The sequence below is a fragment of the Lemur catta genome, chromosome 14, assembly GCF_020740605.2.
Source record: "Lemur catta isolate mLemCat1 chromosome 14, mLemCat1.pri, whole genome shotgun sequence".
Classification (NCBI taxonomy): domain Eukaryota; kingdom Metazoa; phylum Chordata; class Mammalia; order Primates; family Lemuridae; genus Lemur; species Lemur catta.
This window is the reverse complement of record NC_059141.1, coordinates 25753505-26032540: the sequence shown is the minus strand read 5'-3', so window position 1 is coordinate 26032540 and position 279036 is coordinate 25753505. Positions and strand designations below refer to the sequence as shown.

Sequence of the window (279036 nt, the reverse complement as noted above, 5' to 3'; positions counted from 1 at the left end):
TGTCCTTATCCATAAAATGGAAAAATAGTGCCTACCTCATGTTACAGAAAGCCACGTGTAGTGCCAATTAGTAGCTACCATTTTTTGAGCACTCGAGTCTCCCAGACACCTCAAGTCCTCATTTAACCGTCCCAACTACCGTTACCAAGTATTACTGTTTTATAAATGAGAGAAGGGAAAAGCTCGGGGCAGTGACTTGCCAGCCATGACACAGCTGGTGAGCAGCAGGGCTGAGTCAACTCCAAGTCACCGAGCACTCGGGAGTGTGCTGGCCAGGCAGGGGAGGAAGGAGTGCCGAGCAGGAGAAGTCCCCAGGGGCCTGGTTAGCAGAGCTGGGCTGTACCAAGGTTTCCTTGGAAAGGGCAAGGCAGGAAGTAGGAAGAGGTTCAGCAAGGGCTCTGTGCCTGGGGAAGACTGGGCTGAGGATAAGGGGACTGCTTCGGTTAAATTTAAGCCCTGCTTGCTCAAACCAAGCCATTTTACAACTACCAAATACATTGCTATAAAACCCTGTTTTTCTTTCCCTACGCCATAGCTCAAGACTGGATCAGTCTCAAAGGAGAAAACAGGCTGGCTTTGCCTGTGCCCTCCCCATTCTGCAGAAAAAACCCAAATGAAAACCCACCTCTCTCCAGACACAGCACCTCTTTGCCCTCCAGCACAGAAGGCAGCTCTGGATTCCGTTTTCTTTCCAGAATGGGAGTGGAAACCCATCTAGCATCTTCTAAAAAGGTGGACTTAATTTTCTGATCTTGTGGAACATCAACCCAGAAGCATTCAAGTCCTACGGCTAAACTAGGATTCTGTGCCCAGCAGAGTTGGCCCCAGCCATCTGCCCAGATCCTCTGTTACCCCCAAGTACACTCTTCATTATTAAGGGTAACCCCTATGTGTTTTTCTTCTCCTCCCCCACCTCCCAGCAAAAAACCCAAACCATGCTCCAAAACAAAAACCAAATTTATTCAGCAGACATTTTAATAAAGAAATCCTATAAATCAGGACCATCACAATTTCAGACACTCCGTTGCGAAGTGTACGTCAACAGCTACATCTGGAGGATGAACAAGCCATTGAATCTTTAAAAAATTGGTTTAGCTACCTTAAAGTCTGGGGGTGGCACCTTACTAAAGCGCCGTCAAGTTTCACAAGGGTAAAGCCAGCAGTTTCTCCTTTGGGAGAGTCACATTTTAAGGACAGTTTCAGTTGCTCACAAAGAAAAGCTGGCATGACAGGAGAAAAACTGCACAGGTACCCACAGAGGTTCAGGCCCACAGTTCCAGGGAGGGCCAGAACAGACCAGAAAAACGTCCAGGGTCTCTCATCCATCCCTACAGACACCAGAAAGGGTGGAATAAGAAAGGTTGACTAGGAGGACAGGGAGACACTCAAGAGATTGTTTATGACCGTTTCTGAGAAAGCTCCTGACATGGCCAAGAGTGGCCTTGCAGCAGAAGGAGCAGTTCTGGAAAGACGAAAACACAGAAAAAGCAAATAACTCTCTCCACACGTCCCTCTCTGTGTGTGTCCTCAGGAGACTCCAAGCGGTAGCAAAGCACAAACAGGGCTCTTCTTGGAACACGAGAATAAACACCCAGGGTGAGTTAGCTCTCCCAGGAACCCCCAAAGCCGTCCACCTACAGCAAACCATAACCTTGAACCACAGGTGGCAAGGTCAAGTCATTTGAAAGTCCACATTCAAATCCAACTCTTCCATCTTCAACATTCTCCACCTCCCTCCAGTCCCCTCACCACAGTTCACATCTCCCACCTTCACCAGCCACCCATTAGGTGGGAGAAAGGGGATGATGCCAACCCACCCACCGCCAAGCTTCTGCATTCTTCTTGCCCCCCCCTGAATTTCTTTGCACAGCAACTGTAGCACCACTTTCACCAAGTTCCTCCACCGGAAAACAAGAAGAAAATGTATGTGTGTCGTTAGTTTTCAAGTATTGTTATAAAGCTCTCCCGACTCCCACCCCTTCGAGCCCCATCTTCGAACAATCCAAGCTCACGACGCCCCCAAGGGCTAAGTCAGGTACAAGTCGATGCAAGCAGCTAGCTGCCACAGTTCTCTCACTTTATCCCAGGTCCTTGGCCCCGGATGGCGGGGGAAATTCTCACGCAGCACAGACGCGCCCTGGCTCAAGCATTTCTTCACGCTTAAGTTTTCTCCGACAGCCTCACCGGGGTCGGTAACTTCTCAGCTTTCGATCTCTCTCCACGCGCCTCCCCGCAGCCTACGTGGTCGCTCCCAGGATAGCGACGGCGGCTTCAGCTCAGGGGTGGTCGGAACAGGACGCTGCTGGGTCTGCGCAGCGGCCTCCTCTTCCTCCTCCTGAGGCTTCGGGTCAAAGGAAGGAGCCTCGGGGCTCCAAGGCGACGGGGTCCGGTCCGCTGTGGCCTCCCCCAGACCCAGGGGCGCCCACGGGGCCAGTGGCTGCAACCGCGGCGACGGCTCGTTGGAGCCTCCGCACGGCCTCCTTGATGAGGTTTCCCGAAAGCACGAGCTGCTGCAGGAGCCGGTGAGGGTCGTCGTCGCCGGCGCGTGCCCCGGCTTGGGTCCATCGTCGCTGCTGCAGGCGCCGGGAGGCGACGGCGTCCCGGAGCCACCCTCGCCGGCACGGCCCGGGCAGTGCGGTGGGGCCTGCCGCGAGCTCGGCCACGCAGTAGGGCGCAGCCCGGCCCCGCACGCGCCCGCGGTCCCCAAGGGCGCAGCGTAGAGCCCCTGGGGGCGCCGGGCCCACAGCCTCGGCAGACGCGGGCGGCAGCAGCAAAGGCACCGCCGGGGACCGGGCCTTGTCCGCCGGCACCGCAGCCGGGGGCTGCAGCGGTGCCCCCGGGGGCGCGCACGGGGAGGCCGGGCTGTCCTGTGCCGCGTCCAGCTGCAACGTCTCGCCGATCTGGGCCACCAGCCGGTCCACCTCGCCGGAGCTGCCCAGCGTCACCGACTGCTCCAGCAGGAGGAAGCTGTCCTCCTCCTCTTCCTCCCCCTCCGCTTCCTCGCCGGCTTCCTCTTCCTCCTCCCTCCGGCACGGCATGGCCCCCCGCGCGGGCACCCGGAGCTGGGCGGGCGTCGCTGGCGGCTCGGCTGCCCGCGGGTTCGGCGGGCCGCGGCAGAGCCGGGCGCGGGGCCGGGGCCGGGGCTGAGGCCGGGGCCGGGGCCGGGCAGACGCGGAAGCCGGAGCCCGCCAGGCACTCGCGCCGCGCGCCTCAGTCGCGGGAGCCGGAATCCTGCCGGCTCGGGTTGATTTGTAAACAATGGGTGACGTCGCGCCGGGCCCAACCACCGCGCCCGGGCGGGGGCGACGCGCGAGAAGGCACCGGGGCGCGGGGAGTCGCGGGCAGCGCGGGGTCACGGCCGGAGCCGTCTCATATTTGTGTCCGTTATCCGCGGCTCTGAGGGGATCCCGAGCGTGGGGACAACTGTCGTACTGCCCCAGCCCGACCAGCAGTTCGAGGAAGTGAAGACTCTGAGGTGGCCTGGGTTGGTTTCTCCCACTCGCGGACACACCCACCCACACACCCGACCCCTCCTCCCCAGACGCGTCCTCCCTCCCCACGTGTCGGCCGCGCTCCGCCCGCCCCGCTCCTCCCCCGCGCGCCCGTGTCGCCCGGCCTGGGGCGTGGGGGGAGGGGCGGGCCGCGCCGGCCGGGCTTCGCTGAGTTGGGGGCGGGGAAAGGAGGGAATTCCGGGGGGAGAGGGGACCCTTTAAAAGAGGGTAGGTTCGGTGTGAGGCGGGCTCCCCGAGGCTTTCTCCTCCCTCGACCCCCGTCTTCAAGCCCTGAGGCACGTCTTGAGAACGGGACTCACTACCGCAAGGCTGAACAAGAATTGACTGTCCTTTTTTTTTTTAAGGTTCAACTAGAAATATAGGGGATGAAAAAAATCTCTCTTAATCATAAGATTCAAGCGTGGTTCACATTTAAATTTTTTTCCTTCCCAGTCTTTTTTCTATAAAAGTATATTATACAAACAGCCACGCATAAAATGTCATAAACTTTCCAGTTTGCCTCACATCGTAACCGTTTCTCGTGTTACTGCATGCAGTTTGAAGACATCTTAATGATCACATGTTTAATGATGACATCAAGTGCCTGTTCGGTAAATTATTAATTCCTTTAACGTTTGCTTAATTTCACCGTTGTAAATAAGTGGGTGACTAACAGTTTAGTGTGTAAAACTTTAACACATTGATGATTCCTTCCAGCATATTCCTGGGAGTGCCATTTTAGATCGAAGGATATGGATATTTTAAGGTTTCTGATAAATGTATGCAAAATCACTTTCCAAGAGTTAGATGAATACACTCTCTTATAATTTATATGTGAACATCCATTATTTGTTACATTTTCATGAGTATTTGAGTATTAAAATTAAAATTTTTCTTATTTCATAGGTGAAGTTGTTATCTCCTTTCAGTTTGCATATCTTTGATTTTAGTTAGGTAGAGCAGTTTCTTAAATGTTTGTCAACCAGCTATACTTCCTTTTTTGTGCAGTATCTATCCCCTAATGAGTTTTTCCTGTGGAGTTTTTATGTATTTGCATGACTCCTTTACATACTAAAGCGTTAACCCTTTTCTGTATATTTTGCTTCAAATATTTAGTCAGGTTTTTTGTTGGCTAAGTACAGTCATTTTTTCCCCAGTAAAACAAATTTTCATGTAGTCAAATTAATAAAATCCCTTGGAGACTTCTAACACGTTGCTAAATTTAGAGTCTCCTTGCCTCCAGAAAGTCATTAAATATTCAATTCTATTTTCTTGAGATTTTTCTAATGCCTTGATTTTTTTTTTCCAAATCCATCTGGGATTAATTTTGGTCTTCGGTGCAAAGAGATGATGATATGAAATTAATTTTTTTCCCAGAGAGCTTGCCAGCCAAGGCTGTATTTCTTCACCAGGACAGAGGTGTGTGGGCAGTACAAACACACGCTCTGTCTGGTGAGCTCCCAGTTGCTGGTTAAATTGGTAGTTGTGAGGAGTGGGTGGGGCTGGGAATATTTTGATCCAGTGCGTTGTGTGGCATCCAAAGAACCCTGAACAGGTTGTACAAAGACCTAGATTCACGTCTCATTCCAGCCACATCCTGGGTGTGGGACTCCTGGCAAATCAGTTTACAAGTGTTTTCACTTGTAAATGGAAAAAATAATCCCTGCCCTGTCTCCCTTTGAGGATTGTTTTCAGGATCAAATGAGATAATGGGAACGGGCTTTGTCAGGCATTACACAAATGTAATGTGGGATTAGGTCCAGCGGTTTACTAACCGAGGCCTGGCTCAAGTCCAACAATTCCCCTCTCAGGAAACATCTAATATATTAATGATAAATGTTCCCCCATGCTGACCACTCAGTGAAACGTAACCTGAAGGCATTACTTCCTTGCACTTGCCGGGGTCGAGAATTCGGCTTCATGTCTACCCTGACCTGGGAGGCTCCCAAGTCCCAAGGTGTGTCACTACAACTAGTTCTGCCACTTTGGGTGATGGATCCTTTCCCAACAGGCAGCCTCCCTCCTGCATCTCCGTGGAGGGCTCTTCACACACTTTACTGATGAGGATGGGAAGCCATTGCCCCCGGAGAGACTGATTCTCATTTTCATTCCGATGGTACTTACTGGAGAATTTCAAGGGGAATGAAATAGGGGAGGGTTTATGGATTTCAGTAGAGTTAAAATGGTAATTTTTTTCTCCTCTCTGTAAGATGATGCCTGGCTGTAAGTAGAAAAAAGCAGTTTTATGCTCCATTGACTTTAAACATTAATGGATCTGGTTTAGCTATTGTCTCTAACCCAGCATCCTTGGAAGTTGTTTTTGTCTTCCTGTCAGGGTAATTCCAATAGTGTTCTTAGTACTATAGGATATGGAGCTTTGAGATGACATTCTTTAAAAAAAAAAAAAATGTTCCCTTTGTAATGTTGCTTTTGTGCAGAGATTGCTATGTAAATATGGTGGGACTTGGATATTATACTGTTCATTATAGAGATGAATTCATTACAGAAGACCAGCTCCATTTTCTGGGGGCACTTCTCCGGAGAGCTCTGAGAGAGGGAAGTGTTGTGCTGGACCAGTGGGAGGCAGAGAAGTGCCCTGGATTAGGAAGCAAAATAGAAGATGCTAGAGAGGCTCAGAGGCAATTAAAAGTAATGAGAGGGTATCAAAAAGGGAAGTGATGGGAGCTTGTGTGCCCAGCACACTGGCTGCCTGCCTGCAAAGAGACACTCACAGAGAGCATTCAGAATCGCCCGTGGAAGAACATGGAATCCAAGGGTTTTCTGCATTCATTCAGACTGCATTGAAATCCCTGAGGAGTTTGCTTTCCATGTGGACCTTGTTTTCAGTTACCTGCACGCACAGACACTAGCTATGGTAAACTGGGATGAGCACTAGGCTTGGAATTCCACCTGGATGGGGCCACTTTATCCCTTTGTGCCTTTGATTCCTAATCTGTAAGATGAGGGGTGATCCCTTCTTTATAAAATTGTTATATTACTTGAGAATAGTAGGTAGGGGAAGACTCATCATGTGGCCCCTGAGGGTGGTGTTGGTGTCAGACTCCAGGGAGCAGAAATACTCTTAGGGATGTTCACATTTTTAAAAGGGCACATTCTTCATCAACAGAAGAATGGATAAACAAATTGTAGTATACCCATACAACAAATATTATTCAGCCCTAAAAAGGCATAAAGCACCAATACATGCTATGACATTATGCTCAAAAACATGCTAAATGAACAAAGCCAGACACAAAAGGTCACATATTGTATGATTCCAATTATACAAAATAACGAGAATAGGTAAATTCATGGAGATAGGAAACAGACTGTTAACTGATTAGAACTGGAGAGTGGGATTGGGGCAGAGGGTAACTGCTAATGGGTAAGGGGTTTTCTTTTGGGGTGATGAAAAATTTTTGGAACTTGATAGAGGTAGTGGTCATGCAACATTGTGGGTGTACTAAATGCCACTGAAATGGCCAAACTTTAAAATGGCTATTTTTATGTTATGTGAATTTCACCTCAATAAAAAAAAATTCTATGCTGTATGTGGTATTTGATCCACTCTTTCTTTCCTTGTCATTGGAACTGCCATCTACTTGCTGATATCAGATAATCACATCTCCACCATATTTCCAATGCTGGTCTGAACTTTTTCAGCATTGAGATCACATTGAAAATAACACACTGAAAGTGCCAGATCGCCTGATTCCCTCTCTAGTTACACATTTTTCTCTGGCCGAGGTGAACTGAGTCGTTGTCTTCCCTCAGCACAGAAGTAAGTGAGTGCTGGTCCCGAGGCGGCCAGGGACCACGGTGGCCCTGGGGAAGATCTTCAGTAAGCCTTCCCCTCCCAGAGGTCTCTCCGGGTCACCTGCTCTCTCCTCTGTGCTAAGGATGTAGGTTGTGGAATACAATACGAAGCATACAGAGAAAGGGATTGTTTTTAAGAAAATTACTAAGTAATCATGATTAAAATTTGCCTTGAACAAAACTATAGGTTCAGGTAACAGACCAGTGGTCACCAAGGGTTCAGGGCAGGGAGGCAGTGAAACAAAGGGGAGCACGTGGGGAACTTGGGAGCTAAGGTGACTGTTCAGGGTGCTGATTGTGTGACGACTACACCCTCCATACAGGTCTTACCACTCAGGGCTGCACACCAAAACAACCAAACAAAGCAAACTATAAACACACGCCATATATTAGTTATGGTGGCAGTTGCACTGGTGTATACCTCTGTCAAAACACAATGAATACAATGAGTTAATTCTATGTAAATACACCTCAGTAAAACTGATTTTTAAAAACTTGACTTGGAACATGAAGGACCAAAACCAACATATGCCCTATAAACCCTCTATAAATCCCGTCATCTGGGGAAGTAGAGCGAGGAACGAGTGGGCTACTGACAGCATGCCAGACCAGGCCTCGTGGGGAGAGAGACATCTTGGCAGGTTGGCATGGCCTGGGACTCGGTTTGGGCGGTCCTAACCCCACCCACTCCATCATCCATCCACATTAAAGAGCAGCTACACTATCCCGGACACTACCAGCTTCTGAAGCCACAGCAACAAACAATGGAGCTTAACAGTCTCCGGTGAGCCAAAAGGAGCCCTCCAAAGATGGCCACACGGCCCAGGGCTGGGAATCCTGCGGCCCTGGGGCCACATGTGGCCTTCTGCAGAGATCCTTGAGTGCAGCCTTTTGACTGAATCCAAATTTCACAGAACAAATGCTTTTCATAAAGGGATTTTTCTGTGAAGTTTGGAGTCGGTCGAGGGGCTGCACTTGGGGATCTGGAGGGCTACATGTGGTCATGAGGCCACAGGTCCCCCACCCCTGTGCAGCCTGGAACAGGTGAATATGTAGCCTAACTCGGCAAAAGAGACTTTGCAGATGTGATTAAGTTAAGGATCTTGAGATGGGGAGATTATCTTGGAGGATGTAGGTGAAAGGTCCCTACTCGAGGGAGGCAGAAGGGTCAGCGTCAGAGGAGGAGCTAGGATGACGGAAGCAGAGGTTGCGTTGACACAATAGCTGGTTTTGAAGATAAAAGGGGGCCATGAGCCAAGAAATGCAGGCAGCCTCTAGAAGCTGGAAAAGGCAGGGAAACAGACCCTTCCCTAGAGCCTCGGGAAAGGAACGCAGCTCTGCTGACACTGTTTTTCCTTTTTTCTTGATACAGGGTCTCACTGTCACCCAAGCTAGAGCGCAGTGTCGTCATCACAGCTCACTACAGCCTCAAACTCCCAGGCTCAAGCCATCCTCTGGCCTCAGCCTCCCACAATGCTAGGGTTACAGGCGTGAGCCACTGCTCCCTGCCCCTCTGCTGACACCTTGATTTTAATCCAGTGAAACCCAGTTCAGGTGTCTGGCCACCAGAATTGTAAGATAGTAATTCCTGTTCTTTTAAGCCACTAAGTTTTTGGGCATTTGTTACAGCAGCAATAAAACTAGTAGACAATCTAACGCAGAAATAATTATTGTAGCCCACCTTAAACATAGCTTATAAAAGGACCAGGTACCAAATGTGGTTATTCAACCAAGAGGAGGCAACTCAACCCAGACCTAATGAGTTAGGAAATACCTCTAGAGAAAGTGACCTGGGCTGACACCTCAACTTCAGTGTGGCAAAGAGCATCCTCAAAAACCCTTTCTCTCCTCCCTTGGGAGCACAGCTAGGACATGTTTCCCAGACTCCCTTGCAGTTAAATGTGGCTAAGTGACTGAGTTCTAGCCAGTGCAGTGTGAGCGGACACGATGCGTGCTGACCCATAAAAGCCTCCCTGAAATGACCAGCCAGTGCACTTTCCCATTGTGCCAACGGCGTGTCAATACCCAGGGCAACCTTGGGAGCCATGTGTGGAGGAGAGCAACCCCACACCACCACTGCTACCACCTCCACCACCAAACAACCAGAAACAGCTGTATAGATTGTTAACAGAATCTGAAAACAACTTAGTGTGTTAGGTGCTAAAATTTTAAGATTTGTTATAGCATCTAGCATCACCCTAATACAGACGGGTAAAAGTTAGCGAGGAAAACAGAGGTGGGGAGAAAACAGCACACCCAAGCACCTTGAAAAAGTTCAATATGGGCTGGGCATGGTGGCTCATATCTGTAGTCCTAGCACTCTGGGGCCTGAGGCAGGAGGATTGCTTGAGGTTAGGAGTTCGAGACCAGCCTGAGCAAGAGAGAGAACCCTGTCTCTACAAAAAACAGAAAAATTAGCTGGGTGTGGTGGTGTGCACCTGTAGTCCCAGCTACTAGGAAGGCCAAGGCAGGAGGATCGCTTGAGCCCAGGAGTTGGAGGTTGTAATGAGCTAGATTGCACCACTGCACTCTAGCCAGGGCAACAGAGTGAGACTGTCTCAAAAAAAAAAAAAAAAAAAAAGTTCAATATGGCCGGCACATACTGTCAGGGGGAGGGAAAAGAAGCAGGTATGTGGCAGGTAGGGTGAGGGGTGAGTTGCACTGGCAAACACAGGGCCAGGTCATAAGCACAGGTGGGCAAAGAGACCTGAGTTGCATTTGAAGAAGAGCAGTAGGCTCTAGGAGACTGACCCAGAAGAGGAAAACCCCAAAGAAATGAACATAGAGGCCAGACGCCAGATTAGGACTGTTAGTAACACAGCAGGCTCTGATCAGATACAGCCCAACGCCTTCCTTCTGACAAGTCACAGCCCAGTTGAGTGGCTGTTGGCCTTCATTCCAGGCAGTGTCCACATTTTGTTTCCCAGGTCTCACAGGCCCTTGATTTCACAGAATCTTAGCACATTTCTCCTAGAGAGGCCAAGTCTCTTCAGTTAGGCTATTCTGAGTGTCCCTCCTTGAGTACTTTGGTTTCTTGGTGGAAGGAAGATGCAGGTGACTCCACACATCTGCAGATGCCACGGTGCAAGCACACTTGAGGCCTTCCCTTTCCCATTTCAGATTCCTGCAGCTAGACTCCACAGGTCTCCTTGGAGACAGTGCTGATCTGGGAAAATATAAACCCCACCCACCTACCTGCCCATTTGGAAATGCAGACTTGAGGACAGTAAGTTCATTCTTACCTATGTACTAATAAGTACACAAAAAGATGCTCAATATCACTGTCATTAGGGAAATGCAAATTCAATCACAATGAGATTCCAATGCATGCCCACTAGAAGGCTGTCAAAAAAGACAATACCAACTGTTGACAAGGATATGGAGAAATAGGAATCTTCACACACTGCTGGTGGGAATGTAAAATGACGAGCTGCTTTGAAAAACAGTTTAGCAGTTTCTTAAAAGGTTAAGTAAACATAAACGTACCATATGACCCAGTAATTCTACTCCTAGGGCCCTAGAGGAATGGAGACATACATATACAAAGATTTGCACATGAATGTTCAGAACAGCATTAGTCATAGTTCAAAACTGGAAACAGTCCAAATGTCCATCACCTGGTGAACGGATAAACACGATGTGTGTGTATCCATACAATGGCATACTTCCCAGCAATTAGAAAAATGAACTACTTTGCTGCTGATGATGGAGATAAAAAAATCAAATTAAATTAAAAATTAAAAAATGTACTACTCATACATGCTACAACATGGATGAACCTCAACAACACTATGCTGAGTGAAAGAAGCCACCCGCAAAAGACCACACATTATGTGATTCTGTTAATATATCTAGAAAAGGCAAATTTATGGAGATAGAAAGCAAACCAGGGTTTTTCTGCGGCTGGGGGCGGGAGTAGAGAGTAACAAGAAACAGACGTGAGGTAACTCTTTGGGGTGAGGACAATGTTTTAAAACGGGAGGTTGGCTGGGTGAGGTGGCTCACGCCTGTAATCCTAGCACTCTGGGAGGCCGAGGCGGGTGGATCGCTCGAGGTCAGGAGTTCAAGACCAGCCTGAGCGAGACCCCGTCTCTACTAAAAATAGACATAAAAATTATCTGGACAACTAAAAATATATATAGAAAAAATTAGCTGCACATGCCTGTAGTCCCAGCTACTCGGGAGGCTGAGGCAGTAGGATCGCTTAAGCCCAGGAGTTTGAGGTTGCTGTGAGCTAGGCTGACATCACGGCACTCACTCTATCCCGGGTAACAAAGCGAGACTCTGTCTCAAAAAAAAAAAAAAAAAAAAGGGAGGTTGGTGATGGTTGCACAATCCCTAACTTTACTAAAAATCATAAATTATACACTTAGAATATGTAAATTTTATGACATACATATTATAGATCAATGAGGCTGCTAAAAATTGTTCTAAGAGAATTTATTGGTTCCATAAAGGAAAGCTCTAGAGCTGTGACGTCAATTTGGTCGTCTCCAGCACGCAGGGCTACCGAGCACGTGAAATGTAGCTAGTCCAGAATGAGATGTGCTGTTAAGTTGTTAAATACACAGTGGATTTCACAGCCTTAGCATGAACAACAAAATGTAAGACATTATATTCATAATATTTTACATTATTACATGTTCAAATGGTAATATTTTGCATATATTTAGTTAAATATTTTTAAAAATTAATGTGGCTACTATACCATCTGGCCCTGTTCACATCCTGATCTCATCTCCTACCACACACCTCACTCTCTCAGCTCCAGCTGCCTTTCCTTGAACACCCCAAGCACATGCCCACCTCAGGGCCTTTGCACTTGCTGCTTCCTCCATCCAAGGAGTTATCTAAAGGCTCAATGGCTCACCTCTTTCATGTCTTTAGCTACCTTCTCTTGGTCACCCAATTTAAACTTGAAACCTTCCCTCTCTTTCATCCAGCACCCCATCCCCTTTTCTGCCTTATATGTGTCTTTAGCACTTATCACCATCTAACGTGCTAAAATTATGTGTTTATTTTCTTTGTTTCCCCCCCATGAAGACTCATTTTGTTCAGAGCCTAGGACAGGGCCTGGCACATAGGAGACAACAATAAAATGTGTTGACTGAATGGTGTCCAGCCTTGGCGGTCCAGTTAGTAAGAGGCTGGTCTTCCCTCTACAGAAGATGAAGATCCCTCCACTAACAAAACTGAACTTCAGGCTGCAGTTTTCATACCACTTGCAGCCACTTCTTGTCATCTCCACCTCCGGCATCGCTCCTACCCCAGCCTGATGCACCACTCCTCTTGTCGGGTTTATAACAGCAGCTTCCTAGCAAGTCTCCTCATTTCCTCCTGCCCTGTTCTAATCCATCCTCTGCACAACAGCCAGTGATCTTAAAGAAAAGGGGAAAAAAAGTAAATTGGATCAGGTCAGTCTGGGGTGCGCACCACCCCTTGTTTGACTTAGGATGATTCAAGGCCCTGTGAGAACCACCACCACCAGCCTCCCCAGCCCCAGCTGTCTCCATTCTCCCCATGGCCCCCTGGTTGGGCAGCCTTGGCCTCCTGTGAGTTCTTTGACAAGGCCAAACTCTATTCCACTCCAGGGCCTCTGCACATGCTATTCCTTAGTCTGGAACATTCTCTCTCCCCTTCTTTGCCTACAGCAGCATGCCCCAAGAATGGAGTAACTTTAGCAGCATTGCTCCCATATCTAGCATGCGTGCGCACGCACACACACACACACACACACACATACACACACACACAATCTAAGTAAAAACAGGGAGCTTGGTGTATAAACAGAGCTTCAGTCCAAGTCCACCTTCCAACCGGACTGCTGCCCTTAGGCTTGGTACCTGCAAATTGTGGAGCCTCAGTTGTTGCTCCCGAAAGCCTAGTCATCCTTCAGGACTTAGCTAAATGACATTCACTCCCTCCAGATCAGTTCCCCTCATAGCACTATTCCAATCATACGTTCTATTTTTAAAATTTATTTGATATCTCCTCCTCATAAACTTTGTGAAGGCAAGGATCCTGTCTGCATTGTTCTACTGTATCTCCCATGCCTCACAAATGCTTTTTTGGAAGGAATTCCTTTTCTCAGAATAAATGCACAATGAAAGTGCTTGTGTGTGTGTGTGTGTGTGAGAGAGAGAGAGAGAGAGAGAGAGAGAGAGAGAGGGAGAGAGGGAGAGAGGGAGAGAGAGGAAGACATGTGGGAGAAAATGATGGAAAGAAAGACTTGCAGGCCAACTTCATCCCCCTTCTTGAAGGGTATGAGCAAGGAGTGCCCAGCCCTGCCCTGCCCTGCCCTTCATGTTAAGATGTCACCCTGAGGCCGGGTGAGGTGGCTCACGCTTATAATCCCAGCACTTTGGGAGGCCAAGGCAGAAGGATCACTTGAGCCCAGGAATTCAAGACCAGTTTGGGCAACATAGTGAGACCAAGTCTCCACAAAAAATGTACAAGTTAGCTGGGCAGAGTGACATGTGCCTATAGTCCCAGCTGCTCAAGAGCCTGAGGCAGGAGGATAGCTTGAGGCCAGGAGTTCAAGGTTGCAGTGAGATATGATCACACCACTGCACTCCAGCCTGGGTGACAGAGCGAGACCCCATCTCAAAAAAAAAAAAAAAAAAAGTCACCCTGGCACAGCTCTCCACCCTCCTCTCACCTAGTGCAAAGAGATCTGTTCTGTAATTAGTTTTCATTGGGGAGATGTAGGGCTTTGAGGTAATGATTGGGAAGAATAGACACTGGTGTCCCAACCTCCTATTTGGCATTTGGAAATTCACAACCAAGCCTCTCTGCAACACTGTTTTCTCTCCAGGATTAAATTAAGCAGGTTACAGCAGCATGGGCTAGAACTCCGGAAGCCTGGGTGCTACCTATGCCACCTGCATGAACTCTGGCCAAACCACACATCCTTTGGGTTCTCAGCTGCAAAGTGAGAATGATGATAATGACAACCATAATCATAATGTGACCGTCACAGGGATCAAAAGAGATGGTGGGTGTGGATGTGTTTGGTAAACTGGAGAGTGTGTACGAGCTGCAGTTGTAATTGCCACGGTACTGCGCAGGAGATTTGAATCTGGCACGTGTGGATCAGGTGTGACCAACTGTGCATGTAACAGATGCCAGGCTCCTGTGTGAAGTCCTGAGGAAGGGGACCCATGTGACCTATGTGATAGTCCTCATGTGGGCAGGGGAGAATTTTCTTCAGAACACTAGATGTCAGCTATGCTGGCCGACTGTTGAGTGTTTGCTTTGGAAGTGCACCCCGTCGACTTGCAAGGAGTTGAACTAGCTCCTGGAATGATCAAGGAAGGTGTTTTTTGATAAGTATTAGTGCACAATGATCAATCAATATACGTGGCAGTATAAAATCTGCTTGGGGTAATACTGCACCTTGTCATTTTTATGAGCATATTTACAACAGAGGGTTGGTCTCAGGTTATCTACTGTGTATGTAATTCAGCTCCAGTGGCCTTAAGTCCAAGATCTGTCGTGTAAACAATAGTTCTGCTTAAAGACGAGCCTTTCCAAGAGCTTGCAGAACCTACAGAAGCCATGAGGTCTGCACAGGCTATTCCTGGCGTCATTCACAAATCCATCTGCTTGTCACTGGTGGCTCAGATCCTCTCTGAAATTCTGACTTAAACCTATCAGCTCTGTAATTGGTACCTATGGGTCTACAGGCTGACAGCCTTAGAATTTGGAAATCAGGCTGCCCTCTGGAAGTTAAACCCTTCAAGTCCACAAATGACAGATAGGATTAGTTATCTGTACAAGGCCCCAGAGGGAGCAGGGTGTCTCTCTGGTAAAAGCCGGAAGAACTGGACTTGGAAATTCAATCCAAGCATTCCCGCATGTGAAGGAAGTAGGGGCCTAATTAAATCTCAGAAAAGCTTCTTAACAGCAGGAAAGTGGCTGAAAAGAATCTAGAAGACACCAGAGAGGAAGTGTCTGTTCCGTTTTGTAGCACTAACCAGAATAAAGGCTGCTAGGAGAATAGGCCCCAGTTGGCAGGTATATCACCACAGAGATAAAACTGTCCCACCCCAATGACATCACTAATATGTCATTCACATGATTCCTTTTGCTCTGTTTTATGCTCATTAAAACCACAGATTTTGACTTCCCATCCAAGATAATGTACTAAGCAGTCACCACGAGTATCTTGGGCAGTTATATTTTTCATCATACATTAATAAATTGTAAGTTTTCACCGGGCCTCTTATGTGTCTGTTTTTCTCTCTAAATATCATCAATACTGCTTTTAGACTTGCAAAGCTCATCTCCAGACCCCAGCCTTGGAATGAGTATGTGGCACTGAGCCACCACAGCCTCCACCCACATTTTAAAAAAATTTTATTGATTTATATAGAGATGGGGTCTCACTATATTGCCCAGGCTGATCTCAAACTTCCTGGCCTCAAACAGTCCTCCCTGCCTTGGCCTCCCAAAGTGCTGGGATTATAGGCATGAGCCACTGTGCCCAACCCATCCACATTCTTATTCATTTACTGATGAGGAACCACAGCTTCAAATTCCCATTCTGGGCATTTCCATGACCAATCAAGGGGACTTAGAATGGGAGGAGGAAACCTGCCACTGCAGCCCTGGCCTCACATGACTCAGCCGGCCTCTAACAGCCTGGTAAGTGTTTCTAATGACAGTAGCTACATTAAGCATAATTTCAGGAAATGGCAAACCAGCTTATATTGTCCCAAATCAGGGTTATTTTCTGGAGTACAGTCATCTGTCTATTCATATAATGTACATCAAAAATAGAACAAAGAGTAGTCACACCATTTTCTAAATATTGCTTTGCGCATAATCTAGCCTCTAGTGATGGCATTAAATTCCTGCGTACAGCAAAGAACAACACACTTATGGACTCAAAGATCTCATAAATAAACTGAACTACGTCCAGTGGGCAGATATTTTAAGTTGGGCCATTGAAAACAATGTTTATGAAGTGCTTACATCAGTAGGGTAAAAACCTTGTTATAGTCAAGTGCAAATTTGGAATATAAACTTGTATTTAAAACTACATTTTTGTATTACAAAAAAAAATAGTCCTGCATATAGAAAAAAAAAAAATCCATGAAATACAGTAGGGTTAAGTGGTGGAAGGCATCTAGCCTCTGTTTTTACTTTTCTGTTTTTACCAAATGTTCTGTGAATCTTTATTACTTTTATAGTAAAATATATTGTTTTAATTTTTTAAATCACCCTTTTAAGAAGCAACCAAGAAAAAGAACGGGGAAAGGACTCTGAGGACTGAAGGCAGAGGTTACCTGAACGTCATAAGCAATTTTCTTTCTTTTTTTTTTTTTGAGATAGAGTCTCGCTTTGTTGTCTGGGCTAGAGTGCAGTGGTGTCAGCCTAGCTCACAGCAACCTCAAACTCGGGCTTAAGCAATCCTTCTGCCTCAGCCTCCGGAGTAGTTGAGACTATAGGCATGCACCACCATGCCCAGCTAATTTTTTCTATATATATTTTAGTTGTCCATATAATTTCTCTATTTTTTTTAGTAGAGATGGGGTCTCGCTCTTGCTCAGGCTGGTCTCCAACTCCTGAGCTCAAGCGATCCACCCGCCTCGGCCTCCCAAAGTGCTAGGATTACAGGCGTGAGCCACCGCGCCCGGCCTAGCAATTTTCTTACATGCTGCAAACAGTACAGAAAAAACACCCTTCCCAGGACTGGGACTGATCTGGCTGCAAGGAAGACTGTAGACCTAATGAGATGGTGAACCACCGCACCCGGCCTAGCAATTTTCTTACATGCTGCAAACAGTACAGAAAAAACACTCTTCCCAGGACTGGGACTGATCTGGCTGCAAGGAAGACTGTAGACCTAATGAGATGGCCTCTGCTGGGAACGAACTGCCAGGACAGTCACCACCAAGCCTGCTGCCAGTCACAAGAAGGGAAATAGTGAAGGGCCAGGGTTGGTTCAATCTGACTCACTCGTGTCCACAAGGGCCATGGTGGGGACACGATTAAACTGCCTTTGCAAATCCCCGATGCTTGGCCACTCCCTTGGCCAATAGAAAGGCTGTGGTTTTGGTACAGTCAGGTGGGGTATGATCTGTCGTCCATTTCGCAGAATGAGTAGAGGATGGACCCCAGAAAAGAAAGCCTGGAAAAGTCTCAAGTTCTGACATTGCCAAAAGCATAAGGAAATTAAAATAGTAAATATGGATCTTGGTAGAAGCTCTCAACTTTTCTATTTGTCCTGAAATTGAATGAATCTGGTGTTGACAAACACTCCTAAGATTCCCCTTCACCCCCACTGTTGAAATCAAAGCAGCATTGGCTTTCATAACAGATGTTTTAAGCACCTGAAGTTTCTGGGGCAGAAGATTCATTCTTGCCTCTACATCAAGATCATTTGCATTTAAAGTCTATTTCCAAAAAAATATGGCATTCAGCACATCACTAACACCAACCTTTCTAGGTCACCTGCTCCTCTCATTTTTAAAAGAAAACAAAGCTCCTTGGAAAACATGCCATAATAAGCAGGTTGGCTTTGAACTTTTAAGACACCAATACTGGGCAATTGGCTCATACTGGTATCTCTCTACATGAAGCTCCCTCGTACATGTTGTTATATTTCCTGAGAAAGGAAATGGAAAAGGACTGGGATTGGTTTAATCTGGCCCACCTTGTGTCCGGAAGTGTAGAAATGGGGGTCGTGGTTAGATCCTCCTTGCAATCTCTACTAGCCACTTCTTTTGACCACCTTTCTTGCTTGTTCTCCAATTCCAGATTTCTGTGAACAAGACATGTAAACAGTGCCACCTCTGGGCCAAGTGTGGTAGCCCAAAATCATCCATCAGGAGGAAATGGCCTAATTTGGGGGGCACTGAATCTAGTTAAGACTTGGATCCCCTCAGAGAATGAGTAGAATAGTATTTTGGGACAGGCTGCCAGGTGTACAGGGCCTCCTGAGAGCATTATCAGAGCCAAGGGCATTCAGCTGGAATGGAAGGAGGGAGAGGAGAAAAAGAAAGTAAACTGGAATGGAAACTCTTGAGGAATGTGTGTGTGTTCTTATCTCACATGGGGAGATTCTGAGATGGGAAAAACATATCAATCAAGTACCAGAGGACAAAGCATATTCATGTTGGGGTGTGGGGAACAGCCCTGGGGTTTTTTCCTTCCGGCTGCCTGCTGGGAAAGCACACACAAGAGGTACCCTGGCAGCCTGAGCAAGAGCGAGACCCCACCTCTACTAAAAAAAAAAAATAGAAAAATTAGCCGGGCAAGGTGGCACATCCCTGTAGTCCCAGCTACTTGAGAAGCTGAGGCAGGAGGATAGCTTGAGCCCAGGAGTTTGAGGCTGCAGTGAACTATGATGATGCCACTGCACTCTACCCCGGGTGATAGAGTGAGACCCTGTCTAAGGAAAAAAAAAAAAAAAGAGGGACCCTGGGCTGATAGGACAAGTGACTTCAGGAACACGAGAGACCTGCACCATTTCCTTCTCTGTTCCAGACCAACAAGGCTGGACCAGTGGGAATTGTATTGTGCCACATCTGGATCCCCCTGTCTGGGAAAGAGAGAATGTGGGGAAACAGGGAGATGGATGAAGCAGGCTGTGTGGGCACAGGGAAGGGCTCAGCACACACTTCACTGAATCAATGCACACAGATGCTGGGAGAGACTCATGCCCAGGGCAGCCTAGGCTGCAGCTCCAACCAGCTCTCAGAGGGCTGCCTCCTCTTTCTGTTCTGCATCCCTGGTGCTCAACCACAGCTCAGAGACCAGCCCCAGGGTTTCCACTGCCCCTCCGGACCCCCTAAACGGTGCTTTCTCACTGGGATTGTAGAGGGAAGTCAAGGAGCTCTCCTGACACAGGTGGGTGCCTGGGCAGTTCTAAGACCTGACCTATGGGCAAAGCATCGTGCCATGCCCTGGACAGGATGTTGACAGTTGACCAGGAAGGGGTCAAGCCACTCATGCCAACAACTGGACACTGTTCTTACCCCTTGAGGGGGCAAGTTATGAAACACAGCGTTTCTAGAAATACTGCATAGTGTGACACATTTATTCTACACCTGGTCACAGTAAATCTCATACACCCAGACCACAGCCAGGTTGAGAGTGCCACGTGACTACCAGCAGCTGGAGGAAATGGAAGATCATCTGCTCCGTTGCTCATGGCCACTTTGGGCAGAAAGCAAAGCTGTCTCATTGGGCCTACTCAGAGGCAGTGAGGCCACGTTCCCAATTCCAGGCACTAGGGATGCCTCTAAAGGGCGGTCCCCATTTGGAGCTTCCAAAATCTGAGGCACCTCTCTGGGAGGCGAGCTCTGGTTCCAACCAGTCATCCTGAGTCCAGGCTCTGCCTGAGTCCCCAGCACCTGGAGCTGGTGTCAAGGCAGCATAGGGGCGGAAAAGGGACAGGACTGCAGAGCAGCCAAGGGGCCCTGGGGCCTCAGGGCCGATGATCCTTTCTGCGGAGTTTGTGTCCCACCTGGGAACCTCGCTGGGCAGCTTTCACCAGGCCTTTGAACTGTCCCTGAAGCTTCACCTTTTTCCTGCAGGGACAAAGAACAGAAAGGTCACATCTAGCTGAGAATAGGTGACCCCACTCCTCCTAATGTCAAATGATGGTTCCGCCCAGCACCAAAGGGACGGGGCGAGGGGGCCAGTGGTGGGCAGCATGTGAACTGGGCAGAACAGGCACAGCGCCAGCTTCCACATGGCTCATGTCCTGACTAGGCCGCTCCATTCCGGCACAATCCCCCCTGCAAATGGGCCTCTCTTCCCTCCTCCTCTAACGTGTGTACTGAGAAGGTCAAAGCTCACTGTTATCTACCCATTCTTTCATTTAAAGGTAACCTCTGTTCAGCAGAAGTTTTTTTGTGATTGAAGGTTAGAACACCATTTCCCTAGTATGGCCTTTGTACTCTCTCCTAAGAGCCCTATATATATATTTTTTTTCTTGACACAGTGCCTTGACACAGTGCCCAGGCTGGATGGAGTGCAGTGGCACAATCATGACTCACTGCAACCTCGAACCCCTGGGCTCAAGTGATCCTCCTGCTTCAGCCTCCCAAAGTGCTGGGATTACAGGCATGAGCCACTGCGTCTGGCCAAGAGCTTTATTTAATGGCCAAAGTTGGAAACAACTCTAATTTTCCACCAATAAGGGGATTAGAAAAGCAAATTACATAAAGCTATTAAAAATGATGACTATGTAGAGTATGCATATACTAGAAATTTCTGCATGACATAAAGGCATGCTTAAAACAGCAGTTCAAGTCAATAACATAGATAGGTACCAACTAGATGTAGGTGCATGTTAGCAGATAAAAATAAAGCCAGGCAAGGTGGCTTACACCTATAATCCCAGCCCTTTGGGAGACAGAAGTGGAAGGATCACTTGAGGCCAGGAGTTCAAGACCAGCCTGGCCATCATAGTGACACTCCATCTCTACAAAAAATAGAAAATTAGCTGATGTGGTGGCACACGCCTATAGTCCCAGCTACTCAGGAGGCTGAGGCAAGAGGATTGCTTGAGCCCAGGAGGTTGAGGTTGTTTGCAGTTATGATGACACCACTGCACTCCAGCCTGGGCAACAGAGTGAGACCCTGTCTCAATCAATCAATCAATAAAAAACTGGGCAAGACTCAAGGGATTGAGTTTCATGAGAATAAGGCCTTTCCTTCTTTGGAGTACTGAGCTCCCTGTCCCACCCCAGCACGCCCAGCCCGCCCCAGCACGCCGGCATACCTGCGATTGAGCTTGGTTCTAGTGAGGGGGATGTAGGCATACGGATCAAGCCGACCTTTCTTCTTCACGTCACCCTTTGCCTTCTGCTCATCCGGAGAAACAGAGTCAGCTAGGAGTGTGAGGGTCCCCCTTCCACCCTTGCCCCTGACCAGACACGCCCTTCACTCTCTGCCTTAGGAGGTGCCAAAGAGCACCTGTAGCCCTGCAAAGCCATTCAACAAGGTCCCCTACTGCAGACACCAAGAAGACCTTGGTGTGCCCCTTCTTCTTCCCTGGCCTCAGTCTGGCTCCAGGACAACAATGGGCACAGCTGCCCTGCTCCTCCTTGCCCCTCCCTGGCACCTGTCTGGTGCCAGGAGACCCCAGCCCCCCCACATGCAGCTCTTACCTTGGCCTTGTATTCAGCACCAGGCGTAGCCTTCTTGGCCACAGGGCGATGGATGCCAGTGCCTCCGGCTGAAGGGAGAACAGAGACCATGAGCCAGGCAGAGTCAGGGCAGATTCCTCCTGGAGGAAGGCCACGGGCACCTTCTCTCAAAGAGCTGCCCAGAAGCAGATGAAAAAAGGTCAGCAACTTGGTTCTGTCCCCTACCAAGCAGGACAATGACCTTCCTCGAGGAGGGACTGTCAGTGGTATGACAGACCATGGGCTCGTCAGACTGACCCAGAATCCTCAGAGGCCTACCAGAGACCCCTGGGGACACACATTCTCTACTAACAGAAAATAACCCAAGTTCTCCAAAGTTACACTTGCTCCATTTGTTCTAGAAGAAAGAGTATGGGATTTATAGTCAGATAGAATTCAGACACACAGCCAGGTTCAACTCCCAGCTCTGCTGCTTATAGCTTAACCTCGGACAAGCCTCTTAACCTCATCTGTAAAACAAGGCATTTTAGGCTTTCCTGCCCTTATCTCATTTGGGCTTCACACCAACACCGTGAGACAGAAGGGCAGCTATTTATCCCCCTGTACATTTGTGAAAACTGGCCTAGAGAGATCAGAGTCCTTGCCCAAGGTCAGTTGTCATCTCCAATCCGACACACTCATGGATGGAATCCTACAATGCCAATCCAGGAGGACTCTCTGAGATGACCAATATAATATGAATCCCTTCTGCCCTTTTTTTTTTTTTACAGATGAGAAACTAGAAGCTGAGAGAGGCAGTGTAACCAGGCCAAGCTCACACAGCTAAGCAGCAGCAGGGTTAGCAGTCCCGACCCCACCACATCAACTGGCACTACTGCTTTTATGCCATACCAGCTCAGAGCAGAGCACGTGAGCTGGGTCCTGGCTCGTAGGGGACACAGGAGGAAGAGCCATGAAGTTCTCTAATTGGGTTAGGATGCTCTGGGGTTCTGAGGACATACCCGATACTGGAATCAGAGACTTCCACAGGAGCCCCCAGCCCTCCAAATGCAAAGCAAGGGCTCTGCTGCAACTTCCATCCTCAACACCCACCAGGTGGCTTCTCCAAACCCAGCCCGACTCAGGGCTGCAGCTCTTAGGGTGGACAAGAGGCAAACAGCTCCTGGGAGAAGGGGTGGGCTGCAAGCCTCATGGAAGGCCTGTGGGGTGGGGAGAAGCTGGGGCTCAGGGGTTTCATGCAGAGATCTCCTAACGCCAGGCTCTTCCTCACCCCCAGGCCCCTTTTGCCTCCAGTCCAGTCTTACTTAGGCGTCCTATCAGTCAATCTTTGTTGGTGCCAACTGAATGCAACCAGGCTGTCCAGCCTCCTGGCTCTGCTGTCCCTCCCTGCAAACTCCCCTACTTAATGCAAGTGACAGGGATCAGTGTGTCCCATAAGAGAAAAACGGAAGCCTTACCTTGGTACTTAGGAGGCATCTCCAGCTCCTCCTCATCAGCCTCTTTCTGACGCTTAAGCCTCTGGTGCTTTTTCTGTAGAAAGGTAACAAGCAAGGAGTCAGTGATCGAGGGGATGTGACCGTCTTCATTACTGTTAACAGTAGCAGCCACGTAATCTGCACTGAACACGCAAGGCCCTCTGCCAAGCACTCAGTCTGCCTCTTACAGAAAGGAAACTAAGGCCCAAAGAAGGGCAAGTAACATGCGAGATGGCTCTGCTGGGCAGCGCAGGAGCAAGGCTCTCACCCACGACCTGACTGCTGGGCTCGCCCTGGCTGCTCCTGTTGTCCCTCCACAGAACTCCTTGCAGTGCCCTTTGGGTCTCCTGACGTCAGCTTAAACCCAGCCTTCCGAACAGGGAAAATGAGGACCGTGGCCTCTTCAGAGAATGGCTTTACCAGTTCTTCACCTCATACAAACTCCCCACTCTCCCCATTAGTCACTTGCTCACTGATACCCCACTAAGTGCCAGGCCCTGGGGACACAGGGGACAGGATCCAGCTCCTATGCTCCAGGATCTCAAGTAGTCACCACTGTCCCTTGACAATGCTACTGTCTCAGCAGTTATGAGCACAGTCAACTCGGCCAATTATATTCAGCAGGAAGTGACCGAGCACCTACAGCATGCCAGGCACCGTGTGAGCTGGTACAAGGGAAGACAGGTGGGCCTGACAGCAGCCCCAGCCCACCAGGGCTTTTCAGCCCAGAAACTGACAATCAGGCCAAGTGGAGGCATGTGGTGCAGGGAGGAGAGGCCAACAGGGATGGCCCTACACTGTGGTCTGTGCCCCTGTGCCCTGGACGCCTCTTGAAATTGCTGATCCCTGAGACCCCCAGAGAAATCTAGAGGCAAGCTCGGGGCCCCACCAGAGGGAAGAGGGTGCCAGGTAAAGGGATCAGCCTGGGCAGTGGGGACAGGCTGGAGCACACACAGGGTGTCTGGGGAACAGGGGGCTCCAGTTCCATTGGCTGAAGCCCAGCAGAGCGGGCTCCTAGTAGACAAGCAGAAACTGGGACAAAGTGTAATGCTGGCTGCGCCACGGAGGGTGATGGCTGAGCTTGTTCTTGGTTCAGCTGGTGCCTGGCCAAGGCCAGCCCAGCCCACTGACCTTCAGTGGAGGCTGCCACTTGCACCCCATCACTTTATGCTCCCACAACTGGGGTGCAGAAGTAGGACTCAGCAACTGCTATGCAAAAAAGCCTCTGAAATAACAGTGACAGGTGTGGACTTGCCATCGGCCAGTCTGGGAGTGTGGCCACCCTGGGGCCTTCTCTGTGCCTTGAGACAGGGAGCCTGCCCAGTTCCGCTCTGCTCTGGGTGGTGGGGCCGTACTTTGAGGGCCATGGTCGGTTTTCCCTGGCCAGGACGCGTAGGCTGCCAAGGGATTCCATAGCCACGTGTCAAGCTGTGCTGAAGGAAACAGCGAGGCTCTGACCAGAAAAAGATTTCCAGGCAAAGTGAACAATCACAAATAGCCATGACTGACTGAGCGTCACTGAGTGCCAGGCATTTTCATATCAGCCAGGCTTTAAGCCCAGGCAGCCTGCTTCTGGAGACACACGTGTCCAGCAGACTACTGCTGTCACTTGTAACTGGAGATGGGCTGTAGCTTCATGGAGGGCACACTTCCAAGGAGGAGGGGCTCCCTGTAGGTGGAGCAGTCCCACCCTGGAGCGGGCTGCTGGGACAGCGGGGGTCACCAGGGCTTTCAAGCAGAGGCAACACTACTATTCCTCAAGGGCATCCCCGAGAGCCTTCCTGTGTGGGGGTAGGACCTCCGAGATCCTCAGGCACCCTCTGACCCCAGACTCTCTCTTTTATGTCCAGTTTTCATCCAGTGAAATTCAGCACTGTCATAATGCCCTAATGACAAAGTAGCTCCTTGGGCCATGGTGGGCAGATGGGCACCTGGTAAGAACAGGGGCAAACAGTCACAGATATGGCACTTAGGAAAACAGGAGGTCGGGGCAGTATCGGGCTCTGTGCTAACACACTTGATATGCCCAGTCTTATCAAACTGTCCCAGTAACTCACAAGATGGTCTACTTAGAGCCTCATTTTACAGATTAGGAACTGAGGCTTCAAAAGGTTAGTCTGAAGCCAAGATGGAACACCAGAGCCTCTTCCCCTCTAATCTCCTAAACCCCAACCTAGGCACCTCTCGCCTAGGGGTGATGTCCAGGAAGGCTGCCTGGGCTGGGAGGAAACTGCTGCAGGATGCCCCAGAAGTGCTGCTCACTGGGCTTGTGAACGGCAGGTCTCTGCTGCTGGGCTGGGCCCACTGCACCCTTGCTGATTCAGGCGGGCGCAGGTGAGAGTCTGCGTTCCATCCCAGCAGGCAGCGCTGCCAGGCCAAGAGGGGTAATTGTGGCAAAGGGGTTAAATTCCTGGGCCCAGGAGACTGGAAGACCAGGGTTCAAATCCCTGCTTTGCATCCAATAAACCCTGTGACCTTGGGCAGGCTGCCTACCTTCTGTACTCTCCTCCAACATAGTGATGACAGAGTCCCTATCTTCTGTGAAGATTAGGAGGTGATGTGGCCCTTAGAATAGTGTCTGGCACACAGTGTATGCTCCTCCATGTGATGCCCCACTGTGTGCAGGAACACACAGGCCAGCGGCTGCCTGTGCAGCCCGCACAGCATACGCCCTCGGGGGGGGGGGGGACTAGGGCTTTGCCTCCTCTTTCCTTCCACTGGACAACCAGCCCAACACTGAAGGCCAATGGGTACTTCAGGGGCACCTAAGCCCCCACCCCCAGCCCCACAGGGGGTCAGCCATCCCACCCACTCCCGCACACACACCCACGACCCTCTGGGCTGCCTGCCGTGCGCATGCGAGGAGCCGCGAGCACTCGGGAAGCAGGGCAGGAGCGATGTCTGTGTGCGGGGGCGGATGAGAAGTTTCAGGTCCCAGGCTTAGGTGTGAGGCCCTGGCCTCTATCCGCGGGACTACTCACACTCCTGACGCCCACGTCTTCCATCAGGTCAGCCACCTCCTCATCCTCACCTGGAGCCAAAGGAGAGAGGCCTATCAGCACCCTGGGAGCCCCTCGAAAGCCCACCCGTCCTTCTGCCTCCTCCTCGCTCACCAGGCTCAGGGGGCGCCAACTCCAGCCCCAGAAACTGCCCCACCCAGACCCTTGTGTTCTTTCTGTGAGACGAGACCCGGGAACCCTGTCCCTTTCCCCTTATCGTAGGCCCCAGGGACGATGGCCTCACAGGGAAGTGGTGACCCCACTTGTGAGGTGAATATGGCTTTTTTGAGACTAGAAGAAAGCCCCAGGTTTCCCGGGGTGTCAGGCACTCCCCCAGCCCCGCTGTGCCAGGACTGCTGCATTCTCCTGCTTAAAACCTGTCCCCCCACATGTGCTGGCACCGTGTGGGGAGATGAAGCAGCATGAAACAGACCAGCTGGGGGGAAGAGAAACTCAGGCAAAGTCAACCAACAACCCAAAGAGAACAAAGACAGCACGCGGCCAAGTGCTCAGGACTGGGCAGCCCCGGGCTTGACAGTAGTTTTGGGGGAAGGAGGCTCCGGGCTGAGGTGCCGAGCAAAAGCTACAAAGGACTGGAGCTGGGACCCAAAGAGTGGGGAGGGTTGGGAAAGGCAGGAGGAGAGGGGAGGGGCATTCTCAGCCCCAGGAACACCTGCACACCGAGGCAGATGGGAGAGTGTAAGGGGGCGAGAGGGGCGCAGAGACCAGATGAGGAAACAGTGATGGTCACATTTACACCAAGCATGTTCATGTGCTATGCACATGTCACGCTGTTTCACCTGCACACCACTGTGCAGTAGCTGTCGGTATCACACCCGTTTCGAGTGAGGACACAGAGGCACGGAGAGGACGAGTGGGTACCCACAGGCACGCGGCTGGTGAGTCAGGGCAAGAGGAGCAGCAGGCCAGCTAGGAGGAGCTCCGGCCCCCCAGTTCCTTGCAGTGGAAATCAACACAAGGGACACAGGTGTGTTTTAGGAGACCTGGGTGTTTCTCCTTTAGTGGATGGGTATGCAGAGAGGGACCAAGAAATACTAAACAGGACTCTTACGATGTCAAGCATTAGGGACTCTGGGACAAGAGATGCTGGAACTGGGAAGTTGGGAGGGTTTCAGTCTGGCTCTTTCTGCCTCTAAAGGAGCTTCGGGGCCTCAGCCAAGTTCACATTAGAAAAAAAAAAAGAGGATGAGGAGGAAAGGAAAAGAGAGGAAGGAAGGAGAAGAAACAACAAAGGACTAACAACGTGCATCACACGTGGTGAGGGGAAGTACCGTTTCTGAAAGCTCCCCTGATTTATATATACTGTATAAATGGCTCGGTTGCAACATAAAAGATTTCTTTTCTCCTTTTTTTAAAATTTTTTATATTTTTCCGGAGCCATGCCCCAGAAGCCTTGAGTAAGTGGACTCCAAAAAGATTTCCTAATGTGGTCAAAAAGTATGAGGAACTCGAAAAGTTTGAGAAAGTTCCCTTAGGTAGAAGCTTCTCATGTACGATGAGTAAGTGAACACGGCAGTGAATAAATGAATGAAAGAGGTGCAGCCCAGGCCCGGGGCCAGGAGCAGCCACATTCCCAGGACGGGCAGGGACGCACCTTTAGCACCTTCCTCTTCCTCCATCTTGTTGCTGTCTTCCTCCTCCTTTATGATCAGCCGGCCATCAGCGCTCACTTTGAAGCCATGGTCCTTCTTCCTGCCCTGGCTGGGCCCAGGCTGTGTGGCTGGGGTGGCAGAGTTTGGCATGAGGAGGGGGAAGGCCAGTCCCAACCCAATTCACACCCTCACCGTGACCAGCATGCCTGGCTCTGGGCCCCCAAATGGGTGCTTCCCAGATCCTGCCCACAGACCTGCCACAAAAGCCACCCTCTACCCACCACCCGAGAACCTGGCACCAAGGCTTACCTAGGACTCGCTGGGCCACCTTGGGATCCAAGAAGTTGAGGGGCTCATCGCCACCACCCTCCTTCAGCCACGCCCGGCTCCTCTGCCGAGCCAGCTTCCGCTGCTCCTTGCCCCGGCTTCTTTCCTCCTTCTCACTGTCCTCCTCATCCTCCGAGTCAGCCAAAATCTCTTCGATGCTAAGGACAGAGAAGCCCCACGTCAGAGCACTCCTGTGAGTCAGGGGTCAATGGCGCACTGCCTGGGCAGGCTTTGAGTTGGGGAGACCGGGACCCCAGGGCCCTCCCATGGTCTTACCTGTCACCTTTGCCCTGGGCAGGCTCCTCCTCCTCGTCCTCCTCCTCCACGTCAGCCTGGCTCAAGGCACGGTGCCGCTTGGCCCGGGACTCAGCTTTCCGGATGTTTACCAGGACTTTGTGGTACTCCTGCGGCAGCAGCCCCTTCACCAGGTCAAACCTGAGGGTGGCAAAGGGCTGGTGAGAGGCCCTGGCCAGAGAGCACTGCCCAGAGGTCGGAGGAGCCACTGGAAACACTCAGCTCCTCACCAGCTCCACCCCCGCCCGTGTGCAGCACACAGACCCGAACTTGCGGATGAACTTGGTGAACAGGTTCCGGAGCTTCATGCGGAAGTGCCGCCGCATGTCGTCTGAAAGCTTCCCGATGGCTTCCATCTGTCGGCAGAGCACTGGGGTTTTAGGTGGAGGGCAAGCCTTCCACCCCGTCCCTCTCACGGCTGTCCAGACCAGGGGCACAGGACCACCCAGCTAAGGGGGAGGATCAGAGCTGCCCTTGGTCCAGTCGTGCTCCTATGATCTGGGCAGCCCCCATCTTTCCCACAAAGCCTCCTTCAGGACACAATGCACCCTATCAAGATGACAGCGTTAGTCTTCTGAACAGTGCATGGCACTCTACATACATGCTTTCACTGGATCCTTAGAATAACCCAATGAGATACATACTATCATCCAAAATTTACAGATGAGGAAACTGAGGCAGAGGGTTAAGTGGCTGCCAAGTGGCCACAGAGGCACGAGCTCAGCCCAGGTCTACCTAATCCCATGGCTCCCACTTTGCCGCCAACACCACCAGTCTTGGTCCCACACATCCCTCCTGTCGCACTGCATCACTCTCTGGCTCAACTCTTCTCAAGCCTCCACCCGGCCGGGCTGGGTTCTGTGTGTGGGTGGCAGATCTTATCTGCAAGTGCCTCCCAAGGGGGCTGAGGGGGCCCAACCACCCTTTGAAGGACTTCTCTACGTTCTCACAGCCCCACAAAAGTCACTGCTCTCGCCATCCTCCCCGTCTCTGGACCCCCGCTAGGCTGCAGGCCCTGGTGGGCAGGGGCAGCACCTGCTGATGCCCATCATCAGCCCCTCCTGTCTTGAACCCAAAGCCAGACCCGAAGAAGATATGCAAGGGGGACCTGGAGGCCTGATGTGACTCAACCCAGCAGTGCAGGGGGCTCAGAGGACTGTCCCAGCCTGCAGCAAGCCTAGGTTAGGCTCCCCTTGGACAGGAGGTGGCCAGGGACTCAATGCCAAGGGGTTCTTCAGACCCTTCTGCAGCCCAGCTGGGGGTGTTCAGAGGAACCTCCTCAAACTAGGAAGGTCAAAATGCAGCAAGGGGGAAGGCAAGGTGAGGGGCCCCGCAGGGGGAGAGCCCAGAGCCTGAGTCCCAAGCCTTGGGGTCTGTCCCAGGGCTGCTACTGACTAGCACCATCACCTTGGAAATCTCTGGCCTCAGTTTCCCCACCTGTACCATGAGGGGTGGCCTTGCCCACTTGTCTTTGCCCTGCAGAACTCTTGTTTCCATGGAGGGCTTTGGGGGTGATAAGAGGCAGCCTGGGCACCGAGCCTGCTCCTAGCCCCCACTGGGTTGGCATTCCCCTACGGGTCCCTTCCAGGGCTCCTTGATAACCTTCTGGCTAAAAAAAAAAAGTGAGACTTGCTGGACTTGAAGCCCACCCACCGGGCCCATGCTGGCAGCTCAGAGGCCAGCCTGCTGCCCACTGTGGGGCACGGGGGCACTCACCACCAGCTGTACGTGCTTGGCCAAGTGTACCACGTCCATGACAACCACTGCCACCTTGATGAAGCCCAGTGCAGACTTGACCACGTCGCGGGTGCGGGAGGCCAGGAGCAGGCACACGTTCTCCAGCAGCTGTTCCACCGTGCTGGTCCCCATCAGACCTAGGGCAGCAAGGGGGCCACGGTCCCAGACACCCGAACCCCACCCAGAACCAAGACCCCTCCATGGGGAAGCAGCAGCTGCCAACTGCCCTGCCAGGTCACATGTCAGTAGGAGCTGCCACTGGGAGCCTTTTTATGTGCCCAGCGTGGTTCCGCAGAGTGGCCTTTGCTCCTTTAGCCACCCCGGAGGTAGGTGCTATTTCTCTCCCCCATTTTAGCAAGAAACTGAGGTTCCAAGAGGTCAATAAAGTTGCTCAAGGTCTGGTGAGGTTGCCAAGAAGCAGGACTAGGACTAAAACCAGGGCGCCCTCCTCTCAACCACTCTGCAGTGGGACGCAGGGCAGCTGGACCGCACAGCTGCACCGTGGGTGGGGGTGGTGTGAGGAGGGCACCCGAGCACAGCCCTGCAGGAAGGGAGACAGGGGCAGGCTGGGTGGGGTGCTGGCTCTTCTTCCTCCCTTCTGGCACCTTTCCCCAGTTCCCACAGCCACCCTGTCCTGACCTTTTGGGCATTTGCCAACTGTGAGGGCTTCCCAGGCCTTGAAGGAAATAAGCATTTACCTTTAAACTCGAAAAGGAGGTGGGTCAGGGCCAGGATGCTGCAGCTGACCATGGTCACTGGGCCCACGAGGCCAGGGTAGATCAGGACGAGGTAGCGCTGCAGGGCCTCTGGGGGCAGAGACCAGGGCAGGTCAACCAGGACAGGGCCCGCCAGGGAGGGGGACCCAGGGCCAGGGCAGGGAGCTCCCTCCCCCTTTTCTTTGAGGATGCTTTGAGGGGGACTCCCCCCAGCTTGAGAGAGCGTCCACCCCCAGCCTACATCACCAGGGCCTCACCTTCCTGGTTCGAGTCAAACCGCAGGAAAGCGCAGCCCATCTCCACAAGCAGGGCAAAAGCGTTATTTCGTGCACCCACCGACACCTCCTTGGTGCACAGGATCACCTGGCCAAGACAGCCCCATTAGCACACACTCCCAGAGCTGGCCTAGCTGGGGTTGGGCCCTGAGGCAGAAGGGGCAGGGAAGGGCACCCACGTGCCCAGGCAGTGAATCATGCCAACCCCCAGCCCCATGAATCCCTTCCCTGGATCCTGACATGCACTTGGGAGCCACACTCCAGGGACCCCCCCTAAAACACACATACCCCCCTCACCTCCGGGACGAGGGCAGCGATGAACTCCTCGTGCTCAGCTGAGAGCTTCTTCACAATATGTATGAGGCACTTCAAGCGGGGCTGCGGGCAGGGGGCTAACAGTCAGGACCCCTCAGTGTTACCCCCATGCCCCTAATCCTCTACTGGAGTAGAGGCTCCTTTCCTGGAGTTGCCTGGCCTCCCCTGGCAGAGCAGGTGGCCCCAGGGCCCTCACCCTCTTGGCGGGCGAGGATGTGCTCCGCAGCGAGTCCAGCAGGGTCTTCTTCAGGTCTTCCAGGTGGCTCTGCACGAAGCGGGCCCCAGGGCCCTGGGGGCTGGCACACACCTCCTCCAACACTCGGTAGGCCTTCTTCTGTACCCCGTGGGCCTTGCTCTGGGAGGGTGCATGGTGGACAGGGACAGGTGAGGAAGGGGCTGGGGCTTCACTCCCATCCAATGCCATTCAGAGCATCAGAGCACCCACTGTGAACTGCGGCAAGCACTGGTGGGCTTCAGAGCAGAAGCCAGCCTGCCCACCTGGGGCTCAGGAATCTGGACAGCGAGTGGCTAGCTCCTGTCCAGGAACAGGGGCGGGGAGTGCTGCAGGACGTGAAGCCAGCCCAGCCCTCCGACCCATCAAGCGCCACACACTCCAGCGGCCTGAGCTCACAGCGCCTGGCGCACACCACAGCCTGAGCACCTACTGATCTGCCTAGCGGAGGTCTTCTCTCCTTCTGTGCCTGATTCCTTGCTATGCCAAAGTAGCTCTTAATTGCTACACCCAAGGCACCTTTCCTGAGGTGAGGTGGCCCTGCCCTGGACTACGGTGTGCACCTGCATGTCCCACCTAGAGCACTTCTCACACTGGTAGTAACTGCTGTGAAACTGTGCCAGCTGTCAGGGGCCCCTGCTGAGCTGAGCTCTGCACAGTTGCTAGCCACAGTGGCGAGCATTTCAAGTGGAGAAGCTGACACGTGCAGGCACAGACCAAGCCTGTAATATCTGGGACCCTTAGCGTAGGGAGGGCCTAGTGAGGGAACCGGGAGCAGCAGCATGGCCTTGGTCCTACAACAGACACCTCAGCAGCTCAGGCCTGAGCACAGCTGTGTATTTTAGTCACTTTGGCACCCATGTGACAGATGGGCTAGACAGGGTATAAGGAGAAGCCACTGCAGGAGAAAGCAGACAGGGACCTCATCGTGGGCAGTGGCAAGGGAAGAAGGGGAGAGAGTCCCCACCTTCCCAGGAGCCCCATCTCCCCCACCCGTCTCCCCCAGGCATGGCTGGGTGGGGCTCCAGCCTCGGAGGCTCACCTCTAGGTAGGGCCGCATGGTGGAGTAGAGCTTGCTGATGGCAGCTTCGTCAGCATGAGGAGCCAAGGCCACGACCAGGTCCAGGACAGACAATCTGCTCAGGGGCAGGAGACCAAACAGGGGCTTGAGGGAAACCCAGAGCCCAGGAGAAGGGCCCGGACTATCCGTGTTCTTATGTCTACTGGGTACGGGGAGGTGGGAGACAAGGTGAGGACAAGGGGCCTCGAAGGAGCATGTGACAGTAACTATAGCCGAGCACCTCAGCAAGCAGCCATGGTGTACCAGGCCCTGTTGCAGGTGTTTCACCTGTGCCAACTCCTTCAGCCCTCACAGCACCCTGGTGCAGGTACTACTACCATTCCCGTTTTGCAGATGAGGACTCAGAGCCAGAGTGGGTAAGTAACCTGTGCAAAGTCACACAGCCCGTAAGTGATGAAGCTGGGACTTGACCCGGGGCAGTGTGTCTCCTGGGTCCTCATTCCTCCCTAGCAGGCTCAAAGGCCTCTCCAGGAAGGAGGAACTAGTTAGGCCTCTCCCGGAGAGACAGTCACTATCAAGACTTTCCCCAATAACTCCAGAGTGAATCCACAGGGCTTCTGGTGAGGCCCCCGCCAGCCCCCGTGGGCAAGCTGTGAGCACGTTACCTAGTGAAGTCGGAGCTGGCAGGGTCAAGCACCTTCTCACTAGCTTTCTCCAGGAAACCATTCACCAGCTGGCAGCACCAAGGGGATGAGAAGGAGGGCGGGAGGGTGTTGTTGAGGAGAGAAATACAGAGCAACAACAGCAGCAGCTCCCAGAACAGCCTCCCCACCATTCAGAAGCCTCCAGCCCAGCCTTAGCCACAACCGCTGGTATGTGGTCCTGCTCTACAGGTGGCGGAGACCCAAGTGAGCCCTGGTAGGCAGGGCCCCCGCCGACACTCCGGCCACCTGAGAGCAGTCCTCTCCTCCCTCCCTCCAGCAGCTACCTGACACTCGGTTATGGTGAGGTACGTTTTGATGGTTTCCAACACAGCCCGGCGAGGGGTTGGAGTGTCCCCAGCTGCAACAGGTTGCCCGTACAGGTTGAAGAGGATGGGCAGAAAGTTCTTGGCAAAGCGGCTCACTTCGGCACAGTCAGACTCTGTCAGGAGGACCAAAGTTTATATTAAAGGGACAAGACCCTCATTAGTGTAGTGGTGAGTAAAACAAACAAACAAACAAAAAGACAACAAAAAGGGACAGGAGGTGACCCTGCCTCAATGGCTGCTGGAGCACTGTAGCCGGGAGGCCTTCTCTTAGGGGACACCGTGGCAGGATGTGGAACCCATGAATTTGGGGCATATCTGTGACAGGAGGGGCTGGGGCCAGGGCAGGGAGGAAAAAAGTGCCACAGCGGTCCGTGCTCCTCTGTGGCTCCTATCCTGGGGGCCAGCAAAGAGCCAGCCGCAAAATGAAGCCTCCGACGCTGACTGAGCCCATCTGCAATGCTGTCAGCACAGTGGGAGTAAAGGGGAGAGAGAAGGGGTGGTCTTCAGTCCCTACTAACTCCTCAGGTCCCCAGCTGAGGCAGCAAAGGATGCGCCACAGAGGCTAGTTTCTGCGGCTCTGCCTGGCAGGGAGCATAGTAGACAGTGGGTAGGGCCTGGGCACCTGGGTCATCCTCTCCCCACTCCCCACCCCCAGGGCCCAGAGCACACACCCACCTGCCTCACAGCCCTTGGTGATGAGGGTACGCAGGGCCTGGCACACGGTGACCCTCAGGTCTGGGCGCTCACTGATGGCCATGCCCAGCGTCCGTGCCAGCCCTTTGAAGGAAGTGGCCACGTCCGTGGGCCTCGTGCAGAACCCAGGCAGGAGAGTCCAGATCTGGGGATGGAGGAGAAGATAAAGGGGAGTGACACCCAGCAACCGGTGCCACTGCACTCTCCTACCCACACCCCACACCTGACCCTTACCTGCCACTGGAGCGTGTCGTAGATCTTGGACTCCACTGTCCTGCCTGCCTGGGCCAGGTCCATTGCTGGAGCATGAGACAAGGACACAGTGTGACCCTGGCACCCTCCTGGCCAAATGGCCTCACTTCATCAAAGTCAAACTAAGAGCCCAATGATGAGGACAGGAATATGGGTGATTTCCCCTCCCCATAAATTCAACAATAATAACTGTTGATTCTAAAAAGCTGAAATAGACCTATAGAAAACAGAAAGCAGATGTCTCTCCATGATCTCACTCCCACAGGATGGCCTGTTTCTTGTGACTTCATTCTTATACTTCTTTATTTTTTTATTATAATTTTTTTTGTTTTAAGAAATGAGGTCTCACTCTGTCACCCAGGTTGGAGTGCAGTGGCATATCATAGCTCACTGAAGCCTCAAACTCCTGGGCTCAAGTGATCTTCCTGCCTCAGCCTCCTGAGTAGCTGGGACTACAGGTGTGCACCACCACACCCAGTTTCTTATACTTGTTTAAACAATGCACTTTTTAAAACATAAACAGAACTGTACTATACATATATTGTTCTGTACCATTGTGTACTTAACGATGAATAAAGGTGGTAACATTTACTGAAACACTGTGTGGCAGGCCATGTGAAGTGCACTTTATGTGATTATTTCATTTGCTCCCCATAGCACAATCATCCCACCCCTTCTGCAGACGAGAGGAAGACCCTGGGAAACTAAGCGAACTTGCCCCAACTCACCAGATTTGGAGTGGCTGAGCTGGGATTCAAAAGTCACCATCTACTCAACTTGCCCATCCCTACCTCACGGCCTCTTTCTTTCTAACAACTACGCCGTATTCAGACTGGGGCTTTACCCTAACTGATTTAACCAGAACCCTACCGAGGGACATTTGGGTAGTGTCTGATACTTCGCTAGTATAAATCACACTGTTGGGAACATAAATTGGTGTGTACTTATCTAATTATTTCCTCAGGACAGACACCTACGTGAAGTACTGGCAGGACAATGAGAGTGCACAATGGAACCTTGAGAACCATGCCAGGGCTTACAGGTAATGTTAACGACCCCTGTTTTAGGGGTTCATCTGTACTTTCTTTGATGGGCCTATATTTCTATTGTATATAGAAGAAAATGTTTTTTTTTAAATATCAGGGAAAAAACTTTAAGTCAAGTTACTCATACATGAACTGTAATTCCAATTGAGTAAAAATATAATATTCTTTTTACACACAGAAAAAAATGGAGAGGAAAATACATTAAAATTGTAGTAATTATTTCTGGGTGGAGAGATTGAATGGTTTTTACTTTCTTCGTTAAACACTTCCTGTATATTCTACAAGACAATGTTTGAAATCAGGAAACCCGACCCTAGAGCAGTGTTTCTCAATCTTGACACTATGGACATTTTTGGCTAGATAATTCTTTGTGGTGTAGGTCTGTTCTGTGCACTGTAGGGTGTTTAACAGCATCCCTGAGCCTCTACCCACTAGATACCAGAGCACCCCTTCCCCAAATGTCACAACCAGACATGTCTTGGGCATTGCCAAATGCCCCCAAGGCAGCAAAATCACCCCCTATAGAGAACCACTGCCCTAGACTGGGGACAGCAAAATTATTCTGTAAAGGGCCAGTATCTTAAGCTTTGCAGACCATATGATTTCTGTCATAACTACTTAACTCTGTCATTAAAAAGTAGTATAACAGACAATATGTGAAAGAATGAATGTAGCTGTATTCCAGTAAAACTTTACTTACAAAAACAGGCAGTGGGTGAGATAGTTTACCAACCCTGCCCTAGATCCTCAACATCCAATGAAAACAGAAGTTCCGGGAGTCATCACCAGGCCACAACATGAGAGCCAGGGCTCTGCCTGTCCCTCATGCAGGCTTGAGTCTGCTTAACACAGGACGTGTGTGTAAACAGAGAGGGAAGGCCGAGCTCCTGAAGGGATAAAACCTGTGCCTCAAGGGAGAGGGGAGGGCCTGAGGATACGCAGCCTGAGGAAAGAGCATCTCAGTGGGTAATAATCACCTTCAAATACCTAAGAATGCCCATATTTTCAAAATGTAATACATATATAAAAATATAAATTATATGGTCATGTGTCGCTTTAATGACGGCGATGTGTTCTGAGAAATGTGTCGTTAGGCGATTTTGTCATGTGTGAACATCAGCGTGCACTCGAACAAACCTAGATAGTGTAGCCTCCTACACACCTAGGCCGTGTGGTGAAGCCTACTGCTCCTAGGCCACAAACCCATACAGCATGTTACTGTACTGAATACTGCAGGCAGCTGTTTAACACAATGGTAAGTATTTGCCTATCTAAACAAAGAGAAGGGACAGTAAAAATATGGTATTATAATCTCACAGGACCACCATCGCTGACTGAAACACCACATGGTGCACCTGTGTGTGTACACACCGTGTGTGGGTGTGTGCACATGCACACGTGTGTATACACACAATACACCTACAGGTGTATAAAAGTCTATCTCAAGGACTCTCACGGGGAGGAAGGGCCACAGCTGTTCTTTATGCTCCAAAGGGAAAGAACAAGACCCCAGCGGTGGAGGCTCCACACAGGAGGGCCCAGGTCTGCACAACGGGGCAGAGCTCTGTCACAGGGAGGTGACATGTGGCCATGCCTTGGAGCAGAGGGCTGGGAGAGCCCCCTGAGAAGGGTACTTGAGCACTGGCTGGCCACCACACCTGCTTAGTGGAGGGATGCTGCCACATGTCCTGAAGGCTGGCTGTGTTGGACTCAGAGCCTTTCCAGACCCCGTCAGCTCCAGGACTGGGGGCGCCCAGGGTTGCACACAGGCAAGGGTCCCATACCTCTGCTCTTTAAGGTGTTGGCCAGGGGCAAGAAGTAGGTGGTGAAGAAGCCAAGTCGAGTTTCCTGGACATGGTCCCGGATGACGGGCAGCAGCCAGCTCCTCGGGAAATCCAGAGTCTCTCTGGGAGGAGGCAGGGAAGAGCCCAGTGAGGAAGAGGTGACAGCTGGAGGGCAGCGTACCCAGCAGCACAGCCCTGCTGAGCTGAGGAGCAGCAGGGCCCTCCTCCAGCCCTCCTGCTGACACCTGCATAGCCCACAGAGACTTTAGTCTTCTCCTCCTTGTTCTTCCAGAAAAACAAGCCATCAGGCTCTCCTGGGGTTCGTAGGCAAGCCACCCAGGGTCACACTTACTCAGAGCCATCGATTTCCAAAGGTACTGCTTGTAATACCACCTCGGGCCCCATGCTGGTCACCGCAGCCCCCACTGCCTGGTCCAGAGCTGCCGTGTGGGGGAAATGAGGGGAGAGGCGCAGGTCACACAGGGACTGGAGGCACTGGAGCAAAGAGGTGAGAGGTCACACATCAAGACCAGCTCAAGAGGAGAGACCCATGCCTGAGACCAGGCCGGTCTCCAAAAGGATGAGGTCAGGATTCTGGGCCCAGGTCAAGTGCTACACCAGAGGGCACAAACTGACAACCCAGCTAACTTACCATGTTTACACCCTCCCTAAGGCCCAGGATTTCACAAAATTGTTTCATTTAACAACATGTGAAAAACGGTAAATTTCATATAAATGTAGATTTCCAATTTATCTTAAATGGGATGGTCTGGCAAAGGCAGACCCACATGTGACAATCAGCAAATTAGCAGGCACTGAGCAGACAGAGCTGCACATTCCAGTTCCCCACGGCCCCCCAGACCCCCGCCAGCCTCCCTTCCCACAGACCTGCCTGGCCTCCTGTAGGAAGCTGAGTGGGCTGACCTCATCTATTAGGGCCCAGGCCAGGCCTCTCAAGAGACACTCTGCCCTCCTGGTGTGGCCCTTTTCTCCAACACACAACAGGAGAGAGTCAGTGAGGAAGGCCCCAGAGGCTAGGAGCTACTCCACCTGCTGATGAGGGGCCTGTCCTCAGGTGCCCACCCTCTCCCAGAGCTGGGGTCTGCTCAGGATCCCTGGGTGACCCCTGATCCTTAAGTGGTTTACTCTGCACTGGACTAACCTCCCTGGGCTGTTTAAAACATCAATATAGGAAATTTAGAGAATTAAAAATTAAAAGGGGTGGGGATAAGGGAGACTCACCAGGCTCCCTAAGTTCCAAAAGCATTAATTTCAGCAACGACTGGTGACCAGGCAGTAGCAGGGGGCACCTCCCAGCCCTCTTTCTGGCCCTCCCACATTGGCCTAGTCACCTTCCAGGAGACCCTGTACCTGGCACCTGCTACAGCACCGTCAGGGCAGGGGTGAGGCGTGCAGAGGTAACAGAGACACATGCCTACTGCAGGAGCCCCCAGTCCAAGGGCCAAGCACCATGCCCAACTCACCTTCTTCATCACAGGATGGGCCTGCCTCCCACACACCTCAAAGAAGACACGTAACAGCTGCAACACTGAGCTCCACGCTGCGTGGAATTTGTACATCAGGCCCTCCTCCGCTGCCCTGCCAAGTGAGCAGGCACAGTCAGGGCCACACCACCTTGTGCCCCATGGGGAAAAGCCAGCAGCCCGCACCACGAGCTGCAGACCCCAGCTGGCCAGCAGGGGTGGGGCCCCAGGAAAGGCAAAGGAAGAGAACTACCATTTATGAAGTATCCACACTGCTCCTTAGGCTAACAGTTTAATTTACATAATCTAATGCTTAAAGAAACCTGTGAAGTCATTATCTATCCCATCTTCAGATGGGGAAACTGAGGCAAAGAGAGATTAAATAACCTGCCAGGGTCACTCCACTAGTAACCACACTGGGTCTCCAGAGCCCGTGTGCTATCACTGCCCCATGCCTTCTCCATCTGACCTCAGGTTGGAGGAAAGGGTAGGAACACGTGGCCTGGGCAGAAGAAGAGCTCTGGCACCTCCCAGGCTGTGCACACCTTGGTCTACTCCGTCTCCCAAAGAAGCAGAGCCCCCTGGAGTTTCTAGGCAAGAATGGCCAATGGGAGGCAAACTAGGGAAGGGGTGAGGTGGAGCGGGGTGGGGGTAGTTCTACTTCTTGAGTCTTCCTGAAACTTCATCCCAGATGTAGCCACAGGAAAGAGGCCTATTTCCCCATGAGGAACAGTAACCAAAGCAGCACACCTTGGAGCTGTGTAGACACACCCAGAGGAAATACCAAGGATCCCAGCCCCTTTCCCAGGATAACTCAGGGGTGCTTGTTGTTCTGAGGTTCCTCACTGCCCTGCTGGGAGTGTGAAGGTGGACAGTGGCCGTGTCTGTGAATGGTCCCTCTTGCAGGTGTGGACAGCAGCACAGCACATGAATGGGAGAGCAGACTGTGGTCAGGCTGCCACTAGTTGGGTAACCTCAGCTTTCCCATCTGCAAAATGGGGTTAGCACCTGTCTCCTAGCACTCAGGGCTTACTAGTAGTTTATATTTATTGAATGCGTAACTGTTTTTCTGACAACTTCAGATGTATTACTTCATTTAATCCTCACCTCTCTGCTGTTCACCTTTAACTAATGAGGATGCTGAGGTAGAGAGGTAGAAGAACTTGCTCCAGATAACTGGAGGTTATAAGCCATAGAGCTGGATTCAAACCCAGTGGGCTCCAGAGTCCACACTCTTAAGCACCACACCATGGCACCTCTCTTGCCGTATGTGCTCCTGAAATGTGGTAGGTGCTTGAATCTGCAGTAGCTGCTCTGGCAATGTCCAGTAGGCGCCTAAAATCCCACAAAGCGCCTGGCACTGGAGGCATGGCCCACAGTAAGTGAAAAGTAAAGCACTTGTCATTACACAGAAATTTCTTTTTTGAGACAGGGTCTTTCTGTTACTCACGCTACAGTGCAGTGGCACAGTCATAACTCACTGTAACTGCAAACTCCTGGGCTCCAGCAATCCTCCCGCCTCAGCCTCCCGAGTAGCTGGGACTACAGGTGCGCACCACTACACCCAGCTAATTTTTTTTTTTTGTAGAGACAGCATCTCGCTTCGTTGCCCAGGCTGATCTCAAACTCCTGGCCTCAAATCATCCTCCCGCTTTAGCCTCCCAAAGTGCTGGACTATAGGTGTGAGCCACCACACCCAGCCATTACCCAGAACTTTATACAAGGTGCCCCTCATCCCCTCCTAACGCAGACACCATATTCTCACCTGAACATCTTGGCAATGGACTGGGCAGGGCCTGAGGCCGAGGAGGTGATGGAGCCAATGTCGGCCATGTGGGGAGCCACACATTCTTTCAGGATCTCCTGCAGAAAGAGGCCACAGACTATCTGGGCACAAGGCAGCCCCCTAAGACCACTCATCCCTCCCACGCGAATGCTTCCTAAAGCTTCTCAAAGGCTTATCTCCCACTGTGAGAACCTCCTCCCCGGGACTGAGTGCTGGCAGAGACAGGCAGCCCACAGAACCTCCTGTGCTCTCTACTCCTCAGCTGAAGCTGCAGTACCTTGAGGCTCTGGGTGGCAGCTGTCACCACCTGCACGTGCGGGGAGAGGAGGCAGGTCATCGCAGTTCCAAAGAAGCGAGGGAGGTGGCCCAGCCCCAGGTCCCGCTGCAACCTGTGAGCACAAATGGTTTCTGTGGAACCTGCCCCTGAGCCTTGGGGATTCAGCTCTCAGATGGCCCAGATCCGAAAACAATCACTGGTCTGCACGGCTCTATAGGGCCCTTCTGGTGGGTGATTTAAAAAAGCTACTGTCATTCAAGTAATAACTACACGTAGTAAAAAATTCAAACATGTCTTCAGGGTGTAATATGAACGGCATGCCTTCCTTAACACACCCCTCCTCCAGCCAAACCCTTAGATGAATTTCTCAGAAGTTTTTATGCATATATTAACATAAACATACACAATTAACAACAATTGCTAACATTTATATAACACATCATACACCAACCATTGATACAACAACATACATTAATTCATTTAAACCTTACAACTAATGAGGTAAGTCCTATTACAACTCCTATTTTATAGATGAGGAAACAGACACAGAGAAGTCAAGTAACTCGGCTGAGGCCACACAGCTTGGTGTAGTGGGCTCAGGCTTCACACACTGGCAATCTGGTTCCAGAGTACACAAACACAACTAATCACACCACACCTGCTGTCTCTACCTTGCTTTTTCTCAAACTATCTTAGAGTTCTTTCCATATTAGCATATACACATCTACTTCAACTATTTCTAACGGTGGCATGGCATTTTACTGTTTATGCTTAACTACTCCCCTGCAGGACATTTAGGTTGACTCAGCATGTACTTGGGGTCAGAGCAGAACGTGGGAGCCCCTCAGCTGTGGGAAGACAGACCCAGCATGGCGGAGCCACAGGGCCCTGCCCGCATGCAAGTAACCAACTGACTACCGTATACTCATTTTCTTCTCTTTCTTATTCTGGAAACATGGAATTACTATTAAGTGGCCGGGCCCCGATCCTAAATATACACAGACACACGAAGCATAAACTAGGTTCACGAAGACTATGAAAGGCAGAGAAGGGACCCATTAACCCAGGTGGGGGCAGAGTGGGGCCTCGGAAAGCGGATGTCCTCTGGCAAGGAAGCCAAGTGCACAGGATAACGCAGCCAGGGAGAGAGAAGAATCAGAGTCAAACTCGGGCCTCAAGCTGGAGCGCGGTACTCGCAGCCTGCCTTGCTGCTCCTCACAGCTAGCTGGTAAACGCTCTGGCAGGAAAGGAATCAGAATCAAACTGGCTAAAACGGGCTATGCTATCCTACCCTGGGCCTCAGGAAAATAATAGCTGCCTGCAGCACACTCGCCACGGGGATGCCGCCAGTCCCTGTCCGCAGGAAGCTGATCAGCCCCTCCAGCTTCCGGCTCAGTCCCTCCCTTCTGCATCGCAGGGCAGGTAGCCTGGCCTAAGGCTCTGTGACACCCCTCCACCTGGTCCCTACCTGACCAGGTTGACATGGGCTTTCTCCATGACCTTAAGCCAGGCCAGCAGGGGTTGTAAATCATTCTCACTGGGAACGTAGTCGTACAAGGCCTAGAAGGGGGACAGGGAGTAAACAGGTGACTGAGCAAGTGTGGTCAGCAGCCCCAACAACCATGACCCCTTCCCACCCGCAGGACATCAGCAATGTCCCAGTGATAGGCCCATGCGGGAGACCCTGGAGCTCACAGCTCCCTTGGCTTTCCCAGCTCCCGCCTTTCCCTGCTCCGTGAATCTCCCCTAGTTCTGATTCTTTAGGAGAACAGCCCCTAGGAGTAGTGGGGCACAATGGGCCACACACCCCTTTGTGAGTCTGACAAAAGCCAGAGCCTTTCTCTGAAAAAATACACGGGTGCACACATACATTTTGCAAGCAATTTTGGGGGGTTTATGCTCCCCCTCCCAAAATCCAGCCAGAGATCTCTAAGGCTGAGCACCCTGCCCAAGGTGTCTGTGAACACAAAGCCATGCTGAAATCATTTATTAAAGCTAACTAGGTCAAGAGTCAGGGCCCATCTTCCAGGACCACTGATGTCACTTTGATAGCTGGTCTCCTTTCTGCCTGTCTGTCCACTGGCCTCCTCCACTCAGGCAGCGGAGCCCATTCAATTGCACTCTGCAGACAGGTAGCAGGGCCGGCACCCCCAGCACAGCCACTCAAGCCTCTTCCCCAATAATGTCCCTCCCCTGACAGTCAGGCCTCACCGTGATGATCTGAGCGTTGAGCTCTGCCGACAGGGTGCTCAGGCTGGGCTTGGCGTGGAAGAGGCTGTGAAAGGCCTGCATGGCACAGGCTGTCACCAGCTGGAGGAGACACACAGGCTTAGAGGAGACTTGCACAGCCCACTGCTGCTCTGGACCCCTGACCTCCCACTCCACCCAGTGGGCTTGAAGGGAACTAAGGACCCCCAAATCTGAAAACATGCCCCCAACACCCAGAAACTCTGGGGACTATCACTTCAGTAAGACATAGCAGTCACTGAAAAAACTTTTTTTTTCTTTTTTTTGAGACAGAGTCTCACTCTGTTGCCTGGGCTAGAGTGAGTACCGTGGCGTCAGGCTAGCTCACAGCAACCTCAAACTCCTGGGTTTCAGCGATCCTACTGCCTCAGCCTCCCGAGTAGCTGGGACTACAGGCATGCGCCACCATGCCCGGCTAATTTTTTCTATATATATATTTTAGTTGGCCAGATAATTTCTTTCTATTTTTAGTAGAGACAGGGTCTCGCTCTTGCTCAGGCTGGTCTCGAACTCCTGACCTCGAGCAATCCACCCGCCTCGGCCTCCCAGAGCTAGGATTACAGGCGTGAGCCACCGCGCCCGGCCCTGAAAAAACTTTAAATGACTTAAAAGACAAACATAAACAAAATGTTTTTTGACATAATGGCCAAGAAAGCAGGCTACAAACGGTCCATATACTGTAACTACAGCTGCATTTCTATGTATTTTTTAATGTTTGTCTATCCAAAGAGAAAATGTTTGAAAAGATACACAGTAAGTCATTTACACTGTTTACCTTAGGAAATGGGATTTGGAGGGAAGGAGATTTTTACTTTTATACTTCTAAATTTTTTTTCCTTTTAAATAATAATCACATTATTTATATAATCCAATTTAAAAATATGTACAAGAGTAAACACTACAAGAGAACATACAGGGCCTTTGACACTAGTGGGGGATTGGTTCTGAGACCCTCCCATGGACGGCAAAATCCACTGGTACTCAAGTCCCTTATATATTTTTTAAAATTTGTATTTATTTATTTTTTAGAGACAAGTTCTCACTATGTTGCCAGGCTGGACGACCCTAACCCTAACCCTAACTCCTGGGCTCAGGTGATCCTCCTGCCTCACTCTTGAGTAAATGGGACTACAGGCTCAGGCCACCATGCCCGGGTACAAGTCCCTTATATAAAATTGCAGAGTATTTGTATATAACTTGCGCACATCCTCCTGTATACTTTAAATCATGTCTAGACTACTTCTAACGCCTATTACAATGTCAATAGCTGTTATACTATGTTGTTTAGGGAATAATGACACACAAAAAAGTCTGTATATGTTCAGTACAGATGTGACCAACTATTTTTTCCTCAAATATTTTCAATCCAAGTTTGGTTGAATCCACGGATGCAGAACCCATGGATATGGAGGGCCAGCTGTATAAAGACTTACAGAATTGTGCTAGGACGGCAGAAATACAGGGGATCATTTTTAACGTATCTTTAAAGCTGCTATACAGATTTATTACTGAGCAAGTAAAAAAATATGGTATAGAGTAAAAAAAATATGGTATAGAGTAGAGAGAGCTCGAGGGGAGGGGTTACCAGTTCATCACAGAGCCAACCTCAGTCTGTCCTAATGTCTGAGGTCAGCTTCCAACTGGACAGGACTCTGAAATGGCCCAGCCTATCCCAACACCGTGGATGACCTGGTGTCCTCTGTTTTAGCCTCAGAGCAGGGTTGAGGCAGGGAGACCCCAGGCCCCACTTTTTGTCTAACCAGTGAGTTCCCTAAATGCCACCACCGTGGGGCCCCCTTCCTCCAGCTCTTGGGCCTGAGCTCACCACATGGCTCAAGGTCATGACCCTGAGGAGAGTCTCACTGCAGCTCTTCACCAGGCCTTCTGGGAAGCAGGGCAGCAGGTCCTTCAGGAGCGTCAGCATGTGCAGCGTGGTGGTGGCCTCCTTGGAACCTGGCAGACAGAAGGGGAGTTGAGACACCAGCCCACTCTCTGCAGCTGGCCCTGTCCTTCTCTGCCGGCCACCACCTCCCATCTACCCGCCCTCAACCTGGCTTCCCCACCTCCAGATTTCTCAATCTCCTGGATACAGAACTTGGCGGTAGACATAGCAGCAGGATGATGGGCAGGGGCCTTTTCACCAAACATGAATTCACTGCCCTTGAGGACTGAGCACACTCCATGCTGGGCAGCCTTCCGGATCTGAGGGGCAAGGAGAGCGGAACAAGGCCAGGTCAGCATTCAACCAGCACCTTGGGTGTTTGGCACCATCAGCTGCCAACAAGCTTTGACTGAACAGATATACTCAACGTGATGCCTGGGCCTTCACGTGTATAGAATCCTGGGCTGTGAGGCAAGACAAACTTTTCTGCTCAAACCCCTGCTGTACTACCAACTCACCGAACTGCCTTGAGCCAGCCCAACTGCTTAAACTCTGAGTTTCAGTGTCCTCATCTTTAAAATAGGGATTTATTGATTCATCTATCATCTGGCAAATACTGAGTGTCCACCAAGCCAGGCACTGCTCGAAGCACTGGCAAGCCGGCAAGCCGGCAGTGAACAGAGCAGACAGCTCACATTCTACTTGGGAGGCAGAAAACAATCAAATACACACCAGCAGGTAAAAAGGACTGCGTAGACAAGTAAGCAGGGGCTGTTACTTTTCACAGGGCAGTCAAGAAAGTGTCACTCCAGTGAAGTGACATTTCAGCAGACACTTGAAGAAGGCGAGGAAAAGATCACGTGGACACACAGGGAAGGAGGCATGAGACTATCCGGGATGACAGTGCTAACGCTGTGGTTCTGTGACTGTTACTGTCATTGCACGTTTGCTGCCCTACATTTCTGGAGGAAACAGAGTAAGGAGCCCCCACATAGCACCAGGCCTGAGAGGAACACTAGAGTCTCCCCACAGCCTATAGCAAGGTTGGTATTAATATTATCCCCATTTTACAGTTAGGAAGCTGAGGCTCAACAGATTAAGTAACTTGCTCAAGGTCACACCACAAGCATGAGTCCAGGACCCAACTCAGGTCTGTGCGACTCCAAAGCCCTCCTCCCCCAACTGTGCAACCCTCCCTGTCAAGGTAAACAGCCATGTCGGGAGACTCATGTGTAAACACGTCACTGACTTATGTGGCGCCAGAGGGCCAGAGATTCAGAAGGGCCTGACAGCGAACACCATCCCGGAGAAAAGTGTCCTTCACTTTCTAGATCTAAGCAGATGAGGCCTGAGGCAGAAAGCAGAACCTTGGGCAAGACCCCAGCACTCAGGACAACCTCCCCAAGGCCACTCAAACAGGCTAGCCCTGTCTGGGCTGGGGACGAGGGGTAGCTTTGCCACTCCTCCACACCATTGTCTGGGGACCTAGCCATCTCACCTTGGGCTTGGTGTGCACGGTGAAGCTCAGCAGCCCGTGGTACACCTGGAGGGTCACAGGGTAGCCCCAGGCGTCCAGGTCTTGCTTCCGCAGAAGGGTGGCCAGGCAAGAGAGAACCTTGAAGAAGAAAGTCAGAGTCCCTCAGCTCCACCAGCCTCATTCAGAAGGAAAACGAGCTCAGGTTCTCCAGAAAATCCCAAAGGAATCTATCCAAGGATCCTGAGTGCTAAATCCCTCCCAGGGGAGCATCCAAGCTTTAACCAAATCACATGGGCTCTGGAAGACTCCCGGAGGGAAACTAAGCCCCACGCACTAACCCATCGGAGGACAGAGGTGGAGCCGCTGCTGGCCTGGGCTGACATGATATCCATGAAGGCTTTGGAGGTATCAGAGAACTTCTTAATGAGCACAGGGCTGGGAACACTGTGGAGAGAAAACAGAGACGGTCACCCCAGAGGGGCCTCTGAGAGCAGCCCCTTGTGGTACAAAGGAGGAAGCTGGACAGAGGCAGGGGCACTGTGGCCCAGTCACTCATCCACTGAGCAACAAAGGCAGGATGGGAGCCCACCCTTCCTGACGCCAGCTCAGGGTGCTTTCCACCCCAGTGCCTGCCTCCCTCACCTTCCCCACTGCCCACGCTCTGTTCCACCCACAAGACAGGCTCTCACAAATTCACACCAATCTTCTCTCCACCTCCCCCGGCTGCAGGTCTCCAGACAGCCTGGGGCCAACATTCCACCCCATTCCTCCTGTCCCACTCATGCCCCAGGGCTGACCCCTCCCCAGGCGCCAACACTCCCACTCCCTGATGTAACAGGGCCCAAGTCATGCCACTGCTGTAGAATGCCACCTGATACACAAGTATCTTTTTAAAATTTTTATTTCACTTTTAAATTTCTAATTGTGGCAAAATACACATAAGATAAAATTTACCATGTTAATCACCATTTTTTAAGTATACATCTAGTATTGTTAAGTATATTCACACTGTTGTCCAACCAATCTCAAGAACTTTTTCATCTTACAAAATCAAGTACCTTTTTTAAAAAACAATTCCCTGATCCTATTTCTCCTGTCCACACTCCCTTCTCCCCTCTACAAAGAGACTCAGGGTTCAAACAGGGGCCAGGACTCACCGCTTCAGGACAAGGTTCAGCAGGTAAGCTACGGCAGCCAGAGACTCCGGGGACTCCACTGCTTCCATTGTTGTCATCTGCGGGCCAGATCCAGGGGGTGTGAATGGAAGAAACAGATAAAACATCATGATGGGCAAAGAGGAAAGAGAAGGGGTGTGGAGAACCATGTGTCCTGCAGAGCAGTTATGACCAGGAGCCATGGTATAAGAAGTTCAAATCCAAGCTCAACCACTATGTGACTGGGCTAGTAAATAAACCCGTGACTCAGTTTCTTCTTTTGTAAAATAGGGATAATACTATATACCCTATAAGTTGCTGTGAGGTTTAATTAATATATGTAAAATATGTAAAATACTGCCTGGCACATATATCATGTCATATATTGTCATCTAATTATTTCAGTATTCTAGAGCAGAGGTTGGCAAGCTTTTTGGTAAAGGGCCAGAAAGTAAATATTTTCAGCTTTACAGACCACATACAGTGTCTATTGTATGTTGTTCTTTTTGTGTGTGTTTTAACAACCCTTTAAAAATGTAATAACTATTCTTAGCTCTGAGACTGTATAAAAATAGGCCATAGGTCAGATTTGTCCCCGGGGCCAACGTTTGTCAACCTCTGTTCTACAGCAGTGGTTCTAAACGTCTATGCCCTTAACAATTATTGAGAACTCCCCCCAAATAGGTTTATGTAGGTTATATCAATGTTTACCATATTAAAAATTAAAACTGAGCAATTAGTAAAACACAAGAATACACAAACAATTCTATTATCAGCTGTCAAAACAATGTCATCACATTATCATGTAACTTCTGGAAAACTCTATGGTATACTTATGAGAGTAAAAAAGTAAATGATGTTCAAGTATAATTATGGAAATAACTTTGACCTAGCCAGCCCCACAAAAGGGTCTTGGAGACCCCCAGACCACACTTTAAAAATCATTTTTTGGCCAGGCACGGTGGCTCATGTCTGTAATTCTAGCACTCTGGGAGGCTGAGGCGGGAGGATCGCTTGAGGTCAGGAGTTTGAGACCAGCCTAAGCAAGAGCAAGACTCTGTCTCTATTAAAAATAGAAAAAATCAGCTGGGCGTGGTAGTGCATGCCTGTAGTCCAAGCTAAGGGAGGCTGAGGCAGGAGGATCGCTGGAGCCTAGGAGTTCAAGGTTGCAGTGAGCTGATGGCACCACTGCACTCTAAAAAATAATGCAGCAAATACCAGTAGCCTTACCAACCCACTTAAAAATGACTAAAGCACTTTCATCCAGTGAAGGTTGTCCTTCTCTGGTCCCACATGCCAGGGGCTCTTCTCTCCTCTCAGGAGCCTGCAAAACCCAGTGCTCTGAACACCCACCTCCAAGTGACACCCACTCACCAGAGCAGCAAAGTACTCAGTCTCCGTCTCCTTCCCTCCCTGGGAGCGAATCACCTCAGTGACAGCAGCCAGAACAGCACAGATCTGCAAATGAGGGAGAAAGCACCTATGACATAACTTAGACTTAACCCCACTGCAAAGTAGCCTTTTTTTCCTTGCTCCTTCACAAATTAAACTCCTGATAAAGCCCAGAGACAGAGAAGATATGCAGCATTCAGAGCTGGGGCACACACCACACGGCCTAGTAAATAGGAAGACTTGGAACATGTTTTCTAAAATTCCATCTTTTAGGACTCTGTCTCTTATATAAAAACTGAATGGGTGTGCAAACATTTATGTACAAGTATGTTCACTGAAGCAACAAATTGGAACAACCGAGCAGCCATCAACAGGGGATGAATAATGTACTACAGCTGTCCCTTGGTATCATGGGGGATTGGTTCCAGGATCCCCACAGATACCGAAATCCAACGATGTTCAAGTCTCTTATATAAAACTTCGTAGTATTTGCATATAAGCTTTGCAATCCTTCTGTATACTTTAAATCATTTCTAGATTACTTATAATACCTGATACATGTAAATAGTATGTCAATAGTTGCTATACTGTATTGCTTTATTTGTATTATTTTTTATTATTGTGTTTTTTAAATTGTTTTTTTCCCCCAAATATTCTCAACCTGTGGTTGGTTGAATCTATGGATACAGAACATGCGGATATACAGGGCTGACTGTATTATTACATAATAAATAATAATAGATTTAAATACTGCATAATCATTGAAAAGAATGAGGAACAGCTACATATGTTAATTTACAAACACTGTTCAGTGTGGGGAAAAGTTGCAGAACAATGGATATAAAATAATCACATTTCACTAAACCTAAATACCAAAATGTGGGTAAAAAATATTTTAAAAGGATGGAATAGTAATGTTGACAAGAGGCTAATGAGCACTTGAAATGTGGCCAGTGTGACTAAAGAACTGAATCTTTCATTTTTCAATTTTAATTAATTACATTTAAAAAACTAATACTTGATCCAGTTATTGAAAAACATGTATTTGGAATAACTTGGGTATGTGAATCTACTTTTATAACTGTAAATGTTATGAACTCTCGGCCGGGCACAATGGCTCATGCCGGCAATCCTAGCACTCTGGGAGGCCGAGGCAGGAGGACAGCTTGAGCTCAGGAATTCGAGACCAGCCTGAGCAATAGCGAGACCCCATCTCTACTAAAAGTAGAAAAAAGTAGCCGGGCATGGTGGTGCGTGTCTGTAGTCCCAGCTACTCGGGAGGATGAGACAGGAAGATTGCTTGAGCCCAAGAGTTTGAAGTTGGTATGAGCTAGGCTGATGCCACGGCACTCTAGCCTGGGCAATGGAGTGAGACTCTGTCTCAAAAAAAAAATTATGAACTCTAAATACATACAAATCAAGTATTTCCAATGAAAATTTAGCATCTAAGTAAAGGTGTATGAGAAAATTACACACTAGATTTTGAATACTTGGTATAACACGTTTCATTTTTTATACCTGGGTGATTATCAAAAAGACAAAAAATAAAACATCTCATTTTTTATATTGATTATATACTGAAGTGATAAAATTTTGGAGATACTGAGTTAAATAACATATTAAGATTAATTTCACCAATTTTTTTTTTCTTAAATGTGGCCATTAGAGAACTTAAAATTACACATGTGCTGGCATTACATTACTATTGGACAGTGCTGGTCTAGGAAGATACACAATGACCCATTACCAGTAGCTACTGTGAAGGAGTCAAGTTGGGGGAACTGTCAATATCACATTTTATCCTACTCACATCATGTTGGTATCATTTAGAATTCTGACATTTTTCATTTGGACAATCAGAAATATAAATATATATAACATTAAAATACAAATAAAATAGTAAAAGTAAATACAATTTGGTTCTTGCTAGATAAAACATTTTTTAACAACTGTTCGGCCGGGCGTGGTGGTTCATGTCTGTAATCCTAGCACTCTGGGAAGCTGAGGTGGGAGGATCGCTTGAGGTCAGGAGTTCGAGACCAGCCTGAGCAAGAGCAAGACCCCATCTCTACTAAAAACAGAAAGAAATTACCTGGACAGCTAAAAATATATATATATAAAAAAAAATTAGCTGGGCATGGTGGCACATGCCTGTAGTCCCAGCTACTTGGGAGGCTGAGGCAGGATTGCTTGAGCCCAGGAGTCTGAGGTTGCTGTGAGCTAGGCTGACACCATGGCACTCTAGCCAGGACAACAGAGTGAGACTGTCTCAAAAAAAAAAAAAAATTAAAAAATTGAAAAATAAAACCAAAAAACTGTTATTCAGCAGTAATTCACTCAACAAATGTTTCTTAAAAATATTCTGTGAAAAAGTACTGTGTTAGGTATAGTTGAGGCAATAAACATTGGAAGCTATTTCTACCCTCAAGGACGTAACACTTCATCAGGGAGATGTTCTTATAAAAAGCAGAAATTAGAACCTGCCCTAAAACGGGACACAAGGGTAGGAGAGATGACACATCATCCAGAAATACCAGCTGCTGTCACCCGAGAGCAGTCAGCCAGAGCTGGAAGAAAATAAAAGGCATGACTCTGGCTCCTCCTCACTATCCTCCCTCCTTCTGACCCTCCCTCCTACCTCCTTGTGGGCAGCCGAGTTAGACTCCCAGAAGCGCTGCACTTTGCTGAAAGTGACGTTTGTGCAGTCGGAAAGGCCACTCAGGAAGGTGCCCGAAGACCTTGCGGTGAGAGCCAGATCCACCTCTTCTTCCACAGCCATCTCAGGGGCTTCGCTTTTGCCCAGGTGCAGGGACCCTGACTGCAGCTCATTATGTAACTTCACAGCATCAACTGTCAGGTCGCTCTTTCCTGAGAACCAGAGGCACAAGGTTAGGCCCCCACTTCTACCCAAGCCTCCTTTTGGCCAAGAGAACAGAACACCCCTCGGAAACAAACCAGCCCAGTCCAGATCCCCAACACAAGAGACTAAATTCTGAACATGAGCTGCCTCATATGCCCACCGTATGCCGCCTTTAACTTGGAAAACCAAGGAGAAAGGGAATGCTCCATGTAAAAGTTTCTGCTTCCCTGTAAGTGGCGTCAGCGCTGGTGGGAGTGGGCTGGCAGCTACACTAAGGGGCCCAAGGAAATAAATGAAGGCGAAAGCGGTCTGTAAAGAGCTACCCAAGGTTAATTACAGCCATTAGTCCCAACAACTCTGACACGCGTGGTACTCTATAGACAGGACATTTCCCTACTATGAACCTCAGTCTCTGCATCTGTCAAATGGGAAGGGTGGGCCTTAACAGTGGGTTCCAAATCCAACATTCTAGAGGATGAAAGGGCCAAGGATCCTGGACCCTCCAGGGGCCTAGACCTATCCGGACCCAGCCCTGCCCAGACCCCGCCGCCGGTGCGCTCGGGTCTCGATCCTGCTACCTGAGGGCCGGCTGAAGAAGCGGCTGCGGGCGGCCTGGCGGTGGCGGCAGATGGCAGGGTTGCTGTCGCTGCTGTGGCCTTTCTTCCAGCGCTTCAATTTAGCCGAGACACCAGAAGGCAACTTCCCTGAGCGACCCATGTTGACTAAGCAGTGGCCTCAAGCGAGCTTACAGGACCGGCTTCCAGAGACGCAGAAACATGCTCAGAGCCCACGTGTGTACTCAGGCCGCTTCACTTCCTCTTCCTCTTACGACACTTCCGGATTCGCGTCCGTTACTATGGCAAAAGAGTCAACATCCGGCTTTACGACCCCCCCCCACGCCGGCATCAAAAGGGGCGGAGCTCGGGGATCCGTTGCTAGGGAGGAAGTCTTGGAGGGGGTCCGTTGCTAGGGGGAAGTCAGGGTGCTAGGGATTCTCTGGGGCTCCTACTCCAGCGCCACGATTCTTGGCCACAGGAGTGAGCCTTTTAAAACTGAAGTTCTTGCAGCTTGTAGCTCTGACTCAGGCGGTGCAAAGGCAATTCATATAACCAACGCGTTTGTACTCCAGTAATATTCTGAAATTTGAAAAAAAAGTACATCTAATCAACTGTGCAATAAAAGAAATTTAGTCTATAAAAAACTGAAGTTCTTTTGCAAATTAAATTAAAAGTACCCATATATTACTTTTGAAAGTCTAATTTCAAAAGTTAAACATAGAAAGAAATTCATTTGAGAGCCAAAACCTTGGCTGAGTGCGGTGGCTCACGCCTGTAATCCTAGTGCTCTGGGAGGCCAAGGCAGGAGGATCGCTTGAGGTCAGGATTTTGAGACCAGCCTAAGCAAAAGTGAGACTCCATCTCTATTAAAAATAGAAAAAATCAGCTGGGCGTGGTAGTGCACGCCTGTAGTCCGAGCTACTAGGAGGCTGGGGCAGGAGGATCACTTGAGCCTAGGAGTTCAAGGTTGCAGTGAGTTGATGACACCACTGCACTCCATCCAGGGCAACAGAATGAGACTCTGTCTCCAAAAAAAAAAAAAAGAAAAAAAACCTGTCAAGACTTGAAATAGTGAAAATCAGTTTGGCCTGAAAAGAGAAAAAAGCAGCCAGTGGTGTTCTACACTGGCTTTGCGATTTTCATGTATTACTGAGGATACTCAATTGCTAAGCCACCCTTGCCTCATGGCAGCACTCAATTCCCAGTTAATCCTCTGTTTTCCTAATTCTGCCTCAGAACCAGCAACTAGCCCAGAACTGATCAACACTTCCCTGAGACCCTCCTCAAAATCCTTCAGCCAGGTGGGGCCCGGTGGCTCATGCCTCTAATCCTAACACTCTGGGAGGCCCAAGGGGGGAGGATCGCTAGAGGTCAGGAGTTTGAGACCAGCCTGAGCAAGAGCGAGACCCCATCTCTACTAAAAATAGAAATTAGCTGGACAACTAAAAATATATATTGAAAAAATTAGCCAGGCACAGTGGCGCATGCCTGTAGTCCCAGCTACTCGGGAGGCTGAGGCAGAAGGATTGCTTGAGCTCAGGAGTTTGAGGCTGCTGTGAGCTAGGCTGACACCACGGCACTCTAGCCCAGGCAACAGAGTGAGACTCTGTCTCAAAAAAAAAAAAAAAAAAAAATCCTTCAGCCAAAACCCAAACCTTACAAAAGTGGCTTTTCTCCCCGCTCTTGCCTAGCAGCATTCTAAGATTCCTTTGGAACTCCCGCCCTCACCAAGAATCAATAAATCTGGTTTTATCAGACTAAGGTTTATTCTGTACATCTAGAATATATAAAGAATTCCCACCAGAGGGAAGGTGGGAGGGGGTGAGGGATGAAAAATTATGGGTACAATTTACACTATTTGGGTGATGGGTACACTAAAAGCCCAGACTTCACCACTGTACAATATATACATGTAATGGGATTCAACTTGTACCTCCTAAATATATGAAAATAAAAACAAAAGAAAACAAAAAGAGGCCAGAGAGCTAGCTATCTCTCTTTCCTCCATCCATGTTAGGACACAGAGAGAGGACAGCAATCTGCAACCCAGAAGAGGTCCCTCACCAGAACCTGACCCTTCTGGCACCCTAATCTCAGCCTCCAGAACTATGAAAAATAAATTTCTGTTGTTTATGAGGCAAAAAAAAAAAGAATTCTGTCAATCAATAAGAACAAGACAGGTGATCTAATAAAAAGAATGGACAAAAGGGCCGGGCGCGGTGGCTCACACCTGTAATCCTAGCACTCTGGGAGGCCGAGGCGGGTGGATTGCTTGAGGTCAGGAGTTCGAGACCAGCCTCAGCAAGAGCGAGACCCCGTCTCTACTAAAAATAGAAAGAAATTATCTGGCCAACTAAAATATATAGAGAGAAAAAATTAGCTGGGCATGGCGGTGCATGCCTGTAGTCCCAGCTACTGGGGAGGCTGAGGCAGTAGGATCGCTTAAGCCCTGGAGTTTGAGGTTGCTGTGAGCTAGGCTGATGCCACGGCACTCACTCTAGCCTGGGCAACACAGTGAGACTCTGTCTCAAAAAAAAAAAAAAAAAAGAATAGACAAAGGCATGAACAAGCACTTCACAAAAGTGAATATCCACATGGCCAATAAACATATGAAAAGATGCTCAGTTTCATTATTCAACACTGAAATGGAAATTAAACCGCACTGAAATGCCACTACATACCCACCTGAATGGCTAAAATTAAAAATGCTAATGTTGGTACAGATGTGGAGAAACTGGCTACACATGCTGCTGGTGGGAGTACACATTGACTCAACCACTTTGGAAAACTATGTGGTAGTAGCTACAAAAACTGGATATATGGCTGCTCCGTAACCCAGCAATTCATTCCTGGTTATGTATATACTCAACAGAGATGTTTACTTATATGCAAAAAAGAGATACATGAGAATCTTCTTAATAGCCAAATACTGGAGATGAACAAATGTCCATCGACAGTAGAACGGATAAGTAGGGGTATATTGATATATGATGGAATACTATAGTATTGACTGTATACAGCAACTTCTATGTAATATGCAGCAATGAGAAAGAACAAACTACTGCTATGTGCAACAACATGCATGATCTAAGTTGAATAAAAGACTCCAGACACAAAAGAATTCATCTTGCATGATTTCATTTAGATGAAGTTCAAAAACAGGCATAACTAATCTATAACATTAGAAGTCAGGATCACAATTTCCATGGACAGGTAGTAATAACTAAGAGTAAGCACAAGAGGTGTGGTTATATTCTAATTTTTTTATCAGAGGGGATTTTACATGGATGTATTGACTGTGTAATAATTCGTTGAGCTCTATGCTTACAATTTGTGTGCTCATATCTCTATATATGATACTTCATGGGTTTACTAAAAATAAAAAGTGGTCCTCACACACAGAACAGAGAGAGCATAAAGACTGTTAATTCGAGAAAGTGTCACTGCAGAGAAGACAGAAGTCAGCACGGACTCTGGGCCCCAGCCCTCCAGCCCTCCGGAAACAGCATCACCATCTCCCCGTGGGCCCCGCTCCTGGGACACAGGCTAAGAGCTGCGCGGGAAGGCTGAGAAAAGGGAACTGGTGACCGAGGGAGGAAGAGGAAGCAGAGTGTGGAAACTACGGTAAGCAGGCCGGTGTTCACCACCAGAGGTCTAGGCTTGGGGACAATTGCTGAGAGAAGGCAAAGTGTTCAGTTCAAGACTGAATGTACTTTATCTGTAATATTGAGCAAGCGATTTAACTTCTCTAAGTGTCCGTTTCATATTCTTTAAAATTGTGATGATAATACTGAACCCACTGGGCTTCCCCGAGGATTCAATAGGACAGCGTGTGTCCATGTCAAAATATGGACGACTTAAGAATAGTTGTTAGCGGTACTGGACCTTGCAAAGGGGTCAGTGGCGCATCTTTGCCACCAGAGGGAGCTCTACAAACAACCCGTTGGGGCTAAAACCTCAGAGGCTGCAACATCCACTGGCAGGCGGGGATTTCGCAAATCAGCTGGGGAGATGCAGAGGCCCAGGGCAGTGGCAGCTTTCCTTTTCCTGGCCAGCAGAAGCCTGCGGGCCTGGAAGCTGAGTCTGCATCATAATTGGATATGGCCCCTGGATGAGCCACCAGTCTGGAATGAGCACTGGAGAGAAGGAGAGAGAGGGAGAGGGAAGGAGGGATCTGCCTCCATCCCTGCACATCTGCTCAGAGCCTCCTCCAGGAGGCATGTGGTGCCAGGAAAGGGGAGGAGCAGCATCCAGGTGGCCCAATGCAGGCTGGGCGCGGTGGCTCACGCCTGTAATCCTAGCACTCTTGGAGGCCGAGGTGGGAAGATCGCTTGAGCTTAGGAGTTCGAGACCAACCTGAGCAAGAACGAGACCCCCAACCTGAGCAAGAGCAAGACCCGTTCGCTCTCTTTTCTCCAAAAAGAAAAAGAAAAAAAAAGTGAAAAAAATATCAGCCAGGCATTGTGGCTCATGCCTGCAGTCACAGTTAGCCGGGAGGCTGAGACAGAAGGATCACTTAGAACCCACAGCAACCTCAAGCTGGGCTCAAGCAATGATCCTGCCTCAGCCTCCTGAGTAGCTGGAACTGCAGGTGCGCACCACCAAGCCTGGCTAATTTTTTTTTCTTTTGGTAGAGATGGGGTCTTGCTACAGTCACAGGCTGGTCTTGAACTCCTAGCCTCAAGAAATCCTCCTGCTTCAGCCTCCCAAAGTGTTGGGATTACAGGAGTAAGCCACTGCACCCAGCTTCCTCTGCTCTTAAAACCATCTACAAGGCCCGTGTGGAAGGAACAGAGCTACCACACCCAAAGCACTGAGGCCATGGGGGAGCAGGAAGGCCATTTTTAGGTCAGTGGGTTTGTAATCTGTTATGACACTCGGCAGGAGGAAAGGGAAATTGAGGCTTAGCCTCTTGCCCCAAACAAAGAGGAAGCAGATGGTCTGTTTAACTTAGGGCTCAAGCTCTGGGCATTATGACCAACATGGTGCACTTGCAGCTGCTCTGGAGGGTTTTAACAGCTGGAGCCATGTTAAAGCCCATGCTTTGGACTTAGCAAGCCTGGCTTTGGAGCCACATTCAGTTGTGTGACCTGGGGTGGGGACTGAGCTTTGGGAGCCACAGTTTCCTCATCTGCAAATGGGGTTACTGTTATGAAGCTAAATGAGATAATGCCCGTGAAATGCTTAGCACAGTGTCTAGCACACTGCTGCTGCAGAAGGCCAGCGTCCCTCCACTTCCAGGGCATTAACATTCCATTTGGCTGAAGAAGAACTTTCAGAAAGAAGAGCTTAGTTCCTGGAGTAAGTCTAGGGAAAGAGCCTGGTGTGCTGGAGAGGAAGTGTGTCCCCGCCCAGGCTGGACTCTGGGCATGGCAGGTGGGCTCCTGCTCAAAGGGGGGAAGATCTGTTCTCTCTCCACGTACTCCAAAATTAAACCTTTCCCCACGTACCACTTCAAACCCCCCATCCTTGCCAAGGCCTCTGTGTCAATAAGGAATTGCATCCAGCTGCCACAACAGAGACATCACTAGAGTGGCTTAAACAGGCAAGGGCCAATTCTCTCCATTCAAGAAATCAGGAGGTAGTGTGCAGTCCAGGCTGGTATAGCAGCTCCACAGAATCTTCAGGGTCCTGGAATCCCTCTCCTTTTCTGCTTCAACCTCCGTAGTGTATGGCTTCCATCTTCAGTGTCACCTCATGCTCCAAAGATGGGCTGCAGGAGCTCCAACTATCACATTCACAATCCAGGCTAAAACCCAGTCTAAGTAAGAAGGAAGAGTGGAAGAGCCAAAAGGTTGCACTTCCCAGTGAGTCAGTGCCCTGTAAGTCAGCTCCACTTACACCTGATTGGCCAGAACTTAGTAATGTGGCCAAATGTAGTTACAGAAGGAGCTGGGAAATGTAGTCTTTTAATTGGGTACACTGCAGCCCACTCCCTCTCCCCCATTGACAGAAGGAAAGAATTGATATTGGCTAGACAACCAGCAGCCTCTGGATCTCAGCTAGCTGTTAGGAGGTCAATTTAACCTAGTTATATACCCAAAAGTTCTTTCTTGAGCACCTATTATGTGCAAGGAACATACAAAAATATGTAAAGATGCCTAAAGACTCTTGCTCTGCCTTAAGAAACCTTCAGGTGAATGGTGAGAAGACAAGCCCCCAAGCCCTTCAGTTTTGTCACTTGCAAATCGAAGAGGTTGGATCAGGGTTCTCCAAGGCCCCTCATAACTTTCATGTTTGCTGACGCACAATTAATAGAATTGCATTTTGCTTTTCTAACTCCCCACCTGACCGTGAGCCTACTGAGTACAGGGACCAGGACTGGTCCACACTGGCGCCATCAGAGCCCGCCACATTGTCTGGCACATAGTGGCTGTGCCATCCATCTGCTTGCCAAATGAACACGAGACTTAAGCAGAATTCAGCAAGGGGCGCGAGAGAGGGTCAGTTGCAGCTGTCAGAGTGCCCAAGAAGATGCCCCACATAGAGGTGCTGTCTGGGGTATATCTTTGATGAAAAGGTGACTTTTTGAAGCTGAAACTGGCAAAGTAGATTGGGGACAGACTCTGAAGGCCCGTGAGGGTCAGACTAAGGTGTCTGGTTTTGTTTTATTTTATTTATTTATTTATTTTGAAACAGAGTCTCACTCTGTTGCCTGGGCTAGAGTGCCGTGGCATCAGCCTAGCTCACAGCAACCTCAAACTCCTGGGCTCAAGTGATCCTCCTGCCTCAGCCTCCCCAGTAGCTGGGACTACAGGCATGTGCCACCATGCCTGGCTAATTTTTTCCATATATTTTTAGTTGTCCAGCTAATTTCTTTCTATTTTTAGTAGAGATGGGGTCTGGCTCTTGCTCAGGCTGGTCTCGAACTCCTGAGCTCAAACCATCCACCCACCTCGGCCTCCCAGAGTGCTAGGATTACAGGCGTGAGCCACCGTGCCCGGCTGGTGTCTGAATTTTAATCGAAAGTTTTTCAAGGTTGCAATCGGGGAAAAGAACTTAACAGGCTTGTACTTCGGGAATATTGGTCCATCATTCATTCAACCACCATAGATTGCGTATCAAGTATTGTGGCAGAGAGGAGGAGAGGAAAATAACATACAATGACTGTCTTCTTTCCGTCAGGGGGTCTTTGTGGTAATAATAACAATAACTACCATTTATTAGCCTTTACAGAGCTGAACCATGCCAAGCACCTTACATACACAACCCTGCTGAGTGCTCACAGCCATCCTGTGGGCGGGTGCCACTGTTATCCACATTTTAAAGATGGGGACACAAAAGCTGGGAAAAGTCAAGTAACTTAAGTTCCCAACAGCATTAAGTGATGGAGTGGGAATTGTAACTTACGTTTCTCCCAAGTCCTGTCCTTCACACCCACGTACGTGGCTACTGAGAGAGGAAAGCAGCCTCATTCTCACATCTAGAGCTCAGAGGCAGGTGGAGTGGCAGTAAAGATGCCCCAGATGATCAGTGCCATCATCCAGGTGTGCCCAGGAGGGAGGGGAGCCCAGAGCTGGCTGGGTGTGGTCAGGCCTAAGAGGCGAGTCAGGGCGCATTTCAGATACGGTGACACTGGAGCTGAATCCTGCAGCATGGCTACAGTTCACCAGGAAGATGAGGGTGGATGTTCAGGCCAGCCAAGGGCACAGCAGCTGCAAAGGCTCAGGGGCCAAAGAGAACATGACATGACGTGTTTGTTTTAGATGCAGGCAAGACTAGAGTCACCGATGCCAGTTAGAGACTGTTGCACCAGTACAGGCAAGAAACAATAAGGACGGAGACTGAGGCTGTGGCAGTGGAGGCCAAGATGGGGAGACAGTTGGGAGAATGTATTTGGAAGGTAGAATGGCACTCACAAGCTAGCCAGTTAAGAACGGTGAGCAGGCTTGCTGGGTACAGTGATGCAGTCTGTGGACTGCTCAGTTTCCCAGCCAAGGGATATAAAATCCAGTCCTTATTGGAATCTTGTCTAGAAGAAGGGTCAACCTTTTTCTAGTTCACCAATGACACCACAGAGCTCAACTATAGCCCTAGAAGTGAGAATAAATTACTCCCAGGAAGGCAAGATTCCAGAATATGAGTGTGTCTAAGGAAGAGACCACCTCTCAATATCTGAAACAAAAAGCTGAACTTATCACAGTACTTATTAATACTTAAGGAGGGCGGAGCCATGCCTGTCGTTTGCCGTCTCTGGGGGGCAGGGAACCATTCCTGTGTGCGTGCTGGGAAGTGGGCAGACAGTGGCGAGTCCACGTCAGGGGACGGAGTGTTCAGGGACAGTGGGTCAACCAGAGTGTGGCTGTGCCGATTGGCTGGCTTTCCGAAGCCTGGTCACTGAGGCAAATTGCCATTGTTCAGATAAACGGAGATGAGTTGTCCTTGATTAAATGGTTTAAAGCCAGTGGTGGTGATGACTTGTTGCCATGGCAATAGAACAGTCTGTCCTAGGGATATGAGATTTGTTTTTTCCTCAAGTGACTGGTAGCTTAAAACATTCACCCTCCTGTTAACAAACCCACAAGGGGGGTTCACTGTTGCTCCCCACACAGAAAGCCAATTACGGAGACAACGAGGATTGTCAAGGAGGAAAGGATTTATTTCAGTGGACACGTCTACTGGAAGGGGGAGGTATGGACTGCCTCAAATCCGCCTCTCCGATCAACGGGGTCAGGGGTTTTCTGGAGGTGAAATGAATAATGCATGAAGGGAGTGAGCATCACTCCGTGTTTGGGGTGCAGTGCAGGGCACGCAGGTGCAGCGAGAAGTCATGTTACTACGTATATCCCATGATCAAAAAATGGCAGATAAGTCCCTCCCAGGGCGGGGATTCTAGTATTATAATGAGCTAGAGATTAACATTGGTCACTCTTTCAGCCTTGTGCTCAGGCTCAGTGGGTCCTCGGGCACAATCTGTGGTGGGGTGTCACTTATCTTGTCTTCTCCAGACAAACAGGTGGTGTGCAAGGAGGCTCCACCATTCCTGGGAAAGAAACTCAAAAGGGAAGGCATCAGTGCAGCAGAAAGTTACAAAGCTCTGGTCAGCACATCTTACCGGCCTGGGAACTTGAAACATAAGAGACCTACAAAAAGGAAAAACTATAAAAAATGTTTTCTTGGCCAGGCACGGTGGCGCACGCCTGTAATCCTAGCACACCGGGAGGCTGAGGCAGGCGGATCATTTGAGCTCAGGAGTTCGAGACCAGCAAGAGCGAAAGCTAGACCCCCGTCTCTACTAAAAATAGAAAGAAATTATATGGACAACTAAAAATATAGATAGAAAAAACTAGCCGGGCATGGTGGCACACGCCTGTAGTCCCAGCTACTCGGGAGGCTGAGGCAGATGGATTGCTTGAGCCCAGCAGTTTGAGGTTGCTGTGAGCGAGGCTGACACCATGACACTCTAGCCTGGGCAACAGAGCAAGACTCTGTCTCAAAAAAAAAAAAATTAAAATCAAGATAATATAGACTGGGGAAACAGTTTTATGTGGATGAAAGTAGAAGGGTTGAAATGTTTGCTTATTGCCTTGCTTTTTTTTTTTTTTTTTGAGACAAACTCTTACTCTGTTGGCCTAGGTAGTGTACAGTGGCGTCATTGTAGCTCACAGCAACCTCAAACCCCTGGGCTCAAGGGATCCTCCTGTCTCAGCGTCCCAGAGTGCTAGGATTACAGGCACGCACCACTGTGCCTGGCTGTGCATTTTTAAACATTAAAATATTTTTTTTTTCAATCAGAGGAACCATGCTGGAGAGCATTTTTGTCATCACAGTTTTCAGACACTGGGCTTGGTGGCAGAGGGCCTGGTGCACAACACCTGGTGGTTTCTTTCCAACCACCAAGCAAGCCCCATAAATCCAGACAGGAAGGCTTGTGCTGAAGCTGATGTCTGGAGATGGGTCTGGAGGTCAGGGAAGACAGGGTGCTGTCAGTGGCATCCTGGGGGAAGCCACGGCCTGCAGCAGAACCCTCCTCTTTCTTTCCTGGCGGCCCCAGGCCCACCTCTGATTGTCTTCCGATGGCGACTGGAAGCACCGCTTTCTTCCCTAGAGCCTCAGTCTTGAGGCATCGTCTGGGCCCCCTGCCTCTTTGAGGCATGGATCCTCTCCTCTTCAGGCACCAGCTGAGCAGGGGAGTATGAACATCAGGCATCGAGTCTGCAAGATGGTTCAACTAGTAAAGACACAGGGTGTCCTCTAAGGCTGTGGTCTCCAACCCCTGGGCCAAGGGCCAATCACTGGGCAGAGGACGGATACCTGTCCGTGGCCTGTTGGGAACTGGGCCGCACAGCAGGAGGTGAGTGGTGAGCTAGTGAAGCTTCATCGGCTCCCCATCGCTCGCATCACTGCATAAGCTCCGCCTCCTGTCAGATCAGCGGCGGCATTAGATGCTCATAGGAGCACGAACCCTACTGTAAACTGTGCATGCGAGGGATCTAGGCTGTGGCTCCTTATGAGAATCTAATGCCTGATGATCTGAGATGGAGCTGAGGTGGTGATGCTAGTGCTGGGGAGCAGCTGCAAATACAGATTATCATTAGCAGAGAGGTTTGACTGCACAATAAATGTAATGCACTTGAATCATCCTGACACCATCCCTCCCCCGCTAAGTCTGTGGAAAAATTTTCTTCGATGAAACCGGTCCCTGGTGGTGCCAAAAAGGTTGGGGACCACAGCTATAAGGGGTGTGGGACAGTAGCCACCCCTCCTCCCACCCAGCAGAAAACTCAGTTTGCCCCACTCATTCTAAATCTGGACTTTCACTGAATGTTCAGTACTTGATAAGGGAGTTGTTCTTCTGTGGAAGAAATAAATGGGAAAGGAAGGCTGAGAGAGGCGCTATTATCCTAAGGGCAATGGGGCCATGACTCCTGATTAGCCTCACCTGAGTTTTGGTAACACCTTGACCAACAAGCCTGTTGTTTGAAAGCTATTAGACTCCTGGGAGTTTCCCCCAGGGCCTGAGGAATTAAACATTGATCTAGAAGGGGAGGCTTTCTGGCTTAAGACTTCAGGGTTAGGCAGGGCGTGGTGGCTCACGCCTGTAATCCTAGCACTCTGGGAGGCTGAGGCGGGAGGATTGCTTGAGGTCAGGCTGAGCAAGAGCGAGACCTCATCTCTACCAAAAATAGAAAAGTTAGCTGGATGTGGTGGTGCACGCCTGTGGTCCCAGCTACTTTGGAGGCTGAGGCAGGAGGATCACTTGAGCCCAGGAGTTGGAGGTTGCAGTGAGCTATGATGACACCACTGCACTCTACCAGGGGCAAGAGAGTGAGACTCTGTCTGAAAAGAAAAGAAAAGGAAAAAGAAAACAAAAGGCCGGGTGCAGTGGCTCACGCCTGTAATCCTAGTACTCTGGGAGGCCAAGGCAGGAGGATAGCTTAAGGTTAGGAGTTCGAGACCAGCCTGAGCAAGAGTGAGAACCTGTCTCCGTGTAAAAAAATTTTTAAAAATTAATTTTAAGGCCGGGCACGGTGGCTCACGCCTGTAATCCTAGCACTCTGGGAGGCCGAGGCGGGCAGATCGTTTGAGCTCAGGAGTTCAAGACCAGCCTGAGCAAGAGCGAGACCCCGTCTCTACTAAAAATAGAAAGAAATTATATGGACAGCTAAAAATATATATAGAAAAAATTAGCCGGGCATGGTGGCGCATGCCTGTAGTCCCAGCTACTCGGGAGGCTGAGGCAGGAGGATTGCTTGAGCCCAGGAGTTTGAGGTTGCCGTGAGCTAGGCTGATGCCATGGCACTCACTCTAGCCTGGGCAACAGAGTGAGACTCTGTCTCAAAAAAAAAAAAAAATTAATTTTAAGAAATTCAAATTAAAAAAAAAGAGTTCAGGGTTTAGGGGCTGGCTTTTGGTTTTATTCATTCATTCATTAAAGCCCATCACTAATGAGTGCCCTGGCCCAGGGAGGTGCCTGCTAACAGGCCATGGAGCACAGGCCCCACACTGCCACCCCACAGTTCAAGCACGAAGGGGGACTTATTCGGCCACACTTACTTCCTGCAGGGCAGAGGAGAGGAGGAGGGCAGTGCCCTGGTTAGGAGCTGTGCAGGACCCTTCAGGACGTCCCCTGGCAGGGGCGAGAGGGTGCTGGGCGTGCTGGACCCCGCAGTGGTCAGAGCCCCTTCCACCTGTTTTGTTCCCATGACCTGTGAATGTTCTCCTGTGTCCACCCTGTGCTTTAGAGGGCCCAGGAATCAGCCCTGACAAATGTCCTTTTGTCTTGTGTTCCACAGAGGTAAGATTTAAAAAAAAAAAAAAAAAAAACAGCCTGGGCGTGGTGGTTTACGCCTGTAATCCCAGCACTTTAGGAGGCTGAGGCAAGGGGATAGCTGGAGACCAGGAGTTCGAGGCCAGCCTGGGCAACATGGCAAGACCTCCATCTCTGTAAAAAATAAATCCGCCAGTGTGGTGCTGCCTGCCTGTGGCCCCAGCTACTCAGGAGGCTAAGGCTGGAGGATCGCTTGAGCTCAGGAGTTCGAGGCTGCAATGAGCTATGATTGTGCCACTGCACTCCAGCCTGGGTGATAGAGCGAGACCTTGGTTTCTAAAATAAAAATAAATAAAAAATTTTTAAAAATAGTGGAGGGTAAAAAAACACTGGTTTACTTTTACCTTTTACCAGCATTTAAGAAACTTCTTTGATTTGATAGACTTTAAGCTTCTTCTCAGATTCGAGATGCTGGGATAGACACTGAGTGAATCCCCATCTCTGCCCAGGAATTCTGGCTTCTGGCTATAAAGTCTTCAGGGTCCTTGCCACGGGGCAGCCATGGCCTCCACCCCCATCCCGCCCACGATCTCCCCTGCCTCTTTCTTCAGATGCAGCAAGCCCCAACTTTGGCGGCTCTTCCCCACGGATCACCTCAATAAATCCGGTCTCTTGCTCATCTCCTGCTCTTTCAAATGGTTTGGCTCACTTTCCTCATCTGTAAAATGTGAATTGGGAGTGGCAGGAGGTGGGTGATTTGCAGTGGAAAATTTTCAAGGTCTCTCCCAGCTCTGACACTGAAGGACACAGGAAGTCTACCCAGGGCAAAGGCATCATGCAAAGTGCATGTTCATTTGTAGGGGTGTATAAAACAGTTAAGATGCAGTGCCTATCCTCAAGGAGTTTATAACTGAGTAGATCTGGTGCATACATCACAGGTAAATATTCTGTAAGTGAGGCATACGGTTACCAGAGTTCATCAAAATTCCAAGGAGATGAGAGATTCCTTCTGGAGGTAGAGGAAGCTGGTGAAGGAAATAAAGTAGGATTCTTGAGCTCTTTCCCAAGGCCAGTGGCATAGATGCTAGTTATCTGTCTAGTCTGATCCCAGTGGGCAAGTCATCCGCTACCGGGCATTCTGCCAGAGGGGAAGTCTGTCCATGTACCTCCACACTCATGCCCTCTGAATTGGTGCCTCATTACATCTTTTTTGCTTTCTTGATCACATGACTAATAATATTCATTATTAATATAATGTTATTAGTAATATTGTTATGAATAGTTGTTTCCTTTCATCATCTCATTTATTTCTCACAAGACTTTGCTTAGGTGGGTATGAATATGATTATTGTCCCAGTTTACAGATGGGAAAACTGAGGATGAGAAGTTGAGTGACCCATCTCGGGCCTCACAGCTATCCAGAAACAGAGACATACTTGAACTCAAGTTTCCAATGGCATCTTCTTCCTACTCTCACTTCCTACTCATTGCAGAAGTGGGAGACCCGATGAGGAGATGATGTGAAGAGGGCACAGAATTCTTGAATTTCCTGACAGCAGGGGGAGGAGAAAGGAACATGGTAGGAATCAGGCTGGGAGCATGGATTTGGGCCAAGGCAGAAGGACAAAAAGCCAAGGTTAAGGCTGGAAAAGCTCTCCCTGGGAGGGCCTGGAGATCAGATTAGGATGCAGCAGGAAAGACCAGAGGGATAACTTTCTAAGAGAGAGTCTTCTCAGAAAGACTCCCATGGGCACCATGCCCAGGAGATTAAACCACGAGCCCTTTGAAGGCAATTCTAGCTTTGCAGCCCTGGGGGCCTGTGATTTCTGGGTGCAGCTTTTAGGGCTGCACCCCGTCCCGTTCACCTCTCCAGTTACTGAATTCCATCTTCTCCCAACTACAGGGGAGGGGGGCAATGGAGCAATGCAGTTAGGGTGCAGGCCATTGAACAGCCTGAGTTTGAGTCCTGGTTTCTCCTCCACTTCCTAGCGGTTTCTCTGGGCCTCAGTTTCCTCACCTGTGGAATGGAGCTATAACAGTACTTACATTACATAAACTGGTGGAGGGTTGAGATTTAAAGGGTTGACACACTAAACTCTCACAAACAGTGGCTATTATCTATAAGCCAGTCCTGTGTGTTTTGGTTCATGTTGTTCCCAAAGCACTTTTTCTCCGCCTCTCAAATCCTTCCCACTCTAGGTAAGTGCATGGACTTGGGAACCCGCTGGCCTAGGCTTGAATTGTGGTTCCTGTCACCTTGGGCAAATTACCTCACCCTTAGTTTCCTCACCTGCAAGTGGGGAAAGTGATACTACTTGCCTTATAGGGTCATTGTAAAGATATAAGGCTTGAAGGAGTTAATGTCTGTAAAGCATTTATATAACTCTGCCTGGCATGCAATAGGTGCTTTACCAGAGCATGTTAAAAACTTTTCTAGGCTCTGTCAAGTTATAACACACAGCGCAGTGTTGTTGTTAGCTGTGTACTTGTGGGTCTTATAGGCTCTCTGCTTGCATGAAGGGCAGGAAACACACCAGTCCATCCTTGATGCTAGCCCACTGCCTGGCTCATGTTTTGTGGTCATTAAAGTGGCTAGATTGAAATCAACCAGCAGACAGTGACATGAGCAGGAGAAAGTGGTCCAGATAAGCCGATAGTCAGGCTGCTGATTGGGAGCAGGAGAGGGACAAGCTGCCACTAGAATTCACCTCTTTCTAGAATGTGAGAAGTATGCTTCCTTGTTGGAGGCCCAGGAAGCAATGACTTGAGGCATGTGAACGACTGTCACAGAGAAGGGACAAAACAGCCCTGTGTAAGACAAAGAGCAGCCTCTGGTGTTTTATTTTTGAGACAAGGTGTTGCCCAGGCCTGTCTCCAGCTTCTGGTCACTAGCGATCCTCCAGCCTCAGCCTCCCAAGTAGGTGGGGTCACAACAGGAGCGCCACTGGGCCGGGCCAAGAGCAGCCTTTGGAATAATTTGGCATCAGGGTCGGTTTCCTCATCTTTAAAATAGGAGCAAAATGATAAGCGTTCTACTGAAATGCGGTCACAATAGAAAAAACTATTTACTGAACACTTCCAGGTAGATAGCTACCAGGTAAGTATCTTAAGATGTCCATTTTACAGATGGCGCTGAGAGGTTTCGCGACCTGCCCAAAGATACAAAACACATAAATTGCAAGAGCGAAGATTCAAACACAGGCGTGTGAATCAGACTGCGTGCGGACGGCAGTGAGCTGGCAGAGCTCAGGGCGGTTCCAGTGATAAAGGGACTTTATCACGCCAGTGGCTTAGGAACGAGAGCAACAGGAGGGGAGCGCCGCGGCTCCGGAGCAGCCCAGCCCTGCCCCACACGTGCCCGGGCCGCCCGGGGGCCCCGCTGCCCTTCGCGTGCTTACGTGCGCTCCGTGACCGCCGCGGCGCACGCGGGACCGGCGGCAGAGGACGCATGCGCCCTGGCGTCCTGAAGCCCGTCCCCTCCCCTCGGCTGCCGCTGCGCCGAGATGGGACGCATGCGCATACCTGGCGGGAGGAGGGCGGTTCCGAGCGAGTGGAAAGATTTGAGCGAGAATGTGCGCGGGAGCCGGGTCGTGGGGCGCGAGTGCGCAGGCGCGAGCGGGCTGTGACGCTGGAATCTCGGCGATCCCCAGTCGGCGCCGCATCTCTTGCCTGCCGCCATGGCCGCCTACAAGCTCGTGCTGATCCGGCACGGCGAGAGCGCCTGGAACCTGGAGAACCGCTTCAGCGGCTGGTACGACGCCGACCTGAGCCCGGCCGGCCACGAGGAGGCGAAGCGCGGAGGGCAGGCGCTGCGAGGTGCGGAGGGGCTCGGGGCGCGCTGCGGACGGGGGCTGCACAAAGCCCGGTGGCTGGCCTCGGAGGCCGCCTGGCTTGCATCCGCGCCCTCCTGGAGAGGGACGACCCTTCGGGCAGCGTCTCTCCAGCAGTTTAGTTTGCAGTTGGGGAAATGGGCGCAGAGTGGGCAGTCGACTTGCTCAAGGTCACCCAGTGGCATGTGAGGGGTCGCGCCGAGAAGACGACCCAAGGCGGTCGCCCCGCAGCCCTTTCCGCTCTCCACCACACCACCTTGCAGAATTCTCACTTTTTAGTCCGAGCATTTCATAACCCTAGGACTGGTTACCCCGGTGGAGCCATCTGTGGCGGCCAGGCCTTTTTAGGGTTTCCCCAGAGTCAGAGGCGGTTGGTAAGGCCTGGGGCTCCTGGAGGGGATGCGCGGTGGTGTAAGGCAGCTGTAACCAGGCCTTCTCAAGAGGCACCTGCGGATCCTGCGAAACGGCCGGCCACAGGCTCGTTACCGCCAGTGAGGGGAGTGAGGCTGCTTTTGGGGGTGCCTAACAGGATTTAAGACACCAAGAAATACGCGTGCTTGTGTAGGGCTTTGCTGTTCAGCAGCATTCCACAAATACTGTGTCCAAAACTCATCCACAGGTGTAACTGAGTGAATGAATGAATGAGTGGTTTGATTTGTTCATCTCTGCAACCCCATAGACAAGTTTTATCCCCTCCTTCCCATCCCTTCCAGGTCCCCTTTTATAGCTGGGAAAAGTGAGGATTTGGAAAGATGAGTTGTTCAAGGTCATATCTTATTCCTAGTCCAGTGTCCTTGCCCCAATTCTGGGTGGAGAAAGGTAGGTGTGAGGAACTGGTAGGCTGTTGGCCAAGGACGCTGGGCAAAGGTGAAAGTGGCAGTGAGATGCTGCTTGCCCCCCGCCCCAGACTGCCCTTTGTGATTTTGGAATGCTAATAAGGAAGCATTCCTTGCTGCCAGCAACTTAGAATCCCTGGACCGAAGACGTGTTCCGCGGATGACTGGGGCAGGTTCTGCCCTGTTCCCTTCTAACCTCTGGAGGAAGAAGCAGAGAGTCATTGATGCCTGGTTGATGAGGTGCAGGTATTTAGTCCCAGGTTGCTCTCCCTAGCTTCTTGCCTTCCCTGAACTTCCTTTTCAGATGAAGCAAAGCTTGGGAAAGTCTGGGAAATGTAATCGTTCTTGGGGCGGGGAAGGGGCATGTGAATGCTTTGAGATGCTCTGGTGTGACCTCACCTTTTAGGAGAGGCTGAGAAATGGAAAGTGCTGGTAAAGGAGGCCATTTTCTGTAGCTCTTTGGCAGGAAGAACTGTATGAGTCTGGTGGTTTGCTGATGACTAGCCCAGGACAAAGTGAATTGCCCTCTGTCCTCTATTTAAGACTGATCAAATGGTTAAACTTGTATTTTTCTGTAAAATAACAGACCCTGTTTATTTTAAAATAAACGTTGGTAGCATTAAATACAAAAAAGCCAGGTTTAAAATTTTAGTATCTATTGTGGGTATCACAGATGCTTATATTAAAGAATGAAAGACTAGAAGCAAATTCTGAATGACAAAGATCATTATGAATAAGCTAACAATATAAAAGATCTAAAAATATATATGTATAAAATTCATCAGTGCTTTAAGTGGGGTTTGTATAGTCTTGAATCTAATTTCAGGAGAGGGCTAGTGAGAACTGAACAAAACACCTCACACCGCTGAGAAAGGGAGGGATTGCCTGGGGGAGGATAGAGTCCTCCATTCTGCTCACCCCCACCCCCGGGAGTGCCCTAGGCCATACTTTTGTTTAATGGGCAAGTTAAAGGAAGAGGCTTTATGCTTCTGCCCCTTCAGTGTTCTCTGTTGAGAGTCCTAAGGGGAACTGCTTCCTCCTGGAGGACCTCCTTGTGTATCCAAAGTGAGCCCCTCCATTGCAAGGGGAAATAATTGTAGTGAAACAGCCTGTAGCTTTTCAGCATGGACCTGAGGCTTACACTATGAGTATTCACTCCCCAGTGACTCAGCCTTTTGCTGGGGAGCCATTCCTTCCCTAACGGTTAGGGAGGTGACTAGGGAGGTGATGGTAACTGAGTCTACCAGGACTTGTCCTGAGGCTCAGTGATGAGACCTGTCTTCTCTTGTGGGTGTGGTGGGTTTCCCTGGTGATTAATCCTTCCTTCCCCCATTGGTATAGTTCTTACCGGCCTCATTCTCAGTTGAATGACTAACAGGACTATTCACTTCACATTTTATTAATTACGGTTGTTAACCTCACTATGAAGCAATATCCAGGAAAGTTTGTGCTGAATTTCAGAGAGGGCTGTGTAGCTTCATGGAGGAAAACAGGAGTGTTTTCCTGGTCTACTATATGAGGAAAGGGCCATCTACCCATTAAGATGAGAGGGAGAATAATCTATGACATATGAAATAAGACTGATTCCTTGTAACCTGTTGGTTGGGCCAACATAACTCTGGCCACAATAACTACTGTATGTGGAAGAGAGATAAATTTGTAAATGAATCAGATAGTGCACAGCATTTGCTTTCTTCAGTGAGTGGCTTCTCAAAGTTGGTTTAACACTTAAGTAGGTATATTCCTCTGAGGGTGCTTGGGAGTAGGCTGGCACTTGCACTACAGTAAAGAGAAACAAACTGTGGGTTAAGAGCTTGTGATGTGATTTCCACACTCTGTGGGGAAAATACAATTTCATGCAACAAACTGAAGTTTTATCAGCATTGTTAGGAGCTCTTCCTGTGTCCTGATTGTTAGACTTCAAAATCCCATTTTCCCTAGACCAGAGGTCTAGTAAATATCAGAAGTGACAATTCTAACTAAAATAAACACCAGGATCTTTAGGAGTTAGGAAAATGGGGATAGCTAGAGATGGTGGTTAACAGTTGGATTTTGGGCTGGGCATGGTGGCTCACACATGTAATCCTAGCACTTTGGGAGGTCAAGGAGGAAGGATTGCTTGAGGCCAGGAGTTTGAGGTTGTAGTGAGCTATGATGATGCCACTGCATGCTAGCCCAGGAGACAGAGCAAGACCCTGTCTCCAAAAAAAAAAAAGGATTCTGGAGCCACACAGCATGGTTTTAATTCTCTTTGTCTTCATAATAGCTGTGACCTTGGCTAATATGCTTAACTCTTCTAGTCCCTGGTAAAATGTGTGGTAAGGATTGTAACCTCATAGGATTGCTACAAAGACTAAAACATAACAAAGTACTTAGTCCAGTGCCTAATAGATAGTAAGCCCCTTTATACATGTTAGCTATTATTTAGAAAGAGATTTCAAGTTAATATTTGGCCAAATATTTCATTGTACAGGGGTGCCTGTACAGGAGATATGTATGTAAGAGAATTCTGGCTCAGAATGGACCTGATTAGCTTATCACTTTGAACTTCTAATTTCCAGATGCTGGCTATGAGTTTGACATCTGCTTCACCTCAGTGCAGAAGAGAGCAATCCGGACCCTCTGGACAGTGCTGGATGCCATTGACCAGATGTGGCTGCCTGTGGTGAGGACCTGGCGCCTCAATGAGCGGCACTATGGGGGTCTGACTGGCCTCAATAAGGCAGAAACTGCAGCCAAGCATGGTGAGGCCCAGGTCAAGATCTGGAGGCGCTCCTACGATGTCCCCCCGCCGCCGATGGAGCCCGACCACCCCTTCTACAGCAACATCAGTAAGGTATGGACAAACAGGTTTGGTCTCTCTGCCAGGGTTAGAATTTGGGCCTCATTCTTTTTCTTTAGCCTTTAGGAATGTCTGCCTAGTCTCACTGAATTTATAATTTATGATAAAATAGTTAATCATAATCTCCCTCTTCTCTAAGGAATAACCTTCACTTATTAAAAGAGTTGCTAGTTTATGTTGTTTATCTAAGAATACTTTATTTATTTATTTATAGCCTTTTTTTTTTTTTTTTTTTAAGAGATGGGGTCATGCTGTGTTGCTTAGGCTGGATTTGAACTCCTGAGCTCAAGCAATCCTCCCTTCTTAGCCTTCCGGGTAGCTAGGTCTATAGGCATGAGCCATCATACCCAGCTCTAAGAAAAATTTCTATCTTTTTTTTAATATATCTATTGCTATATTTTATAAAACCCATCCATAGCCTTAGGGCCTTCCTCCTAAACCAATTGCAAGTTAAAGTGAATTGGGAAGAGCCTTGTTGTATAACTTTTTTCCTTTCTTCTTTTTTTTTTTGCTTTGTTTTAGGCCACAGGAATTTTTTTTCTTTTGAGTTATTTTGGACCCTGGTGAGAGACCTTCACCCATCACTTAACCCCTCAGGAAGTGAGGAATGGGCAGAATTGATACATTGCAAAGTCATTTAAGAGATGCAATTGCTAAGTGGTAAACTTGGATTTTTCTTTTCTTTTTTTGTTTTTAAGGATCGTAGGTATGCAGATCTCACTGAAGACCAGCTACCCTCCTGTGAGAGTCTGAAGGACACTATTGCCAGAGCTCTGCCCTTTTGGAATGAAGAAATAGTTCCCCAGATTAAGGAGGGGAAACGGGTACTGATTGCAGCCCATGGCAACAGCCTTCGGGGCATTGTCAAGCATCTGGAGGGTATGTACCTTTTTTAGAGGGGACCTCAAGGAGGGATAAAGCAGGACTGCCACTAATCAGGGACTTATTTAGTATAAAGGAGACCTTCAAAAAAGGGCTGGACATACTGATAGCCCTAGAGACAGTCTAGGTTGACTCCTAGTGGAAAAACACCCTCTAGCCCTGTTTCTCAAAATGTGGTCTGCAGAGCAGCGACAGCTGGACCCCCTGGGAGCTTGATGATCCATACAGGATCCCAGGTCCCACTCCAGACCTGATTCAGATACACATTCAAGTTTGAGATGCCTAAATTAAGATTGCCAGTTGAAACTTCTGATACAAATCTTCTTTAGTTACAACCTGGCACAATTTAACATAGGAATCTCAATTTGCATCTTAAATTGTTTCACCCTAGGGCCTAAATGCCCAGGTGTGCTGATTTTTGGCAGGCTGGATAGACTATATTTTTGAGATATATATCCCATTTTGGTAGGGATATCTACAGTATACACCTTTCTTAGTTTGTTGGTGGTCCATCTCAAAATCTTGTATATCTTTTCTTGCTTTTCAGTTTAATGGCTGAGAAATAAGTATTAGGGACCATTCCTTGGGTTCAGAACTACCATTAGATCGGAAAGGATGTCTTATTTTAATTCCTATCAAAGTACTCTGTCACCCAGAGGACAAAGAGGAAACCTGGAGGGGTGATGTGGATTCATATCTTGCGTGGCTGATCATGGTGGGTGTTTTCAGGTCTCTCTGAAGAGGCTATCATGGAGCTGAACCTGCCGACTGGTATTCCCATGGTCTATGAATTGGACAAGAACTTGAAGCCCATCAAGCCCATGCAGTTCCTGGGGGATGAAGAGACCGTTCGTAAAGCCATGGAAGCTGTGGCTGCCCAGGGCAAGGCCAAGAAGTGAAGGCCAGCAGACAGAATACTGCCCAAGGAACACCCTCCCCACCTTCCCATTCCTCTGCACCTCTCCCCTGCACATGTCACACTGACCACATCTGGAGGCATCCTAAGTTGTAGCTGCAGATGGGGACCAGTGGCTCCCATTTTCTTCTTAGTCATTTTTTCTCCTGCACCCACTCCCTTCATACAATCTAGTCAGAATAGCACCTCTGGGGTCTGGGTTCTCAGTCTAAGCCAAGGGAAGACTCCTCTTATCCAAGAGTTGAGAGGTGGTAACTTGGGGTTTGCCAGTGCTTTGTTTACTAGGGACCTGCTTGAGTAGGGGCTAGGGAAGAACCATGCGGAGGCATGACCAAATGAGGAGGAGTAAGAGAGCCTCCTTGCTTCCAGGAGCCGGTCCTTTACTCTTCCATAGTGAGGCCACTGCCTAGGGGGCTCTAGTCATTCCAGTGGAAGATGAGTATAACCTGCATGGTGATCTACAAAAACAGCAGTTTCCTCTCTGACCCCAGAGAAGCTGGCTCCAGAAGGTTGGGATCAATCCTGTATTAAGTTTGTGTTACATTTACTTTTACAAAAAAAGAATATATAAATAATACAAAACAAAAACCCTCCTGGGGTTTTCTAGTGGCGGTTGAAATAGTCCCACATATGGTCATTAGAAAATAAGCCATTCCTCACACCAATATGGGATAAGCTCCTTGACTTCTAAGGGGTAGGAGTGCATCCTGCTGTGTTTTCGAATCCTTCCCCGGCCTTGTTTTGTGGCAGTGAAATGCTTCTTGATCATGTCCAAGTGTGTCTTTCACTGTCTGGTTTCTGAGTCATGTTCTAGTTGCTTGGCCCTGCTGTGTGGGCCCAGTATTCATTTTAAGCGTAACTGTACTAATCTTTTTTCCAGATCAGTATAATAAAGGAGTGATGTGCAATATTTTCATGTGTGATGTGTAAGACCTTTTGTCTGAGGAAATCTTAGCTTTCACCTTGAAATGTCATTCATTACCCAAGTCCTTGTACGACAGGATCAGGAGTTTTAAGGCAACCAGTCACAACTTTACACAGTCTGGGGCAGGTTTTCCACCTAAGCCTGAAGGGCTGAGGTCTGGGGTGGGATGTTGCCCCTCTGAGCAGCTCCTGCTCAGTGGTCCTGGTTACTGAACGTCCCTCAATGGCAAAGTAAAATTCTGAATCTCCGTTATACCCCTTTTAGAGTAAGTAAAGGCTTTGCTGGATTTTTTTTAACCCTTTTCTATTAGTAATCTATAAACTTGATTCATATCTTTCTTTCTGGCCCCTAAAGTTTGAACTCTGCCAGTCATCTAATAACATCCTTGGTTGAATGTGGTGGCATGGGCCTGTAATCCTAGCACTTTGGGAGGCCGAGGTAGATGATTGCTTGAGCCCAGGAGTTCGAGGCTGCACTGAGCTATGATCACACCACTGCACTCCAGCCTGGGCAACAGAGAGAAACCCTATCTCCAAAAAAAAAATCCTCAAAAATTATACATAACTTTAAAAAATGACTTAGTGCAATGGGAAGAACATGATCACATTCTATATACAATTGGGAAGGGGCACTGTTCACATTTGCTGCCTTTCCCCAAGGCCTTTGAAAAGATCATTAGAACATGAGAAAGTCCGTGAGGCACGAGAAAACATTTCCTTTCCCTTCTCCTAGTAGGAGCAGGTAATACCCTCCATCTACTGAGCTGTGCAACTCCTCTGTGCCAGCCACTGCCGGGTAAGAACCCGTGAAAGGGCTGATAACTCGTTTACAGAAGAGGAAATATGCAGACGTGCTCAGTACTGGAGCCCAGATGAAGGATTTCAGTTAAACTAAATCAAGGTCCTTATTCTAAAATTTAGCTTTAAGCATCCTGCTTTTCAAGTTGAGGTTTTCATTTGATCTATGTAATAACCTTAGGAAGACCTTTACTAATTTGAGTCTCCCAAGAGCCTGGTGGAGTGTTACCTTCCTAACCTGTATGGTATCCTAGACCAGAGTTGGTAATTTTGTTTGACCAAGGGCTCTTCACCGAGTCAGACTGGATTGGCTGGCTCATGGGGCACCAACCCTAGCTGTGGGTGTAAGGGAGATACTATAAGTAGCAAAAGTTCCACCTTCCTCGTCAGAGATGAGTGCCAGAGAGCAAGGCCTGCTACAGGAGTGATGTGTCTTTGCAGAAAGGCCCTTTGCTGTCTTGAAGCATCTGCTGCCCCTGTTGTGTGACTTGGCTCCTTCAAGCCCTCATCTGGGAAAGGGGCTCAGGATTTGCCTTCTGTTGCCCTCTACTGCCACCCAGAGTCGAGTCCCATGGAGACTTAAATTTATTGTGCCAGCTACTCAACACATTTTTTACTTTTCGTATTACTTGAAGGTAGGTAGGTTCATCCCAATTTTTAGGATGAGGAAATAGGCTTGAGTGAGGGGGTAGGTTAAGTAATTTGTCCAAGATCTCACAGGGATTAGATGGTGGAGCATGTTTCAAACTCAGGTCCTTCTGACTGTGAGCCCACATACTCCGGTGGCCAGCTCAGTGACAGCTTGGGTAGAGCTACTCAGTCTTGCCCTCCAGCTCCAAAGAATGGGCATCTGATTGTGACCACCAGGCCAGGCTCCACTGCTGGGGAATGAGGACTTTGCTCCCCACCCAAGACAGTGAGTGGGTACAGTCAGAGGAGAGAGGTATACCGGTTCAAATGACAAATTCTCCACATGCAGAGGGCCAGGGAAGCAAGTGCCATTCTGCAGCTGAACAGTAAGAAGCATGACTCTAAAGGTGAGGTCAGCTCTCTGGAGGAAATCGTCCTCCACATACTCCATAGGGCCATCTGCTGGGAACTGGCTTCTGCCAAGATGAAAACGCTTCCCTGTAGGGCAGCAAAAAACGCTGGCTGAGAAGGTAATCCATTTCAGCCGAGAACTCTAACGTGTTCCGCCAGTGCCAGCGAAATGATGAATGGAGATGCTGCTGTAAATAGTGGATGAGGGAATCTGGAGTCCAGAACAGAGAGCCTGTCCATTTATCCAGCCCTGGGGAAGACAGGGGACCCCAGGGAGATTAAAATTCCTGGTCCTTAGAAACACAGATTGTGCAGTGAAGCCAGGGGAGTCTCTACCACAGGTCACACGGCAGAACCCGCAACCCATCCCGCTCTCTCATGTTTGGTTCTCTTGCTCTTATCTTTTTCAAAGCCCTACCTGGTCCCTACTGTTTCTCAGTTCCCCGATACTATGAAGGCTGCGCTATTAGAACATCAGTGGTTGTCGAAAAAAGATTCCTTAGTGGGAATTAATGTAAATGTGTGTTCTGGTTTATCAATCAGTCTTTTGTGAATTTAGGGAAAGTGAATCAATTCTCCAAACTCTGATTGCCTCTACGCAGACATTTTCATCAAGTTGTGGCAATCTGAGATGGTTCCTCTAAAGTTTGGGAAGCCTGGACAGTAAATACTCAAGGAATAGACTTATGAGGGGAAAGGAGGTGTCCCACCGACTCTGGTTCAAATCCAGCCCACAAATCCCACCCACCTGCCTTGGGACATTCACTCACCGGCACCTGCCTTTTTACCAGGCTGCCCTTTTGGCCTCGTGCTTCACCCTCCAGGGTCACCCTCTGGTGAACTCAAGTTCCTGAGTGAACAAAACAGGTCCGTAACTGGTGACGGCCCCTAGGCAAAACCCTCACAAATGCTCTCCCCAGTCAGTACCCTATGGCTGGTGATTCTGTTATTTCTGGAGCCTGCTGTGAACCCCAAATTTTTTAAACCACCAGCTACTGACCCATTGTACTGTTCATCCTTCTGTGATTCTAGTCCCCACTTGGGTGGCTACAGGGCATCAGGTATTGCCACTCGGTCTTTGTCCAGCTATCCCCAGGGTTCAGCAGCCTTTTTGTTCTTATTCCTCTTTCTCCTTCTCAAGGGTGACTTTAGCAGCTGACCTTTCGCCTCTTAATCCTTCATCCTCGCTTGTCTGGTCCAGAGTAAGTTCTTGAGGCATGACGTTTTTCCCAAGGATACTTCCTTTGTTTAGTATTATCTGTCACTAAGCAAGTTTGGGCCATCTGCTTCGCTATTTACCTCCTTGTCAGGGAATCTGCACCCACTTTTTCCCTGGGAACAGTTCCACTGAGTACACTGAAATTCTGACACTACAACTCCCCCACCACCACCACCAATGATTGGATGGGCTTCTAATTCAAGGGCAGGATTCATAAGCTTGTTGGTGGTATAACTTTGGTGGCCTGGCTCTAAAAAATGAGTTGGGATTAGATTTCTTTCCCAAGAAATTAATTGGGAAAATGAGAGGTTGTGGCCTGTTCTCTGTGGGGAACTGACTGAAAAAGGCCAAAGCGACTCTTTTCTGGCCATATATAAACTGAGGCAAAAACTAGAGATGAGGCTTTGGGGCCCAAGAAAGGGAGAGGACAGTCTCAGTTCCTGACTCTTCTAGTTCTCATGAGGCCAGACCACACCTGTTTCCTATCCTGGGATCAATATGACTCTACATCCTGACAGCAGTTGAGCTCACAGCAGTCTCCATTCCTTGTACCTTAAGAGTCCTGACTAGACCTGCTGCCTATGGCAGGAAAGTAACAGAAAGCTGGGATCATCCATTACCCCTGGGAAACCCACAACTACTAGACCTCCCAGACAGTGCTTCCCCCCCCACAGCAGCACATCAGAATCACCTGTGCAGCTTAAAAACACAAACACCTGCTCTCGGCTCACACCATCAGATTCAAGGGCTAGGGCACCTGCTTTATTTATTTTTTTAAGCTTTATTGGTAATTTTGAAGTATACCTAACACAGGCTGAGAACCACCATTCCAAGGCACAAGAAGAACAGCCTCTTCCTTGTTCTCTTGCTAATCTAATTTCAGATTAGCAATCTGTCACCCTTATGCAGTGGTTCCTGTTTGGGCACAGCCATTCAGCTATAAGAATACTCAACAATAATTTTATTGAGCACTTGTTATATAGGTTAGTCGCAGTATTGAGTACTGGGAATTTAAAGATAAACAAGACAGAATCCTGCCCTAAAAGGAGCTCAGGCTACTTGGGGAGGCAGGTACATAACTAACCTGTGCTAGTTACGTATGGTTCAGCGTAAGAAACTTGGTCTGCAGCAGACCAGGGAAGGCCATTATCCAGTTGTTTCAAATGCTCTTTGGAAACAGGGTGATAGGCAAAGAAATAAACAGGAAAATTAGTATCACCCACCCTCTGCTTCTCCATCCTGACCAAAATTATATTATCAAAGTATCAGCTGTCCTACTGAATCCTTAAGTGCTATAGCTAGAAAGTCAACTGAAATGGGAAAACAAGAAATAAGTCAAGCCGGGCACAATTTGTTTGTAGTGAAAACTAACCTTGTTTCACTTTTGGTTATCTTTAGTACTAATAGATAGGGGAAAAACACAAAGATAATATATTCTGATTCCGATAGAGCATTAGATAAGAGCCTAGGTTAGATGATACTCTTGAGTGAACAAAAAAGGCCCCTTACTCACTTTCTATTTTGCTTTATGACACTTTTAAAAGATTACTGCCTGAAATTATATTTGACTTTACTTATTATCTGTCCTTCCCCACTAGAATATAAACTCCACAGGACTGTTTTGATCATGTTCACTGCTTTCCTCCCCAGTCCTGGAAAGGGAAAGTGGTAGGGAAAGTAGTTGCTCAATATATATTTATTGAATGAACAATGTCCAAAAAGTACTCATGATTAATGAACGAATGTCAATATGGAAAGCCTCTAACTGCATGGCCAAGGTTCTGTTCAATACTTGGCATAAAGGAGGCACCACGACACAGGTGGAAGAACGTTGTAAGCTTCACAGTGAAACAGAGCTGGGTTTGAATACTGCTTTGCTACTTGGTGGCTGTGTGACTTGGGGCAAGTAAATTAATTTTTCTAAGGCTTAGTTTGCTCGTCTGTAAAATGTGGAAATGATGGCTACCTTCCAGGGTCACTGTGAAGTTCAGAGATAACATGAGTAAAAAGGCTAACATTGTTAAGAGATTCAATTGGTAGAGTCTTTCTGAAAGGCACTAAGGGAGAATCGAATCAAAATTTAAAATGCACATATTCTTTGACTCAACATTCTACTGCTAAGACTCTCTTTTGCCAAAGAAACACAGGCATGCACAAACATAAAGATAAGAGGGTACTCTCTGCAGCACTGTCTATAATAGAAAAAAATTGTAAAGTCTTAAAACACCTATCTATAGGTGACTGATTGATTAACCAAAGTACATCAAAGTGTCTAGCATAAGGCCTGGCATTTAGTAGTTACTTGATAGAAGGCAATCAGATACATAGTACCTGTAAAATTAGCATGTCTAGAGCACTTTTATGCATTTCTTCCTCACACTAATCCTATGAGGTCACACTATTTCAGATGAAGAACCAGACATGAGATAGAAACAACTTAAGTATCAATGTCAACATCCTAGTTGTTGTGTTATACCCTAACTTTGCAAAATGTCACCATTGGGGGAAACTGGGCAAAGTATACAAGGGATCTCTCTGTAGTATTTCTTCTTTTTTAGAGACAAGGTCTCACTGTCGCACAGGCTGGAGCACAGTGGCACGATCCTAGCTCACTACAGCTTCAAACTCCTGGCTCAAGCAATCCTCCTGCCTCAGTCTCTCCAATAGCTGGGACTACAGGTGCATGCCCCATTTCTGGGAAATTTTTTAACTTTTTGTAGAGATAGGGTCTTGCTATGTTGTCCAGACTGATCTCAACTTCTGGCCTCAAACAATCCTCCTGCCTTGGCTCAAAGTGCTGGGATTACAGGCGTGGGCCACTGTGCCTCCTGGCCTGTATTATTTTTTAAAACTGCAGGTGAATCTATAATTACCTCAAAATTTTCTATTAAAAAAAAACAACAACACTCTAACATGCTCAAGACTAGCAACTAGAGGAAACTCAATGTGATAACTAGAAATGTCTTCAGAAAAAAAAAAAAATAGAGGAAACTCAAGTGGCCTGACTCCAAAACTCTTCTTCAACCACCCTCACTATGTGCCTTCATTCATGCTTTTGCACTTAGCCTGGGCTTGTCTCTCTGCCTTGAATATTTTCACTTCACTTATCTAAATTCTTTAATTCCTTTCAATCTCATGTCATAAATCGTTGCCTGGCCACCTCATAAGATAGTGCTCTGTCCTACCTTTCAATTCAGATTTGACACTTCTTGGAGTACTCACTCTATCAGCAATATCTTAACTTTTCAGAACTACTCACATGCTACCTGTACCACCACATGGGTCTTAGAATTTTCACTAAACCATAATGTACCTAAATGGGGGGGGGGAGGTATATAAAGTGATTGACTCAGTGCCTGGCACACAGTAAGTACTCAATAAACATAAGTACCTAAAATAGAACACAAAAATTACAAAAAAGATTGGCAGTCAGGCTTTGTCCAGAGCAAACAAGCACTTGATACATGTCAGGTAATGGGTGCCACCAGGCAAATCCCTGTTCTACATGTCATGACACCATTCAGGTGCCTTTCCCTACTCAAGACAACAGAAACCACACAATCCTTTTAGTAAAAAAGTTTTCTTTGTCACAGCAAAAATATGCATTTATAAGGACTGTCAAGAGGAATAGGCTACTTCCGAAATCACACAGTTTTGCTGCTGGTGCCTCCAAAAGTGAAGTTGTTATCATACAAGAGAATGAAGTCCACTGAAAGGATGGCAAGAAAAATGTTCCATCTACTGAGTAAGTTTCTGGCAGATTCTTCTAGAGGTGGTTGCTGGCTGACCCCAGGGGTTTCAATAAAGACAGTGGCATCTTGATGTTGTTTTCACATATGTACTCTTGCAAACAGCTTACTCCCCTCCATGGGGTAAAATGTGGCTTCCTAGGTCTGCAAGAATTCAGGCTGTACTCGGGCCACTTTCCGGAACTCTTTAATGTGGGTCTTAGGGCACTGCATCTCGCACCAGCTGATGGGAACCATCTGGACACCTGGAAGGGAAGAGCAGGTGCTGGAGCTGGGACCCCAAAGATTTGCCTGAGAGCCTCCTCTTTTCAGCTCGGTGGGAAACTGAAGTGCCAAGCTACCTCGTGAACCTGATCTCACAAAGAAACACCTTGTTTATTCCACTGACTTATGGAGTGAGTCCCGTTTCCTTAGATTTCTGTAAGAATCATTCTAATCTCAGTAGTGTCTACATAAGGGAAACCAGGGAAAACAACGGATAAATCCCAAATCATAGCTCCCAGGGAAAGTGAGGATGTGGAAGTATAGAGCAACTCACCTGACTCACTGTGGGCTACCACCACTCCTAGCTCGTTTTCGGCAGTGGTCAGCAAGTAGTTGGACTGTGCATCACCTAGGGAGATCTGGGCACATAACATTGGTGAAGGAAAAAGAGGAAAATTATAAGTCCTCCCCCCTTAGCCACTTGAGTTGTTTCTCTACTGCCATTTCTTCTTTTGACAAGGAACCAGAAGTCTCCTGGGAATAAAGGATACCACTTTGGCCAAGACAATGTCACCTGGGCGGAAACTCTTATAAATTTCAACCTGTGAAGAAAGAACAGGAATGTTAAGTGAAAGCTCTAGATTGGGTCTACATGAAACCATTAACCCCCCTGGTAGAGCCAGTCTACTCTCTAATCCCAGAAAATAGAAATCATCATCACCACTCAACTCAGTCAACTTTTACTGCTCCTAGAGTATTATCATATAAATGAAAGATTTTGAATTCAGTAATCTCATCAGGCATCTGACTTGAACATAAGGTACTATAGTTCGCTCTGAAAAGGGTCAAGTAAGTCTGAGGGAATAGCAATGAATAAATACCCAGATTCAAAGGCAAAGAATAAACAAGCTCTCCTTTGGTATAAGAATGAACAAAAGTCATACAGAGAAGAAAGGGACAGTGAGGTAAAGTCCACACTTTATAGCAGGAAACTTGTTAAACTTCTTTGCACTCAACATTCCCACGGACCTTTGAAATTCGTTGGGATAATACTTTTAAAGGATTGAGATTCCTAGAGCCATTAAAAAGAAAAAAAGAACCAACCAACAACCTTGTCTTTTTCAGTTGCTCGGACATCTTCTTTGCTATTAAAAAAAAAAAAAGAATTAACAGAAAAATTAATTATCTGTGAGAAAGAATTATCCTCCAGATTCCTAGCAGATAAAGATCTACAAGAGTAGACAGAACAAGTCACAATCGGGATGTAGCTGCCACCCAGAGAAACAGGATGGAGAAGCATCCTCAGACCATATAGAACAGCAGTATCAATATCTCTGACTAGAGAATGTTAGATCAGATTTGGCAGGAAAGGACAAGGAGCTTTACTCCTCGGAAGAACTTGAACAGAAGCACTGTAGAACCACACTGAATCCTGAGGCTGCAAAAGGTCTCAAAAGTTAAATTATCTGGCTCACAACAATTCTTTGTCCTCGCTCAAAGAATCCACAGGGAAATAATCTACCATTTCACCCACAAACCTCTTCAATGTCTTACAGCCTTTGGGTTTAATCGATATTAAATTCAAGAAAAAAAAGGTACTTCTTTCTACTTTGTTTGGTCTGAATCATTCTGACACTGCTAATCTTCACTCAATTCTTTTTACTTTATTTTTAAACCCTCTCTTATTAATATTTTCCTTTTGTCCTAGATCGGATAACCTTCTCTTCGGCTACTACTAGAGGAGAATCAAAGCACAAAGAACAGACAAAAATAGGCAGGAGGAGTTGTAACTGTTTCTAAAAATTCCAATCTCCCTGTCTATCCTAATCTCATTCTAGGTGCCGAGACAAATGTGAAGACAACTGTATTTCTTACCGGATAGTTCCTCGAAAAGAGTTCTTAAGTGGTGTGGACCCCACATATAGGATGTGTACTTTAGCAAAGCGTGAATTAATGCTAGAGACCTGTGGAAGAGAGAGAAGACAGCATCAGAGTATTAACAGTTGTCAGTTTAAGGAGGCAGCAATACACTAGGAATTACTAGGACTTTACTCCATGCAACCCTACTTAGTTTGTTTTTTTTTTTTTGAGACAGGGTCTTGTTCTGTTGCCCAGGCTGAAGTGCAGTGGTGTAATCATATAGCTCACCATAACCTCAAATTCCTGGGCTCAAGCAATCCTCCTGCCTGAGCCTTCTGAGTAGCTAGGATTACAGGTGCATGCCACCACACCTGGCTAATTCTTTTTTGTAGAGACACTGTCTTGCTATGTTGCCCAGGTTGGTTTTGAACTCCTGGTCAAGTGATTCTCCCACCTTGGCCTCCCAAAGTGCTGGGATTACAGGTATGAGCCACTGTGTCCGGCCCCTAAGTATAGATTTTTTAAAGTGTAGAAGTCTAACATATATAGACACTGGGCATGGTAGCAAATCCAAACCTTCAACAGATCTTACTAAGAGGGCTGTATAGTGGATGGAATCTAAATCTGTATTTCAGCAGCTATATAATATTTGGATCACTGCCTCTAAAGTACTTTCAGAACAATACATAGAATTTTATGGAATAATTTTATAAACTGCTAAAGCAATTTATAAAGACAGAAACTAAGAACTGTGCGTTAACTTAACCTGGCAGTGGGTGGGGATGGGCAGGGAGTACTGATGTGTTACAATTAGTGATCAGTATAGCATCAACTTGTACCTCCCCTGAAATATCCTATAAGACTTTAACAGGAATGCTAGAAAATAAAGTCTTTTCTTCTTTGCAGAAAAAGGTATTGGCTTCAGATGTTCAAAAATCATCCGCCTTATCACCCTTTGGCACCCCTGTTTCCTAGACACAGCCAGAAACTACATACTCAGGGAACTAGCTCAGTGAAAGAACTATGCATGCCTGAACTTGGCTACCTTAATCATTACCCTAGAAATCTCGAGACTAGCACAGTCCAGCAAAACTTTCTGTGATGATAAAAGTGTCATGTGCTGACCAATATGGCAGCCACTAGCCACAAGCAGCTACTGAGCACTTGAAATATGGCTAGTGTGGTTGAGGAAATGAATTTTTAATGCTGTTTAATTAATTAATTTTCTTTTTTTGGAGACATGGTCTCACTGTTGCCCAGGCTGGAAGTACAGTGGCTTGATCATGGCTCACTGCAGCCTCAAGCTCCTGGGCTCCAGGGATCCTCCTGCCTCCACCTCCCAAGTAGCTAGGACTACAGGTGCATTTCATCATGCCCCGCTATCTGTTTAATTTAACTTAAGTAGCCATATATGGCTTGTGGCTACCATATCAGACACTACAGTTCTAGAACGACCATGATTTTAGCATTGAATGGGCAGGTGTTCTAAGCATGGAGGTTAGGCCCAACTTACCTTACAGGTTACAATAGCTCCCACATCTGGCAGTAATTGGGACTCTGTTTCTCTCATCACAGACACCACAGGAAGCTACAGAGAGAAAAATAAACAATGAATGTCCTGGCTGGGCCTTGGATAAAGGTATGTGTAGCTTGAGAGTAATATAGGAATGCTTCAGTGAACAGTGGAATATGGTCCACGTGAAATATGGATTCATTTACAGCCCAGAGCAGGGGGCTTTAGACATTTTAGGAAATAGGAGGACCAAGGGGCCACAGGAAGAATGCTGCTAGAGACATAATCTAACCATTGCAGATGAATTCTAATAAGTTTTTAAGTGATTCTCTTGGACATTCTCGGTATACAACCATATTGCCTATAATCATGGATAATTTGACTGTTTCCCCCACAGTTATATTGCTTCTTTCATTTTATTTTATTGCACATGCTAGAATTTCCAATTAAATGTTATATAATAGTGGCCATACTTGTTTTCTTCCATTTTAAGGGAATAATTACAGAGTTGGGTATGGTATTGGCTCTTGGTCTAAGATAGATATTTTGAGCCTCATCTTTTATCAATCTCTCCCTTGCTCCCTATGCTTCAGCTCTCCTGGCCTTCTTTCAGTTTCCCCAATGTACTAAATTCTGCCCACTTCAGGATCTCTGTTCAAACTGTTCTTTCTGCCAGAAAAGCAGTCTCTCCACCCACCCAACTCTTATTTATCCTCTAGATGATTCAATGTAAGTGTCAATTCTACCGACTAGGATGGGTTTGCCACATGTTCTCATGGTACCCAGTAATATTCTTTCAAAGCAGTCCTCACATTTGTACCCATACAGTCATTTGAGCATTTATGTGTTTATACGATTGTGTTTGTGCCCCTTGATAGCAGAAACCAAATGTATTTGGCTTATTACTACATCCCCAGAGGTCAGCACTGTTCTTGACACATGAAAATGCTCAAGAGATACTTATGAAATGAACAAACTTAAGAATGCAAGGACATCTGCAAAAATTATTGAATACACAGTTCTTCATTTTATAGATGAGGAAGATGAGAGAGCTTAAGTTTCTTACCCAAAGCAGAATCAAGGTCTAGTTGGCAGTACCTGTGTTCTAATTCTGCATCCTCTTTCATTGTGCTACCTGCCTTTAAGCTGCTCCTTCAAAGAGTGCTTATCTGATCCTGAGCTAATCCCGGATCAACTTCTGGGACTAGAAAGGATGGTATTACTCACACATTCAACAAACATTTCTTGAGCAGTTGCCGTGTGCTAAATGCTGATGATATAGTGGTGGGGCCTCCTTTCATGGAACTTAGAGTCAAGTAGGGGAAGAGTCTAGTGGGAAACACGTAACTGAACATTTAATTATATGCTGAAATAAGTGACTAGAAGGAAAAGAATAGAGTTCTTTGCTAGTGTTTAACAAAACAAACAAAAACCTCACAAAACTCCTTTCCTTAACTGGTGGGCCGAGAAGCGCTTGTCTAAGAAAGTGATAGTGGAGAGGCTATCTAGTTGCAAGAATGGTCTTACTAGTGGGCTAACAAGAAAGTATGTCTAACTGGCAGCCACTTAGAGTAGCATAAACCCTGCCTCTAAGGTTAGCAACATGAATATCTCTCCTACAGAGATGTTTACCTAGCAATTAAAAGAAGCTGAGCAGACAAAAAAAGGTATAAATCCTCATTAACATTTGTCAGAGCTGGTCAATCCACACTTCAAAAAGAAAGTAAATTTCTGGGAAAGGGTAGCCTGTCTGATGGACCGTCATCAAAATTCACTGCCTGTAAAAAGGTTTTTTTGAGTACTGTTTAAGCAGCCTTGAAAAGTTCCTGAGCAGACAGTGGGAGTGCCAACTTCCCCCGCTTCCTCAAGAAGAGACAGTACCAGATGCCTCCAACTATCATGAAGAAAGAAATTAATTTCTGCTATCAATCTGCTACATGAGAAACCGAAAAAGCCAACACAGCAGTTTCTCAGCTGTCTTCTGCTAGTTGGGCCACAGTCATAACCTCCCCCCCCCCCCCCCACCTTCCCTAATAAAGAGTCATAGTCGTTTGGCTTCAGGGCCAGTGCCTCTATTTCTGGGTCTGTACTGAATCAAAACTTTGCACTTCTGTCCTAAACTTTGACAAATCTTTCTCGCCCGAGTATGGACCTGACATCTTAACACTAGTAGGAAGTAGGAATTAAACAGGCTAAGGAAGATAAAGGAGCGCGTTCCACGTAGATGGCATGTGCACAAAGGCTCTGTGGCAGGGGAGAGCTTAGCGCATTAGCAACAATGAAAGAAGCCAATATAAGTTGATTGCAGTCAGTGAGGTGGAAACAGTGGCGTTAACTAGATAAAGCCGGAGAAGTAGGCGACATTCAGACAAGACTCAGCTCACTGCTGGGCTAGGCTGGGTTACGCTCAGTTCACATCTGCTTTTGTCCCAACCTCCCTCCCCGAGTGTCAGCCCCACAACCAAGCCAGATCCACACGAATGGTGTGTGGTGGCTGAGTGCACAGCAGCGGCGATCAAAGCCCGAAGAAACTGAGAGGCCAAATTGTTCTACCGATGAGGCAATGCCCACGCCTAAGGACCAGAACTCAAGGGCAGCCTAAGAGAAAAACAGAAAAGATGTGAAGCCGCTCTTTTTACCGAGCCGTTCTCGCTGCTCTTCGTCAAGCAGCCGGCAAGCGACGAAAAGATGTAACCGTGCCGGGTGTAGGTGCCGCTGCCCGGGCTGCCCTCCTCCAAATTACACAGACGTTCGCCTGCAAAAAACACGCTGCATCAGGACGGGCCCGCAGAAGCTGTTGGCCACCCAGCCTTCCAGCCTCTGTCCCTATCCAGGACTCCGTACGTGAACGGCTCACTTACCAGGGATGCAGTATCTCACGGGTGGCGCCATGCCTGCCACCGTCCTAAAGCCCGGATGAAAACGAAGCCGTCTTCTCATTGGCCCAATCCAGGCGCAGTTCCGCAGTAAGAAGTGCGCCAATTGGCCTAATTTGCCACGTGTGCCTGGGCTACTCCCCAGGGGTAAACTCCACTTCCCAGGGTTCCCCGGGACCAGTCCGGCGGCGGAACTTCAGAGCTCCTGCGCTTGCGCCTGCGCCTGGGGTTGAGGATGGGCTGCCGGCGGGTCCGGGTGCGCTGGCTGGCGCTGCGGGAGGCGGACGATGGTGGGTCGGATTGAGCCGGGCCCGGCCCGGGCGCCGAGCAGGACGGGGTGGCAGTGAGCGTCCGCAGAGGCTGCGGGGCTCCATTTGGCTGACTGGGGAATCAGCAGGCGGCAGGTAAGGGCGGAGCCGCGGTTCCCGCTCCCCATCCTAGTCCCTTTTTCTAGGGTTGGGTACTGCCCCGGGGCCTTGTCGCGAGTCTGGGTTCCTGCTCTCTCTTCGCCCCGCCCTGCGGGGCCGTGCCCTTCTCAGGCAAAGCGCGCTCGCTGGGCAGCTGTAACGGGCAGAGCAGGACCGAGGTCAATCAACCTAACCCGCCCATTTCACAGGTCTTGAAACTCAGATCCAGAGACAGGACGTGACTTGTCCAAAGTCTCGGGGGTAGTTTAAGATACAGCCCAAACCGGAACCCAAGTTTTCGACTTGCAGTCCATCGCAGTTTGACCGCGCAGCCCTCATTGAGAAATAAAGCTTTTTCCCGGTTTTTGTAACTGCAGCTCCAGTCCTGCAGTCGGATCCTCTTAATCGGTGCTCTAGTTGTGTGGGCCCCTCATCCAAAGATGAGCAGCCCCATGATAAAGCTGCTGCTCTTTTTCTTTTCAGCATGTTAGCCGGGAAGGGAAATCTGCACGTGGATAAAATGCTGCTCTTTACTGATAACTGACATCTCCTGCTCGAGATTGCAAAATCCCTAGAGCACCATTTTTGTCCAGATGAGATTTGCCACGACTTTGCTCTCAATTCATTTAACTTCTGGTGGTTTTGCAATCTGTCCCTCCCTGTCTTCTCTCCCTGCCTTCCCAGTCGGGTTTCCCTTAGGGAAACAGATGGTGACTTAGAACCTTGGGAAGAGGAGGTGTGTGCTGTGGCCTGCAATCTCATCTAATCTGGTGGCAGACGGCCACCACGGTTTGTGGCTACTATTGAGGAATCCAAGTACTCAGGGCTTGTGCTTGGGGTGATAGTAAAACTGTGCTTTGCTCTCTTCCTCCCTAATCACCAAGATAACTGCCCTCGTCCCCCCCCCCCCACATAATTTTTTGAATTGTTTTACCTCAGTTTCCAGAAAGTTTGTATGGTTAGTTGTAGCCCATTTATTACATATATCTTTCCTCTGGCATCTCCATACTCCCCCCCACTCCCCACTAACTCTCCTTTAGTTAGTGGGGAGAGGGCCTGGCCTGGCTTTGGACTTTGTTCACTCAAATCTGGTCTGTATCTGTGTATCTGCAAGCTTTTTTTTTTTTTTTGAGACAAAAGAGTCTTGCTCTGTTGCCCTGGGTAGAGTGCGGTGACATCATCACAGCTCACTGCAGCCTCAAACTCCTGGACTCAGGTGATCCTCCTGCCTCAGTCTCCCAAGCAGCTGGGACTATGGGACTATAGACATTCGCCACCATGCCCTGCTGATTTTTTCTATTTTAAGTAGAGATGGGGCCTCGCTTTTGCCTAGGCTGGTCTCAGACTCCTGACCTGAAGCAATCCTCCCACCTCCCAGAGTGCCAGGACTACAGCATGAACCACCTTGCCTGGCAAGCTTTCTGTTTATGTGTTTAGGCTGGTTGGACTTGTTTTCTAAAATGATTTCTAGCTCCTAAGGGCAATAATTCTAATAACAGTTTCTATTTCTCTCTTTATTAATCAGGAAGAATGATAGCAGAAGACATTTATTTAGTGTTATCAATTGGCAGGAGTGACTTTGCTGGTATTTGTAGGACAGATAGACATCTGACCCGCCTTCCCACTTCTGCATCCCTCCAGGTCATTCATTCAACAAGTACTTATTGAGTACTTCCATGAGCCAGGTATTGTGCTAAGTGCTTTTTTTATTTTATTTTTTATTTTTGAGACAGAGTCTCACTCTGTTGCCCAGGCTGGAGTGCAGTGGTGTCATGATAGCTCACTGCAACCTCAAACTCCTGGACTCAAGCGATTCTCCTTCTTTGGCCTCCCAGAGTGCTGGGATTATAGGCATGAGCCGCTGCGCCCGGCCTTGTGCTAAGTGCTTTATAAACATTTCATTTATACCTTACCAAGTACAATTGGCCCTCCATATCCAAGGGTTCCTCATTCGTGGACTCAACCAAGCTTGGATTGAAAATATTCTGGGGATAAAACAACATTAAATAATAACAATACAACAATAAAAAATAATACAAATAGAAACAATACAGTATGTCCTCACTTAATGTCATCAGTAGCTTCTTGGAACTGACTTTAATCGAAATGGACTATACCAATTTTTTTCTCCTCATCAGCATTATGACGTTATTTGAGGACTTGCTATAGACATCATTTCATTTCTCTTAAAGTCCCAGTTTCCAAGAACCTATTGATGACGTTAAATGGGGACTTACTGTATATATGACAACTGTTTACATGGCACTTACATTGTATTAGGCATTATAAGTAATGTAGAGATGATTTAAAGTATACAGAAAGATGTGCACAAGTTGTATGCAAATACTCTGGTATTTTTTTATCAGGGACTTGAGCATCCATGGATTTTTGATATCTGCAGGGGGTCCTGAAACCAATCCTCCCCACCCATTATGGGATGACTGTGTAATTATAGAATCATACAGGGTTAGAGCTGGAAGGAACCTTAGCATTTAATCTTGCACTCTCATTGAATGGGAAGACTAGAAGATCAAGTCCCGGCAGGGTTCAGTGATTTGCCCAGGGTCACAGTACTACTTAGGGACGTAAGAGAGGACCCTAAGGAATTGGTAAATCTAGTCCTTGAGGCAGGCATTTCCTGTAGAGCTCAGAAATTCAGGAGGTAGCTGAGAAGAATCTGAAAAGTGGAGAATCTGAGAAAGAGGATTTTTTTTTGGTTTTAAGACTAGGAGAGATAAGGTGGCATATAATTCAAGTTTATTACAAATGAGGAATGCATCTGATTTGCATGCTGTTGCTCTAAAAAGTATTTTAGCAAATAGGAAACTCTCCAGTAACCATAGGAAGGGAGTGAACAGTGGTTTGGACAGTCCAAAAGTCACCTAGCTTTGTTGTTGGGGTGAAGTGTTTTGTCCCACTCTTAACATTTGATTGTGAGTGTCTGCTATTTTGAAAATTCATGCTTCCAGCCAAATCATGGTTTGAAACAATAGGAGTCCAACTCAAAGGAGGTAAAAGTTTGAGTTTTTTTTTTCCTCTCTCTTTTCTACACTTCCCGTTAATTCTCTTAGCTTCCTAGGAGGTGATGGGAATGGCCAAGTTCTTTATCCTGGTGCTGAGTTCCTACTGAATTGTCTTTTTTCTCATTTTCTATAGGCCTCGTCTTCTGGGTTTCTTTTAGCGTTAGGACTTACAGGGCTTGTGGAAGGAGGTAATTAAGTGTTTTCTTTGAAAGGCCTTCTAAGATGAGCCAGAGTGCAAGGAGAGTACCATGCTCCAGTTACTGAATTGAAACCATCCCTACAGTGGAGCAGCCTCCTCCAGTTTCTGCTGGGTTTTGAGCTACCTGTTAAATAAGTCAGTGGAGTTGTCAAGGACAAAGCAGCACTCCCTGGCCGCCTTGGGGGAAATCAGATAATTTCTTTTCTGGTAAAAGACTTTAATCTAAAGAATTGATGATGAAACTATCATCGAAGGAATATTTTAGGGCATCTGTGTCTTCTGATCTGGTCATTGCCTAGGCAGCTGATCTCCCATGGCTGTTGGATGGGGTAGAAACTGCAGAGAGGAGATGGAGGCATTGCAGGGGAGCCATGAAAGGGCTAAAGAACTGGGAAGACTGGTTGGGAATCTTGGGGCCAAGGGCAGCAGCTGTGGAGGTTCTTGGGTGTCTACCTAGAGCAAGGCAGGAGAGACTCTTGGCTGAGAGGGCAGGCCCTGAGGTCTTCATGTTGGTGGCCCCTTCCACTGCTGGCGCCTCCTTCCTTGGTGTGCTGCCCTGAATACCTGAAGTTGTCTTGGCTACCTTATCCTTGGGTTGGGGCTGGGAGTGGAATTGGAGACAAAGCATCTTATGTCATGCAAGGGGTGGCTGGCCGTCCTGACAGGAGACAGGGACTCTCATGCTACTAGGTTAAGTCTGCTGGCCTGTAACATCAGCCCAGAGGGAATAGCAAGGAGTATCTTTGCTCAGACTCAAATAGCACCGTAGATGTAGTGCAGGATCCCCATGCTGTGCACTCACTCCCCCACTGCTCTTTGGTGAAGAGCAATTGTTAGGAAGTATGGCAATGGGTCAGGGCAGGCAGGAGACCCCGGGAAACCTCTGCTACAGTGGCCATGCCCAGAGACAGAGCGGGCATCTTTGTCCATGCTCCACCCAAAGGTCTGCCTACACAGACAACTCCAAAGACTGCTTTGGTGTGGGGCTGCCTGTCTCTCACCTCCTACCACGGCCCTTTGCTCTAGCTCTAGGCATGGTTTTTTTTTTTTTTTTTTTTTTTTTTGAGACAGGGTCTTGTTCTGTTGTCCGGGCTACAGTGCAGTGGCATCATCATAGCTCACTGCAACCTCAAATTCCTGGGCTCCAGGGGTCCTCCTACCTCAGCCTCCCAAATAGCTGGGAATACAGGCATGAACCACCACACCCAGCTAATTTATTTATTTATTTATTTTTGAGATGGGGCCTCACTATTGGCCAGGCTAGTCTCCAACTCCTAGTCTCAAGCGATCCTCCTACCTTTGCCTCTCACAGTTCTAGGATTACAGATGTGAGTTACCACACCCAGCTTGATTTTTTTGTTTCTTGTAGAGATGGGGTCTAGCTATGTTGTTCAGGCTGGTCTTGAACCCTTGGCCTCAAGTGATCCTCCCGCCTTAGCCTCCCAAAGTGCTGGGATTATAGGTGTGAGCCACTGTACCCACCTAGGCATGCAAATCTCTGGATTTGAAGATTTGCTGTGCACCCACATGGTGTGATGTAAATACGATTGCAGGCTCAGAACCTTCAGTCCCTACCCCAGTAATGTGGTTGGGACATTGGCACTGGACTGTCTGTGGAAAAGTGAGGTGACCTTCCTACTTCTCACAGCTGGTAACTGTCCTAGCTGGGTGTGAGTCTTAGGTCTTTGCCCTCCACGCGAGTACTTTGGGCCTTCCCACTAGTAGGGGAGGGAGGGACAGGACTCAGGCTGGATTCTCACAATGCTGTGCTCTTCCAGCAGCCATGAGGGGCCAGCAGAGCCTGCTGCTGGGCCCGGCCCGCCTCTGCCTGCGCCTGCTTCTGCTTCTGGGCTACAGGCGCCGCTGCCCACCTCTGCTCCGGGGCCTGGTAAAGCGCTGGCGCTACGGCAAGGTCTGCCTGCGCTCCCTGCTCTACAACTCCTTTGGGGGCAGTGACACCGCTGTTGATGCTGCCTTTGAGCCTGTCTACTGGCTGGTGGACAACGTGATCCGCTGGTTTGGGGTGGTGAGTGATGCCCAGGGAACAGGAAAAGGGGTGTTTGGGGGAGCAGAGGGACATGTCTCTGATGGACCCACCCTAGGTTTTGAAGGCCAGCCCCTACCCGCAGGGAAATTCCTGAGTCTGCCTGATATAGCTTTCTCACTGTGTCTTCCTGACCTCACTGGTGTCAACAGGTGTTCGTGGTGCTGGTGATCGTGCTGACGGGCTCCATTGTGGCCATTGCCTACCTGTGTGTCCTGCCCCTCATCCTCCGAACCTACTCAGTGCCACGACTCTGCTGGCATTTCTTCTATAGTCACTGGAATCTGATCCTCATTGTCTTCCATTACTACCAGGCCATCACTACTCCGCCTGGGTACCCACCCCAGGTGGGTCCCCACAGGGGAATGGGGGAGGGGGAGAGTTGAAGGCTATGGGAGCTAGTTCCAGGAGTGAGGGAGAGTGCCTTAGTATCATTTGAGGTACAGAACTGGCCCTGTCATAGTTGTCATGATGCTCTTCTCCCTTTGCACAGGGCAGGAATGACATTGCCACGGTCTCCATCTGTAAGAAGTGCATTTACCCTAAGCCAGCCCGAACGCACCACTGCAGCATTTGCAATAGGTGGGTCTTGGCTTTTCTCTGTGAACCCCAGCTGTGACCCTTCTGCTGTAGCCCTAGGGCAAAACCTAGACTTGAGGTTTGCTAAGATATGTATGAAGCATGTCCCAGGCAATGTGCCATCTCCTGACAACTTGTTCTTAGGATGGTCCTGTGAGTTAGGCATTATTACTGCTTATGGCAGCTGGGTTCAGAAAGATGAGTTACCTTGTCCAATATCATACAGCCAATAAACCACACAGCTGGGTCTGAAGCCAGGCCTGGCTGTCTTCAAGTCTGTGCCCTTTCCACCTCAGCAGGATGCTGGGCCTTGTAGGAAAGGACTGGCACTGACATCTCAAGAATCTTGGCCACCGTAACAGAGCCTGTGTCCCTCCCTCACAGGTGTGTGCTGAAGATGGATCATCACTGCCGTATCCTTTTGCCTTCTCTTCTGCCTGAGGCCTTCTTTAGCGCCAGAGCGCAGTGGGCTTATGAGGAGTTAGTAGAAGAGGTGCGGGGCTGACCATCTCCTTGGGGAGCAGGAGCTCACAAGCACTCGGGCACATACCTTCTTGGAGCAAGGAATCATCTAACAGCTCCTTCTTCTGTAGACTGTTGTACTAACAGCTGTTGGATGGGAAGAGAAATTTGGGCTTCTGTGGTCTACTGGGTGTGTCAGATGGAACCATGGGTCCCCTTCTGCTGTCCCGTACAGATGTCTGGCTAACCCCAGCTAGGCTGAAGTATTGGCAGACTCATTTTACTGCAGGATTTCAGTTTCCATGATTTCCTGGTGGGACTTCAGGGCTCTAAAAAGCTTAGAACACTTTCACCTCAACCTCAGGAAAACAGTCCCATATTTTCCTACCTTTGGAAAATAGTTTTTGGTGACTAGAAGAAGCCTGAGGCTTGGGTGATGTCACCATCAACCAAAGATGAACCCGAGAAGCCTGGATACCCCCTGAAATTGTGTTTGATTTTGTCCTTAATCATTTTCCCACCAGCCTGGCTGAACAATTGCGTGGGCCACTATAATCATCGGTACTTCTTCTCTTTCTGCTTTTTCATGACTCTGGGCTGTGTCTACTGCAGCTATGGAAGCTGGGACCTTTTCCGGGAGGCTTATGCTGCCATTGAGGTGAGCTCACTGTTAGGAGCAGGGCAGCTCCATAGCGCAGAACTGTGGGGTGTGGAACATGTCCCTAAGGATGGGGCTGGTAGCACCCCCATTCTAGAGGCCTGAGAGTATAACCAGCACTGTTTTCCATCCCCTTAGAAAATGAAACAGCTCGACAAGAACAAACTACAGGCGGTTGCCAACCAGGTGGGCTGTCCCTGCCCCACTGCCTCCTGCTGCTCAGGCCTGGGCATGTAGAGTTGCTCAGGCGACTGGGACCGACCTGCTAGTTTAGTTGTAGAGGCTGGCTGCGAGGCCACAGTAGATGGGATCAGGAGTGTTCAGGGAGGCTGTCTGCAGTGGGTAGACTAAGTGGCCCGAGGGCAAGCTGGAAGTCCCTGGAGTGGACAGTCTTCGGCTATCTATCCCACCATCACCTTCTCTCTGGGCTGAGCAAGCACTCTGCCTTGGTGATGGCCTGAGCAGCAATGAGTCTATGTTAGTCTGTGTAATGGGGTTCCAGGGGACAGAGATCAGCCTGGGCCAGTCTGATCATCCCTTGCTCCTGGTCCATCCACATCTGGATCACCCTCACCCCCCCGCTACTCCAGTGCCTTTTAGGACTCTTTAATCTGCTGAGCACATCTTGGGCTCATGATTGTATCTCTGCTGTCCTTTCGCAGTCTTTAGTGGAAATCTGGGTTTTCCCCCTCCAGTCAGTACATTCTGGGTGTGGTCTGGTCTCTCTTGGGAACATAGCCACACAGAGTTCCAGCCGGGGATTGGAGTGGCTTCCCCTGGAGCCCCATTGGTGTTGTCAACGTGAAGGCTCAGGGTCAGTTCCTCCTGTGCTTTGCCATCTTGTCCAGACCTGTTCTGCCCAGTGTTTGTCCACATGGTGCTGCCGCTGGGCTTGGTCCACCCATCTGGCTGCTGCCCTGACTCCTCTGTGGCTTTTATCCCCATTTTCTCTGCCTGGGTTTGGATCATCACTTCTGCCTGTAGATGCTGGGGGCTCTGCTGGCAGTTGCTGGAGACCAACAGAGCAAATGAGTCAGGCTTTTGCTATTTTCTTTTTCTAGACTTATCACCAGACCCCACCACCCACCTACTCCTTTCAAGAAAGGATGACTCACAAGAGTCTTGTCTACCTCTGGTTCCTGTGCAGGTATTTAATTCTCATTTTTGATAGTTTTAAGGGAGGGGCACCTTCAGAAAAACCTTCAGGTGTTCACAATCAGGCAGGAACCCATCCCTAAGTGAACTGCCACTGTTTACCTGGTCTAATTTATGTTGGCAGAGTCTGCACTTAATTTTCTTCAGCATTTTGGGGCAGGGAACATTAAGAATACTAGCACAGCTTGTTACTAAGCACAAGGATAAAAGCAAATGTTTGTTATGTGCCAAGGTAAATTAAACTTCTTTTATTTCATCCTCATAGCACCTACCTAAAGGGCAGGTGGCTGTATTTATAGATGAGGAAAACTGAACATTAAAGGGGTGGAGTGACTTGTTCCATGATATACAGCTAGGAATGGTAGAGCTGGAATTTGAATTTCATGCCATCCCATTCCCACCTCCAGTATTTTTACTACTCCCTACTATCTCCCAAGCACGGGTGTGAGACAGGGTCTTGCTCTTTCTCCCAGGCTGGAGTACAGTGGCGTGATCATAGCTCACTGTGGCGTCAAACTCCTGGGCTCAGGTGATCCTCCTGCCTCAGTCTTCCAAGTAGCTGGGACTATAGGTGTACACCACCACGCCTGGCTAATTATTTTTGGTTTTTCTGTAGAGATAGGGTCTCACTATGTTGCCCACTTCTGGTCTCAAGCAGTCCTCCTTTGAGGCCCCCCCCATAGTGCTAGGACTACCAGCAGGAGCCAGTGTGCCTAGTCTATTTTTCTCAGTAAGAGACAGGTTCTCACTATGTTGCCCAGGCTGGACTGGAACTCCTGGGCTCAAGCGATACCCCTTCCTTAGTCCCCAGAGTAGCTGAGATTATAGGCGTGAACCACTGTGCCTGGCTGATGCTGTTTATAGATATAGTGAAGTAAAAGTTCACCTAGAATGCATGTAGGGAAATGAGGAAGACTTGGGCAGAGGGGTTGCTACCCAGTTGTTGTAGGTTAACTCAATTTCAGAACTACTTCTTCCAGCCCTCTTGAAACTACCCACCAATCTTTGCCTCTCTTTCTTAGTTCCGTGGCACTTGCTCTGGGTGCCCTAACTATATGGCATGCTGTTCTCATCAGTCGGGGTGAGACTAGCATCGAAAGGCACATCAATAAGAAGGAGAGACACCGGCTACAGGCCAAGGGCAGAGTGAGTAAGGTTGAGGGCTTGGGGTGGTTGGGCAGGTGGGTAACTGAACCTGCCCTCCCGTAGACAGAGGCCATGGTGAGGGCTGACTAGGGCAAGCATCATAAAAGGCCAGAACTTGCCTACCTGACCTGTAGCTTAGTCAGTTTTGTCTCAAAAATTAGGAGGGGATTAAGTAGAAAAGGTTTGTAGAAACACGGTATGTTTTTCTTGGCTCTAGGTATTTAGGAATCCTTACAACTATGGCTGCTTGGACAACTGGAAGGTATTCTTGGGTGTGGACACAGGAAGGTAAAGTAAGATACAGAGCTCTGTGACAAAGATGATGTTCTGTACTTGTGAACACTTGAAATGTGACCAGTGTGATCAAGCAGTTTTTAATTTGATTTCATTTTCACTAATTGAAACAGCCACATGTGGCTAGTGGGTACTGTCTTAGTGTAGTTCTAGACTCTAGGAGTAGCAATAATTGCTCATTTCAGCCACACAGGTTTGAGGCCAAAACTGTGTGGTTCTAAGTAACAGATGAACTTCAACATGACTACAGTAGAATCCAAAGGCGGCTGTTCTCAGGAAGGGACCCCTAGATGTAGGACATAGTGGCTACCAGTTGTCTCTCATTTGTCATTGGCAGTGTCTGGAGTTCAAGCCAGTAGTTTGTGAGATTGAAGTAATCTGTGACAGAGGTCCTAAGACAATAAATGGAGCTCTGTCAGCCTGAGACAAAGGAAAACCATTTTCACATTGCAGTTACCGAGGCAGTGACAATAAAATGACTCTAAATACTCTGCCCTATCCCCACCCCCCTTCTCATTCATTACACTCCTGCCAATCACCGTGCTGGCAGTGGTCCCTTAGAAGTTTAGCTTGAAATCTGTAAAGGTCTTCAGGGCACCAGAGAGTACATTTAGTGGACAAAACAGAAGAAATTAGAACTTTTGTTACCTTTGTGATTGATGCCAAGGTAGCTTCAGGATACCTTGATATATGCTTGCTGAGGATTGAGGATCAGGAAGGACCAAGAACTTTTAGAATTCAGACATTTCTATCTTCTCTTTTAGGCACTGGCTTACCCGGGTGCTGTTACCTTCTAGCCACCTGCCCCACGGGAATGGAATGAGCTGGGAGCCCCCTCCCTGGGTGACCGCTCACTCAGCCTCTGTGATGGCAGTGTGAGCTGGACTGTCAGCCACAACTTGAGTATTCATTCTGCTTCGTACGTTGGGCCAAGGGCAGCTTTTCTTGGAATCAGTGATCAAAAAGAGCCAATGGGCCTGCCTCAGAGTACCATGCAGGGACAACTCAAGGACAGCCTTTTGGCCACTGTAGAAGACACAATGTGAAGAAATTTGAGGACTGGCATCCTTTTACTCAGGCAAACAGAAGTTCCAGGCCCAGACTAGGGTCAGGCCACTGCCTCGCCCAGTGCTGACCCTGGCCCCTCCTGGTTATAGCACCTCTTAGACTTGCTGTCTGAGAACACACCAGACTGGTACAGCTGAGATCCCAGCTTCTCAACAGGGCAGAGTTACCAGACCTGCTGCTGAGGTCACTGCCACTTCTCATATGCTGCGGAAGGGAGCAAAAATAAAGGTATTTGATTTTTAACAACATGCAGCTCCTCACTCTTTGCCTCACTGTAGGGCAGGGAGGGGGAAAGTCAAGCTCGTGTCCTAATGAGTAGATGTTCTGGTCATGCCTCCTGTGCCCAGAAGAATTCTTGGCTAATCCCTATCTTACTGTTCTTCTAGCTTAGGCCAATGATACCTCTGGTTATGTGCTACAGAGGCATATGTGTGTGGGGAAATATCTGACAGTCAGCCCCATTACCAAAAGAAATCTTTATTCTTCAGCAGGCACACACACCCCTACCAGCCCTGGTCCTCAGGGTCACACTCGTCTGCATTCACCCCTCAGCAGCATATCTCCTCTCTGGCATATAAATGGAAGAGCCCCATGACCCTAGATCTTTCTTCAAACACAAGTAGTCTCACACTCAGTTACTTCACAATCCATTAGAAATCAGGACTCCCATGTTTCTTGCACAGCCATGCGACAGAGGCCCAGCATTTGTGCTGTCTGTGGGAAAGGCAGTCAGAGACCAGTGGTCTCCCTGCCTTTGGCAAGATGGCTCGATAGTTAGTAATTCCAGGTAAGATTGTCTGTTAGAACAGTCGAGGCCAGGACCAAGGGCTCAGCTACCAGGGCTCCCCAGCAGAAACCTGTAGCAAAAAATGTTGGCAACATCAGTGGTGAGGCTTATCTCAGCCCTATTTCTCCCCACGATGTAAAAACTCACCACTCTCCTCTGGCTGACACTGCTTCCTTGCGCACCAGTCTCTTCTTGTCATCCAGCGGTTTGGCCAAGGCCCGGATCACCTGTGGTTTGTACGGCAGCAGCTGTGGAGTCAGAGGAGATAATCTTAGCCTTGCTCATCCAAGGCAACCCAAAGTGCCACTTCTCTGACTATACAACTAATATTCTGAAGAAAGCAAAATGTGTCCTATTTTTTAGTGATTCCAATGGATGCTAAGTGGCAGGATGGCCACTCTACTATGGTAGTCAGGATCTACTGGGTCCATTCTGGGTCTAAGGAAAAAATCCTGGCCTACCTGTACCTTGTAGTTCATATTGATCCCATAGCAGAGTGGTTAACCCCACTTGACTAAGGCAGAAAGGTACTTACCTAGCTTTTCTAAGAAATTCCCAGACCAGGGAGGGCTATCTGAGGACTTACCACGGGGGTAGGCAGGCGAGTGAGAGCGTGCATACACTGCAGTGCGGCGATCCGGACAGCCTGGAACATAACCATAAGGAGGTCAGGGGACACCCAAGGGGAGATGTTGATGCCAAATGAGTTGCTGGGGCTCAACACACCATGGAAGGGCTAGAGCTGAGGTTCAGAAACTTGGTGACGAGGGTGTCAATGTGAAGACTCATGACTTGGGGTGCTTCCAGTAGAAGAGGCTGAAGGCAGCTGAGGGTGGAGAGCTGTACAATACAGTCAGGGCAGGACAGGGCCTCCAGCAGCAAGGAAAGGAGCTAAGAGGCAATGGGAAAGGTAGGAGATGACCATACTGTAATGATCCTGGCCCCCCTCTCCTTTCTAGCCCAGCTGGGGAAGAATAGCCTCCCTTGTGGGGCTCTGACCGCAGGACTTACTGTGGGCAGCTCTGGCAAGAGCACAGGCTTGGGCAGCCTGTTAAGTACATGAGACAGACCCTTCAGGTAGTTTGGCTTCACATCTGTAAAAAAATGGAAAAGCTTAGGGAGAAACTGGGCTTAGACATATAGCTTGAGAATTCAACAGCAATCTCTGAAGAGGCTGAGATATCAGCCTACAAAGAAGTGGGGAAAAAAGAGCCCCTCAAGCTCAGAATAAGTAAGATATGTCCATCAAAGGAAAAAGTGGGATAATCTACAAGTTTAGCTTTCTAGGACAGACCACACTTTAGCTCTAAAAAAAGCATGCAGGTCCTAAATTATTCTAGGCAATGTGGCTAAGCAAAGGAGGGGTCTACATATTTGCAGCCTGTCAGACTCTCCTCACCTTGGGGAGCAGCGTGGAAGCCCTGCACCAAAGCAGGCACATTATCTGTGAAGAACCGCTGGCGGAACATGATCCGCACTTCAGCATGGCCGGCACGAGTCAACACATCAGTGCAGTCAGACATGAGCAGTGAGAAGCCATCAGCTGCTGCTGGGCCTAGTTCTGGATCACTCAGGAGGCCCATGAGCTGGAGAAAAAGAGGGCCTTTGAGGTGCATCGGGGGAGAAATAGAATCAACAGGGAAGTTCCTGTTTAGGTCCTAGGTTCTTCTGTCTCCAAAAAGGACTTACCCTGGCTGTAAGGCAGGAGCTGAGAGGATGGTACCTAAGCACTAAGGCCTTTGTTACCTGTAATTGGAGAGACAGAGAGCAGTCAGGGCATGACACTCAAACCCCAGAACCCTGAGACGCAGATGCTTCTGGCTCAGGGTCAAATAGGGATACTTCATTTAACCAGACATTACTCTCTAACAAGAATCCATTCTGACTCCTTACCCAGAGGAGCAATGTGAAGGCCTGACTACGATAGGGCCCAGAGCCCAGGCCAGCCTCCACTTTGTCCACAGCCAGCTGTAGGAATTCGTCAAGCTGCTGCCCTGAAAAGGGATGAGGAAATGCTGATACAAAGGCTACATTTTTTCTTTAAAACAGAAGAGGTAAATAATTTAAGCACAGAGCTCCCTGAGGGCTGTTACAAAGGGACAGTATCATTTTGTCCACATAGGACACCAGCATGAGAGCCTGGTGTTCTCAAAATGCAGGGGTGGTGCCCTATGAAAAGACAGGGTTGTCTACTTCCAATAAAAAATTATCCATCTTAGCCCCACAGTAGGGAATAGGATGGTGGAACCAGATAGAGCATTCTCTTCATAGTCCCTTCTCTTCTTAGGTATAGTAATGCTTTGCTCAACTCTGGTCTTGAGCAAGGGCTGTTCCAGGACAGTGTTTGAGCAGCTAAAGCCCTATTGTGTTATTAGCAAGCTCTTTTTTTTTATAAAGAGAATGAGGACTGAGCTTGAAGATTTCATCTGTAGTTGATCCCAGGAGGCCCTGACCCTGTCTCCTCCCAGTACCTGCAGGGTGCTTGTTGAGGAGTCCTGCAAAGCACTTGGCAGCAGCGGTGGAGGAGAAGGGGCAGCTGTGGCAGCAGCTCAGCTCCATAAGTTCCCGCATGAGTTGATTTAGCTGAGGGATTTCCACCTACAGAATAACTGGCTATGAAATGGACCCAGAGAACACCTGGACTCCAAGAGATACCGAGTACCAAGTGGCAGCAGGGACCAGGATGGATGAGAACTAACTTCTGCGGTGGGGGAAGTAAAACATCAGCTGAGTTTGTGGCAAATTTCAGCCCAGAGGTCACCTGGGATCCACCTTCCCGTCAGGGTTAAACAAGGGTACTCCCTAAATTGTGTGCTTACTTACATTTCGAGGGAGGGAGCAGACAAAGGCCATAAGCAGTGCAACCAGCCGCCTCTGCCCTGAGGGGCCGTCCTATAAAGGAAGAAGAGCCCTATCAAGCCTGCCCACCCAGCAACAGGCTTGTCTGCCCCTCTACTCATCCATATTAGCCCTAAAAAAATTAGCTTGAAAGACACAAGTTCCAAGATTCTCCCGTCTGATCCATCAGACTGTCACCTGGAATGGCTGGAATCTGCTTGGGAAGCTGTTTTCAGGCAGAAAGGAGACGTTGCCATCCAAGAAGAGGGGCACAATGCAGGTGACACTCTGGGCAGCTAACCTGGGGGCAGAGTACTAGTTACTATTAAGGAGCTAGGTTTCTAAAGCAGTCCTCCCTGCCACAGCAGTGCTTTTCAATCTGGGGTTCAATTAGGGTCAAGTCAATGGGACAGGCCCTGATCATTCATACATTTAATAAGTATTAATTTGGCACATATTATGTGTTAGGAAACCATTCCCATTCTAGGCCCTGGTGGTACAGCAGTGAGCCAGACAAATCAAATCCCTATTCTCTTGGAGCTTACAATCTAGTGAGAGAACTTGTGTGTGTGTGTGTATGTGTGTGTATTTTTTTTTTTTTTTTCGAGACAGTCTTACTCTGTCGCCCTGGCTAAAATGCAATGGTACCATCATAGCTCACTGCAACCTCAAACTCCTGGGCTCATGCGATCCTTCTACCTCAGCCTCCTGAGTAGCTGGGACTACAGGTACAAGCTACCATACCTGGCTATTTTTTTCTATTTTTAGTAGAGACAAGGTCTTGCTCTTGTTCAGGCTGGGTCAATGTAGTATGTTTTTAAAATGCTTCACAGGTAATTCTTATGCACATCTACAGCTAAGAACCCACTGGCTCATGGCCTGCCCATCCCCACAGTCCATGGTACTAAGAGCCCCTTCCTTTTGCTTTGTCAGAAAATCTTATAAAAACAATTAACTGCCTCCACATTTAAATTCAGGTAAAAGGACAGCTGACAAGACAGCTATCTGTTGCATCTTCCAAAGAATCCTATCCTTCTCCCTGGGTTTAAGCCACATCCGTGATTATACTCACTCAGGGCTTAGGTGGGTGGTGGCAGTACCAATGACAGATACCATGGCAGCCAAGACCTCATCCTCCAACAGCACTTTTCTCAGAACTGAGGGCTCCTTCTCTGCCAAACCAAAGCAAAACACGCACAAGCCTATGACTATGGTTCAAAGATCCAAATGATTAGGTCCTGTCGTGATTCTGGGGCTGACCACAACAGCAGCAGCTTTTAATCTACCCTCTGGTAGTGCTGCAGTCCTGAGAAATAGCCAGGCACTAGAAAAACAGGAGTGGTCTAACCTGGGGCTACACAGAGCTCTTGAGAACCTCGTGCACAGTCCTTAGACTAAGAAACAGTGGGAAATAAGGATAGCTAAATGGACGTTCTTAACATAAGAGATAGTAACACTGGTCTTTAAAAAAACTTTAAAATAACATGGATTTGTCTTCATGGGCCCTTACTATTTATAACAACTATCACATACTGAGCACTTGCTGTGCGGCAGGCATTTCACATTTTTTATTTAATCATTACCAATTACTCTGTGATGGAGGTATTACTATTTATCCCCATCTTACAAGTGAGGACACTCGGGCTTAGAAAGGATGGATATCTTCACCTAAGTTACCAAGTGAGTTGAGGATGAAACCCAACCAGATCTGCTTGACTCCAGGGTCCAATTCCAGCTAAACTAATTACATAGCAAAGGGAAAAACGTGTGGATCTTCTCGAACACTGTTAACACTAGTTAACAATGTTAACCAGTTTGGTTCCTGCCATCGGTCAGGCTGGCACTCTGCTGTGAAGTGAAATCTCACTCGGGGGACAAAGGATTCAAAGTAAGCCTCGGATGCCCTGAGATGCAGTACCAGCCAGACCCAGAGGATGGCAGTGCTGTGCGACACTAGCGGAGGGCAGATCCCACAGGCTGGGAAGGAGCACAGGTGCAAAGTTACCTGGCATGGAAGCCTGCACAGCCAAGGCAAGCAGGCAAGGTATGGCCGTCTGGTGGAAATACCAGCAGCTCTCGGGGTCCTGCTGGCATTTTTCCGCCACCTGTTGGAGGCTTTGACAGACAGCAATAACTTCACTGGACTGTGCAACCATATTCCCTGTTGGTGAAAAAGTAAGTGTTCTCTGTAAGGTTTTCTTAAAACCACTTCCAGGTATTTCCAATACTGCAGATGGGAAGAACAGTCAAAGATGAATTACTGAAGTGGCCAAGAATGTCTTATTAAAGAGCTGAATCATTTTATTCTCTTAGCAACTCTTTTTCATCTGTTCAGACTGCATAGCTGAGATCTGCTCTGTGCCAGGCGCTGCAACAGAAGCATTCAGATACGTTCTCTCCTTTATTTTCGTAACAACCCTAGAAGTATCATTTCCCCCACTTTATAGAGCAGGACACTGGAAGTGCAATGAAATGATCAGGGGTTTTTCCAGGGTCACAGTAAGTGCAGTTAGGAATCAATCACAAGTCACACTCCAAGCCTAATATTCCTTCTACTATGTGACAGCTGCTGGATCAACCACTGTCGACCTGGATCTAGGCCCGAGGGCTGGGCAGTCCTAAGCATGGAGCCTAGGTTAGTGAGGACTCACGGTGATCATGTGTGGGTTCCCAGTAGCAGTAGCTGCTGTCACTTTTGCCTTGGGGCCGTGTTTCTCAAACTCAAACCTATGAGTTACCTGGGGTGCCCATGCTGCTTTTTGACAGATCATATTTTGAGCACCATGGCCTCAGAGTGGTGCTTCTTAATTCTGACCCCACATAAAAATCATCTGAGCACTCTAACAATTACTGTTGCCCAAGTCCCATCCCTCCTCAGAGACTGATTCAGTTGGACCCAAGCATCAGTACTTTTTAAAAAAGTTTGCCATGTCACTGTTATGTACAGCTACAGTTAGAACCATTGCTTTAGAAGTGTCAACTCCAAACTCGACTATAGCTCCCCATTCAGCCCAGCTCCTTGGGTATTATTCCTGGTAGTTACCTTTGTTCACCTGCCAGAGATGCTGCAGCAGCAGAGGCAGCGTCTCCTTAACAATGCTAGGATGTGTTGATACAGCTGACAAGGCTTGCATACAGCGCAGATGCCGGGAGCATTTGGTGGGCCCATCCCCTTTAGTCAAATCTGATTCCCCTGAAAGCAACCCAGGAGACAAGGTTTCACTGTGTGTTGACAAGATGAAGGCTTCAAAGCCTTGCTGGGAAGGGTAAGCCACAGGAGATTAAAGATGCATACCTGTGCGCAGCTCCTCAGCAAGCCTGGGTACTAGGTGGCTGCTGAAGGCCGCAGGGTAGAGAGTGGCCAGGATTCCTGATGCTTCCAGTGCTGCCACCCTACTGGGGTCACAGAACAGATAAGCTTTGGCTGAGTGCTGGCCCCTCATTCTCCTGTCTAGGCCTGACATTAGGCACATTCAGGAGTGTAGGCTCCTGAGGCCTCCTTGCTAAAGAGCAGGACTCAAGTACCTACACCACTGAGTTGTACAGGGCTTCTTAAAGCCCCCCCAAAAGAGGCAGTCCCACATCGCTACAACTGGTTAGCAGCCAGAGGCTAACACAGAGCCACCTCCCTAAGGAGAGCCAGTGGTCAGAAACCCAGAGCCCTGGTCCTTGCTTGATCTGTTGCTACTAATACAGAGGCAGGAACAGAGGCAGCTTGCGCTCTGTCTCACTGCTTTAGATTCTCACCAACTCTGGGAATCCTCCTCCAGGAAGCTCAGTCTGTATAGGTGACCTACTGCCAGCTCCAGGTCCCCAGAAGATAGCAGATCTGTAGTTAGAAGGGAACATGAACCCCATCTTTCTTCCCCTGCAACCACCACAGCCCTTCCAAAAATCCTATTAGAAAGCCCAATCATCAGAGTTGCAGTGAGAACAGGGAATTAAGACTGCTTTTAAGACAGAAAATTGCAAGGAAGGGACCAATACCCTCATCTTCTCTCTTTTTCTTAAGAAGTACCTGGCTGGGCACCCAAGACTGTGAGTGTATGGATGCCAACAAGCTGAAGTTGGGTGCTGGGGTCCGTTAGGGCCATGAATACCAGTGAGCATAGCTGGTCCTTGAAGCCACTCAGAGGCCTTTGATCTAGGGAGAGACAGAGGCCAGGTTAAAAGGAAGCCCTTACATTCAATATCCCTGACTCAGCTATGATGCAAGGACAACGTGGGCCAGATTTAAAGAGCTTAATCCATGGGGTGTCCAAGGAAGCATGTTGGGGAAAAAATAGACATTTCATCCATTAAGTGTTCTCTTGTGCTATAACCTCGGAACAATGGGACCACTGACCTCGACTACTACACAGCACTTTGCCCTGCTATCCTTTGTAGGCTACAGTGCTCAACAGCTCCTAGGATACCACAAATGGAAGGTAACCTCACCTTTGTCTTCATAGCTCCATTTCTGCTGCAGCTTCAAGAAACCCAGGATCATTTCAAGGATTGTCCGCCGCTGGTTGCTCTGTAATGTTTCAAGGGGTACTGGAGTCAAAGAATATTTTAAAGGATTTCAATCCTGCTATTCTGAAAGTAGGGAGAATTATCCATTTACGTAAGAGTCAGGGAAAGAGTGAACAAGAGAACCAGCAGCAGCTAATGGGAGCAAAACCCACCATTCTCCTATCTGTGCCCAACTTAAAGCTCAGCTCGTTCTCACTGAGAAAGGGATCCTGGCACACAAGTCCCATCATTTACCCCAAGACTCCATCCCCTTACCTGACTGTGCTTGTGGAACTGTTCCAGCAGCAAAGGCAATACGTTGCTAGTGATGTGGTCACAGGCCCGGGCAGATGCACCTGCAGCTGCCTGCAACAGTTTGGCACTAGGCCACACCAGTTTCATGTCCGGTTCACACAGATGGTGCCTGCAGTCTAGAGAGGCAGCATATCACAGACCTGGGAAGTAGGCCAAATGTTGTCTGATTCCCCTACTGTCCAGACAGGTTGGAGACTGAGACCTGGGACAGCCTGCTAGCAGTTACCACTCAAATTGTCTTCAATTTAAAGTAGAGCTGTAGCCCCTAAACCACTGAACATGTGGGGGCTACATGAAAGGTCAGTGGCCCTTAAGGAATGTTATCTCTATTGTGTTTACTCCCCTTTCTGGCTGCCATGGCCCCGTTACCCTGTAGGATGTTGCTAAGGAAGGAGTCAAGGAGGTCCTCGGCATCAGCCCTCAGCACAGAGCGAGACAAACACGCAGTCAGGGAGTGGAGGGCCGCCAGGCCCTCTGCCTCCACCCGCTCACTTGCCGTCTGGAACACCTGTCGGGGAGGGATCCCATGGCTACTGAGGTGAGCCTGCACCAGATGAGACCCCACCCATCCACTGCCTATTTCCTTGGTGAAGAGGGAGGACTGAGAACTTCTAGGGCACAGCAATGGAAATTAACACCCCAACTGAACATCTTCTCAATTGCTATATTCTCACCAAGTCATTAGTCTCACTCAGGATTGAGAGATATACTTTTTGAGAAACAGAATGGCAACTCTGAGCAGTGGCTGTTGGGATCCCCTATCCTAACTCTCTTTTTCCCCTCTTTTTTAGCATGGTGCCAGAGGCACCATGACCTACTCTCCTTGCCATGGAAACACAGGAAGTGGGCAATGTGCAAAGCTGATCAAGTGCTCTCACCAAGCAGCTGACCCTCTGCTTGGAACTCTCTCTCCTATCACTCAACTAGAATTATGTGCCTTTGTTTGCTACTGAATAACCAGGCATAGTACCTTTGGTTCTGGGGACAACAGGGGAAAAAGGACAGGGTGCATTATTTCCCCTCATGGCTGACAACTGGGAGTTAACAGTAGTGAGTTTATCTAAGTAACACTCACCTCTCTGCGGATAGAAGACCAAAGACTGGGGAGGAAGTCCTTCAGTTCCTTCTGTCCATACCCAGCACAGCAAGCATTCTGCCGAGCAAACTGCAGGTATCAGCTATCTACACACTCACACATCCTAGGATATGCAGGCGCCTCAGCATAATGGCACCTGAAGGAGCCCGGCTCTCAGCAAAAAACCTAGCAGGATTTCATAACTGTCCTACCCAGGGCACAGAGAAATAGGAGTTTACCCTAATTAAAAAAACCATAAAGAGGGAGGCCTTTCCTCAGTTACCACTCAGTTACTACAGGACAGGACAATATGTAGCTAGGAGCTTTAGGTTAACACATGGGCCCAAATGCTGGGTATCCCTCCTTTGAGGCCCATAAACTCTTCCTGGTTGTCCAATAATCTATATCCTTTATTACCCCTAACTTGTCTAAAGGCAAGTGGATCCTACAAGGAGAAAAATCACTCACCAGAGTCTGTAGAGAATCTAGCTTGGCACTCAGAATCTCGGAATCCACTTTCTCAATTAGCAGGGGCAGCAGGAACTGTGGGGGAGAGGGAAGATTTTAAGCCTGAGATGGGTAATGTCTCTGCCACATCAAGGTCAACCATGTCCTTACTGCCACCAGTCCCCAGGGGCAGGTGCTACATCAAGGAGCTACACTCAAGTCAGGAGTTGTAACTGTCAGCTAACCTTCCTGCCAAGTTGTGGCCAGAGCACCAGTTACCTGGAAAATAGGCAAATTGGCAAAGTTATAGGATCTAAAAAGACAGCACCATACAGGGATTGGATTACTCTTTTAAAGGAAGAGATGGTAAAGTATTCCACATCAAAAGTCTGAAGATACTTGCTACACAAGACACTTGCAGGATGTCAAACCCTAAAATGTACACTAGATCTTTCTTTTTCCCCATGCTTTTACTGTTTTCTTCAGAGCCTTCTATGGGCAGAGGCTGCACATCCTGACTTTGGCTAGACTCACCTCAGCAAATCGTGGTGTAGACGCCAGCACAGCTCGAAGACTCAGGATGAGATCTTCTCTCTGGATACCATAGGGATCATTGGGTGGCTGGAAAAGGGAGAAGGGCCATGTGTTTGCATAACTCTTTTTTTTTTTTTTGAGACAGAGTCTCGCTCTGTTGCCCGGGCTAGAGTGAGTGCCATGGCATCAGCCTAGCTCAGAGTAACCTCAAACTCCTGGGCTTAAGCAATCCTTCTGCCTCAGCCTCCCAAGTAGCTGGGACTACAGGCATGTGCCACCATGCCTGGCTAATTTTTTCTATATATATTTTTAGTTGGCCAGATAATTTCTTTATATTTTTTTAGTAGAGACGGGGTCTTGCTCTTGCTCAGGCTGGTCTGGAACTCCTGACCTCGAGCGATCCACCCGCCTTGGCCTCTCAGAGTGCTAGGATTACAGGCGTGAGCCACCGCACCTGGCCCTGCATAACTCTGAAGACCACCTTTGAACACAGGCTTGAACCTGGCAACCCTGCAGAACAGGGTGATATTTATACCCAATCTGGCAGAAGAAGAAGATATGAAGCCCCAGAAAGAAGACATGCTTGATCTTATATGTGTTCTTTGGGAAATAAATGCATTTATTTTTTATCTGATCACACATTTTCTATCATTTCACCACTGAGAAATAAGTATCCTTAAGTTTCTGGTGTATCGCTTTCTTCTCTGTATATATTTTATTACTATGTGTTAGTATATACTGTTTCTCTATAATATATATGTATACTTAAAAATGATTATTTTGGTCATATGGTTTGTAATATATTCTTCCACTTAATACATTAAAAACATTTTTTCATGGTATTACATTATTCTTTCATAACATTAGTTTCAGCGGCCGATACTATTTAATTTTGTGGTTGAACCAGTTTATTTAAATAATTCCTCTCTGATGGATGTTTCTATTTTTTCACCCTTATGGAAAGCTATAATTCTGACAACATAAAAAGCATTGATGATTTCTGTGTCAAGATGGCAGATTGAAAACATGAATCAGATTTTCCTTTACCTCTTTGGAAACTCCACCAAAAATATAATAATAAAGGGATTTTCTTTTTTTAAAAAGACATAAAGCTAAAGGTTGAAGCGAACAGGATAGGAGACATTAACAACAAAATCTTAGAAGCTGAAAAGCAGACGGGTAAGAAAATGACTTAACAGACCCAAAATAACAAAATCCAAGGTAGGCTTAGGGAAAGATGAATGACTACCCATGCATACTATTCAGTCCTCAAAAGGCTTTGCAGGTCAGGTGTGGTGGCTCACACCTGTAATTCCAGCACTCTGGGAGGCAGAGGCGGGAGGATTACTTGAGGCCAGGAGTTCAAGACCAGCCTGAGCAACAGTGAGAGACCCAGTCTCTACAAAAAATTTAAAAATTAGCTAGGTGTGGTGGCATACACCAGTAGTCCCAGCTACTCGGGAGGCTGAGGCAGAAGAATCGCTCAAGGCCAGGAGTTTGAGGTTGCAGTGAGCTATGATGGTACCACTGCACTCCAGCCTGGGACAGAGCAAGACTCTATCTCTTAAAAAAAAAAAAAAAAAAAAGAAGAAGAAAGAATCACTGTTCCCAGCTGTTTATATTTTTTTCCCAGAGACATTCTAGGCAAAACAAACTTGCAGATAATATTAGGAGACATTTTAGATTTAGAAATCTAAAAAATTTTTACTTCATATATTCTCTCAGGAAGATATAAAAGGAGGTACATCACCAAGCTGGGCAGTAAACCAAAACATGAAGAATACGTGAACTCAGGAAATAGGAGATCTGATCCAAGAGAAAAGATAAGGGAATCCTAGGATGATGGTAAAGGAAGATCCAATATCTACTCTATATTAGGAGTAGGAAGTAACCAGTTGAGATTGGATAGCCCACAACTAAGAATAGTTTTAACATTTTTAATGTTTGGAAAAAAAGAAGAATATTTTGTGACGTGAAAATTATATGAAATTCAAATTTTAGTGTTCATAAAGTTTTATTGGAATATAGCCACTGTGCCTATTCTTGTGTCTATGGCTGTTTTTGTGCTGTAAAAGCAGAGCTGAGGAATTGCATCAGAGACCACTTGACCCACAAAGACTAAAATAGGCACTGTCTGGCCCTTTATAGAAAAAGTTTGCCAACCCCTTCTGTAGAGTGAGCACATAGGCACAGTGAAAGTTAAAGGAATTGAACCTTATATTGATGAGATCCACTATGATGGCACATGGTCAAAACTGATTTGTAAGACAATAAAGAATATTTCTAGCACAAATAGTTACACTAGAGCCATGTATCTGTTTTAATTAATATCTTGACAAGAACTTTCTGCTTCTGATAGACTGCAGTACAGAACATACAAAAATCTGCTTAAGAGAAACTCTCCTAATATTATCTATAAGTTTGTTTTGCCTAGAATGTCTCTGGGAAAATATATAAACAGCTGGAACAGTGATTCTTTCTAAAGGGAAAATGGATGGTGGCAGTAAAGGGGTATGAAAGAGGTTTATTTCTCTGCCCTTTAAATGTTGAATCATGCACACTGTATTACCTTTCAAGAAAATGGATGAAATATTCTTCCTCTCCCTCAAATTATAGATGCATATATTTTTTAACCCAGCAATTCCACTTTTAGGAATTTATCCTATCATACCCATAAGCTGCAGCATTGCTTGTAAAGACAAAAGATTAACAAGAACTTCTATAGAAGACTAGTGAAATTAATTGGGTATTTGTGTAAAGGAATATTATGCAGCAATAAAGAATGAAAAAGCCAGTTTATATACTGATATGGAACACTCTAAGATAAAGCAAAGTATAGGAAGAGAGGGAGTATGTGTGTATGCTACTCTTGGAGGGGGCAGCATTTGCTTATATATGGATGCAAAAGCTCTGTAAAGATACAAACGTAACTGATACATTTGGTTGACTATGGAGAAGGAAAGGCAGTAGGAAGATTTTGACCATTTGGACTCTGAATCATGTGAACGTATTATCTTTTCAAAAACAAAACAAAACACAAAACAAAGAACATGGAAGCTGAACCAGGATCTTTTAAGATCTCAAAGGCTTAAGTTCTTCTAAGTTAGAAATAGGAATATTGGTTATGAAAGAGATGAAAAGATCCATTTCAGGAGAGAGGTGGTCCCAAGCAACATATCAATGGAAATAATCTGGTAAGAAATTCCCTACAGCACAGATGGCTGTGTCATTTTAAAGGCAGTGAGAGTTAACACTCAAATGTTTGGCATGCTGTAATAGAACTCCTTTCCTTTCTTCCAAACCATTAATGCTTGCAGTACACATACCCACACACACACACATGGTGATGAGACCCTGAGTATTTGGAAGGAGAACGGAAATCCAATGCAGAGTGGGAGGAAGGCCCATAAGGGCCAGAGCAAACACTTTCTGTACATAGTGTGCTCAATTGTGCCTTTGTTTAGTCATTTTGTTTCTATTGCCTGAGATGCCCTCTCTAACTCGAGTCATATCCTACGCTAACTCGAGTCATATCCTACGCATCCCTCACAAACCAGCTGAAATCCTATCTTATCTGTGAAGTCAGTTCCTGCCTACTCTAGCTCACACTGAACTGTCTTCTCTGCACAACTACAGCACCACTCACTTTGGTACCTAACCTCATATTGTTGCTTAAATGTTTCAACCTTCAAGGGCAGGGACAACGTTTTACAATCCTGTAGCCCCTCAGCACTGAGTACATTGTTAAGGAGCTTAAGGAACCCCCCAAATACCTACTGATTTGAATCCTTTCTCCAATGTCAAATGCTTCTCCACTTCCCAGTTTACTAAAATGCAAATTCACGAGGGCAGGGAGTATCTATTTATTGACCTGTACCGTCAGTGCCTACAATGGGGACTGGCACATAGCAGATACTCAACGAATATTTGAATGAATATGACAGACAAACAAGCTTGGTAAAAAGGAAATTTAAAAAATTAATAAAAATTTTGAATGAATGAATGAAGGTACTACTTACGGGGGTAAAATCGATAGGGAAATAACAGGATGTCACTTCAAACAACTCCTCCACAAAGGGACCTGTGGCAACAGAGAAAGAATGAGGTTGACTTATTAGCTTCATTCACCTGACAAGCCCTAACCAGGAAATTCACAGCTACAAAGACGTACCCAAGCTATAGTCCCTGGAGATTAGGTCATGGACGATGCGGAAGGCCACCAGAAGATTACGGGGATCCTTTTCCCCATCCATCACCTGGATGAAGCCAAAGGTGAAGTCAGCTCCTAGGCCCTTTAGCTCTGAGAAGGAGAGAATAAGGTCACTAATGTCCTACAGGATACAGAACTTAGGCTTTCTCCTGGCCTGCATTCTCCCTTTGCTATCACTGCCTCCCCTTTCCTCTCCGGGCAGACCCTTTGGTCCTCCTATTCCAAGAGAAGTACTCAGCGAAGAGATGTGCAACTATATACATGTTGTCGTCAAGGTAAGAATTTAACATTTGGCTTCAACAAACTCTACCCTTCCTTTACTTCACTGGGGAGAGAGTGGACCCCTAGGTTCACTTTAATCATTCCTCTCTGGGTACTGGCTCTTCTATATAGCCTCCAGGCTAAAACAAGTCCTACTAATGGGAGGAGAAAAGTAGGATGTCCTCAGTTTTCAGACTTCCCAGAGAGCCCTGCCTCTTACCTTCTTCCCGGGTTTGCATAAAATTGGTGATGATACTGTAGACTGTGTGTCGGTCCACCTGTGGCAGGGACTTGGGAGTAAGGGAGAAAGGAAGTGAAGAAAGTACGCAAAGAATACCTCAGCTGACACTACTTCTTGCTGCAATCTCTAAGTGGACAGTGCTCTTTATATCAGCATAAGATCAACCTGAGAAGAACTGTAGAGAAATAATACAGCTATTGACTCAGCGGTACTGCAGTGGTGCCAATGACCCAAACCTGCTTGATGGATGCCTTACTTTCTGTAGATTTAAGAGGACACAGGTCAGATATAATGGCACGCACCTGTCTCCACATCCAGTAGCAAGGAATAACATACAAGCATGGTCACAAGACCCAAAGAGTCCAGACTTAGAAGACAGTGATTTTTTTTTTTTTTTTGAGACGGAGTCTTGCTTTGTTGCCTGGGCTAGAGTGAGTGCCATGGCATCAGCCTAGCTCACAGCAACCTCAAACTCCTGGGCTTAAGCGATCCTCCTGCCTCAGCCTCCCGAGTAGCTGGGACTACAGGTATGCGCCACCATGCCCGCCTAATTTTTTCTATATATATATTTTTAGTTGGCCAGATCATTTCTTTCTATTTTTAGTAGAGACGGGGTCTTCCTCTTGCTCAGGCTGTTCTCGAACTCCTGACCTTGAGCGATCCACCCGCCTTGGCCTCCCAGAGTGCTAGGATTACAGGCATGAGCCACCGCACCCAGCTGACAGTGATTTTTGTCATCTAATTCTAGTGATCTCAAGAAGTGGGAGACAAAGAATACCAACACGACTGTTATCACTCACCTGTACATGCACCTCCTGGAAGATGGCTTTAAGCACAGAAACAGCTAGTCCTGGAGGTAGGGCCACACATAGGCTCTGGGGGAGAAGGGAAGGTATGTGAGCACAGAGGGAATTACAGCATGGCCTCCAAGACACAACCCTACAACAGACCTAATTAGCTATAGTGGGAATCACAACATCCTAGTTCAGGAAGAAGTGCTAACAGTGAGAAACTTTCTCAAGCTGATGAGTTCTCTGCAGCTCCTTCTAGTTTAGCAATGAATTCCAGTCCCCCAAAGGATACTTTTACTCTCCAGAGTAAAAAGAGAAGTAGAGCTGGCTGACACTAATTTAGTACTACATTTGGGCATCTGCTCCTCAGCAGTTGAAGCCTTACCGTCAAAGGGCAAGGAGGGAACTAGACAAGGTCTCCCACAAACATAGTTATGTAAGGAAATGAACGAAAACTTACAAGGGCCCTCAGACCCTGCAGGACAGATGGGATCACAAGATGATGGTCCTTCAGCCGGTTCTCATAGAACAGGATCAGGTGTACCACTGCACAAACCAGATTCAGCCATTAGTTTGCACAGGTGCAAAGAGGGCCCACCAGCTTTGCTTCCTTCCCTAAGTCTATAAGGGCTGTTCCTGTCTGGGTTCTACTATAAATTTTCCCCTTCACAAAGAGATATATACCATGTTCTCCCATTTGAAGGTGACTTCCCTTGATCAGTCAGGAAAATAGGGAAATATATCTTATCCATTCTTACATAAGTCCACTCTCAGCCCAGAACTGCCTTTCTGTAGAACTGGGGTCTGCAAACTTTTTTTTTTTGTTTGTTTGTTTTTGGTGAGACACAGTCTCACTCCATTGCCCAGGCTAGAGTGCAGTGGCATCAGCATAGCTCACTGCAACCTCAAACTCCGGGGCTCAGGTGATCCTCTTGACTGAGCCTCACAAGTAGCTGGGACTATAGGTGCGTGCCACCATGCCTGGCTAATCTGTCTTTTTTTTGTAGAGATGGGGTCTCACTATGTTGCTCAGGCTGGTCTTGAACTTCTGGCCTCCCTCAAGTGATCCTCCTGCCTTGGCCTCCCAGACTGCTAGGATTACAGGCATGTAAACTTTTTCTTAAAGGACAGATGGTAAATATTATAGACTTATAGAACACATGGTCTCTATCCCAACTACTCAGCTCTGCCAAAGTAGAAAATGAAAGCAGCATATGCAATAGATAAATAATGGGTGTGGCTGTGTTCCAATAAAACTTTTTAATTTATAAAAACGAGCTGTAAGCCAGGCATGTGGCACTTGCCTATAGTCCCAGCTACTTGGGAGGCTGAGGCAGGAGGATTGCTTAAGGCCAGCCTGGGCAACATAGCAAGACCATGTCTCATTAAAAACACAAAAAACAGGCTGTAGTTTGCCTACCCCTGCTAGAGAAGATAAACAAGTTGTTGGCTTTTTTTCCTCAGGACTTCAAAGCACTTTGGTATTTCATTACTTTTCCTCTCCATCTATGAAATACTACTCTGTTCATTTTATAGAGTGGGAAAGATACACTGAAAAAACTCTATGGCTACATGTGAAATCCTTGTGTCTTTTGTCTTAATTCTAATCATCTCTGCCACACATACCAGTGAGGAATGAAGACCATGAAACAGCAGTTCACAGATGGTTTATGCCCCCCTTTCCTGCCTGTAAAGTCAGCTTGAATAGACATGGAGACCTTGGCTGGGCAATCCAGGAAGACATTCCTACTAGTGATGCCAGTACCTTCCTTCTCCAGGAGCAAGGAGTGACACTGGAGTAGCACTTGTGACAAAAGCTGGATTCCTCGTGCCCGAGTTCGAGGTTCTGGATTCTCTAGAGAGGACCTGGGGGAAAGTAGGATACAGAGAGCCTGCTATTACTCAGTTCAACCTTTGAAGGAGCAAATATTTTAATATTAGTCACACTCACCCCCTGGGCATGGAAGCAGACCCAAGCCCTGTTAAAGGAGTAAAAACAACCCGGAGAAGTGCTCCTGAGGTAATGGCATTATGGATACCAGAAAGGATAGAAGCATAAAGAATCAAATGATCTAGGATCATTAGAGGACATGTGACGCCACAGCCGGCAGAAGTTTCTGTCTCCAGGCACCCTGAGCTTGGCACCTAATGGGCATTGTGTTTATTCTTTCTCCCCAGTGGTATGATTGTGACATTCCTCTGAAACAGAGCTTAACAGGGTTTGAGAGATGATTGGCAGTTGCAGCTTCTACCAATATAGGAGAATAAGTATATTTTTGTAAATTATTGCTAAGGAAAAAATGCTGAGAGTAAGCAAACACCAAGGTCCTGGGGGGGAAAAAACACAAAAAAGCTAAAACTTTGCAAGTGTAAGGCCAGAATAAAGGTTTAACTATGTAGAATTACTGATATGAGAGAAGCTGGACTGAAGCAATAAGGAGCTGATTTATTTTTAAAATGCTCTATAGAAATTACATTTAAACGTACTAGAAGTACTCTAACAGGAATAAGCAGGAAGTAAGTTTCTGGAGGAGAGCTGGCCATGACAATTGCATTAACCCTCAAAAATAAGGGTGTATATAATTAAGAATAATGGGGCAACAATAAGATCATTTGACAGGCTCCGTACGATAGAAACCTGTAGAAAGATTTCTGCTCAGGAAGTAGAAAACTGTGCATTCAGAGCATTTAAAAATGGACCAAGACACACAAATGCTCACAGCAGTATTATTCAGAATAGCCAAAAAGTAGAAACAATTCAGATGTCCACCAACTGATAAATGTTTAAACAAAATGTGATATATCCATGCAATGGACTATTATTCAGCAAGAAAAGAAATGCAGGACTGATATATGATGCAACATGGATGAACCTTAAAAACATGTTACGTGAAAGAAGCCAGGAACAAAGGTGACATCTTTTATGATTCCATTTATATGAAATTTCCAGAATAGGCAAATCCATAGAGAAAGAAAGTAAATTAGTGATTACCAGGGGCTGGGAAAAAGAGGGAAGGGGAAATAACTGCTAATGGGTATGGATTTCTTTTTGGAGGAATGAAAATGTCCTGAAACTGATTATGTTGAGAATTGCACAAATCTGTGAATATACTAAAAGCCATGGAATTATACACTTTAAATGGTAAACTTTAAAATGTATCAACTGCATCTCAATAAAGCTGCTACTTTTAAAAAAATAGATCAAACCCACAACCATGTGAGTAGATAGGCCAAATGGTCTAGAGAAATACATAACAGTAACTTTGTTTGTTTCCCCAATTTTCTAGTTTTCTCTGTTTTAGAAGCCATGCTGGTTGTAACAGTTAACAACTCCTACTACGACGACTTGTTAATTTAAGTGGTCTACCGAGTATGAAATATGAGGAAAGCAGGCATTAGATTGTAAGTACATACTTCTGGTGCTTAGAATCCCAAATTATTAATGTAACACTGCTTTTTCAACTCTTCCCCCAAACCTTTTTTCCTTGGTGGGGATCTGCTGCAGGGTTAGCCTCCAGACAACTCCCTAGGCAGAGTCCATAGCTTGTTTGAGTCAGGTCCAGGCTGACTAGAATCCCAAGGGGGTGAGTGGATCTAAAGAAGCACAAGAGGAACCCTAACTCTAATTAAACAATAGTTGATGGCCTTCATCCACTCATCTTATGCCAAACCTGCAGGCTGAGCCAAGGCTCTGTGCTCCCAAACACTACTCAAGAAGCTACTACTCCTGAAACTGTTTTCAGGAGAAACAACTGAAAGACATAGGCTTAGACCAAGGTACTAATATGCTGGGCCAGAGGGGAGATACTGGGCTACAGGAGGAGAAATTTAGGCTCCAGGAAAGCAGCAATGCACAGAAGTAACCTTTCAGGGTGCACAGGCAGGGCTGGAGAAGAGCATTCCAGAGCAGAGGCTCTTACCCAAGAGCTTCCACCACTTGTAACACAGTATAGCTGCCGGATTTCACATCTAGAGGAAACAAAAGAAATAAATATGAAAAAACAAAAAACAAAAAACCCCATCACAGGGTTCAATAATGGCTCTACCGTAAGCTTTGTACCATGGGGTCTCCCACGATTGCCAAGAACCCCTTCTAGATAAGAAGCATTACTGTAACATTTCACATATGCAGCTTTAAGTATAAAGACTGAAAAGGAAGTAAATGTATCATTTGTAAATGACATGAATGAATATCTGGAAAATCCAAGAGAAATCAAAAATATTACTAACAAAATAACTCATTAAGGTAGAGGGGTACAAAATTAATATTATGAAACTTACAAACTTCACATGAAAAAATTTATAAAAAAGAAAACCTTCACATATATATGTATATACAATAGCTATACAATGATATAAGGAAAAAAAAGCCTATTTAAAATAGCAAAAAGGGCTCTTTTCCAGTTATGGAGGCACAAGGAACCATGAGTTGAAAGTCTCTCAGGACACCCTGGACGAGGCAGTACAAGAAGTCTTGCACAGGAACCAGCACAAGCACCGGAAGTTTTTGGAAATGGTGGAGGTGCAGATCAGCTTGAAGAACTATGACCCTCAGAAGGACAAAAACTTCTCTGGCACCATCAGGCTTAAGTCCACCCGCCACCCCAAGTTCTCTGTGTGTGTCCTGGGGGAACAGCAGCACTGCGATGGGGCCCAGGCTGTGGACATCCCCAACATGGACACTGAGGTGCTGAAGAAAGTCAAAAACAAGAACCTGGCCAAGAAGTATGATACCTTTTTGGCCTCAGAGTCTTTTATCAAGCAGATCCCACAAAGCCTTGGCCCAGGCCTAAATAAGGCTGGCAAGTTTCCTTCCCTGTTGACACACAAAGAAAACATGGTGGCCAAAGTTGATGAGGAGAAGTCCACAATCAAGTTCCACTGTGCCCAGCCTATTTTCCCCTTTCTGGTACTCTTTTTTTTTTTTTTTTTTTAGAAAGGAGTCACTAAATCCAGCTTACACTCAAGGGGGAGGGGCAAATATTCACCTATATTATTTGGAATTCTTCTGCAAGAATGATTTCTCTCTCCTCCTTTATTTATTCACTTATTTATTTTTTTATCGGTATGAACTCATGTATATTTATTTTATACTTGGGTCATAATGCAATAAATAATCCAATTTATTAATATCCAATAAAGAACATTTTATTTTGTTGCTGAAATTGTTCCATCTTTGGCCATTGGGAGCTTTTTTAGGCTGGCTCCTGTACAGCTTCAACATGACCCATGCTTTCATTTGTTGAGCACTTTCTTATTTTCCAGCATTACAAAATACTAAAGGTTCATTTTGTAATTTCCCTGACCCACCCCTAGAATCAGCCTTTCCTCCAAGAAGTCCTAATTCTTTTTATTGGAGAATGGTATTTAGAAACCAAGATTTGGGTGTGGATGCGCTCATTGCCATTAGGGTGTCACTGCTTCTAGGCCCTCTCAGCAGAGAGAGCTGGGAAATATATGCAAGTGTCCTAACTCACATACACACACATATCTGTCGCTATTTCTGTACCTATTCATATATATTAAACTAAACATAAGATCATATTAATGTCTCCAACTCTAATCCAGTACCACAGGGTTCCTTCTAGCCGTCCTCTTTGCTTATTTGCAACTCCTGTCTCTGACAGTGAGAAAACTGGTTCTTATCATCTACCATTTATTATATTTGTTTGACCCTGGCATATGTGTAAATTACTTTCAGAATTGTCACCCCGCCACAAGAAACAAATTTATAAGGAGAGTACAGTGTTTATGAACAGCTTTGTCTTTACCCTTATAGTTTCCAGACAAAATACTTAGGTCAGCTCTTTCCCTCCCCTCTTCAGTGAGGATATTTCATACACTAGTTAGATTCATTTGTCACAGTCTGCATTCCATCTTGGGATGGGAGGAAGACTTCTTGCTGTGTATCCTTTTGTACCTTTTGAATGTTGTACCATGTAAATATATTACTTATTTTTTTTAAATGCAATTTTAGCAGCATAATAGTAACTCACATAGACCTAACGGAAGCTTCTTAGAATATATTTGCAAGAGAGAAACCGAATAAAAGGCTAACAATCTTCATAAGGGTTATGGTTAACAGAGAGGAGTTCTAGCTAAATAAGATGTGGCAATCAGGGAATTATTAGGTTATTAAATATGAAATTTCCAAAAGTGTAGCTTATTATATCTCAAACAATAAGTGGTACAATTAAAGTATGCGACTAAACTATTGACATAGTTTTGCCATCTTAACAGTAGCTTCTTTATGCTAGCAGCAAAGAAGCCTGGAGAGCAAGTAGCAATAAATCTCAAATGGCGTTTTCCACAGCTTGGTAAGAACTGAGTATTTTTCCTTGCAAGAAGTGGTCCAAAGCCTGGAAGAAGTGGTAGTCAGTGCAAAGTCTGGTGAATGTGGGGGATGACAGATACAGTTTCCAAGTCCAGCTGCTGTAGTTTGAGCAGCGCTGTTTGTGCTACACGTGGTCGGGCACTGTCTTACAAAGAGGACTGGCCTGTCTCTATTGATCAATCTCAGCTGCTTAATCACAGTATCATCATCATTTAACCCAATCAGCTGCAGCAGACATCTGCTATAACTGACTGACCAGGTTTCATGAAGCTGTAGTGGATAACACCAGTGCTGGACCACCAAACAGACACCATTAGCTTTTTTTGATATTTAGTTTTGGACTGTGTTTCGGCACTTCATCTTTATTCAACCATTGTGCCAAACACTTGCGATTCTCCAAAACAATCCATTTTTCATCAAATGTAACAATATGGTGAAGAAATGGTTTGCCTTTATGTTGTGACAGCAAAGAACGGCAACCTTCCAGACAATTCCTCTTCTGACACTAGTTTAATCCTTGCAGAACCCATCTATCCAGCTTCTTTACCTGCCAATTTGTTTCCAATGGTCCAATATTGTTGGAATAGTAACGTCAAACCTTGCTGCTAAGTCATGACTAGGTTGCGATGGATTCGCTTCCACTACAGCTTTCAGCTCATCATTATCCACTTTGGTCTCAGGTCACCTACATGGCTCATTTTCAAGATTAAAACCACCAGAATGGAACTTCTCAAATCATCATACAGCACGTTCATTAGCCACACCCTTCCCAAACACTTTGTTGATATTTCAAGCTGTCTGCACTACCTTGGCTCTACAACAGAACTCATACTCAAAAATAGCAAGAATTTTTTACTTATCCATGGTTTCACAAAAATTGCTCTAAAACAAAAATTTGAAAGATAATCACAAGTCAAACCGTGCGATTGAAAGACTGAAGATGTACCTTCGCAATAAACATAAAACAAGAAGCGTCAAAGTGAAATGTCAGAGATATCAACTGTCAAACTTAGTATTAAATACTTAAGGAACCTGGGCATTTCATACTTAATAACCTAATACTTCGAGCAGCCTGTTCTGGGTTCCTAACCCACCCACTTCTAATTGGAAGACCTTGACTATTATAGTGGCTCTTGCCAACACTGGAAAAAGTGAAAGAGCAGCTTGAAAAAAATCCTAAACTTCCGGTTCCCCTAAAGCCTGTGGTCTCCGATAAATAGTTAAGAGCTGAGCTGGGCAGAAACTCACTCTGGTACTGGAGTAAGGAGAAGTCCAATCAGATTGCGGAAAAGAAGAGCTCTAGTTAGGACTCATAGCTCGTGACTGGCACCAATTTAGCCATCAGGCACTCTTAGCTTTACTCGTGCCAGGATGTGGAAGATCCAGCTACCGCCCTAGCTCCTGAGAAAGAGCCAAAGGTGGGGGAAGGGGGTGCACCCAGACTAACAGGACAAACAAATCAAGGAACTGATAGTTGGGCTCTACACTCAGTTTCTTAATGACAACACTTACATGAAAAGAAATACCTATTTCTAGGTTACAAGCCATAAAAGTGCGTTACACCGTTTGGGAGGGCAGAAAAGGGTACTTTCTTGGAATGTCCTGGCTAGAGTCCAGAAAACTGCTGAAAAAATCCACCTAAAAACTAATTTCAGGAGTGGCCACAGGAGTTAGCGATTGTATACTGGAAGCCATAGGGGACTGGTAGCTGTTAACAGCAAAGGACATCACTAAACTGAATCTTTTTTTTTTTTTTTTTTTTTTTTTAGCAACACCATCAAAATCCTCAGTGGATGCCAGGCTAGGGTCTACCTTTGGAAATACCTCAAGTGCTCTAAGACAAAGACCTGCCTAACAGGCCCCATTCAGTTCTCTGTATTTTTTTTTCCATTTTTTAAAAAAATGGAGGTAAAATTTATATATGGTGAAAAGCACAGATATTAAGTGTACAATTACATGAGTTTTAACAAAAGTATACACCTGAGTAACCAAGGCCCAATCAAGATACAGAACATATCCATCACCAGAGAAAGTTCCATCATGCCCCTACCAGTGAATTCCCACTCTCATAGGTTGCCTCAAATTTATAATCGAAAAATACTTCTTCAGCATCCAGCATACATCAATATGAAACTGGCTGCTTTATAATTACAAAGAAACATCCATCTTGTGTGTGATTCCTTGAATCCCAGTATGTGGGTAAACCCTCCTGGCAGAGCCTGTTAAGTCTTCACATCTTTCACAAAATTCTTTCTTGAATTAATACAGCACAAACATAACAGAAAGTTAGTATAACAGTAGTACAAAATTAGGAAAAAAACGAGATAATAAAGCTATCACATGATAGTTAAGTAAGAATAAGAAAAAGGGTGAGCAAGCTGGCACAAAACTAGAAGTGGCATTTGAAGGATGTTTTCACAGAGGGAACTAACTTTAACATCTTACTCTAGTTCTGATGATCTTACCTCAGAATGTCTTTCAAATGTTACTCCTTTTCATCCCTTTAACCAGACTATATAGTGACTGCCTTCAAAAAGCCTTCCACTTTTTGGTATAATGGAAATTTTCTTGAATATGTTACATTATGGTGATGGTTGTGGACCATTGTGAATATGCTAAAAGCCACTGAACTGTTCACTTAAAATAAAGTAGTAAATTTTACCTCAATTAATAAAAGGCTTCCATACTCAATCCAAAATTATCTCCCTAAAACTCACAGGCTCACCAAACTCGATTTAATCCTTATTGCCTAAGACCTGACTCCTTTGACTCCTTATCTTGATGTCCCTTACAGTTTAGCTCCCAAATTTCCTCTAGCCTCCTTTTCATCATGATTCCTATCACGTAGTCAGATGAAATCCCATCATGTCAAGACCTTCCATATCCTTAAGTCTGGAAAAATTGTCTCTTGGTTTGGAATACCCCTTCTTCACCCTTGTCTATCTGAGGAACTTCAACTTAAAGGAAGTTTAAGAACCAGCTGAAATGTCAATTCTTTCTGAAGCCTTCTTTGAGTCCCCCAAACAGAATTATTTGCTTTGTGTTCCCTTCCATACTTGTTAAAAAAAAAAAATTATCATGTGGGTTTGTTTTCATTCAACATTTATTATCTATTATAAATTAGGTACTGTGTTAGGGCTTACAATAGAAAAATAGACAGGGAGTTTTTTTTTTTTTTTTTAACCTAAACCCTTCAGAATTACATCCATAGACAGGAAGCTTTTAAGAAGCCCAAAATCTGCTGGGGTAGAAAGACATTTAAAATGATCACAGTGTAACGAGTTCAGGATTACCATAGTGATACAAACAGACACTGGGGTAACACGGAAAGGAGTAGAAGCCACTAACTTAAAGTGATTCATTCTCTTAACATATTATAAATTCTCCCAAATTAAAAATAACCGGAATACCTGGAAATATTACCAATTATGCACTTGGACTACTGGAATGAAAGAAGCTAAAGAGTTAATTTTCCTAAGGGAAAATTAGTATTAAGTCTCATTAGTATTAAGGAAAAAGTAAGTCTAAGTTCCTTTCTCTTTATAAGCAAAGCAGGTCCAAGTTTTTCCGTGTTCAAGATTTGCTCTCTAAAAATGGACCTACTAGCACCTCCTAACTACCCACATTTTCCTCAGCAAGGCACCCGTTTGTGTGGGGCACTGAGAAGGAGTCAAAGGACTATTTATACGATTACTGACATAGAGTGCACAATCAGACCTCTGTCTGATGGAGTTGCAGCCTCTTGAAAATCGAGAGCAGCAGCCAAAGGGGAGTGAGGGGGAGGGGAGGGGAGGGGAGGGGAGGATGAGAAGGAGCAGGAGAGAGAGAAAAATCCCAATCAGGACTAGGTTCTAACCAAGCTCTTAAAATGTCCCTCTTCCCCACCCCTCAAAATTTTTACACAGAAGAAATAAAAATACTCTTTCTGCCAATGATGCCAAAGACATTTCTCAGAACTATATTTTACTGTTTGTTATTTTATTTTAGACAGGGTCTCACTCTGTCGCCTGGGCTAGAGTGCAGTGGCGTCATCATAGGTCACTGCAGCCTCAAATTGCCGGGCTGGGCTCAAGCAATCCTCCTGCCTCAGCCTCCCAAGTAGCCAGGACTACAGACCCAGCTAATTTCTCTATTTTTTGTGGAGATGGGGTCTCACCATGTTGCTCGGGTTGGTTTTGAACTCCCAGCCTCAAACGATCCTCCCACCTTGGCCTCCCAAAGTGCTGGGATTAGAGGCATGAGCCACTGTGCCTGGTCTTACTGTTCTTTAACAATATTTTGGTTTCAGGAATAGTGGTCTTCTCAGGGAATCACAAATGTGGAAAAATACAATATAATAATGACTGAAATGAAGGAAAATCCAAGTAACTAAAAGAAAAAAAAACCTGCATTTATCACCTGCAAATTCAACATGTCTTAAAATCACTCTCTCCAAAATCAGTTCCCTTCCCAACCTTCATTTTTGGACAAGGTATTTCTTTTTTTTCTCATCCTCCGGCTCAAAATCCTGGGGTCAACTTAGAGTCCCCTCTCTCCTTCAAGCCCTGTAACTAGCTAGATCTCAAATGCCACAGATTCTTCCTTCAACATCTCTCATTCCATTCACTTAAGTAGTTCTCACGGTATACCTACTTATGTTAGTTCCAGGAGATTCTGGTGGTACAAATGGGAAGGTAGAAAAGTGGAGATGTGTACAGAAACAGCTCCTGAACAAGTCTGCTAAGTACATGAGTGGTTGAGAAATAAGCGTGTACTATAAAGATTCTGAAGTGTGAAATGTTGTCTGGCTGGGGTAATCAGGACATACTTGGAGTGGAGGAGGGAACTCAAACTGGGCCTTGACTCCTAGGTCTAACTTGGATTAGATAGAGCTAGTGGAGGGAGCTGCGAAGCAAGCTTTCAGCAACAGTGAATAAAGGTGGATCCTGGAACAAAAGGTCCAGGGCAGTGGTAAGAATAATGGCTGAGGCCAGGTAGTAGCAGCCTTTGAAGGCCTGCCTGAGAGACCCTTAACCCTTAGACTGCCGGGTCATTTCCCTTCCATTACTTGGACCTTCTTTACAGCTGACACCTACTTTCACCAGGAACCCAGGTGCAAAAAAAAGTTGGTGGTAGCTGCTTTTGTGAGCACAGAGTGTTCCTTCTGCATTTACAATTTATAGGAGAGGATGCTGGGGAGAGCTGCTGAACAGCTGAGCTAGCTGGTCCTTTGGCACTAACAAAGCTTGATTTAGGCTGAAGATTAGAAAGCACCTCTTGTTCTGGGGGTGCTCCAAAACTCTGTTAGCCTTCAACGACCCTACCTAGGGCTGTGATCTAAGATTGAGAATGCTAACTTAATCTTTCTTAAATTTGCTTTCCTTTTATTGCTGGGGCCCTTGCTCAAGGATGTACAATTACTCCTATTACCTCCAACAGGTCATTCAAATCCCTTTGCCTGGAATCCAAGGTTATGCATAATCCAACCTCACCAAACCTTTTCAACTTTATGTTACTATTCCTATACCAACCTTCTTTTTTTTGGAGGGCTAAATTATTAATAGAACAGCGTTCCAGAGTCTTAGCTGAGCTAAACTAGACAACAGTTTAGGCCATTTTTTTCAAGCATAAATAAAAACATACATTTTACAAAATGTTTATGTAAGAATTTAGCAGTCCTTATTCAAGCTTTCTTTCAAAGTGTATTCTGAATCTGAAAAATAAAAAATTACTGTTTTCATAATGTATAAATGTGAAAGATTAGTTATAAATGCCATTGGTACAATATTGGATTGTACAGATGTACGCATTTGTCAAAATCAGCAAAGGTACACTTAAGATTTGTATACTTCAGGCCGGGCGCAGTGGCTCACGTCTGTAATCCTAGCCCTCTGGGAGCCTGAGGTGGGTGGATTGCTCGAGGTCAGGAGTTCGAGACCAGCCTGAGCGAGACCCCGTCTCTACTAAAAATAGAAATAAATTATCTGGACAACTAAAAATATATATAGAAAAAATTAGCCGGGCATGGTGGCGCATGCCTGTAGTCCCAGCTACTGGGGAGGCTGAGGCAGGAGGATTGCTTGAGCCCAGGAGTTTGAGGTTGCTGTGAGCTGGGCTGACGCCACAGCACTCACTCTAGCCTGGGCAACAAAGTGAGACTCTGTCTCAAAAAAAAAAAAAAAAAAGATTTGTATACTTCATTGTGTATGCATTTTACACCAAAATAAACCATAAAAAAACTGTAGTCAATGATATGCATGCCAAAGTATTTAGAGGTAAGTGTACTGATAACTGCAATTTAAACGGATAGGCTGATATGTGATAAACCAAGTTATATTAATATGTTAATGACAGAGGGGAACCTTTGTACACTGTCGGTGGGAATGTAAATTAGTGCAACCACTGTGGAGTACAGTATGAAGATTCCTCAAAAAACTAAAAATACAACTACCATATGACCCAGCAATCCCACCGCTAGGTATATATCCAAAACAAGGGAATTCAGTATATGGAAAAGATATCTGTACTCCCACGTTTATTGCAGCACTATTCACAATAGTCAGGATTTGGAATCAACCAAGTGTTTATGAAAGGATGAACAGATAAACAAATTGTGGTATATATGCACATACAACCATAAAAAAGAATGAAATCCTGCCATTGGCAACAGCATGGATGGAACTGGAGAACAGTATGTTGAGATAAAGCCAAGCACAGAAAGACAAATCTTACATGTTCTCACTCTGATGTGGGCACTAAATATTAAAAACAATTATCTCATGGAGACAGAGAATAAACTGATGGTTACCAGAGGCTGGGAAGGGTAGCAGCAGGTTGGGGGGGATAAAATGGGGATGGCTAATGGGTACAAAATTATGGTTAGATTTTTTTTTTTTCTTTAGGCAGTGTCTCTGTCACCCTGGCTAGAGTTTAGTGGTGTCATCATAGCTCACTGCAACCTCAAACTCCTGAGCTCAAGTGATCCCCCTGCCTCTGCCTCCTGAGTAGCTGGGACTACAGGTGCATGCCACCACACCTGGCTAATTTTTCTATTTTTTGTAGAGACTGGGTCTTGCTCTTGCTCAGGCTGGTCTCAAACTCCTGACCTCAAGCGATCCTCCTGCCTCAGCCTCCTAGAGTGCTAGGATTACAGGTGTGAGCCACCACAGTCCTGCCAAAAATTTTCATAATAAAACACTGGGGAAAATGACATTGATAACACACTGTACTTGTTAATTGTAAGCATTGATAACACTATACATCGTAAAACTGGAAGATGTTAAGCTTAGCGGCAGCCCCAGGTATGTGCTCCTTGATGCTTCCAAATTGCCCTGCACACACTTCTTACACCATGGTTGTCTCTTTCACCACACTATAAGTTCCTAGTGAGCACATATCTAATCTAATTTGTATTTCCATTGCTTTGCATAATGTTTGGAGAATAATATGTGTTCAGTAATGAAAGCACTGAATGAAAGTGGAATAGTGTTCAGGACCAAAGTATTATATTCCCAGCAGATTCACTATTCGTTTCTTACATATTCTAAAAGTTAGTATGTTCAATCTGCAAGAGAGACGTGTCCTTCTCCCCAAGCATGCAAAATTTCCAAAAATAAAAACTTTAAAACAAAAAATTTATCTGTACTCATGAGATCATTTTACACTCTATTAATTAAACCCGAGTAACGTTCAATAATGTTTTAGTAGATTATTTTTTCTAAAAGAGCTAAGTCTCGGAATTCCAAGGAAGCCTGGAATGTTTTATTCAAATCTTACATAAGCTATTAGAATTAAGAGATCCCTAAACCGGTCAAAAGCAGGAAACCGAAGATCTGGGAAGAAGATAAAAACAAACACCACATAAAAAAAGTCATGAAACAAATTAATCAAGAACTCTACCAAGAAACGAGGGAAAGTCTTACGGAGGACACGCAGAACATCTCCAATTCCCTCTAGCCTGGCTCCTCTCGTGTTCTCTCCAATTAACAGCCAGTCAGAGCCGGGCTGCCGGGCCTCTCCCAAGATGCCACGCGACCGGAGCGGACGCCGCTACAGATGCATCTTCCCCACAAACAACGTGGTTTCAGGTTTGAGCGCCTGGTTCGGACCCGAACACCTGGGTTCGAGTGCTAGCTCCCCCCACCTCCTGCTTGGTCTGTAGCCCTGGGCAAGTCTCTTGCCCTCGCTGGGCCTGTTTCCTCGTCTACAAATTGTAATGATTCTCTGTCTTCGGCTATGGGGAGATGAGGAGCGTAAAATGGCTTTGAGGAAGATACAGGCGACTCTCCAACTTGTTATGGCTCTGAAGCTCGCGGTGCTCACCAACTAGCCCCCAGACCTCCAAGTCACCGCTGCCCCTCACTGCCTTCCCCCCCGGCGCCTGTGCTGAGGCCGCTCCCTCCTGTCGGCCCCCATGGGGAAGCCGCGCAGCACCATCTGCCGTACCTGCAGCCACCTGGTCAGCGGGGCCCTCCTGCTGACCCATGACAAAGTCGTGCACGAGGCCCCACAGGGCGCCCGTAGGCGCCGCCGTCTCCAGAGTGGCGACGGCGGCCATGACGCGAACTAGAGGCCGAGGGAGGGGAAGTAGGCGGTGGTACGAAGACGGCCTCTTCGCGCACGCGCCTCCTGAGCCAATCGCCTGGCGGAGGCCGAGGGGGCGGGGCAATCCCTGGATCACGTGCCTGCCGGCTCCCGGCCGGGTAGTTCCAGGGAGGCACAGGACGGCCCCTCCCCGGGGGGCGTGGCCCAGAAGCGGGGCGGTGGCGCGGGGAGGGAAGGCGGCTGCGGGGCACGCAGCCGGGGGCTATTGAGAGCGAATAATTCCCGGCCTGGCTCCCTGGGAGACGGGCGGCGGGGCGGGCACCCGGTTGGGTTGGGTGGGGCCGAGGGGCGGTACGCACCCTGGGGGAAACCAATGAGAAAATCAGGCCCGGCCCGAAGGGGCGGTGCCGGCGGTCACATGCGCACCTGGGGCGGGTGGTGGCGGCGGCTCGGGCCCCGCGAGCCGGCGGAAGGGAGTGGGGCCGGGCCGGGGCGGGGTTAGGCAGGTGAGTGACAGGCTCCGGGGGGAGCCCGGAGCAAGCCCGGAGTAGCTGCGGCGGTGCCCGCCCCCTCTCTCCGCCCCGCCAGCGGAGCTGGTCTCGGGCCGGGCACCGTCGCGGGCCCCCCTGGCCCGGCCACCGAGGACTGTACTGGGGAGTCGGCCACCTCCCTCTCCCCTTGCCCGCAAAGTTTTGGCGAAGCCAGCGCCGGGGCAGAGCGCGATCCCGAGGGGAGATCCCGGAGCGCCCGATGCCGGGCGCCCAGAGCCGTTGACTCGGGACGCCGCCGTCCGGGCTGGGAGCGCAGAGCAGCCGACCACCCTGCCGCCTCCGGTGCATGGGGACCGGCTGAGGAGCCAGCATGGGCAACTGCGTGGGGAGACAGCGCCGGGAGAGGCCGACCGCCCCGGGACACCCCCGCAAGCGAGCAGGTAACGACAGAGAAGGGAGCAGGGCCTCGGCACCCGGCCAGTTGTCCCCTTCCTGGCCCGAGCCCTGGGCTGCCCGAGCGACCTCCCGCGGCTCCTGGCGCCTGGGCTTCCACGATGGGCTGCTCCGCGGCCAGGCGGGGCCCCTCCCCAGCGCCGGGTGGCCGGGGGAGCCGAGTTGGGGCAACTGCGAGCGCTGAGCCGGCTTCGAGATCAACTCGCTCCAACTGGGAAGCTCCTGGTGGGGGTGGGGGCAGGAAATGTTTGTAGACCGCAGCGGGGCGACGGAGGGAGGAGGGCCCGGGGCCGGGGCGCCGCTGGCCTGGCAGCTCGGGCCGGGGTCGGACGCCGGTCCGTCGGGGTACGGCGCGGTAGACAGGCGTCCCCAGAACTCGGAGCGAGCGAAGCGAGAACAGTCGCTCCTTCCAAAGCCTGTGTCATTATCGGGCTGCAGATCGTGTCTGCCGGAATCCGACTCGCAAGAGCAGCGCAGGACTCTGGGAAAGAAATCTTTATTTTTCCCGCAGGGGTTTTTAGAGCCTCCCTGCCGTCTGGGAGTCTAGAAAAGGTGGGGTGCGGGGTGAGAGTCGTCCTCGGGTTTGCTGGGATCCTTCCCAGCCTTGGGAATGGGATCCGCTCTCTGGCGAACCACGAGGCCCGGGCAAAACATTCTCACTTTCTTGGTACACCCCTCCTATCCTGGCGTTTCGCCCCGGGAAGATGTCTGGCGGTCATTTTTCTGGGTCTTGTACTCACTTCCTTCTTTGAGGGTGTTGCAAGGACTTTCTGAGAATGATAAAATTGTAGACTTTAGAGCTCAAAGGGACCTTCGAAACTTGTCTGTATTTCCAGACAGACCTACCTTCTGTCTATGTAAAAGCCCAGATCCAGACAGGTTGAGCAACTTGTCCAAAGGCACACAGCTAGTCAGTAACACAACTGGGGCTCGAACGGAACCCAGTCTCCTCTCCCACCCCATTGCCACATATCCCTTTTTGTAAGAGAAACCACAGACAGAATTGTTAATGAAATGGAAACTCTAGTTGGAGTTTCCTGTCTCCTTTGACACCAAAGGTGTGTTGCTTGGTTGCGGAAACTGGGAAGATGGATGGGGGAACATGGGGAAGCAAGGGAGGATGTCTGTGTGATGGACAGGATGACTTGTGGAGGAAAAAAGGTGTTTTTACGGGAAGGATGGAGTAAAACTCAACATTGAAATCCTCTTGTCTGAAGGTGACACTGGCGGTTTTTCTGACTGAGGAAAAACGATTCTCAAACCCCAGGGCTTTCATTCATTCATTTGTTCAGCAAACACTTATTCGTGTGCTTGGTCCCCATTAATGATCATGTAGCATTTCTTGCCATTGACAATTCTTTCCTGCTTGAAGATCTTCCTTTCTTGGCATCGAACTACCTTGGTTTTCCTCCTGGAACACCCCTGCCTACCATCACTTCCTAAAATGGGCACACCTGCGGTTCAGTTAGACATTCTGTTTTTTTCTCTCATTACACTTCCTCCCAGAGAAATCTTATTTAGCCCTGCAACTCTTTGTCCATTAGAAAGACCCCTGTGCTTAATCTTAAACTATATTACCTCTCTCTCCAACCCCAGAACCACATGTCTGACTGTGCACTGGACGCTATGATTTGGATATTCTCAGATTCAACACCTTCAAAACCAAGCTCCGCATCACTCCCTGACCACCAGCTTCCCTTCTTTACCCTTAGACTCTTGTAGCTGCCTAACTTTAGACTTTGGGAAGCTCACTCCAAGGACTTTCTCTGGCTCCTCATCCTCTGCCACCCAGCCAGTTGTGCACTGGGGCCTGCTGGTTCTTCCTTCCACAGGTCTTACTAGACCTGCCCCTTGCCACTCCACTTCATCCCTGAAGTGAGTTCCCCTGCAAAGGCAAGTTCATCTTCAGTCATCATCCAATACCTGCACATAGTAGTCCTCCCAGAAGACATTTGTTAAATTAACCTGTTCCACACTCCCAGAAATCTTTCTGCACTTTCCCATTACTACAAGAACTTTAACTTTCAAGGCTGATCAAGTCTGGCCCAGTCCTTTCTTTTAAGACCTGATTTCTTTCCCTTTCCTGACATTAAGGCCACCAGTGTTTGCTCTTGCCTTTTTCTTCTTGTCAAGAGCCTTTTTTCCCTTCAAGGTCCACCATCCTGTATCTTCCTTGAAGCACCTAGCCTGACAAATCCGCCACCTCCCCCCTTTTCCCACCCCCAGTAGAAGTGATAGCTCCTTCTGAGAGCTCCTGCAGACACATTATCTATGCCACTTACTTAACAATTATCTACTCCATGTTATTAGTCATGTCTTTGATGTTTACGGTCTTTTATCAGCAACTACATTGCAAGCCTTGAAGACCTGGGTCTGTCTTATCCTTGTGTGTGTGTGTGTGTGTGTCTTTCACTCACTCGTGTAGCCATGCACACACATACTCACCACTTAGCACAAAGACTTGTACAGAGGAAGCACTCAATATTTGTCAGTTTTAGAAACCTAACCCAACTTCATCTTACCATCTGAATTTTTCATATACCTGCCCTTTTTTATCTGCTAGTGTATCATTATTTTAATTCTGTGGGCCTTACTATGAATAGCTTTATTCATAAAGTCTAAAGCTAAGGGGAACTCTGCAGGATGACAAATTTGGTACAAGGGAAGGAATCCTTCTTAACTTCACAGTATGCACCTGGTATTCCTGTAACATCTGCAGCTTACCCTTTGACAAGGACATAGTTTTATGTTGTAATGCCTAAAACTCCCCCAGCTCCCACTGTAACTCTTACCTTTCCTTTGTCACTGGTGCAGTGGGAAGAAACCCTCAACAGAGAACTAGAAGCTGAGCTGTAGTCCTGGGCAAGTCATCCAACCTTTCTGGGTCACACTTCCAATATTTCAGAAAGGGAGAGCATTATACAAGATCATTAGAGCTGTTTTATCATCTTCACAAAGGCAACTGTTCAAAACTGGAAAGTTATTGAGGTGAAATCTTATGCCTCATAATGCTACCCTTTGTCCTTGTCCTTAGTTGTGTCCTGTTAGTCACTTGCTGGGTGAAGCAGAGACACAATGCCTGCTGGTCAGGGATTCTTGCATTAGGCAGGATTAAGTGATCCTCTCATCCCATCAAATTTTGTGATTGTCACTTTTCTAAAAAATTGTTTTGGTTGTTATTCTTAATGCATCCCCAGTAGGTCTGTGTTCTTTCCTTCAGGGGTTGGGTAGTCCTTGCGTTCTTCAGAGAATACTTGGGGGGCTCCTGCCATCCCGTATATATACCTCAGGTAGGTAAAAATCTCTGCCTGTGAACTGGGTGAGCAGCCTCTCCCCCAGCCACTCCAGGGAGAAACAGAGGTGGTGGAACAGGCAAGTCTCTTGCCCAGCTCCACCCTTTCAGAATGTGGCAGGGCTGAAACCCAAATATCTGATTCTGTGATGTGCCAGGCGTATCCACTTACGTACTGGAATCTCAAGCTCGGGGTGGACAGACCTAGGGCCCTGTTTTGGCTGGTTGGGCTTGACAGTGTGGTTGCGAGACAGTCTGCTTCTCGTTGTGTGGGCTGTGTGGCTATTCTTGAGGGAGTAATTGGGCAACTTCTTCATTTGCTTAGTAAATATTTACTGAGCGCCAAGCACCCTGCTGGCTGTGAGCAGACGTGGTCCTTGGCCCCATGGAGCTTACAGTCTTGGGGGAAAACACATAGTCATGCAAATTATACATGATCATACATACAATTAAGTGTTATTATATATGCTGGTGTGACTCCCACATTCATAATTTCAGCCCATCTTCCCCAACTCCAGCCTTGTATATTCTGCTGCCTACTCAACACATCTGATGTCTAAAAGGCTTCTTAGTTTAACATGTCCAAAACAGTATGAACCACCACTCCCACCCCTGTTCCTCCCAAAGTCTCCCTCATCTCAGTTCATGGTGATTTTATCCTTCTAGTTGCTTAGGCCCCCAAAGCACTAGAGTCATCTCTGACTCCTCCCTTTCTCTCATATCCCACATCCATTTAATCAATAAATCCTGTTGACTTTGCCTTAAATATGTCCCCAGCCTGACTCTCACCACCTCCATCACCTTCACCCTAATCTAAGCTACCATTGGCCTCTTAACTGACCTTCCTGCTTCCTCCCTTGTCTCCCGACAGACTGTTTTCATCACAGCAGCCAGAATGATGCTGTAAACCGTAAGTCAGATTTTGTTACTTCTTTGCACAAACATTCCTGTGACTCCCCATGTCATTCAGAGTCCTTGTGTTGGCCTACGAGACATCGTATGACTTTGGCCCACTCACCTTTCTTAAGCCATCTCATGCTTTCCTCACTTGTTCAAACCTCTGACGTCTGAGTTGGTCCCTCCCTTTCTTCGTTCCAGTCTCCTATTTAAGGAGTCAAACCTTCCCAGGCCATCCTATTTAAAATTGATCCCCTTCCCTCTACCACTTGCTCTCAGCATTATCTACCTCCCTTCCCTGTTGTTTTCCTCCATAGTATGTGTCATCATCTGTGACATTGGCTGTCTCCTCTTGCTCCATGTGGTCAGAGGTTTTCGTTTGTTCACTCTCTGGTACCAAGAGCAGTGCCTGACATACAGTAGGTGCCTCATGAGTTGGTGAGGTCTACAGAAGAGCAGGAATGAGCACACCTGATTAATCTCCCATCTTAGATGGGTGTTAGGGCAGGTATCCTAGGGGCTTAAACTGCAACCTCAGAGTGGTGTTCTGTCCCTGGCACTGGGCTCTGTCTTGCCCCAGGCTTGGGTAAGTTCTCAGATACCTGGAATATGTAAGATTTGCCGCGGTTTGGGAGCCTCTTGCTAGGAGCTACTGGGGCTGAAACAGGAAAATACAGCGAAGCCCCCTGTTAGAGTCCTAACCAGGCAGTAGCACTTTCTTGTCATTTTCTGTGTGCATCTGTGTCAAAGTGGACCCTTCTCCCAGGTGCATGGGGTGTTTGTCATCTTTAACTTGGAGAGCAGGGATGGGGTGGCCTAACAGACTGTGAGGCAGGAAGTTGGGTTCTGTGGACCCATTAACTTGCTGGAGAATTTTTAGAATCATAGAATTTTAGTGCTGAAAAGGAACCTAAAGATTTCTTTAACCTCTTTTTTCTTTTCCAGCTATTAGAAAGAGAACAAAGGTATATCTGTCCCCTGCCTAGTTCACAGAAATATGGTGCAACCTATATAAAAACTGTATAGGCTGCTTTAAGTTGTGAGTGTGCTGAGGTCAAGATATTGTAGGGAAGTGGTCAATGTGAAGTGTATTGGTGGGGGGTGGGCATCTAGTCTCTGCCACTTTCTTGAGTGATGATCTTGGGCAGGTCATTTGTTTCTTGCTCAGTTGATCCTCTATAAAAAAAAGATAATATTTTCAGTTTACTTCAGAGAGATGTTATGGGGATAAAATAAGCTAACAGCCATTTTAAAATTACTTTCATGGCTGCATAGTCTGCTCCAATAGGAGGTCCCAACCCACAGTTTCATCTGGCATTGGTGGGAAATGAAGGCTTGGTTCTCTGTGCCTTCCTAGTCTGTGTGACTTTGGACAAGCCTCTTGATCTCTGTGAGCCTCAGTTTCCCCACTTGTACAATGGGGTGATTGCCACCCTACTCACCTCTCAGAGAGGTTGTAAGAATCAAGTGAGTTCCTGGATGAAAAGAGACTTTGTGAACTTAGAAAGTTTCTGTTATTCCAAGCTATAGGATTTTTACACACAAAAGCCATAGCCAGTGGTGCTTACTCTTTCTAAGAAGCAAAACTGTAAAAGAAATGTTTAAAAACTATTTTTGGATGGGAATCTTTCTGAAATGAATGATACACTTCTGAGCAAAATATGCAGAGCATGAACAACCACATGTTTGGGACTCAGGGTCGTTGAGTTCATACCTGTATGTAGAAAGCACCTGCTTGCTGGGAGTCGAGACCACAAAAGGTTCTTTCTCTCAAAAGCCTTATCTCTGGAAGAAGATAGCGGGGTTGGAGGAATGAACTGGTGGTGGGTGGGAGGAAATTGCTGGGGAGAGCCCATTCCAAGAGTGCCTTCCCTCAAGGTCCCATGCAGCAACACTGGTGCTAGGGAAAGGCTCTTAAATCCTGTTCCGGGCTCTGAATGGGAAGTTACTGTGCTTATAATAGTGTGAGGCCTCCAGGCTGGCGAGACTCTAGGACAGTGGGTTCCCAGCTGCTGCGCTTTTGGGGCTCATGTTTCTACCTATATTCATTCCTCTGTCTTTTTCCTGGTGGGCAGTGGTCACTTTTCTTTCTCTTTTTAATTGTGGTTAAATATATATATAACATAAAATTTACTGTCTTAACCATTTTTAAGTATACAGTTTTGTAGCATAAGGACATTCACATTCTTGTGCAACCATCATCGCCATCCATCTCCAGAACGTTTTCATTTTCCCCAGAGGAAGCCCTGTGCCTGTTAAATAATAACTCCCCATTCTCCACTTCCCCAACCCCTGGCAACTGACATTCTACTTTCTGTCTCTATGAATTTGACCACTCTGAGTACCTCATCTGAGTGGAATCATGCAATATTTCTCCTTTTGTAACTGGCTTATTTCACTTAGCATAATGTCATCAAGGCTCATCCAGCTTGTAGCATGTCAGAATTTGCTTCCTTTTTAAGACTCAATAATATTCCATTGTATGTGTACCATATTTTGTTTATCCGTTCTACCGGACACTTGGATTGCTTCCATGTTTTGGCTGGTGTGAATAATGCTGCCACGAACATGGGAGCATCTAAATAACTGTTAGAGTCCCTGTTTTTGGTTCTTTTGTATATATCCAGAAAGGGAATTGCTGGATCAAATGGTCATTCTCTTCCTGACCAGCAGTGCACAAGGATTCTAATTTCTCCAGTCCTCACTAACACTTATTTTCCAGGGTTTTTTTGTTTGTTTGTTTTTTGGTTTGTTTTATTATAATAGCCATCCTAATGGGTGTGCAGTGGTTTCTGATGTAGTTGTCATTTCTGCTGGGTTCAAATAGCAGCGGCCCCTTAAAATTCCTGGGAAAACAGGCCACTGAGCTTGTTAGAATTGTGCCTAGAGAAAGAGTAAATAGGCTCAGAGTGGAAGCCTGAGGAGTCCTTCAGAGAGTGAAGAACATGAGCTTGGGTAGGTAGAGTGTGACATCTCTTCTGGCCAGTCAGCACTTGGCTTGCTTCCAGGTTTCTAACTGTGTAGCCAGTAGTTGGGACAGTGGATGGATGGATAGGTAGCTTCCAGTTAAGCAAAGCATTTCTGTGTTGTTATACATCATCTGGCTCCCAAAGAATGTTAATACTATCTTACTCTGGTTCAGAGGGCCACCTCTGTTCAGCTCCCTTTTGCATGTGATATGTAGGCCTGTGGTTCAGAAGGGAGAATGTAGGGAGTGTTATGGTGGCATGGCAACTTGGTGAGAGTGTCTGCTACTCGAGGGCGTGTGCTTCTCTCTTAGATCTCTTCCTGTTTTCAGAACCCACAAGGAAGGTGACAGTGTGCACCCACACCTCTGACTATCCTCAGCCCCTCAACTCCTATCCCTTATTGCCCTCAGAAAGGGGAACCTGTCAGGAAAAGGGCTGGAGCACCTTCTGCAAGGTATAGGGTAGGAGGACTAGGGGTGGGGATGGCTCCTTCTTTGTACCTGTGTCCCCTGGGAGGCTGGTACCAGAAGCAAAGGGTGAATGGTATACTCACTCAGAGCCCAAGCCAAAGCAGCCAATCAGTCACTAAGCAGCCTGGATCTTGGTGAGCCCCTGGACTTGGAGTTTTGTTGTTTTTAAGCACTCAAAGAGATGCAATTAGCAGCAGCTCACCTTTGCAGGGTGTTTGTCATGTGCCAGGAACATCATGTGCGGTATCTGAGTTAATCCTCACACCCACCCTATGGGTAGATACTATTATCACCTTCGTACAGATGAAGAAACTGAGAAAGGTAACATCTGCTGCCTAAGGCCACACAGCTTGTAAACTGCAGAGCCAGGACTGGAACCCAGGTGGTCTGATCTCAGAGCCCAAGCTTTTGGCCACTGTACAACTTATCCTTATTGGAATGAGAAGAATAAAACACTTGGGTTTTTTTTTGTTTTTTGTTTTTATTTTTTTTAGAGACAGGGTCTTACTCTGTCATGTCTGACTTTTTAAAAAATTTTTTCAATGGGAAAACTGATGGTCAGGAAAGTAAATTTATTTGGTCATCATGCTGAGAAGAGGCAGAGCCAGAACTCAGCTAAGGACTTTGACTTGAATTCCAGTGCTCACAGCTCATTCCATTGTGCTGTGAGCCTTGCCCAACACCCCACCCCACCCTTGGAAAGAAGCTGGGAGGTCAGCTGTGAAGTCTTCAGAACTCTAGGAACTGTAGCCACTGCCTTTCCTTCCTGTTGCTGTCCCCTTCTCCTTTAATTTCCCAGCCCCCAGACCACCACCTCCCACCTAGGAGCCACGTGAGTGTATCATCTTGGATGAAAGTGCTTGGCCCATAGTAGGTGCTCAGTATATATGCGCTGAATGTTGTTTGAGGGCTGAGTGTTCTGGAGGCAATAGAACCTCAGCCAAAACTATGTTCCTAAAGAGAAATACAAGTAGAATGCAAATACTGTTGTTTCCTCCTCCTCCCAGAGCGAACCTCTACTTTCCAGCTCACAGATGCCAGGGACTTGAAGAAAAGAGTGTCCTCGCTCTGCAGACTTTGAATTATTCCCAAGGGAAAGGAGGCATGGAGAGTCACATTAGCAAAGTGCTTGCAGAATCAGGTGTCACTCTCTGTAATTAAAAAGACTAACCATCCCTTGCTTTGCTCAGCATTTTGTGGTTTTCAAAGTGCTTTCTCAAGTCTTATATATCATTTGATCCCCACAGCCATCCTGTTAGGGAGGCAAAGCAAGAATCATTTTTCCCATTTTACGGACGAGAGGATACTGAGACTTGGTAAGGATGTTGAGCTACCCAAGATTATTGACTAAGTGGCAGCAACCATAGGGTGGCAGTGGCTCCACTGCTTTCTTACCATGGTGAGAAAACCTCAGATCAGAGCCTCAGTTTCTGCATCTGTAAAATGGGGACAAGAGTGCATCCTTTAAAGTAGTCAAGCATTGAATGTGATAATGTATGTCACATGATCAGCACGTAAGCGGCAGATGCTTGGTAGCCCATGGTAGCCATGGGTTGGTAATGATAATAACCAAGGCAAAGCTCATTGTTTCTTTGTTGTATTCTACTGACCCTTGTTCAGCCCCAAGTGTTGGGAAGAGCAGATGGTAGCCCCCCTTATTCCTACCTGGTCACTGTCTGATTCTGGTCACTCTCTGACACTTCCCTTGGAGTTAGACTGTAGTAGTAGCAAGGGCCAGCCATGAATTTCCTTTGATTTGCAAAATCTGAGGTCTTTCTTTCAAAGAGGGTATTTATAAGATAGTTTTCTATCTTATAAATATGACAGGTAATTATGACAAGTATTTTATTCATTTAGTATCTATCTGCATTTTATTATCCCAGATCCCCTAGCTCATTACCTATGTAAATGTGGGCAAGTTGTTTTGAATTTTGGGGCCTCATTTTTCTCATCTGTAAAACAGAGATAACAGTACTTACTCCATGGGGTTGTCTTGAGGATTAAAGGAGTTATTGCATGTAAAGTCTTTGGAATGGTGGCCTGAGACATGCTAAATACTCAATAAATGTTAGTTATTTTATTTATTTATTTGTTTTTTACTATTCTCACCATGTTTAGCACTGTGTTTAAGCCAGCTGCCCCCAACTTTCCTCTCCTCTCCAAGTTTAGATACGTGGCCGATAAAGTTCAGTAAAACCTGACTTCCCTAGTGTGCCCTGGGTCAGCTCTTCCTGTAATTCCACTCATTCATTCAGAAATCCAAATCGGAAGCAAGTTGCGAGACAATGTTGTTATTATAGAGAAAGCCTTGAATCCAGCTTCATTTTGTAAAATATGAATCATTCACAAAAACTTGAGAATGTCAACTGTCAACTCTTGTTAGTAACAAATCCCTTGCAACACACCTCACAACTCTCGCTACTGATTTCAGCAACAACCAGTGGCTACTTTTCTAGGCTATCTCCGAACAGATTCAGACATTTCTTCCCAGTAGGTCAAGGCTTGCTGTGGCCCACCTTCAGCTTGGAGGAACATCTCTGGGTCCCCAGAGCTTCCTTCCTAGAGCTTTGCACATTTCTCTGATACATGCTGTCAACTGCAACCCCCTCTGTGAACTTCCAAGAAGCTAGTGATAAACACCCACATCAGAGCCACTTTTTCACACTTGCTAAGCACCCCCTGCGTCCGGCACGGTTTTTCTGTAGCTGTTGTGTACTACTATTGCTGGAGCTCCAACTGTGGTGGACACTGTGGCAGGTACTTTATACACATCTCATCCCATCCTCCTGATAAACCACTGAGGTAGAGATTTTCCTCACTTTAGGTGAGAGGCTCAGTGATATTATCTATTGGGGAGGAGGTCACACAGTGAGAAATGGAAGATTTGGGGTTCCTGAGCACTGTTTCGGTTTTTAGCCTTGGGTTCCTTCCATGCAATACCTCCTCACTGTCAGTTTCAACAAAGGGCCAACCCTGGGCCCTAAACAGGTATAGCTGGTTTACTGACGTCATTGCACCCATGACTAGCAAATAGTCTACTTCTGCCAGTTCTTGCACTACATATCCTGAATGTGCCAGAAAGTGCACTTTGTGACAACCTTCATGGGTTTGGCCCTCCTTCCACCTCTCGCCACCCTCCCACCCCACCCCCGCAGACACTGTCTGGGAAACAGACCACACTGTCTTCTGGAACATGGGATACTGCACATGGCATTGATTTTTTACTTAGCAAAAGCACTCTGCTCCCTAAAATAGACTTGTCACATGGCATGAGCATTTCATTTCCCGAGCTTCCCAGCAGCTCCAGGAATCATCATCACTGAAATCAGTATCATTTATTAACCTCCTACCATGTGTGTGGTAGGTACCCTACTAGACGTTTGCCATCACTGGCTTCGGTTTTCTTGTCAGCCCTGTAATGTAGGCCTAATTACTTCCATTTTACAGGTGGGTAAACCGAGGCTCAGGGAAGGTGAGACACTTGCCCATGAGAGTGGAGGAGCAGCTGTTTGAATCCTGGCAGTTGTACCCTGGGGTCTGTACCTTAACCACAGTGGGAAACTGCCTCTAAATCTTTACTGCGCCCGCCTCGTCCCAGGCACTGTGTTAAGTGAGGGGAGCACAGCACCAAGTCAATTCCTCTCCTCAGGGAGCTCCTGGCATGATGGACTGAATAATACTGGAGTTTCTGTGATTTGTCATCTATTTTGTCCCATTTCTACCTGCCCCCATCCCTCCCCCACCCCTGGTGGCAGAGCCATGACACCCAGCTCCAAGGGGCCAGGGACAGTGCTCTGCAGGGCCACGATTTTGACCCAGGCTGACTCCTCCGTTTCCTCTGTGCCCTTCTTCCCTCCATACCCTCACAGCAGGTCCCCAGAGCCTAGAGCTCGTCTGGGCCTGGAATTGGTATTACTAGGGAATACATTTCCTGCTGTGGCCTGGGCCAGGTCTGGCTACCGAGGAGACGGGAGGCCTTGTTTGGCCAGTAACTTACTGCTACTATGGCTTTTTTATAAGGCCTGAATGAATTTTTTTAAAAACCCACATGCTATATGTAGTTATCTGGGTTCTCTTTCTAGGGACAGGATAGGCTAGTCTTTGAGGTCAGTAGGCAAAAGGAAAGCTACACTGGGCCCTTTAATCTGCAGCAGACCTGCCTATTTGAAGCTGGGCCTAGCATTGTACTGCTGTGACATGTGTCCCCTGGAAGATCTAGGGCCTAGATGTCTGGTCAATCATTGACCATCAAGCACTCTTGCTGCAGCCCTGGGCAGAGATGCTCAGCCAGCTACCTTTGACAGTACCGTTCTTGGGCATGTGGCTGTGGCAGGCGGTGGATGGCCCAGAGGAAGTGTCCAGGAGAGACTTCAGCCTAAGAGCCCTGTTCTTCATGTGCCTGGCCTACCATCCCGTGCTAGTTTGGGTAGGGATAGATGGGGACCCCTTTTGTAGGCTGGATATGGGGCCTCAGTTCTGGAGGTGAAATGATCTCTTTTCTAGAACTTGCAAGGTTAGCAGGCTTGCTCAGAATCCATCCTTACGTTTTGGAGGAAGGGAATTGGTATTCCTAGGGAATTCAGCTGGAGGAACTTGGGGACTGGTTCAGAGAGGTCAAGCCACTGGTCTGCCCTGCACAGTCAGAGGTGGTGCTGGTATCTGATCCAGGAAATCTGACTCCATTTCCTGTACCCTTTCTAATATTCTACCCTGCCTCATTCCTGCAAACATGCATGCACATATTATATGTTTATATCTCATCATCCATGATGGCTTACAGTGTACTTGGGAGAGGAAGCAAGGTTAAAGGTGTGATACCATTTCAAACAAGCCAATATGTAGACAAGTGCTTAATTGTGCAGTATAGACAAGCTGAGACTAAGGCAATATGTAGACACTTTTAGAAAGAGTTAAAATGGGAGAGGTCCCTGTGGACTAGAGTTATTAAGGGAAGGCCTCTGAGGGTGGTGGATCTCAAGTTGCTCCTTGGGGGGAGGATTGGGATGGGGCAGGTGTTAGGGGTGAGTGGGCACAGTTTGTATAAGGGTTAGTGATTTGAGGAAGGGGTGCGGGTTGGAGAGAAGCAAGCAATAAGCTTTTCTTTATTATAAAAGTCATATGCGTTCATGTAAAACACGTTCACGATACCAGAAGGCCCAAAGAAGAAAATCTTTATACTTCTGCCACCTAGAGAGTCTCTGTTCTTTTTTTTTTTCCGTCCTCTACTGTGAAGAAAAGTCTCTGTTCTTATTTGTTTATCCTTCCAGCTTTGCTTTCTTTTCTTTAGGCAATAGGATCAAATTGATTGTGTACACCAAGACTGTGGAAGGTCTTGAATAGTAGATGGGATGTTTAGGCCAAAGGGAGCCTCTGTTGGGTCTTGCCCGAGGGGTGCAGATGAACGCAGTGGTCTGGGAAGAGGCACCCAACATCTGTGAGCAGGCAGGATTCGAGCCTGTGAGGAAGCAGTGGCTTCACCACCCCAGGGTGGGACCCGTTTCATCCCCCACCGCATGGGAGTCTCAGTTTCACTCTTCTCTACTGCTGCCCAGGGCGTCAAGGGAAAGAACTTCTGGGTTGTCTCGAAAGCTTGCTTCCCACCTGCCACCCCCATTCCTCCCCACCCTGCAGACTCCTCTCTCTTCCACCTACCATCCAGTTTCTACAGCAGTGCTCCTCCCCTGGAGTTGGGGACACAGAGCCAGTTTGCCACACCACAAACCTTTGCTGCTGCATGAGGTCATTTCAGGGGAGAAACTATATATAGCAGAGGACTAGCATCAGGACAGCTCCACATTGTTCAGGCTGTTAGCAGTGCCCTTCCTCGGATGCAGGCAGGGTCACCTCGGATTGAGCGCCCGTTCAGTGGGGGGCGTGGTCCGGAGCAGTGGGCAGCCCGGGGCAAATGCACTGTATCTTCGTTGCCCTCTCTGTGTAAGCCCGTGAAATCTCCAGTTCCTTATCTGCATGATGAAGAGTGAGTCTGGAATGAGAGTTTTGTACTATTTTTTTAAGCAACTGGAACCCTTTCAGATGCAACATTAAAAGGTAGTTTGGTATGTACAACCAAATGGGTACGGCACTGGTTGAAGCCAGGAAGAATGCTCCTCCCCACAAGGGTTCTGCTTAAGTCTTGGGGTCCCACAGAGCACACAGTGTGAAAACCACTGGGCAAGACGATGCTATGAGGTTCCTTTCAGCCTTAGGACTCGTGGGTCTGGCCTCATGCAGGGACTCTGGCATAAAGGGCCCATCAGGAGGGTTGCAAACTATGTGACCCCTTGGGAGACTTTGACAATCATCTTGGGTAGCTAGGGGTGTGGCATAGGGACAGAAGTCTCAGGACAGAGTTTTTGGAGTGGGGGCAGTTGGGGAATAGCACAGAGCTTGCAGATGCAGTCTGACTTGCTGGCCTGCACTTGGAAGGGCTGTTTTTTCTGGCTTTCTCCTGTCTGCCTTCCCTTTTAGCACTGATTTGCCCCAAAGAGGAGATGAAAACGAGGATATAATGCATTTCAGGCAAGGAAAGTGCATTTAATTTAAGTTGCCTGGGGCTGAGTTACACATTTTATAAAGAGAGTATTTGTAGAGCACAATGGTGCCTTTGGCAGAAATAGGAAAGCCAGAATCTGGGGCCAGTTTTCCTTCATTCAGCAAGTGTTTGTAGAGCACCTGCTTTGTATTCCTGAGAAGCGGAAAAGGGGAAGGGAGATCCCAGCTGTGTTAGGACCCCTTGATTGCAAGTAACAGAAACCAACTGAATCTATTTAGCAAAAAAGACGATTTATGATAGGGTTTCAGGGGGGGACTCAGGACCCCATGGGCAGGATTGCTGCTTGGCCTTAAGCAGGGATTAGAAAAACCATGGTAGATTCTCCCTCTGTCTCGCAGCTCTGCTTCTCTTTGGGCTTCCTTCTCTTCTCTGCAGCCTGGCTTCCTCCCCCTCAGCCCACACAGTCCCAAGTGTTCCTGCTATAGTTGCAGCCACACTCAGACTGAGATCTCCCAGTCCAAAGTCCATATTCCTATGGGGGCAGGGGGTCAGATTGGCCCAGTTTGGGTCCTGTCTCCTTGATCTACTCAACTCCAGCCAGGAGATGGGGTCACACGAGTTGAAACAGGTCTGGTGGGGCCCACTCCTGACACCTTGCACCCTGGGGCAGCTCAGAAAAAGGAATTTTGAGCAGCATAGGTAGCCCTAAAGCTTTGTGTTCTTCTAGGCCTTGCTGAGGAGCTCTGGTCCTAGGGAGGAAACCAGGTGTATGTGGAACATTTAATAGCCATACAAGGAAACAATAAATGAAGTGACCCTCAGCAGAGCCTGCTTGTTGCCAAATACATGGCTCCTCCAGTTAGGGCTGTCAGATGGAGGAGACGAGGGCCCCTGAGCCTGGTGTGGACAGTGTTGCACCTGGGAGCAGCAGCCCATCCAGGTTAGCTCAGGGGAAGGAGGGCTTGTTGGAAGGATGCTGGCAAGGCCTGGCCTCATGGGAGCTGGGGCTGTATGGAGCCAGCAATGAAGGTGGCTCTGTCTTTGGGGGCTGTGTGGCCTCTCTGCTTTTGTCTGAGCATCTGCTCTTGGCTTCCCTCTCAGTACACCCAGCCATCTCCTCCTATCTGTCAGCTGTCAGCTTGGTCCATAGCTGGGCACACCGGTGCTGCGGTGGGTGAGCTTCTCTGGGCCACAGGACCACCTCAGTACAGGCAGCTGGTGGGGGCTGGGCCACACTGGGAGGCTGCTCCTTTTAGGACTTTGGGCAGGGCAGGCATTAGTGGCATGTCTCCGCAAGGACACTGGAGAGTGCAGTCTTGAAGGAAGGTAGGGGAGCGGGGTCAGGAAGGGGGACCCACCTGGGCCAAAGTGAGGGTGCAGGGAGGGGCAGTAGGAAGTAAGGCCCAAGCGGCACCTTGGATGCCAGTCAGTGGGGCAGGCCTGTGCCCAGGGAGACGCAGCACACCTGGGAGGGCACTGTTGGACTCAGAGGATGGAAAGGATGGCTGGGGAAGGTAGGGCTGGGCGGAAAACAGGGAGGCTGATGGGGTGACTGGAGGTGCTCCAGACAGGAGGGAATGGTGGGGAGCGGGAGTGCAGGGGGTACGCAAGCCCCTTGGAAGGAAGAGGCCACAGGCTTTGGTGACAGTTTGGGGCAGAGGGACAGGTGGTAGGAACACTGGGGAGGGTCTGGCACACCTGGGGACCTGGGGAGGAGAGTTGTCAGCCCTCGGGAGCATAGGGCTGCTGGAGAGCTGGTTGGTGGTGGTGCAGGGTGGGGAGGACTGAGTATGTTTAAGGCGAAAAGGGAAATGCCAGGGAAAGGAGGAGACTGCTGGGGGAGGGGTCTTCAGCCCACCAGTGCCATCTCTCAGGAGCCATGAACCTGGCCAGGGTGCCTCCAAAATAGGAACAATCTCTGCCCAGTCCCGGTCAGAGATGGTGTATATGACAGTGCTGCCTGTCCTGGGCAGTCTCGTGCAGATGCAGGCAGCCCTGTTACCACGGTCACTCACGTGATGTCACTGCACAGTGGTCCTGTGGGATCAGGGAGACCTCCCCTGGGACCTGGGACGTGACTTGACACTGGCTCCACTGCAGCCATCCCAGGCTCCTGGGCAGGTGGCCCTGCAGCCGCCTCTGTGCTCTCAGGGGCTGATGTAAGAACAGCACCTGCCTGGAGCTTGCGCTGGGGCCTTAGGATGCCTGTGAGGTCTGGGATCACTTCACCCCCACTGGCTTCTGAGATCCCTGATGGCCTACGTGTGTGGAGGCCAGTGGGCAGGGATGACAGGGGAGGGAGGTGGCTGTGCTCTTTGTGCCGCTGGGGAGGGGCTGAGTGCGGGCCAGCTTACCCGACTTCCCTCCCAGCGTGGGCCTGGAAGGGCCACTCTGATAACGGTTATGGATTTCGTCCCCACGTTGGCCTCGTTGCCCTGTTCCCCACAGAGAAAACCATGGAACACTTGTTTCAAAGATACCAGGAAAAGAGGAAATGCTGAGACCTGCATCCTGTTTTGCCACTGGCCTAGGAAAGCGGACCCCGGTGGGGACAATAGATGGTGCAGTGACCGGAATACTGGCTAAGTCCTAGGGCCCTCAGAGTCGGGGACCAGAGGAGGATTGAGCTGGGGGCCAAGGCCAGCCAGGGGAGAACCCGTGGCCTGCTTTCCTGTTCTGTCTCAGTCTTTCCCCATCCAGGAGCACCCATGCAGCCTGGTTCTTTATCCCAGCTGCCCCTCCCTGAGGACATGGCCCTGCTTTCCTCTGCTGCCCACATCCTGCTCTTCCTGTACGTGCTGTGCCCGCTGGCCTGAGGCTTCCTCCGGCTCACCTGCAGGTCCCTGTGCCCCACACTGGACTTTGGTGTGTGTCTTCCTTACGCTCCAGCCCCGTTGGCTATTTCTGTCCACTTTCCCTGCACAGAGCCTCTGTCGGAGTTGCCTCCTCTCTCCTACCCAGGCCAGACTTTGCGTTCTCCTGCCAGCTCCTTCCCAAGCTTGGGCCCCTTGCAGTATTACTTTTCCTAAAACACAGCAGCTGTGCATTTCCCTGGCCTGCCCAGCTGTTCTTGTCCTTGACCACGGAGTTCATGTAACTTGTGACAATAAATAGGAAATGAGGGTTGCCAGGCTGCCCTTCCCACTGCCTGAATTCCTACTGGGAAACAAGGATGGTAATACACACAACAAAGCCAACACTTAGAAATACTTCCTGTGTTCACTTAGTGTTTTCTAGACGCTGTGCTAAATGGTGAAGATTAATGGACTATCTCATTTAATCTTCATAGTACCCCAGTGAGGTAAGTTGTCTGCTCATCCTCTCACAGGCTGGGAAACAGGTCATTTGTCCACCATCAGCAGCGAGTAAGTGGCAGAACCAGACTAGAACCTGTGTGGCTCTGACTCCCAGGCCTGCTCTCCTAACCGGGACAATGGGTTTGCCTCCTCCTAGAGGAGGAGAGTTGCCCTAGGGCCAGGCATCCCCAGAGCCCACTTCAAGTTCTCCTTCCCCCAGTTGCCTGTTACAAATAGTTAACTAGCCAAAGAACACCTTGCAGCCTCGTTCTCAGAGCTGTGCCCTAAATGAAAAGCAGCGTTGGATGGTAGGGGCCATCTGACTGTGGACTTTCCCTTACCACTGTCACATTTTGGGATGTTGGGAAAAATATCTTCCTAAAGCTTTAAGAACTTCATTTGGCTTTATCCTTGCAAATATGGGGCTTCAGAAGTGGAAATAATAGCCTGATCTCTTGACTTTTTTCTGATGATCTTAGATCATATTTCCTTTCTATTCTGAGTGTGCTTGAAATGCCCCAAAGGTTGCCTGGTCTACACATTCCGTGTTGACTTAGAACTTTCTAGTCTTTGTGGTAGGCCCCTTGCGTTCTGTTATTGCCTGTGAGTGGTCACTGTCAATGGGGGGTGGGGGGGGGGGGAGAGAATGAATCACAGTCTCTAGGGATTGGGGCAAATGTGAAGCTTGAAAAGCATATTCAGAATTTTAATCACATTTTAAGCTTGGAAAAATATATATATTTTAAACGTAAGCTGTTGAAGGTGAAATTTGACAAAATCTTGCCTGATATTATAGTAATTCTCAAGTGAGGCATGGCACAGTTTTGGGTGGGGTATGAAGTCTGCATATTTATCAAAAGGGGGTATGTGCTTTAAAAGGCTGAGAAATGTGTCTCCCAACAGGAGACTGTTTGTGTCCTGTGACTCTGTCTCCTATAGGCCTGCAGGTGTTTGCTGGAGGTCTCTGTGGATGGTGCACACCATATGGGGCATGAAAAAAGGTCCAGGGGCTTGGGGCAGGTGAATTAAACACTGGTTTGCCTACTGGGACGAGAGCCTTGTAAAGGGAGACCATGTCGCTTCGTGGTTAAGAGCACAAGTTTGGTTCAGACCCTGGCAGAGTTTTTTAAATCCCAGTTGTACTACTTAGCGGTAGTATTCCTTAACCTCTTAATGCCTCAGTGCCTTTGTCTGTCAAGTGTGGATGGTGGTAATACCTACCTCTTAGTGTAGCTGTGATGATTAAGTGCAATAATGCCTAGTGCCTGGCACCTAGCTGGTACTCAGTGATGGTGGACACTGTTCTTACCCATCCTGCCTGCCCTGTTTCAGTCGGATTGAACCCTCTTGGGGCTCTGGGTGGCTGACCCAATGGCTTTGCCGCTCACCTCCTGCTGTATGCCCAGATGAGGGCCATGTGTGGTCCTGGGGAGTTCAAAGCTAATCTGAAGCATGTGCCTCCGTCAGGCTCAGACGTGCACTGTTTCTGTGTGCCAGGCCCCAGGCTTGGTCCTGAGTCTGCAGCTGAACAAAATACATCCAGCCCTCATGGGTCCTATAGAATAGTGGGAAACAGACTATGCTCAGATAATCAAAATGTAACACATGCTACAAAGGAAAGAAGAGGGTGGTGGAAGAGAATTATGGGGTAGGAGAAATGAATGATTTTGGAGTGGAGGGGTCAGAAAACCTCCCTGAAAAAGAGATACCTAAGCTGACCGCTGAAGGCTGAGACTGAAGTGGCCGTGTTGGTCTCCCATGGCTCCACCGCTGGCCAGGGCTGCCTGCTGGGCCATGCCACACCTCTGGGGGAGTTAGGGAAAGATGCTTCCTCTGGGCTGGGTTTCAGCCTCCACTGGCCCCAAGTCCTGGCTCTCATGTGCTAGGCACAGCCAAGGGGGTGCTGGGCAGAGGGAACTGCAGGTGGGAAGGCCCCTGGACAGCAAAGAGCTCGATGCCTTCCAAGGAGGGAAAGAAACCTTTGGGAGAAGCAAGTGGCTACCTCAGTCTTTGCCTTCCTGGTGAGGAGGTGTTTTCCCTTTCAAGGAGAAAGGAGGGGGGAGCCGTGTGCAGAGACTGTCCGGAGCTGCTAGGCCGGCCAGCTAGCCATCGCTCGGAGTCTGGCTTCCATGGGGCTCTAGCTGGAGGATGTCTACTCTGACCTTCTTCCCGTAGCTGATGTTCCTTCCACAGTGTCTTCTGAAGAGAGAAGGGCCACTGGGAGGGAGGGAGGAAGGAGTTCTTCTGGGGAAGCTGGTCCGGAGACCGAAGCCTAAGGCCTGCCAGCTCCTGTTGAGCCTCCCCAGGACAGGTGCCTGCTTGGTGCTGAGTTCTGTGCTAGTCTTGTTATTTGGTCCACAATATCATGGACCTTTCTCCCTTTTTGTTTTGTTTATCTTCTCACCTGGGTCACACCACCTTTCATTGCACAGGTGGGAATAATGGATTCAAATGCCAGTGGTGGTTGCTAAGGTGAGGCTCTGCTGGGTGGACAGCTGTCTTACTGGGTTGGGGAGTAGCAGGGCATGCTTGAGGAAGTGGCATTTGAGTTTGGTTCTAGGTGCTTGTTTGCCTGGCACTCATGGGTAGAAGTTCCAGAAAGGTAGTTTTCTGTTCCCCATAAGGGAGGTCTCTCTCCCTAAAGAAGTGCAGTCAGAAATTGGAGTGGGCTCCTCTGAGAGCCCAGCCTCTAGGGACAGTCAGGGGCAGCATGCAGGGGATTCTTGCATCAGCTGGGGCACATGCTGCAGGGCCTCCCAGCACCTCCCCGGCCCCAGTGGGATCTGGTTCTGCAAGTTAAGCCCTTCTGCCATAGCCTAGTAGAGGCTTTTTCTGAATCAAGCTGGGAGGGCCTCCCTCAGCCAGGCATGAGCAACAGTCTCCAGACTTCCCAGGTCAGCCCACCCTGCATCTCTGTGTTCTGAGTCCCTGCTCTCCCTGAAGCCCCAGCTATGGGGCTTGGTCCAGGTTTTCCCCAGCAAGAGCTAGGCAGCAGTGTGTGCCTGGCCCCCTTTGGAATGGGTCACACACCCTCCTGGCCAGGTCTCTGGCATGGAGCCTGGCACCAGGATGGGCTTCAGGGGCAGCGAGCACCTGTTCTGTGTTGCTGTCATCAACCAGCTGGTCTGGGGCTTCTTGGAGCTACAAATGTTTGCATCGTTGGACTGATTGTCCTTTGACTTGCTTTGCCTCACTGACTTCGTGTGGCCCCGCAGTTGGCTGCAGGATGCAGAGGGGTGTGGTGTGGCTCCAGAGCCCTTGCCGCAGCATGGGGAGCGTTGGAATAGATGGGAGCCCTGCTGTAAACCACGAAAGGCTGCAGGAGCAGGTCTGACAGTGATTGAGCCCTGCAAGCCAGATGGGATCACCTCTTCAACGCCAGGGTGTTGTGGCAGGACATCAGAGTTGGAACAGCCTTAAAGGTCATGTTGTCCACCTGCCCACCCAGTGTGGAGTTGTTCCACTTAGCACCCTTGCCAGCCGCTCTGCCAGACTTTCTTTGAGCGAGGCTAGCTTTTGAATGTGCTGGTGAGTACAAAGTCCTTCCTTGTGTTGGCCTGGCCCTCTACAGGCGTGTTCCTGTGCGCTGCCTCCGTGCCCCACAGGTGGCCTTGTGAGAACACCTCCTTCCATTCCGCAAACTCGTGAGCCCGGGGTCCCTCCTCTGTGTCTCCCACCTGCTGGTCCTGCATGAGCAGGTGTTTCCCCATGGTGAAGGTGGTCAAGTTTTCCTGTTACTGCTCCTGGGATTTGAGTCGGGTAAGCATTGGTGACCTGTCTTACAGCGTGGTGAGGATCAGAGAAAGGGTGTGTGACTTGTCCAGGTTATGTCAAATTTGTGGCCAGGCCAGAAACAGCCCTGGAGGTGCTCAATCTTGTCTTTTCGCTGCAAATACACATTTTGCCTCCTTCCTGACCTCCAGCATGTTTTGCAGGCAAGATTCCAAGAGCCCTTTCTAAACAGCAAGGTCAGAGCTTTTAGCTTCCTTCCTCTTTAGAATGTACCTGGCTGGTGGGTGAGGGTGAGGGTGGGGTGGACATGTAGGAGCCACTTAGTGCCAGGAACAGGGCAGAGCAGGTGGGAGGAGGGTGTGGAGGGGCCAGGATGTGCTGGCTGCGTGCCGCAGAGAAGGCCCCAGCTGCGTGGCTGTGGGGCTGGGGCCACCCTGGCCACCCTCTCCTGCGTCTCCTGTGGAGGCCTTTCACCTCCCTGACTCCTTCCTTCTGCTGCTTTTCTCCTATTTCCTTCTAGTGAGGCGTCCCTGAGCTGTTCTGCCTGCTGGCCTCTTTAGCATCCTCTCCCCTGCCCACCTGGAGATTCACAGACCTTAAAGTTTGCATCCTTGTTGCAGCATATTTCTTTACAACATCTTGTGCTTCGGTAGCCATACCTACCACTTCAGAGTGACTCCTGCTTGCACCCGGGAGCTTTAACATCAGCACCTCAACCAGTCGCTCGGACTCCTGCCTGCCAGCCTGCCCAGGACTCTTAATTGTCTTTTGCAGGAAGTGATACGTTACTCTACAAGGACATTTTACAGACAGTGCCTTACCCCTGAAGGACAGGTCCAGTGGTAGGAATTTCACGAATCATGGCAGGTCAACAAGGAGGCATCCGGGAGCAATGGAGGGAAACGAGCGTATATGGAGCACCTTCCATGCACCAGGAAAAGACCGTGTTTTCTCCCAACACCTTGTGAGGTGGCATCATTACCTCTGTTTTATTCAAGAACTAAAGCTTGCTGGGGTCACAGGGCCAGTTGGTGGGTGGGGTCAGAATGTGAATCCTCTTCTGCTTGACTCCAGAGCCCTCACTCCTTCTCCCCGCCTGTTTGGCCTCTCTGCAGGGCCTCTGTCCTCGCCAGTGCTGAGCCCAGCACCTGGCGGAAACATACAGTGATAGGTACAGAAGATGGGCTAGCACTGGCGGGCAGAGACTTGGTGAGCTCGGCAGAGCTGGAACGGTTGGGCAAGTGATTAGGGTACCTGGGGCTGGGGAGGGCAGCGGCTGTCCCCTGTCTTTGTACCTTCTGGTCAGGCGTGACTTGATGGACGCCAAAGCTCAGAGTTGAACTGGTGTGGGGTGCAGCAGACCCAGAATTAGGGAAAGACCGTTGGTCTCTGTGGCCTCCTGAGGCTGAAAGACACAGCCGCGCTGGTCCTGTTCCTCAGTGGGAGCTGGAGCCCGTGAGATTATGCCTCTCACCTCCCGGGCCAGCCCCTTCCCCGTTTCTCTCGTTCTGCCCCCCTGCCCAGTGATACCAGCAGGATGAGCGGGAGGAGACCTGGAGGCAGGGCTGGGGTCAGTGTCTGTGTGCATTTGATTGTATTCCAGCCCTTCCCCGGCAGCAGGAGCTGGCCTCTGCCCCTGCCGTCCGTCCTGGTGCTGCCTTCCCACCCCACGGTGCTCTGCTCCTTGTGAGCTCCTCGCAGGGTTTGCCCTGCCTCGCACACCTTCCTCTCGCCCCTCTGCCGACACCCCTACATCTTAGCAGGCTGCCTGGGGATCAGGGCTCGCTGTCCCCTCTGGAGGCACCCTGATCTGCTTGCCCTGGAAAGCAAGCATGTTCCTTAATAGCAGGCTGCTGTATCCAAGGGGCGTATTGTCACAGTGGCTTAAAGAATGAGTTTATTTTTCTGTCTTACGTAATGGCCCTGATGTCCCCAACATGAACAGAACAGGTGAGGGGGCAGCTTAGCTGCTTTTAGCATCCGGGATCCAGTTCCTTTGAAGTTGCTGCTCTATCGTAGGGTGGGAACTTGCTGTCCACATGGCTGAAGCTGGGCTGTGGCCATGTCTGGGTTCCAGCCAGTGTTGGGGGGCAGAGAGGGTGGAGGAGATGTGCCCACTGTCCGTAGGCCCAGGTCCCCTATGGGATGGTCCTGTCAGCTCACACTCCTCTGGCAGGAACGCAGTTACACGGCCTCCCTGGCTGCATGTGAGGCTGGGAAATACAGCCTGTCTGGGCTGCTGTGTGCCCACGAAGAAGGGGAGAGTGGATCTGGGGAGACAATTTCATTCTCACTACGGAAGACGGAGAGTATTTTCATCTGTGTGCGCTGAGAGGAGAATGCTTCCCTGCCAGGAATGTGTCCAGGCTCTTTGGCAACTTGCACACATGCCCCCGCCCTGGCAAACATCTGTGTGCCAGACTCTGTGCACCAACTCGGGGAACCAGAAGCTGAGTAAGGCAATTTCTGCCTTTTAGCAACTCGCAGTGTAGTCTGGAGAGGGTGTGTGTGAAAACCAGATAGTCTGGAAGTGCCAAAATAGAGATTCTCTTTTGTTGTGTGCCGGGCACTGCAGATACGGAGCTCGGAGACTGCCCAGGGCCTCCATGTGCTCGCAGTCGTGTGGACTAGAACATGGAAGTGAAATTCCAGGAGCAGGTCTGGCTTGGGGAATTAGGAGGGCTTCACAGAAGAGGTGGAATTCCAGGTGGGCATGGAAGTATTCAATTTCAACAGAGGAGGGGGGTCTTCAGGAGGGAAAACCAACAGCAAAGGCCTGGAGACTTGGAAGTCGGTGGAGGGTTGGTGGCTTGGGTGTGGTCTGAGCATAGTGGGAGGGAGGGAGGGAAAGAAGAATATGCTCCCAGGTGTCTGCAGGGCTCATTCTTCCCCTCATCTGGTCTCTGCATCCATCTCCTTGTTAGAGGCCTTCCATGGTCACCCTTTCTAAAATTGTGTCCCTTCTCATCACTTTATTTTTCGGCTTTATTTTTAGCATAGCACATATAAATACCTGACACACTCTAGATTGACTTTTGCATTATCTGTCTCTCCTGCAAGAGTGTAAACTCCAGGAGAGCAAGGACTTTGTATAGGCTAATAGTAGGTACTCAAATATTTGTTGAATGAATAAATGAATGCACAGGAATGTGCATTGAAGATCATATTTTTGGAAAGTCTTGATTTCCATGCTAAGGAGTTTGGCTTTTATTCTGTAGGCAGTAGGGAGCCTTGGAAAGTTTTTGAGCTAGGGAGTGACATAATAACTGTTAACAAGGCTCCTGGCTGTAGTCAGTAAGACAGGTTGGAGCAGGAGGAGCATGCCCCTTCCCCAGCCCTAGCCCAGCTCCAGAGCAACTTACGCTGCAGCCTGGTGTACTGTTCATGTGGTCTGGAAACCTATTCCTGGGCACAATCACTTTGGGGCCACTCAGAGGATTTGGTCTCTGGCAGGTCTTTGTCCCTAAGAGTCTAACAAGCACTCTTGTGCACTGCTGGTGGAAGTGAAAATTGATAGTCTTTCTGGAAAGCAATTTGGCAAAAGGTACCAAGAACCTTAAAAATATCCCTACTCTTTGACCTAGAAATTCCACAACGAGGACTTTATCATAGGGAACCAAGCCGAAGTGTGCGTAAAGGTTTATGTGCAAAGGCGTTCGTTCCAGTGTGAAAAATTGGAAACGATCTAAATGTGTGACTCAAGTACCCCTCATCTCCATCCCCGCTAAAACTCCCCTGCCACATATAGACACTCAAATTCGAGTCCAGGCCCCATTTTTGTTCCTCTGCTAACGCAGCAGCCCTCTAAGTCACCAGTCCCCAACCTCTTTGGCACCAGGGACCGGTTTCTTGGAAGACAATCTTTCCGTGGACCTAGGGTGGGTGGGTAGGATGTCGTGGGGGGCGGGGGGTGGAGCTCAGGTGGTGATGCGTGGCCCGTTTCCTAACAGGCCACAGGTCAGTACTGGGATGTGGCCGGGGGTTGGGGACCGCAGCTCTAACTGGTCTTACTGCCTCCAGTCTAGACCCCTTACACCCACCCTGCATATGCCAGAGCAAGTGATCAAAAATGTCCATCCTTCTGCTTCACCGCTTCAGAGGTTCTCCCACCCCTAGGGGATAACGCCTTGTGTGTCACTAGCCCAGAGGCCCTCCCTGACCTGCTCTCCTTCCTCTTCAACTTCGTTCTGCTCACCTCCTGCCTCGTGAGATCTGCCCAGCAGCACCGCTTGCAGCTCACCATAGCCTGCTTCCTGGCGTCCTCTGCCTGGAGCGCACAGCTCCCCTTACCTCTCTCATCCTTTAGGACTTGGAGTAGACTTCAGGACCTTCCACAGACAGGGTGAGACCCGTCTCCTGTGCTCCATGATTCGTGTGTATACCGCTTTCCCCGGCACGTGTGCATTGGTTTCTCTGTCTCCTGACATGTCTCTGTCCCCAGCCAGCCCTGACCTTGAGAGCCTGTCTTATTGACTTCATGTCCCTGTTCCCCAGCATGGGGCCTGGTGCGTACTAGCAGCTCAATACATGTTTCATGAATGAATGAGTGAATGGAGAATGATGCAAGCCTTTTGTTATGAAGGCATGCATCCTGTACAGCGCCCAGCGCATAGTAAGCGTTCAGTAAATATTTATCAGATGATTCTATGTGAAGTGAAAACAGCAGGATTTTTGAAGTGTCTTATTTATTCTGGATTTTCTGTACCTCCTGAGTCAATCTCTAGGAGTAGAACCTAGGGGAAGGGGCAAAGGTGAATGTGACAGGCAGCAAGGGTGAGACTCGCTAGTCCAGCAGCTGGCTTCAGATTAAAATAATGGATGTCATAAAGGTAGGTGTTTGTACGCACCATTGATCTCGGCAATACGTATGCTCATTGAGAAGAGCAAAAAGGAAACACCTCAACGTGTTATTGCTGGTTATTTTGGAGTGATAGGATATGGTTTACTTATTTTCTTATGTTTTTATTGTGTAGTTTTCTCCATTGAGCATATGTCATCTTTTAAGCAACACAAAAAATAAGAAAAGTAGCTGGACAAGGGACTCCTGATTGCACTTGGCATTGGCAGGTCATGGAGCCAGTTCCTGGCCGCAGCCTTCACTTGGCTCCTGGGGCAGATTCTGGGCATTGGGTCCATAACCTGACCCTTGGGCCCTTTCTGAGCACCAGCACCCTGGCATCCCAAAGAACTGCCTAGTGGCCATGGAAACTGTGATGGACAATGCCTAGTCCCAGAGCAGGCTGCCTTACGATTCCCAGGTCCCCAGGTGAGGGAGGAGCATGAGGAGAGTGACAGACCCTGGTGTGAGGGGATTTTGCTAGGAATTCACCACACAAGGTAGTCTCCACATGGGTCCGTGAACAGAAAAGCGTGGCCTGGGGTACAACCCCCCTGTGATGCTGGGGGCTGGATAGTCGGCCAGCCTGGCAAGTGGTTTGAGGCAGGAAGGACAGGTGGTACACTGAAGGTTAGAAAGGTGAGCCAGTTAGGGAGCAGATAGTGGAGGGCTGATTGGGTTGGGGAAAGCAGCCAGCCAGAGGGAGCCCCCACAACCCAGGCGATCTCTTGGCTCTGGAGCAAACCAGGGAGCTAGAGTTGTCCTCAGGGGGATGTGTTTGTTGTTTGCTGTTTCATGCCATCTCCCAAAGTCTTTCCCAAGTCTTTTCCCTCATATGTTCCCTAGTCAGAGTGGCTCTTTCCCTCCTTGAAAACCTGGTTGGTCTTTGGTCATGCCTCTGTGGCCTTCGTCACTTTCTAATTTTGTGTTCTTATTTCTGTTGTGTCTCAGCCCCCTCCGGAGGGTGAGATGGAGTTTCGTGCATCAGTGCGGTGCCTGGCCCGTGGTCAGGGTCCAGGGAAGGAGAAGTGCTTTGCATACACTTTCCCAACTGGGAAGGTCAAGGCTGGGTGCTGGAGCAGAGAGGGCTCTCTCTGTTCCTGGCCTTGTGGCTGGCTCCTGCCGGGTGCTTCCCTGGGCTACCATGGCAACGAGATGTTCGTTCGCAAGCAAATAGCATCCCCTGTACAGGGCTGCCAGCCTCAGCAGTTCTTGACCTCCAGCTGAGCTGAAACTGAGAGGATGCCTCTTCCACCGGCTGGGAGCTGAGCCCACAGGGCTCCCTCCCTGTCCCTCTGGTGACTGTTGAAACAGATACCTCCTGCTGCCCCGGGTTTGCCGCCTCCCCCCACCACCACTGCCACCGCCACCACCACACTGCCAGAGCCTGTCTGGCATCCATGGGGGAGGAGGTTTGGGCCAAAACAGGTGGTCTCCTCCTAGCCCGTGAGCCTTCCTCCCAGGGCCTTGCTTTTGCCTGCGGTGGGAGGCTGCCTTCCTCCTCAGCCCTGGCGGAAGGGGGTGTGAGGAGATTACTCCTGCCTGGCCTTGGGCTGGTGGAGCACACCTGAGAGAATGAGACCTGACCTGTCTGCCCCGCCCCTTCACCCCCACCCCCCCCCAGTCTGACTCAGCTGTTGCTTGACACAGATCTTAAGCCCTCGTCAGACTGGGCTCAGGAAGGGCAGGTGATGTGGGCCACAGCCTGGCTGCTCCAGGCCAGCCAGGCCCTGCAGCCTTCTACTCTGTGGAAACCCTGTGGCCAGGAGCAGCTGCGACCTTTCCTGGCCACGAGCCGTCTGTCTGCCTGCCCCTAAGACAAAGGCCTAGGGACGCTCCCCAAGGGTTCTGATGGCTTCTGTCTTTTTGCAGGTCTCCTCTTGGTGCCCTTTCCCACTGCCCCCCTCACCTCCATCCTAGGAGACAGAGCTCTCACCACCTCCCATGTGGTCCACTCTCTGGCTCATTCTCTCAGCTTTTGTTGAGCACCTGTTGTGTGCCAGGCACTGGCCTGAGCCCTGGCCTCACCGCTTATTCGCAGTGCAGCTTGCACAGAGTGGCTTAAATGGGAGCTCTGTCTGCTGATCCCCGACACCCAGAAACTGGCTTTCCCTACAGGTGCCTTGTGAGTAGAAGACACTTGATGTCCCAGCTGGGCTGTATCAGCCTTGTTATGATGAGGATCTTTTATTGCCTTTCCCTGTAAGTCTCAAGATTTTCTACCACACCACATTTAAACAAAAGCTTAAGGAGCATGCACACACACAGAGAGTCCTTACTCTTCAAAAAAGTCAACACGCACACACAAATATATATCCTAGAAAGCAAAAGGCCCATCACCCCGCCCCTCAGGTGCAAAGACTGGTATGTGTTCTCCAGGTTGTTTTCCTTGCAGATGCTAACGCTGTCTTTACAAACTTGGAGCTGCCAGTCTTCTTGGGAGGTGCACAGCCTCCAGGGGCCACCTCCTGCCCCTTGGCAGTTTGTCCAGCCCAGACCTCTGTCCAGAGTGGAAGTGGTGTTGAGCTCAGGGTCCTCCTTCCCGCCTCCTGCCAAGGTGAGGTCAGCCTCTAATGCCCTGTTGAAAGCCGTGGTCGGCAGGGGTGGGGTGGGGGTGGCCTTTCTCCCTCCTGGAGGAGGAGGCCTTGGGTCGGCTTGGGGAAGTCTCGCCTGGACTCTGGAGAGTGGGCCCTCTTGGCTTCTCTGGCCATTCTTCCTCCCTCTCACCTCCTCTGTTCCTGCCCTGTCTCCTGGCCTCGAGAAACCGAGTCACCGAAGCATCGTCACCATCCTGGTCAACCAAAGCATCCTTTCTGGGCTGGCCTCTACCAGCTCAGCGTGAACCACGGGTTTCCATAGCTCATCAGAAGGCTTCCCCGGCACATAGGGCTTCACGTTTCCATTTTAAAAAACGAATCTATCGCCTACATGGAGTTGGAAAGAAATTCTTGTGAAACCTTGGGGAGTCATAACTTTGTCATGGTGAGGTTGGGAGTTGCCCTTTAGTCCCACAGCGGTGTCACAGCTGGTCAGAACGGGAACTCGTCGGCCAGGGGTGAAGAAGACTAGACAAGAATAAAACGGGGCAGTTGTGCGCGTGCCCCAGCTAGGGTTTGATTTAGGAATAACCCCTGCTCGGCACACTATGGACTCGTGTTCAGGTATTTATGTAGCCTGACTTTGTCAACGAGCAGTGAAGACCCGTGTTTAGTAGGAGGCCAGTGGGCCGGTTGGCAGGGCACCCGTCAGCCCTTAAGGGGTCCAGGCGAGATCGGGGGACCTCAGCCCGTCCTGCTGGCCTGCGCTTGCCATGTGACCTGACTCCAGGCCTTTGCTTCTTCTGTATCTCCCACCTGGAATGCCTTCTCCCCTCTCCCCTTCCTTCAAGGCCAAGTTTATTTACCACGTCACACCTCCTGCAGGAAGTCTCCCCAGAGGTGCTCCTTTCATCCTTTGCCTCCCTTACGGCCTTCTGAATCTCTTTTATGTCACTTCCCACTTGTCTGGTGGTGCAGTGGTGGAGTCACTCAATCATTCGTTCATTCAACTATAATGATACAGAGGCTCAGTCTGGCTGTGTAAGGTGCCAGGTACAGCTGTGAAGGAGAGACCAGGGCCCTGCCTTGGAGGGGCTGACCTTCTAATGGGGGAGGTAGACAGAAAAGTGAGGAAACAAAGGCAGAATTGGGGTAAACGTTACTTGGGAGAATAGGGGCTGTAGTGGGGAATGGGGGAGCCCACTTTAGTTAGGTCAGCAGGGCAGGCTTCTCTGAGGAGGTGCTCTTTAAACCTTGAGACACACTTAAGGTAATTAAAATGTCACCCACACTTTCTTGGCCCGTGGAGTGCCTGGCAGGATCTTGAACACAGTGAGTGCTCAGGAATTATGTATTGAAATGAATCTGGGCCATGACCCTTCTGTCTGGGCCTGAGCACCCTGGGAGCTGGTAATCATCACCCTCTGCCGCCTTAGGGCTCCCCAGCCCCACCCCCAGCTGTCATTTGACCACAGAGAATTGGGTTACATTGGGGGTGGGGCGGCAGGGGCTGCGCCCAGGTGAGCACCAGGAGTAGGACACCTAGAGAGCAGGGGCTGACGACCTGCACACCACCCAGAGGCTCTGCATATGACGGGTCCTCTTGCATCTGGATCCTTTATTGGGGATGCTACACCTCCCCTACACCATCGTTATCCCAGAGGGAAACTGAGGCCCAGAGCTTGCATGCTGCCTCTTCCTCTAGCAGTGGCAGAGGCCAAAGTAGGGCAGTTTGCTGTGCGTGGGGAGGATGAGGTGGGAAGTCTGAAATGAGGGAGGAAGGTGAGGCTCGCTCCCACCCAGGCCCTCCCAGCCACCTGGGGCCTATTTATTTCCAGCGTCCCTGTCACACAGGGTCAGAGCTGGACGTGGCCTTAGTGATGATCTAGCCCAGCGCCCTCCCACCCTTTGGCAGATGCATAAGTGAGGCCTGGTCTGTCAGGGCGTGTGCTCCCAACACACTTCCCACGTACCTCCACTCCAGCACGCACCAGTTTGCCTGCTTGTTTTGTTTTTTTAATTTACATATATTTATTTCTTATATATTTGTATATATTTTTAAATTCGCCACAGAGTAACACATTGCAAGGATTGTTAAATTATACATTCAAATATATTCAAAATAGAGAGCATGAACATATCAGAAAACCAAAGAGGATTGTCACACGTCGTTTGTGTGATTCAGCCCCAGCCCAGACAATGATAGAGCTCATCTGGTCAGGGACTTGTCATGCTCGTCTGGATGTCCACCGTGCCTGGCCCTGGTAGATAACCAGTGAACATTTTATGAATGACTGTGTGAGTGATCTGAGCCGTTTCTAGTTTAACAGGGTCCCCGTGGGTTTATGACAGTCTCTCCTCCGGGTCTAAAAGCATTTTTTGCACAGAGTCCGGTAGCCCTCCTCTCTGAGTGCATGTGCACGCGCTGGTTTGCCTGGCAGTTCTGAGCAGGGGCTGTGTGGTTTTGGACGGCCAGGATCTTGCCTTAGCACCTTTGCAGCCCTGAGGAGCACTGCACAGGTCTTTCCACAGGATGGATATGTGTTGAGTCTTAGAGCCAGGGGGGGCCCAAATAAGGAGCCCCAGGGAGAAGACCTGCCCCAGACCCATGGTGCCTTAGGGCTGTGCCAGGCAGCACCCGTGCTGTCCTGCGCCTGAGGCATCCCAGTTCAGAGCTGAGGTGGGTGCTGCCCGGGAGGTGAAGGCTGTCTGACTGCACAGTGGCTTTCTCCGACAGGCCTGGGGTGGGCAGTGCCCGGTGGGAGCTGAAGCTCACGCATCCTCTGGGGCCTGGGGTGTCACTGAGGTGTCAGAAGGGCTGCGCACGGGGGTGGATTGCCCTCCTTCCACCCAGAACAGCTCCACTTTACCTGCCCCAGATGGTAAGCTTTTTTGAAAGCCTTTCACTACTATTTTTGAAAAAAGAGTTTGGCTGTTTAAAAAAAAGTGTGAGACTGGTTGTTACACACAAACCAGGCCTTACCTGCCCACTCCCTCAGGTGTTTCTGGGGGAGCGGGGAGGAGGGCCTGCGTGGGGGGCTCTGGGGCTGGGTGAGGAGACCCTCTCCCTGTGTATCGGGGCCTTGCCCCTGTGTAGGAGGACGGGAGGCCCTGCCTCTGCCTGCTCCTCCGCACAGATGCCAGGGCCGGCTCCTAGAGGCTGCTGGGCCACTGCTAGCTCCCTTCCTTCCAGACCCACCTCCTTAGGCACTGCCAAAATAAATACCTCCGATGCCTGAGCGGCCCCTGAGGCCCTTCCACACAACCACCCCCGAGGGCTGGGCACAGCCAGAGACCTCTGGCCATTTCTGCCCCCTCTCCTGTGGGGCTGCCACCTCCCATCTGGAACCTTCTCTGGTCTGGGAGGGGCATGGCACCACCAGGCTGGGGGCACTGCCTCTCCTCCAGCAATCTGGATCCTGTTACCCTGCTGTCGAGGGAGCAAGGAGGCTCTGTTCACTAATGTCCTATTTTTATTACAACTTGTTTTTGGTTTTTCACTTTATATTTCACAGGAACTTCAAATAACTCAGCTAAATGTACATAGAATAGGACTCGGTAATAAATGCTGGAAATGAAATGAATGATGGATGGAAACAAAATTAGGCAGAAAGAAGTTCGTTGATTGATTCATGTTAGAAATGCTTCCTGAGCATGCGTCACACTAGCTGCCGTGTACTGAGCGCTTACTACCTACCAGACCCTTGACACGCAGGAGAGGCGGTATCTTGTGGGGGTCAGGATGGGGGTTTTGGAGCCAGCCTGCCACCAGCTGTGTGACCTTTGGATTAGATGATCTAATACATACAAAGTGCTTAGAAGAGTTCCTGGCATATGATGAGCACTTGTTAAATGTTAGCAGTTACTGTTAATGTCATGGTTTTTACCATAGTGCTCATTGTAATCCCGTAAACTACTTACTGTTATTATCCCCATTTTCCAGATGAAGAAACTGAGGTTCTCAGAGGTTAAATAACATGTCCAAGTCGTGCAAGTAAGTGCCAGAGCCAGGGTCTGTCTCAGGTCTGGAGTCTGAGGCTTTTGGCAACCCAGTGGTACTGCTTATCTGGCTCCAGGCTGGGGGCCAACACTGAGACTGGTGCTGCCTTAGGGAGCTCACAGGCTGGCATGGAAGCTGACACCTGGGCACCAGTGAGTAAATTTCTGGAAGCACCATGTGGGTTAGAGCTGAGCCCAGCTGGGTCGGTGGCAGGGCAGGACTGGTTAGTAGTGTCGCCGCCAGGCCTTCCCTCCTGGCTGGAGGCAGGGCTGCGTCCGCGCCTGCCAGCTGTGTGCATGTGTGCCAGGACTGCTTCTCACCACCCAGGAGTCGGCAGTGGGCCGGGAGTAAGGGGATCTGAAGCTACTCGCTGGATTCCTGCCATCGCCTCGGGGTCCCTGAACCTCATATCCTCATCTGTAAAAGGAGGGTAATGATATTTGCCAAAGAGAGTTGTGGTAAGGATTAAGTGAAGTGAAGTATGTAAAAAAAAAGTCTTTATAATCCTAAAACTAGTACTTATACGACTAGTAGATAATTGCTACCATTTTGAGCTCCTACTTTGTGTTCCGCACAGTACTAGATTATGTAGCGTGTCTTGTTTCAGCCTCACAGCCGTCCTTCCACGTGGATTTTTTATTGCTTCCATTTTATGGATGTGAAAACAGGTCTAGAGGTTAAGCTGCTCCAGGTCACACCTGTTGGGGAGGTGTGGTTGACAGTGAGACCCAGGTCGTCTCTGATTCCAGAGCCACCTCTCTGCGTCCCAAGTCCTCTGAGTTGTCTCCACTCCCAGCCCACCCCTCCCTAGGAAGTTACTGAAGCAGCCGTGGGAGAGTGTGGCTGTGCTGTCAGGGGGCCAAGCTGAGTGAGGGGCTGCGGCCAGGCTAGCCCCCCTGGTCCCCCTGGTCTGGCACTGGTGGAGGGCAGGATGCGTCCTCCAGCAGCAGGAGGGATGGAGGGATGGAGGGATGGAGGGAGGGCTTTACCTGCCCACGCCCCCAGTCCTGGTGGGAGCAGTGGGCTCCCCTCCCAGCCGGTCTGGCAAGTCAGTTTTGTCGGCCTGTGAGTCACACCAGCACTGATGAGTCAGATTTTTCCCTTCTTTGTGCCCAGAGCAGCTGGGGAGGGGGTAGGGGGTTTTCTTAGGAAATAGGACCTCACTCCCTCTGCTCTCCCACTCATCCCCCTTGCCTATCCAGAGGGCCCTGGCTTGGCTCTGGAGGAAGAGGCCTTCGTGTCCCCTGAGAAGAGGGTGTCTGGGAGCTGGCCACACTGGGCCTGAAAAATAAGGCCCCAGGCTGAGTAAAGTCGGGAAGTGGGAGGGGCGAAGGGGCCTTCCTTGTTACTAAGGAGAGTGAGGTAGCTGGTCCAGGGCCATCTGACTCCAAAGCCCATGCCCTTGGCTGCTTGGCTCGGCCTGCCCTCTCCTCTCTCTGCTAAGGGGGCATTTTCCTGTGGGCAGTACAGCTAGGGTCCATTGAGCCATCCCTTTCTTGCCTTTTGACCAGCCTGGCTATAAGCCTTAAAAGGGCTGTCCAGATGGTCAGCCTGAGGCAGGCCTGGGGGTTCTCCCTGAGCACCCCGCTGCTGGGCCCTCTCAGAGGACTAATTAAACCCAGCCAAAGCAGCCAGCCAGTTGGGCAGCCTGGTTCGAGACCAGTGCTTGTCAGGGCTGCCCATAGATTGGAATCACCTGGAGAGCTTTTAAACCCTCTGATGGGCAGGCCATACTCCAGAGCAGGGAAGTCAGAATCCTGGGGGTGGGCCCCAGGCAGCTGTGTTTGGAGGGACCACACTGGATTGCCTCTGAGAGCGCGCCCTCCAGGAGTTGACGGTCATGTTGCAGGGACAGCACAACACACAGGGCAGCACGTGTGCGGCTCAGGCTGGTGTGGGACGTCAGACCCTGAGGGTCAGAAGAGGGGGCTGGGGGGCCCCTGGTGGGAAGAGGGCTTCAGTCCTGCATCCTGACCAGGCAGCGCTCGGGGAGAAGCCCGGGAGGATGCAGCCTGACGGGGCTGGTGAGTCACGGGCTGTAGAGGAGGAAGAGGAAGAGATGAGTCAGGCACAGCTGCCTGCAAGGCCCAGGCCTGGCTTTGGAGGAGAAAGAATGTGCTCAAGCGAGGACGTCTCTGTTGATGCACAGACTGAGAGCTGTGGGTCCTGAGCTGTGCCACGTGAAGAAGCCGGTGAGCCTTGAAAAGATGGGGTTCCAGATCTCAGGAATGTCAGACGTCCGTGTGTGCGCTTTGTACTTCACACAGAAACTCCCTGGAGCATCTTGAGGTCTCTTTAGGGCAGATAGAGTGGCATTCACATTGGCAGATGTGCTTGGAGAGGTTGAGCCCCTTGGCCCAGGTCACACAGCATGTCACAGTGGAAACTGACCCAGGTCTTCTGATACCAGGTTCACCCCACTGAAGATACAGACCTGAAAGACAGTAGCTGAGACCCTGTTGCTGGGGTGTGGACTAAATGGATAATAGGACTTGAGAGAAGTGGGAGGCACGACCAGCGGAAAATTTATGGGAGTCTTTTCCAGCTCCAGCTGCAACAGTTGTGAGCAAACTTGCTATGGTGTTTGCCGTGGAGCAGAGGCTTGGTCCTCAGATCAGGGATGCAAGAGCCTGGGCTGTTAGATTAGTTAGGTTAGCTGAGAGGAAGGTGAATGAAATGGTAACGAAAATGGAGACACAGTAGAGGAAATAGGGATCTTCAGTCTGCAGAACAGCAAAATTTCAAATAGCCTCATGGAAGAGATTGTGGCTTGTTCTGTGTTATTACAGAGAGCGGAGCCGATGGACTGCAGGTTAAAATAATAATATTAATAATAAAAGCACACGACTGCAGTTGACCCTTGAACAACTCAGGGTTAAGGGTGACAACCCTCATGTCAAAAATCCACATATAACTTTTTTTTGAGACAGGATCTCGCTGCTCTGTCACCTAGGGTAAAGTGCAATGGCCTCATCATAGCTCACTGTAACCTCGAACTTCTGGGCTCCAGCGATCCTCCTGCCTCAGCCTCCCAAGTAGCTGGGACTGCAGGCACATGCCACCACTCCCAGCTAATTTTTCTATTTTTTGTAGAAATGGGGTCTCACTTTTATTCAGGCTGGTCTCAAACTCCTGGCCTCAAGCAATCCTCCCACCTTGGCCTCCCAAGGTGCTAGGATTACAGATATGAGCCACCACACCTGGCCCATATACAACTTTTGACTCCCCCCAAACCTAGCTACTAATAGCCTACTTTGATCAGAAGACTTACCAATAACAAACAGTTGATTAACACATATTTTGTATGTTATGTGTATTATACTGTATTTTTATAATAAAATAAGCTAGAGAAAAATGTTATTAAGAAAATCATAAGGAAGAGAAAATATGAATACTGTTTATTAAGTGGAAGTGGATTATAAAGGTCTTCATCCTCACCGTCTTCACACTGACTAGGCTGAGGAGGAGGAGGAGGAAGAAGAGGAGGGGTCTTGCTGTCTCAGAGGTAGCAGAGGCAGATGAAAATCCTCTTATAAGTAGACCTGTGCAGTTCAAACCCATGTTTGTTCAAGGGTCAACTGTACAATGATAGTAGTAAGTGGCTACTGTGTAGCAAGTATGGTGCATGCATGCATGCGTGTGTGTGTGTGTGTGTGTGTGTGTGTGTGTGTGTGTGAGAGAGAGAGAGAGAGAGAGAGAGAGAGATCTTCAGATTAAGGAAGCAAGAGCCTGGTGGGGCTTGGTGCTGAGATGTCACCTGGGGTGCTAGATTAGTTGATTTATTATGTATAATCTTCTTGATTATATTTGTGTGCATGTGAGAATCTTCAGTCCTCCCAACTTCCCTAAGAGGCAGGGCCGTAACCACTCCCTACCTCCTAGAAGAGACTAGAAAGCTTATGGCATTTGCCCAAGGTCACTTAGCTAATTAAGTAATGATAGAGCTGATGTTCAAGCTCAAGTCTGTCTGACTCCAAAACCTGTACCTTCAGCTTTTATGTGTCTCTGTTCTAGATTCATCCAACAACGTAATGGGCTTCCTCACAGCCTAGCGAGCACCTTGGCTCTGAGTGCACAGAGGCTGAACTGCCCCAGCAGGGCTGCTGCGTGGGGTAGGAGGTTCGTCTCCATCAGAGTCTTGAGCTGGTGCCTGGGTCTGTGTTCCTGTCAAGCCCGCGGGAGGACCGGGGTACCCGTCAGTTGTGGGCACCCCAGCCCAGGAGTCCTGGCAGGGCCCCGCTCTCAGACCTGCTCGTCTCCAGTGGGAACCACAAGGGCAGGCCAGCATCCTCACTCCCCCACCCTGGCTCCCGCTGCGCGTTTTGCTTGCTGCTTTTCCCACTGGCATATCGTCGTCTCTGTGCGTGCCGCTCCTGACATTTTCACGCTCTAGTCGTAATTCACCTTTCACTGGCGGTGGAGTGGTTGGGTAGAAAGACTTTGCCACGCACCTCCTGACGCGCGCGCGCACACACACACACACACACACACACACACACACTCTTGAGAAGCAACTGTGGGGTCTGGAGCAAGTCACATCACCTCTCTGCCTAGGTGTTCTCATCTGTGAAATAAAGTGGCCAGTGCAGATGACTCTAAGGTCACTCCTAGCTTCAGGACTCTGCCATACTCAGGGGGACATGCCTGGATGGAGTGGTACATGTCTGAGTGATGTGCTGTGACAGTTGACACCAGTGGGACAGAGTCCTGGTGTCAGAAGTCAGGCTTTGCCTTTCGGCCCTGGGGCACCTGGCTGCCACGCCTGGTGCTCATTGGGTCCCCTCCTTGCCAGCAACGCGGGATTTTGAGCTGCTGTGTCCAGCTGTAGAAAGCAGAGTGGCAGAGAAGACCTGCCTCCCCTGCCTGGAGCCCTGAGGTAGCAAGGGGAGCGGCCAGATCTAGGAGATCTTTCCTGTAGCAACCTCTGGAGAGCTCCTGTTTTATTTATTAGCTGCCATTTCCCCTCCTCTGCCCCAGGAAAGGTGCTGACTCCACACTGTGCGGCCAGCACAGGGAGGTGGGCATCTGTCAAGCCCACTCTCTGTCCCTGTCCGACTTAACTTCATTTTACCCCTGCATTCCCCTGCGCTGCAAGGTAAAAACTGAGAGTTCACTACAGCAGGAGTTTTCAAATCTTTCAAAATCACAGCAACTTTATGAAAAAAAAGATGGTATAATGGTAATAAGCATTGATTGCATAATGGTAATAAGCATTATTGACTTGGCTTGACTGTAGCTACCATCTTTTCTGCACTGAGCAGAGCGGTCTCGTTTAATCCTTACAGCAATCCGAGGTGGGAGTTAGGGCCTCTTTTTACAGATGGGAACACCGAGGCTTAGGATGGTGAGGTCGTCTGCCCACGTTCACGATGGTGGTCAGCGGCCAGAGAGAACCGCCACTGCCCATCTCTGAAGCCCATGTGTGAGCAGCCAGATTGCAGAGAGAGGCTACAGTGTCTCTTTACTCATAATTATCTGTGATCTAGGTTGCCAGAAAACACGTGTGATCAAGTTCTCTTCTAGGGCCGCTAACACTGGCGCCGTTCATGTTCAGGCCAGGACCCTGGTTGCACTTGGGAACAAACACGTCAGGACGTGGTGAAGATGAGAGTGTATTCACTACCAGAGTGGAACACAGGAACTTAAAACAAGAAGTGCAGTCACTTCCCAGGCACCTGATGTTTAGCTCTGCTTGTGGAGTACGGAATTCTCCCCAAACCAGCCTCAGAAAAGAAGCTGTTAGCTGCATGGCAGGTTAGAACCCTGGAGTTAGACCGTGAGGACATGGGGTTCTGTTTGTAGTTGAGATCAGAGAGGCCAGTTGTCCCTGGGGAAGTGGGTCCGTGGACTGCCGGGCAGTCCCCAGCTCTGGGATGCCCCCTCCCTCCTGCGTGGCCTGATCCCGCCAGGGGCTGTGGGCTGCACACAGAGCAGATAAAGGCCTGCCCTCCCCAAGCACACGCCACAGCCCACCCTGTGAATGTGCACGTTGTGCAGCATGGAGAAAGCCCGCCCTGTCTCCGCACTCATGTGGGCCCCCTTGTCCTGCAGCCGCCCGGGCACCGAGGCCCCGGGTAGGTCTGCTTCTCTTGGCTGCGATTTCGTCTCTGCCGTGGCCACAGAGGTTTCCCGGCCCTCATCCTCCAGCAGGTCTCCTCGCTGTATACCTAACTTGGTGACTGGTTTTGTCCCTTTTGGACTCCCACCTCCGCCCACCCACTGTCTTCCATCTTCTCTTCCCATTCAGTGAGGTGGGTTCACAAAACATAGTCCCCCATTCCCCTTCGCAGGGGGTTCTTCCCGCTGTCTGCTCCCCACTGCTCTCCCGTCAGCCCCTCCCTTCTCCACCTTCTCCTGCTTTTCCTAAACAGCCTGTCCATTTCATCACTCAAGTGGCCAACGCTTACTGAGACCTGCGGCATGCCAGACACTGACCCAGTCTCTGGGATCAGGAAGATGAACGTGCGGTAGCCCCAGCCTCAGGCCGACAAACAAGGTCATTGCAGAGAACTGCAGCTGCCCTGGGCTGGGTGCTGTCCTAGACCCCAGAGCAGGGCTACCAGGGAAAAGGGAGCTCTCCGCCCCGGACCACCTGGGACCCAGCATGCCCCAGGAGGGGATGCAGTTTAGGAAGCCTGACCAGTCACTTAGCAACTGGCACCACCCCTGAACCCTGGAGCTGGGGCCCAAGGGAATGAACGGGGAGGAAAGGCTCACAGGCCCATAAAGAGGCCACCAAATCCCAGAGCGTGGGAGGCCCCAGCTGACCAGAGCTGGGCCAGCACTTTCCCTTCGAAGTCACCCAGACTCTGAGGGTCATCCTGGGCTAAGTCTAACTATAAATATCTCGCTTCCTGAAGGGATTACCTGGGCTCCACTTGCCCCGGCTGCACCCTCCCCACCTGGGCTGATCCTTCTTCTGGGACCTTCTGTTCTTTCTGACCTCTTATCCCCGCTGCCAGGTGGGACACTTCAGCCCACCTGCATTCCAGCTGTGACTACTAGGGTGGGAGTGGGAGGCGGGGAGAGATGCCAGTCTGCCTCCTGGCCAAAGGGCCCTTGCCACTTGCCAGCCAGGCTGTTGGGACAGGGAGGCTCCAGTTCCTTCCCTCTTCTGCTGGAGACGTCTCTCTCATGCCAGGCAGAGCAAGCCCAGACTTGTCACATAATTGGTGCTTCTGGGGAGGACACTGTTGGCCCCATCCCTGGAGCAAGGAAGGGCCTGGGGATAAAGCTTGGTAACGAGTGTGGAAATAGCTTGGGGATTGCTGCAGGAATAAATAGGGCTGTCTCCTGGCTAGGGTGGACTGACTGGGGAAATCGCTGCTCTCAGATTTGGTGTCATACCCCAGTGGCTCACTTATTTTAGTCCCTGAAGCCACAGTAAGGATCTCTTGCAGTCTGAGAACAAGAAGCAAAGGATCCTCCTGACTTCTCCCCGGCAGACCCTGTCCTGCATCCCCCACCTGCCTACTGTGCCCGGGTTGTGTGTCGTTCCACTCTCAATTCGGTAGATACTTGCTGAGAACTGCCCTGGGGCAAGCCCGCTGCAAGACACGCGGGTATTCAGAGGGCAGCAGCCAGGGTCTGGTGTCCCTCCTTGTGTCTTGTATCCCCTCTTCTGTGTGGTCATTGTGAATTCAGCAGTGTGAATCAGGCGGTGGGAGTACACACATCTCCCACAGATGCACACCAGCGCTGGGCAACTTGGAGAGCACCTTCCATGTTCTCTCTCCCCCTCTTCTTTCAGTGCCCTCCCTGGGGGGTAGTATCACCAGACACCATTCATTATCGAGGCCAAACCACAGCATCCACTACCATCATTATCCTCCTCCAGCCCAGACATGGTGCCCTCCTGCTCTCTTCCCTCTTCACTCTCCAAATCAGCTCTCAGCAGCAGTTGGAGACCACGCGTTCAACTGTTGAGGTTAAGGTGTGGTTGGGCATGTCGTTTCCACACCATGCTGTGTTTACAAATAGGCTCTTAAATCAGAATCAAGTACATATCCTGGCCCAGCCCCTGTGACTGATTCCCTGGGTCCAAGGTGGGCCTGGGAATCTGCCTTTTTTTTTTTTTTTTAATGAGACAGGGACTCACTTTGTCACCCAGGCTGGAGTGCAATGGTGCCATCATAGCTCAACTGTAAACTGGAATTCCTCGGCTCAATTGATCCTCCTGCCTCAGCCTCCTGAGTAGCTGGGACTACAGGTGTGTGCCACCATGTCTGGCTAATTTTTTATTTTTCTTTTTTCTTTTTTTCACCTCCCCCACAATTTTTTGACTTTTTTTGTAGAGACAGGGTCTTGCTGTGTTGCCCAGGCTGGGAATCTGTCTTTTTAACCAACACCCCAGGAGATCCTAATGTGGGAGGTGTTTTTGACAACCCTTTTTGTAGCCCCAGCTTTTACCTGTGTACTCAGACACATGCATTCTCTGCTCAATCACAAACATTTTTTGCTGTTCCCTACCCAGCACTATCACAGAAGCCCATGATTTTGGTGGGTGTTTTGCCGTGTGGCCTCCCCTTGCAAGTTGTGTACTTGACTACACCGTGATCTTTTGTTGTTTTTAAATCTCTCTGTAGTCAGTGTCATGAAGGAAGGGACCGTTTCTGTTACTCTGTCTTTGACCTGAAGCTTATCTAGGACAGGTGGAGGCATAAGTAGAAGCCACTAAATGCTTCTTCTGCTGAAACCAGCAGAGCCTGTCCTGGCCCTCGACAGAGGCACCAAGAGCTGCCAGCAACTGGAATCGTACAGGCTGGGGGCTTTGGACATCGCAGCTCACCACTCTCCTAGACCCCCTCACTCAGCTCCCCAAACTCTTTCTACTTACATGGCTGCTCCCCCAGAGCTCCATGTACCTACTTTCCTTATTAACAACTTTTATTGTATTATTATTAATATTAAAGTTGTAAATTCTTATTATAGAAAACTTGGAAAATATAAGCCAAAAAATTCATAGGTAACTCCCAGTCAGATATAACCACTATTAACATTTTAGTATAAATCCTTCCAATCTTTTTAATATGTATAATTATACTTTTTTTTTTTAAAGACAAGAATCTTGCTCTGTCACCTCTGGTAGAGTGCAGTGGTATTGTCAGGGCTCACAGCAACCTCAAACTCCTGGGCTCAAGCAATCCTCCTGCCACAGCCTCCCAAGTAGCTGGGACTACAGGTACATCCCACCATGCCCAGCTAATTTTTCTATTTTTTGTGGAGACGGGGTCTTGATCTTGCTCAGGCTAATCTCAAACTCCTGGCCTCAAGTGATCCTCCCTCCTCGGCCTCCCAGAGTGCTAGTATTACAGGCATGAGCTACTTTTTTTGCCATTTTTTTTAAAAAAGAAACAATCTCACTCTGTCACCCAGGCTAGAGTACAGTGGCATGATCATAGCTCACTGCAGCCTTGAACTCCTGGGTTCAAGTGATCCTCCTGCTTCAGCTTCCCAAAGGATTATAGGTATGAGCCACTGCACCTGGCCTGTACATACTTATTTAAAAGCAAAAGCTGGAGCACAGAGCACTGGCTGGTCGGAAGCTTTTTCCCCTGTATTGCGGACGTTTCCCAATGTTACTCAGCATCCTGCCTCACTGTCACAGAATGGCTGCCACCAATGGTTTGTATAGATGCACAGATTTTATTTAGCCTTTCTCCTGGTAGTGTACCAGGATTATTTCTAGCTTTCTCTGTTAAAAACCATGCTGTGTGGCCAGGCGCGGTGCCTCATGCCTGTAATCCTAGCACTCTGGGAGGCCGAGGTGGGCGGATGGTTTGAGCTCAGGAGTTCGAGACCAACCTGAGCAAGAGCGAGACCGTCTCTACTAAAAAAAAATAGAAAGAAATTAGCTGGATAACTAAAAATATATAGAAAAAATTAGCGGGGCATGGTGGCACATGCCTGTAGTCCCAGCTACTTGGGAGGCTGAGGCAGGAGGATTGCTTGAGCCCAGGAGTTTGAAGTTGCTGTGAGCTATGATTGTGCCAGTGTGCTCTAGCCTCAGTGACAGAGCAAGACCCACTCTCAAAATAAACAAACAAACAATCAGAAAAACCATGCTGTGTTAAACAGCTTTGTAGATAAATCTTCGCCACATGCTTATGATTATTTTCTTAGAAACCAAATAGCTGAGCCAAAGGGATGCACATTTTTATGTTTTTCAGTACCATGCCAAATGCCTTCCAGGAAGTGTGTACCAATTTGTGCAGCATATGAGTGTTATGTTTTACTGTCCCATTTTTTTTGACTCAACTAACTATAAAATATCTTTTTTTAAGTAAATGAAATTAAAATGTTGATCAGTTTGCTTATATGCTTAAATGAAAAGCATCCTTTTCTGTCCTTGTCTGTCTCTGTGCCTAAGATTGTAAGTACCAGTGTGTGGGGCCCCAGCCATCTGGGCTTGTCTCTGGGCCTGGGGAACTTTGCTGATGTTCTTATGCTGCACGTCTGACCCACTGAGGAAGGGAGCCGACACCGCGCAGAGGTGCTGTGGCTGCCCTCTGCCGGCCCAGAGGGGCAGTGACGGCTGCAAAGGCAATGGGTGGGCTCCTGGGGCTCTTGACCTCAACCCTGCCTGTCCCTGCCCCCGCCACCCCATTCTGATTTTCAGCCACAAAGGCCCTGCTCATAGAGTGAGGATTTTTAAAACCGCCGTATCCTGGGTCACTGCAGATGCCGTTTGTGCTTGGAGAGGCTCTCTTGCAGCGTGTGGTCTGTGGGTGAGACTGTTAGCAACGCTAGCTGCTGTCTGAGTGCAGGGGGCGGTGACCCCGAAGGCACTTCAGCATCCCTCAGGTACACGCGTGGCCTTCTGAGGTGACGACTTTGAAAGGGGCCACAGTGGGGCTGTGTTTATTTTAAAGATCGGTTCTCAAGACAGAGTGAGATACAGGTACACACAGTTACAGCCCAGGTGTCCCTGCGGTCACAGTCCAGCAACCTCAGTTGTCGGGAACAGAGCCAAAAGGTGAACATTTAAAATGTCCCGAAGCCTTGTCTCTTTCTTCTGTAGGAAGCTTCTTTCTTAGACAATGCCGACAGCTTGGTGGTGCCCTTTCTCAGCCCTCAGCAGATTCACAGTGGTCCCTTAGCTGGACTTGACCTCCACGCATGCTAGGAGCAACAGATAGACACCAGGAAGAAGTGACATCTGGCAAAGAGGAAGGAGGCGGGGAAACCACAGTAATCTGCTCAAGAAGTTCAAAAGTCATTGAGTGAAGGCACAGAAGTTCCACACCCCACGGGTCCCTGAGGGGGTCACTGCATCGTGACTGTGAGGGCTGACGGATCAAAGCCCTTATTAGGAAGTCATCAGTGCCGAAGAATCAAAGAGAAAAGGAGTCGAGAAATCATGAAATGGAGCCACTTCCTTGATCAAGGGACAAACACCTCCAGGCCAAACTTTGCAAAAAATACATGGATAAAATTGTAATCGTCGTTGCTTTAGTGCCTCTTTCTGTCTTTCACACTGAAGCCTTTGATCTGGTTTTGATTTCTGCGGCTCGTCTGAGGTAGGAATTCCATTGTACATTCTTCTATGTGGAGAACCTGTAGTCCCAACACCACATATCAAATGGTTCATCTTCCACCCCGATCAGTGGCGTTCTTTCTCACTTTAAGCAAGTTTCTGTATGTGCCTGGGTCTATTTTTGGGCTCTATTCTAATTTTTCTGTCCCTCTTGCAGTACTGTGCTGGCTGTGGCTTTGTAATTAGTATTGAAAATGGCAGTGCAAGTTCTCCCACTTCATTCTTCTCTAGGAGCAGCTTTGTTCTTCTATATAAATGTAGAATCATCTTGCCAGGTTCCTTGGGAAAAAACTCCTAGTTGGGGATTTCATTGGAATTGCATTAAATTTATAGATCAGTTTAGGAGAGAATGGACATCTCTGTTGTTTCTTTGAATATTGTTTCATCCACATTCTTCCTATTGTATCCTTCTGGAAATTATAATTTAAAACATTAAACCCTCTGAATTTCAGTTGTTATATTTTTCATTTTTAGAGGTTCCATATGGTTCTTTTAAAATCTACTTGGGCCAGGCACGGTGGTTCACACCTGTAATCCTAGCACTTTAGGAGGCTGAGACAGGAGGACCACTTGAGGTCAGGAGTTCAAGACCAGCCTAAGCAAGAGCAAGACCCTATCTCTGCAAAAAGTAGAAAAATTAGCTGGGTGTGGTGGCTCATGCCTGTTGTCCCAGCTACTTGGGAGGTCGAGAGAGGAGGATCGCTTGAGCCCAGGAGTTTGAGGTTGCTGTGAGCTATGATGATACCACAGCACTGCAGTCTGGGAGACAGAGCAAGACCCTGTCTAAAAAAAAAAAAAAAATGACTTGGTCATTCTTATTCCTTACTCATATTCTTAATGTATTCTTATTTCTTAATCTTGGTATTTCATAATCTTTGTCTGATAAGTTCCATATCCAATGTCTTTGTAAATCTGATTCTTCTGTCGGCTGTTTTTGCTGGCTCTGGCTCATATTGCCTTGTTTCCTTGCCTGTTGTGATTTTCTTTTTTAAACTATGACCTTATTATTTATTTTCCTTGGAACTTTACCTTGAGAATTCTTTGAGGCCTGGTTTGAAGTTGTTTTCCTCCAAAGAGGGTTTGCATTTCCTTCTGCAACCCCAGGAACACTTTAAATTAAATGTTTTCCTTTATAGAGTTTTCTGCCCACACAGGTAGTTGTGAATTCAGATGGCAAACACAGGATTTAGTCAGCACTGAGGTGGGACCCTCACTCAGTTGCTTACTGTGTGACCTGGGGCCAGTCATTTAATCTCTCTAAATCTGCCCTATCATCTGTGAAATAGCAGTGATAATACCTACTGCCTAAGGCTATTCCAAGGATGAAATGGGATAATGTATATAAATAAAGAGCTTACTTGGCTTCTTTCACACAACTGGTGGTCAGTGAATGCTGTTCCCTCCCCTCCTCTTCCTGCCCCAGCCAGAATGCGGCCTGGTGGCAGCCTTCAGCCTTGGTTCCAACTGTCACTTGTAGGATCTGAGTTATAATGGAAGCTGAGTACTTTAGACCTCACTCTTGTAGATCACTCTGCCTTCAGCTTTGAGGTGACTGGGCTTCCAAAAGCCTTTGAGAGACACCTCTACCCTCAGTCTTGGCTGTGGTCTGGAGTTGTCTTAAAGGTCCCTTGGAGCTGGGTGACAAGAAAAATGACATTTGACAGAATTGCTTTTTTTTTTTTTTTTTTTTTCAGATCCCGCAGGAATTTTTGGCTGGTTGATCAGTTATGATTTTAAAAGAAAATTCTTTGTGACCATCTATATGGTGGGACATTAATCATAAGACATTAAAATTGTTTATAATTTTTAATCATTTGGGAAGTTTACAGTAATATAAGTGAAATAAACAAAGTTGTATGTTGGCATATAAATCTCTTAAATCCTTTCTGGAGCAAGGAATATAAGGAAATAGACTTCATAATATAAACTCAACTATATTGAGAAAAATGGGGGGGAGGAAGCGAGAATGAAATAGATTGAGGTGTTAACAGTGGTTACTTCTGAATGGTGGGATTCTGCATGATTTTCCCCCCAGTGGCAGCATGGTACAGACAGTGGTCAGAGGTGGGCTTTGGCGTCAGGAAGTCTTGCACCAAGTCGGTACCTGTGTGGCTTTAGACAAATGGCACACTCTGTGAGTCTTGGTTTCCCCATCTGTTGGGTGGTTTTGAGGATCAAATGAATAATGAGTCCCAAGGGCCTCGCCTGTGGTGTGGCCCCAGTCGGCTCCATAGATGGTGGCAGTTACTATTTTTACCTGTGTGTATTTCTTTCCAGATTTTTAAATACTGTACTGCTTTATAATCAAAGAAAGAATAAAATTAAAACTTAACAGTAGAGACAAAGGCAGCATATGCTTTGCGGACAGAATTACTTGATGCGCCTGGGTTGGGTATGTGGAGTGTCCTGACTGTTCCCTGCTATTGAGGAAGGGCCCCAGGGACCTAAATACTTAGGAGCCAGGACAGCGGCTGCCAGGGCCTGGCCGAGGGAGGTGAGGGAGAGAGCGGACCGCAGCTCGAGCGGCGTCAGGCGTCAGAGATGCTGAGCCTCTCCCTGTGTCCTGCCCAGGCCGCAACGAGCCCCTGAAGAAGGAGCGGCTCAAGTGGAAGAGTGACTACCCCATGACCGACGGGCAGCTGCGGAGCAAACGAGATGAGTTCTGGGACACAGCGCCCGCCTTTGAGGGCCGCAAGGAGATCTGGGATGCCCTCAAGGCCGCTGCCTATGCTGCCGAGGCCAACGACCACGAGCTGGCCCAGGCCATCCTGGATGGAGCCAGCATCACCCTGCCTCATGGTGAGTGGGCAGGGCCGGGGCTGTACCCCCACTGCAGCTAGGAGTCATCAGCACAGCTGAGGGGTACAGGGGAGCCGGTGGCCAGCCACGTGTCAGGAGGTTGTGCCCAAGCTGGGGGGCGGGGGGCGGGTATTCACTTACTCATTCAAGCAACCCTCACTGAGCGTGGGCCAGGAGTGGGGACACAAAGGAAAACAAGACACGATTCCCGCTTGCCTGATGAGGGGACGGAAAGACACCAACAACCCTGCAAAGCAGTGTGATGAATGCAAGCTAGAGACTTGCTCAGAGCGCTTTGGAGTCCCAGAACATCTGAGACACTGACCTTCTATTGGGTTATTGTATGCTGGGCCCTGAACTAGAAGCTCCCACTGCATTATCTCATTTAAGTTCATAGCAGCTTTATGGGGCCGTGTAAAGCAGATGGTAACAATGGAACTCTGGAGTCATGGACCTGGGTTTTACCTTGAGTGTTTCCGTTTCCTAGCTGCATGACCTGGAACTTCTCGAATTTAGAGCCTAAGTACCTTACAGCTAGCTATAAAGGGGAGATGATTATTAGGATTCAAAAGGATACACATAACATCGTTTAGTCCAGTCTCAGCACTTCGTAGGCGCTCAAAGGACAGTAAACATTTCTACAGGCATTAACATTGTACCAGTAAGGAAACTGCAGTCTATGAAGAGCAGGGCCTGTGCTGTTTCATTTGTGCTTATAACCCCAGCAGCCGGCACACGTATACAAACGAAAAGTTAAGTAATGTGCTAGGGTCGAATGAGCCTGTACCTGGTGGGGCCAAGGTGCCAGTCCAAGTCTTCTTGACACCAGCCCCTGTGCTCCTCTGATCATAAGGCTGTTCCAGGGAAACCTGACTATGGGGTGGCCATGGCCGTTGTATTAGTCTGCTCAGGCTGCTATAACAAAATGCCACACACTTGGTGGCTTCAACAACAGATATTTATTTCTCACAGTTCTAGAGGCTGGGAAGTCCCGGATCAAGGTACTGGCCAATTTGGTTTTAGGGGAGGTCTCTCTTGCTGGCTTGCAGGTGGCCACCTTCCTGCTGTGTCCTCACATGGAGGGGAGGAGACAGGGAGAAAGTGAGATAATGTCTGGTATCTCGTTACAAGAACTGTAAGCCAGGCGCAGTGGTGTGCACCTGTAGTCACAGCTACTTGGGAGGCTGAGGCAAGAGGATTGCTTGAGCCCAAGTGTTCAAGACCAGCCTGGACAACACAGCAAGACTTTTTCCCTTAAAAAAATCAAAACAGGCTGGGCATGGTGGCTCATGCCTGTAATCCCAGCACTCTGGGAGGCCGAGGCGGGAGGATCGTTTGAGCTCAGGAGTTCGAGACCAGCCTGAGCAAGAGTGAGACCCCATCTCTACTAAAAATAGAAAGAAATTAGCTAGACAACTAAAAATATATAGAAAAATTATCCAGGCATTGTGGCGCATGCCTGAAGTCCCAGCTACTGGGGAGGCTGAGGCCGAAGGATTGCTTGAGCCCAGGAGTTTGAGGTTGCTGAGAGCTAGGCTGATGCCACAGCACTCTAGCCTGGGCAACAGAGCCAGACTCTGTCTCAAAAAAAAAAAAAAAAAAATTAATAAAAAAAAAATCAAAACAAAGCTCTTAATTATATCAGATCAGGACCCCACCCTTATGACCTCATTTAACTTTAATTGTTTCCATGTAGGCCCCATCTCCAAATATAGTCATGTTGGGTTAGAATTTCAACGTAAGAATTTGGGGGCACACAGACACTCAGTCCATGATAGTGGGTCCCTGAGCCAACCCTGATGGCCCTGCCTCTCCCACAGGCACCCTCTGTGAATGCTATGACGAGCTGGGCAATCGCTACCAGCTGCCCATCTACTGCCTGTCGCCGCCCGTGAACCTGCTGCTGGAGCACACCGAGGAGGAGAACCTGGAGCCCCCCGAGCCCACCCCCAGCGTGCGCCATGAGTTCCCGCTGAAGGTGCGCCTGTCCACGGGCAAGGACGTGAGGCTCAGCGCCAGCCTGCCTGACACAGTAGGGCAGCTCAAGAGGCAGCTGCACACCCAAGAGGGCATCGAGCCATCCTGGCAGCGATGGTTCTTCTCCGGGAAGCTGCTCACAGACCGCACACGGCTCCAGGAGACCAAGATCCAGAAAGATTTTGTCATCCAGGTCATCATCAACCAGCCCCCGCCACCCCAGGACTGATGGGCCCACGGACCGCTGGGAAGAGAGGCCCCTGTGGGGCTGAACGGCCCCCTTTGGAGCACTAGGCCCCCCGCCCTGCTGCTGCCTTCGAGTGCTGTTACATCCTTCAGGGGTCCCACCCCGTTGTGTGGCTGCTGGCTGAGCCATGAAGGACTCTGCTTCCCAGGGCACCCAGGGAGCAGGCTGCCACATGCAAGCCTTGCAGCCTTGTTGGAGAGGAGGTGAACAAGGGCCTCTACCCCGTCTCTCTCCTGCAGCAGGTTCGAGCCACGAGGGCCAGCCTGGAGGTGCCTGGAGCCCAGATGTGTCATCTGGTGCTGCCGGCTGTGATCACTCCGGTTTTCTGCTCAGGGTCTGAAGCAGCTGCTGTCTCCCTCCTCTCTCCCCACCCCTGGCTCTGCTCTGGGCACAGTGCCAGTCCCCTGGAGGGAAGGGAACCACCAGTGAGCCCCAGGGCTCGGGGAGCCTGAGGCGGGCCTTTGCCTCTCCCTGCCCCCAGCACAATCGGCAGAGATGAGGCGGGTGGTGGACAGCTGGGCTTTGTGGCAGGGGTCTGCACAGGGCCATCTCCTGGCTATAACCCAGACGGCGGAGTCTGCAGCCTGGTTATGGCCCCCACAGCAGATCCCTGTGTACACACATATCTGCATATTTATCAATAAAGCCTTTTGCTCCTTCTCTCTTGCCTGGCATTTGACTGAGTTATTCTGCAGCCCTGTGGAGCCCAGGGCTTGTTCTGGTGTGGCAACAGGTGCATGCCCAGCCTCCCCAGCTGCTTGGGCACAGCAGGATGCACACGCAGAGTGAACCGAGGACTGCTAGTTCTCTGGGCCCTGATCCCAACTCCTCCTGTGTTCTCATGCGTCCTCAGAAAAGCCACTTAACCTCTGAACCCACTTAGCTTCTTTTTAAATTGGAGCTGAGGCCGCTTGCCTTGCCTCCTGCATCAGTTGCTGGGTGGATTAAGCAGGAAAACAGATGTGAAGGCAGGGGGGGCCCGGCCCTCCTGACAGAGGTGTGCGGGAAGTCCTGGTTATGCTGTGCCTGGCGGGATGTTAAAGCAAAATCTCTGACAGATTTAGATCATGAGCACGTGTCAGAGCTTTGTGTTGGCTCCCTGGCAAGGGAACAGGAGAGCAAAGGAACTGGTTCCTTGTGCTTCCTTGGGGGACTCTTAAATAAGGTTGTTTGGCCAAGGGCAGCATGTGAGCTTCATGGAAACACAGGGCTGGGCGTCTGCGGTTCTCTGGTGATCCCGTGCGTAATGACCCAGGGCTCGATCCTGCACGTGCCAGGCGTGGACCTGAGCAAGTACAGATCTGCTTTCTCTTCCAGTTGAGTATTTTTCCTTCTCAGTGAGCATGGCCGGCCCCAGTCAGGGTAGCCTGGCACCATCGGGGCCTGACAGGGAAAGCACGGGAGGGAAGGATGGCCCAGAGTAGCTGGCACCCCTCGGCAGCTGGTGTTGGTGCTGCACTCTGGCTTCCTGAGACCCCCTCACTTGACACAAGGCCCTGTAAGCCCTGCAGAGGACTCCCCCAATGAGGCCCTTGAGGGAGGAGACAGATGGCTAAGTTTGTCCACAAAGTCATGCCGCCAAATATAGAGATGCTTCGCTAGGGGGCACTGTGGGACCCCAAATAGGCAAAGGCCAGTGCAAGCCACCATCAAAGAGGGAGGCAGCTGCCCTTACTCCTGCCACTGCCCTGGTGCCCTGGCCTGGACAAGCAGACTCTGCTCCTCCTTGTAGCCAGCAGGGCCTATTGCAGGACAGCCTGGGGGTGCAGACCTGTCAGGTCCCAAGTGTGGTTTTCAGACCCCCTTGCTGGTGTGGCTGGGCAGGGTTTCCAGGCATCCAGCAGGTGGCACTACCATCCGGGCTGGGGCATGCAGCCAGCGGGTCCTTTGTGCTGCCCAGCTGCCTGGCTAAGGCCCAGCCAGGCCCAAGCACTCAGGACAGAGGCTGGACAGGCTCCCTCCTGCAGCCCTGCTCTTGGGGTGCTGTGCCCTCCGGTTCCAATAGGCCAGGGGTTGGGGGGGCCATTGGCCCTGCTCCCTGGCCCTGGCCCCCGCTGCTCCCTGGGGCTGCCTGAGGTGAAGGTGACAGGTCTGGGAGGCAGGTGGAGAATTGGGCCAGTGAGTCATGGAAAAGGCTCCCAGCCGGGCGGGGGTGGGTGCTCTGGCCTATAAAGCCCCCAAGGCCCTGTGGCCTGCAGAGGCAGTCATGGACGGCACCATGGAGGGCTCCGAGGCGGTGCAGAGAGCCACGGCGCTCATCGAGGAGCGGCTGGCACAGGAAGAGGAGAGCAAGGTGCGGGCAGGGTGTGGGGGGATCCTGCTCTGCTGTTGAGGGGAAGGAGAGCCTGGCTGCCACACCTTTGATGGAGAGGGGGACAGGTGTCCCCAAAGGCCTAGCCAGCCCCATTCCTGCCCCAGGGTGTTGCTGGCGGTGGGAGACTGAGGCTTCAGCCCCCCAAACTGAGGGTCAGTGGGGTGGGGGAGCCGAGCTGGGCTTCCTGAGACTCTGCCCACCACCTGGGCTTTGGGAGACAGGTGGGCTGTACAAGGCAGACAGCTAGGGCCCTGCCTGGGACTGCCAGGAATGTGTGGCCCTGAGATCCCCCAGCTGCTGGGTGGGAGGCTGGGGCAGGAGAAACTCCAGTGTTTGGTCCCTGAAGAAGAATAAAGACTGGGAACGGAGTGAGGAGGGGATAGTGGGGAAGGAAGCGGGGATTTTCCCGGGACTGCCAGGCGCGCTTGGGGAGGCCTTTGGATCCTGGTGCTCTGCGCAATTGCACTTTCTCTGGGATAAGGAAACAGGGCAGGAGTGCTGGCTTGTCCTACTCTCCACTTTATTTAAACTAGTACTTGATCTAGTGTCTGTTCTGCCAAGAGCCCCCTAAGGCCCAGACCCTACCTTCTTTTTACCAACCCAGCATTCATTTAGCTACATTTGACAGTTGTAACTCAAGTAAGAAACAGGGCAGAGGGAAGAAATGGCTACATAGAGGTGTGAATCAGAACTGAAAGAAACGGGCCGGGTGCAGTGGCTCATGCCTAGCACTCTGGGAGGCTGAGGCGGGAGGATCGCTTGAGGTCAAGAGTTCAAGACCAGCCTGTGCAAAGAAAGGGGCCCTGTCTCTACTAAAAATAGAAAAAACTAGCCAGGCATGGTGGCGCATGCCTGTAGTCCCAGCTATTTAGGAGGCTGAGGAAGGAGAATCGCTTGAGCCCAGGAGTTTGAGGTTGCTGTGAGCTAGGCTGATGCCACAGCACTCTAGCCCAGGCAACAGAGCGAGACTCTGTCTCAAAAAAAAAAAAGAGTGAAGGAGCACAAAGGAGGGTGAATCATCCTGACTGTGGGCCTTCCAGGACTTCTGTTGATAGGATGATGTTTGAGCTGGGCCTTCAGGGTAGTAGGTGGAGTGCAGGGGGAGAGCATTCCAGGCTAAGGAAATGACAGGAGCTGAAGTTTTCATGAGTGAGAGCATGGCTATAGTGAGAAAGTCTGGTAGCAGGCGCTAAGGCTGGAAAGGAGGCAGAGGACAGACCAGAGAGGGCCATGTAAAAGATGCTTATTCTATGGGAAGTGGGGAGCCACTGAATGTTGTTGAGTGAGGGAGAGTGGTGCCACCCGCTGACCTTAGGAAAGCAGCTCTGATGGTCCTGAGAAGAACTTGTTGGAGGGGAGCAGCTTGCCCCAACGGGAACAGAAGGCAGGAGATAAATCAGTCTGCAGTTAGATGCCATTCAAAAAAGGAAGCCTGACTGAATGAGAGTGAGGAAGAGGACAGGGTCAGGACCCCAAGAAAAGAAGAGATCAAGTTGCCAAGGCGGAGCTTGGACTGAGCCTGCTGCATCCTGGCTGGGGCATCCCTGGAACTCCAGGAATCCCAGGTCTCACTCCCCCAAGGGCATGTGTCCATGGCTAGCCAGTGCCAGGCAGGTGAGTCATGCCGCTGTGCCATTGCTGGAGTGCTGCCACTAGACAGACGGACTTCAGCAAGGGGTCACAGAGCAGTCCCCATCCGTTCATTCATCCAGCAAATATAGCTACAGGGCTGTCAAGATACCCCTGAGTGCCTGCTACATGCCAGGCCCTATGCTAAGCAGTTTACAGGCATTCTCTCATTTAATCGGCAGGACGATCTATGAAGTAAGCTGGGAGTTTTGTTTTGTTTCATGAAACTAACATCCAATTCAACAAATGCTCATTGAGCACCCACTGTGTGCCAGCCCACAAAGACAAATCCAAAGTGAGGGGATATAGGGTTTGAGGAAGACATGGGTGGGCATTAGAGTCCCTAGTTGCTTCCACCAGGCCCCAGCCTAGCAGGGGTCTCCGAGGAAAGACACTGTCTTGCCTCTGCACCCTCCCGGGGGTGGGAGGAGAAGAAGGGCCCGGGAGGCCAGCTCGGGCTGGAGCTCTGCTGCGGAGAGCTTACTGGGTTAGGTCAACACTGAGAACGTAGTGAGTGGACAGAAGTGCTGAGCCTACTTGCCATCATCCGTCCATCCATTCATTCAGGCACCAAACATTCGCAGAGCACCTGCTGTATGCTAGGGCCTGTCCTAAGTGCTGGGGATACCAAAACATTAAGACATAAGCCCGCCCTCTGGATGCTTCATGAGGAGCCCAGCCAGAGTGCCCCATGCAGCAGTAGCTGCAGCGCCAGGTCAGTCAGCCCTTGTCCCTGGAAGAAGATGCAGTGTTTCAGGTGAGGCCAGCACAGGGGAGACCCCAAACCATATAAGCCCAACATGAAAGGGAGAAAGTGGTAGACAATAGAACCTTCAAAATGAAGACGTGGGAAATCAGCCCTCAAACCCTCCTTGAAAAGGCTGACACCAGAGCACAGGGAGCAATGAGAAAAGCGCCCTGGTGCTCTGTAAGGGTGGCCATTCCTCCCCAGCAGCCACCTTGACTCAGCACCCTCCAACTTGGGCACATGTTCCTGGGCTCACGGCCGTACGAGCTGTGTCGGGGCACTCCAGAGATGCCAGCACCAGCACTTCACAGAGAGGGAAGAAATAGCCCAGGAAAACTCGAGCTGCAAATGGAGAGCAGCCTGGGAGGGAGTTGAACCCATATTATCACAGTGAGAGGAAGGTTAATGGAGTCCACTGCAGGCTGAAAGCTGAGGCCTGAATTCAAGCAATCCTCCCGCCTCAGCCTCCCAAGTAGCTGAGACTACAGGCATGCACCACCACACCTAGCTAATTTTTCTATTTTTTGTAGAGACGGGGTCTCGCTCTTGCTTGGGCTGGTTTCAAACTCCTGGCCTGAAGCAATCCTCTTGCCTTGCCTCAGCCTCCCAGAGTGCTAGGATTACAGGCGTGAGCAACTGTCCCTAGCCCAAAGTGAATTTTTAATGCCAAAAAAGTAATAATAAAACAAATCATCTTGGTGCTTGAAAAAGTGAATGTACTTAATTTCTTGAAAAACTTACTCTGGTGGTCTTTAATCTTGTTTGGCCCGGACCCACGCCAGTCAGCAGGCAGGTGTTTGAGCCACAGTAGGGAACGGTGGAACTTGCCCCTTTGGGGGGCCTATCCAAGGAGGCCTGCTCTTGCCTGGGACCCTCCAGGACCAGCCTGAAGGGCTCTGAAACCACCCGGGGGGGGGTCCCTGTGGGGATGTCCTTGGAGTGGTTGGGGGAGAGGCCACCTGCCTACCTAGGTGCTGGAGACGGTGCTCTCCTTGGCTCACCAGAAACTCCAGGAAGGCGCCCACCAGAAGCTGCCCATGAACTTGCTGGTGCTGGAGGATGAGAAGCGCCATGGGGCCCAGAGTCTAGCAGTAGAAAAGGTTAAGGTAAGCGCGGGAGAACCCAATGTCTGCTCCCAGGCTGCCGGCCAGGCGCTATGGCCTCGCTCCTCCTCCCCGACGTGGCCAGGGACCAGCAGCTGAGTCCCCCCAGGAGCTAGTTGGCGCCGCAGAACCTCCGCCCCACCCAGACCTGCAGAGTCGGAACCCCCCCACTCCCGTCTGAACCATCTAGTCCCGGAAGGAGAGTTGCACCTTGGTTCCTTCTCTCTTGAGAAGGGCTCCCTACCCGCTCCACCCTGCACCCACTTCCAGCTCAGCTCAGGGCTCTCCCAAGCCCCCCAGACCCTGTGCCCGGCGAGCCGCGTGACCGGCCATCCCCACGCAGGGCCAGGAGCGCGTGCGCAAGACGTCCCTGGACCTGCGGCGCGAGATCATCGACGTGGGCGGGATCCAGAACCTCATCGAGCTGCGGAAAAAACGCAAGCAGAAGAAGCGGGACGCCCTGGCCGCCTCCCAGGAGCCGCCTCCGGAGCCCGAGGAGATCGTAAGGGTCCCGGGACGACACCTGTGGGGGCAGGGGGAGTGGGGAGGCCTCGGATCGCGGGGGGCGGCCCTGGTGACTGGACCCACACGCTGCAGACCGGCCCTGTGGATGAAGAGACATTCCTGAAAGCGGCTGTGGAGGGGAAGTTGAAGGTCATTGAGAAGTTCCTGGCTGACGGGGGTTCAGCTGACACCTGCGATGAGGTGATGCCCCCACCCCCGCACCTGCCACCCCCACTCCCGTGATCCTGGCTCAGCCCACTGTGGGCTTGGGACGAGCCATGGGTGGGTGGGTCGGTGGGTGGCGTGCGCAGAATGAGATGCCCCCGTCCCCACACGGAATTTACCTAAATCCTCTTAGACCCTTTTCCATCGCCAACCACCTACAGAGTAATAATTGTCACATGTTTGTTTAGGGAAGAAAGAGGAATAGTATTGAATAAAATTAGGCCAGGGCCAGGAGATTTGGGCTCAGAGAAATCCCATCTCTACCACTCACTAGTTGTGGGACCTATGGCTGGGCAGGTACCCCCTCCATGCCTCAGTTTCCTCCTCTGTTCCTCCTCACAACATGTTACGGTAACCAAATGGAATATTAGCACCTCAATAAGTATTTACTGAATGAGTGAAAAAACTATAAAGCACCTACTAGGATATGAGATTTTTGTTTCTCATGTTATAATGTCATACTTTTAAAAATTATTTTTATTATGTTAAAATATAACATGAAATATGCCATTTTAACAATTTTATGTGTACGATTCAGTGGCATTAACTGCATTCACAGTGTTGTATGACCACTGCCACTATTTTCAAAATTTTCCCATCATCCATCACACTTTTTGTTTTTCCTGAAACTGCCTCTTTTACACCTCATAGGGTGCTCCCTTGCTCTCATATCCTGGGATCCCACACATTAATGGTTTCCCACCTTTGGTCTGCAATACGGTAGCCTTTGACCACATCTCCTTTCTGTTCTTTAGGCTCCAAGGTCTTAATCCTCTTGGTCTGTCCAAGCCCCATCTCCCTCTGAGCACTGTGCTAGGTGCTGGGAGTACAAAAATAAAAATAAAAAACCAGGGTTGAGAGTGGTGGGGAGATCAAAGCATAACCGGTCACTAGAAGACAGAAAGGTACTCACTGTGGCCGTAGTGTTTCAAGAGTCTAAAGCAGAAAGCGGCTGCCTTGTGAAGGGAGGAAGGTGATTCCTTCCTTGAATCAGTAGTCGGTGGGCCGTGCTCATCCTGGCCCTGCTAGGCACTCAGGGGAAATAGAGTCAGCGACACTTGGCCAGCCCTGGAATGCTCTCTTGCAGACAAGGGTCATCTGGTCCCCTAGGGCAGCTCTGGCCTAGAGCTTTCAGGAAATGATGACACTCGAGCTGCATCTTGAAGGAATAGCAAATTTCATCAAACACTCACAGGGAATGAGGGCAAAATAGGCACGCACGACAGAGAGACCAGCCTGTGCAAAGGCACAGCCGGATGTGCTTAGGGAGCAGTCAGAGACCTCAGGGCAGAAGGTCAGGGTCCTCAGGGCAGAGGGCTGGCTCTAAGGCTGGTCTGGATAGAGCACAAAGGAGCTGGCAGAACACAGAAGACATGGGGACCCACACAGGGGTCAGAGTCAAGCTGGGGTAAGGCCTGGGCCTCAGCTTGGGTAGGAGATGGGCTCAGGCCTGGGGCCAGAGGCCAGGCCCTGACAGTGTCTCTGGGTCTCTGGGGATAGTTCCACCGGACAGCACTGCACCGAGCCTCCCTGGAGGGCCACATGGAGGTCCTAGAGAAGCTTCTGGAGAGTGGGGCCACTGTAGACTTCCAGGATCGGGTGAGCAAGAGGACAGGTATTGGGTGGGAGGCAGAAGCTGGGTCCAGCACCAGTAGACCCCTCTCCCTGCCAGCCTGTGCCGATCTGAAACACGAACAGGCTGATCAGGGGCCAAGCCCCACCTCTAGTGGGTTGTGTGACCTTGGGCAAGACCCGTATCCTCCCTGAGCTCCTCTGTAAATTAGCTTGGACTAGGTGGGCCCTGAGGGTTCTTCTGCTCCCATCGGTCCATTGCCCAGTGCAGGGGTGCCTCTGCTCATTCCTGGTACCTTTCCCTCTTGGCTGGGGTCCTTTTCCCCCCAAGTACTTTCTTCCCCGCAGCTTCACAATGAAGCCCCATCCTTCCCTTGTAGCTGGACTGCACAGCCATGCATTGGGCTTGCCGCGGGGGCCACTTGGACGTGGTGAAACTCCTACAAAGCCGAGGAGCAGACACCAATGTGAGGGATAAGGTGAGGCAACGGTGCTCAGATGCAGCAGATATTGGGGTGGCCGTGGGTAGGAGGGTGGGGGACAGGGCGGAGGGCAGGAAAGCCCAAGAGGCAGGAAAGTAGTGAGCTGGTCTGGTTTCTGAAGTGGCTGCAGAGTAGGGAAGCTAAAGCAGTATCCAGCTGGCCTCCAAGCCAGGGATGGGGACCTGCCATTGCCTGCAGGCCCTTGAGGGACCACCATCTGGGGATGTGAGCAGGAAGAACAGAGGAAGGGGAGGACAAGAGACCCACTGACTTAGGGGCTTTGGGGCCACTCAGATGCAGGATTTGTTCATCCATGCACTCCTTTACCATCCTTCTATCTGTCTATCCATCCATCCATCCTTCCATTCATTATTTATTCATGCACCATACTTCATTCATTCCTTCATGTGTAAGCTTGAACAAGTGACTTACCCTCTGAGCCTCTGTTCCTCATCTGTAAAATGTCTTGTGGAGTTCTTGTGTATATTAGGTGGGAAAATGTATGTAAATGAATTATCTATTACAATTCATAATTGAATTATAATTAATGTAAAACATAAAGTTAATGTATTGATGAGCTTTTGCCATGCCCATCACATTTATCTGTCAATAAATGACATCTGTTATAATTATTTAAAAAGGGTAGAGGAGTGAACCGTTGCTCATAGCTGGCTGGGAGGGGAATCATAGAAGACTCCCCAGAGGGATCGGCATTTAAGGATTTAGAATTAGAGTGTTGGTTAGGATGATGGGAAATTGTACCATTCCCTGCCCATCCATGGCTCAGGCCTTCGCACTAGGACTTGGAAGAGGGATTAAGCTGGAGTTAGGACAGCCCCAGACCTAGGGGTTTCACAGTCCAGGCCCCCTCAACTGCAGTTCCCCCCTCAACTGCTTACTCCCCACCCAGCTCCTGAGCACACCCCTGCACGTGGCAGTCCGGACAGGGCGCGTGGAGATCGTGGAGCACTTTCTATCCCTGGGCCTGGACATCAATGCCAGAGACAGAGTGAGTGCCAGCCTGCCCTCTGCTCCGCCCCACTGTGGGTGTGCGGGCAGCCTGCAGGCTCCCAAGGGCAGTGTCCGTCCCTTTGGGAGCCTCAGGACAGTGTCCTGATCAGGGTCTCTAGCCCACCTCCCATCACCCTGCCCCTGCCCGCTGCCCACAAACGCCACACTGGCTCTAGGAAGGGGACAGTGCCCTGCACGACGCTGTGAGGCTCAACCGCTACAGAATCATCAAGTTGCTGCTCCTGCATGGGGCTGACATGATGGGCAAGAACCTGGTAAGCTCATTACTTCCCTGATTCAGGAATCCATGTGAGAGCCCACTCAGGGGAGGGTCTGTCCTAGCTCCAGCCTAGGGACACGTATCACTGGCTCTGGCCCATCACCACAGGACACGAAGTTGTCCCCTCCAGAACACCATTCCCACTACCCGCCTTCCCAGCTCTCTCTCTGCATGTCTGCGTCCAGAGTGCAAGTGCAGAGAAGACAGCAAGAGGACTTCCCCAAAGGCCCCCAAATAGGCCAGAGGTGTCCTCACATGCAGGCCCACAGGGGCCAAAATCATGGAAGGCCAGAGCTGGAAGGAACCTGAGCGCGTGGTTGGCATGACCGCTGCCAGCACACCATGTCAGTTCCTGGTGTCCTCAAGTTGTCTTAGGACCTGTGTCCCCTAGTCCAAGCTCTTCTTTGGGGCCCAGAGCAGTCACAAAAGAGAGGGACATGGGAGAGTCCCTCTGGCTCAAGACAGGCTAAGGGGGTGATGGGAAACGCAGGAAGATAAGGAGAGGGTAAAAGGGGTTATCAACCTCAGCGTTATTGACACTTTGGGCTGCATAATTCTTGGTTGAGGGAGACCGTCCTGTGCATCACAGGATGTTTAAGCAGCATTCTTGGCCTCTACCCAGTAGATACCCGCAGTACCCACCCCCCAGCTGTGACAACCCAAGTGTCTTCACACAATGCCAGCTGCCCCCAGTTAAGAAGCACTGGTGGAGAGGAGGGCACCTTCGGGTATAGACTTCTGGACAGTGAACAGATCTTCTCTTGGTTCCCCAGGCAGGAAAGACCCCCACGGACCTGGTGCAGCTGTGGCAGGCTGACACCCGGCATGCCCTGGAACATCCCGAGCCGGGGGCAGAGCAGAACGGGCTGGAGGGGCCTCCTGAGAGTGGGCGAGAGACCCCCCAGCCTGTGCCAGCCCAGTGAATGCCTGCCCCAGCCTAGCCAGGCCCCCGGCCCCACCCGTATACAGCCGGAGGGTCATAAGAATGGCCCCCAGAGCCAACCAAGGACCCAGGCATTCCTCTGCACGATCCAGGAACACCTGCAGACTACCACAATAAAAAAGTGGTTTTTGCTATGTGTGATGTTTGTTTCCATTTGTGTCCGAAATATTTAGGAATGAAGGAAGACTGCGGGGGGCAAGAGTGGGCTTGGGAAAGAGGGGAACTTGGAGCCCTCTGGCTCCTCTGAGCCAGACCTGCAGCTTTCCCCTACTGTGGTCTCTTCTCCTGGCTTCTTCCCTGCCGCCCCGTTTTTCCTGCCCCCTCCCAAGTCGCCAGGGCCAGTCTTAGGCCTGCACTGATCGGCTTGGTGACACACTCATCCTGGGCCCCCTTCTGGTGACAGCTGTCCTGTGGGGCTGTGTGGCCCGTAGAGGCTTGTCACGTGGCCGCCTCGGCAGGAGGAGCCTGGCAGGGGGTGGGCAGCGGGAGGGGCGGCTCCCGGCTCCAGCAGGCAGCTCCAGGCCCAGCCTTGCCACGCCTCCCGCAGGGCGGGGCCAGCCCAGCCAATCAGCTCCGCCAACCTCGGAACTGCCCGCGGAAGCCTGGCCGGGCTTCTGGCTTTGGGGCAGGGAATTGTGGGAGGAGGGCCTAGGTCTCAGTGGAGACGCCCTTAGTGTCGGGACCTCGGGAACCAGCCCTCCACCAGGCCAGAGGGACACTGCGTTGTGGCATTTCTCCAGCCTTCCCTGCTGGGGCCTGTAGGCCTTGCCCCTGACTCTGGGGACACCCAGCTCAATCCTGCCCCAGTGGCCACAAGTCAGGGGAGCTACAAATTTTTAACTAGACACATTATTCATTAACGGGGGTTGGAAGGAGTCCACACACAGTCTCACTCGGAGGCACAGACCCACAGGGCCTCGGGCTTCCTGCAGAGATGATGGGCCCCAGAGTCTGGTCCTCTGTGCGGCAGGGGCTGAGCAGGGGCCTGGCACGGAATGTGAGGGGCTTGGCCTCGGGGGAGGGAAGGAAGGTGGACATCTCAGGCATCTACCCCCCTGTGACCACCCCCTTCACTGCCACCGCAGAGGTGGACTATGGGAAACTGGAGGAGAATCTGCACAAACTGGGCACCCTCCCCTTCCGAGGTAAGTAGGGCCTGTCCACCGTGGGAGCCGGGGAGATGTGAGTGGCCCCGTGCTCTCCGGCCAGAGACCATGGGAGGGTACACAGGCTCTGTCAAACTTCTGGGGATAGTCTGGTAGTCTGCGGGTCATTTTATCATGGGAGAGGAATGGGGCCACTGGTCTGGAGTCAGGGGACAGGCAGGAAGCTCCCTACTGGCCTGTGACGTTGGACTGAACCTCACCTGCCTCGGTTTCCCGAGTTATGAACTACTAAAGTGCTGCCTTAGCTCCCAGTATTGTTGTGGGTCAGGGACCAGATCATATTCAGGACACTCCACATGCAACACAGCCACAGATGCAATGAATGAAGGAAAAAGGAAAGGGCACGTTCCACCTGCCCTGCCCTGCCCACCCTCACCCGTCACCATGGCAACCCCCCCAGGTAGTACTCTCAATAGCACCATCTCACAGATGGGAATCCGGGGCTCACAGTGACACAGTCACTGCCAGGGTCACTCGGCTAATACCTGGCTGAGCTGAGAGTTGCCGTTTCATTCCATTCGCTGACTCTCATTACACCCGTCTGAGTTGCTAGACCACACTGTTTTAACACAGAGCATCTGGTCTTCACAAGCTTTGGGATTGGTGTGGCTCTGCCCAAGGCAGTGCAGTGTAGACCGTGGACTCTGGTTTCAAATCACAGCTCTGCCACTCACTTGTTGTGGGATAATGTCTCAAAACCTCAGTTTCCCCCTCTGACACATGGGAGTGAAATGCCCATGTATCAGGGATGATTGGGAGAAAAATCTGGGAGAGAGCAAGTGAAAGCACGCCATGAACTGTAGAGTGATGTACATACAGTCTAAGGTATTGACTCCAATGATGACAATTATTAAAATGAGTGTGATTGACATTGTGACAAAGCCACTTTGTGACAGTGACCACTGGTCCAAGGGTCCACTCAGTGCTGAGGAGATGTGATCCTTCCCTAGGGGACAGTGAATGCCCTGTGGATGTCTGCATTGAGCAGGGACACAAACTAAGTAAATCTCTGCTGTAGCTGGGCTCATGGTTTGGGCATAGGCCTGTTTCTCTTGAAGCAAAGCAGGAAGCTCCTTCATCTTTAGCATCAGGGTTCAAGGACACTCTTGTTTAGGGTGGGGAGGGTGGACTTTGCATCTGGTGTCTGCCTGCCACCCAGAGAATCCAGAGACCCTCAGACTCCTCTCTGGACCCTCCCTTCTGTGCCAGCTACCCATGCCTGCAGAGGGCATGCGGATGCCCAGTACAGGCTTCACTGGACTTGGCAGGACACAGACCAGATGCGTCCACAAGTCTGTCTCCCTCACAACCTACGCAGGCCCCTGCTCCCATCTGACTGCTCACCCACACACCAGAGAGGCAGTGGCTGTGGTAGAAAGAGCCTAGCATCTGGCAGTAGATGATGTGGGCAAGAATCTGTCCAGTTCTGCCAGTCACAGTGACATCAGGGAAAGTACTTAACCTCTTTAATCCGGATTCCTCATTTTAGAATAGGAACTGAGCCTCCAGTTTCCTGGCCACAGGGTCAGCATGTTTCTCTCAAGTTCAAACATGGGGCACTGGCACGGAGACCACAGCCAGAGGGTCCTGCCACTGCTCCCAGGACACAGCTAAAATGCCCAGGAAGGAAGCAGCAAACGACTTTAGCTCTGATATCTGTGTTTCTTTTGCCATCTCCTGGCCCCTGGAGTAGACTTTGCAGCCCAACACTCAGAAGCAGAGGCAAGAAAAAACACACTCCACGTTGCCAGAGCCCCCTGCAATGAGCTAAAGCCTCCTCTAAAAGAGGTGGGAACCTGCCCTGAATGAATAGGTGAACAGTTAAAGATTCTTCTGGAAGGCATTGGCTGAAACTGTGCAGCTCTTTTTTTTCCCCTTTATTTATTTTTTTGGTACTGCTAATTTGTAGAGATTATGTGAATAGAGTTTTCTTTTTAAATAAAAGTTATAACCTGTGACAGAAGAGACGGGTTGTTGCAGAAGGGCCATATGGCCCTGAACTCACACCCATAAACAACCTCCAAGATGGACTTTGAATTGTTATTCTCAAATGAGTTTAGTGGACAACACAGAGATACTCCAGCAGGACTGCAGAGATGAGGTTCCCAGTGAAACTTTAAGCTGTGTCTTCTTCCTTCAATATGTAGAGTGGACAATGGTTTCTTGTGATAAGATATAATATTTTTTGTGTACCTTAAGACCAAGCCTCTGGGTGTTTCTGCTCTAGAGACTTCTGCTTCTCAGTCCAGACCCGCATAACCTTTTTCTGATAGTCATCAATTCTGATCAGTGTTATGTAGAGGTTCTGGGTCTCATAACCTTTCCCAGTGTTTTGGATGGCTTTTAATCATTTGATTATGTTGTTTCTTGAAAAAAATTAGCAAGAATTAGATTGATATAGTTCCTGACCCTAACTCAGCAAACCTGTCCTCAGTTTCTTTGAATTCTCATTTCATCCCTAGTAATTAGGGAGGGATGGGAAGCTTACTTAACAAGAACTTAACACAGTTCCTTCCCTATGTGAATAAAGTTTCAAAAATCTATGACTATCAAATTTTTTTAACTCTTCACAGAGTTTTTTAGTGTTACAGTAGTGTTGTTTATTATTATTTTAATATAATAAAAAGTTAAATGTGCCTGTTTGTAATAAAAATTACCTTAGGGGACAAAATACTTCATTTTTTTAGTATATTGATATGTGTAAGACACATAGAAGATACTTAGTACAAATATGAAAAAGACAGTGTCCTTGCCTTCAAAACACTTACAATCCAGAATAAGAGACAAAAAAATTAACTGTATCAAAGATAGAACGATCCAGACACTTGGATCTTCAAAAAAAAAAAAAAAAGAGAGAGAGAGAGAATGACATAAATACTAAATAGATATATAAACATGCTGTAGGAGCAAAAAGGAAAGCATAATTAATTCTAACAAGAGTAATAAAGAAGGCTTTATAAAAAAAAAGAGCATGACTCTATTAAAGAAAATATTTCATTTAAAAGATCATAATTTTTACAACCCTATTTTGGCATTCCCTTATTTATTTTAATGGGCTAGATACCTCTGGGGGAAAAAATGCAGGCTCCCAGGCCTATTTCTACCTAGAGGCCCTGGGTTTTACTCGGGCTCTCAGTGCCTGCACCTACAGGAGGCCACCAGGCCAGAAGCCTGCCCGCTCACAACCTGAACCATACCCATTTGCCAAGGGGCAAATTCTGGGTTTGCAGATGCATCACTAAGGCAAGAAGTCGCAGCCCCCATTGTGGAATGGCCCCAGGGATCTGAACCCAGTGACATCTCCTGTCCTATCCACTCTTCCTTCTCAGCCCATTGCTTGTCTTCCCCAATTGTGACCTCGTGTTACTCCAGAATGAGCTCCCTCCTGTGCACTTTTCCTTCTGGACTCTGCCCTGTAATGAGGCTGGGGACTGCAAATGGGGAGGGAATATGCCAAGCTGGCAGCAGAGAAACGCCCTGTAAAGAGGCAGACACCAGGCTCAGGTAGCCAGGAATGGATGCCAGCCCAGCCAAGGAGGTCCTTCTGCCATGGCCAGCCTGACCTGGCATCGTCTGCCCTCTTGGAGAATGAGAGAAACCAAAGACTGGAAGATAAGAAGGAATAAGTTGCAGGATGGGTTACAAGCAGAAGGCAGAAGGGACTCAGAATTGGAGAAGCTGCCCTTTCACTGACTTTGGGGACAGCTGTCAGGGTGGGAGACAGGACCTAGGCCCCAGGCAATGTCTGCCAGGCTAGACATGAGGGATGCTGTGGCATCTCCCCACCCCACCCCAAGCTGCCTTCCTCACAATGGGGTTCATTGCTGAGGTGGTAGGGGCATTGTAGGGGGGTGTAGTAGGGGGCCTGCCTGCCAGACTACTCTTGGGGAGCCTGCCCTTTCAAGCATGAGCCACGCCATCTGGGCTCCCCCACTCTCAGTGTGCCCTTAGCTCTGCCTGCCTGGTGTAGGGTCCTGGAGACCTTCTTGGACTTAATCCAGCAACCATCATGCAAGGTGGTGCTGGGGGCCGCCCTTATCCTAGGAGGTGGAGGCCTCATGCTGTGGACTGAGAGAAAGAGGAGAAGGAAGGCAACCCTTGAGTCTGCACAAGATGAAGATGAGTCACCGGAATCCCACAAAGCACAGAAAGAGAGCTGGATCAAATCTCACTTTAGCCGCCTTTCCGAAGAGAAGCTGGTCCCCACCGGTGCCAGCACCAGCTGCAACCCTCCCCAGCCCGAGAGCAGGGGTGGAGAGGCCAGCACCACCATTCACATGGAGACCGTCACCACCAGGCACGGAGAAGTGGGCACTGCTCTGCACCGGGAATCTTTCACCAGCAGGCAGAAGGCATCTGGGTCCTCGCTGATCAAAGAGACCCACAAGGAATCTGGAAAATCCTCGTCCTCGGATGAGGCCACGTGGGCTGCCGTGGCTGCCTGCACCAAGGAGATCGACACCAAGGGACGGCAACTGGCTAACTCCATATTGCAGCGGGCCATGGCTTGCCAGCACTCAGGCCACCTGCAGTCCAGGGACATCAACCAGGAGGAGCTGAGGGCCCTCGAGGAGGTGGAGATGAAGCTGAAAGGGAGTTTCCTCACCAAGCGGGAAAACACCATAGCTGGTGCCAACCACATAAACACTTTCTATGGCCATGGCCATCAGAGCCACCAGAGTCACCATGGCCACCAGAGTCACCAGGGTCACCCAGGCCACCCGAGCCACCAGGGTCATCCAGGCCAACCGAGCCAACAGGGTCATCCAGGCCAACCAAGCCACCAGAGTCACCCAAGCCACCAGAGCCACAGCCTGCCCAACCGCAGCCACCTATGACTCCTTCGAAGCCACCTAACCGTGGATGGAGATGCCCCTTTCCCCAGCAGGGCTGGCCCCATACAAAGGCCTGTTTCTCTCCTATGTGGCAACCTATGCGGCCCAGGGTGAGACGCAGCTGCCAAAATCCCTTCTTCCTCAGGCCCCCCACGGGGATGGTGGCCCCTCCAACTCCACGAGTGGGGTCTGCCACAGAGGATGGCCCCTGGTGGAAGGAGGGCTGGGAGGAAGCAAAGCAGCTGATACACAGCCTGAGTCCCCACTGGGAGAAGACAGACCAGGCAGACCCCAGGAGCAGCCGAGAGGCCCACACTGACCCCAAAAGCCTGCAACGGAGCCAATAAAGCCTTGCGTGCCCTCACTCGGAGTCCGGGGCTCTGTGGCCAGCTGAAGGCCTGGGCAGGGATGGAGGGAGAGGGCTCCTTCTCCAGCAGTCCTGTGTGGGTGGCCCTTGGCCTGGGGCCTTGGCCCTGGGGCTGATTTAGGACTCCATAGAACAGCCTCCCAGGTCTCAGGGTGGGGAAGGGATCTCTCTGGGGCCTCAATACCCCCAACCTGCTGTTGCCAGGGAAGGGGGAAGCAGCCAGGTGTTAGGGGAGATGGGGGAAGAAACAGGCTTCCAGAAGAAAGTAAGTAAGCCAGGTGGGACTTAGGGCCCTGGTCCTCTTGGTGCCATCCTCACCCTATTTCTTCTCAAGCCATGTGGCACCCCAAACTGCAGTTCTCTTTCCCTGCCCCCTTGGGATCCATGTCAGTACCTCTCCACCACCTACGCCCACAGCCACGGAGCCGGGATGACACTCTCTTCTTTGTGTTACTATTGCTACCAGTATTACTAGGACTACTAGCAGCTTCCTCTTTTTTGAAGGTTTTTGTTTTTTGTTTGCTTGTTTGTTTTTTTGGTTTTTAGTATATGCCTTGCTCTGTGTTAAGTGTTAAGTCATGAGGAAGGTATTATCTCAGCTTTGCAAATGAGGCAGCTGAGGTTCAGACACGTAATTTGCCTGAGATGACATGGATAGCAAGCGATGCTGCTGGGATTGGATCCCAGGCCTGCCTGACTCACAAGTCCGCACCCCTAATCCCTGCCCTGTGCTGCCTCCCCGTCCTCTTCCCCCCACCCCCAGGTGGCTCTACCTCTCACGCGCTCACCCCTGACTGCTTCCCCAGGTCCTGACACTTTCTCTGTCCTCCTGCAAGCCTGGGGCTGTCCTGGCCCCCTCTTCCTGGGTCCCAAGAGGCATTTCCGGAGCTTGTCAGGCAGTCAAAGGGAAGGCAGCTGCCTCCCCCAGTCAGCGACAAAGCACTAACTCCAAGTGATTCTTTGAAATTTCTTACCGTTTGGATTTATTATGGATTCACTGGTGGTTCCCAACCTGTGCACCTCAGACCCCAGGGGCCCAGAATCGATGCAAAGGATGGATAAATCCATAAACACCTTAAATGTTGTCAGATGATTTAATAGAGCACAGTTGGGCGTATGTGAATTTTTTGACATTCCTAATCAGTGACTTTATATAAATTTTGATATATATTTGCATATTTGAAATATTAAAATAACTTGTAATAAAAATAATTTTAATTGGAAAAAATGGGGTCAATCACACTGGAAAATGTAGGAGGTTGCTAAATTAGACAAAAACCAAGAGAGTGGTGAGGTTTGGCTTCTGAAAGCGATTGTTAAAATGCACACAAATATCTGGAAGACCTTAAATCCCTTGCTAAATGCTTATTCTATGAAGCTTCAGATCAGCCAATTACAACTTTGGAATCTTAACTTTAAAAAAAGTCTCAAACTGGCAAAATTCAAATAAAGCCTTTAGCTAATGGTATCATACTAATGTTAATTCTCTGGATCATCAGACTGTAGGTGGGTAAGACACCATCATTGGTGGAGGCCGGTGAGGAATGTATAGAAATTCCCTGTATTATTTTTGCAACTTTTCTGTAAGTCTAAAAGTAATTCAAAATTTAAAGTTAAAAAATGTTTTCAGACAATTTAGTTGTGAGCTGCAAGCAAAATGGCCTCTAGGCAGCCAACTCCAATATATACTCTTGGTAAGGACTTTTTTTGTTTGTTTTTGAGACAGGGTCTCACTCTGTCACCCAGGCTAGAGTGCTGTGGTATCATCATAGCTCACTGCAACTTCAAACTCCTGAGCTCCAGTGATCCTCCTGCCTCAGCCTCCCGAGTAGCTGAGACTACAGGCGCACACCACCATGCCTGGCTAATTTTTCTATTTTTTGTCTCGCTCTTGGTCAGGCTGGTCTCAAACTCCTGACCTCAAGTGATCCTCCCACCTTGGCCTCCCAAAGTGCTAGGGCTACAGGCATGAGCCACTGCGCCTGGCCTAATCACACAGATGGAAGTAGGGACAGGGGATTGAGGGTTCTGGGGACCTCTGTGCATGTGAGTAGGCAACAGGAAGTACAAGGGACAGGTAATGGAAGTGCAGGGCAGAGATATCCAATGGAGGGATTCCAGGAAGACTTCTCAGAGGAGGTGGTAATGATGATGGACCAAGAGGGCATAACAGTGACTGAGGATATTCTTTATATGACTCTTTTTGGCCACAGTAAGTCACCATGTGCTTGTACGTCCCCAGCCCCAAACACCCACTCTCCTCCCAGGCCCCCTGGCTCCCAGAACAGCAAGTGTAACAGTGGGGGGGGGCAGGGAGAGTAGCTTCCGAAATGAGAATGAGCCTCCTTCATCTTATAGCTGGAGGGGGCCTCAGAGGCCCCCCTCTGGATTTCAGGCTTGAGTACTTTCTCCTGACCCCATAAGAATTACAGCCAGTACTTACTGAGCACCAGGTTCTGTTCTAAGTACTCATTTAAACTTCAAACCGACTCTTTGAGAAAGGTGCTAATATCATCCCCATTTTTCTGTTGAGGCAGCTGAGGTTTGGTTAAGCCGTTTTCTCAAGATCTCCCAGCTGGCGAGGGAGCCACACTGAGGGTTAGCGCCGGCTTCTCTGACTGGAGAGCAGGTGCGTCTGGCCACTCCACTGTGCTGCCTTCCTGCCTCTCTGCCGCTCGCTGTCCTCACTCCCTGCTGTCGGGGCCCTGCCCTTTTCCTGCCTCTGGCCCCTGTCTACACTAACGGAGGCACCCGGGCCTGGGGCTGGCCCTCTAGCCAGGGTGACGGAGGGGGCTGCATTAACAGATTTCCTAGAGCCTTCCGGTACATCTTGTTATCTGAGAACAGCCTGATAAGGTAGGATTTGAAATGATTTCCTAGTCATCCCATAGAAAAGGAAACGCTGACTCAGAGACGTGACATGACTTGCTCAATAGCCAGAGGTGATTTCTGAGTCTGGTGCTCCCTGACGGCACCGCGCTCCTGCCTCCCCAGCCGGGCATGTCTTCCTCTTGGGAGTCAGGCCTGGGTCCGTTGCCCCCCTTAAGACAGGAGGGATGGCTGTGCCACAGGAGCCTTGAGCACAGGGGCCTGCTTCTGCCACCCAGAGCCCAAGCCCCAGCTGTCCCTGCTGTTCAGGCCAGGTCCAACCACGGGGCCCGGGGGCCTCTGGAACTGACCACCAGGATGAAGGATGCCTTTGGAGGGAGTGACTGTGGCTGAATGGGTGACCGCAGAGAGAGGCTGCCCCAGCCCAGGGTGGCAGGCAGGGGTGGGCAAGAAGGTGTCTTTGGGATTTGAATGGAGGAATGGCAAGAGCTTGGTCTCTAAATCCTTCCTTAGTCAAGGGGTGCTGGTACAGTCATGGCTAGACTGGAGTCTCATCCAGGGATGTCAGCTTTTCTGAATGGGCCTGACCCACTGGGAAAGCACGGGGGCCTTACGTAGCAGGACGCAGGGAGGCTCCTGCCTTCACTTCTAGTCTGGCGCAGAGCATCAGTCCTCTGGGAGCGGTGCAGAAGCCAGCAGCTACTTGTCTCTAGATGCTCCCTGCACTGTTACCAAAGCTAGGGGTCAAAAAAGCTACACATCCGATAAGAGATAACCTGACAACCCACTCAGTGGAATATAATGTGTAGCGAACAACATGAAAAAGACTTATGTCGTGAAGTCGAGTCTACATCACATTGTGTCCCCTGAAGGATGACTCACAGGAACAATTTCTCTTGGTCCCAGTGCCAGGAAACTCTGTGTTTCTCAGGGCACTTGCTTGGCTTTTATCTTTTGGGCTCTACATATCTGTTTGCTGACCATGTTTCCCTTTTAGCCTGGACTGTCGGGAAGCTCCAAATCAAATTGTTGGCCTATCTCTCACATTGTGTGGCAGGGATTTTGTATACCAGTACTGCTCGCAGCTTTATTTTCTTGTCCTTCTCCCAAATATCCTTCTATTATTACAATTAACAATCCCGTTGTGTGTATGCTGTATTCATAAAGTAGTTCAGTTTTTTTTTAATAGAATGGGGTGGAGAGGAGAAAGGAAAGAGGAGGAAAGAGAAAGTTAAATGAAAAAAACTTGAGAGGAAAATGATTTCTACTAACATTCTCATTTTCAGCTGAGGAGCACCAATTCTCTTGTAGAAATAAAAGGATTGGCCGGGCGCGGTGGCTCACGCCTGTAATCCTAGCACTCTGGGAGGCCGAGGCGGGTGGATCGCTTGAGGTCAGGAGTTCGAGACCAGCCTGAGCAAGAGCGAGGCCCCATCTCTACAAAAAGATAGAAAAATTAGCCAGATGTAGTGGTACGCGCCTGTAGTCCCACCTACTGAGGCAGGAGAATCGCTGAGCCCAGGAGTTTGAGGTTGCTGTGAGCTATGATGATGCCACTGCACTCTGCCTAGGGCAACACAGAAAGATTCTGTCTCAAAAGAAAAATAAACAAATAAAAATAAATAAAAACAAAATGAGTCAGAGCTACATGTGCTGCTATGAACAAAGATCAAAACATAAAGTTAAACAAAAACAGCAAATCGCAGAAGGGTATATAAACTCAATTCCATTTCTACAAAGCTCAAGATTACAAAACCATATTATATCTCGTTCATGGTACCATAAGTACATCTTACGTGTATAAAGTCGCAAATGGGGACAGTAAACACCTGTGTCAGGACAGAGCCAAGGAAGAGGAAGGTGACGGGGCAGGGTTGCCGTGGGGGCTGGACGCATGGGTGTGGGTTATATTATTGTCTATTCCATTCGGTATGGCTAAAACATTTCATGAAAACAAAGAAAAATGATGTGAACACTGTCATTGCAGCTGGGTGAAAACATTCTGCCTGCCTCGGGACAAGGATGGGAAGGAGACGTGTGGGAGGCTGTGGTGCTGGGGAGTAGGCGCACCCTTGTGCTGGGTCAGCTGTGACGGGGCCTCTCTTGCAGGCTTCGTGGTCCAGGGCTCCACCGGCGAGTTCCCCTTCCTGACCAGCAGCGAGCGCCTGGAGGTGGTGAGCCGCGCGCGCCAGGCCATGCCCAAGGACAAGCTCCTGCTGGCCGGCTCCGGCTGCGAGTGTGAGGCCAGAATGCCTGGGCCCTGGGGGGCGGCTGGGTGCCCAGTGTCCAGGCTCCTTGGCCCTGGGCTCGGGTTCTGTCTCCTTGTTCTGCCTCTTCTGGGACACACTGAGGCACCCTTGCTTGGCCTGGCGCCCTGGCCCAGGCCTCCTTCCGCCTGCTCTCACCTCCCTCCTTCCTCCGGCAGCCACTCAAGCCACGGTAGAGATGACTGTCAGCATGGCCCAGGTCGGGGCTGACGCGGCCCTGGTGGTGACCCCTTGCTACTATCGTGGCCGCATGAGCAGTGCAGCCCTCATTCACCACTACACCAAGGTGGGTTCGAGGCCTGGGACCAAGAGGAGGCTCTGCCCAGGGAGAGGAGATAAGAGAAGCTAGGAGTGGAGTGGAGGCTACGCACATGAATGGCAGCTCTAGGAGATGATGGCATGCCCTCATGTACGTGCTGTGTGACACTAGGCAGCTTACCTAACCACTCTGTGTCAGTTTCCCAAAATGGGGGGAGCAATGGCATCCACCTCATTAGGGTTGTTGTGAGCATTAAATGAGGTCAGGAACATAAAGGGCTTAGGACTGTGCCTGGCATGTAGACAGCACTCTATCAATATCACCCATTATTGTAGCTTACAACCGGGGCTTGCAGCACCAGTGGCTTATGGCTACGGAGGGGGCCCTGCCCAGGTAGCCCTGCAGTGATGCAGGCCAGGACGTGGGGCAGGCCTCCAGACCCAGGACCGGGGAGGCTGCCTGCTCCCCCTCTTCTCTGCACCCCCAGGTTGCTGACCTCTCCCCAATCCCTGTGGTGCTGTACAGCGTCCCAGCCAACACGGGGCTGGACCTGCCTGTGGATGCGGTGGTCACGCTCTCCCAGCACCCGAATATCGTGGGCATGAAGGACAGCGGTGGTGACGTGAGTGGCCACAGCGCCAGGGCTGGAGCACCCTCTCCTTCTCTGGGCCCCAGCACTTTTGCTACCAACTTCAGGACAGCTCTGAGATCTGTGTCATTCCTGGGTTCCTGATTGGGGCCTCTCTGTCGTGTGGGTTCTCTGGGGCTTTGTCTGAACTTTGGGGCATCTTTTGGGGAACTGGGCTGTTATTCTACTCTTGCCCCCTGGCTGGCGGCCAAGGCTCTGGCCCCAGCGCTCATGCCACATTTGCTGTTGCAGGTGACCAGGATGGGGCTGATTGTTCACAAGACCAGGAGGCAGGATTTCCAGGTGTTGGCTGGATCGGCTGGCTTCCTGTTGGCCAGCTATGCCTTGGGTAGGCCTCCTGCTGCTCTCAAACCCTCATGGGTAACCAAGATGCACCCAGGCAGCTGGATCTGCTGGGAGAGACCGCGAGGGCTGGGGCTGGGTCTGCAGAGGGTAGTTTGCCAGCCTGCGTGCTCTGAAACCTCAGAACCTGGTCACACTGCTTGCTTGTCTGAATACTGGGTACTCATGAGTGGCCTTGTAGGGTTGAGGAGGGTGGCCACGTACAACACCCCGGCCTGCAGGAGGGATGCCTACAGTTTGTTCTAAGTCCCGTGCTCCATGCTTAGATGACAAATTTAGCTCTTCTAAGCTCACCTTGTAAATCATTCTCTGAGGGCAGAGGCCGTGGGGTCCTCCCCTCTGGTTCAGGAGTCCGTTTTCCTCTCCCCCTGTCCCAGCCAGAATGAACTGTCAGAACTGCAGAGTTGGGCCATAGGTCTTCAGCTCCCTGATCAGACTCTGTTCCAGTCCAAGATCCTAGAAATGTCCCTTAGAGATCCTTGGGTTCAGATTGGATTTGAGCCCAGGAGGGGAGGGGAGGGGAAGGGAGGGAAGCATCTGCCCCCTCCAGCTGAAGCCCCAGTGAGTGGATTTGAGGGGCTTTTCCTGCACTATAGGGGACAACGCTGGTTCCTATTCCCTCTGGTCCCTGCAGATTTTGGCTTGTCGTCCTTTCACATCTCCCTCTGCTGGGTCACTGTGCAAGGAGGGGATCCACTTCTGCCTCATCCCTGAGGGTGGGGTAGATGGAAAGAGCGCAGGCTCTGGAGGCTAGGGGATCCGAGCCGGAATCTCTGCTCTGCCATTTATTCATTGAGTGCTGCTGGGTAAGGCACTCGGCCTCTCTGGGGCCGAGTTTCCACTCCAGAAAGCACAGAGGTATTGCGAGGACTAGAGAGCATCAGCCCTGGGTCTGCCATAGTGCCTGGCACAGAGTACGTATTCTGTAAGTGGCGGCTCTATTAGCGCATTCCACATCGCTTACTCTCTCTCCAGTAGTGAGGCCACTGTGCTTAGGGCCGCTCCTAACTAGCCTTAGAATCCCACTTGCAGGCTTGCAGAAGTGGTAGGGCTTTCTGAGATCATAGCCAACCCATTTTCATTGCCCAGATGGGCACAAAGAGGGCCAGAGAGGGTCTTGTCCAAGTTCATTCAGCCAATGGGAGGAAATGCTTGGTCTCCTGTGTCCAGAGCTCTTTCCATTCCCTCACCCCCACCCCCACCTGTGTCCCAGCTGAATTCACTGAGGGGAATGAGATTTCACAAGAGCAAAGGTTTTGCATCCACTCCACTCCCTTCCAGGACTGATGAGTCAGGGGGATGCTGGAGGTGCCAACCGGCAGGTGGGACTTTACTCTGGGAGGGGTGCAGGCGGGAACTGTCCTTGAGTTCTCCTTTAATGTTAACTACCCCCCACAGATCAGCTCTGAGCAGCACTCTGTGGGCAGGACTCTATTTTGCATATGCAGGCAGCTTTTCCGTCTGAAACTGTGTACTCTGGACTCACAGAGCATGCCTGTGATGTGGCCAACCAGTGGCATAGAAATCCATATCTTATGTCCTCAGAAGGAAGAGGAGTTGGGCCCAGGGTTTGGGATTCTCTGTGGGAAGGGGCCTGGCTGATGTTCTGCATCTTACTCCGGGGCAGGAGCTGTGGGGGGTGTGTGTACCCTGGCCAATGTCCTTGGGGCTCAGCTGTGCCAGCTGGAGAGACTGTGCCTCACAGGGCAATGGGAAGATGCCCAGAAGCTGCAGCACCGCCTCATTGAGCCAAACGCCGCGGTGAGCCAATGGCAGCAGTGGGAAGGGGGGGATCTGCATCCTCACTGGAGCAGGACCTAGGGCTGGCACAGGGTCCCCACTCAGCGGTTTCCCTTTCAGAACGTCCTTTTAGATAACATCCTACTGCGGGAATTCCTTATGCCTCCCCAGAAAATCCTGACTTTAGACAAAGTTGAGCTCTATTGGTTCTCAAATTTAAGTGTGTATTAGAATTCCCTTAAGGGGCTAGTTAAAATTCTAATCCTTCAGGCACAAGAATACGCATTGAAACAAACATCCCAAGTGACTGTGACATAAATAATCCTAGGATCATACTTAGAGATGCTCTGCTTGGAGAAAGTGAACCAAGGGCCTTTAAATCAGCTTTATAGGGGCCAGATCCTCAAAAAAACAGAATGATTGCGGGTAGCAAAAGAAGGGTTGGAGGGTAAAGGTGTCAGAGCCCAGATTTTGCAGGAGAGTTCTGTCTGCAAATAGTCTGTTCTGCAGTCAGACCGTGTACTCCAATTCTGTGCTGGGTAAGCCAAGGAGAAGAACTTAAGATGGAATGCCTGTCAAGTTCAGAGCTATTTTAAAGTCTGAGGCAACGGAAAAATGTGTGCCCCTATATACATATTTTAATGTAAATTTGAAATTAAACTTGTTATTTGGAGATATAGATTCACATGCAATTTTAATAAATAATACCAAGAAATCCCATGTATCTATTACCCAGTTTCCCCCCAAGGTAACATCTTACAAAACTACAGAATAAGTTCACAATCAGGATATTGACACTGATTCAAGATACAGAATATTTCTGTCACCATGAGGATCCCCCAGGTTACCCTCTTATAGCCATGCCTACACCCGCTCTTTAACCACTGGCCACCACAAATATGGTCACCATCTTATAATTTTGTCAGTTCAAGACTTACGATATGAAACCAGACAGCATGTAACTTTTGGGGATTGGCTTTTGTCATTCAGCATAATACTCTGGTGGTTCATCCAGGTTGCTGCATGTATCAATAGTTAATTCCTTTTTATCTCTAAGTGGTATTCCACGGTGTGGCTGTGCCACAGCATGTTTAACCACGGCACCTGTTGAAGCACAACTGGGTTGTTTCCAGTTTCTGGCTATTGAAAATTGCCATGAACATTCATGCATAGGTCTTTGTGTGACTGTAAGTTTTCATCTTTCCAGGATAAATACACAACAGTGCAATTGGTGGGTCAGATGATGTTTGCATGTATAATTTATTAAGAAACTACCAAACTGTTTTCCAGAGTGGCTGTACCATTTTACTTTTACACTGATGTAACTATATGAGTGATCCAGTTTTTTACTTTCTTGCCAGCGTTTGATGTTGATGATTTTTTATTTTAGCCATTCTGATAAGTGTATAGTACCATCTCATCGCTGTGGTTTTTTGCGTTTCTTTTTTTTGAGAGTCTCACTCTGTTGCCCTGGGTAGAGTGCAGTGGCATCATTATAGACCACTGCAACCTCAAACTCCTGGGCTCAAGTGATCCTCCTACCTCAGCCTCCACAGTAGCTGGGACTACAGGTGTGTGCCACCACACCTGGCTAATTTTTCTATTTTTTGTAGAGATGGGGTCTCACTCTTGCTCAGGCTGGTCTTGAAGTCCTGACCTCGAGCAATCCTCCTGCCTTGCCCTCCCAAAGTGCTAAGATTATAGGCATGAGCCACCTTGCCCAGCTAAAAGTTTTGAATTTTGATGAAGTCCAATGTATCAATATTTTCTTTTGTGGGTCATGCTTTCAGAGTCAAGTCTAAGAGCTCTTTGTAAAGAGTCCTTAGAAGATCGTGAAAATTTTCTATTTTTTCTTAGAAGTTTTATACTTTTACATTTTACAAGCCTATGACCCATTCTGAGTTAATTTTTGTATAGAGTGTGGGACTCAGGTCAAGATTTTTTTTTGCCTATGGATATCTGCTTGCTCCAGCACCATGTGTTGAAAAGGCTATCTTTCCTCCATTGAACTACCTTTGCACCTTTGTCAAAAATCAGTGGGGCATATTTGTGTGGGTCTATTTCTGGGTTCTCTATTCTTTCCATTGATCTACGTACCTATCTTTCTTCAATACCACATAGACTTGACAGCTGTAGCTAAAAAGTCTTAAAATCAGGTAGACTGATTCCTCCCATTTTGTTATTTTTTTTCCCTTCAAAATTGGTTTAGCTAGTCTAAACTAATAAATTTCAGAATAATCTTGTCTTTATCTACAAAAAAATCTTTCTGGGACTTTGATAAGAATTGTGTTAAACCTGTGTACCAATCTGGGGACAACTGACATCTTCACTATGTTGTCTTCCAATTCTTGTTTGTTTTTTTTTTTTTGAGACAGAGTCTCGCTCTGTTGCCCGGGCTAGAGTGAGTGCCGTGGCGTCAGCCTAGCTCACAGCAATCTCAAACTCCTGAGCTCAAGCGATCCTCCTGCCTCAGCTTCCTGAGTAGCTGGGACTACAGGCATGTGCCACCATGCCCGGCTAATTTTTTCTATATATGTTTTTAGTTGTCCATATAATTTCTTCCTATTTTTAGTAGAGACAGGGGTCTCGCTCTTGCTCAGGCTGGTCCCAAACTCCTGACCTCGAGCGATCCTCCCGCCTCGGCCTCCCAGAGAGCCTTTTACTATTAAGTATAATATTAGCTCTAGGTTTTGGTAGATGCTTTATATCAAGTTGAGTAAGTTCTCCTCAATTCCTAGTTTTTGAGTTTTAAAAAATCATGTATAGCTGTTGAATTTTGTCAAATACCTTTCTGCATTAATTGATGTAATCATGTGACTTTTTCTCCAGCCTGTTAATATAGAAGATTATATTGATTCATTTTTCAAATCTTTGACACAGACTTGCCTCCCTGGAATAGACCCCACTTAGTTATGGTATATAATTCTTTTAATATGTTGCTGAGTTCCATTTGCTAATATTTTGTTAGGGATTTCTGTGTCTATATTCATGAATAATACTGGTCTGTAGTTTTCTTTTCCTTTTTTTTTTTTTTTGGTACAGCCTTTAATTTTGTTATCAGGGCAATAATAACTTCATAGAATGAATCAGGAAGTGTTCCCTCCTGTTCTATTTTTTCTGGAAGAGACTGTGTAGAATTGGTATCAAATCTTCTTTAAACATTTTGTAGAATTCTCCAGTGAAACCATTGGGGCCTGGAGATTACCTTTTTGGGAGTTTTTAAAAAAACATTACACCTCTGCACTAGGCCCTCTACTAGGCTTCTACTGGCTGGAGCGGTAGGAGCACCTCCTTACTGCTCCTGTGCAGCCTCCACTGGACCACCTGTGTGTCTGGTCGGGGGGGTGACCCCCTTAAGGGTGGGCAGAGGTGAAAGTCCTGATTCCTCTCCAGTAGTCCAGCTGCAACACCCTCCAGCTGGGGCGGGGGGCGGGTGGCAGTTCAGGCTTCCTTATTCTTCCTTTGCTGTCCTGGGTGGGATTGGGGCCAGTTTGCTCTGTGGTGTTTGGCTGGAATAGAGCAGTTCTTTTCTAAAAGTTTTCCATCTTGCCAGGCTACTCCTTTCCTGGTCCTTTGGCTAGAAAGAACTGGCTTTTGTTGGGGCTTTTATTGTCTTTGCCCATTGGCATTGCACGGTTGCTGGCCTTTTCAGCTCCAAGTCTGGGCCAGGGGACTCACCAGTGTGTTGTTCCTTGGGTCTTAAGGTCCCTAGAAGCTCTTCCTTCTTCTCTACCTTTCAGGGTCTTCTTATATCTGTTTTTATATAATGTCCAGCATTTTTAGTTGTACTTATTGGGAAGAATAAGGACAAGTACATCTACTCCATCTTCCTGAAAATGGAAGCTCTAAGTATTTTTCTAAATGGTGATTTTTTTCCTCCTCAGAACATCAAAGTAGGTAAAAAATAAATATATGAAAAATTAAAACGTAGATATGTTAAAGCTTACATCATTATTTTAGGTTTAAATATTGTACATATATCAAAATATAACTTATTATAACTTTACTTTCCTGGCTTTAATGGAAGCAAATTCATCAAAATATATTTTTCCAAATCTACTTTTAGGAAAAAAGTTAACCATTAAAAAATAAACATAAGGACATGTACATACGGGTACACGAATACTTTCACCTCAGCCTACAATATGGCAGGGCACAGCTATGAGATCCTGTCTTTATCTAAAACTTCGTTCATCATGGATTTTTTTGCATTGATTTTGATTTTTTGAAAATACTGTATTGATTGTGTTGTATGAAAAGGACAGAAGGTTAGCATTCCCCTTGACAAGGATGGAAGAGGCTCTCGGACCTGCACAACACCCACAAAAAATTTTTTTAAATAAATAAAAATATTGCATTGAGGTCCGGTGTGACATCTCATGCCTGCAGTCCTAGCACTTTGGGAGGCCGAGGCATGAGGATCACTTGAGGCCAGGAGTGTAAGACTCGCCTGGGCAATAGGGAGATCCCATCTCTACAAAAAATTAAAAAATTAGCCGGGTGTAGTAGCATGCACCTGTAGTCCCAGCTACTCAGGAGGCTGAGGTAGGAGGATCGTTGAGCCCAGGAATTGGAGGCTGTAGGGAGCTATGATGACACCACTGCACCCTAGCCCAGGCAACAGAGTGAGACCCTGTCTCAAAAAAAAAAAAAAAAAAAGCATTAAATGCATTGAAATTTTGTCTTGATTATTGAATTTTTTGGCATTCCATGAGTTTTGCATCTGAGGTAAGTGCCTCATTAGCCTCGCCATAATCCCAGGGTGAGTTAGGCACTCCACAACAATGTTTTGTTTGGGTAAAGTGGTGGGTGGACTCTAGATCTCCCTCACAGTTTGTATTCCGACCTCAAAGGGCAGATTAATGCAGATTTAGAGAGAGGACAGCATGAGTCTCCCTAGATGTGAAGGTTCTCCAGGGATCGGATGCTCTATAAATAGGCTGTAAGAAGTTGCATAAATGAGGGTCTTTCATCTGAGCGCACCAGGGAACAGGCTGTCTGGTGCACACTGGGACCTCTGCTTTCCCACTCCCGTCCACCTGTGAAAGAACGTCCAGAACCTGCATGCCACAGGGACAGGAAAAGGAGGAGTTTTCAGGGCTCCCGGGGGACTGGTCTAATATTAGTGGTGTTTTTCTCATCTGGCCCTTGTGACATCTCTGTGGGGTAGGTGTTTCACAGACAAAGCAGCGTGGGCTGCCCCTGGGGAGGAGAGGATGCCTAGCTGCCATCCTTGCTGTGTGTGTCATCCCATCTTCCCCCACCCACCCTTCATTCCGTGCTCTCTCCTGTGCCAGCTCTGGGCACACACTCAGGAATGCCTGGAACACCTTTCTGCTGCCTGGGCTGTACACTCAGACACCCCAGGGGTAGCTTGATGTCACTCTATTGCCCTGCCCTGGTTGAACACAATGTCCTTCCTCCCCCTTCCCACCACCCTGCCTCCTGCCGCCAGCTATATTTAGGACATTCTGCAGTCTTTACCTCCAAAGTCTTCAACCCTTTCTCAGGGTCTGAACAGGGGGCGTGCCAGAGAGCTTCAGAAACTCACGGTTGGAGCAAGCTTTTCTCTAGGTACCTCTTGTTCCATCCTCTCCCATCTTCCTACCTACTCTGGTTTTAGGTAAAAATGCCAGGCTGTAACATCACAGGATGCTGGGCCTGGAGGAGGGTGGCTTACCACCCATTCCAGGAAAAAATTCCACGCTTGTAAAGCCTACTGTTCTCTAGCAGTGAGTAGTTATTAATCAATCTTTCATCAATGGGTCCTGACCTTTCTACCCCTAACAACCTTTAATTATTTTCACCCTTCATGAAGCCCACACTTCTAAGGTTTTAGCTACCCTCCCAATAAAACTGTAGTAGGTAAGGATTACTTTCCTAGTTTTTAAATAGTCAAAGATTCATCTAACATTTCTGATCAGCACGAAATAACCAGCTGCTATACCAAAAGCAAAGAAACTTGATGCTTCATTTATCCTGTAAAATTCCATACATCATTTTAAATTATGACAATAGCTTTAGGCCCCCCATTATAATGGAAAAGCCTTTAGAGATGATGTTGTTCAGCCCCCTCATTTTTCAGACAAAAGAAGAGATAATAAGTAAATGATACACAATTACCCAGCAAAGCTTCTTTGGGCCACGACATGTTGTTTTTCCTGTGGGAGCATTTAGAGCTTCCAGGGAGCTGGGCTGCAGACTGGTGAAGCTTTAGTGCCCAGAACCCAAAGCCTTGCTGCTTTCTCCCATCCCAGCTTGAGGACTGTATGCTGTTCTCCCTGCTGGGGTGGATTTTTCTCCCAAAACCAAAGGAGGCACTTTCCTTCCTTAATCTGACATTTTTGCGTTTTGCTGTTACTGACCTGCTTTTCTATATCTGGATCTCCAATCTACCCAGAGTGCCACGGATTTGGAAGCTACTTCACTGGGGGAGGAGGGTGGGAACTCCAACTTCCTGGGTGTTGCAACCGATTCCCCCGGCTAACACACCCTGCTTCTCAGGTGACCAGGCGCTTCGGGATCCCAGGGCTGAAGAAAACGATGGACTGGTTTGGCTACTACGGAGGCCCCTGCCGGTCCCCACTGCAGGAGCTGAGGCCTCAGGAGGAGGAGGCTCTGCGCGTGGATTTCGCCAGCAATGGCTGGCTCTGAGAGCAAGCAGAGTCCACGTGCGCCTGAGCCCATCTCAGCCTCCTGCCTTGCACCTGCAGCCTAAAGAGGAGCGCGAGGGATTGGGGTAGAGGCTCCCTACTTCCACCCTCCAAGTAGCCTTCTCGAGGCAAGCCCATGCACATCTCCTATTCTCACAGCCCCACGACTTCTCACTTTTGTTTCCTAAACTCTGTAGATACAGTCTTCCCAGGCTTTACACTGGGAAGGAACAATTTCTTACCTGCCTTTCCACTGTGGATGCTCTCCTATGCCCTGAGGCACATGAACCAGGAGCCAGAGGGGAAGGGCAGAGGCGCAACTGGCACAGTAAGGGAATCTGTTTTACTGAGGGGTGATTAGACTTGGGGCTACAAACCTGAGTCTAGCACAGTGCAGCTGGAAGCCAGGGCTGTGCCTAAGAACTCAAGTTCTGACTCCTTCCAGGGAAAGCAATAGGTTAGGAAATCTGATCAGGAAAGTGTCACTGGTCCTTGAAAGGTCCCCCCAAGCTGCATTCCAGCCACAGCGCCCTTTCTAAATCTACTTTCATTCATCCCATATTCGTATCTATAGCCTTGATTCTAACTATGAGTACACAGCCCAGTGGCTTGTCAGATTGGTAAATAATGACACCTGGTGGCTAAATGTTACATTCTCAACTATTCTGGCCAGCCCAGGTCTGAAACACTAGGGAAGGGGACTTGGCCTGAGACAAGGCTATTCTCTTGCCTATAGGCACTCGGCTTTTATATCTTTTATTATTAGATATAAACACTTTTCCTTCTATACCATAGGCCTGTGTAAAAAATAATAATAATAATAAATAAATAAAATAATCATCACTTTGTTACTATAATAATGTTTAATAAGTAAAACTAGTGTGGCTATGTACAGATGGACACTCCACGGCTATGCAGATCTTAGGTTTCCTGGCCAGATGTCAAGAATCTTCCTACAGGCAAGTGAGCTCTCATGGTCTGCCTTTTCCCAGCTCTGAGAGAGGCCCTAATAATACTGAGCAAATAGGCATTAGATTAGTGGGGCCTGGGGAAAGGGTAAGAGGCAAAAGAGAGCAATTGAGATATTTATTAGCCAAGCATGGTGGCACATGCGTAGTCCCAGCTACTTGGGAGGCTGAGGAAGGGGGATGGCTTGAGCCCAGGAATTTGAGGTTGCAGTGAGCTATGATGATGCCACTGCACTCTAGCCCAGTGACAGAGCAAGAGACCTTGTCTCTCTCTCTCACACACACACAAAAAGAGTCATTTAGAAACACTTAGCACTTTGCTCAGAAAGGCTGCTTTCTCCAAAATGTTTAACCCTTTTCAGTGGTAATATCTGACTAGTGGCAGAAAAACTGAGATATATGTTTTTTTAAATTTCTCATTACAAAGAAAGTATAAGGTCAGAGAGGCAAATAGATCCTTGTCTAGGGCAGAGGCCAGTGGAGAGAACGTAAAAATCTCAATCTTCAACCAGAACCAGGCATCTGGATGGCACGAACTTGGGGCTCGGCCCCCTGGGTCCTCTCGCAGGCAACTCTCAGAGGAGCTGGACTCAGAGGAGAATCAGGTTTAGGGCTAGGGGGGAAAGTTAGGGCCAGGGAGGCAGGCTAGTGTACTGGTTAAGAGCTCAGTCTCTGGGCTTAAACAGGTCTGGGTTTAAGCTCTGACCTCTGTCCCTTAGAGTCTACAGGACCTTGGGGGAACTACTTAACTTCCCTGGGCCTCACCTGTATAATACAGGGACGGTAACAGCACCTTCCTCCCAGGGCTGTGGTGAGGACTGAATAAGATCATGTGTATAACAGGGGTAGCATGGCAGGTGAGTGTTCACTGCTCTATTCATTGCAAAGAAAGGGAAACCCAGGCAGGAGCTGACTTTCCAGAGGTAACTATGACATCTGGCAATAACAGGTCTCAGAGTGAGAGGAGCCCAGGGCAATGGGAGTTGGAATTAGAAAGATGGGATACAAATCCCACCCAGCTCTAGGGCCCTTACTAGTTTGGGCAACCTGAGCTTCTCTGGTAATGGACTATAGAAATGATCCCTGAAAGTACAGTCTTAACCTGAGCTTCTCTGATACAAAAAAGAAGTTCATACCTCCTACTCTGTAGAAGTTTTGAAAATTACATATTTTGTAGTAAAGTGTGCAGCGTCAGTTCCAAGACCCTGATTCCTGATTAACTTTTAGAAACAGCAAATGGGTTGATATTCGTGAGGATGCAGGGCCAGAAAGTCAGGAAAACTAGGTAGAGGCAGTTCTGCTGATTTGTTTATTCTTCATAAACACTTGTTTCTACAGTACAATTCAGAGAATAAAGAGAGGCACACGGCTATAATTTCCACCACAATCTGCTGTTGAGGAGACATCAAGTGTGAGGACAGATGCCTGGGGGGGCATGTTTGGGTCACAGGGTAACAGGGGCCCTCCGTGATGAACTGTGCAGGGATCCTATCAGTCAAGGTCTGATCCCAGGCCTCACAGTCAAGGCTAGAAAAGTTACAGTGAACCAAGTGCAAAGAGCCAAATGCTCTTTTAGTTCCCTGCAGTCCTAGGGTGTGTCCAATTCTACCATAACCCCAGGGGCAGAGGTGAGTGCGATCTATTGGTCCACTGAGAAGGAACTGTGCCAGCCCAGGCCACCTTTATAGATTCAGTTCACTCGGTGGTAGGGCCTGAAGTGGCCCAAATATTCTGCCCTTTGCCCTGGAGTAAGTCTGAATACAAGTTATAAGATTACTGTTTACATCACCTTCTTTCTTGGCTAGCCCATGAAGGGATCCTGTCCCTTATCTAAGGAAGGAGAGAGGCACAAACAGGGATCATCTGCTGTAACTCAGTGAAGGAAGACAGCTTGTAAAGTCAAGGGAGAAGGAAACAGCACTCTTAATAAATCCTTCCCAGGGGCAATAAGAAGAGACGAATGACAAAGCGGAAGCCTGGAGCCATGATTCCAAGCAGCAATGAATGAGGGGCACAGAAAAGCTCTGGCCTTGGCTTTCACAGGGCTGCTGTACTGTCTAAGCCACCCTTATATTTTTCCTTACTTCTCCAGGGTAGCACAAGCACTGGCCCTAAGTTGAGGCTGGGATCATCTGCCCCAAATGTAGGCAGAATGAGGACTCTATCACGTGGCAGAAAAGGAAGTATAACAGAAGGCCGCGGCAGACTCCGCCTATCCCAAGGAAGTAGAAGGCTACAGAAGACACTGGGTACCCCAAGGTCTTAGGAACAGAGAGTATCAACAAGTAAGAAAAGGCAGCTAATCTGTCCTCCAGCACATAGGGTCAGGGAAAGACAGAAGTGCTAACAACTGCTGCAGGGTCTATGGGCCAGAATCCTCAGCACTTTTCCATGATCAGATTCCTGACTGGCGGGTGACAGAGCACATCACAAGCTTCTGCTCCATGGTCACTGTCATCTCATCTCGGATCTGGTTCATTTGTTTACCTTGAGTGAACAACAGGAACATCGGCTTTACCCAAGACTTGTCAGCTGGTGCCCTGTGCCCCGTCAGGCAGTGAGATTTCTGGCTGACTTGGAGGCACTCTGGGCCCGCTGGACAACCCCAGAGCACTTCTCACGCCGCAGCAGCTTGTTGTTCTCAAAAAGACCTTCATTGCGAGGTATTCCATGAGAGCCATCAGGGAAAGTCAGCAGGCCTTTGAGGAGGACAGAGAAAATATGGGAGTGACAATGGTATTCAACGTCTCAGAGATCAGCTTGATATGCAAAGGCCGAGAAAAACCCACAGCTCTGTTCAGGTGAGTTCAATGGATAGGCATTAGGGCAAGATCACTATCGATTGCTGAACATCTACAGAAGAATTAAAACTAAAAAGGTATATTTCCACCTATATTGCGCTCACCTAAGTCACCCATTCTGCTGGGTTGCAACTTACCAAAACCATCTACTCTGCCATTTTTAAATTCCCCCTCAAAGGTCATGTTGTCATGTCGAATGAAGACTCCAACGCCATTAAACTTGCCCTGGGCAAACTCCCCCTCATACCTGCAGAAACACCAAGAAGTTAGCCTTTAGTGGGAAGTTAACTGTTCAGTTTAACTGAGTCAAGCAGCTGCCAATATGTGTTATTTAATAATGCCCAGAAGCAAAGCTGATTCTGCTTGTCTCATAGCTCCACCCACCCATTCCCAACCAGCAGAGAAGGGTCAGAGAGTATGTATGATAGGAGGCTCTAATCTCAAGGAAAGAAGACAAGAAGTGAATGGAGGTAGGGTGGAAGGTCATTTGCCTCCTTGACAATTTAAATTTTAGATCTATTTTAAAAATAACCAATAAAAGAACTGCCTACTCCTTGCCTGTGTTCTGTAGGGCCTGGGACAAGCTCAGGGTTGACCATTTATTTACCAATGCCCTATTTTTATATTAGAGCCTCCCCCATTTAAAGCTGAGCAAAGAATGACCTAATACCCACCTTGAGCCATCTGAGAAGGTCAGTACCCCAAAGCCATTAAAGAGTCCATTCTCAAAATGACCCAGGTAGGTGCCACCATCTGCAAACATCAGTTGACCAAAACCATGTCTGCGACCTAAGCATAGAGGAGGACAGGTGTCAGGTTGGAATGGGGCAGCTTCAGGGTCCCTTCTCACTCACCTAGCATCCCTTACCTTCTGTCACCCTATCCACAAAGGAGAGAAGAGAAGCAGCTCCTGGAGCCTTCCCATCTTATGTCACAACCATCCAATTTGAAGCAGGTCACTCCAAGTATGAATGATAAGAGAGCACTTGAAAATAACAACAGCTAATCTTTATAGTGCCTTTACTATGTGCCAGCCATTCCTCTAAGCATTTTGTATTTACTGTCTTATTTCATCCTCATGATAACTTTATGAGGTACGCAGAATACTATTTTTTTAGGTTTTTTTGTTTTTTTGAGACAGAGTCTCGCTCTGTTGCCCAGGCTAGAGTGCAGTGGTATCATCATAGCTCACAGCAACCTCAAACACCTGGGCTCAAGCGATCCTCCTGCCTCAGCCTCCCGAGTAGCTGGGCTACAGGTGTGTGCCACCATGTCAGGCTTTCTCTATTTTTAGTAGAGACGGGGTCTCATTCTTGCTCAGGCTGGTCTTGAACTCCTAAGCTCGAGCAATCCTCCCACCACGGCCTCCCAGAGTGCTAGGATTACAGGCATGAGACACCATGCCTAGCCACAGTACTATTTTTATTCCCATTTTACAGATGGGGAAATTGAGGCAAGGAGAAGCTAAATAACTTAAGATCACTGAGCCCTAAGTGGCAGAGCAAGAATCAAATGCAGCAAGCAGCCTAAATCAGAGCCCTCAACATTTACCTATGTTATCTCTCTGAGAAAAAATAAAAGTACCCGTTGGTACCGTGAAGCTACTAACATCCTGACCAGCAACATTGGTTTGAGCTGCGTTACGTCAATAGGGTTGTGCTTACCCACTGAACTGACCAGAAAACAGAACGAGAGGCTGGGGGAGCAATCATGCCCTTCAAACAGAGTGTGAGGGGTTCTTTTGGTGGACAGACTGCCCAGCAGGAAGTCTCTCCTCTCACAGCCCATATTAAAGGGGACAGCAGGTATTTGGGAGGCAGGAGGAGAGGCCTGGGATTGGAGGAAACAAGGTCACATCACACCTGTACAATTTCTCAAAGCTCAAGAATTTATCAGCTGCAGGGATCTAATGCGAAAAGGAGGAGGCACGTGTCTGGTAACAGCGTGAACTGCCCTTCACCTAGGTAAGCCTGAAGACTCCAGTTTCCTCAGAGCAGTTCTTGGCTTGCTAAGACTGGACCCAGGAGACTTTAGAGTCGCTAGACTGTGTTTCCAAACTGAACGGCATTAAATTGTTTCCTGGATAGTCTCAGGCTACAAAGAATTTTACTATTCCCATAAATAGATACTTCCAAACATAATGAGCTGTCACGGGAAATTCAAGGCAATGAATGTCATTTGCTCTTGAGTGTCTGCCCTAATTTCCAGACCTTCTGTAACTTCTTATGATTTACTGGAACCAAGTCATTGCAATGAATCCTGTACTCTCTAATTTACAGGCACTTAATTCATTTTACTCTGCTGGGTACATTAGCATTTATTTAAAACATTCCTAAATAACACCACTAAAAGATGAAAGGATGTTAAAACACTGCAAATTTAGAATTGAAAAGATGTAACTCATTCTTAGAGGTTAGATTAACAAAAGCATTTTCTAATGTCTTTATTTAATCCTAAAATAGAATAAAGGAAAGGCACTATCTGGAATTAAATCCTGGGGTTGGAAATGAAGATCCGTAAAGTTGGCTATATATTCTGATGTATTTGTCCTCCAGCAAATAAAGTGTTCATCCCTGGACACCCTCCAGGGCTCCTTCTCACCCTCCTTCCACTCGCCACGGTATTCTTCCCCACTGGAGTAGGTGAAGGAACCTTTTGTCAGGGTCATGGTGACAGCTTACAGAAGAAAGGGATGAAAACTGCAGGAAATAAGCAAAGGAGAACCAGTGTCATGGGATGGCTGGAGGAAAGACTGCAAAGCAATTTTGTAGACACATTCTAAAGGCTACCAGCCTGGCAAGTATATGCTACCTTGGGTACATTTAACAAAAGTACCCACCTCTCCAACCATCACCACCACCACCACCATCATCTCCACCTCTGCCCAAGCACTCTTATCCTCCCATCTGTCTTAAAAGTTTCTAGTCAGGTCCTATTTTCTATGATCTGGGATGGAAATGGAGGCTGAATCTACAGTTGATGTATAAAATAGTCTCTTCCCTTGAAGTTTACAATCTAGTTGATAAGACTGACAAGTTGAAACACTGAATTACAGCAGAGATAATGTGATTAAGGGCCACCTTGTATGGCAGAAATTAAAGACAAGGGATGGGCAAAATTTAAAACCAACAGTGGAGAAAGCAAAGGGCAAGCCAGACTGAGAACACATGGGGATGAGAGCACAAAGGGCAACATAAACATGGGATGTTCACTGGGAAAATAGGAAGCCTGGTCTTACTACAGCTGAGGGTTTATTTAGGAAGTAACAAGAAATAAATTTCTGTAGGTACCCTCAGCCAAAATCTTTTTTTTTTTTTTTTTTGTAGAGATGGGGGTCTCATCATGCTGCCCAGGCTGATCTCTAACTGCTGGGCTCAAGAGATCCTCTTGCCTTGGCCTCCAAAGTGCTGGGATTACAGTTGTGAGTCACTGTACCTAGCCTCAGCCAAAATCTTAAATCTGAAAAGAACCTGATGCATTTAGTCCAAACTCTCTCTCATTTTACAGATGGAGAAGACGACCAGAAAGGTTATGAAGTTTGTTGGTGGCCAAGCTGGAACTAGCACGAGAGCTTTTCCTGACTGTGACTAGTTCTTTTTTCCTGTACCATACAGCCTCTGCTTTTAAGTCAGTCTAGCTTAAGGAGACTGCTGAAAGCTAGGCAGAAGTTTATAGCAGATAAGGTGGGGAAAAGAAGACACCTCTGGGGTTTGTGAATAAGAATGTAGTATGATGAAAGCAGTGTTTAAGGGAAGTGAATGTGGCAGCCAGAAGCAGGATGGGTTGGAACAGCAAGACTATAGTCAGAAAAGCTTGCAAGGAGGGAGATACGATATTTCAGTAGATTGTAAAAATGGATGCAATTATTCTCCCTCCATATCTGCCCCTGCAATGTGACATGGCAGATGCTCCCAAAGAGGCGGGGTTTATTTAATCCTCCCCCCACTGGATCTTGGTTGGCTATGTGCCTTGCCTCTGCATTATCTATTTAATCTTAGCAAAGGTGATGTAGCAGGCCCAGCACAGTGGCTCCCACCTGTAATCCTAGCACTCCGGGAGGCCGAGGCAGGTGGATCATTTGAGCTCAGGAGTTCGAGACCAGCCTGAGCAAGAGCGAGACCTCGTCTCTACTAAAAATAGAAAGAAATTATCTGGACAGCTAAAAATATATATAGAAAAAAAATTAGCCAGGCATGGTGGTGCATGCCTGTAGTCCCAGCTACTGGGGAGGCTGAGGCAGGAGAATTGCTTGAGCCCAGGAGTTTGAGGTTGCTGTGAGCTAGGCTGACGCCATGGCACTCTAGCCCGGGGCAACACAGTGAGACTCTGTCTCAAACAAAAAAAAAATCATTATGATAGAAGGCCAAAATTATTATTATTTATTAATTTTTTTTTCTGACACAGAGTCTCACTGTGTTGCGTGGGCTAGAGTGCCGTGGCGTCAGCCTAGCTCACAGCAACCTCAAACTCCTGGGCTCAGGCAATCCTACTGCCTCAGCCTCCCCAGTAGCTGGGACTACAGGCATGTGCCACCATGCCCAGCTAATTTTTCTATACATATTTTTAGCTGTCCAGATAATTTCTTTCTATTTTTAGTAGAGATGGGGTCTCGCTCTTGCTCAGGCTGGTCTATCATAATGATTTTTGATACAGATACCACAGGCATGAGCCACCTTGCCCGGCCTATCATAATGATTTTTGATACAGATACCAAAAGCCCAGAAATGGTCTGATGTGAAAACAGCCAGGCCTGATCAGAGCAGGGCTCAGTGACATCCTCCACGGCCTGACTCTGTCTCAAAGCTCTAGTTTCATCCCAGCCATGAGGACAGATGAGTTCTGAGAATTCCTGTGCTCTCAACCAAATATGGAAAAACATTCATTTCTAGCCCCATAATGACGACTGGCTTTGTGAAAGCTCTTCTAGAGATGTCTGCGGGCCACTCCCACAGGATTGTTTCCCTTCTCCAGTCATCACTCAGGAACTCCACATCCAATCTCTCTCACACAGGTCTTTACCTGAGGTAAAGACCATTTTCTCCTTGTGCTAGAGCCCCTCCAAACCTCTAGGGGCTATTTTCTGAGAAGTGATGCTAGTACCTATTGTGCCATCTCTGTCCTATCAATGTCCCACGAGGTCAGCATCGAATTTCAGGCTCACAAGCTTCTTATCGTCAGCCCAGCATCAGAGTGTGCTGGGGAAGAGGTCAACATGACTCCATGGCAAATGCAACATTAATGAGAGGAAGAGAAGCAGTTTTCCATCAGAACTGCCGAGAAAACTCTTTCCAGTCCAGACAGGCATTCCGATAGCCACAGGCCACCTTCAGCTCTTCCCAGAACTAATTAAGCCATAGCACTAAGTCAGCTTAAGGTACAAATTTCATTCCTTCAAAACATGTCAGTCAGAAACTGAAGGGCTGTATCTTCTACTCAATCTTATAATTAAACAACCATTCCAAAACATAAACACAAAGTCATTATTTATACAGGAAGAATACAAGATAAGGCAGCAGCCTTTAGATGTTTGGCAGCAGCTAACCAGTTTGTCTTCACTCAAAATCTGGAGTTACTGCAGTGAGATGTGAGGAATGTATTGACTACACAGAGGATTGGGGGAGCACCCCTGTGTTTATTTTTTCTCAAGGCTATTTGCAACTTCCAAAGAACAGCATCCCACCTTGTTCCAGAGAGACGAGTAGAAGGCCCCTGAAAGAAGGGAATGTTTCTCCAGTTTGAGGATTATTTATGGACAAAGTACTAGCTCTCAAGTTGTAAACCTAATCACTCTTTTGGTATGCTATTAGCTCTTGGGGATTATACCCTAAATATTTTAAAGAAGCCAGTGAAATTTGAAAGGTTATCTTCTTAATACCAAATGTCATGGACTGTATTTCCAAAGATATTGGCAATATCTTCTGTCTTACATGTTCATCTATAATTTGGCCTTGCACTGACCCATTAAAAAGTGAAGTCTAAAAATAAATAAATAAATAAATAAATAAAAAGTGAAGTCTAACTCCCTTCCCCCTTGAATCTGAGCAGGCTTGTGACTGCTTCGACCAGTAGAACACGATAGAAATGATGGTGTATTCTGAGGTTACATCATAAAAGGTGATGCAACTTCCATCTTACTCACTGGTATGCTCACACTTGGAGATCTGAGCCACAACATAAGAAAACCAACTACTCTGAGGCTAACATGCTGTGAAGAAGCCAAGTCACATAAGAAAGGCCATATGTTTGTGCTCTCGTTGGCTGTCCTCCTCTTTGAATTATACTATCCCAGGCGCCAAGCACCAGTGGATGAGCTTTCAGATGATTCTAGATCCCAGCCCTGAGCACGCATTCCCTCTGAGATATCATGGAGAAGAGAGTGGCCATCCCCATGGTGCCAAATAAATATTCCTGACCCACAGAATCCATGAGCATCATATGGTTGTTTCAAGCTGCTCAGTTTGGGGGTAATTTGTTATGCAGCAATGGTAACTGGAACACTACCTCTCAACCTAACCCTGCCACCATTCTCTCCTATGGTTTTCCATAGTATCTACTAAAAATTTCTGTTCCTTTTTGATGTAGAGAAATATAGCAAATTCCCTCAACAGATGCTTGTCAAAATGACATCCATTCCCAAGACCACAATCAGAAGTGCTAATTAAAAGGAACACATATAGAATCCATGGGTCTCAGGGCATGGTTGAATACATTTGGCTAGAAACTGCTACATGTTCCCAAATAATTCATTTTGTCACTATCTGGGACACTGTCAGGATTTTAATTTGACTTCTGTAATAAGCCATGCTAACTAATAGCTGTACAGCCACTGACCCCAAAAGAAATTTCATCAGTAACCACAGTCATTGAGACAAATCTAGTTTAATAAAGCACAGTCAGTGGTGATGAAAAATGAAAAGCCCGACACTTTAATATGGGATGCAAATCAGTATTTGCTTCAGTTATCCAGATAATCTCTTAAAGGAGAATAGATGGCCTAGTGGTTTAGGCTCCAGATACACACATGGAATCTAGTCACAAGCCAACATGATTCACGCTTCTAAACAGACACCCACCCTTTCTGCACTCTTGATAGATAGGTTGCAAAGGATTCGTCCAAACATTTACATAAAAGAAAATTACTATTTTTTCCTTGTAAACCAATACACTATAAGTCTGTACAATAGACTACATTCCTGCTATCTTTATTTTCTTCTGCCCCAGACATTGCCAAATAGAACTCTGAAACAACAATCAGAATGTTTGTTTCTATCATGTTTATCTTTTTCAATTTTAAGAAACCAAACTAATTAAAGAACATTTAAGTATTCATAGTAACCTATGTCCAAATTAAGAGGATTTTAAAAAACTAACATAAAGGGGAATACATTTTCAATTAGAGAATACTGTTTGGAGACAGCCACCTTAACTACCCACATATACCTTCACATTTTTTCCCCAGAGCCACCACTCCCATGGTAGGACAGTCTTGTCAAAGTTCTTTCAATTATAAAGAAGGCTTTCACCATCTTAAAGAGAAGAAAATGAAGGCTTTGATGAACAAAGATTAGGCTTGTTAGGAACCTAGAACAAAAGTCAAATATTCTTTTTAAAGTGTTTTTAAATGAGCTTGAAATAACTTTTTTATTTTAAGTCTAACCTCTCCTTTCCCCATGTGAAAACTAAACAAATGTATTATTACTATACAAAGGTCTCATTTAGGAATACCCTGGGGCGGTTAGAGTTAAAAGAGTAGAAGAAAATATTGACACCAGACAGAAGGTTTTTAAAAAAAAGAAGACAGCGAGGACAACGACTTGAGGGTGATGGAAACTAAGGAGTGATACTATTCTATTTCAAAGGAAAGGAGAATCCCTGGGCTGGGCTCAAATACAGCGGGGTTATTCCTGCTGGTGCCTAAGCAGTTTGGAGATGCTAGACGGCAGGGATGCCACCCATCAACTAATTGTGGCATCCCATTCCCCAGGCCTCGATATGTGGGAGTTCTTTCCACCGGAGTGTGACAGAGGCAGGCCCCAGAGCAAACAAAGCCCTAGACCTCAACAAGGCAACACCTTCTTCCACCCCATTCTTGCGTGCTAGCCCCGCTCCTTCCCGTTACCCGGGGCTGATCTACCGCCCCGACAGGGTCTAATGCCCATACAGGTCTGCCATTCCCTCCTGACGCAGCCTTGCGTCTCCAGCTCGCTATCCCGAGAGCCGTGGGCTCTCCTGGGCCGCGACCCCCGAGCTCGAGACTGGAGGCCCCGGTGTGGGACCCCCACGGCAGCCGCCCTACGGTGAGTGCGTCTGGGATGGAGCCGCGCCCCTCAGCTGGGTCACCTCCTGCTAGGCACCCCAGTCCCTACCTGGCCGACCACACTCTCCCGGCCCCCTCCCACCCACGCCGCCTGCCAACCTGAGCTCGGCCTTTCGGGATGATAGTCACGTCCCGAAGCAGGGCTCCAGTGGCCCGGACCTGTGCTCCGCGGGGCTCCCCGCCGCCGCCTTCCTCTCCGCCACTTCCACCAGAGCCTACCCCACTTGACGCCGCCATCCCGTGCAGCCGCACTGAGCACAATTCCGGCTACCCATTGGCTGTTACCTAGGCAACCGGGAGCAACGCCACTCCCCATTGGCCCAGCCCGCCGCCGCGCCATCTTTGTGCGGGGCGCAGTGTTCCGAGAGCCAGAGCCAAGTAGCCGAGAGAGGGGTGGGGCTGAACCCCCGGTCCTAGCTCTGCAACCCAGATAAAGATAGAGGACCCAGGTCTCACCCGCCCAGAGACTGTCTAGCTGAAATGTTAACCCCAAACAAAAATCAAACCCGCGTCAGAAGCAGCAGTGAACTCGATGGGCTCAAGCGGCTCGGACCCTGCTCCGATCCTCACTCCGTTCTAAGTGGCGCCGCCGCGGAGTTTAAGACAGAACCTAACTCTGGCTGTAGAGAGGCAGCTTTGTAAATTGTAACGCGCTGGACGGGCAACTGCCTTTTAATAATCCTGTGCCAGACATTATGATATCAAGACACTTTTGCAGTCATTATGGGATTTGTTTTGCTCTTGTCGTTACCCAGACCCTTTGTGTTTAAAATACAATGCGAAAATTGGAGCAAATCTTCCCAAATACCATGCACACCAATTCGAGTATCCATATGTTTATTTATCGAACAATATGAGAGCAGCATGATGCTAGGTTCTGTAAGACTGGAAAAGCCATGATTGCTGCTCTCATGGGACTTAAACTGCCTTACTCCATGCAGGTGGAAAAATCCAAGACTATATTATCAAGAGGAAGCAAGCACATGAAGATAGTAAGCAAATTGCTTCTCTGAATTGGGATTTCCTTATTTGTAGAATAGAAAATGATAGTAATAGTGATCCTGGTTGAGATAGCACACATCTGTAATCCCAAATGTAGGAACTTTTCTTGACCATAATTTGAAGCTCACAGGTTAAATGAAATGAATGGTAATGTTGGAGCTCGGAAACCAATATCCCAAAATGTGGTGCTTTGATTTGCTGAACTGAAGAAGTCTCAAGATATCTCATCCTTGCCCGCCTTCTCTCCCAAAGTACAGGCTCTGAAGTTCCTGTACTGGCCTAAAGCCCAGACCCAGCAAGGAGAACAATAGGTTTTTCTTTCCCTCCCTGTTATCTCACTATCTATTGCAGAAGAGAAGACCAAAGATGTAACTACACTTAAACAGACCATTGCACAAGGTAAAGACTCTCTCAGGGTCACTCAGATTCCAAACAACTATTTATAAGTTCCCCAATCCATTCATTCTTCCTAGTAATCATTTGTTGCCCCTCAACAGAATTCCTCTTCTCCTCTCTTCCATAACATGTTTTGCCAGGATGGTATGTAAGCGTCTGAACCCCATTGCGGGGTGGGTAATCACTCTGTGGTTTTCCCTGTGTACATGTTAATAAATTTGTATGCCTTTTCACTGATTAATCTTTTTTTGGGAGCTGATTTTTCAGTGAAACTTCAAAGGACAAAGGAGAAGTTTTCCTGTTAGTTCCTACAATAGCAAGAGATCATCTATGTGACGATGACCCCTGGGACACAAGAGGCAGGCATCACATAATTATTTGATGTGTACATCAGAAAATGAATTGCATGTCTTGTAACTGAAAGGGGCAATTGAACCATCTGTATGAACTTTTGTCTAGAATGGTTTATTTGGCCAAAAAGATTTAGGACATTCCCATGCATATAATTAAACAATAGTTCTTTCAATTCTGTTCTCCTAGTTAGCTGTGGCAACAATTTGACTCAAGAAAGAATGATATCATTCCCAAATGACTCATGGAGATTAAAAAATATGAAAAAGAAAGAATGATATAACCATATGGCTAGTCATCTTTTGTGAAAACCCATACTGCTAGTCTGCTGATTACCTTAAGCAAAAAACAAAAACAACATTAACAATAGCCTCAGCACTGATAAAAAGCTAGCATTTGTCAAGTGCTGTTTATGTACAAAGCACTATGCTAAGTGCTTTATATACATTATTTTGATTCTTGTTTAAGTACCATAGGGATGATTATTCCCTTTTTATAGATGAGGAAACTGAGACTTAGAGAGATTAAGTAACTTGGCCGAATTAACTAATCATCGTGGAGATGGGATTCAAACTCAAATGTCTCTGATTCTCAAGCCTATGCTTCTAACCATCACATTCTATACTTCAGAAGGTAGTATGAGCATACATTTTAATTATGTTGACCTAAAAGGAAGAAGCTGAGGCAAAATTAATATAAGTAGAGAGTTTATTTGGGCCAAGCTTGAGGATTGTAACCCATAGATTCAAGTTGCCCTGATAGACACTCTGATTAGCAGCAGTTTCAGTGGATTTTTTTTTTTTTTTGAAACAGGGTCTTGTTCTGTCACCTGGGCTAGAGTTCAGTGTCATCATTGTAGCTCACTGCAACCTCAAACTCCTAGACTCAAGTGATTCTCCTGTCTCAGCCTCCTGAGAAGCTGGGTCTAAAGACATGCACCACCACATTTGGCTATTTTTAAATTTTTTTTTAGAGACAGAGTCTTGCTATGTTGCCCAGGCTGGTCTCAATCTTCTGACCTCAAGCAGTCCTCTCCCCTTGGTCTCCCAAAGTGCTGGGATTACAGGCATGAGCCACCATGCCTGGCCAAGAACTTTATTTCTTATGGTAGGTTGCAAACTGCAGGTTGGGAAGGGGAGCTTTTGGTTGAGAATGAAAGCAGGCCAGGGGTGGGACAGGAGTTTTATACTAAATGCGTTGGCTACATATATGTATTTAATAGGTTTCAGGAACCATGGATATTCATGAAGGGAGGGTCACACATATGTTTGGTAAGCAAACATATATGTTACATATGTCCCATGTTTACTTTGGGGAAGAGACAACATTAAAATGCAAAAAAAATTAGGCTCTATATGTCAAAAGGTGAAACACAGGACGCAAAGGGACTTTGTGCATAGCCTCCATAAACCAATCAGAATCACTGCATGGTCAGTTTATCAGGAAGGAATGCTTTGAAAACTGGTCAGCTGTCATGTCCAAATCATGAAAAGGGTAGGGAGTTTGGTCATGGTGTCAGGCTGTTGGTTGAAATCAGTGGGGTCTCCTGTTCTTTGTTTTCCAAGGTTGTTTCTGTTTTAACTCTTAGGAAAAACAGTCTGGTGATGGTTAGTGAGGAAGGAGGTGTACTGACGCATGACCAACCACCTCCTATCTTGTCATGGCCAGGAAACTCAGATTTTAAAAGTTTGCCTGGGATCTCCTTGGCCAAGAAGGGTCTGTTTGGTTTGTGTGTGGGGGGGGGGTTGGATTTTATTTTTCTTCCATACGTGCAAATACCACACCATCTATATAAGGGACTCAAGCATGGGAGATTTTGGTATTCATGAGGGGTACTGGAACCAATCCCTGTGAATACTGTTACCTTCCAAACAGACGGCTTTGTTCGCTTGGCGGGTTATCAAGTCCATAGACACAGCCAAGTTGGTTATTTCAAGGAGTTTTTTTATTACTTGGCGCAAATAAGGACTACACCAGGGATAGAGTTCCCAAAGCAGTGTGTCCCCAAACAAGGGGGTTGGGCTGGTTTTATAGTCACAGGGTAATGCGGCGTGATTTGATAGGATTTTGCAATGGAGTGATGCCAGGAAACATAGTCTGACTGGCTCCTGCCATGGGGTGACACCAGGGCTCAATCTAATTGGATCCTGGATCCCACCAGGCGGTGTCACTTCTTAATTCAGTCCCTGCTTCTCCACTGGAGCACTAAGGTTCTGCCTATGGTTGCACACTTGGTTCATGTGGGCATACTTAGGTTCCCTGATCTTCAAGCTGGGGGTCCATGGCAGCTGAAAAACAACTCACAACTTTGTTATATAAAAGTTGAGCCAGATTGGTCGGATGGGGTTATAATACCCAGGGACAACTATGCGCCAACTAATTAGGCAACCTCTTTTACATGCCACCCATACTCATTCCAGCATTACTTCGGGTGCCTGGAGTTGGTCCACTCTAAATGACCTCCCTGCTCAAGAACTGTTCTCTCAGACTCCCTGTGGCCCTGTACATGCCAGGAGATCTCTCTGTTCTGCTTATGAGGCTTTGGTAACCTAATTTAACCTTGCTTCCCCATGAATTGGCGGGGTGCTGTCAGTTCCCTATATGTTCTAGCCTTCGTCTTTTTTTCCTTAGGCTTTTCCTTCTTTCTGGACCATTTTTTTTTCCTCTCCTCTTTTCCAATGATCTAATTACACTCTTCCTTTAAGGCTTAGCTCATAGCACATGCCCCACTTAAAGCCTTTGCTGACTCTCTAGCCTGCCCCAATATGCGAACTGTTTTGGAGTTTTCAGCTCCCTTTGTTGGCTCTTTTTCTCCTACTGCCTCAGAGAACTGGGTGCCTCGGAAGGAAAGAAGATACAGTCCTCCCTTTTCCACTAATAACAATGTACTGAAGCACTCTGGGAGGCCGAGGAGGGAAGATCGTTTGAGCTCAGGAGTTCGAGACCAGCCTGAGCAAGAGCGAGACCCCCATCTCTACTAAAAATAGAAAGAAATTAGCTGGACAACTAAAAACATACAGAAAAAATTAGCTGGGCATGGTGGCGCATGCCTGTAGTCCCAGCTACTCAGGAGGCTGGGGCAGAAGGATTGTTTGAGCCCAGGAGTTTGAGGTTGCTGTGAGCTAGGCTGATGCCACAGCACTCTAGCCTGGGCAACAGAGTGAGACTCTGTCTCAAAACAAAACAAAACAAAACCAATGTACTGAGCACCTACTGTGTCTAGGCACTGAGGTTTTACAGTGGTGAATAAAACAGTGATGGACTCTTACCTCGTGGTAAGAACTTTTTAGTCTCATGGGACCATAACTTTCCTCAATTAACATATAAGCATTGAGCAGTTGGGCCAGGCACAGTGTAATAGCTCAGAGCCATCTAAGCAATGTGAGGTGTGCAAAATTCATTAGGCCCAGAGAGATTTGAGTGTTGGACTTCATCCAAGCTTCCCATGTCCATTTCCAGAGGGCAATTGTTTTTCTTATTTTTAGGAGTACCTAAAAACCCTGGGGGTAATTGTTTAAAGACATTTTGTTCCAGACTAGCTGCTTCACCTATTATCTTCATGTTCCTGGAATCTGTGATATGAAGAACAATGCATAGCCAATCAACAGCTTATTTTACATATTTATTTTTTTAGAGATAGGGTCTCTCTCCATCTCTGTTGCCCAGGCTAGAGTGCAGTGGCATACAGCTCCCTGCAGCCTGCAACTCCTGGGCTCAAGCAATCCTTCTACTTCAGCCTTTCTAGTAGCTGAGACTACAGGCCTGCACCACCACCCTGGGCTAATTTTTAAATTTTCTATAGAGAGGAGATCTCACTAAGTAGCCCAGGCTGGTATAGAACTCCTGGCTCCAAGTGATGCTCCTACCTCCACCTCCCAAAATGCTGGAATTACAGGTGTGAGCCACTGTGCCCAGCCAATAGCTTGTTAGTTTAATGTAAATTCTTGGTAAATAATTTAGGAACTGCCTCTTCTTTTCCTTAAAGACCCACTTGTAACTGCTGATAATCAGAGTGTACATTCAGGGCAACTTGAATCTATGCTCCTGGGTTGCAATCCTCAAGCTTGGCCCAAGTAAACTCTCTACCTTAATTTTGCCTCAGCTTCTTCCTTTTAGGTCGACAAGGGCTGGGATTTCACTGAAGCAGAGCAAGGTGTTTTTTTTGTTTTTGTTTTCGTTTTTTTTTCTTTACTTCACTGCTGTCTCCCCAGCACTTAGAACGTAATAGGTGCTCAGTTAATGAATGCGTGCATGACTGAATGAAGTGGATACAAAAATGAGATTTCTCCAGTGTCACCACGGGCTCAGAATAAACATTCAATGAGTGACTGATAGGAAGGTGGCGGATTTGAAAGCGCCCAAAGACCGCTCAGCCAGCTGGCAGCCAAGTGCAGGGCTGGCATGGCAGGGGGCAGGGGGCGTGTCTGACCCGGGGTTGGCTCCTGGAGCATGCGCAGTCTTCACAGAAGGTGACGAGGAGGAAAATGCGGAGGCCGCGATTGCGTAGGCGCAGGTTCTGATTGGCTAACGTCCGCGCGCGAGGGGCCGTGCCTACTCGTCGCCAAGTAAACAGGGCAGGGTGGGGGCGGGGCCAAGGAGGCGCCGCGACCGGGTTGGCCGGGCGGGGGCTGGGGGGTGTCGCGGATTGGTCGCGGCCGCGAGCTTGGCCGTGTGGAGCGCGCCGGGTCCCGGAGCCGGCTGCCAGAGGGATGGACGAGACGAGCCCACTAGTGTCCCCCGAGCGGACCCTAGCCCGGGACTTCACCTTCCCCTCGGGCTCGGGAGCTCACTTTCCGCAGGTGCCTGGGGGCGCGGTCCGAGTGGCAGCGGCGGCCGGCTCGGGCCCCTCTCCGCCGGGATCGCCGGGCCACGACCGGGAGCGGCAGCCACTGCTGGATCGGGCCCGGGGCGCGGCGGCCCAAGGCCAGACCCAAACCGTGGCGGCGCAGGCCCAAGCCCTGGCCGCCCAGGCTGCGGCGGCGGCGCATGCCGCGCAGGCCCACCGCGAGAGGAATGAGTTCCCGGAGGACCCCGCGTTCGAGGCGGTGGTGCGGCAGGCCGAGGTGGCCATCGAGCGCTGCATCTTCCCGGAGCGCATCTACCAGGGCTCCAGCGGAAGCTACTTCGTCAAGGACCTTCAGGGGGTGAGAGCGGGGGTGGGGACCGCAGCCGCGGGCTCGGGGCCAGTGGGGCGCTGGGAGTTTTGGGCTCTGCACAGCCAGAGGGAGAAGGGGCTTGAAAGGCTGCAAAAGGGAAAAACTTCACAGTGAGTCCCGGCAGGATTTTGGGATGCCACTGAGGACTGGAGATGGGGAAGCTCTGCGGAATGAAGAAATAAATCAGAACCCATTTGGTGGGGTAGGAGGGAGCGGAAAATGAAAAGAGGAAATTGACCAGATACAGGCCAGGGGCCCAGCCGTGTGGTGGGGCAATCTGCCTGTGGACAGAGACACGTGAGGAAATGCAGCTTTCTAGTAGCTTACTTAGCTTTAAACTACTGGGACTACTTTTCAGCCATTGACCTTTAGGCTCGTTCTCTTTTTTTGGACCAAACCAGTTTGTTGGGCTTTGGGCCTGTTCCCTCTTTTCGGACCAAAGCAATGTGTCGCTGTTCATTGAGAAGAGTGGGTGACCGACCCATCAGGGGCTCTGAGGATTCAGTTCCAGCCTTTTGTGTTGTGGAGGTTTCTCCTGCCACAGTCCCAGTGCTCTTACCGAAAGACGATAATAATAGAGTGGGAGGACTCACCAGTTTCATCTGTCCTGGTTATTGCTCACTTCTGGGAAAAGGTTCAAATCCTTGTTGATGGTTCCTCAGTTTAGAATGTGGAGTTTTAGAAACGTCAGACTGTCAGCTACCGTTTACTTTCATTTCCCTCCCAAGGCTATCAGCATTTTGCTTTTCAGCTAAGGCAGAGTGTTTGCTGACCTTTATTTTGTCCCATGCATGTGTATAAAGGGATTGGTGATGGGATGAGATGGGGCATGGAGTGACCAGGTCAGCTGAGAAGTGGTCTTTATCCTTTTGAGAACTGCAGAAGAGTTCATGGCACTTAGATCAAACCAGAGGGATCATTGGAAGAACAGAGGGACAAGAAATATCAAGTCATCCCTGTCTTAAGTTTTCAGATGTGCTAGAATCGCTCACTGGAAAAATGTATTATTGTTATACTTACTAAAATGATGGGTGTCAGAGTTTCCTTGGATTTTCCCTGCATCTCTCCTGTGTCAACTCTTTAGATGGGCAGTGTGCTGTTTTGATAGGAGTTCTGAGTGGCCAGGATGGGCTGTGACTTGTAGCTCTTGGTTAGGTTCATTGAATGACCCGTTATTCACCCAGAGTTTGAGTTGTCCCTGAATTATCATCAAGAACCAAAGAGCAGTTCTATCATAAACTCAGTTTACATAAACTGAGTTGGAAAAAGCTTTGAAAGTGTCCGGGCATGGTGGCTCACGCCTGTAATCCTAGCACTCTGGGAGGCCGAGGCAGGTGGATTGTTTGAGCTCAGGAGTTTGAGACCATCCTGAGCAAGAGCGAGATCCCGTCTCTACTAAAAAAATAGAAGGAAATTAGCTGGACAACTAAAAATACATATATAAAAAAATTAGCTGGGCGTGGTGACACATGCCTGTAGTCCCAGCTACTGGGGAGGCTGAGGCAGGAGGATTGCGTGAGCCCAGGAGTTTGAGGTTGCTGTGAGCTAGGCTGATGCCACAGCACTCTAGCCTGAGCAACAGAGTGAGACTCTGTTTCCAAAAAAAAAAAAAGCTTTGAAAGTAATAACTCTTTCCAAGTTTCTTAGGGAGCTTGAAAACTCAATGGGAACCATCATTTCTAGAAGCAATGAGAGATGAGTATCCTGTGGTCTAAATGTTTATAAGATGCTTTTATTTTTTTATTTGGGAACACAATGAGACCTAAGATATGAGTTGTTTTTGTTTTTTGTTTTTTTTTAGCTTGTTGACTGGCTCATGTAAGAATGGGCTAAGATTATCATTGATAGGTAGGTATTGGAGAAGGAGGAAGATTTTTGTTTTTCTTTCATGACTGTTACAGATCTGTTGGAAGTGTGTTAGGCCAGCTGAGAAGTGATCTGGTGCTTTGACAAGTGGGAGTAATATGATCTCTCAAGTCTATCTGCCAGGTAAAGTACTACCATCTCAGTACATAGGCCACAGAGAATGACAGACCATAGGTGGTATGTATCTTGGTGATTTTAGGATTCCAGGCTACTATCTTTTCTTGGAGGGGAAGTCAAAACATAGATGCCCTGAGAAAACTTATTAATGGACCCAGCCTGTTTCCACTGAGGAAAATATGGTTTAGAACAGAGGACAACTTCCTGAATGCTATGGTGGGTTAGACTGGCCCACAGACTCACCGTAGTTGGAATTGACATCTTCGGCTTTGCTCCAAATGTATTTATTTTATTTAACAAATACTTATATAGCACTTTCTATATGCCAGGTACTGTTTTAAGTGCTTTATAAAGAATAACTCACTTAATCCTCATAACCACCCTTGGAGGTGGGTACTATTATTATCTCCACAGATGAGAACACTGAGGCACACAGAGTGTAACTCATTTTCTCAAGGTCTCACAGCCAGTAAGTGCTAGAGGCAGGATTGGACCCAGGCAGATTGGCTCTGGAGTGCACCCTTCTAACCACCGTGCTCTGCTGCCTCAGAGTAGTTAGTCATCTGAATTTCTGGTTTCTCTTTTCAGCTGCTTGTTGGTTAGTATTGAATTTGGCTATGTGTGACAGATATTTTAAGATAATAATGACTTGAAAAAAGGTTCATTTATCTCTCAGGTAAAAGAAGTCTATAGGCTGCTAGCTGGCATGGCATTTCACTTTATTGGGTATGTACGCTCCTTCCATCCAGCTGATTAGCTATCCTTAGTGTGTGGCTTCCACTTTGTGATCCAAAATAGCTACTCAGCTGCAGCATCTGTCTGCTTTGCAGCTGGTTGGCAGAAGGAAAGAGAGGAGAATATGCCCCCACCCTTTAAGGCATTTCCTACGTTACACCAGACTCTTCTGCTTATATCCCAGTGTCTAGAACTAAGCTGCAGTAGTAGCTGGGAACTCCAGTCTTTCTTTTGCGTAGCTAAAAATGAGGAGTCTTATGTCCAGGGAAGAAAGGGGAACAGAGATTGGGAGACCCAACTGTTTCTGCAACAGCTACTTTTGGAATTTAATCTGAAAGATTTTTGAAGATAACAGCCCTGATTCCATTTCCCTGTTTAGGAGGGTTTCTGCCTCAGTGGGGACCTGGAACAGTAAGACAGAAAATGCTAGTCATGGTAGAGTGTTCCCATTTCCCCTCCTCACTTACATCCTTGTGCTTCAGGTCTTGTGCTCTCTCAATTACAGAATTTGGGGGCATTTTCGCTTTTGTTTAGAGTAATACTAGATGTTCATATTGCTAAGAATCATGGAACAGCATGTGACTTAGTAGTTTGAGAGGATTAAATGCGATGTCACACATGAAAGCCCCTGGCATAGTTCCTGGTGCTTATCGGGAGCTCAGAGTTTTTTGTTTTTAAGTTATATACCTATTGACCTCTGGATTAGGCTTTCTTAGATACATGGTGTTGAATAAGGGAAGAGTATTATAATTTTTTAGACAGGGTCTTGCTCTGTAGCCCATGCTGGAGTGCAGTGGCATGATCGTAGCTCACCACAGCCTCAAACTCCTGGGCCACGCGATCCCCCTGCCTCAGCCTCCTGAGTAGCTGGAACTACAGGTGAATGGGTGGCTAACTTTTCTTATTTTTATTTTTTTAGAGAGAAGGTCTTGCTATGTTGCCCAGGCTGGTCTCAAACTCCTGGCCTCAAGCCATCCTCATGCCTCAGCCTCCCGAGTTGCATGAGTCACCACACCTGGCAAAAGTAGTATAATTTTGAGAAGATACTTTCATAACCATTGAGAGTAGTAACTCATTAGATAATGCTAATTGATATTTGCATCAAAATACCAATTACAGTGTCCACATGTTCTAGGAATTTGGCCTCATATCAGTGATTTCCAACCTTTTAAAAATACTTTATACACCAAGAGTTTGTCGTGAAAATGGTATTTTTTTCCATTTTTCAAATATACAATTGTTATAATATTGAACGTGCATCTTCCAACTACCCTCCAAGAAATTCTGGTGTCCTTCCACTTGATTGAGAACCACACTCATAGCTGTCACCAAACAGAGAATCTCAAATAGGGTAAAATTATTTTACTAAAATGTTAAGAGGCAGTCAAGTTTGTATATTATATACAGATATAGGTCTTGGGACTTTAAGCATCATCTATCATTTCTTACAAGGAGCTGTTCCAAGCCACAGGTTGTAATGGGTGAGGCAGGTGGGTTGATGGCAGTGGGGTGGGAAAATAAATACAGGCTAAATCTGCTTCACTACATTCTATGTGTTCAGATCCCATCCTCTTTTGGGGTTTTATATATTTGGAGTAGCCCATCTCGCTCCCTTTTGTAAGAGTTGACATGTAAAAAGGACTTTCTACCTAAATAACTAAATCAAGGACTGCTGTTTCCCTCCAACTTCTATCAAAAATACAGCAGTTCTTAAGAGTGTGGCCCAGAAATCCATAGGAGTTCCTTCTTTGGGGTCACAGGTTAAAACTATTTTATTATAATTCTAAGACTTTATTTACCCTTTTCATTCTCATTTCCTTATGACTATAGGGTGGAAATTTTCAGAGACTACATGATATATAATATTGAGACATTGAACACTAAGGAAGATGTGAGAATACAGTTGTCATCTATTAAGTCAGACATTGGAGAGGTTTACTGGTCTTGAACTCCTGGCCTCAAACAGTCCTCTTGCCTCAGCCTCCTGACTAGCTGGGATTAAAAGGCACGAGCCACTATACCTAGCCTAAAATATTTTTTTTGAAAATATAGTTATTTTTCATAAAAAATAGATCATTTATGTTAACATGCAATGGATTTTTTATTATTAAGTGAATTTAATAGTTTTAACATTTCAGTTTTAAAAGAGTTTAAAGGGGTCTTGAGACCAAAAATTTTGAGAACCATCTGCTACATATTTACCAAACTGGAAAAAACCCTTCTTTTATAAAAGGTCATTTCTATATATTTCATTGCGCAATATGAGTGCAATATGCTTGACCTGTTTTAAATTGTAGGGGCCAGGTGTCGTGGCTCATGCCTGTAATCCCAGCACTTTGGGAGGCATGAGGATTGCTTGTGGTCAAGAGCTCAAGACCAGCCTGGGCAACATAGCGAGACCCGGTCTCTACTAACTAACTAAATACATTTATTTTAGGTTCCTGGAGGAAAGGGCCTCTTTTAGCATAGCATAATACCTTCCTTCTTGTTGCTGCTGGATAGACATAGGAAACCCTCTGGGTTCCAGGTTCCAGTAATTGGATGTGGGTCCTGACACCAGCCAGTGAGTGCCCCTTGCTTCTTTATGTGGTTCTGTTTTTATCCCCCGCTTCATGGACTACTGCTACTTATCTATGCCTCACTCCCCGCTGTGTTGAAAGGGGGGATTAGTAAGTGGGTGTTAAGGAAAGGCATTTTTTAAAATATTGGCATTAAACTGAAGCTTTCTCCTAGATACAATAAAGGAATTGAAAGTCTATTAAAGAGAGAGAATGGTGAGAAAAATTAGGCAGTAGTCATTTTCTTTCTCAGCTAAATACTGGTGGGTGTCTTTCTAATTTGAATGGTTTTAGAGTTTGTTCTCTATGAATGAGGAGAGTATTCTTGATTATTAGTAACATAGTTTATTATAAAAAGTGAACATTAGCTTTGGAAATTAGACCAGAGTCTGTTTTATGTCTCTATCTAGGAAACCCACCGAATGCCTGCACATCGTCTTGTACAAACTAGGTCCTGAGCAAATGTTAACAGAATTCAATTGAACTGAGGCCTACACTTAGTCCTGAAAGGCACTTGTCTCTCATTCTCTCAGAATGCCCTTCTGTCCCTTCATTCTTCTTATGCTACCATTCCCTCAATTTTCTAGGCCAGACAGTATTTATTTTTTATTATTTTTTTCTAACCACTATACAATTACAGCACAGACAGTATTCTTTGATGAAACCCCTGTACTACCAAGATAACCATAATTACTAATGCTTTTAGAGTCAATTAAATGCTTTCTGATTCTGCTTATGGTGGAAGGAAATTGAGAAGTTTGAGAGGTCAGTCTGTAAATGACGTTTGGCTGCAATCTTGGCCCTCAAGTTCTTTCTTTAAATGAGAGTATTTACCACTTGGCCTCAGCCCTGATATTTTTCAGCCCTCACTAGTGGTAGGAATGTCTTGGTCTCCCTTTCACTGGGGACTAGCTTGGTTTTGCTTTGTTTTTCTTTTTCTTTTTGAGACTGGGTCTTACTTTGTCGCCCAGAGCTGGAGTGCAGTGGCATGATCATAGTTCACTGCAACCTCGACCTCTTGGGCTCAAGCAGTCTTCCCACCTGAGCCTCCTGAGTATCTGGGAGTACAGGCATGTGCCACCGCACCTAGCTAATTTTCTTATTTTTAGATTTTGTAGAGACGGGGGTCTCGCTATGTTGCCCAGGCTGGTCTTGAACTCCTGGTATCAAGCGATCCTCCCACCTTGGCCTCCCAAAGTGCTGGGATTATAGACGTGAGCCACCATGCCTGGTGGGACCAGAATGTTGAACTCTACTTTCTGCCTCAGTTGAACTGACTGTTGAGTTCTGGGACATGCTTCAAGTAGCCTTTTGGTTTCATTATCCAGGTTCCAGAGAGTTACAGTGGACTCATCAGTCATTCTGAGTTGTGAGCCTGTTGCTACTGCTGCTTTGTTATTTGCAGGCTGGGTTTCTAGGGGAGCAGAGACAGAGATGATAACTGCTAACTTAGGCCTCTTGCTAGCTGCTTTGGATAAGAAAGTAATTCTGAAGACTTATATATGCATTTTGCTTTTGCCAGTAAATAAGTAAGTTTGTCTGTGAGAATAAATTGATTGTTTTTGGAGGCAGGAGGAGAGTTCTGTGTTTCTTTTGCCCTCTGAAATCCCTGCAAGGCTTTCTTGAAGGAACTGGCCTCAAGATTTGACCAATTATTGTTAGAGATGTGGACCTAACCAGTTCCTAATATGAGTATTTACTTAATGGAGGCAGATGAGTGTATATTGTTTGCTGTGACCTGCCATTCAGGAATTGACACCCACAGGAAAATGTCTTATGACCCAGACTAGCTTGAGCTGGCTGTGAGGTGAGGGGAGAAGGAGAGTCATATGATATGAAGATGAATCACTTGGATAGCATATTTTCTTTTTTTCCTTTGAATTATCAGTTTGGGGACAAGAGGGAATGAGTAAAATGTAAAACAACCTCAGAGGGCTGACTCTGGCCTATGGAAGAAAACATTCAGGAGGGAGGGCCATAGTTTCTAGGCATCCCTTATTTCCAAGGACCTTTGAGGATTAAATTACTGTCCACTAGAGAAGATGGATTTAATCTTTGTGGCGTCTTATGTTCTGGTTTCTTGCCTGTCAGAATTACTTAAGAGGCCGAGCCTGGTGGCTCACGCCTATAATCCTAGCACTCTGGGAGGCCGAGGCAGGAGGATCCCTTGAGCTCAGGAGTTGGAGACCAGCCTGAGCAAGAGTGAGACCCCGTCTTAAAAAAAAAAAAGAATTACTTAAGAGGCTGGGCATGGTGGCTCATGCCTACAATCCCAGAACTTTGGGAGACTGAGGAGGGAGGATTGCTTGAGGCCAGGTGTTCAAGACCAGCCTGGACAATATAGTGAGACTCCATCTCTACCAGAAAAAAAAAAAAATTAGCTGGACTTGGTGGCACCTTCTTTATTTCCTTTCAGTTGATAATTTTTTGAGCCTTTACATAATTGATGCAGAGCAACAGTATTCATGTTTGTACTTCGGAAGTTGGAGTTTGATGGTTTTAAATTTCTGGCATACTATATAAAGAAAGGTCCTGTAGGATACATAGGGCAGGAGTACATGCAAAAAAAGATAACATATGATCCATGGTAAGTTAATTCCTCACTTTTTGGGGAAAAGATTACTTTAGAACCCTTGACGTGTGCAGTATGACGTTACATCTTTTCTGGGAGGGCAGGAAGCAGCACTATATTGGCATAAGATTACTGCCAGTGACTCAAGATCTGCCACTGAATTGGCTTCTGTATCTTGCTCCTAGAAATGTAGAAATCCATTTACCTTGTTTGTTTGAAGCACAGAGTTAGAGGTAGGTACTTATATGAGGGAGGAGAGATGGAGAAGAGGAGTGAAGCAGCAAGGAAGAATGAGGAGACTTGGCATCATCTTTGGTCACAGTCCTTTCTACCAGCGGGTCTCTTAGCTGCACGCATGAGCTGGTGCCTTCCCCTTACAAGCTGGGGAGAAGTCTGTGTCTGACTGTGAGTAGGGATTGTCTGCCTGTGCTCTCTCATTTCCTTCTAGATTCCTGCTGACTTCGTCTGTGGGCTACTTTAATCAACTCACATGTCATATCCCCTTTTTCTTTTGTCTGTGTAGAAGATAATTGCTGTCTTCAAACCCAAGAATGAAGAGCCATATGGGCACCTTAATCCTAAGTGGACCAAGTGGCTGCAGAAGCTGTGCTGTCCCTGTTGCTTTGGCCGTGACTGCCTTGTCCTCAATCAGGGCTATCTCTCAGAGGCGGGGGCCAGCCTGGTGGACCAAAAACTGGAACTCAACATTGTACCCCGTACCAAGGTCAGTGACCCATCTCTAGGGAGCCTTACTGCCTGGCCAGAGTTTTCCCGGGATCTAACCCCTGTTTGTGGGACCTTGGGTCCAGTGAGGGGCCATTTATACCCTAAGTCTGGGATTCTCAACCTTTTTAGGGGAGGGTAGCAGGATTAGGCTCATGATTTGATTATCTGATAAAAACTCTCCTCAGAAGGATACATATATAATATTTGCATATAATTTCCAGAAATTTACAGACTTCTCATGCACATTTATGGACTCCCTTGGTCTTTGGATCCCTGGTAACCCCAAGCTGGTTACCCCTAGCTACTTTTGTGGCTTGCTCTCTTAGACTTCTGAGCAGTTCCAGGATTTCAATACAGGCTAGAATGGACTAGCTGATGTCAGCTAATCATTTAAGCAAGATCTGGCAAGGAGGACTTTAGGATGGGCTAAGTTTTAGAGTAAAGGTCTGTCCTGAACCCCTGCAGGGAACTGACATGGAATTTTTCTCATTTATCTTTATGCTGTAGAATTCTGAGACTTACCTGAACATACCACAATAGGGGTCCCAGATCCAGGCAAATTTATACTTAGAATGTATTTATACACACTTTGTATGTGTTATGGACTTAGATGAGGCCTTTCTCTTCTGAATTTTCTTGTGGGGGGAAAAAGATGAGGTCCTGATGAGGGGTCTGGACCTCCCCACCCTGCTCAATGTGCTCAAATACAGAATTGATTACATACAGTGTCAGGGAGCTTACTGACACCAGGTTAAGAACCTGTGCTACAGGGTGCTCCGTGAGACTTTCCAAGGGTTATGAGGGGAAGGAACCTGCTGGTCAGCATATGAACATTTAAGGACCCATAATCACCCACCGAGTATATGGCTACGTGGGGTTTAGTAGCAACTTAAGTAGAACTCTGATCTGATGCCCTGATGCTGCCAAGGTGTCTTCATAGCACTGGGTCTTAACCTTCTTTGAGAATCTGATAAAAGCTATAGGTCCTGTTTCCAGAAAAAGTACACATATTTGTAATCATTGTTTTGCATATAATTTTAGGGGAATGGTTCGTAGACCAGTTGCAGACCATCCTTTGATGCCCTAGGGACCTTGCCTATAGATTAAAACCCCTTTTATCAGGTTTAGATATTAGACTCTATGGGCAGAAAGATTGACCAGCACATAGGAACTTCCCTCCAAACCTGTTTTTTCTGTTTTCTCAGGGTATTTTAGAAGAAAATGTGACTATTGTGGGTATTCAACTGTGTCTACTCCTTTACCACTAAACATCAAACAATAAGCCGACTACAGGGTGTCCCAAAAGTCTGCTACAAAGGAAAATTTTTTAATGAATATTTTGTAAATAAAGGTACATTTAGCTACAATTTCCCATTTCCTTATGTACAACTTTTGGGACACCCTGTAATTTGCGAGCTCCTAGAAGTCAGAAACTTCTTGAGATTTTTCTTCTCCCATTCTCAGCCCCTAGCAAAGTGCTATACTTATAGTAAGCATTCATTAGGTACCAGCTGAATCAGTGAATGAATATCAAATCATGAGAAATAATACCAAAGATCCTCCAACTTCAGGTCTATGGAGAAAAAAATGTTGGGACCAGACTTGTAGCTCCCATTTCACATCTAATTCACTGCCCAGCTTTGTGCAGTTTGTTCCTTCCCTTCATGCTATAGTTTTCTCTCTGTATACAGGTAGTTAAACAGAACATTTTGAATGTCATGTATGGTAATTAATGCTTCTAAGTGACCTGTCTAACCTGAAATCCTCCTACTAGGCCCCTCCTTGACTCTAGAAACTTGAAAATACTCCTTGCTCATCACTCTGTAATTTTCTCCCTTTACTAGGCAAGTGGCAGACCGCTCTGGCCCTACGCCTGCCTGCTCTGCTGCGGCTTCCGGAGTGTGAGGCCTAAGAATCAGAGAGCTGGAGTTTGAATTCCGGCTGTGCAGCGTTTTATTTGTGTGACCTTTGGGCAAGTTACTTAACCCCCCTAGGCTCAGTTTCCTCACTGTAGAACTAGGGATATAAATAGTTGCTATTTTATAGCCTGCCCATCAAGATTACACAAGATAATCCACGTAAAGCACATAGCCCAGTGCCTGGCACAATGTAAACACTCCATACATATCAACCTGTGGTATTTTTATGAGCTGTTCCAATCTTTAGTGTTATCCCCACAATCCCGTTCTTCCCCATCTCTGGTCATCCTCTTGCCGTCTTAGAGAACCTTAATGAGGCCTAAAGATCTTTGGCATCAGAAAGTCAGCAACAACAACAATACATGTCTTCCATGAGACTGAGGTGAGGCAGAACTTGCAAGCTTAACATACAGCTGCTGGGGAATAGAAGGAGGACTCTCTCCCCTCCCTACCTCCCCCGCCCTGTGACAGGATTCTATCCAGTGGATCAGAGCATCTGTCACTATGGAAATGGGGCTCATGTTGTGATGGAGCTTCAAATAGTAAGGCTTAAATTCTCACTCACTGGCTGTCTCTGCTCTTTGTTCCTGTGAGGTTTCAGGTTATGATAATTTCATTAGTCATAGGGAAAACGTGGTTTATTGGGAAGAATGAGAAAATAAATCTGATGGGGGAAAATGTGGTTTATGGCTTGAGAGAGCCAGGGTTTTCGCTGCGGAAACTGGCAAGGCAGCCTTAAGAAAGCTCTTTTTCCTTCATTCCTATGCCTTAGTTTCTTGATTTGGATGACAGGAGTGCCTACGACAGTACCCTGTTAACACTGGATGGATAGATGGAGCGATGGATGGGAGGAAGTTGTTTTGTCTCTCAGGTTCATGGACAAAATAATTAGTTATTTACAGTGAATTTTGCATGGCCTATAAAAATAATTCTTAATATTTGATTTTAGGTATTTATATGCTAAAACCCACTTGTTGCTATCTCTGAAAGAAGCTTGTAACTCATTCATTCATTCAGTTAAATATTTAATGAGCATGTATGTGCCAGGTATTGTGTTAGGTGCTGAGGATGCCATGTAAATAAGATATTTTCTGCTTCCTCAAATCTCATTAGTTGTATTTTTTTATGTTATTTTTTTGAGACAGGGTCTTGCTCTCTTGACCCAGGCTAAAGTGCAGGTGGTGTCATCATAGCTCACCGCAACGTCAAACTCCTGGGCTCAAGTGATCTTCCTGCCTCAGCCTCCTGAGTAGCTGGGACTACAGGTGCATGCCACCACACCTAGCTGATTTTTCTATTTTTTTGTAGAGATGGGGTCTTGCTATGTTGCTCAGGTTGGTCTCAAACTAACTACTGGCCTCAGGCATGAGTCACTGCCTGTAATCCTAAGAGAAAAGTTAGGGATACACAAATGGATAATTACAAGACAATGTGATAAGTGTGATAACAGACGAATAAACAGATTATAGTGATGTCACTGCAACTTGACAGTCAAGTGTAATATTGATGGCTCATTAAAAAAATTGTTTTTGAATAGGCAATATGTACATCTAGTGCAGAAATCAGAAGACACAGACAGTAAACAGAGAAAAATAATTCTGACTCCCCCTACCCCTGTCTCCTGGCCACTCAGTTTCCTTCCTCAGAGGCAGCTACTATTACTAGTTTCTTGTGTAATATTTCAGATATTCTGTGCATAAATACAGCAATCCATTAAAAATGAAAACCAATTTTAATTTTTTTTTCTACAGAGTATTACAGGGGTACAAACGTTTTGGTTACATAAATTGCTTTTGTACAGTTTGAGGCAAAGTTATAAGTGTGCCCATCACCCAGATAGTGTACATTGTACCCGTTAGGTGTGAATTTACCCACCCCCTCCTCCCCCCTCCTATGTTTATTTTTTTGAATATGAATAATTGCAGAAAGTATAAAAAAAATTCAAAAGGAAATAAAAGGGTACAGCACAAATTGCCATTTGTTTTTATCTGTAGAGAAAATAGGCATTTGGCTTATTCTTTTAACCCAGGAAGTGACTGTGTTAGTCAATGTAATTCATGCTAGCTGCTGTAACGACCCCTGAATCTCTGGTTTAATACAATAGGAGTTTAGTTCTTGGTTATATCTGACTCATGTCAGTTAGGCAGCTCTCCTAGATCCCATGTCACTCATAATAGTAACAAAGGATCTGGGGTCCTTCCATGGTGTGGCTTTGCCATCTCAGAGCCATTCTTTTTCCAGCTCTACTGATTGGGGAATATGAACTAAGGATCAGGAGATTTTAGGGCCCAGGCCTAAAAGTGGTACATACCTTACCTTGTCAACATTCCATTGGCCTGAATTAGTTACCTTCCGTATTCTAGTTGCTAGGGAGGCCGAGAAATGCATTCATTCTCTGTGCCCTGGAAGAGGAACAGTACTGGCAAGCATCTAGCTATTTATTCTCTACCATAGTGGTCTGGTTCCTTAAGCTTGTCTCTAACCTTGGTATCTCTTCTTTTTCCACTATAGGTAGTATACCTAGCCAGTGAGACCTTCAATTATAGTGCCATTGACCGAGTGAAGTCCAGGGGCAAGCGGCTTGCACTAGAGAAAGTGCCAAAAGTTGGGCAGCGCTTTAACCGCATCGGGCTCCCACCAAAGGTATAGATGCACCTGTGGGACTTATCAAAGGTGATGATTTATAGTGCGTAGTAAGTGGTGCAGCAAGGTGCCTACAGACTCAAATATGGTCATATGAATGGCCTGCCCTGAGGCTCCTGTCATCCTCATTTCTGTCAAAGGACTAAGGTTTGGGGAATAATTTTCCAGAGAGTCGAAGCCTAACTTTCTCACTCTTCTGATCCATTTGGATAGTCGTCTTTTTTTTTTTTGAGATAGGGTCTCACTTTGTCACCCAAGCTGGAGTACAGGGGCACAATCATAGCTCATAGCAGTTCCAAACTCCTGGGCTCAAGCAATCCTCCTGACTCAGCCTTCTAAGTAGCTGGGACTATAGGCCCCCCACCACCGTGCCCAGCTAATTTTTTTATTTTTTATAGAGACAAGATCTCACTATGTTGTCCAGGCTGGTCTCAAACTCTTGGCCTTAAGCAATCCTCCTGCCTTGTCCTCCCAAAGTGCTAGGATTACAAGTGTGAGCCACTGTGCCCAGCCTGGATGGTATTCTTTAATTTAAATGGATGATCACAGTCATATCCGCTTTCTCCTGTATTTGCAAGGAAATGAAGATCTTGAAAAGTTTCCCTTCTCTGATGTGAACTCCACAGTCTACTTAGTGGGTTCCTGGCTTACTCCTGGGGTGTTTGGTCTTGGGCTGTAGGGAAATACCTTTGTTCTTTCCTTGGTTCCAGGTTGGTTCATTCCAACTCTTTGTTGAAGGCTACAAAGATGCAGACTACTGGCTACGGCGTTTTGAAGCAGAACCTCTCCCTGAGAACACTAACCGGCAACTACTGCTGCAATTTGAGCGGTTGGTGGTGCTGGATTACATCATCCGCAACACTGGTGAGCAACTGTGGGTGGTCCCATGCCCTGTGCCACACTATGCTGAGGCATGGGGGAGACCTGGAGGCTCGTAGGGCTTGGGATTCAGAGTGCCTTGTAAACGTGTTTTTTTCCCTAAGTCAGAGGGGTCATGCACATTTGGGGAGGGTCTCAGAGAATACTTTTTCGGGTTAAACTTTGTCTAGACATATCATGTGTAGTTATCAGAGGTGGTAAGGCCTGGAGTATATATATTTTATCTTAGCCTCTTTCCCAGACCCAGACAGAAGATACCTGGCTGTTCCAAAGTACTGTGAAGGATACTCTTGATCCTTAGTCATTCTTGTAGCATTAAGACCTATCACAGGACAATTTTGTCTTTAAGTTCTTGAGATGGATGCTTAGATTGTTGATATTTTTACAAAATTTTCCAGTGCAAGGCTGGGCACTGGTGGCTCATGCCTATAATCCTAGCAGTCTGGGAGGCCAAGGTAGGAGGACTGCTTGAGCTCAGGAGTTTGAGACCAGCCTGAGTAAGAACGAAACCCCGTCTCTACTATTCCTTTTTTTTTTTAGAGACAGAGTCTCACTCTGTTGCCTGGGCTAGGGTGCCATGGTGTCAGCCTAGCTCACAGCAACCTCAGACTCCTGGGCTCAAGCGATCCTACTGCCTCAGCCTCCCCAGTAGCTGGTACTACAGGCATGCACCACCATGCCCGGCTGATTTTTTTATATATATACTTTCAGTTGTCCAGTTAATTTCTTTCTATTTTTTTTTAGTAGAGATGGGGTCTCCCTCTTTCTCAGGCTGGTCTTGGACTCCTGACCTCGAGCGATCCTCCCGCCTTGGCCTCCCAGAGTGCTAGGATTACAGGCATGAGCCACTGCGCCCGGCCTGTTCTCTTAATTTTCTTCTCAGATTGTTCATTGTTAGTGTATAGAAATGCAACTGATTTTTGTGTCCTTTATATCCTGCCACTTTGCTGAATATTAGTTCTAATGAGTTTTTTTGATAAATGATTTGCAAATATTTCCTCCCATGGTAGAATCTTTAGGATTTTGTACATATGCAATAATATCATCTGCAGACAGAGTTAATATTACTCCTTCCTTTCCAATTTGGATGATTTTTCTTTCTTTCTCTTGCCTGATTGCTATGGCTAGGACTTTTAGTACTACGTTAAATAGAAGTGGTGAAAGCAGGCATCCTTGCCTTGTTTTTTTTTTTGAGACGAGGTCTCCCTCTTGCTCAGGCTGGTCTTGAACTCCTGAGCAAAAGCAACCCTCCCACCTCTGCTCTTCCTCACTTTTAAAGAACAATTTTGCTGGATATAGGATTCTTGGTTGATGGTTGTTTTGGTTTTTGGTTTTTTTTTTTCCTTTTTTTTTTTTTTGAGACAGAGTCTTGCTCTGTTGCCCGGGCTAGAGTGCCGTGGCGTCAGCCTAGTTCACAGCAACCTCAAACTCCTGGGCTCAAGTGATCCTCCTGCCTCAGCCTCCCGAGTAGCTGGGACTACAGGCGTGCACCACCACGCCCAGCTAATTTTTTCTATTTTCTTAGTAGAGATGGGTCTTGCTCTTGCTCAGGCTGGTCTCAAACTCCTGACCTCAGGTGATTCTCCTGCTTTGACCTCCCCGAGTGCTAGTATTAAAGGCATAAGCCGCTGTACCCAGCCTTTTTCCTTTCGTTTTAACACTTTGAATATATCAGCCCTTTGCTACCTGGTCTCCATAGTTTCTGATGAGAAATCTGTTGATAATCTTATTGAGTTGCTTCTCTCTGCTGCTTTTAAATTCTCTTTGGCTTTCTACAGTTTGATTATAATGCGTCTCAGTGTGGGTCTCTTTGAGTTCTTCCTGCCTAGAGTTATTTTTTTTTTCCTTTTTCTTGTTTTGTAGAGACAGACTCTCACTATGTTGCCCAGGCTGGTCTTAAGTGATCCTCCTGCCTCAGCCTCCTAAAGTGCTGGGATTACGTACGTGTGCCACTGTGCCCAGCCTCCACATTTTGTTTTCATTTTAGGTTTTTCTCTTTGTTAATATTTCTGTTTTGTTCTGACATCATTTTGTTGACTTTGTCCACATCTTCCTTTCATTCTTTGAGCATCTTTAAGATAGTGTTTTAAAGTCTTTGTGTGTGTATCTGCCATCAGTTCTTTTTCAGGGACAGTTTCTGTTCATGTTTTTCCTTTTAGTGGGTCATACTTTCCTGTTTCTTTTTATGCCTTGTGGTTTTTTGTTAAAAACTGGACATTTGAATCTAATAGTGTGGTAACTCTGAAAATCAGATTCTGTCCCCTTCCCAGTGTTTGCTATCTTTTGTTTTTGTTTTTTGTAACTATTGTGGGCTGTCTCTGTGCTGAAGATCAACCTGAGGTATAAACTTAAGGTCTTCTCAGGTCTTTCCAGAACCTATGCCTTCCCTTGGGCATGTGCAGTGAATTTCTAGTTTCCCCCATATATGTGGTTGCTTTTGAATGTCCTAGTCTTTAATATCTGGCTCCCAAGAGGGGAAGAGAACAAAGGGCTGGAGGGATTAAGAGGGCACTGAGCCTTTAAATTCCCTGGAGGTTACCTTAGCCAGTGAGGGAGTGGCTTACAACAGTGGCCGCTGCCCTCTTTGTTTGCATCTCTGTGTTCAGAAGCTGGCATCAATGATCAGAGCACATGTTTTTGCCCATGCTCCCTCCAGCTCTTCGCAAGCTGTTTTCCAGGACATGTGCACAGCTGCCTGCCACGTAGCTGAAAGGTGAGGGCGTCGGGTGGGTAGCGGCTAGTGGTGCCAAGAGACAACATTGACTAAAATTAACCATAAGTTACTGTCCAGTCTTTCCCGAGAAGTTGCAAGCCAGAGTTCCAAAGTAGTGACATCAAAAAGATTCTGCAGGTACAATTGTTGTCCAGGTTGGGAGACAGATTTTTGGTACTTCGTACTCCAGCACCTTCCCAGAATCCTCTCCCTGAGATCATTGATTTTTAGCCTTTCTCCTTTTCTAACGTATGCACTTAATTAAATTTCATCTTAAGCTTAGCTTAGGTACATCTTACAAGTTTTTTTCACTGTAATCAGTTCAAAATATTTTAAAATTTCACAGTGATTTTTTCTTTCATTTCTATATTTTTTCCCTATCTTTTTTTTATAGTTAAAATAATTTTTGGCTGCTTAGTATGGAAAATTTCAAAATACACCAAAGTAGAGAGAATGCTGTGGTAACCCGCCATGTACCTGGTACCACCTTCAATAGTTACTATGTAAGGCCTCACTTCCTGCTACCCCCATCCCCTACTGGGTTGTTTTAATGCAAATCTGAGACATTATTTCATAGTATCCATAAATGCTTCTTTATTTTAGTATAATCACTATCTAATGTCCCACCAGTGTTCACATTACCCCAGTTATCTCATAAAAAAATGGTTTTTATAAGTTGGTTTGTTGCAAGGTCCACATATTATATTTGGTTAATATGTTTCTTAACTATCTTTAATTTAGCAAAAGTTCCTCATTTTTTTTCTTGCCTTTTCTTTGTTGAAAAAACTGATATATGCCCTATAGAATTTCCACATTGTGGATTTGGGACCCTCAATTCCCTATATTTCCTGTAAATTGATTACTAGGTCTAAAGGCTTGATCAAATTCAGGTTTGAAGTTTTAAAAATTTTTATTTGACATAATTTCAGACTGACAAATATTAGAAGGATGGTATAAATAATTCCCACGCATTGTCAGGTTTCTCCTAAATGTTAACATCATACTGTTAGGGTGGAAAGCCTAGTAGGTGCTCACAGTGCACGTGGAGAAAGATTTCTCATGCAGAGATTAAGATACAAAAGTAAAAGAAGTTTACTTTATCTTCTCCATAGGATAGAGAGAATGAGAGAGTGAAAGAGAAAGAGGAAGAAGGGGAGGACAGCAGGGAGATGGCATGACATCCTAAAGAAAGAGGAGGGGGTACCAGCATTGAAGCCAAGTGGCTTACTGATTTTAAGGGGGACGAAGAGAAAAAAAAAATAGTGATGGCTGTCAGTTGATAACAAAAGCAGGAGCAGGATGTCAAAGTGCAAGAATTGGATTCCTGTCTTTCCTTGGAGAAGGGATTATCACCAGAAATGTGACTCTGCCCTCAAGATATGGCTGAGGCTTAGAGCTTGTTCTCCTGCCATTTACTGAGGTACTCTGTAAAAGCAGATTCTCAAAAAAACAATTTTAAAGAGAAAGATTTACATCTCTTTTCTGTCCATTCAGCTCTTTACAGAAGTTGTGCAAAACTGAACTCCTTCAGGGTGCCTATTAGTGAGGGAACTCATAGGATTGATCTTTAACTGTTGCTGGGGGAATTGTAGATATTTTCTTGTAATTTTTGCAAGGCCGCCCCTTTCACTTACCATATTTGCTTTATTAATCCTCCCCATACGTATATATTTTTTCCTGAACCATTTAAAAGTTAAGTTCCAGACATACAGCCTCTTTATCCCTAAATACTTGTATGTATTTATTTCCTCAAAATGAGGACATTCTCTTATATGAATTGTATAGCTAGAAGAAATTCAGGAAAATAACAAAATCAATGCCATTATCTCCTGACCATATTCAGATTTTGCCAATTTTCCTCATGATGTCCTTTATTGCAAAATAAAAATTTGGGTCACATGTTACATTCAGTTGTTATTATCTCAGTTTTTTTTTCTTCAATCTGGAACAATTTCTGAATCTTGCATGACATTGACATTTTTGAAGAACAGAGGCTAGTAATTTTTAGAATGTTGCTTAATATGGGTTTGTCTGTTTCTTTGTGATTAGATTCACGTTATGCATTTTTTGGCAGAATTACTACAGAAGTGGAGTTATTTTCCTGATGCACTGTATCAGGAAACACCTAATATCCTATTACTGGTGATAATAATTTTGGTCACATGGTTAATATGTTATCTGTTAAGATTTACTCTGTTACAAAGTTTGATTTGTCCCTTTTTTGTGGGGTCCCTTTACATACCTTGCAACTACATAAATATCCTGTTGTTCCTCAAACTTTCATTTACCAGTTTTGTATCTGTGGATGATTCTTGCCTGAGTGAATTATTAGTATGATGGGTGCCAAGTGGTGATTTTCCTCTAATTTCTTGTACATTTGTGTTCTTTCTTCCCCTTTTATTTATTTATATCAGTATGGTCTTATAGATTCTTATTTAATGAGTTCTGATCACTTTCTTTCATTATTTATTTTGGTGCTCAAATTGTCCCATATTTGGCCAGTAAAAACCTTTTCAGCCTTGCTTCTATATCCTTTTGACATGTCCTCATCAGTCTTTGAGCACTTCCGTACTTTCTGGCAAAATAAGATATCCCACATTTATCTTCTAATTTCAGCCCTGGAATCAGCCATTTCTCTAAGCCCTGGTTCCTCTTGTTGGAGAATGGTATTGAGAAGCCAAGATCTGGGTACTAGTTGTACTCATTGTTCCTGGGATATCATTGCTTCTAGGACCTCTTAGCAAACAGACCTAGAAAATATGTGTGTGTGTGTGTGTGTGTGTGTGTGTGTGTGTGTGTATTTGTAAACACAAATACATAGATCATTATCTGTTTCTGTATGTATCTCTATATTAAAAACCATGAATTCATACTAATACCTCCGTTTTCATCCTGATTCCACAGGGTTCATTCTAGCCTTTTCCCTTTCTATATTTGTCATTTCTTTCCTGAGAAGGAGAAACCTGGTTCTCATTACTCACAATTATTTACTTACTTGCTTAATCCTAAAATACTCAGAAAGTAGTTTTAGAATTTTTATCCTCTGTAGGGAGGAAAAAGTACTACCTGTAGCTAGAGCTCAAAATTTGTGAAACCATTGACGCTGCTCCCAATATCAGAATTACCTGAAAAACATTCCTTTCTTTTTGCAAGAATACTTTATACATATTCCTGTATATTTCCTCTTATATCTTATCATGAGGCACATAATGTCTGATTATCTCTTTTTGTAATAATAATACTCATTAGTGGGTTTGATTGTTTCCAGCTTGACCCATGTTACATATAGTTTCAAACCAACCTCTTACTCAGTGGTTTGGGCAGTCATTGATGAGTGTGTCTAGATCCATTATTTCATTGTTTTTGCATTATTAGCTGGAATTCTTCTAAGAAGACTTTTCCTCATTAACTATAATAAGATAGGATAAATAATTGATTCTTTTCCTTTGTTTATCAGTTTTCAGATTGAGTTAGTACTGGAACAAATATACAACGGTGACCAATGGATTTTATTTAAAATTTTTAAGAATATTCCCTGTCTAGGGCATTTGAAGAAAAAATAAAAAATTTAAATGAATCAAAAATTAATAAAAAGGAAAAAAAAAAGAAAAAAAATTTAAAAATACTTAAGTAAACATTTATAAGTATTGCTGGTATATCAGTTTGTTCCAGGCTTGTTTTATACATTTTTTGCCCCATACCTGGAATGAGCCAACTCTCCAAGGAGTACTGGTTCCTTTTAGTGCAAAATTTTAAGTATTTAGAGACTGTAGTCTGGGTTCTAGGGGTATTTGTTGCTACTGGGTTGTTCATTGCTTCTAGGCCTTTTCAGTGGACAGGTCTAGGAAATACTTTTTTTTTTTAAAGAGAGAAATACATGATAAATTTATATTAACACTTCTAATTCAGATTTAAGATAATATGATTTTTTACTTAACTTTTTTGATTTTATTTGTATCTTTTTTTCAGTTACACTATTTTCTTTCTTTTTTTTTTTTTTTTGAGACAGTGTGTCGCTTTGTTACCCTGGCTAGAGTGAGTGCCATGGCGTCAGCCTAGCTCACAGCAACCTCAAACTCCTGGGCTTAAGCGATCCTACTGCCTCAGCCTCCTGAGTAGCTGGGACTACAGGCATGTGCCACCATACCCGGCTAATTTTTTCTATATATATTTTAGTTGGCCAGATAATTTCTTTCTATTTTTAGTAGAGACGGGGGTCTCGCTCTTGCTCAGGCTGGTCTCGAACTCCTGACCTCGAGCGATCCGCCCGCCTCGGCCTCCCAGAGTGCTAGGATTACAGGCGTGAGCCACCACGCCCAGCCATCAGTTACACTATTTTCTAACAAGGTAATAATTTTCTTTATTCAAAAATATATACACAATAGCTTCAAAATACCAATACCTGTATTGTTACTCACAATGTGATTACTGGATACAGTTTAAGATTTCTCTGTAATTTTTGTCCTTATGGTATGTTCTTCTAGGGATATATATTCAATTCACAGTTTTTCCAAGTCACTGAATTATTTTCTTTGTGGTTGAGTCACTAATTTGTACATAATTAGGTTTTTCACTTTCATTCCATTTTTATTTTTTAGGGATTGCTTTTTACATTTTAATGTAGTTTTTAAAATAATTATATAAAACATTTAGATTCCAAAGCTGAAACTATAAAACAAGGTACAGTTAGAGAAGTCTCACTTCCATCCCTGTCCCCTCCAAACTATTCCATACTTCTCTCCCATGGGTAACCATGTTATTAGTATTTGTGCTGTCCTTTCATTGAAAAGAATTATATATATAAATGTAAAAGCATATAGGTTGTGTTTTGCAACCCCCCCGCATAAAAGGTAGCATACCATACACACTGTTCTCTGCACTTCGCTTTTTTCATCTAACAATACATTCTAGAGAATAGTCCATAGCAGTACACAGAGATTCAAAGAATATTTCTTAATTTCTATACAAAATAGGAATTTTCAATCACACAGTGGTCAGAGAATATATAATTTAATACTTTGAAATTTATTGAGATTTGCTTTATGGCTGAGATATGCTTTATGGTAGTCAATTTTTATAAATGCTTTTTGTGTGTTTGAGAGGTATATATGTTGCAGTTGTTAGGTGCAACTTTCTCTATAAGTCAGTTAGGTTAAGTCTGTTAATTGTCATGTTCAAATCTTCTCTGTTCTTTTTTTTTTTCTAGTCATCAGTCCAAGAGGTATATTATTAATAACATTTCCCATCATGGATGTGGTTTTGTCTATTTCTCTTTACTTATGTTGAGACTGTGATATTAGGTGCATACAAATTTGGAAGTAGTATGTCTTCCTGCTGAGTTTCACCTTGTAACAGTTTCCATTTAATTTTTGTATTACATGTCTTTTATCATCTTTTTATTAATGCTTTCAACCTCTCTATATTTCTATACTTTTAGATATATCACCTGTAAGCAGCAGGTAGTTGGGTTTTATTTATCCAGTGAGACAACTGTTAGATTTTAATTAGCGCATTTAGTTCACTTAGCTATAATGTAATATTTACTTATAATGGATTTTTTTTTTTTTTTTTTTTTTTTTTTTTGAGACAGAGTCTCACTCTCTTGCCTGGGGTAGAGTGCCATGGCGTCAACCTAGCTCACAGCAACCTCAAACTCCTGGGCTCAAGTGATCCTCGTGCCTCAGCCTCCCGGGTAGCTGGGACTACAGGCACACGCCACCATGCCCCGCTAATTTTTTCTATTTTTAGTTGTTTGGCTAATTTCTTTCTATTTTTAGTTGATACGGGGTCTCACTCTTGCTCAGGCTGGTCTTGAACTCCTGAGCTCAAGGAATCCCCCCACCTTGGCCTCCCAGAGTGCTAGGATTACAGGCGTGAGCCACCGTGCCTGGCCGGCCCCCCATTTGTTTTTGAGACAGGGTCTTACTCTGTTGCCCAGGCTGGAGTGCAGTGGTATCATCAGAGCTCACTACAACCTTGAACTCCTGGGCTTAAGCAATCCTCCTGCCTCAGCCTCCCAAGTAGCTGGGACCACAGGTGCACGCCACCATGTCCAATTTGCCCTCGAAATATTTCCCTACTAACTTTATATTTCTGTTCACAGATCGAGGCAATGACAACTGGCTGATTAAATATGACTGTCCGATGGATAGTTCTAGCTCTCGGGTAAGAGGTTGATCTATATCTTGAGGAAGAGGATAAGGAGGAGTATCTGGTTAATATAGAATCACATAAAATGGTCAGAGACTTAGTAGGTCACATAAGAATCAGGGAAACATATTTTAAAATTAATAGGTTAATATTTGGTGTAGTTTTTCTCATTCTGTGTTTTAAGGAATATCCTACTGACTGATGTTAATAGGAGTAGCATGTAGAAAAGGTCAAGTAAGTTTGGAACATATTACATGCTCTGTTCCTTTCTTTGAGCTTCACATTGTGCAGTTGTATTGTAAAGGTCTGAGAAGTACTACAGTAAATGAACCAGCTCAATTGGCCAAGTGATTTCTATACATTTTTTTTTTTTTTTTTTTGAGACAGAGTCTCGCTCTGTTGCCCGGGCTAGAGTGCCATGGCATCAGCCCAGCTCACAGCAACCTCAAACTCCTGGGCTCAGGTGATCCTTCTGCCTCAGCCTCCCGAGTAGCTGGGACTACAGGCATGCACCACCATGCCCGGCTAATTTTTTTGTATATATATTTTAGTTGTTTGGCTAATTTCTTTCTATTTTTAGTAGAGACGGGGTCTCGCTCTTGCTCAGGCTGGTCTAGAACTCCTGAGCTCAAACGATCCACCCACCTCAGCCTCCCGGAGTGCTAGGATTACAGGCGTGAGCCACTGCGCCTGGCCGATTTCTATACATTTTTAACCATGAGATACTTTTCTTGGAGCAGACCACATTTCCACAGAGCATAAGTTTAGAAAAGCTGCTTCTGCAACTTTCTTTACTCTCTTATTTGTTTCATCCTCCACCGTACTTCTCTATCACTACCCCGTCTGCACATTTTAAAAAATTAGCAGGAAAGCTACCTGGAGGAGAGCGAGGTTGATTTTTATTTCTTATAAAAGTGTTTTTACTTTCTGTAATATTGGCTCTCAAATTTTGTGCCTGAATCATCTGAAGAGCTGTTAAAAATAGTACAGAGGACAGGCACGGTGGCTCATGCCTTAATCCTAGCACTCTGGGAGACTGAGGCAGGAGGATTGCTTGAGCTCAGGAGTTTGAGACCAGCCTGAGCAAGAGCGAGATCCTAAAAATAGAAAAATTAGCTGGGTGTTGTGGTGCTCGCCTGTAGTCCCAGCTACTTGGGAGGCTGAGGCAGTACAACTGCTTGAGCCCAGGAGTTTGAGGTTGCTGTGAGCTAGGCTGATACTGTGGCACTCTCTACCCAGGGTAATAGAGTGAGACTCTGTCTCAAAAAAAAAAAAAGTACAAAGTACAGATTCTTCAGGACTTTCCCCCCGAAATTGATTTATCACATCTGAGGTAAAACTCAGGATTTCATACTTTTAATAAGGTATTCCAGGAGATTCTTTTTTTTTTTTTTTTTTGAGACAGTCTCACTCTGTCGCCTGGGCTAGAGCGCAGTGGCAGCAGCCTAGCTCACAGCAACCTCAAACTGCTAGGCTCAAGCAGTCGTACTGCCTCTGCCTCCCAAGTAGCTGGGACTACAGGCATGCACCACCATGCCTGGCTAATTTTTTATGTATATATTTTTAGTTGTCCAGCTAATTTCTTTGTATTTTTTTAGTAGAAGATGGGGTCTCGCTCTTGCTCAGGCTGGTCTTGAACTCCTGATCTCAAATGATCTACCTGCCTTGGCCTCCCAGAGCGCTAGGATTGCAGGCGTGAGCCACCACGCCTGGCCTATTCCAGGAGATTCTGAGGCAGTCAGGAAGTGTCTCTGACGTGGGCTGTCACAAGTGATATGCCCATTCTTTTTACATTCAGCTCTTGTCCGTTTCCTTTTTATGTATCACTGAAGCAGGAGAGCAGACTCTCTTGTGCAAGAGCAGCCAACTGTTATCTTCCATGGTTCTGTTTTCCCACTGGAAAATGTGGTCATCACCAGTGAAGTAACATCTGAGTCAAGGTCCACACACAAAGACCTTGGCCAACTGATAGGGATTTTCTTTCTCCTTTTCTGCTCTCAGATTCTCATTGCCTTTCCCTAACAGGAATGGCTTACAGTTATCTTTGTTATTGTCATTATGCTTCTTACCAAGGACTGTGGCAACTCGTGGGGAAGGACACCTTTTCTAAGATGAGAATGGGACTCTGAGAACCTTGAACAAGCCAGGTCAGAGGTGCCATAAATGTACTAAGTTAAGATAACAATATGGAAACCAGTTCAGAGGGTAGCTCAAAATAAGTCGATTAAGGATTGGTGTCTGAGGAGGTGGGGATGGGTTGCTTTGCTACTACTTTAAAGGGCCTGATGCAGATGGGATCCTTCAGTAATTAGTCTTTCCCTGCTCTCAGGACACAGACTGGGTGGTGGTGAAGGAGCCAGTCATCAAGGTGGCTGCCATAGACAATGGGCTGGCCTTCCCGCTGAAGCATCCTGACTCCTGGAGGGCATGTAAGTCTCAAGACCATTGTGGTTTGGCACTTCCCTTGCTTGTTTTCTCACTGTGCAACGGAAATAATAATACCTCAATCATGGGATTGTTCTGGGAATTAATGAAATGAAGCAGCTCAGGCACGTTAACACAATGGCCAATACATGGCATCTGTTCCATAGTGTAAGCTATTATGCTGACTTTTGCCTTATATAATTCCTATTAGAAGCGTAAAGGTGATTAGAAATTAGAACTATAAAGATGAGTTTTCTCATCTCCACTTTGCATTCTTTTCATTCTTTCTGTGGACTGTCTTTTCATACTTTATTCTATTTGTGTCTCTATCTTCTTGTTGACATTTGTTACCCTATTATAACTGAGAAACTTTTGGAAAGAGAGAGAAATACAAGGAGGAAGTCACTAGCCCCTTCTGTGGCACTAGTTTCCCTTTTCAAAAGGACCATCTCAATGTCTGGGTGGCAAGTTGTTGCTTCTAGTTAGTCTTGCATCTTGAAAGGTCATGTGATACCTGGGAAAGAGATCTGGGATTAGGCAGATCTGAGTTTGAATCCTGGTTCCTCTACTTACTAGCTGTGTAACCTTTATGGTTAAGAGCACTTGGAAGTTTTTGTTTCTGTTGTACATCTGGGAAGAGGGGTTTTCCCTTTGAAAGTGTCTTGATGGGTAGAGGGCACAGATCGGCAGGGAATTTTCCAATACCAGCTTTGCTTTTGGCCTTTCTTCTTTTCAGATCCTTTTTACTGGGCTTGGTTGCCCCAGGCAAAAGTCCCATTCTCTCAGGAGATCAAAGATCTGATTCTTCCAAAGATATCAGACCCTAACTTCGTCAAGGACTTGGAGGAGGACCTATATGAACTCTTCAAGGTTAGCCCTGGGAACCTCAGTCTTATTACCATACAGAAGAAGGAATTGCTCATGGTTTTTCTAGTTGGTCCTGACACAAGCCAGGAGAAAATGGCTAATACCCTTCTGACTTGAGTTAGCCAGGGAAGACCAAGATTTCCACATGTGGGCAGCAGGACCTGGTTTGGATGGGTTTGAAAGAAATGGGCAGCCGATGAACTGGGCATGGCAGTGTGCACCTGTAATCTCAGCTACTCAGGAGGATCACTTGAGCCCAGGAGTTTAAGACCAGTCTGGGCAATGTAGCAAGACTCCATCTCCATCAATAGATAGATAGCCAGCCAGACATATGGATAGACAGATAGATAGATAGACAGACAGATGGCAGCTGTGATGGATCACACTGTGTGTGTGTCCTGTGCATCATGTGACTGCATTGTATCCACAGGGCTCTCATTTTCAAATGGAACAGTGGAGCCTGCAGTTTGAGACATAGAACAAGATAGCTGCTTTCTGTGTCCCCATCTGTAAAACAAGGAATGCTTAGTGGGGTAGTTGACTTCACCAAGCCTCATAAGCCTCATGTAGGTTTTCTTTATTAGAAAGTTTCTATCTGGGAGAGAAAATGGGTTCATGTGAGACATTCACACAGGTCCCATCTCCTTCTGCCCTTCTTTTGCAGAAAGATCCTGGTTTCGACAGGGGCCAATTCCATAAGCAGATTGCTGTCATGCGGGGACAGGTAAGCCTCCGACATCTTCCTGTTGTCTTTTTGGCTGCTCTCTGGGAGGGTCACATGCTCATGTTGAGCAAATATGTAAAGCTTGTCTTTTACACCCTTTTCAGTCTGTGCCATACATATTTGTGACTCTGCTCTAATGCCCGGAAAAGGAAGGGTAGCCCTCCTAAAATCTCCCACCTCTTCCATGGTATATCCAGTGTTTGGTGAAGCACTTACTATATGCTCATCTCTGTCCCAGCTTCTAGATAATTCATTGGTAAATAAATCAGTGCTTCTTGTCCTCAAGTTGCTCGAGGCAGGCTGTATACTTTGGTGGTTAAGATCAGGATTCTGCAGTTAGACTGCACTACTTAAAACTCTGGCTTTGGGCAAGAACCTTTGTTTCCTTGTTTATAAAATAGGATAGTAATAATGCTTTGCACAGGTTAGAGGACTGCATGAGATAATGCATATCAAGCATTTAGTAAAATACAATGCCTACACTCAGATATTGACTATAGTTATAATTTTATTGTTACAAGTACAAGTTATATTATTCCTTCTCCAGGAATAAAGAAACCCAGGGCATTGTTGATCTTCCAAAGCACAGTAAAGAGCGTGCTTGGAAAATGGTTCTAAACTTTGTAGGGCACTGGTATCATATTTATCACTTTGAAGTCTTCTTGGAGCTGGGATGGTTTAGTGATTAAGGACACAAACTGTAGTCAGAGTGCCTAGGTTTGAAACCTGGCTCTGCCATTTGCTACCTGTGAGGTCTTGGGCAAATTACTTAACCTCTTCTTCCTTTCGTTTCTCCGTTTGTAACATGGGATTAATAATAATACCTGCCTCATAGGGTTATTATCAGATAAATGATTTGAAACAGTTGGAGTAGTACCTGGTGTATTGAAGTACTCAATTCATACTGGCCATTATGATTATGATTTCATATACAGAAATGTCAGCTTCTCACATCTTTAAAGAACAAGAGGGTCTTCCCAACCATAATTATATATACATTTTACTTCTTTCTACCATTTAGCTAAAAACTTCTGATGAGAACACCTCTTGGGTTTGCTGAACCCATTTTTCCCTGGAAATGAGATGGACAAAGGTTTTAAGAGCTACAGTTATTATAGTTGTCTGAATACCAGTAATGTTCTGTTCTTACATTTCCCAAGTGGGAATGTAAGGGCCCAATTAGGCTAGGGGAGTTTTTGGAAACCTTAAAAGCCACATGATGTACTCTAGTATTATGGAACTCAGCATAAAGAAATAAACTTGTTTCTCCAGCTTATATAGGCTGTGCCTCTGTCCATATTGCACTGTTTTCTCTAATTCCTTCCCAAGTCAGTTCCTTGCTAACACCATAGCAACCGTCCTCCCATTATACCCAGTTAGGGCCAGTATCCAGGGTGGCAAAATGTAAGGGAAATTGCGGGGGAGTGCAATTTTATCTTTCTTTTCCATCTTGTACTCTTCATGTCTTCAGAGGGGCTTTTGGGCATCTTATAATCTAGAGCGCCTACCTCCCAACACCTTAAGGTTCCATGAGCATCAGCTCCTCCCAACATGCAGGTGGCCAGTGTATCATTCACTTTCTTGTCTACCATTTATACACCAAAGTGAAATGAGCCTCTGCCCTACAGAAATCTGACATAGCACTGGGAAAAGAGGTCAGAAACCTATCTACCTAGTTGAGCTGTAATCACAAAGTGCCCTGAGCTGAAGGGGGAGAGTGAAGAGGCCCCACAGGCACAGAAAGGCTTTAACCTGCAGTTAGATAAAGAATTTAGCATCTAAGAGAAAGCTGCTTTAAAATAACATTTTCAAAGATGTTATTTATTGTGTGGCATTATGTGCCTGCTACAAATTTTTCGTCAACTTTTTAATTTGAAAATTTTCAAACCTCAGTAAAGTCGAGAGAATGGGATCTCTTCCTAGACTCACCAGTTGTTACATTTAGCCACATTTGCTTTATGTCCTATCTCTATATATTATCCATCTATCTATCTGAATAAATCCTATCTCTATACATCTATATAATTTCTCTCTCCCTAGATTTTTTTTGCCAAATCTTTTGAAAGTAAGTTGTAGACAATTTGATATTTTACCCCAGATAGTCCAGAATGCATGAGAGACGGCTTCTAACCCAGAAAACCAAAGGAAGCACAGGAAGACCCAGCGAGGGCAGGTTTAACAAATTGCCACACTAGAAAAAAAGTTTTTTCCTTGGGGCCATGGTGTTTTATTATGAAAATGGAATGAAAACTTCAAAAACAAAATGATCCTTTCTAATTTAATGAAAAATGTTATTTTTTATTATTTTCTGTGCATGAGTTACAGGGGGCCACCCATCACATAACACGTATGCCACAGCATGGCAGCGTGAGTTGCCCTTCTCCTCAGCCTGCAGAGCAGAGTAGCTGGGACTACAGGCACGTACCAACACACCCAGCTAATTTTTCTATTTTTAGTAGAGAACGGGGTCTTGCTCTTGCTCAGGCTGATCTTGAACTCCTGAGCTCAAGTGATCCTCCCAACCTCAGCCTCCTAGAGTGCTAGGATTACAGGCGTGAGCCACCATGCTGGCCCCCCTTAAATGATTAACTAACTAAATTATATCATTTTCACCGTTACAAGTAATACTGCATTATATTTTTTGAAACTAAAGGTTTTAAGCATATCTGTGATTGTTCCCTTAAAAATGGAATTGCTGAGTCAGAGGGTCTGTTCATTTTTACGCTTTTCTTGTCAACTTGCCTATCTAAGAGTGTCCCACATCCCGGCCCCACAGCCATGGGGCCTGTTTCTTTGAATTCTCTCCGACTCTGAATTGTTGTCTTCTAACTGGAAGGGCAAAGAATAGGAGGCATTTGTTTTCATTTGTATTTTTAAAATCACCAAAGAGGTTTCCATTTTCTGTTACTGCCCATTTCTACTTTTGTAAATAGCCTATTTATGTGATTTTTCTATTGGTGTGGTTTCTTCTAACTGATTTAGAGGAGCGCTCTGTCTACTGGTCTCCTTTAGAGGCAGACCTGAAATGCCTAGGCCTCTCTCCCTCACCCATATCCTTTTTCCCACTGCAGATCCTAAACCTGACCCAGGCCCTGAAAGATAACAAGAGTCCCCTGCACCTCGTCCAGATGCCACCCGTGATTGTCGAGACAGCCCGTTCCCACCAGCGGTCTGCTAGCGAGTCCTACACACAGAGCTTTCAGAGTCGGAAGCCCTTCTTTTCATGGTGGTAGCCTGAGGCCGGCAAAGGAAATACTGTCTGAGACTGGTGGAAGGAAGCCTGGAGAGTGGGTGCAGGGAACGCCAGAGAGCAGCGCCTTCAGGAGCCCTCCCGCTCTGCTCACCACCCTCTCAGGGCTTCCCCACCCACAGGGAGAAGCACAATCAGGGACAGTGAGTGCTCCCGGGCCCTTCCGAGTGCAGGAGGGAGGGAGAGCATCTCCCTTCCCGCGTCTCCTGGTGGCAGGCTGGGAAAGTCCCTTCCCTCCCTGACACCCTGCTCTGTTGCAATTCCCTATTATATTCTGCATCAGAAAAACAGACAAATAAATTTAAATGCTTGTAGCAGAACCCCAGGTCCTCTCATGTCAGACACCTTTCATCCAGGCCTAAATTTGCATAGACCCAGACATTTGGGTGCCTTGCAGTTGCTCACTTCCATGAACCAAGGCTGTGTCTGAGGGCAGCTGGGTGATTTGCAGTGCTGGGACAGACAGAAGCCACATCTTTTCTTTGGGTTTTTGCCAAGCCTTCTTCCCTTTCTCCTCCCACCAGTGCTGTAGGCTGGCTACAGGCCTCCAAACACAGTTCTCATGGTGGGGAGGCTTTTGGTCTACACTTCCCAGCAGTTCTGTACATGATCATACAGAACCTCTCTGCCCTCTGCTGTCCTGCAGTTTGCCTGTCACTCAGGCAGAGGCAGGGGGAGCTGGTCTTAGCCTTTATATTTCCATAGGAAGTTGACTCCCAGCTCTTAAAAGTGATCCACATGGCCTAAGTTTGTGCCAGGAGCTATAACTGGTCTATGGGTGAACTCATCCTAGCCTTGCTTCCTGAGTTTTTGGTCCAGTCCTCTAATTTGTTCCTATTGTTTTAAATATATTTTTTCCCCAACTCTTTTGTCTTAGGATTTCAGTTCAGGTTCTCGAGTGTGGGTCTCTGTGAGGGTTCTGGGGTGAGTCTTGGCTCGTAAGAGGACAGGAGAGTCTTTGGCCTTCTTTGTATGCTGCCACTGCTGCTTGGTGGAAGTAACAGGATGTATATTCTGCCTCCTGATTGGTGGTTTCCCTTCACTCCCTGACTTCTTGTCCTGGGCCAGTTTCTCCACGGCTTCCTGAGAATAGTGGGGCCCAAAGGAGAGAGGCCTTCAAGCTGCCCCAGTGCCTGCCCAGCTCCGTGTGCATCTCCGTGCTTCTATGTGTCTTTTCCCGCAGCTTCCCCCTGCCAGGTGTTCAAGCCCTTTCTACACCAAAGCAAAGAATGGCCTCAGGAGGGAGTAAAAAGGGTGCCATCTGTGGCCAAGGGGCAGCCGTGTTCATGCCCTGTGCTACTGGACGCTTCAAGATTCTGGCACCTTGCGACTGGTCAATCAGCCTTGGAAAGAAATTATCTTGAAGGTTTGAAAAACAACCAAAGAAAGAGAGTAAGGACTGGCTGTGTGTCTTCTGCTTGCCTGGCTCCTGCTGTCCAAGAGGCAGAGCAGAGATGTGCAGCCCTTTGTCAACTGGCCAGGTTGGTCTCCTTCTAGTCCAGCTGCCAGGAGGCAGCTTGTGCCGGGCTTCCACCCAGCTGACAGGAAGAGTCTCTGAGGGCTGGATGTGCAGGCCCTGGGGGCAAAGGCGCAGCTTCCCTGCCTGCCCCAGCCCTGACAATCCCATCCAGCCCACCTGGACTCGCCCCAGGAACTACGTTTGAGAGAATACCTGCCTCCTGACCGCAGGAGCCAGCAGGAGACCCAGGTGTGCATAGCTCTCCATACACGTCTTTACACAAACCTGTTGGCAAAGCTCCCTGCCTGGTGCTCCAGAGAGCCTGAGGAGTCTAAGGAGGAGCCTGGCTGCCTCACTCCACCACGCCAAATCTGCACATTGTCCTGATCCAGACCAGCTCTGTACTCAGAAGGTAAATTGGGTCCAATGGAAGAGGGAGCCGGTCCCGGGCCCAGCGGGCTAGAGTGCGGGGCGTCCTTTCTTGGCCTGTCTCCACTCTGCCTTGAAGCCTGCGCTCAGGTTGCCTTGAATGTGGACTTCGGGAGGGCCAGGGGCCCAGAGTGCCAGGGTGGGCTTCTGGGTGGCACTCACGGAACGGCTGTCTCTCTGCCAGCCACAGGCCCTGCCCCCAGCATCAGGGAGTAGAGGCTGGGCTGTGAGAGTGCTGCTGCCCTCTGTGTTGTTCTAATGCACTGTAGAAATTGTATGTAATGTATTTAAAACAATGCAAATGTATGAATAACAAATCCAGTTCTGACCGTTTTGGGTCTGGTTTCTTTGGGGAAAGGAAGATGAAGGTATTACAGATGCAGTTTTAAGGACAAAGCCCTTAAAAGGAGTTGCTGAGACATGGTTCCTGGGGCTGTTTCTCTCTAGAAGAGGAAGGAAGATACAGGTCCTCATTTCCAAAGTCCCAGTGCTCTGGAAACCAAAAGTGTTTTCATAACTCATTTGACACCAAAACCTGACCTGAACCTACACTGATGTGAAGGTACTGGTAACCGTTATGTATCCTTCTCAGTGTGAATGTTTGTTGCAGAAATGTTACTCTGTTTTATGAGATGCTCCCCTACTAGGGATTATGCAGTAATTTCCCTGACTACTCACTGAAAGCCAAGAAAATTCTGAATTCAAAAATCATCTAGCTCCAAGGGTTTGGGATAAGAAACGTAGACCCACACTTAAGTGACAGAGGGCACCCCTGCCCTGCGTGTGTATCACTGCCCCACTTTGAACCCCGTTCTCTGAGTGATGGGTAATCAAGCAGATAGGGTGGGTGGGAGGGAGAAGAACGCTGAGGAGCAACAGTAGACCGCTTCTGAGGTGAAACCAGAACAGCAGGAAAACCCTTACCCCTAGGGATTGCAGGCCATGGGAAACCCAGGATAGTGCAGGTGCCTTATGCATCACTGTCTAGCTGCCGCCCCACCACAGTACGGTCGGCCCCTAAGGATGAAGAAGCCATCTGAGGAGCTGGCACCCACTGGTGTGACTGCAGATTCAGCCAACCCAAGGACCAGTGCCCACTGTGCAGGACTTACCTTTCTTCTTTCCTGTGGGTCAGGACTGCTGTGGAGACCCTCTGACCTCTCCTCCGATCCGACAGCCCCTAGAAAAGGAGTCTGCGGCACAGGGGCTCTGAGCTTAGGGGGATGAAAAGCAGAGGCCAGCCCTGATTCTCCTTCCTGGGAACACCCCTGCCCCTGCCCGCTGCCCCACTCTGTTTTAGGATCCTCCTCTTCTGTGACAGACTCACACAGTTCTTGATGCAAATGTTTTTATTTGCCACTTAAACCATGGTTTCCCTGTGCTGGCCTGACAGTGCGGGGGCATGGGACAGGCTGCTGGACCATGGGTTACAGTAGTAGCAGGCAGAGTAGTAGCAGCAGTGGTGAGACGCTGTGTCTGAGTGCTCATCACTTGACTCCCAGGGGAATATCATGCAGCCCAGGTATAGTGTTACATTGGGAAGGGCTGGGGCAGGAACAGTCACCGTTACTGATGACGAATGGGTCCCACGTAACAGAGAGCCCAGTGGAAGCCTCCAGTCCTGTTCTGAACTGAGCAGACCAGTGGCAGTGGTCTCTTCTTTTCATATACCCACGAAGGGCTGCCGGTTTCAAGTCTCTTCCTTCTTCGCCTCCCCAGGCACTTTGGCAAAAGTCCCTTTGACTTCTGGGGAAGACACTGCCATTCCCGGCCTTTCCTCCATCAGTGTCTAACCTGGTGGAGGTAGTTTGTGGGGCCTGGCTTCCTCCAGTTCCGGCGGATCCTGGCGCTTGTCCTCCTAGAGTTCAGATACTGCTCACTGGAGGCTGTCTCCGTGGCACTACTCTGTGGGTCGGCCAGTGGAGAGCGGGGCTCCCGGACTCTGTAGGGAACACGTGTATGATAAGCCAACATCAATAGGGAGGCCAGAACAGAGACTAAGGTTTTGGTCACGGTGGACTATAAAACACACTGTTCAGGGCAAATGATAGACCAGGGCTCTGGTCCTGTCTCTCCCTGCTGAGAACTGTATGACGAGGCAAAGCTCTCAGATTTCTCTGCCTTCAGGGTTGGACTAGATCAGGGTGTGCAACGCTCAGCATTTCTCCACCTTCATCCTGTACTCACGGAAGATGTCATTAATTAGTCATGACAGGAAACCGGTCTTTTTAAGCAGTGACTACTAATCAAGTGGAGCTAATAGGAGCAATGACACTGACTTGCCATCCCAGGACCCGATGACTTCAGAAGGCCCCTTCGGGTCTGCTGTTCTGGGTGCGGGTCCCAGAGAAGGCAGCAGAGGAATGGAGCTCAGAGCGTAACCCACAGTGACTGGTTTAGGCCATGGGGTTCAGCCCCCTGTTCCTGCAGGACAGTGACCTAGGCAAAGCAGTGGCCAACTGGGGAGATCGGGGAGACATGCTGTCTAGGGTAAAGTTCCTCAACAATTTCTAACCCACGATGCCTCTATAGTACATTCTGATGCTATATTCTCTGGAATCTCACAGCCAAGATTTTAACCAGGCTTCCTTTTGAATGTTACTACAACAGGTAAACAGAATGTTTTCTTCTTCCAAACAATACGCCCTCCCACCTGGCTGAGGATCACTGCAGAATGAGGTGATGCTGCTAGGACCCAGGCACCCCTTTCCATGGGAGTTCACAGGGTCATATGTGACTCCAACAGTAACTAACAGCAATTTTAAGTGCCAACCAAGTGGTGGCGGTGTGGAGACCTTACCACGACCCCAGTGGCAGGCAGTTTACAGTGAGGCCAGGCAGCTAGCTGCAGGTCCCACGGCCAGGGAAACGGTAGGACAGGCTTCCCTAGTGCACCCCAGTCCCAGGAGCCTACCTGAGCCGGCTGCAGTGGTGTAGTGAGTGGCTCAGGGGTTTCTGCCGTGGGGGCCTCTTCCTGCGCAGCCTCTTCAGGGCCTCGGCCACACGGTGGTCCCCCGCACACTCCCAGATGATCTGTGCCCGTTCCGCAGCCAGCTGGTCCCCACTGCGCTGAAACAAGCCTTGGATCTGCAGCAGCTCGGCATCCTGGAAGATGTTGGCTGCGGCCTGCTTGCGGCCCCGGGCCTCAGTAGGGGCCCGCCAAGGTGGCGGCTCACTCACCACAGAGGCAGGGGTGCCCATCGTGGGTGCTCTGAGGACAGAAAGCAAGGAGACATGAGCAGCTCAATAGGCCCTTCCCGAAGAGGGGTCCTGACTAATGCCAGGGCTCCTGGTGTTCCCATTCCCTAGGAGCCCAGCTGGGGGAAGTCTCTCGTCTTAGAATCACAAAGGGCTTGTGTGTCAGACGCCAGTATTATCTCATTTAAGATTCACAGCAACTTGTGAGGTAAAAATTATTGTTTATCCCCATTTTCAGATGAAGAAGTACAACGCAAGAGAGGTTAAATTACTTGCTGGTGATGACAAAGGCAGGTGTAAGTGCAGAGCCAGGGGTGGAACGCAGGTTCATCTGGCTCTGAAGTGCACACAGACACTAGGGTGCCCGGCAGCAGCTCTAATTTTTGGATCACTTAACATGTATCAGGCACCACTGTAAGAGCTTTATTCACACATCAGCCCTAATGATAAGGAAAACCCCCATCTATTACTTGGCACAGCAGCCACCTGAGACCCCACCCCTCAGGGAAGACCCGTATCAGCATAATACTAACCTATCACCTGGTCCATCAGCATAACACTAAACCTATTACCTGGCACATCATCATAACACTAAACCTATTACGTGGTGCATCAATATAATACTAACCTATTATCTGACACATCAACTAACCTATTACCTGGCGGGCATTAGTCATCTGAGACCCCACCCCTCGGGCCACCCCAACTTAACAAAAGTGGGAAAAATTGGGTAGACAGGGCTCAGAATTTGGTGGAGAGACCCCTCTGAGCCCGCTGGCGAATAAACCTTGATTCTCTGACTCTCCGTGTGTCCTCGGGACCACTCGCTGTAACACTTGCTGTAACACTATCAGGTAGGTATTTTTATCCTCCTTCTTCCACAGATGAGGAATCAGGAACAGAAAGGTTAAGTCATCTGTGGTTATGCTGGGACTAGAACCCTGATCTGTCTGATGCTAAGGCCCACACACTGTAGCACAGAGATAGGACAGGAGTTGGGCTACCTAGGTTGGAGTCCCACTTCTCTCTGCCTCCCCCACTTACTGGCCAGGTGGCCCTCCGTGCCTCAGCTGCTTCCTATGTAAACTTAGCAGCTGGCGTACCTACTTTGAAGACTGATGAAGACAAGCATTCAGAACAGTGCTCCGCGTTCTAGTCTGCTTTTCAATCTAGAAAATTGAGAAGAATCATCCCACCTCCTATTTTCAAGACCTTGGAGATGAACCAAACGAAATAATTTAGCACACACAGTATAAATGTGTGCTAAAGAGAGACATGGGGACAGAAGAGGAGGCTACAATGGTTAGAATATACTATTAAGGGCAGGGGCTGAAATTTATAAGAATGTTCAACAAAAGTTAGGCTTTTATGTCAGTGTCTTCCATCATATGCAAGAAATGAAAATTATCTCCCTTGTATCTAGATAGTTCACTTTGAATAATAAAGGCTTAAGAAACTCACCCACCTTATCCTTGTCTCCAATACAGCCTGAAAAAGCTATGGGACTGAAAAACAGCCTGGAGACAAGGCCTGAGGACTTTGGCATTACACAGAATTCGGTTTGAATCCTAGCTCTGCCACCTTCCTAGCTGTGTGATCTCAGGCAAGTTACTCAACTTCTCTGAGCCTGTTTCCTTAACTGTAAAATGGGGGTAATAATGCCCACTTCTCAGAATTATAGAAAGGATTAAATGAGCCTAGTGTATATCAGTTACCCACTAAGAGCTCTAGTTGGCCCTCAGTATCTGTGGGTTCCGCATCCAGGGATTCAACCAACTGTGGATCAAAAATACTGGGAGGAAAAACACAATAAAAACAACAATAAAAAAAATACCAATAAAAACATCAATATATCTTCATTTGTGTAGGGGTGAGTAAAGAAAAAAAATTTTTAAGAGAATAAAAATACAGTATAACAACTATTTACATAGCATTTACATTGCATTAAGTATTAGAAATAATCTTAGGGATTAAGTATGTGGGAGGATGGGTACAGGTTATATGCAAATATTATGCCATTTTGTACAAGGGACTTGAGCATCCCAGGAGGCTCCCGGAACCAATCCTCCATAGCTACTGAGGACTGAAAATGCTAAAGCCCTGCATTTTGGCTTTCTTGACCTTTGTACCTGGGTCAGGGGTATGATGTGAGCCCTCCTTTCCTCCAAGCTGGGTGGCCAGAGGCAGCTGAGGACAGGTCAGTGCTCCCTCCCCTCCTCTCCCAGCCCCAGGCCCGGGGGAGAAGGGGAGGAGGAGGGGAGGAGCAGGCCCTGGTTGCTCCCAGGGCCCAGCTGCCAGAGGCAGACCTCATTCCACAGCTAGCTGCAGAGATGGCTGTCAACCGCAACCAGCTTCAAAAGGGGGAAAAGGAAAGTTAAAATACATTTAATAAAAATATTTACATGCTCATTGTAAAAGAGGCAAACCGTACAGAACCTTACAAATAAAAGCATTTCCAATTTCTTATCCTCAACCTGCTTGCAGAAGTAACCCTTACCCTACCCTGCCCTTTGTTCTCCAGAGTGAGTCATCTCTCCACCCCATTCAGACTCCTGCAGTAGAGTCCCTCCCTTAACCTCAGTAGTCACCCTCATTATTGCAGTAATTTCCACACTCACCCTGGCCCAGTTTCTGGGCCTTCATCCTAAGAACAACCCTACTCTCTTTCCAAAAGACTTAATAACCAAAATAAACCCACAGAAGATTTCCAGATAAATTAACTTCATAAAAATTGGACTTTTTATCTGGAAAATGGGAATTTTAAAATCTGCCTCTCCTTAGGCACTATTATGGGAACCCAGTTAACACCTAATATGTGTGATACGTAAGCCCCCAGGGCTGGGTGACATAAACATACTGTGACCGGAAGACAACAGTCACCAAGTAACACTTTTAGGTTATTAAGAGAAATGAAGGCTAACTACAGGATGTTCATTCTGTTATCAGGCAATACACGTGATATCATTTAATCCTCAAAACAATTCTAGGAATTAGGGGCTGTCATCCCATTTCACAGAGGAGCACCAGTGGCCCAGCCCAGGCTAGAGCCAGTTCTTCCAGCTGCAGTGCAGGCTCTTCAACCCCTCGGCTGACTCCACCGCCAAGCAGTTTCAAGCACAGGAGCGCTTCACTGTCCCCACCTCATTCACAAAGGGCAAAGCCCACCAACAAAGGGAAGGACAATGAATTCTCCCACCTGGGGCAGGCAGGCCTGGAGCTGTGGAATTTATTTCAGTCTACTCACTGGCGTCAGGGCTGTTTACTGGGTGACGGCTGCCCCAGCCTTGAAGCCTGGGCAGTCTAAAGAGGAAGATCCCCACCTTCCACAAAAGAAATCCAGAACTGCAACCCAGCCCAGCACACGGAGCCCTGGCTTATGAGTCAGAGGACTGGGTTGGAGCCCTAGTTCTGCCACTCACTGGCTGAGGGGCCTCTGGCACTTCCTGTCACCTCTGTGGGCCAGTTCCCCCCTTACTGCTGTAAGAACAGGCTGATGCTGATGGTCTCTGAGGGCCTGCAGCAGTGCTAGGAGGTCTGTAGGGAAGGCGGGATGGGGCTGCTTGTCTGCCAAGGCCTAGGGGCAGCATGTATGGACAGGCCTGGCAAACTGGGTGCTAGCAAACTCCCCAACCAGTAGCTCCCTTTCTCCTCCCTCAATCTCCTCTGGAGGCCAGGCACTGTTTTGCTGCACTGGGCTGTGGGGTTGGGACCTGGTAGCAGACAGAGAACTCACTGCTCTAAAGCTCCTAGTGACCTAAGCTGGCTACGGCCAAGCCTGAGGCAGACTCCTAGGCCGGTCTAGGGTAGTAGGAGAGGAGGTTATTTCCCTTCTCAAAGACTCGGGCAACCTCATCTCTCCAGGGAAAGGACAATAAGGATCAGTGGCAACAGCTGCCTCTCGGAACAAATGGCTTGGAGCCTGATTCCCAGGCAGTCCCAGTAACCTCTGCCAGGGCTACAAGGCCTTGACCCCACAACCTCCAGCCAGCCACGTTACAAATGCACCAACAAGAAGCCATCTGGGAGAGTCTGAGCCTCCAGCCTCAACCATACCCTCCATGAACCTTGTGGGGGACTTGGCCCCTCACTCTTGGCTCTGCCTCCCACCCTGGGATTCAGACAGCAGAGTGAAGCTGGGAATAAAAATAGGTGGGTTCCAGGTAGGATTAGATGGTAACCTTTGGGAAAACTAATAAAGTGGTGAGTCAGAACACTTTTTTTCTTTTTTGAGACAGGGTCTTGCTTTGTTGCCCGAGCTACAGTGCGGTGGCATCATCATAGCTCACTGTAACCTCAAATTGCTGGGCTCAAGGGATATTCTTGCCTCAGCCTCCAGAGTAGCTGGGACTTACAGGGGCACACCACCATGCCCACCTAATTCAGAACACTTACCAGAAGAAACTCTTCCTGTTTCACTCAGTGTGTTCAGTAGTTACTTTCCCTCTCATTTCCTGGACAAGACCTTAATCCAGGAAAGTCAGTGTATACTTGAACAATGGTACTTTTTAAAACTGGAAAATGAAACCATGGGGCTATTAAAAGATTATAAATGGATCTTTCAGAGCTGACCATAAAAGAAGATAAACATAGGTCTGTGCACAAATGAGTAAAAACTAATTACAAAGTACTTCAATTTAACACAAATTAGGTTAAAAATGAACCCCTAAAGTAAATACCAAATGTTGAAAATGACAAAAGTTCAACTTGTTTTGAAACAGGCATAAGTGAAGAACTGTAGAGCTCTAACAAAGCGATATATTTAAAAAGTGACTCACCCTTCTAAGTCTATAAATATGGTACACAACTGAGCACTCTTTGTAATATATGAAGCGCAGTTCAGACAGCTATTATAGGTATCTCACTGTGGTCTAGGGAGGCGCAGGTAACCATGAGAAGCAGAATACATTAGGTTGAGCTGACAACTCCTGGGTCCTCACGCATCATGCATCCTTTGGAGAACCCAGGTGATGGCAATAATCTCTAATCAGAGGCCAAGGGCCTCTTAGGAAAATAACTAGAAGCTCTGGCCCAAGGCCCAAATCAACACTTGGGGTCCTGGCCTGCTACTCTGCAGACATGCCACTGGACAACAGCCAAAATCTGAGACTCCTAGTGGGATGCCCAGTCCAAATGTCTGTGTGGGCTCCCCCACCCCATAAGGCCTAGCCATGCGTGCCTAGAGAATTGGACACATGCTGGGCTCCAAATCTATGCCCCAGGGGGTAGAGAAAGGAACTCAGCCCTTTCCCCAGACCAATTCTCAGATCTGACCTGGATATAAACTACTACTAGGTCTAGGAATAAGTGTTCAAGAGTTCAAGAATCCTAAATTCTGGCTGTGCCACTAATAACTGGGTGACCTTGGACAAATCTGTTTTCCCCTGCCTCAGTTTGCTCAGCATCAGAATGGTGAGAATAAATAACCCTTAACAAGAAAGGGAAGATCAAGTATGTGAGAGCATTCATCATAGTACCTGGCATACGACAGACATTCTATATATGTTGGTTCAATGAATGAATGTTGTAAGAGAAAGGCTGTTTAACTACCAGGGACCATAGAATCATTGTCATTTTCATCATCACAGCCAGTGAACTCCACCAAAAGGTACCTTCACTTTTGGGGGAGAAGGCAAAGGTAGATGGATTCATCTGTGTGCTTTTAAATCATAGCTTTTATGATTAAAATCATAGAGGCATCTTGTTCAGTGTCAAGCACAGAACAGGGCACTTTCCAGTGGTTGCTCTCTTTATTTCTCCCATGAGGTGGCACTATCACTACCTATCACTATCGTTACACCCATTTTACAGATGAGAAAGCTGAGCTCAGAAAGGTTAAGTAATTTGCCCAAAGTCACACAGCTGGTAGGTGCTGGAGGCCAGGATATGAACCCAGGTAGTCTGACCCCAGCGCTGACGCTCTCAGCCACAGTTATTTTTGTCCTGCCAGATGGCTGACGAGGTCTTCAGGGGGAAGGAAGGGCCCAGAAGACTCTGAAACCTCTCGGAGCCTGCTATCTGCTTCTGAGGTTTTTGGAAAGCCCAGGGATCCAAAGTTAGGACTCCCAAGCCAGCCTCTGTGCCCTCTACACTCCACCGCCCCGTGAAGAATTAGAGCGGGTGCTCAGCCTACTGAAGGGCAGCCCCGACAGACCTCAAATCGGGAATGGGGGCGAGCTAAAATGGCCCACCCAACCCCTTCCACGGCCTTTCGAAAGGGCGGGAGCAGCTCTGGGCTTCCTGCCGCGAAGGCGCTCGCAAGGGCCAGGCAACGTTCACGGGCAGCACAAGAGCTTGGGAGAGGGTATCCTGGCCCAGGTCACACGGCAACATCCCCAGCACGGGTCGGTTCCCCGGGCTCAGACGTGGCCGCTTCGCAGGACTGGCCCCCAAGGGGACCTGGGAGTTTGTGTCTCGATGGCACCCTGGCTCCGACGGGCCGCCCGCGGGCTCCCACCGCAGCGCGGTGCCGGGCAGCCGACCTACGTACCTGGTTGCCCGAGCCGGCCCGGGCCACCTCGATCGCAGCCACTGTTCCCCGGAGAACGCGCTCCCCAGCTCCGGAACAGCCAATCCTCGGCCCCAGCCTTGGTGTGGGCTCCGGGGCGAGCCTTCCAAAATCGAACGCGGAGACTCCCTGGGCCAATCAGCGGCGGCAGAGGGGGAGGGGGCGTGTCCTTCCCCGCCCCCTTCCCTCCGCCGGCCTTGAAAACAGAGTGCGAAGATTCCCCGAGTCCAATCAGCGGCGGAGTAGCGGCGAGGGGGCGTGTCCGCCCGAGCCCCTTTCTCCCGCACCCCCCCGCCACCGTCGCCCTCGCGCCGCGCCCGAGGCGCCCCCTTCGTTGACGTCAGTCTCCTGGGCCAGCGCGGTTTCGGCCCGCGCGGGAGCGGGCGGGGCTGCATTCCTGCCCCAGGGTGCGGCGGCGGCTGGCCCTGCAGGGTGCACGTGACGGATGCCCCTTCCCCTGGGCCCGAACGCGTGGCCCTCTGCAGATCCTTAAACTCACCTCCCAGCCCGCCTGCGTTCCGGCTCCAGCTATAGGGAGAGGAGGGGGCAGTCAGTGCTGCAGTGAGACCTTAGGCGTCAAAGCCAGAATGTTGTGGGTTCGAACCGGATCAGCTGTGCGACTTTGGGCCAGTTACCTAAACAAGGCAGTATTTAAAAGTTTACATTCATTGGACGACGTTCATTAGTGACCTGCGCCGTCCGGATTCCTTGATAGTAGTAAACAGGAGTGACAGAGAGACCTACAGCCCTTGCCCTCAGGGACTTTAGAGTCTAATTAAAGGGAGGCAGACATTAACCTAAAACATTTAATGTGTGATTACACTCGTGATCAATGTTATGGCTATGAAGAGGGTAAATATGGAGGCACCTAAGCTCCCTCTGAGAGGTCCTGGTAGGTTGAAGAAGTAACATTTAGGCTGAGAGAGGAAGGAGGAGTTGAAGTTAGTCAAAAGAAGAGGAGTGGGTCTGGGAGGAGTGTTTCAGGGAAGACGGAAGGGCATGTGCTAGGGCCAGAAGGTAGGCAGTGAAGAATTTTGCGTGTGATCCTAAGAAGGGTTTAAACAGCGAATAGTGCTGTATGTACTGTAGTTATAGTCCTTCTATAGCGCTTACTGTGGCCAGTAGTGCCAGTCCCCACTTTACAAATACTTGCTCATTTCATCCTGGTGATAAATTTGTGTTTTTAGAGGGTCACACTGGCTGCAGCTTGGAACTTGGATTGGAGGGGGCAGGAGTGGATGCAGGGTGTCTAGTAGGCCCTTGGTAAATGCTACTTTTCTTCTTTGGAAGATGTGGGGTGGTTGTATACTTGTTCAGCAATGGTCAGGAAAAAGGCACCTGGGTCTCCCTGACTTTTTCACTTCAAAGCTGACTTCCTATTCATTTAAGTTTGCTTTCTGTTCTGTAAAAGTTCCAAGGGGAAGAGTAAGAGCCACACAGGGCTTTGTGGGTTCCCTTTTGCAAGGTGAAGGGGATGTTTGGGAGCTGTTCTTCCTCATCCCACAATCTCCCCTTCCTGTCTCCGTCCTTCTGCACAAAAACAGCATCAGTGAGTGTTGTGCTGTAGCTAAGAGGGTTTTAACAGTGATTTCATTTTTTCCTGAAGCCCTGGGGAAGTGTTGAAAAGAACAAAGAAATCAGCTGTTTATCTCCAATGGAAAGTACTGTTGCAAAGTCTTTCAGCCAATGCTTGGCTAAGGAGGGGACTGTGCCCACTCTTAAACCAAAGGTTGGGCTTCTAAGCCAGGGACTTCCTCTGGCCGGTTCTAAGCAATAGGAAAGCCAAATCTTGGCATATCAGTGCTTGGAGAACCTAGGACTTCTGATGCCCTTAGCTCAGAAGAGCATACCAAGGTAGGAATCGGGAACTTGTGGCTTCTGGGTCAGATGTGACTAAGGCTGGGTGGAGAATATCTGGTGTCTCCAAACATTTTTGCAGGCATGTGATTATGTGCTTACCACACAGTGGAACGATTTCTATTGTTACAGCTCTATGATTCAGTACTTCTGGCAAGAAGATGGGGCACTTCCACAGTTATGTGGGCCATACAAGGCCCATCTGGGACCCACAGACTGATGCTGGATGCAATAACTACTCCCCAGTAGGGCCCGGTTTAGAGAAGGTCAACTCTGGGGAATGGACACCTGGTGTAATTCAGGCCAAGATTTGGTTTTACTCAGGGCCCAGATTAAGGTGAGGTGAGGAGCTCTCTTCAGGCACAAAATTTAAGAGGGCACCAAAAAACTAAGTAATCAAGACAAATGCAGTATTTAAAAAAATCAAAATCAATGCAAAAAATCCATGATGAACAGAATGTAAAAATTTAAAATGAAGACAGGCTATTGTTTATGAGCCTGTATTAGTTTACAACAGAAACAGTCATTTCTAATCACCCCATTGCACTGCATGGCATTCCCTGACAAGTGGCTTCATGAGGGTTGACAATAGCATGTTAACAGATTGGGCAACAAGGAGATTTGTATGCAGTCGTATTTTTTGATTGTAGCACTTTTGCCCATTTTTTCCCATTTGGTTCAAAATATGGAAGGATATTTGGATGAGTGCATATAGGGGCACATATTTTTCCTTTTGTGTCAGGCTCCAGTGTGGTTCAACTTGGTGCTAGTTTTTATCCTCAAGGGAAGTAGAGGCTAGGAAAGGGGTTCCAGTTGTTTAATCTTAAGCATATGACAACCTCTCTGCCTCTCTATTTTCTCATCTTTAAAATGGGAATAATCATACCCACCTCTCAGTGTTGCATGAGGATGAAGTGAGGTGCTGTAGGCTGAGTGCAGATATATATTAATATATATACCTTGCTACAGACACTAAACCACATTGGACTCCTTCCCTCTTTCTCTCTGTCCTGCAGGGGTGGTTCAAGCATCTAGACAGTTGTGGTCCCTTGATGGGGCTGAGACTTGTTCCCATGGATTTCGTGTTGCTATTTCTCCTATTCTGGGGACAGCAGAGAGAACTTTCACACTCAACTGACAGGCAGCAGTGCAACTTTTAAGTTAACTCTGTTTTTCTTGATAAATGATCACAGACATTCTATTTTTTTAAAATAAATAAATCAGCATGGGAGAGGAGAAAGCCCTTCCTTACAATTAAATGCCAACTAATAAATGTAGAAGGAATGACATAGTTAGAAAATCATCAATGGCTACTAAAACTAGTGGGTGAAAGTTTACTGATGAATAGGATATTTATACAGTCTAAAAAGTGTCTCCTTACAAATTATTTATTGATTCTAAAGGAAAAAGTGGTGACTACAGTGGAGACACCTAGCAGACCCCAACTTAATCAAATGATCAAAGTTAACATCACCAGTTTTGGGACAGATTGTCATAATGTGCCTCCTGATGTGATGTACTCGGAAAGACGTGACATTACTTCTGTGATATTCCTGCCAAAACTATGTGACCTGAATCTAATCAGAAGGAAACATCAGACAGATCCAAACTGAAGGGTATTCTACAAAAGAACTGGTCGGTTTTCTTAAAAAATGTCACCATCAGGCCAGGTGCGGCTTTAATCCTAACACTTTGGGAGACCAAGGCAGGAGGATTGCTTGAGCCTATAAGTTTGAGACCAGCCTGGGCAACATAGAGAGACCTCATCTCTACAAAAAATCCCACAAAAATTAGCCAGGCCTGGTGGCAATGTGCCTGTAGTCCCAGCTACTGGGGAGGCTGAGAGGCAGGAGGATCGCTTGAGCCCAGGAGTTTGAGGTTGCTGTGAGCTAGGCTGACGCCACGGCACTCTAGCCCGGGTAACAGAGTGAGAGACTGTTTTAAAAAAAAAGGTTCTGGCAGGAAACATTTTCTAACTCATTTTCCTCCCTCTCGTCTTTTGTGGGTGTGTTTTCGTGGCCAAACCCAGATGAAAACCACAGAGGAAGGGTACCCCCTGATGTAGTTGAAACAGGTCAGCCTCCAGGGCAAGAGCAGAGTGGAAAATGGTTGGAAGTGGATCAGAAGATATCACACCAACCAAACTGGCTTGAACAAGGAGAAGCTTATTTTCTCACATATCAAGAAGTCCAGAGGCAGGGGGTTTCTGGAATAGTTTATTCAGCAGAGCATTGGTGTCATGCATTGTTCTGCTCTGCCATCCTCAGCACATTGGCCTATCTCTCCTCATGGACCCAAGTTGCAGCAGTTCTGTGAGTAAAATTCAACCAGGACTGTATTTATGCCCACGCATCAGTTGTTTTTTTGAATAGACTATTTTTAGAGCAGTTTTAAATTCACAACAAAATTGAACAGAGAGTTCCCATATACTCCATGCCCCACACAGCCTCCCCACTATCAACAGCCCATCAGAGTAGTACATTTGTTACAGTCAATGAACCTACATTGAGACATCGTAATCAACCAAATCCATAGTTTACATTAGAGTTCACTCTTGATATCCTATGGTCTATGGGTTTCAACAAATGTTTAATGGCATATATCCACCATTGTAGTATTATACACAATAGTCTCACTATCCTAAAAATCCTCTGCTATTCATACCCCTCTCTCCTCAAACCCTGGCAACCACTAATATTTTTATTTTCTCCATAGTTTTGCTTTTTCCAGAATTTCATATAGTTGAAATCATGTAGTATGTAGACTTTTCAGATTGGCTACTTTCACTTAGTAATATGCATTTAAGGTTTCTCCATGTCTTGTCATTGCTTGATAGCTTATTTCTTTTTAGCACTAAATAATATTCCATTGTATGAGTTTACTACAGTTTATCCATTCACCTACTGAAGGATATCTTGGTTGCTTCTAAGTTTTGGCAATTATTAATAAAGCTGCTATAATCATTATTGTGCAGTTTTTGATGTGGATATAAGTTTTCAACTCGTTTGGGTAAATACCAAGGAGCACAATTGCTGGATTGTTGTGTAATAAGAGTATGGTTAGTTTAGTTTAGTTTAGTTTTGTTTTTTGAGACAAGGTCTTGCTCTGTCACCTAGGCTGGAGTACAGCATAGCTCACTGCAACCTTGAACTCCTGGGCTCAAGCGATCCTCCTGCCTCAGCCTCCCAAAATGCTGGGATTACAGGTGTGTGCCACTGCATCCGGCCACTGTGGCCTCTTTTATAAGGGCACTTATCATGACCTAATTACCTCCCCGAAGGCTCTACCTCCTAATACCGTCACCTTGGGGGTTAAGATTTCAACATAAGAATGGGGGGAGGTGACACAAACATTCAGACCACAGTGTAACTGGCTCTATAACAAATTTCAATGACCCTTGTATGTTTTTTATAATCTCCCTCTCATGTTTTAGATTTTCAGGCCAGTAGGGCTTGATGACCTGAGTTGTTTCCCAGAAATGAGGGAATTTCTGGAAGACAAAGGAGTAGCAATTCTGAAGGCCCCTGGGCAGACTTCTGATGCCAGGACTCACCATCCCCCACAACCTGCCCCTAATGCACAAGTAGCCCCTTGTTAGTTACACCATGACCTGCCCCAATGCCTGTGGCCCCTCTTTAAGAAGCTCATGATCTCTGTTAATCAGAGAGACGGATTTGAGACCCGATTCCCCATTTTCCTGACTTCTTTCGTAATAAAAAACTCCTTTCTTCCTTGGCAATCTTCATTGTCTCAGTAATTGGATCTTTGTGCGGTGAATAACCCAGGCTGAAACCCCCTTGCAGTTTCAATAACAACAGCACTAACCTTTTTCTTTCTCTTTCTCCCCATTTTTATTTCATACGTAAGTTGCTGGAAGCTAATGTTACAATTTAATCTTTAGGTAACAGAACAACAGAGACTATGAGATAATTTGGTAAGTATTTAATATAGACAGTGATATAATGACTGTTGGGACTATGTATTTCCTTATTCTGGAGAGAGGGTGAGAACTCCTCCACTTGTAAGAAAGATAGCTGCGCTTTTTTAGGTGGAAATATGTAGTTGCTTCATTGTTGTATGGAAGTTCAAATGCATACAGAAGCGTGTATACGGAAGCCAAGTCTCTAAGGGATCGACTGTGCCCATTATCAGTTTATTGTCTCAGTAACAAATCCACCCTTCCTTGCTCTATGACAGTAGAGAGTAGCCTGTATTTTCTTTTCCAGCTGACAGTGCTCAGCTTTGTCAGTAGAGGGAGCCGGCAGGACGCTATAGGAGGCAGGGGTTTCTCTCCTTGGTTCTGGTGTGGTTCCTCCAGGGCCTGGCTCCTGGAGCACCCACAGCTTCTCCAGCCTCCAGCACTGTGGGCTTCTGCAGTGTGGGCAGCTGCTTCAGTGGCTGGGTCCCCGACAGTGTGTGGCAGTCAGCAACACGTGATGGCTAGCCACTTCCCTTGGCACCCCCTTGGTGGCTTTGCAACACGATTTGAGGTACAGTACAACTTCCCCCAGCACCCCAAATGTCAGATTTCCAGCAAGTTCCACCAGTGCAGCACCTCAGTGAGCCACAGCCACATCCTCTCCAGGG

The 279036-nt window shown here is 47.9% G+C and overlaps 14 protein-coding genes, 1 long non-coding RNA gene and 2 pseudogenes across 32 annotated transcripts; 9 read left to right on the top strand and 8 right to left on the bottom strand.

Annotated features, from left to right (window-relative positions):
• Positions 1-939: 939 nt before the first annotated feature.
• FRAT2 (FRAT regulator of WNT signaling pathway 2) lies at positions 940-3201 on the bottom strand. Its single transcript, XM_045568733.1, has one exon. The coding sequence runs from the start codon at positions 3036-3038 to the stop codon at positions 2349-2351; it is 690 nt and encodes a 229-aa protein (XP_045424689.1). The 5' UTR covers positions 3039-3201; the 3' UTR covers positions 940-2348.
• Positions 3202-19332: 16131 nt separating this feature from the next.
• RRP12 (ribosomal RNA processing 12 homolog) lies at positions 19333-52636 on the bottom strand. Of its 2 annotated transcripts, XM_045568730.1 has the most exons (34): positions 52359-52636; positions 51559-51788; positions 48903-48986; positions 47532-47608; positions 46713-46818; positions 46396-46512; positions 45079-45217; positions 44841-44968; positions 42980-43078; positions 42237-42328; positions 40769-40880; positions 40471-40568; positions 38706-38820; positions 37574-37716; positions 37222-37343; positions 34374-34438; positions 34122-34284; positions 33405-33559; positions 33082-33149; positions 32438-32531; positions 31360-31518; positions 31146-31226; positions 30831-30936; positions 30556-30663; positions 29837-29994; positions 28385-28476; positions 28103-28261; positions 27809-27984; positions 27502-27627; positions 25869-25918; positions 22870-22942; positions 21434-21501; positions 21046-21128; positions 19333-19846 (listed from the first exon to the last, which is right to left on the bottom strand). In XM_045568730.1, exons 1-34 carry the CDS (start codon positions 52495-52497, stop codon positions 19744-19746), a joined length of 3888 nt encoding a protein of 1295 aa, XP_045424686.1. In that variant the 5' UTR covers positions 52498-52636; the 3' UTR covers positions 19333-19743. The 2 variants fall into 2 exon arrangements, 1 of the variants encoding a protein (XP_045424686.1); XR_006739283.1 differs by lacking the exons at positions 19333-19846; positions 21046-21128; positions 25869-25918 and having other exon boundaries at positions 52359-52628.
• A 14725-nt stretch (positions 52637-67361) lies between these two features.
• LOC123650179 lies at positions 67362-68014 on the bottom strand. Its single transcript, XR_006739284.1, has 3 exons — positions 67947-68014; positions 67643-67697; positions 67362-67550 (listed from the first exon to the last, which is right to left on the bottom strand). It is a non-coding gene; the product is annotated as an uncharacterized LOC123650179 (long non-coding RNA).
• PGAM1 (phosphoglycerate mutase 1) lies at positions 68014-74764 on the top strand. Its single transcript, XM_045568732.1, has 4 exons — positions 68014-68364; positions 71776-72050; positions 72755-72935; positions 73668-74764. Exons 1-4 carry the CDS (start codon positions 68226-68228, stop codon positions 73835-73837), a joined length of 765 nt encoding a protein of 254 aa, XP_045424688.1. The 5' UTR covers positions 68014-68225; the 3' UTR covers positions 73838-74764.
• A 6733-nt stretch (positions 74765-81497) lies between these two features.
• Positions 81498-88080, bottom strand: EXOSC1 (exosome component 1). Of its 2 annotated transcripts, XM_045568728.1 has the most exons (8): positions 88024-88080; positions 87802-87917; positions 85163-85237; positions 83665-83753; positions 82901-82934; positions 82341-82391; positions 82124-82208; positions 81498-81830 (listed from the first exon to the last, which is right to left on the bottom strand). In XM_045568728.1, exons 1-8 carry the CDS (start codon positions 88052-88054, stop codon positions 81724-81726), a joined length of 588 nt encoding a protein of 195 aa, XP_045424684.1. In that variant the 5' UTR covers positions 88055-88080; the 3' UTR covers positions 81498-81723. The 2 variants fall into 2 exon arrangements, with proteins under 2 accessions (XP_045424684.1, XP_045424685.1); XM_045568729.1 differs by lacking the exons at positions 87802-87917; positions 88024-88080 and having other exon boundaries at positions 82894-82934.
• A 155-nt stretch (positions 88081-88235) lies between these two features.
• Positions 88236-99321, top strand: ZDHHC16 (zinc finger DHHC-type palmitoyltransferase 16). Of its 7 annotated transcripts, none has more exons than XM_045568720.1 (11): positions 88236-88442; positions 93446-93693; positions 93864-94058; positions 94205-94293; positions 94675-94703; positions 95277-95410; positions 95549-95596; positions 96472-96557; positions 97588-97711; positions 97929-97999; positions 98770-99321. In XM_045568720.1, exons 2-11 carry the CDS (start codon positions 93451-93453, stop codon positions 98882-98884), a joined length of 1134 nt encoding a protein of 377 aa, XP_045424676.1. In that variant the 5' UTR covers positions 88236-88442; positions 93446-93450; the 3' UTR covers positions 98885-99321. The 7 variants fall into 7 exon arrangements, with proteins under 7 accessions (XP_045424676.1, XP_045424680.1, XP_045424679.1 ...); XM_045568724.1 differs by having other exon boundaries at positions 97929-98004; positions 98770-98858; XM_045568722.1 differs by lacking the exon at positions 88236-88442 and adding an exon at positions 90019-90130.
• Positions 99322-99534: 213 nt separating this feature from the next.
• On the bottom strand, positions 99535-130012 carry MMS19 (MMS19 homolog, cytosolic iron-sulfur assembly component). 6 transcript variants are annotated; one of them, XM_045568713.1, is made up of 31 exons: positions 129825-130012; positions 118987-119035; positions 116832-116932; positions 115527-115612; positions 115076-115150; positions 114255-114324; positions 113735-113863; positions 113583-113644; positions 109564-109650; positions 109051-109125; positions 108583-108660; positions 107877-108015; positions 107469-107623; positions 107136-107214; positions 106717-106842; positions 106446-106527; positions 105994-106094; positions 105742-105891; positions 104704-104859; positions 103771-103870; positions 102897-102999; positions 102684-102752; positions 102332-102458; positions 101754-101854; positions 101550-101606; positions 101260-101446; positions 100872-100954; positions 100587-100751; positions 100447-100506; positions 100008-100108; positions 99535-99930 (listed from the first exon to the last, which is right to left on the bottom strand). In XM_045568713.1, the coding sequence occupies exons 1-31, from the start codon at positions 129934-129936 to the stop codon at positions 99903-99905; spliced, it is 3093 nt and encodes a 1030-aa protein (XP_045424669.1). In that variant the 5' UTR covers positions 129937-130012; the 3' UTR covers positions 99535-99902. The 6 variants fall into 6 exon arrangements, with proteins under 6 accessions (XP_045424669.1, XP_045424670.1, XP_045424673.1 ...); XM_045568714.1 differs by having other exon boundaries at positions 105994-106091; positions 129825-129970; XM_045568717.1 differs by lacking the exon at positions 129825-130012 and adding an exon at positions 129302-129320.
• Positions 119103-129512, top strand: LOC123650332 (60S ribosomal protein L10a-like). Its single transcript, XM_045569073.1, has 3 exons — positions 119103-119113; positions 119471-119949; positions 129403-129512. Exons 1-3 carry the CDS (start codon positions 119103-119105, stop codon positions 129510-129512), a joined length of 600 nt encoding a protein of 199 aa, XP_045425029.1.
• Positions 130013-130398: 386 nt separating the features above from the next.
• Positions 130399-180609, top strand: UBTD1 (ubiquitin domain containing 1). 2 transcript variants are annotated; one of them, XM_045568711.1, is made up of 4 exons: positions 130399-130854; positions 135031-135069; positions 177498-177725; positions 179546-180609. In XM_045568711.1, the coding sequence occupies exons 1-4, from the start codon at positions 130785-130787 to the stop codon at positions 179929-179931; spliced, it is 723 nt and encodes a 240-aa protein (XP_045424667.1). In that variant the 5' UTR covers positions 130399-130784; the 3' UTR covers positions 179932-180609. The 2 variants fall into 2 exon arrangements, with proteins under 2 accessions (XP_045424667.1, XP_045424668.1); XM_045568712.1 differs by lacking the exon at positions 135031-135069 and having other exon boundaries at positions 130402-130854.
• Positions 180610-181869: 1260 nt separating this feature from the next.
• On the top strand, positions 181870-190894 carry ANKRD2 (ankyrin repeat domain 2). Its single transcript, XM_045568710.1, has 9 exons — positions 181870-182242; positions 185645-185746; positions 186087-186245; positions 186341-186448; positions 187973-188071; positions 188425-188523; positions 189437-189535; positions 189714-189812; positions 190591-190894. The coding sequence occupies exons 1-9, from the start codon at positions 182075-182077 to the stop codon at positions 190738-190740; spliced, it is 1083 nt and encodes a 360-aa protein (XP_045424666.1). The 5' UTR covers positions 181870-182074; the 3' UTR covers positions 190741-190894.
• A 479-nt stretch (positions 190895-191373) lies between these two features.
• Positions 191374-212707, top strand: HOGA1 (4-hydroxy-2-oxoglutarate aldolase 1). Its single transcript, XM_045568703.1, has 7 exons — positions 191374-191905; positions 202067-202195; positions 202383-202510; positions 202971-203105; positions 203364-203460; positions 205102-205235; positions 211719-212707. The coding sequence occupies exons 1-7, from the start codon at positions 191695-191697 to the stop codon at positions 211866-211868; spliced, it is 984 nt and encodes a 327-aa protein (XP_045424659.1). The 5' UTR covers positions 191374-191694; the 3' UTR covers positions 211869-212707.
• On the top strand, positions 195367-197367 carry C14H10orf62 (chromosome 14 C10orf62 homolog). Its single transcript, XM_045568704.1, has one exon. The coding sequence runs from the start codon at positions 195985-195987 to the stop codon at positions 196762-196764; it is 780 nt and encodes a 259-aa protein (XP_045424660.1). The 5' UTR covers positions 195367-195984; the 3' UTR covers positions 196765-197367.
• LOC123650514 lies at positions 209460-209551 on the top strand (annotated as a pseudogene).
• Positions 212708-213867: 1160 nt separating the features above from the next.
• LOC123650533 lies at positions 213868-213934 on the bottom strand (annotated as a pseudogene).
• A 196-nt stretch (positions 213935-214130) lies between these two features.
• MORN4 (MORN repeat containing 4) lies at positions 214131-224293 on the bottom strand. 4 transcript variants are annotated; one of them, XM_045568708.1, is made up of 6 exons: positions 224053-224141; positions 223077-223162; positions 218238-218335; positions 216311-216425; positions 215774-215883; positions 214131-215534 (listed from the first exon to the last, which is right to left on the bottom strand). In XM_045568708.1, the coding sequence occupies exons 3-6, from the start codon at positions 218302-218304 to the stop codon at positions 215386-215388; spliced, it is 441 nt and encodes a 146-aa protein (XP_045424664.1). In that variant the 5' UTR covers positions 218305-218335; positions 223077-223162; positions 224053-224141; the 3' UTR covers positions 214131-215385. The 4 variants fall into 4 exon arrangements, with proteins under 4 accessions (XP_045424664.1, XP_045424663.1, XP_045424665.1 ...); XM_045568707.1 differs by lacking the exon at positions 223077-223162; XM_045568709.1 differs by lacking the exons at positions 223077-223162; positions 224053-224141 and adding an exon at positions 220737-221492.
• Positions 224294-230360: 6067 nt separating this feature from the next.
• Positions 230361-263218, top strand: PI4K2A (phosphatidylinositol 4-kinase type 2 alpha). The gene is made up of 9 exons (XM_045568702.1): positions 230361-230846; positions 239230-239430; positions 243863-243994; positions 244705-244858; positions 253690-253751; positions 256066-256165; positions 256897-257030; positions 257692-257751; positions 260823-263218. The coding sequence occupies exons 1-9, from the start codon at positions 230412-230414 to the stop codon at positions 260982-260984; spliced, it is 1440 nt and encodes a 479-aa protein (XP_045424658.1). The 5' UTR covers positions 230361-230411; the 3' UTR covers positions 260985-263218.
• A 1243-nt stretch (positions 263219-264461) lies between these two features.
• AVPI1 (arginine vasopressin induced 1) lies at positions 264462-272709 on the bottom strand. The gene is made up of 3 exons (XM_045568701.1): positions 272575-272709; positions 265804-266100; positions 264462-264831 (listed from the first exon to the last, which is right to left on the bottom strand). Exons 2-3 carry the CDS (start codon positions 266088-266090, stop codon positions 264672-264674), a joined length of 447 nt encoding a protein of 148 aa, XP_045424657.1. The 5' UTR covers positions 266091-266100; positions 272575-272709; the 3' UTR covers positions 264462-264671.
• Positions 272710-279036: the final 6327 nt, after the last annotated feature.

Coding starts and splice junctions, on each gene's coding strand:
- LOC123650332 (XM_045569073.1), top strand. Junction 119,950..129,402: donor GTCCACAATCAAGTTCCACT/GTGCCCAGCCTA, acceptor GCCTCTCCCAAG/ATGCCACGCGACCGGAGCGG.
- ANKRD2 (XM_045568710.1), top strand. CDS start 182,075: ATGGAAAAGGCTCCCAGCCGGGCGGGGGTGGGTGCTCTGGCCTATAAA. Junction 186,449..187,972: donor CAGCTGACACCTGCGATGAG/GTGATGCCCCCA, acceptor CTCTGGGGATAG/TTCCACCGGACAGCACTGCA. Junction 189,813..190,590: donor ACATGATGGGCAAGAACCTG/GTAAGCTCATTA, acceptor TTGGTTCCCCAG/GCAGGAAAGACCCCCACGGA.
- ZDHHC16 (XM_045568720.1), top strand. CDS start 93,451: ATGAGGGGCCAGCAGAGCCTGCTGCTGGGCCCGGCCCGCCTCTGCCTG. Junction 95,411..95,548: donor AGGCTTATGCTGCCATTGAG/GTGAGCTCACTG, acceptor CCATCCCCTTAG/AAAATGAAACAGCTCGACAA. Junction 95,597..96,471: donor TACAGGCGGTTGCCAACCAG/GTGGGCTGTCCC, acceptor TTCTTTTTCTAG/ACTTATCACCAGACCCCACC.
- C14H10orf62 (XM_045568704.1), top strand. CDS start 195,985: ATGCTGTGGACTGAGAGAAAGAGGAGAAGGAAGGCAACCCTTGAGTCT.
- PGAM1 (XM_045568732.1), top strand. CDS start 68,226: ATGGCCGCCTACAAGCTCGTGCTGATCCGGCACGGCGAGAGCGCCTGG. Junction 68,365..71,775: donor CGGAGGGCAGGCGCTGCGAG/GTGCGGAGGGGC, acceptor TCTAATTTCCAG/ATGCTGGCTATGAGTTTGAC. Junction 72,051..72,754: donor TCTACAGCAACATCAGTAAG/GTATGGACAAAC, acceptor TTTGTTTTTAAG/GATCGTAGGTATGCAGATCT.
- MORN4 (XM_045568705.1), bottom strand. CDS start 224,293: ATGGCGCGGCGGCGGGCTGGGCCAATGGGGAGTGGCGTTGCTCCCGGT. Junction 215,884..216,310: donor ACCTTCTCAGATGGCTCAAG/GTGGGTATTAGG, acceptor GTGTTTCTGCAG/GTATGAGGGGGAGTTTGCCC. Junction 215,535..215,773: donor TGGCAGAGTAGATGGTTTTG/GTAAGTTGCAAC, acceptor TCCTCCTCAAAG/GCCTGCTGACTTTCCCTGAT.
- RRP12 (XM_045568730.1), bottom strand. CDS start 52,497: ATGGGTCGCTCAGGGAAGTTGCCTTCTGGTGTCTCGGCTAAATTGAAG. Junction 31,227..31,359: donor CATCCTCGCCCGCCAAGAGG/GTGAGGGCCCTG, acceptor CCCTGCCCGCAG/CCCCGCTTGAAGTGCCTCAT. Junction 19,847..21,045: donor AGAACCAAGCTCAATCGCAG/GTATGCCGGCGT, acceptor TTGTCCCTGCAG/GAAAAAGGTGAAGCTTCAGG.
- EXOSC1 (XM_045568728.1), bottom strand. CDS start 88,054: ATGGCGCCACCCGTGAGATACTGCATCCCTG. Junction 85,238..87,801: donor AGAGCAGCGAGAACGGCTCG/GTAAAAAGAGCG, acceptor TTCTCTCTGTAG/CTTCCTGTGGTGTCTGTGAT. Junction 82,935..83,664: donor TCTTTTCGAGGAACTATCCG/GTAAGAAATACA, acceptor TTTTTTTAATAG/CAAAGAAGATGTCCGAGCAA.
- AVPI1 (XM_045568701.1), bottom strand. CDS start 266,090: ATGGGCACCCCTGCCTCTGTGGTGAGTGAGCCGCCACCTTGGCGGGCC. Junction 264,832..265,803: donor CACCACTGCAGCCGGCTCAG/GTAGGCTCCTGG, acceptor TGTTCCCTACAG/AGTCCGGGAGCCCCGCTCTC.
- MMS19 (XM_045568713.1), bottom strand. CDS start 129,936: ATGGCCGCCGTCGCCACTCTGGAGACGGCGGCGCCTACGGGCGCCCTG. Junction 113,864..114,254: donor TATGCAAACCCGGGAAGAAG/GTAAGAGGCAGG, acceptor TCTCCTTCTCAG/AGCTAAAGGGCCTAGGAGCT. Junction 100,955..101,259: donor CTTCCACGCTGCTCCCCAAG/GTGAGGAGAGTC, acceptor ATTTTTTTACAG/ATGTGAAGCCAAACTACCTG.
- PI4K2A (XM_045568702.1), top strand. CDS start 230,412: ATGGACGAGACGAGCCCACTAGTGTCCCCCGAGCGGACCCTAGCCCGG. Junction 244,859..253,689: donor TTACATCATCCGCAACACTG/GTGAGCAACTGT, acceptor TTCTGTTCACAG/ATCGAGGCAATGACAACTGG. Junction 253,752..256,065: donor TGGATAGTTCTAGCTCTCGG/GTAAGAGGTTGA, acceptor CCCTGCTCTCAG/GACACAGACTGGGTGGTGGT.
- UBTD1 (XM_045568711.1), top strand. CDS start 130,785: ATGGGCAACTGCGTGGGGAGACAGCGCCGGGAGAGGCCGACCGCCCCG. Junction 135,070..177,497: donor CCAGAATGATGCTGTAAACC/GTAAGTCAGATT, acceptor TGTCCTGCCCAG/GCCGCAACGAGCCCCTGAAG. Junction 177,726..179,545: donor CAGCATCACCCTGCCTCATG/GTGAGTGGGCAG, acceptor CCTCTCCCACAG/GCACCCTCTGTGAATGCTAT.
- HOGA1 (XM_045568703.1), top strand. CDS start 191,695: ATGATGGGCCCCAGAGTCTGGTCCTCTGTGCGGCAGGGGCTGAGCAGG. Junction 202,511..202,970: donor TCATTCACCACTACACCAAG/GTGGGTTCGAGG, acceptor CTGCACCCCCAG/GTTGCTGACCTCTCCCCAAT. Junction 203,461..205,101: donor GTTGGCCAGCTATGCCTTGG/GTAGGCCTCCTG, acceptor ACTCCGGGGCAG/GAGCTGTGGGGGGTGTGTGT.
- FRAT2 (XM_045568733.1), bottom strand. CDS start 3,038: ATGCCGTGCCGGAGGGAGGAGGAAGAGGAAGCCGGCGAGGAAGCGGAG.